Source organism: Talaromyces amestolkiae, assembly GCF_001896365.1.
Source record: "Talaromyces amestolkiae strain CIB chromosome Unknown scaffold11.1, whole genome shotgun sequence".
In the NCBI taxonomy this organism is placed as follows: domain Eukaryota; kingdom Fungi; phylum Ascomycota; class Eurotiomycetes; order Eurotiales; family Trichocomaceae; genus Talaromyces; species Talaromyces amestolkiae.
The window spans coordinates 1-224044 of NW_024468047.1; the positions used below are offsets into that span (position 1 = coordinate 1).

Consider the following 224044-nt stretch of genomic DNA (forward strand, 5'->3'; position numbering starts at 1 on the left):
CCCCCCCCCACGGTACAACGGACGTCAACGAAGTGGCATTTAACTTATTGGTGAGAGCTTGTAGCAATGACTAAACGACCTATGCGAGTGATAATAGTTGGCGCTGGTGAGATACCGTGATATCGTTGAATAGCTGACATTTGCTCACTCATTATGTAATAGGTCTGGCAGGGCTAGCTCTTGCACATGGATTGCAAAAGGTACGCAATTTTCTGCAAGTTGTCATATTTTTCTCTATCTATAGTAGCATGCCAACTCTAGCTAACATATTTCCCTGGGCTTTGCTCACATAGATGAACATAGGCTTCGTCATCGTTGACCGAGAAACCACCCCAAGAGATCGCAACTGGTGTATCACAATGTCATGGGCTTTACCTCTGCTTCAAAAGCTTGTCCCAGCAAGTGTTTTCGAGTCGATCAATTTATGTCAACCAGACCCTACAACAGACCCAGCCGAAGCAGGTAAATACGGTATAGTCATACGTGACGGGTCGACAGGCAAGGTAAAGATACGACATCAATTTCCAAGTATTCGACGGATCAATCATAAGAAAACGAAGAATCACCTATCAAAGGATCTTTCCGTACAATATGGCAAGCGACTTGTGGATATAACCGTTAGACTAGATGACGACGAAGTGACTGCCCATTTCGCCGATGGTACACAGGAAACAGGCACTATCATTGTAGGCGCGGATGGTGGGGTGTCCCAGGTGCGACGCTGGTTACTTGGAGATGAAGCCGCACAAGAGGTATTGCCATGTCAATTCATGAATTTCTCTTTCAGCTTGCCGGCTGAAATGGCCCAATGGCTTGATGAGAGCCTCGGTCCAACTGTCGAGGTCGCTGCGCACCCGCGCAATATCTACATGGGTATCTCGTTGTTGGACAAGCCCGACGCGACGAAGCCTGAGACATGGCTATTCTACATTCTTGCGGCATGGGCACTAGATGACAGCACCGATGGCGAAAGCTCTGGCAGTCAACTTTCCAAGCTTCGGTCGCGCATGTATGACTGGGCTGATCCATTCAAAACCATCGTCGAAAAGCTTCCTGATGATACTTTGATCAGACAGGATCAGCTGAGGATATGGCATACGAAAGCATGGAACAATCACCAGGGACGTGTGACTTTGATTGGTGATGCGGCACATAGGTAATTAACCCCTTTGTAGAGCCCTGTTTGAGTTGAAAGCTTACAATCAGTTCTAGTATGACGTTTCATCGCGGCCAGGGCGGCAACCTGGCAATCAGAGACGCCTATGAACTTTTCAATAAATTAGTCTTAGTCTACAATGGGGAGAGTGACCGGGAAACCGCGATAGACACCTACGATAGGGGAGCATTCCTCCGAGGCGAAGAAGTTGAGATTTCTCGACAGTGTACGATGGCGTTTCTAGACTACAAGAATATGGAAAATAGCCCAGTATATCAACTTGGTATTAACCCGGCGATGGAATTTTGATCGGGTCTGGTATCGGTCTGTATCATATCTATAGGCTATTTTATAAAACACTAAGGCGAGCGGAATCTCAACCCTGAATGAGTGGGCCCATTTCCATACGACCTACAACTGTGAAGGAGCCCTTCCGACAGAATGATTATGCTCTTGCGACTTTTATCTGGCGCGAATTTGCATGTGTTTCTTCGAATTCTCGCGTTGCGAAATTGACAAACACATCTCATTAAAAGTTGGTATGGATAACTAGCTAATACATAACTATGAACACTTGACGCGGAAACCCGAGAAGATAACATTGCTCAGTCCAAATCATAAAAATAGCAAAAGCGTGCCGACACTATGCATGAATGCCTCACTTCTCAGTCTGGCTACTACCACTACCAAGTCCAATATAAGTTCCCGCACTCTTTGCACCACCCGATATCGAATTACCGACGTATTGGGCACCGCCCTTGGCATTGTTGATCATCGAGTCCGTATACCCAGCTGCAGGACCTCCATATGATCCCTTCTCATCCTTGCCGTTCCTCTCCATTCTGTTGATTCCTTCCTTACCGGCCATGTTCCCGATAGGAGCGGCAAGACCGTTCTCGCCGAGCTGGTTGCCCACAAGGTTGTTGACATCGTCTTGGAGCTGGTCGACTTGGCTGACTCCAGTAATTTTGCTTTTGTTCAATGTATCTGCATAATGTGAACAACGGTGGTTTTAGTTGACTTCTCAGAGATAAAAAATACCTTTGGTCGCATAAGAAGCCTTGTTATCACCTTTGCCGAACCACTTCAGGTATTGATCTTCGATCCACGGCATCCACTTTTCGTATTGTTCTTGGTAGGCCTCTTTTACCCATTCAGAGTAGGACTTCTTTTCTCGCTCCTCGGCGGGCAGGTTGTTGTAGAGGTGCTGCTTCTGCTCTTCCGTGTGCTGGCTAGCCGAGCCCGTTGCTTGTTTGATGGCATCCATCTCGCTAGGCTGTACAAAAAAAGCGGTCTACTAGAAGAGAATATAATGTAAAGGGCTATATATGAGAATGAGAACTGGTGAAAAGGAAAACTGTAGAGAAGAAGAGCTTTTATGGCAGATTAGGGTCTCTGGCTACCCTTTTAGGCAATCCCCATAGATCGAACACGCTGACGTCGTGGTGGGGCAGCCATTGACGTAGCCGAAATGTCTGCAGCCAATCGGAGAATTTGTGTAGTCCCACCAGCCGCCCTAGTAGGGTTAGGACTCTGTCAATGTTTGGACCCAATATCTCTATTGAAACCCATCTGGTGTCATCATACAAGGGATATACTCTGTGATAGACAGTCAAATATAGGAAAAGATACGATACATTCAATGTTGCGAAATGTCTCTATACATTCTCGGGACTAACAGCTTCAAAAGGTTCTGTAGTAATCAACCTCTCAACAAGAAGGCAGATGTTTTATATTTAAGAGCCTTATTATCGACTAGCTCATAGAATCAGTCAAAGTTTAGATATATCAGCTTGTAAACTCGGTACTTCTCCATTGGCAGGCTCGCAAAAGTGAACAAATGCATGTGCGTACATGCTAAAAAATGCATCTATTGACTTTTGATCATAGTGGAATAGTGAAATAGAGGTAGTCCCGCCTTATGGGGTGTTAGCTTCCTCCACGTGGAGTGGCGCGCTGTTGTATGGCCAGTCGTCTTCGCACCAGTTGCTTGTCAAGTGCTTGTTTGACAGGCAACACATTAGCTCACAAGTGCTGCTGCAAAACCGAAAGTCAACGTATCTTGAAGCAAGGCCTCATATAGTCGACGATCTGATGCGCTCATGCCGCCAAGCCGTGCAGCTTCTTGAGGAGCGCCGACCAGTGGCTCAAAGTCGCCAGAGCAGACTGAGCCGGGCTTTGGTAGTTGTCCAGTCTGAAAGTACTTGCGAATAGCCTTGGCAGAACAGACCGAAGGACCGGATCCCGTTGTATGCTAAATCAGAAAACTTGGGTCAGTTGTCTGGTTGTTGGATTTACGCTTCTAGTTTGACGTACGCCTTCCGAGCTTTGCTCAAGAACAACTGATCCATTAAACTGACTGGACATTTTCTTTGCACTGTATGATTTTTAGCCACGGATACTAGAAAAGAATTTACACAAACGGTAGAAGTCATTCACCTTTTCAGTGGAGTAACCGGATCTAGTGTGGTGCTGACAAGCATCAGAGGATGGGATGTGTTCCCAGCGAAAGGGCCTGAAATATTATTCAGTAATTAGATTGTGACCCGTAGGTGAATCAGGGATATCTATGACCTTACCTTTCAGTCGCCATTGAGCCCGTGGTTTCCAGCCTACACAGGTCAAGTATACACTGGCCCAATAATCACCAATACTCTTGCTGTCAGATGCAAGACCATTCCAAATACCTTGAAATTCATCAAGGTCATAGCTGTTGGTATATATGGCATCGCTGCAAAGAATGGCCTGACTAGACGAATCCTCGCTAGTCTCAAAACCAGTACATTGCTGTGACCACGACCCAGCACCAATACATTCCTCTGACAGACACGTAACGGCACGAATGCCTTGTTTGAATGCAGCCATCGATGATCCATCACCTCGCTTGAGTTCTGCCAAGAATTTTGCTAGTAACGGGAATGTAAGGAGTGGTTGATAGACTGAAATGCGTTGAATAAGCTTGAAATCTGACCATGTGACAACTTCGGGTCCGTGGTCGTTCGAAGCCGCCACTGGGATAGACTTGGCCCGGAGGCCGGATTCAATAGCTTCATAAGCCAGTCTTATCTCAGAAGATCCTCCTTTCATGTGGAATGGACATTTTTCTGGGCCAGCTGCATCGCAGTACTTGAAAAACCGGTCAAAAATAGCATCGGCATCAGTGATACTAGATTCGCCTCCACCTTCATAGTAATCATCGGTGTCAACCACGCCATCTAGCAGCACTCTTGAAACTCGATCAGGGAACATGGTAGCAAAAGTAGAGCCCAATACAGTACCGTATGATCGACCCCAGTAGAGTAGTTTCTCCTGTCCACGAGCCCAACGTGTACGAACAGCAATTTTCTGCTTGGCGTCATAGCCTGTAATTATGTCCTCTTCTTGCTGTCTCTTAAGACCTTCATTCTCACGCCATTCAGCATGCCTTTCAATAATCTCAAGCATATCACGTGCTACAGGCACGGTGTTCAAATGTTCACCAAAGGCTTCTCCAGTAGCATCATTGTCATCCCTCGCAAGTAGTACCTCTGAGCAACTTTGACTCAAAGCAGCCATTCGCTGCCAATTCCTCATTAAGGAGTCGGTAGAACTGCCTAGTATTCCATCGGCCTCAGCTTGCAATCCAAAATTGGTCTTTGATAGCATACTAGGGAAGCAACTGAATTGAGGCGTAGTATTGTTTACGCCTCGCGGATCAAAGCCAATAATGTCAAAGTAAAGCGAGTCGTATTTTCCGTACGTTTCTGCCAGAAAATCAATGTCCGCGTCCACTATAGTCTGAAGATTGCGACCTGTGATCAGAGCTTGAGCGACACCTGAGCCTCCCGGTCCTCCTAAACAAATTCAGACCCGGTCAGTTTTTTGCTACATCTTATACGTGGGTCTCTTCCAATTTCGGAAAATGAGAAATACATAACATGAGATTTGAATCAAAATTACCCGGATTGATGAGAACTGCACCTCCATAGCGAGGATCAGTGACTGGAACCTTAGCTGGTAAACGAGTCACAGCGACAGCGATTTTACGACCCAATCCATCGGTGCGATGGTAGTCCATCGGTAGCTCAAGTCTTGCGCATTGGAAACCATCAAAACAGTCATGATATATCAGACTGGAAGATGGAACGACCTAAATTGGCCCAAAATTTTTCAAAATTAGTCGCGAGAACATCAACGAAATTCACTGCATACATACCTCACTCCAGCTGAACGGCTTATTCGGTGAAAACTTCTGATCGTTACCCTCCACCTGATGTCCACTGTTCACAGGCTGAGGAGTTATGTACCAGAAATATCCTGTTGCAAGGATCATCAATGAAATCACAACGGAATGAATGCGAGTATTTTGAAACTGCCTTCGGCGGCCATGAATCGCTGCCCCTGACTCAACCATCTGCTCGCCATTGTAACGCTTGACTTTATCCATGTCTTTACTCCTGATAGTCGCCCGTGGGCAGCGGGAGTGGAAGAATTAAATCCGGGCAACTATACCGGTAGTCCTCCATTCAACAAAGTCGGAGGGTGTATCACACTCATCACAATTCCCCTCCTGCAACTAAGCGTTGGCGGAAAATGGCTGTGTATGCCGCTGCTGACACTAAGCGGTCCAACTAGACAAGAGATACACAGAGCATCGCTGATTGGCTTGTAGATGGTGTCCAATGTGGATCTCATGCTAATCAGCCATCTGATAAGTACGCCAAAGGATCAGCTGTTCTCTTTGCTTTTTTAAACCCCTCATTTTCTGTGAGATCTTCGGTATGCATGTTCTAAGTATCACTTTGAAATTTTCGACCAGATAAAAAAACAAAGTGGCTCAAATTGACGCTTTGCTTGATTTCTACAACGGATGGAGCTGTTCGGATAACAGTGGAACATCCGATCGATGCCCGTGGATGCCATACAACAGAACCAGAACTGTACTTTCGAAACAATGTATATTTCAAATGACTCGAGCATAATTATCCTGTACTACATGTACCACTTACAAACCAGGAAAACCAGTTCATTTGTGTCTTATCATTCGTACAATGCCTATGATTGGCAAATGTTTGCGAGGTAAGTATAAGCCCGATTTTAGTTTCAAAACTACGACATACAACTAGACCGGGTTGAAACACTTCGTTTTCAGTTTTTGAGAGAAGAGCAAGAATCAATAACTTAGCCGACTAAAGTATACATTTCGACATATTGATAAGGACTAGAAGTTAGTGGGAATAATTTACTGACTCCCGGATATATCGCGATGAATATCAGGCATCTTCGAGTAAAATAAACTTAAAACGGGGTATGATATATGGTTGAACGCGTGTCGAGATGTAAACTAGTCCGCAGAAACGTTACATTCCAGCCGGATAATGATCTAGGCTCATTCTTATCAACGACTCAAGATAGGGCTATGACTCGCTGATTCTGATGCCCTTGGCATTCTGATTTCATGAATCTAGCGATTGTTTCTACCTAGGTATGTTAGTAGCCGAGTATATATTCGTGAAAGTGCGCCAGGCAGACTGTGAGTTCGGTAGCGTACTCAGGTTGTGCCTTTAGTCCTGCATGCGAGCGCATCTCTGATTTATTGTCAACGTATCTGCTTTCCAAAATAGCGAAGACGGCAAAAACGAGTATTAAACTCGTTGCACAAACATATAGAGATATTTCTTTCCCTTCATTAACCACATTTCGCCTCTACGCCTCCGGTCCACATGGAGCCTTTATCGAAGCTCAAACAACAATTGCGACGCTCCCCGACAGCGAACAATGGCGACACTATTCACGAAGTTGATCCTGACGCGCCGCCTTATCTCGCAGAGCCAAACGAAGATCCAGAAAAACCTGCTCAGAGCTTTGAGGTAGGCGGTATTGCAAAACTAGAGGCAGCTCAGGCTGTTTGGGGTCGGACGGGCAAATATTTTCTTTATTTTGGGTGAGTTCTTCGAGTTATCTATACGTTTTGCGGATCATAATATTGACTTTAGTATCAGCTTAGGTATGATGATGATTATATTGTACGTTTCAAATTCCGCCGTTACCGCGTCCCTTGATTTTATAAAGTCAAAGAAGTCAGTCTAACGATTGTGTTAGTGAGCTTGACAATGTATCAACATCGTCGTATATTACATATGCTTCGTCCTCCTTCAATCAACTATCCAAGGTTGCAACCGTGACAACGGCAACAGGGATCATATTGGCGATTGTGAAACCGCCCGTTGCTAAGATATCTGACGTACTTGGAAGAGCAGAAGCCTACATTTTCACTATTACATGTTATGTGCTAGGCTATATACTCTGCGCTTCTTCTACTACATTCAACACTTATGCAGGGGGTTACGTATTCTACGCCCTTGGCCAAGGAGGAACCTCCTTGTTAGACTCAGTCATGGTCTCTGATCTCTCTAACATGCGTTGGAGAGGCTTTTCCTACAACATCATTTATCTACCATTCTTGATCACTCCATGGGTGGGGGCGCTCATTGTTGATAGTGTCGTTGATGGTATCGGGTGGCGCTGGGGCATTGGAATGTTTGCCATTTTGATGCCATTCACAGCTAGTTTTATCATCATTACCCTTTTGGTGTTCCAGGGACGAGCTCGAAAAGCCGGTATCATATTTACCAAAAAGCTCACTTTTTATGAGTTTTGTTCGCAGATTGATTTAGGAGGCATTTTCCTTCTAGGTGGTGGCTTTGCAATGTTGTTGATACCGATAACGTTCGCTGCTACAACTACCAGCAGGTGGAGGACCCCCTGGATAGACATTCTTATGGCTCTTGGTGTTGTCGCACTGATCGCCTTGTACCCTTATGAGAGGTATATTGCCAAACACCCAGTGGTTCCGGTGAGATACTTTACAAACTTATCCATCGTTGTGAGCGTGGCATTAGGCATCTTAGATAATATGGGCTTCGGCATTACGCACACCTATCTCTATGCTTGGTCGCTTGTTTCTCACAATTACTCTGCTCGAAATGCAATCTACCTGGCCTATATCAATGGCGTCATGCAGTGTCTAACCGGTATGGCAATCGGTCTTGTCATGTACAAGACACGTTCCTTCAAATGGCTTGGAGTTGCAGGCGCGGCGATTCGCTTGATTGGATATGGGGTCATGATTCGTCTCCGGACTAACGCGAGTTCGATGGCTGAGCTATTTATCGTACAAGTTGTCCAGGGATTGGGCAGCGGCATTATTGAGACCATAATTGTAGTTGGCGCGCAGATTGTTGTCCCGCATGCCGAGTTGGCCCAGGTAACTTCGCTTATCAGTCTCAGTGCTTTTCTCGGTGACGGTATTGGCTCTGCAATAGCAGGTGGGATATATACCGACACTCTCCGTGAACGTCTGCGGTTTCGTCTCGATACTACGAATCAAACCGAGATTGATACCATGTTCAACTCCATCACGGGTACCTTGCCTCTATGGGGCACACCGGAAAGAACAGCGGTGAACGAAGCTGTAAGAAACGGCTATATTTTAAATCCTTTTAAGATTGATACATAATGGTATGCTGACTCAAGATTATCATACCAGTACTCGGATGTCATGGGGTGAGAGGACCTTGTATCCTAAAAGTCTTTCGCTATTGTTGATAGTCACACTAACTTCTCTCAACAGATACATGACGATTGCTGCCCTCGCATTATCTGTACCAGTTTTGATCATATCTTTCTTCATGCCAAACAACAAGCTTGGGTATGGTTCACCCCTTCTAGGATACTTCTCATGAGTAATACATTTACTGACTGACGATGGAATCTAAAGGGACGGCCTGAACTTGTACGAATCCAACCAAGTTGAGGAGCATTCGGAGGTTACACAACAGAGAGAAATGCGAACGAAAGAGAGCCGGGGGTAACGTATACAGCTAAGCATGACAGGATTAACATATAGAGCCAATATCAGCTCAGATACCTGCACAGTGACACTATGTACTTACTTACAATTTTGATCAACCAACAAGCTCATCTGAGCACAGCCTTGATTATTAAACTTCACTTTAAAATACAATCTTCAAGTAACGATTGTGAATCGTGAGTTCATCAATGTGCACGCCGGTAATCAAATCTTAAATTACTATATGTCTATGGATGATCTAAGCTGAAGCAATTTTTTAGATAGTCCATCTAAATAAAATCTATTCAATCATATGTACAATGAAGGTTTGAACTTATATACAATGTACCTCCAACTTCCTTCAGTATGTGCAGTCGGGCCCAACCATTGAAGAGTCGGCAACTGCTGAGTCGAGCAAAATTCCGCTTAAGTAACAGCTGGCATCAATCCGGACTCCCCGGTTATATCGCCGCTGGCCTGAGTGATATCGCTATGTAATTGACTAAACGAGGTGCCATTCAAGGCCGTTGGAGCCAGTCATGATGGTTCCGTCGCCGTCAACACCACCGAAATCCTCCCACAAGGTGAGGCACATATCAATGATATCAGCACCAGCGGTGTCAGCAATAGCTGCTTGTACGGTAACGCCGTTGGCTCCGGTGATTTCGATTGTCTTTCCGCAGAGTTCGTTGTTCTGGGAAGCGCCGAACTGGCTCATGACCGCAGATGCCATGGCGACCAAGGGAATGGTTGACGAGCTAGGGATCTCGGAGGTGAAGTAGGTAGACAATCCACAGCTGCCAGCGGTGTAGAAAATCTCATTGCAGCTGGCATCGTCGGCGAAGGAGTAGATTGAACCATCGATGGCCATGTTCGAGTAGAAGGAGGAAGGAATGTCACGCTTCTGGATGGGGTTGGCTGCGACCTGGGAGCCAAGCAAAAAGGCCGAGGCGGCAATAGTAGCAGCTGCGAACTTCATATTGTATGGTATCGGCTTTCTTGTCCTATTAAAAGCTTTTTACGAAGTAGCGCGAGAGAGCGGCTGGAAAAGTAAGCTGATTGATAAAGGATTGGCTGATTGTACACGACAAAGGAAAAAAATGAGAGCACAAATGAAGGAGGAATATGGCCTTTTATGTTTTTGGAGCTCATGTTCGATTGATTTGAGTCTAGACTGAAATTCGAGATCTTTGCGATGACATGGTAAGGGTTGCATCTGGCCCCCAGATATTGCTGACTGCAAGTTTGGGGATAGTGCTGGTACCTAACAGTAGTCACTCCGTTTCATCCGTTTGAGCTACACTTTAGATTTTGTAATCGTGCATGGTACCTGAAAGCACAGTCGTCAATTAGGTATCACTGGTTGCTTCTGTCACAGTGGTACCTGGAGCTAGTGTAGGATAACTCTAATCTAAGCTAGAGTAGATCTGAACTGTGTAATGTTCTTAGCAAATACTCTTCTCGCTGCGAGGATTTCAAAATATACATCATATGACTGTCAAACATGGCCTTAATTATACGCATATAGTATTTAAATTGTTCAAAGTTGCTTCTTAAGCTGGCTGTAGTTTAAATCTATGTGGATTTACGTACTAACATCGACTCCAGCAACATCCATCCGCCCCTGGGTTACATAGGGCTAACCAACGGCATCTGACTGGGTCTAACGAATTCCTATTTTACGTACCATTTTAGCTACTAAACCTTTTCCGATTAGAAATCACGTAAAATCTCTTCAACTTTGATGCTACATGGTCATGTGAAGTTAGCGTGTCTTGGGCCAAAGGAAGTCATATTGTTAGTTTGCTGATTTTATTGCGACCTCATTGACCAGATCATACCATAGTCTTGTAAATCAATGTCTAGTTTTTTTAAGTGACGCCGATATCCCTGGGTTTTATGAGCCTGCCATGTACTGTAACGCATGACAAACAATCCTTACGCTGCTATGTCTACATTGCTCAACATTGAATATAACCCAGACGTACAAAAGCTAGAATAGGCTATTCATAACCTGTAATTGCTTGTTTGGAATCCTGGTTACTAAATATGGTACATTAAGCTTGCAGATGTACACCAACGTCACTCAATTAAATGTACGTAACCTGACTTGGCAATTCTTGAGCTTAAAACGTCGATACAACCATGATCCAACAATACGGCCGCATCGGCGGGGCTTGTATGTCGGTCAATTACTTTTCCATGCAGTTAAAAACAGGTCGATTTTGACGAGTAGAGAGATCAAAGGATTAATTGTAGTACAGTGTTGATTTAGACTCGGGTATCATCTCCGTAAATCCTGACTACTACGTCTATAACAAAGTCAGCGTGGTTCGTCACGCATATAGGGACAAGAGAATTTCAAATCTATGGATCCAGGCAACTGATTGAAGAATACATGTCGATAGATAAATACCGGCCTCAGTATCGAGTGTTGGAATACTAAAAATATAGAAAAGGAAAAAAGAAAAAATCATGATACCGGTCATCGATGTACGTGCCTGGGTGTGTCTCGATACTGACGACAATATTTGCTAGGCATTGCCCACTATAGCATCCATATGTGACTGGTGATGTTCAGTACCAGATCAATCCTTCTAACTTTGATCAACGGTGCCGTGCAACTCCTCGCTCCAACACATTCTCTCAAGCTCTGCCCTATTTTCCGCCACGGCCTGTTCGCTCGCAAGAGATTCTTCCCAGAGTAGTCGATGAACGTCTGTTTCTTAGGCCTTTTCTGCTTCCAGGTATTCGACTCGAAACTAACGCCGTGGTCTATCGCGGGCTCCATCAAGTTGGTGTAGCATCAATTGGGAAATCAATGGACGTCGCCATAACAAGCCTTGGTCGTCACTCACTCTTATACTCGTCATCCGAAATGCTGGCTTTTCGACGAAATTTACTTTACCCTAATCAGACATCGTGCTGCCTTGGTAAAAAACTAGTAAACATACTAGTCAGGGGGATTTCACATGAAAGCCACGTAGTGTCTTACTTGGGATTCGCATACCAGAAAGTGTGAAGCTTTATAATTTCAAGTGTGTGGAAAAATGTTCTCAATAAATAATTCTTGTGATTGATTCCTTCAATTGAGAAAAAGATGGTTGGATGTTTCTTGGAAGTGTAATGTATCTCTGTACGCCCGCCTGTCAGCACACACAAGGCTGTTCATACGCTGTATAGACAAATTTATTGTGCAGTCACTGACCATTGCAAGTTTGATAAATACTGTCTGGTGTGATTCACACATGTATTACCTCGGCAACATGACCAATAGTCGCAGAGTGAATGGAAAGTAACAGCAGTGGACTAAGGATCTTTTATCAACTGATCAATTAGGTGATTATGGAGGCTTTTTTTGATACTTTCGACAGGCTCGCCTTCAGATCGTGATTTGTATCCTCTATGTGGATCGTTTACTTCTCAATCCACTGGTTTACACGGGAAAACACCGCGCATATTCATGGGAGAAAGCCAAGAAGGGCCGAGATCAGAAGAAAATACGGAACATAAATTCAAAGTATAACCCCCAAAACAACTTAGAAGATTGACAATACAGCGTTCAGTTCCGAGCTAGCTAAGACTTACACAGCATCTCCGCATAGCGCAACGTGTTCTTGCTTGCTCCAGTATCAAGGAAACTAGGATTGATGCAGGCCACAACTGTAGTCCGGCACTTGCGGCTCTCCGTCGGGTCAAATAGATGTTTTAGGACTTTGGTTAACGTGCTCTGACGAAAAGGGATATACTCTTTCTTTGAGAGATCTCTCTTCTCCCTGTCAATCCGCGCCACGCCTCGGATGCAATCTTTTAGTACTGATAGACTCAGATTTATTTCGCGTGTTTCCTTTAAGCGCTCTGTCGAGTGTGAAAATATATCGCGCGCTGCTTCTGAGCCAGCGAGGTCAACTAGGTATAGAATCCCACCTTCTGCTGGCTCGTGTGACGGTCTCTCAATTCGAATGCGACATACTGCGTGCGATCGTGAAGATCCGTCATTTTTGACCGTCGGCGCTGATTGTCGCAATTCTTTTGCCGCCTGGGACAGGGCAAGTAGTTCGGCTTCACTTCGTATGCTGAACTCTTGAATACCGACCAATTGGGTCGTGCCGAGGTGGTCCTCCAAGATTGAGAAGGACGCGCGAGAGTTCAAGAGGTCTAAGTGGGCAACACGGTTAGTTTCAGGCTTAGTGGGAATCATTTTTAATGGCAGAGTTACCATATGCTGAGTTTCCGGCAAGTTCAAACATAGCAAGGTAGATATTGCGTTCACCTTCTAATCTCCCGTCGAAAAGGGATCTCGCAACTAGACGCTCTAGACCACTGATAGTGAAAGTCTTCCCTGATCCCGTTTGCCCGTAGGCGAAAAGTGTTCCTACGTTACCATCCCAGGCCCAGGGAATGAGTGGGTGCACCACGTCTTCGTAGATGGTTTCAGTCTTATCATCTGCACTAAAGACTCTACCGGGTTGGAATGAGGAGGACTGGTGAATCGTGGTTAGTCCTTCAAACAGGTGTTGCTTTTGCAATGCTATACAAAGATCGAATTTGCAAAATATTTGAAGAGGGAATCAGTACTGACATTTAAGGGGGGGAAGCCCCTTACAACGCGCCGCAGCTCATGCAGATCAACGACTCCGCTATTGTCAACCCGAGGAAAAACAGCAACAACTTGTCCAGACAATAATTCCTCATCGGATATAGGTCGAATGCGAGTAGCGACAGTGATGCTGGAAGTGGAGGCCTTAGAGTTGGTTTCGGTCTTTTGGCGGGGTGGCTTAAACCTTTCGACAAGCATTTGATGTCGCGCAGCGTTATCAAGAAGGAATCTTTCCATTGCTCCGTCGACGAGGCGCGGTTGTCGGTTTGTAATTTGTCTCTCGGCTAGATGTCTTTCTCTTAGAATTCTAGATGGCTGTGAGAGAAGCTGTGAGCTTGATAATGGTGAATTATGGGCAAAGGGCTGTGTTTTGTAGAACCTAGGGTCGGGATGTGATGCGTCATTCCCCTATTGGAGACATAAGGTTTTCGAAATGGGCTCACTCTCCACACCGTTGTACATGGAGTAACCGAGTGTCACGGATGGAAAAGAGGGGGAAAGAGGGCAAAGGAACTATTGCTGTGTTCTGCTAATTTTCAGATAAAACGTACCACTGATAATGCTAAAGATATTATGTTCAATCCACTGACTATTTGGAAGAGCGGTATAAACCAAAGTGTTTACATTACACATCTAATCAGAACTTGCATTTTCAGGATTCATTTTTCCGAGAATTAATTCGAAAGAGTATTAGGTCAACCTGAATTCGAAAAGTACTGTACATTAGGGAACTTACTGTATAACAAGAAAGGGATGTCGAAGAACTATATGACTCGGTTCCAGGTCGAATTGTGAAGGAAAAGAACGGGCTTGAATCGAGTGTTGTGGTTGTTGGCGGTTTGACGCGGTAACGCTACCATGCCCGTCGCGACCCGCACCGCGCGCGCGACGCGTATATGAATCAATCAATCAGTTGGACACACCTTACAGTATCGGACCGTGTAGAACCAACAGAGTTGGACTTGGGCCAGATATAACAAATCATGTAACTCTTTACCACACAGGTATAGATAATCCACTGTCTATTTTGAATGGTCTCTCCTCCATATTATACCATATAATGTAATTAATCCTTCTCTGTCTCTTAGGATTTTTCTAGAATTTTTTACGAGACAATGATTGACAGCAACGTGACCCTCTTTGCCATATGTCCATGGTTCGAGGCTCATATCTACTGCTTATCATTAGGATTTGGAGTCAAAAATATTCATGAAATGCTACATCTCGCTATATCCCTAGGTCGGTACTCAAAGTTCAATTTAACCTTACTTGCAACCTCTATGTACAGTCCGTTTCTGTAACTCATTTTAGTCAACTATCTACTCTCATCTACACTGAGTGAGTAGCACTTGTTCCTATGGTAGGATGGAAGTCGAAATTTGAACTAAGCCGATATCAACCACACAACCCAAGTTACAGTACTGGCTACTCATAAAGAGCATGTGTAAAATTCGTGTACTGTTACCCATCCCGACACTCTTCACCTAGGTAGGTTGCGGGTGGGAATTCATCTGAAGACTTTGACCAGAGCCCATGCTGGCAACTTCCACGCCTCCATCATCACGATATGACTGGGATAACTGGTTACACGCCTGACCTCGGAATATTCACAAGACTTTTCATGTCGCATTGTTATCCCGAGACGAGTCTAGACCTATTGTTAGTGTATTGGCAGAACAAGCGGACCCATATTAGGGCTGGAAGATCGTAAATCGTGAAATGTAAACATCAGTGTGAACACTAAACTATCCAAATTTTGTTATGAAGGTAGGCGGACTATTAATTTCAAAGCTTATGTATATTCTATCGTGAACATAGACCTGAGTTATATCTATCTGGAATAATATGAAATCATATTTAGTGGAGACTCTCATATGAAGGATTTGTATAATTTCAGCGCATATCATTACTTCTACCCAATTTACAGAAACGGTTACAAATTATGGCCTTGAATTGGTTGTATTTATTAAGTATAATACGCTACGACAGGGTTTATATAAACTTCTGTGCGTGTGCGAAACCGGGTCTTTGATATTGGTGCGGACTAATTTTACTGAGTTGATCACGAGTCAAAACTCCGCAAACTCTTCTGTAAATTACGAAATGCTTTTATAAAGGATTACGGATAACAAATTAAGTTATATGAAAATTGTGTCATTAATATGTAACCAGACGAAACACACGTCTCGTATCGCATCGGGTCATAAGCACCTCCAAGCAATTGCAAAATCATCGAACGACATTAGTGTTATGAAATAGCTCATCTTACTGCGTAATTGCCGTAATTATCACCCTTCAAGATATTGCCCTAGGATCAATAATACCTGCTATCTTATCATCCAGATCTTAGAAGACATCAGCATTGAGCAATGCTGCACCGGCACCAAAGACCATAGCGGCGCCCATTCCAGCAGTGCGCATGGGCATTGCGCCAGCAGTGCTACTCGAGGTACCAGTAACTCCAGCTCCTGCACCAGCACCAGTGCCAGTGACAGTTGCAGAGGCAGTTACCCCACTGGTGAATGGAATGGCACTTGCGGAGGAAGCACCGGAGAATGCCGGGACTTGAGAAGTTGCGGTGGCATTAGGAGTAGCGGAGGTGTTGTTAGGATTGAGGACGCTGCACGACATAAGTCAGAGTGGCTCATCAATATTCGAGAAGAAATCAGAACATACTTATCAATGACGTGTACAACGCCATTGGCAACGAGCAAGTTTGGAGTAACCACCCGAGCGGAGTCGACAAACACAGATCCATTTTCAATTCGGACAGTAATATTCCGGCCATCAACAGCGGTGTATTGAGTGTCATTCTTGAGATCAGTTGAATAAGCTAGTGTGCCGTTAAGGACATGGTACTCGAGGATACCAGATAGCTGATCGGCTGTCAAGTTACCAAGAGCGGAACCGATAGCCTGAAACGCAGAGTTTGCGGGAGCGAAAATAGTGACGTTCTTAAGCTCATCCACAGTTTGAGTCAGCTTCTCTGCTTGTAGAGCGCCTACGAGAGCGCTGAGACCGGCTGCTGCGGCAGAGGATGAGACATTCAATGGGACCGTGAGGACCTTGTCGATGATATGCACTACGCCCCCAGTGAAATTAAGATCCTGCAGTCATGTTAGCTATCATGAATCCTATATAGAGGCTGGGCATGGGGACATACAGCTTGAGTCACCGTCGAGTTGGCAAACAGGCCGGAGTAGAAATAAGTGTCATTATCCTGCTTGATTGCCTCGACGACCTGTCCACTAGTAACATTGGTATATGCCGTATCATTCAGGTAGGTGTGAATAAAAGCGGGTGTATCGGTAATGTTGCTTGCATAGTATTCGCCCTGAAGAATATGGTAGCTGAGAAGGTCCTCGATGGATTTGTTTCCGCTTGGGCTTGACGCCAGAGCTTTGAAGGAAGTGCTGTTGGTAAAGTTTGCCAACGCGTCATTGGATGGTGCGAGAATGGTCACGTTGGTGATATTGGCCAAAGAATTCGCAATTCCCGGGTAACTAGACAGCAAGGCGTTCAAGCTTGATAACTGAGTCGTGTTGGCTAGGAGTTGGGTTAGGTTTTGAGCCACGATGGCACTTGGCATCAACGCCAGAAGGGATAACTTTGTAGCTTTCATGATTGAATGTCCTTAGTGGCAGGKAAAAGACACAGATCCAACAATCAGAAACTCGTTGCTGCAGTCAAACCGGAGGATTACAGGTAAACACAATAAACCTGGTCGAGAAAAGTGGAATTGCCTGTCAATTATACGGGCATGGCCTCCAGTGTCCATTTCCAACCATGCAGAGAGCATTTTTCGCCGAACCAAGTTTTTGACCGTCTCTTTGCCTCTGATGCAATATTTGAGAATCTTTGCGTGAATCCGGTACCTTCGAGTCGCACAATGAGCTTGCCAATGCGAGCGAAGTGGCTGGGCATGTCGCCATATGCCGAAAAGACCGGATTCATGACATTTCCATAAAGTAAGAGCAATAGCGTAAGCCAATTAATGCGATCAATTGTCCCATATGCACGCGTTCTGATGTATTCAAACGCCAATAGCACTCAATCGCCATGGCAAAATGACGCAGTTTTTGTGGCAGCTTTGTATACCAGCCGGCTGGTGATTGGGCGATCCCCGTGGGGAATCTGTAATAGACTCCACTGGCTGGGAAAAACGCCTCAGAGGCTCGGAACCCGGCCTTTGTTGTGAGTTGGGCGAGACGCAGCGATGATTTGCCCAAACTCTGTTAGCAATGATCTCAAGCAGAGCTTCAGGCTCCATGATGTCACGATTTATCGATGGAATCGATCGGAAATGAGTTTATTATTGATCTGTAATTCGGTGTCATTGCACCACAGCTCGCCATATCTGGTTACACGCGCCACTCCTTGCTGCGGACTCGCATGTAATACTTTTCCGAATAGACATTGAGTGATTTATTGGATCGATCAATCGGTTGATCTTGTAGCAAAAAGCAAGAATATGCTCGGTATGTTCCTCTTCTGGATCTAACCAGGGCGCGTTCGCTCAGAGCTACAAGATCAGGCGACTCTCAAGAGTAAACACAATAATTCAGGACGGCTCGACAACCGATACCACGTTCAGTCGTCCTTAATTATACATAGTTTTTTAAATTGACTTGTCCAGCAATGGGTTGCTGTACGATGTCGGTCAAACCTTAACCTTACTAGGATGAGGGTTCCAGTAGGGTTATTTGTACGATGAGTGAAAGGTCGCCTGCGGCTTGAGACTTTGTGAAAAGGTTTCATAAGTACTGGAATAACAGTAAACATATGTCCAATTCTTGGCTAAGCCAGGTCAATTGTAAAGATTATGAGATTTATGTGAGAGGTACGCAATGAGAAGGTACCTAGATGCCTACAAACTTGATTTTTCCTAACGCGCTGCAGCTTTCCCCTTCTGTTTTAGTGCTCACCTAGTTGCCGCTTTTACTCCCTAGGTAGAACTGAGTATAGTTCTCAGTGTGTAGTTAATTAGATCAATCAGCTTTAAAACGTAATCGGTAAGCGAGTTGGCCATGTAAGCGGGTTGGCCACCTTCAATACATATACAAAATGGCATATATTCATACCCTCACTACTCTACATCAAAGACTTGTGTCTACGCTATCTAATGAATCCGTTTTTAATATATTTTTTATCAATCTACTATCAAAGTATATAAGAGTTTAAATAAATATGTTTCAAAGTAATTCATGTTTTATATAATTACACTAGTTTGCAGTCGTATTATGCATAAATATAGAATTACCACTTTATACTATTCTAAATTAAATATTTTTATTGTATTAAGTGATCTAATACCAATATATACATCATAAATCGAGATTCCCACTAGATATTGAGTCATGATGGTACGAACATAGGCCATTTCGTATGTGCATTGAAGGTGGCCATCCCGCTCACATGGCCAACTCGCTTACCGATCACGTTATAAGCTTTAAAGATACAAAGCGTATAGTATTTTAAGAACATGTATTACTGTAGTAGAATAGTGATAGTCGGCTTTCGGCTTACCTGTTGGGCATTATTGTGTGCGTGTGCGCGTGTGTACTCGAGATTGTTAGGCACCGTCCGTGGTTGGTAACTTTCTACAATTTCCTATCTAGGTACCACACAGAATGCCACGCTTATTATTTTGCAAATAAAATCTCATTTGACCAGTGGCTCATGCTAAGATCGTATGTCATATCTTACTGATATCATTCATCACTATTTTCACCACTCTTTTCATCACTCTTTTCATCTCCATCACTCTTTTTCATGACTCAACACCAGTAAATTTCAAAATACACTTCAAGTCCTTGTTCTCTTTGCCTTCCAACATCTAATCCTCTACGCATTATCTGCTCTCGACGACTTGTATAGACAGAAGGAGCCAGACACGCTGTGGTCATCGCGCCGCAATGTAATCCCCAAATCCCCGGTCCAAAAGCAATTCCAACGAGTCTCCACCCGAAAGCCGCGCGTGATCATGCTGATTGTAAGTGACACTATGGATTATCGTAGCATGTACCTCAAAAGTCTTGCCAATTCATTTCCACTAAATAGGTTAACAGAGGGCCGCTGATGGTTCATTCGCGACTATCTCGGACCATGTAAAACAGTGGGGACGCCACATAGCTCTACCATACGTAAAATGTGCTCATGCAAGTCATCAACCGTTACGAGGTCTACATAGTACTCGAGCCCTTTGATCGCCACAGTGTGGTCACAGTACATACTAATAGGTGGAGTTGAAGACTGATCCTGCAGTATGATTATGACATGGCAACCACAAAACAATCTCGTATAGATAATGCGTTATAAATATTAGGGACTATTCATAGCTTGATATATTCAACACCAACTCTTCATTTTGTATATGCTTAAATCTGTTCAATGCGATGCTGCGAGATTTCAGATAACCTACGGCCAACCATGCCAACTCTCGTGTATATCACGGAGATCTGTCTCAGCCGGATTTTTCTTTAGATAAGATGTGATATCAAAGTTGTGATCTCCTTCCCTGATTGTCCGGCCATTCCCAAAGTAGGCAAACCTATTCCCACTGTCCGAAGTATACTCATACTCAAAATCCTCCCATCGGGGATTGCGACGAATAAATGCTAGGTGCGACGCACTGCCGGGCCAAGCGCCGTGTATTCGCGCACCGGGGCGTCCACCGTTTGCCCAGGAGCTGCAGTTCTCAGTCATGACGGTCGTTGGAAAGTACGCGTCAGCGTAGGATATGAAGTCTTCTACAGCCCTTGCAGACGGCATGATGGTCTTTATACCTTCGCTAGACACCTTCCGAAGAATTTTGGCGTAATACGTGATTTGGGACTCGATACTATGCACAAAGGTGCCGGCAATACCATTGGTGTGCACGGTACCAAGGAAGAGCAGGTTGGGGAATCCAGAGCTCGCCATTCCCAGATAGGTCTTGGGGAAGCCGATCTCCCCGTCATGTTTCCAGGCTGTCTTGAGATCCACTCCGCGTGCACGGATCGAAAACGGAGGCGCAAAATCTATATTATGGCCAGTCGCGCAGAATACGGCATCCACTTCACGGTGAGTGCCATCCGCAGTCTCGATTCCCGTGGCGGTGAATCTGGAGATGGGAGTCTGTATGTATTCCACGTTTTCCTCTGTGAGCGCTTCCAGGTATCCAGGGCCTGGCGTCAGTCTCCTGCAATGCGGAGAGAAGTCGGGTATCATATTCTCTGCCAAACCAGGCTTCTTCGCCATTCGCCGGTGCATAATTTCAGTGAATCTCTCTCGGTAGCTGGAATTATCTTTGGTCCCCGCTTTCATGGCGTTGGCACCCCTCCAATACCGGTCTTCAGCATCCTTACGAAAAGCAAGATAGGTGTCCGGGTCGGTAAAGGAATCAATCTGCTCCTTGGAAATGTACTCTGGCCCGGCCTGGCGTTCGCGGCCGCCCCATCCAGCAGCGATCCACGTCTTGTTCCGCGCATAGTGGTCCAGATGTTTCACGACTTTCTGGAGTTCTGGAACCAGTTGAATACCACTGGCGCCATTGCCGATAACTGCGACCGTCTTGCCGGTGGGATCATAGCTTGGGTCCCAATTGGAGCTGTGTCGCAGGTGACCTTTGTAATCCTTGATGCCTGGATACTCAGGTAGCTTCCACTCGTTGAAGCGCCCAATCGCCGTTATCACGAAATCGAAGTTTTCTACAGAAGTGTGCTTCGAGTCTACGTCCTGCAACGTGAGAGCCCAGGTTGACTGTGCATCGTCCCATTGCGCGGTCTCCACATAGGTACCGATGCGTAGGAACCGGGCGACGTCGTACTTCGTGGTCAAGTCCTTCCAGTACTTCAGAATTTCGGCTCCTGCAGCAAATTGCTCGGACCATTGCAGGTTTGGGGAGAAGGTCGTCTGGTAGACATGAGATGGAATATCGCATCGCACCCCTGGATAGATGTTTTCAAGCCAAGTTCCGCCCTATTATCCAGCATCAGCATGTCCTGCCCACGCCACAACAACGAAAACAAAGGAATAAACGGTTGAACGGTGAAACGGAGTGTGTTCAAAAACAACAGGGCCAAACTTCGTTCAACGAGGCCTGCACTTACCACATCTTTATTCTTCTCAAAGATTGTCAACTGCACATTAGGTAACTTCGCAGGCAGTAAAATCCCGGATAAGATGCCTGAAAGCCCAGCACCAATCACTGCCACACGCAGTGGCCGAAAGTCGTCAATGAAACGATCCTCAAGCTTCAGGTCCGATTCTGGATAGGACCCAACAGTATTAAAGCGCGAGGGTTGTCCGAGTTTCGTTTCGTGGCTGCCAGATGCATCTGTGCCATTGACTATGTTGCCATCTATACTGGTAGGAAGCTCCGTTTCCGAATTCTCACCGTTTTGTACGCTTGAAAATACGGTTTCGCCGTTAGTTTTGGCCGAAGCTTTCCACACTGTTGGAGAAGAGTTGCTCCCAAGCTGAGCATCGGAGTCAACAGCCATAGTGTAGTATGACAACGGACACAGGCGTTCCACGAAAACAATATATTAGCTCTAATCGCAAAGAATGCACTGCTGGTTTTGCAATTTTCGCGAGAAGGAAAGGTCGATCATTTTGATCTCGCGCCTTTCTTGGAATACACCAGTTTGCTCGGCTGAAAATTGCGTGATTGCTGTAAATGCGATAGATGTTCTGCATGGTACAGTAAAGGCATCTCATTGAATCATTGAATCATTGCTACTGGTTCCGACGATAAGAAGCATAGGATTAGTTACAGTTCGTAATTTGTAACACGTGGATCAGACCCTAATCAAGTTGGTAATTTCGCGTGAACATTTGGCCCTGTCTGGCCATCGGTAAGCTCCGCGACAACCATACATCCCCACCTTCGCGTGGCTATCGGCTGGCTTCCCGACAACTACCAGTACTAACAAGCCACCGAACAACCATTCAGGCAGCACACCGCCGCCCACCCAGCTAGCCCGCAACCCACCAGCTGTAAAATCCTTATGAAAGTGAACTTACGTGCACTTTCATTAGAATCACGCCTTCTGGTCCTGATAGATGATAGCTGTGAATGCATTGAGAATTAGCAACGACGATGGGAGTATATGGTGCCATCTCGAGCCTCTTTGGAGAGGCTTCTGGATTGCTGGATACCGAACAATTGCACCACAAGTCACAGATTAAACGATTTCTGCCAATTCTGAGCATTCACAATGGCTAACCGCCCGTGGTGGAAAATCCAATGGTTTGCCGGTGTTGAATCACCGAGAGAGAGGAAATTGGTTGTCAAGCTCGATCTTCTGATCGTGCCGTACGTCTTTCTCGCGTATTGGGTTGGGTACATTGACCAATCTAATATCAGTATGACAATCCAACAACGATGATTCATAAGGCGAAATCTAATGAGGGAACAGACAATGCATACGTTTCGGGGATGAAGGAAGACCTGGGATTGTACGGCAATGAGCTCGTCCAATTTCAGACCATGTACACCGTGGGGGCTGTCATAGGCCAACTTCCCTTCATGTACCTTCTCACCCATGTTCCGCTTCAATGGTTGATTCCGGCTGCAGACATCCTTTGGGGCATCTTCACCCTGCTACAGTTTCGCGCGACGAGGCATGCGGAAGTCATGGGATACCGTTTCCTTGTCGGCTTCTTCGAGGCTGCATTCTATCCTTCAGTTCACTACATGTTCGGGTGCTGGTACCGAAATGATGAGATTGCTCGTCGTGCGGGCCTTTTCTATAATGGCACCAATTTAGGTGTGCTTACCGCGGGACTGATCCAGGCTGGGACATCTGCCCGTCTTAATAATGTCCATGGCTTAGCTGGTTGGCGGTGGATGTATATCATATGTGCAGTCATCACTATTCCAATAGGCATACTCGGCGTCTTCATTATCCCCGGCACACCGGCTATGCCAAACCGGCTGGTTCTAAGTCAGGAGGACATTGATCTTTCGACCTCGCGCTTGGAGTCAGCCGGCCACACGACATCCGAGAAGTTTCAGTTGAAAACAGTAAAGAGAGTCATAAGGAATCCAATCTTCTGGGCACTTCTAGTTATCATGACCTTGTTCTGGAACTCAGGTGGAGCTCAAGGTAGCGGAGCTTATCTGTTGTGGCTAAAGAGCTTGAACCGTTATTCCGTCCCCAAGATCAACGAGCTGGGAACACTGCAGGCTGTCTGTGGCATTTTCTTTGTTCTCTCGACCGCCTTTCTCTCTGATTTACTGGTTGGACCTGTCTGGGCACTCACAATCGGGCAAACCTTCAATATAGCGGGCCTGATCATTCTGCTTATTTGGAATGTCCCGGAAGGAGCCAAATGGTTTGCATTCATGACTAACTTTGCGGCAGCATCAACGTCCACCATTGTCTATGGCTGGGTAAATCATATTATGAGACACTCTCCAGCCCAGCGAGCGGTCACTCTCATACTCGGAACTGCTTGGGCGCAGTCATCGACAGCTTGGATTGGACTTCTTACCTATCCTACTGTAGAAGCGCCAAGATTCAAGAAGGGTTTTTCCTTCGGTATCGCTGTGTCAATCACTTTAATTCTACTATCGCACCTACTGGGCTGGTGGCTAAAATCGCACAAGTAATAAGCCTTCCAATGACTTGATATCAAGCTTTTATTGTGTATTCGTGCTAATATGGATTCAGAACACTCGAGGTCGACGAGGAACACGTTACAGATGCGAATGATGACTCCAGCGGCTCAGATAAGGCTTCTCACACAGTTGCGGTTCAGAAAGTTTAATCAAACAGAGACTAGTTGGTACAGTGGAGGTCTGGATGCACAAGATTCTACACGGCAGTTCCACTGCGTGATTCAGAGCTCGAAGTGAATAGCCTAGATCTCTACCTTGACGCGTTTAGTTACAATTTCGGGTTAGTTGTTCAGCTTTCGATTTTTGGCAAACTCCAAGCATGTCTTCGATTCCGCTTACTAGAATGCATAAATATTATTAATCATAATAATGATAATATCATCATTGGCTTTAAATTGACCACACGGCTCCTAGGTGTACTCCATTGTCCATTATAGCCTTTACATTTATGCGATCTACTGCTTTGTGAATGCCTAAAATTAATGGCAGAGAGACACTACATTAAAGGATAAAAATAGCTGGCTTCTATTTAGGAGTAAAGCGGTTGATCACGATAGAAAATAGCTACTCAGCTTCACAGCCCTTAGGCTAACTAGTCGTTACTGACACACCAGCTCTGAACGCGGCATTCAATAACACGGCAAGCGCAGCTTTCCTCGCTGCTGAACATCTACTCGAGTGACAAGATATGTTCAAACTTGCCAAATCTTTAACATCTATATTTCATTTTCTCTGGGGCGGTGGCTCGCCATGCGATAATATGTATGTTCGAACCTACAGCTTCAGGGCTTGGTCGATCAGGGTCATCAGACCTGCTCCGCCACCACGATTTGAATTCCAGTATGGCTGCAAAATCTCTAGCCCAGTAATCACACGAGCCCTCCAATTCGGCGGGATCTGAAGCTCTTGTGCGCCAGCAAGCTTTCTGTCTCGCTGGGCTTTCTCTGCTGCGGCAAATCGCAGGCAAGACCCAGTTAAGCTTCGTAGCTGGAACCAAGTCCCATGATGGAGCTTCCTGCTCAAGCGCAGAATCTTCAAGTACGAGAGCCGTAGGTTCTCAGAAGCTATTGCGGCCACTTTGCTCCGAAGCAGCTCGTCGTATCCCTGAAAATCTTCCAAGGGAAAATCCGTGCATATCCGTAACAAGGGCCGGTAAGTCAGTTCAAGACTCGACAGGTAACGCTGCCTTAATACTACAGTCATCAGATCATTTACTTCAGGCAGATTGAAATCTGTAGAAATCTCAAATTGGAGCCGAGTTGGCAAGGATGAACGCCACTCGAAGATTTGTGCCTCAAATAACTCGGTAGTATGTATCATTTGCGCAACGTCTGCCGGCTGGATGTTGTCAAAGTCATAAACATGACACTTCAGGAGGTCATTAATGATGTGGCGTATGGCAATCTCTGCCAGGTAGTAATACCAGCCGAGCTCGCTATCAATCGAGACTCGGCGAATGCTTGGATCTTCTAAGTTTGGTGGTGATGGAAATGGGCGAAGCACCTCGTAATCCTCCAGCACAGAGGGAGGGAGAACTAATTCAGTGCGCAATTCGCTTAGGCAAAAATTAGAAGCACGAACGACAGGCTCCAGTGACACTAAAGGCGAACGGACATACCAGGTGGATTTCCAAATTGCGAACCCGAGAGCTTCTTTGACGTTGATTGACCCTAAGTGAATACGACCAGGAGATGGATCGCTATTGTCCTCGTCAGCAAGACATTTTCTTCTCTTGGATAGGATGCTCACTTCCGCATGACCGTGCAGAACAACGCGCTTGCCGCATTGCTAAAGTACTTCCAGGCCTGAAGAGGCTGAAAATTGAGCATGTGCCATACCCTGTTGCTGGGTTAGCTCTGAAGAAACTGAGCAGTGGAGTGAATCAATGCCATATGGCCCCCACAATGGCGCCCTTACCCTGCTAGGTATAGACACTGCACCGCCGTAATATCGTTCCGATCAAGGGCAAAGCCTAACCGCTTGGATGCAACATTCCAGTACCCGACAGCCAGGTTTGGATCACTGTCACGTGGAAATTCGTGCACATCGAATCCGCCGGGGCCACTGGGTGATTCCGGTGACGCCAGCAGCTCGGTAATAGCACCGATTGCGCATACCAGTGCCGCGAGGCAAGTCTCAAGCGACCAGTCGAACCCATTTTCAGCCACCTGGAGGATCAAGTTGTGCAATGTAGCAAGATGCAATATGGGGCTTAAAAGGTTTACGCTATGTATATACTTCAATTCCAGGCTAGTCAGGAGCCTAATGTCGGTACTTGGCATTGTGTGGTCGATAGTAGGTGGCGGGTTGGATTCAGGATATATATTGCTTGTTGCTAGAATATGGGGCTGAAAGATGCGCCATTGCGCAATCTTCTCAATGCTTTGGATTCGGCTGAGAGAGACTGCTGGCCGAGGCTCTGGTGTGGTAAAGGAACCTGGAATAATGGAAGGGGGCGCGCTGACTCCGCTGCCTGCGAGTTCCTCGAAATCACCAGCCAACACCTGCGCAGTCGGTGGCTTCAGCACGATCTCCCGAAGCTGATTGAGTGCCTGCAGAACTTCCCGCCCAAAGACATGGCAGCTGGACAGCGATTATTTAGCGGTTTTTCTTTTGAAATTATTGGAGAGTCACTACTGACCAGGAGTTAGACTCTGCCTCATACAGACAAGGCTCACCAATCTTGAGACAGTAGCCGCAGCTTGGCCGCCCGTTGTCACATTTTGTTTTCCGCGAGCGACATTTCTGGCAGGCAACTGTTCCCCGCGTACGGGGGGGTTGGGCTTCGCTTGTAGGAAGCGGCCGTTGCGGCGCCGTCGTGGATACATCTTCAGCAAATTGATTGATATCGTCACGCGACATATGCCCAATCTCCAGATCGACGGATGACCAGGGCATATCGGGCACGGAGGCTGCCGCTTCGATGCGGCGGATTTTGCGAGGCCTCTGGTCTTCTGATGACACATCTTCAGATTCTCTTGGTGAGGTTGACCTATCATCGATCGCAAGCGACATCATCTCGACGTTCCATCCGTTCGAATAGAGATGGCCTGCTTGTCGTCGGAGCTCCGCGACGTTGGGTCCCTTTTATATCGCCTAATGTAAACATGTGTACGGAAGTCGATTTGGCCCACCTTGGCACAGTCTGATTGTGCTGGAATCTCTCTTTTTGCCACGGATAAAACATGCTTATACGCAGGAAAAGTGTATTTTGCATCACAAGATTGTGTGGCATTAACGACTCAACAATGCGCTCGAGGTCTGGATAGTTGGTACGTGTCGGCCACCGTACAAATACTCCACGATTGCCCAATCAGCCCGCGCTACGGTCGATTGCGTCAATTCTCTCCTGGATTCGCTCACGGAGCCGGCAAAGAATCGCGAATAGCGTCAATCGCCCCGGATAGGTCGGATTCTTTCATCCGACCGCCAGTAGCGATAATCCAAATGCAAATCCCATATGCTGGATCTGGCCAATTACGTATAAGTACCAGTTGAGACTTCCTCGAACAGGAGAGCGTGATGCGCTGATGAAGACACCAATTCTGAAATTCATCACCCTAAGCTGTCGGAGTGGGTAAATGGCATTATGGCGACTCAAGATAACTCAGGGCCTGAAAATAGGGCGCTCAAGAAGCAGATTCTGCTGAATGCCTTTGACATGTCAACAGTAGGCCATCTCTCGGTCGGTCATTGGAAAGTGTGTAGAGCCCTCTCCAAGATTCAGACCCAAAAACAGATGTTGATGTGGTGACAGAATCCGACTGATAGATCGGCAACAAAGCGCAAACTGGCATACTGGGTCGAATTAGCTAAACTTCTCGAAAGAGGCGGAATCAGTGGGCTGTTCCTTGCGGATACGAATGGAGGATTCGATATCTATGGCGGAAGCGTGGAAGAGAGCATCAGAAGGGCCGTTCAGTGGCCGGTGACTGATCCTGCTATTGTACGCAACGAATTCTGTTTCCCTGTCCTACTGCTCGAGAGACGGAGGATGCTTACGGATTATTGTAGCCAATTACGGCCATGGCGGCGGTGACAAAGAATCTGACATTCGGCATCACAGTGTCTACGTCTTTTGAGTCCCCTTTCGTTCTAGCGAAGCGATTCTCAACCCTAGATCATATGACGGATGGGCGCATCGGTTGGAATATTGTCACATCGTGGAAAAAATCGGCCTTCAACGCCATTGGCATGGAACCGATTGAGCATAATCAACGGTATGCGCAGGCTGACGAATATATGAGGGTTTTGTACAAGTTCGTCTTATCATTCTCCTTAGTCTCCTCGAATTATGAAGTTTGACTGACATCAGAGCTCGATTAGACTGTGGGAAGGCTCATGGGCCGATGATGCGCTACAACCTGACCCTGCTGCCGACACTTACATTGACCCTTCCAAGGTCCGGCATATCAATCACAATGGAAAGTATTACAAATTGTCCMCCCGCCACATAGTAGATCCTTCCCCTCAGCGAACCCCTTTTCTATTCCAGGCAGGCGCGTCTGCGGAGGGGATCGATTTTGCAGCCACCCACGCAGAAGGCATTTTCGTCTCGTCGCCTTCACCCGAGCTACTGCGAGCACAAATTGAGAAAAACCGGAAGGCTGCCGCCGAAAAGGGGCGCGACCCACGCTCCTTGAAGTTCTACCTCTCCTTTACCCCCATCTTGGGTAAGACGGACGAGGAAGCCCATGAAAAGTTTCGGCAGCTCAAGAAAAATGCGAGTCCCATTGGCGGCTTGGTCCTTTTTAGCGGATGGACTCGCATTGATACGGCTAAACTTCCGCTCGATGAGGATATCAGGAAGTTGGATTCTGACGAAGCCAGGAAGCTATGCAACATTTTCAAGCCTACAGACGAAACCCCCGTCTGGACGGCTCGTCTTATCGGCGAAAAAGCTGCCATGAGTGCCATCTCACCCTCCGCTGTTGGATCCCCAGCAACGGTAGCAGATGTAATGGAGAATTGGATTGAGATTGCGGATCTGGACGGTTTTAATCTTGGATATGTCACGTCTCCCGGTTCATTTGAAGATGTCGTAGAATTGCTAGTGCCAGAGCTTCGACGACGCGGGATCTATCCTGACGTTGTTGAGTCAGGATTGACAGCGCGGGAGCGTGTCTATGGAAAGGGCCAAACTCGTTTAAGGGATGACCATGTCGGGAGCAAGTACAAGTATGAGACATATCAAGAGGAGGATCTGGATGTTGTAGATAGTCAGAGATGACAAGTGGACAAATAGACGCTAGGAGCACCCATGACTTGACTATTTTAAACACTAGCTAACAGCCGAACTTGGCCCCCTGGATTCTCAGTTCTCTGCTACATCTGAATATGGGATCCACTTTCATCAGTAGAATACGTACATGTATAGAGTGGAGACAAAACTAAAGGGACACTTGGCTGGGAGCAGATATATAGCCCTACACCCTCACCTCGGGGTTCCTTCGATCTAGTAAATAGCCAAACCCCTACCTACGAGCTTCCTGCACAAACATTATTCACTTCTACTATTACCTGCTCTTTTCCAACCTGCAAGCAACTACATTCTACCAGCTACCAAACCTAGTATCTAGGTCAAAGCGAGGATGCCCGAATCGAAAATTATTTCAAGTGCAAACCCTAAGGTCTCCCAGGTCACGACAACCTTCACTGGCCAGGTGCTTTCTAATATTATGCATCTCGACAAAAGCTCTGGGATTGCCAATGTTACATTCACGCCATGTGCTCGGACGCATTGGCACACGCATGTGGATGGGCAGATGATTCATGTGCTCTCCGGCAGTGGATGGATTTGTGACAAAGGGGGCAGAGCCAAACGGATTAGGGCTGGCGACACTATTTGGGCATCGCCTGGGACAACTCATTGGCACGGGGCCGATGATGAGACTTGCATGACCCATCTTGTTATGGTGACTGGAGAAACGAGCTGGCATGAGCCTGTTACTGATGAAGAGTACAATGAACGGGAAGAATGAGAAGACATGTAACGTAGAATAATTGGCCTAGCGGTAACAAATAATATACATTAGGCTCCGGGTACGCCAAGGAATTATCAGTGCTGTAAATTCGTAGGCTAGATAGTGCACTACTATGCACTTTTTAAAATCGTGTCTCTCTTCATAGATCATATTCCTTTTTTGGGGGACTCCTCGGAGCAGTATCTTCCAATGATTTTTAGATGAGATTGTGTCTAGCTATATTCTGTTGCAGCTTTGTATAGTGCGCTCAGCTTGGTGTGCTGATATGTAACGCTCTGGGTTTTTGTGGGAGCCCTACCTAAACCCGGAGATAGTCACCTTTCCGCAGGTTCTCACAAAGTCTGTTGTTTCTATAACTTCCAGCTAGGCACCAGTGAGAGCTGGGTTAATTATACAGAAAAGACTTTATCGAGCAGCCTCGATGGCTCTTTTCTTGGTCCTTTCTCCATGCTTCTGTGTCAGTTTACTCGTACACCGGTATGTAATAGAATATCAGATTGAGCACCGTCACAGATACACCAAGAGGCTGTCACAAATTTGGGCTCTGTAGGTCGAACCATCGCTGGTTTTTGTAGAAGTTTATGCTGATTGATCTTATAAATTGTTATTCAATATTTCTAATTAGCGTGATCACTATTCGAGTGCAATGTAAATGTTTGCAGATCCAATATGGGTTCACTAGGAAACTTTCAAGGGTTGCGACCAGAGTCTACAATAGATTGATCGGCAGATCATAGTTAATCCAAGACTGTGCTGGGCAGTGATGTGATCTCGAGAGGCTTTCTAGAAAGGCTCTTCTGCATGATGGTCAGGCACACCGCAGAGCCTTATGTAAGAAATTAGAGTCTAACAGTGATTCTCAGCCCATCTAGCAACATGAATCATTCTACGAGTTCGGGCAAGATTGGGTGTATATCTTCGAGGTAATCAAAAAATCCGCGCACATTGGCAGTGCGAATATCACCAGGTCCTTTGGGTCCACGATTGGTGTCTCCGCTCAAAAAGTTGTGTGGAAAGCCGATATCAAATGGGTAGGCGGACTCAATATCGGCAATATCCTGGCTTGTTAAGCGCAGACTCAGAGCCTCGATGTTTCCCCGTATATGATCTAATTTTCGGCCACCCAAGATTGGAAAGACGTATAGTGACTTGTGCAGCACGTACGCCAGAGCAATCGATGTTATGTCCACTCCCTTGCGATCGGCGATCTTTTCCAGCTGTTGCGAAACCAGAGCCTCGCGGCCATTATTCATCGAGGGCATATTTCGACCACCTTCTTTGATTTGATCCTTGGGTTTGAAAAGACCGCGGCCAAGCGTGCCCCATGGAGCCAAAGCCATGCCTTCAGCCCGACACATAGGGATGATGTCTCTCTCGAAATCCCGATCAGCCGCGGACCACCGGCCCTGATACACTGAGAACTGCCTGAGTCCATGCTGTCTTGCATATTCGTTGCATTTGACCACAATCCAGGCCGGTGTATCCGAAATGCCCAGGTACAAGACCTTGCCTGAAGCAACTAGGTGATTCAGTGACTGCATGATTTCAGGTATATCTGCAGTCATGTCCCAAAAGTGGAGGTAAAGGAGGTCAATGTAGGTCGTCTGGAGTTTCTTGAGGCTCGCTTCAACAGCTAGGTGCAGACTCTTGGTACCATTTCCTCCAAAGTTGGATTGTTGACGGTGTGATTCCGACCTAGACTTAAAATTGCCCGTGTACTTTGTCGCCAGGACAAACTCATCGCGTCGATTGGTCTTGGACAGCCATTCTCCCAGCCATTTCTCAGACTCCTCTCCTTGGTAGCTCGAGGCTCTAGATATTGAATAAAAATCTCAGTTACTGGCATGTAAAAACCCGAGATCTAGAATTCATCCTTACGTGTCTAGGAAATTCCCTCCTTGCTCGTAGAAGAAATCGAGAATCTCAAACGCGGTCTCTTTTGTGCACTCACCCAGTGAGTCGTTCATCACACCCCCAAAATTCATTGTCCCCAGGCATATCGGGCTAACAAAAACTCCGGCAGTCGGAGCCAGCAGTCGGTGACGGCCAAGCAGGCTCTTGGGAGTTCGCGCGGTGGGTGGTGCCATTGCAATACCTTCCATAAATCGGGTTGAACATTTTCTAAAGGTGACGCTCTCTGGAATAAGTTGTCCAAATGCTGACTATGACTAGGGCTTTACGGCAGGKGAGGAGGCATTAGCCAGCTGGTTCGGCTGGGATAGGKGGACCACCCGCATCGCGGAGCAGGCCGACGTGGAAAATTAGCAACAATTGCGTGATGAATGATTAATTATAGGGTTCAGAATCCACATCGCGGAGTTGAGCCGATGTGGATTTCTGGCAGGGATATTGTGGGTATGGTCTTTAAAGTTGGAATCTAATGTCGCGTGCAATTCGCGGGTTTCGTGGAATTCGACCTCAGAAGCAGGTTGCGCAATTGCTTCACTTAATTCTAGGTTGTAGGTTGGCGTCTGTCTCTAGAATCGGCGAGATATCTGTTTAACAACTGCAGTTGCGGTGGGACATACTAGAAGCATCGCACACATAAGAGGTGATCCCGACCAGGAACATAAGACTGTGTCAGCTCTGGAGAGAATCCAATAACAAATTGAATGAGAAATGTCGACTCTTGCAACTACAGAAGAACCAGCGGAGTGTAACGTTGGTCACTCGCTGCTGCGCAACAAGGCAGATACCTCACCACCGACCGACAACACTGCAATCTCGCCTCTTGAATTGTATGTGCAAGACAGGAGTGGATATTTGCAGGGTGAATGGCTCAAGGCTAACACTATGGTTATGACAGATATGGTCTTCCCTACTGGGGCAACGAGAATGGAAAAAAGTATAGATGCAGCGTTCTCCACTTTGTTACAAGTAGAGTCGAGAATTAATACGGATGCAATCACAGGATGGCGCCTCTTGAGCTCTTCGAGCACTATGAGCATGGCAAGGATGCGGATCCCAAATTCAGGTCCCTGCTGAAAGAAGGCGTCAAGATATCCGATATTACCAAATCGATAGGCGCTGAGGTTACAGGAGTTCAGCTCTCTCAGCTGGAGAACAAAGGAAAGGATGAACTCGCTCTCCTCGTGGCACAGAAGAAGGTATGCTACTTTGAGAAGTCTGACTGGGAATACCTAGCTGACAGATTGAAGGTTGTGGTGTTCCACGATCAGGACTTTGCCACTATTCCAATCCAGCAGGCTGTTGATTTTGCGAGCTATTTCGGCAGGCTACATGTCCATCCAGTCAGGTAATCACTCTCAATCTTATAAGGCCGCCTTTGGCCGCTACTTAGTGCCCCAGGGCTCACTTCTCCTGCAGCGGTGCTGTTCCTGGCTTTCCCCAACTCCACATGGTCTACCGGGGGCCCAAAGATGTAGGTCACGATGAATTACTCAAGGCGAGAACGACATCCATTTCGTGGCACAGTGATGTGAGCTATGAATTGCAGCCTCCGGGAACCACCTTCTTATTTGCCATTGAAGTCCCTGAGAGCGGCGGAGACACTTTATTTGTCAACCAGGTCAAAGCTTATGAACGACTCTCCCCCGAATTTCGAGAGCGATTGTCCGGGCTCAAAGTCGTGCATTCCGCGCATGAGCAAGCTCAGCAAGCTCTGCGGAATGGTGGACAGTTGAGGAGGGACCCAATCACTTCTGTGCACCCTCTCGTTCGAACTCATCCGGCAACAGGTGAGAAAGCGCTTTACATCCAACCCCAGTTTGCTCGCTCAATCGTGGGTTACAAGAAGGAAGAAAGCGATGCGCTGCTGAACTTTCTCTACCAGCATATCGCCTTAAGTCAGGATATTCAGTGCCGCATCAAATGGACTACCCGCTCCGTTGTTGTGTGGGACAACAGGGTCACAGCTCACTCAGGGTTGGTGGACTGGGAGGGACCTCGATTCAGATATATTGCTCGCTTGGCATCGCAAGCTGAGAGACCAACTGAATAAATTCTACCCTGACAAAGTAAGAGCATTATACTCCTAAAGCATGCTATAGCATATCAAGCCTATACATGTACTACACCTATGAGTCTTCCGAGAGCGGTGATATTGTAACATTAGTAAACCTACATGGGTGTATCATGCCCCAGCTGTCTCTGAAAATGTTAGAAAAAAGTGAATGTCAATTGAGAAGGAGCATGTGTCCATGAAAGGATATATCGAACAGTGAGTAGCTGATTGTGCTTAGTGAGCGAAAATACGGACTCAAATTCGGTTATGTGATGATGCTGAGCTGCTCAGGGAGTGTGAGCCTGGACTGAAATCTACGTAGTGAGCGGGACCATAAGCGCCCTCACAAAAGCGGCGGCAGCAAGAAAAGAAAATCCCCGCTTGGCAGGAAAAATCATGTACGTAGTAACCTACGTACCTAAGTCTGGCCCTGATCCAGGCTCGTGTTGGTAACACACCAATTTTTCATATGGCACTGCACGTGGTATATGTATACAGACAAATTGACACCCACGTACCTGGTCCTTACAATAAAATCTTTTCCTGCAATGCCCCGTAGTCCCCATTATCTCATTGTACTTATTTTGTCGATAATTAGCCCCCAAAACCAACACGCCCCAGAAACCCACAAAGCTTACCAACATCCATGGTCCTTAAAATAGATCACAACTACTACGATTTATCTTCAAATTCTATTTGTCAAAATATACGCGGCTCTGGTTCACCTGCTTAGCTTCGTCTATTCAATCATTGAAACCACCAGACCTTGAGCCTTTTCATCCTCCGCCGTCTGAATTACTCTTGTGAAAATACAAGCAAAGAGTCAGGCATTTCGTTCGTATTTTTGTTTACCCAAATAATCTGTAGTTTCAAATTTCTTCCGGCATCTTACGCCTTTCAAGATGAGTTTTCATGACGCGGCGATCATGCCCTTCACGGTTCTATTGCATAAATCATGTTATACTCGATGCCCACTTCTTTCCTCAATAGAATTATTTCCAACATCCTATCCCGGCTTTCAGACTCTCAATTGGAGCGACATTAAAACATTTCGACTGTTTTGGCAATGGCAGATCCCGCTTCAGATCCATCGAGTCGACGTAAATCCGAAATATGGGTCATGAATAACTTCATTTCTAGGATCCGTTGTCTATCAGCCAACATTGTGAAGATCAGTTGTTGGTTTTCCACTCCTCTACTCAAATATCATGTAACGTGAGTTTTTTGTGTGCTTTATATTGAATCAAAAGTCAAATTTCTGCAACGGAGATGATCAGGTTTCTGTATAAATAGAGGCCTCCGGTCGAGAGTATTTGGAGATCAGTATCATCAATCAATCTGAAAGAAAATCCTTTCACCAAAGAACACTCTTGCCCTATTTCATTACCAAAGACCCCTTTAATCCCAAAATCAATTCCATCTTCACAATGCGCGTCCTTCAAGTCGTGGCCGTTTTGACCAGTCTCCCAATTCTCGCGACTGCATGGGAAGGTAAGCTCACTGAAGCCCATACACCGATGATGTGATGTGTTAAACTGAAAAATTCAAGTCTATGTTTATGACAACGTCGACAACTGCGAGCCAACCGACGACTCAAACTACAAACACTTTCAAGGCACCGTCGATGGAACAGGCTGTGTCAACATTGGCGCAAGTAGTCCACCATCAGGAGTTACGTGCTCTCTGTATACCAACGGTGGAAAAGCCGACCCTGCCGCTTGTGATGGCACGGACATGAAGGCCGACTCTGCCCTGATCAGTGAAATTACAGACGTTGGCTCAAAGACAACTTGCTATGGATGCGTGTTTTTTGAAGCCGCAGATTGCAATCAGAATACCTGGATCGTAGTTGGCGATGCTCAATGCCCGGATCTCGGTGCTAATCCAGCTATGTCTTTCCGCTGCGTAAGTGCTCATGGTCCTACAGGATTGGTTTCAAATATTCTGACTTTGTTGGTCTTGTAGTCGCAATCGACGTCTGTTGATGGTTGCCAGTGATCCCTGAAGCGGGTTTCGGACAACGCCATTGCGATCAACGTTGACATCTGTTATGATCTCTATTCCAAATACTACATAGAGATTCCAATGTACTATCAGATATTTGAGGTTCTTCTGTAATTAGAAAATTTGATTCAAGGAAGAATTGAGAGGATATGAGGAATTATCAATCAACATGACATGGCATGACATATCAAATGTGGATAGTTTTTAGTTCTATTCCAACAGGAAGAGTGTGTCAATGGTCTCTTATTTACCCTCGCTATGTTCTGAAGTTACCAGGTGTACATCGTATTAATGAAGTAACAAAGTACGCAACTGCATTTTGACCGCGTAGTCAAGTCCGCACACGATCCGCAGAAACGCAGTAAGATCTCGTCATCATATGCAAAAAGATATGCACGAAGGGATTCTGAGACTGCAGACTTTGTTCCACGAATAGAGAAAGGCCGGCTTCGTGCTGGGATTAGCGGATTTCACGCGGAGTAGTCATCTCCTTCGATCGTGAAACCGAAATATCAATATATTGACCTTTTTCGGCTTGTAGAGACGTTTTAGGCTGCAGGTCACTGACCCAATTATGTACCTAATCTAGTCAGGCAGAAGGAAACGGAAATGCAACAGCGGGAGGCGCGTCCCGCATAGCTATATTTCGATCCCGACTGGATACAGAGTCGAAGCTAGTTTTTGGGATGCAGTCTATTTCGCTTACAACAACCCAATCTCGATTCAAGTACAGTCGAAAATGGCGAATAATTAAGCATCATGTCTCAAGAATTATTCTGTGCATTTGCCATGTAGTGTATGTGCGCCCAAAGCATCGGCCCGTTCCGGACAGCGGAGCTAAGCCAACAGCTGACGTATGTAGTATCTATTTGACACCGTTGATTCATTTCTTGCTGTCGAGTTGGCTAGAGGATGATTTTTCTTCGAAGTGGGTAGCTTGCACGCTAAGCGCGTCTTGTGAATCATTTTTTAAGTCTATGTTTACGAACTTCAACACATTAGCCTACTCAAGGTACTGCGTTATTGAAAGGAGGGTATAGGTATAGTGTAACAATGTAACTAGGTTACGTGGGATGTTAATTCCTGAGGCACCACGGTATGTCGCCGTGATCTGGCTCGGATTGGCGGAATGCCTGTTGAAGATAAATGCATGGGTTCCCAACTGGATCGTTCCATTCTGCAAGATTTTCCTACACGTAAACTTTTCCAACATAACGGAGTGCTCTCGTGATCTGAACTGCATTCTATCGCCCTTGTCCAATTTTTTGACACGTCCCATTTTTTTTTTCCTGCCTGCCGCTTATAGAGAGGTGCGGTGTAGGGCGACTAATCATGATTCAAGGATAGCGAAGAATCTACCTAGTGATTTAGCAGTGCATATGCCAGAGGAATTACATTGACATGCCTATTCGAGCGGCCCAGCTGCGGCCGTATGCACGTAGTAAACGTCAATCCTGGCATTTCAAGTTTGATACTGCACCTAGCTGTCGGTATACACTTTTATACGAGGCGTACAAGTACATACTTGAGTCTACCTATTAAGCAAGAAAAGGGTTAACAAGAAACTTCAATGACTTTTTATTCTTTTTTTTTTTTATTTTTTATTTTGGCTGTCTCCATATCGTAAGTTGCAGAAGGTACGCGCGAAGGACCTCGAAGGATTCACCGTCTCATGCCCCGTCGCTCCCCCACTTGATCACTACTTCTCGGCACCATCACATCGCATAATACTCCGTGAATAGCTAGCTACCTATAGAGAATGTCAAATGCGGTGTGCAGTAGTAACCTTGGTCGAGCCGAAGGAGACCAAAATTAACCCGATGAGGTCAACACGCAGGAAGTAACTCCCAACCCAATGAAAATGATTCGCCTAGACTCCATTTCGACGTGGGCCATACCAGAAAATGAAATAGTTACAAGTCAACATAGTTGAGCCCAGTTTTTTTTTTTGGCGCTCAAGTTTCGGGATTTGCGAATGGATGGGTTCTTCTTTTCGAGATGAGTGGATCGTCTCGTCGATTCTAACCTGGTTTGGGTCTTTTTCAAGACGCTGACTGACGATTAGACTGATTCGGTCACTATCGGCGTTTTGCGGTTTTCACCCCTCGAATATCTGTACCTTTCGATTTTCTATTTTCTTGTTTTAGTTTACTTTGCACGGTTTTCGATTTCCGTATCCTTCTCAAAATCCTTTTCTTCTTGTGCCGCATCGGAAATAGTCTCGCATATCTCCAACGCACCATAATTTGTGGACAACTAAGACAGGGTCAAAAACAGGGAAACAAAAGCTTAACGACGACATAAGTCTCCCAGCGCTACGTATCAACCTGCCAGCTTGCGGAGTGCCGCACTTTGTTTTTTTGGTCAAATTTTGGCATTGCTTGCTAGGCTCGGTTATGGTCGGTTTTGATTGATTTTACTGCATTTGTTCGCGACTACATTAGGTACTTGGTGACGCTATCCTATCCCGCGCGCCATTCCTGTTATTTGTCACGAATAGGGATTCAGCCTGCATCTCTCGGGATATACCAAGCGAGGTGCATCGTCGTTTGTCTCATCATTCTCCTCACGGCTATAACTGGGCGATCGAATTAAGCTGTCAATTAGCGTCCGGCTCTAAATGTGTCGGTCTGAATAATTTGTTTTTCGTCGATTACCAACTGCATCACAACAACCACCTCACTTACCTGGGACAGCCTTGAATTTTGACAACAACCGGCAGAGCAGTGCCAATCCCTGGTCGGCACGACTTTCTTTTTTGTCGACTCTCAATCCGCGTACCTATATTCGACGGCCTATCAAACTCAGTGATCTGACATCACGCGGCGTCCGTACATGGATGTATATCAGAGCGGTGGTCTGAGCGTTTCGACAGGGCCTGAGTTGGTCGTATCCATGCTTTTCAGGAATACCAACCACTTGAAAAAAGCTATCTTGTTTTCATAGTTGGTTGCCTTATTCCAGCTTTTAACACAAGCTAATTGATGATAGATCTATCCTCTGACTCAACTCATGACTTAGAAATATGTCGGCCGATAGATCGAAACTGCACCATCTGGTGCCGGCTCCATGGAGTAACACTCCGGACGGTGAACGCAGTCAAACCGCAATGCCGCGACGCGTTCGACCTAAAAACGCATCTCGCGCATGCAACGAATGTCAAAAACGCAAAATCAAGGTTCGCACTACCTTTGGATTCTTTTGTTGTCAGTTTTCTGTTTCATACTTGTACAACGGGAATTCCAATGGACTAATAGTGACTTCTCACCTTCCCGTTTGGGTCTGTCATTTGGAAAAATAGTGTATCGGTTCCAATCCCTGTAAGAACTGCCATGAAAACTCTCTGTACTGCGAGATCAACGACGAGACGGATGGACGGCGGAGATTTGCCCTAAAACGAAAAGTCGAAGACCTCGAGCAGGATCGGCATTTGTTGTTGGGGTTGATTGAGGCGTTGCGAGATGACGGGTATCAGTCCACGCAGCTGCTCGCTTTGATTCGAAGCAATGCGTCCATCGACGATATTCGAGTCGCGGTAGGTAACCGGATGGAGAGACTGTCACATCCCGTGTCGGCGTCGGCACCGGAATCGTCGAGTTGGGGGGCGCCATCATCGTCAGCGTCGTCGATGAGTCCAATGCCATCGAGTACTGTCCAAATGGATATGCATGCATTTTCTTCAATGTCCGACACAAATCCGCGCAATTTTATGAACATCGACCGATTGACGGACATTCCTTTATTTGAGTTATCGGCTAGACCATGGACAGAGGCTACGACAGACAACGGATTCGTGTCTCATTTAGTATCTTTGTGGTTGACGTGGGATCATGTCGTTCGAAATTGGATTGACAAGGATTTGTTTATTGCGGCTATGAAGTCGGGAGATGTCAATTCTCCGTTTTGCTCACCGTTTTTGGTGAATATTATTTTATCGCAGGCTTGCGTTAGTTCATATCTATATACAGACCGAGGAGGATGGAACTGACATTTGATGCAGTGGTATTCGAGCTATCCGGAAGCATTCAGCAAACCGGACAACCTTAACTCGCGAGGACAGCACTTTTACAATGAAGCCAAAAGACATCTAGATGCGCTGGAGGGGAGGATCAATTTGACGACGGTGCAGGGGTTGGGCATCCTCTTTCTAAGGTACCTACTTACATTTTACATGGTTATAAACAGTGCCTAACTACAGATAGCACATGCCTGATGGGCAAAGATCGGATTGGCCACAATTACTTTTCTCAAACGATCACTTCCATACGCAATCTAGTTGCACGAGCGGATGAAATTATTGCGCAGGCAGGGCCACAGGCGGATGCGATGGAGCGATCCATAGGAATTTGCGTCCGGGGAATATTCAGTTTCTTCACGTATGTCCAACCGCAAAATCAAAGAGAATGCAGATATTGACGTGTAAAAGTCTCGCAGATCTCGCTCTACACACGCCAATCTCAATGCGACCGCCGAAAAGAGCATACCTACCTGTCGATCACGATCCCAAAGATACATGGATGACTTACCCGTATCGAAGTCAACCTGTGCCGGCACATCGAAATTGCGTACACAACCAGTCATTCGACCTACATCTCATCATGTACGAAGTCATTGAATTCTTCAACGCTGGAGAACAAGACGAACAGACACGAAAATCACGTTCTTATGCCGAAGTCGAGAGCGTTACAAAATCGTTTTACGAACGGCTGACAAGCTGGTATCATTCTTTGCCGGAGTGTATCGAAGAAGGACAGAGCTGGACTCCGGCAGTTTTGGGAATGCAGTAAGTATCTGTATGCCCTCAGGGCTAGACGTACAGGCTAACCATGGGATCAGTATGTCCTACCATATCTACATAATCACAATCTTCAGCTATCTCAAAGTCCACCCTTCTGCGCCCGCAAGCGCAGCATTATCTGTACAGCAACAATGTATTTCGTCCGCAATAGCTGTGCGCGACCTCATGAATACCTACCGCTCCAATTGGCGACGAATTGAACATCAGCCCGTGGAATACATGCAAATCACTACTGTTTGCCTGTTCGTCTTACTCGAAGATCTCGATGCTCCCGGAAGCAGCCAAGCGTTTGTCGAGCTTTTGGTGATAGCGCGCTCGATGGCTCGCCGATTCCAGCTTGCGAGAGGGATACTGAGACTAGTTCAATTATCGGCACGGGAGCAGAATATTGTCTTACCAGAGGAAGCGCAACAACTCTATAAGGAATTTGAGCTGGAATGGTACCGCACTGGAGGCGCTGAACAATTTAGTAGTTCTTATCCGAACTTTTCGCTTTCAATGCGATCGCTTGCGGCAAGTAATAGCTCGCCACCGGACGGCAGCGATGACGACGGCGACGGTGCGAAGCAAGGAAATGATAAGCGACCAGGCTTGACATGGAGTAGTGCTGAGATGGATTTGTTTTTGAAGAAATGGGATGATGTGTTGAAGCTTGATACTGAGATGTGACGAGACATGTCTTTGTTCCGCTACGTTGAGGTGGATGTCGTTGGCTGGCATTTGTATGGAAACACGTATACACACATATTCCGGGAGACTTGATGTTGTGTAACTCATAACACGTGAGCTTAATAAGGTGTACATGAATCAGACTGCATACTGCGATCTCTACTCAGGATGGAGAGTAGAGACGGGTCATGACAATCTCTTAAGTACCGGATGAGATCAGACCAGATTGATCTCATGATGCTCAAAGCTTCGAAAGACAACGATTCTTTGTCTGATATACCCTGTAATTGCCAAACACAACGTCGCAAGGCGTATATGCAGTATCAATGACCTTGTCAGATCTCGACCGTGCAATTTCATCACGGATGAGACTGCCTGCAGGATTATGAATCAGTAACTAATGACAGCCAATGGTTTTATGGTTCTCTTTGTTCTCGTCGCTAGATATGTATGCATTGATGATCTGTCGACCGCGGTCCTTGCGGTTCTTTGTCTGATGTGCTTGGCTTAGTAAGGGACGCAAAGCATATCCACCACGGAGTAGATATGTCGAATGCAAGTGCAAAATGTCGCGATGCGACCACCCAGGCAGTAAATCTATGCCGGTAAGTTGGTTACCGGTGTCAATTTGTGCGAGGGGTTTGTAAGGGGCACAAGTTTGACAAGCCCAATGGTCCGGAGAGGACATGACACAGCATAATTGATTGATAGAACTGTACCATTCCGCCGGAACAGACACTACCTACCACCAACCTCAAGGCATGATCGGCGATGGTATTAAGTAAGTATGACAAGTTGACAGCGAAGACGCTTGACCGATCGGGCCATGTTGCCGACTTAGTGCTACAGGGATGAAGGACTTATCAAGGGGCTTCCTGACTCAGTGACACCGTTTGAGCGCACAAACACGGAAGACTTATCCGGAGCCCTAGTTGGCAGTCTTGATCTCGCTTGTGAATGTTTGTCATTCGTATAACCGCTACTGCATAGATATGTGACTTGAGTTTTAACGTGGCTTGATAGAGTTGCGAGGATGCGTTTAAGTATAGTTCGCTCGTATACATTATTTTTTGTCCATGTTTGACGTCTGACCGCAATACCGAATCCCGTAATATGAGACGCATTTGAGTACTGTCAATACCCATACTTCCAATCCACGTGGTATATGCAGTGTACGTACGAGGATTCCGTCGTTCGAACTCGTTACACGGATCAAGCGTCAATGAACGATACTTCAGCGGAGGAGTTCGCCCGACGAGCAGGATTTGGCCCCTATGCGTTCGCTGTCCTGTCAAGGTGGGTGACTCTGAAGTTCATACGTCGTGGTGGAGAATGGGATGACTAGAAGGAACGATATTTCTTTTTCTCAAGGACGTACTCGTCCGTAGTGGTTTCAAAATGTCCGTACGGAGTAGAAGATATACTAGTCATAGTATGGGTATAGTAGTATTAGCACGCGAATTATATACTGTACTCCGTATGTGGGCAAGCTCCTTCCTAATCCAGCCGTGTTCCAGAGAACTGCCGGCCGGATGGAGCAGAGGCAGAGACAGTGTGATTGGCCAATTGCTGCGTGGCTGCGGGTCTTGGCGCAAGAAACTTGGAAGGAGCGAGGGCGAACCACGGTACGCATTGTGCTCATACATATTTTGTGCATATTTCCACCGTGCAATGTAGTACACAATTTACACTATGATACAGAGCATTACAAAGGAGTACACATTAGTTCGATGTTTACAAGTACCTGTACATGTATATGTACATGTACACGTCGTCCTGTATCACCGCTTGCTAATAGTACGTACTCGAACAGGGTTAGCCGAAAGAGCTTTGGCGATTCGCTCCTGGTGCGGTCGAATACCGAGCGTCCCGAGTACCGTACCAGTACTGTACTAAGTACTCCGTACTAAATTAGTGAAATGGCGAGGAAATGCACGTTGAGATCATCTGAAAATCATGAATAATTAATATTCCGGCACTGCGCCGATCATCTGCATGCCATACAGGCCTGACTCTACTTTGTAGTACAGTGTATCTTCTCATCATGGAAAATCGAACAACATAAGCACACAAAGAGGGAATAGACAGGGATTCTCAAAGAATGCGTGGCGATAAGGGCTTTGACTCGTCATCCCAGGAGACAATTAGAGTTTGTCGCGGCTTGTAATTTATGATTTGGTATGCTAGCGTATTTCGGTATTGTTCCGGCAGAATCTTCTCTCCTTTCTGCATTTTTCTGCTGGCAAGTTTGTCCGGAGACCGCCGTGGTACATACAACAACTGTGAGTCTACGACTGCTCTGGACTCTGCAAAGTCCACCCACAGCTTATTGCTTGTACTTCGAACACAGGTACGGAACACCGGAAACCAGTACGCACATACAGCGTGGGGTACGCTAACTTCCAAAGAGTTAGCACTCTCAGATGCGCCACATGGTTACTAACTTAGTAGGCCGGCCCGTGATTCTTTTTTGCTTTCTGCCATTCTCGCGATCTCATTCTGCCATCTGACCACAGGCTCCATGTACAGACACGCTGGCATCGCAATCCTGGAACTGACCGGTCACCTATTATTAATTCTTATCGTGATTCTCTGTTCTCGCCATCCCCAGCGTACGCTCTCTGCCCTTACTTGGTCTCCCCGGGAACTCTCTCTCATTGCACACCAGAAATTCTCTGTCCGTACGCCGTGTATACAGACACTTCGTTCGCTATCTGACGGTGGGACTACTAAACTATCTATCTCTATTCGCATCCGGCCAGCCCGTTTTGTCTCATTGTCCGGCCCAAATCCCCACTCTGTGATATTACGCCAGCCCATACTATCTTAGCCTATAGTCCAGTCCATATTGACTGCCTTGCCTCTGCGATCTAGAATTTTCTACTTTAACTTGCATTTCTCCCAAACCCCGACCATCTGGTATCGCTTCCTGCATTCTGCTCCTGTCGACCGTCGACATCAGCGATAATGATATCCAATCTCGACAACTGATTCTTTCACGGCCGCGCGACCGATCCTCTCCTTCGACCCTCACTCAGATTCCTCGTTTGCGCCGTTTCACCAGAACGGCACCAAAAGAACGTAAAAAATMCCTGATACCAAGCCGAGCCAGGAAACACGCATATTCTGTTTGTCCCTCGAAACATCGAACAAAGAAATCGCATTCTCCCCAACAAGACCTTCATTATTGCTATACCCCCGTACGCATCAAACAAGACAATCGGGACGGATACTGAGCAGAACAGCTAGGCGCATAGCAAACAACCAGAAAATCATCAGCGCTAAAGGGATATAAAAAGAATGCCTCTGGATATGGAGACATGACACACTCATTACCCTAAAAGCAGGACATTTCCTTCAATTTTCTTGTCTGCCACAAAGAGCCTTGCCGAATTCGTCCACTGCCGTTCTTTTTTCTGGTGCTGATTACTCACCTGCTTAATCCGTCAACCTGGGGCTGGTCATTGATCTCACCCTCTCATCACGCCAGGCCATTGATATACACGCTATTTCACTTTGCATCCTGCCTCCTGAGTTGCGAGTAGCATCACTAGTGTCGCAACTGTCGGTCAATCTTTGCTACTTTGCGGAGAGTCCATTCGCTCCAGCACTGTCAACGTTGGCCGCTTATTACAGAATGGCGACTACCATGGAGAAAGTATGGGAGATTGCGAAGAATGAGGCCAAGCTCTGCTATGGCTTCATTCGTCGCGATGTGTCCATGGGAATGCTTCCTATTCCCGTCTTCACGACCGCTTCTTTGCTCTATCGCCATGCGCCTACGGAGGAGATTATTATTGCGATTGCCAGTGCGTTACTTACCTCAACTTGCATATTGACTATCTACTAACGGCTTCAAGAAACCCTCGTTCTAGGACTCTTGTACCTCTACTCGTTTGTTGTGGGGAACCAAATATGTGGCGTTCAGGAAGATGAGATCAACAAGCCCGATCGTCCCATTGCGGCCGGCGCAACCAGTCTTAAGGCAGCGCGTATTCGCTGGGCCGTCTTGACAGTTCTCTACTTCTCCTACGGCTGCTATCTTCGGGTCGGAATCTGGTCTGCCATGTGGATTGCCATTTCGTTCGCACACAACTTTTTGTCCTTTGGCGATTTCGGTCCTACCAAGGACTTGTGCATCGGTCTTGGATGCGTTGCTCAGCTGACGGCTGCTTGGCTGATTGGTGGTGCGCCTTACGAAGTGGGATGGAACTGGATCAAGATCATCGCTCTCTACACACTATTTCCGATTCCTTTACAGGATCTTCGAGATGTCCCTGGTGATTTGGCTGTGGGTAGACGCACCACCCCAATCCTCATGGGCGACATGCCTTGTACGTTCTCCTCTATTCTGCTCTCTGCACCATTTTACTAATTTAGACAGGCCGCATCTACATCTCTATCGGAGTCTTCATCTCCCAATTCCTCCTCATAAAATACCGCATTCTGGATCATCGCCTCGACTGGTCCACCGTGGGCCTCTCTGCGGTTCTGGGCATTTTAGCCCTTATAGTCATTTTCCGACTTTTCGCGTTTCGCGACGTTAAGAGCGATCGTTTTTCGTATCGACTCTACACTGTGATTTACCTATTCCAGCCGTTGTCGGCATGCATCACGCTTCGGTAATTTCTTACTGTTCGTGCCTTTCATTTGCTGTTTAATCCAGCCTATTCGTCTTGATGATACCATGATCTCATCCTTTCTCTGTGCATTTTCTTTTCCACCTGGGAGACAATAGTCGCTCCGTCTCACACAATCTCTCAATTTTCTACATCTTCATCCAACATGTCGACCAGACAATGAACTGGCGAAATACACAAAATCTTGTACTATTGTGGGCGGCTCAATTGTCTTAGTGCTCTTGCATCGGTTTTAAACCGGCGGATTGTTATGATATCCATGTACGTAATTTCCTAATAGAGACAAATCTTCAAGATCAACGACTTGTTCGATATATTCCAGCTACGTCACCAACCGTGAAATTAATATACTGATCCCTGCGTTAATCACTGTACCCTGCATATTCGGGGAGAAACCATGTCTCACCCAGCCAATGCTTTTACAGAACGATAATAATATATGAACCCCTCATAGTCTAGAATCAAGGGCATCAAATAGAATTACCAACCAACAAAACAACCAACAAACTAACCAAATCTAGAATCTTCAATCAATTTCTCAATTTACGTACCTAGTGTATTTTTAAACCCAAAAGAAAAAATCTCCGGAGTGATGCACTAGCGCCAAGATTGATCGACGAGGTTTCGGTGCATTAGCTGTGCGACAGACCGTGCATCGATTGATGATCCATGCAAGTCAGAATTTGCACTTCAACGAGTCATGTGGTTTTCCGAGCTAAATCAGAATAGATCAGATAGCTATGGTGTATGTTCTGAGATAGAGTCAAGAATGTGACCGAATACATTTGTCGAAGTTGAATGGAATGTGCGCGGATGTGTGAAGCGACTCCCCCCGGGTGGCGCGGCTGATCATCTACTTTTTTTGGAGGCTCGCTTGGGACTGATTTGGAATTAACGTTGCATATGTACATAGTAGTGTGACAGATATTGTTCCGTGGAAGGAATGTGAAATGTTGAGATTGGGGTTGTTCCGGACTGCCAATTCTGGATTGTTCATGCAAGGTATGGCATGGCATGGCATGCATTTATAGTTGCACCTTGCACGCGCTAGTTTGAGTTACTTTGTAGCATTGTTGGCTCATAGTCTGCGTGGCTATGTAACAATAACTCAATTTTTTTATTATCTGCAACCTTCTCAATGGACCCAAGGTTGATCTATACCTCGTCTCTGTTAGGCATAGTTCGACTGGGAAAAATGTCGAAGTGATACTGGATCATTAAAATAAATACATCACTATGTATACATACCTGCTTATGCTCATAAAATAACCACAAGAACAGCATCCCCACAAACAAGGTATCAAACATGACTTAATCAAGACCCGACACGCCGCTTACATTTCCGACAATACCGCCGTTAGATGCCATGTCTAGTACAATGCCGTATCTGTGAGGTCTTGGTCTGGTTCGAACGCGATACCGACTGGATGACAGCTGGGTCAACTGATGATATTTGTGACATTGAGGGTCCTGGAAATCTATCTCTTGGATTTCGCCGTCGGGACTCGCTTGGGTTGCGCGCGTATGGGCACAAAGGACTTGGCAGTTGCAGAGTCCCAGGCTGGATGTTGAAGGCGGCCAACGGCATGAGGTAGATCGACATGGTCCACGGTACTTCGCTATTTTGCTTTGATGATTCAGACAAAGGACGAGATGTCTGGAGATTTGAGTGAGTTTGTGACCATAAAAAGACCCGAGGGTCGACTATATGCCAATTGCTCCGTTGGTAAGTTTCCCTCGGTCGATATCTTTGCTACCTTTTTCTCAGTTTGTGTTTGATGTTGATCACCTGGACCGTACTGTTTGCTTCCGCAACATGCAACTTGTTTCGGTCTACAAGGAGAACCACTCCTTTAGGTCAGGCTGTTGCCAGGTAGTTTCAGACCTCTGGTGGTATATGACCATGGGCGAACTGGGAGGCTGAAGGCGTATCCATACCAGTGGTGGTAGCATGAGCAGTCGAAATCGAGGTTGCTCCCTTCTGAGTAGGTGTACCGTTGAAGCCCTTGATAATCTTCTGATGATGGTTGTTGAAGTTAATGACAAGGATAAGTGTAGCAGTTTCGTTGTAGAGGGCATCGGGTAGATAAGTATGGTGATAAAGGAATGCGTGGATGTATTTCCTTGTAACATGGAGTGTATATGTAGCTATATGAGACTATGGCACGCTTATTTTTGAGCCAGATGGTCTTTCGAGCGGCTCTTTGTGACATGGGTATCAATTTTCCTTCATTGTCTATCTCATCTGCCGATTTCTGAAGGCAAAGTCTATCATGATGACCTCAAATAACGCGCCTCTGCTTTTTCAAGCAGATTCGTAAGGCAAATACACTATTCATTCAGCGATATCAATATTTTATTAAGTTATTATGTAAGGAGTTGTCACCTGGTGAGGTATCGATTTCCCGTGCTGCTCAGTAAACGAAATAGCTTCACAATATGACCACGATCCAGCTGGTATTCCAACCTGCAAAATATTTTTATCTGCTGATTAATTAGGATCAATTCTATCCAGAATCTTGTGCAGCTATTATTACTGTTGACTTTCGCCTTGTATAGTATTAATGTAAGACACATTACCAATCCTGTCAATGCATGACGCCATACCCCGCATAATATATCTCGACAACTGAGGGATTAATCATCAGATGCTCAGGTGATTCATCATCAAAACGAAAATCAAATACTCACAAAACAATACGAGCTAGCATCAACTCTACAAAAAACCTAGCTGCGAAATACATCCGGTCGTTATAGACATTCAATATGTCAATTCCATTCCCCAAGGCAGGCTACTCCGAAGACGTGTGGCGGAGAGTTCGCGTACTCTTCAACGGACAGTTTATTGTTGACGAGAATGTCCCTAAACTTGTGTAGGCATTCCTGATGATTAGCTATCATATGAAATTTACTTATTGCTGGATATCAGATGGGAGCATCCATATTTCCCTGTCTACTACTTCCAGTTCTCTGCCATCAAACCCGAATATCTCACCAACCAACAAGCCGGGGATGATGCCGATGTCTATGATCTGACAGTCGACGGGAAGACCTCATCGTCCGCCATAAAAGTTATCAAACAGGGCGATTTGAAGGATCACATCAAAATCGAATCTGACAAAGTAGATGCATGGTTCGAAGAGGATGAGCGCATATTCGGCCACCCCAAGGATCCGTACAAACGGATTATCATTTTGCCGTCGTCGAAGAAGGTGCAAATCAAGATTGATGGGGTTGAAGTTGCCCATACTTCTCGACCGAAATTGTTGTATGAGACGGGGTTACCAGTGAGAACTTATATTCCGCATACGGATGTGAGATTGGATCTACTAGAAGATGATAAGGAGAGGACGTCCCATTGTCCCTACAAAGTGAGTACTTCTTTCTTCTTGTCGTCTGCCGTGCTAATCTGAGGCATAGGGCGAAGCAAGTTATTATGTCGTCAAACTACCTTCTGGCGATCGCAAACATGGTCTGGCATGGTGGTACAAGACGCCAAAGTTCGAAAGCGCAGGTATTGAGGGGCATATCGCATTTTATGATGAAAAGGTCGAAGTGCGAGTCGACGGTGTGTTGAAGGAGAGGCCGACGACAAAGTTCTCATAGAAACTCCGCTTCTCTAAGCAAACCGAGTGTTGTTTTGTCGCCATCATTTGCGAATGTAGCTTCTGTGGCGGTCAACGGCGCTCTTGCCTGAATGCCTGATATCGAAATTGGCTCAATCAGGAAATCAATTTCTACTTTTGGCAAATTTCTGGGCTCATTGTCTTCGTCACGTGCTACCTTAAGTGTTCCATGTAAACGAGAATCAATCAAACAGGCGAATCGTGTATGACCGCAAGGTTTAATGCTTCTTAAAATCAATTCAAACTACGCTAGGAGCACCAGTAACAGACTGCCCTTGTCGCTGCCTCAGGCACCAAATGAGCGGTAGGTAGCGGCTTGGTCGGAGTCTTAGGATGGCTAAAAATGCTTAGCCTAAAGCCTTAGCCCTCGACTAAGGATGCTCTGGTGTAACACTCCTTTAATCCCATATTAAAATCCAATGCAGACGACAAAGCAAATATATTGAAGGCGCAAGTCGTGGTGCTACCGTGTTATCCATGTGGTCACTTTCCAACAAGCCACATATTAACTTATTGCGCCGCAACGCAAAGCAAAGCACAGCACAGACTTTTGTTGGCTATGGATCAATGCGCAAACGCAAAGCCGCTGGAGGAGGCAACAAGACGCTCCATTTCATAGGTGAACGGCGCCGCCCATGGGCCATGTGGAGTAGACGCTTAATTAGATCCACGAATTGACACAATTTCTGGCTGGATTGACATTATCTTTGACCACGGTAGGCCCAATCACAGCGCTTTTCGATCATGCTCTGCCGCTTCCTTTGCTTTTCTACTCCGCCGCGTCTCCGCGTGGTCCCCTTAGTTGAAGCTTGAAGCCATCGTACCCATGCATATCTTTAGAGCATTTGACCCGCAATAATGAACGGTCAATGGCTGGAACGGGAAAGATTGGACAAATGACGTGGGTCAGGACGAGAAAAAGGGTGTTGGAAAAAGGGGAGGGGGGAAAAGAGGCGGATTACATCAGGTCGTCATTACTCGTGAACAATTTCCGAAACTCTCTCTTTCTTGTTTGATACTTGATTCTTGGTGTCTGCCCCTCATTTACGTTAGGTTTCGTTTCTTTGAACTTTCAGAACTGGATTTAGTCATTCTTTTACCGCAGTTTAGAGCGTTACAGCCTACTTTCGCACCTGGATTTGCGACGGACGATTACGACAGATCAAACACGACACTAGAGCAGAGCGTATACAATATCGCATTTTGTCGCAGTATTGCTTATCCGGAGCCGGTCTCCTAGACGTCATCTTCTTGGCACATAACATCTCGGAGGAGAATTCCAACGGTCGGACGATATACATAAAGAAGTTGTCATACGTGAGATCATAATGAAACGGGCTGGGTGAGTCCAATCAAGAAGAGGTCGGCCAAGGAGAAAAAACTGACATAGAATGATTGATGCAGTCAATCTTGTACTCATTGAACTGTCGCCTATCTTGCTGTTCGACTGGTGGCATCAGAACCTTGAAAGGTTGAACAACAGATGAACAGCTATACACAACACATCAAACCCGAAAAATGAGCCATATTCGCATCAGACCACTAGCTGGCCTCCTTGTCCTCCTTTGCACCTTATACTTTTTAATCTCGAACACGCTCGGATTTATTCGCATCTTCTCCAGTCCACACTCAGGCATCGCATTGAGCCAGTCAGGCATAAGAACAGCATACTATAACCACACAATAGACAAAACACATGAGCCTGTGATACCACGCAAGATTCATCAAATATATCACGACTGGTCGGGGCAGGGGGGCAATGTGCCGCATACAGCGCAGTGGATGAGATTGAGGGATAGTTGTATTAACCGCAACCCGGGGTGGGAGTATAAGGTGTGTTCCTACTACATGAAGTCAAACGATGCATGTGACTGACAGCTGTGCACAGTTATGGAGCTCGGCGGAGTCAAGAGAGTTTTTGCAAAGAGAATACTCCTGGTTTTTGCCTATTTACGATAGCTATCGGCACCCCGTACAGCGTGTTGATGCATTGAAATACTTTATAATGAGGCATTACGGCGGGATTTATGTCGACATGGACAATGTAAGCGCACAACTAGCCTGTCTCTCTATAATAATTTTATCTAACAGACAGAAAGGGCTGCCTCGAATCCCTCGAACCCCTCCGCTACTACCCGGCCTTCACGACCGACGGCGGCGAAGGTCCCCTATTCATCAACATCCTGGGCGCCGCTCCCCACCACCCCTTCTACGAATACATGACCAACAACATTTGGGCCTACAACCTATTTTACTACCCGCTACCCTATCTCACAGTCAGCTACAACTCTGGCCGATGGTTCTTTACGTCGATGTGGGAGAAATATCATGATAGTGTGAACAGAAGGACTTGGAATCTGGTGCATTCTGCAGGTGAAGGCGCGGATCAAATTCATGCCTCGGGCGCCAATAATAAGGATCAATTATACCGCGTTGTGATGGAAAATCACCGTGGCGCTGAACCGTGGGTGTTTTGGAACGAGGGTGCCGGGTTAACGTGGGAAGATTGGGACTTCTCGATCTTCCAATGGATCGGACAGAATGCGACAAAAGTCATTCGCATTGCCGTGGCTGTGACTGCGACCCTTTCTATCATCACTTCCCTAGTGGTTTGGAGATGTTGCTGTAGGGGTAGGAAAGCAAAAAGCAATGCTACGGTGGGATTCAAGTCGGTTGCGGCGCTGTTGACGCCTGTGTTATCGCCTGTGTTAACGCCCGCGAAGGAGAAGAGGGTAGAGTTCTTCATTAAGAAGGGCCATGATATGGTATGAAGCTTGCATTTGTTTTTCGCTTCACTTGGACGCGTGGTCTTTTTTTTTGTTGTTTTACAAGATATCCCTTGCTGCATATTGTAATTGCTATTGTCGTTAAAGCATTGATTTGTATTGCATACTATTAATATGTCTATAATGTCATATGATAGAACTTCACTTTGAGTGATCACTGGTACTTGTCTTTCTGCGCTTGTAACGCTTGAGCCAATAGATCCGGATACCATCGCTGCGCTACGTCCTGATGACTCGTGATGCGTGCAATCAGCGTGCCTTCACCGATGTTACCATTGAACATTTGATTGAATGTCGCCTCGGCATCAGATCGAACTTTTTCATCCTTGACCAGGTCCTTGATATGCTCCGGGATGCTGATGTTGATCTTCTCCACGCCCAAATCGAGACTTACGCCTTGGAATATCGCAAATGAATATCGCGGACCCAATGAGTTGCCTTGTTCATCTTTGTAATTTTCTGTACGGAGGTTCACGCGATGTGTGGTCGCTGTGCAAACACCCCCGGTGATAGCTTCAAGTGCGCGACCGATGTTGATCACCAAGGTTCCTGGGATAGGTTTCACTGGCAACCATGTCCCGGCTTTGTTTTGCACCTCAAGGCCAGTGTGAGGCGTTCCTTGCAGGAGGAAAGTCAAGAAGCAAGAGTCCTTATGCGGACCAACTCCTTGAGTATCCTCATCTGGGTTGCTGTCCACCGGTTCCGGATATTTGATCAGTTTCAGTTTATTTTGCTGGGGATGGTCAAAGAACTGGTCAAAAGCGGTCGCTGGCAAATCCAGTGCTTCGGCAACAAGTGATTTGAACGATCCTGCAAGTTTATCGATGTGGTCCATGTAGCTTTCTATAGCGGTACGGAAGTGTGGCAAGGCTTGCGAATCGGGCCACTGAACATGTCAGATTGTGTATCGTGAAGAAAGTTCAAACGAACATACCTGGTTTGGTCCACGGAGATTGCGGTAGAGCGGCTCCTCGGGGCCGGGAGCAGGCAGTTCAGTTGCAAACTACATATCCACCTATTAGTCAAGATAGAGGGATGGGGATCGGTGAACGTACGTCAAACTGTTCTCGGTAATCGTTCTTTAAAGCAGTAACCTCCTGTCCCAGGCGCGCATAGCCAAGGAAATGCTTGCTATTTACCATCTCTATCTCTAGTTTCTTCTCCAAGGGCAAGTTAAATAATGCAATTGATTGTTCCGTAAAATTGCTCTGCACTTTATCTGGCACACCGGTATTCTTCAAGTAGAAGAACCCAACGTTGACAATCGCAGCTTTTAGTGCCTTCAAAAATGCAGGTCTAGTTGACGGTGATGCGCTCTCCGCATAGTCTAGCACTGGGACCGACGTAAACACGCCCTCTTTGATTATGTCGTCCTTTACAATGCCATTCGTAGACGAAGTAGCATATTTATTTGTCTGTGAAAAATTACGATGATTCAGCCAACACTTCGCCCATCAAGCTCGCCCATGCTTACCGAGACGTACCAGCTTCTCGAGAAATGTCTTTCTCTTGTCCCACAGAAGACCATGATTCAGCGAGAACTCGTAATTGTGACCGCCACGAGGCAGGATCTCGGAATCGACTTCGGAGGCATTCGTGAATTTAGAAACGAGGTCATCGAAAATGGGGCGACCTTCTTTCTCGTTGTCCCAGGCGACTTCTAGTTCAGCGCACAGGTATTGAACTGGGATCTTGATAGCGGGGTAGACTTTATTGACCAAATAGTCGTAGAACTCGTCGGTAGAGAACTCTCGGAGTTCCGACTTGATACCTGTTTGCAAATGCCTTATTAGCGTGTCTCATCGGGCGATATGAACAGATTGAGATAGCGCACCTGGCTCAAACACCTGTGCCACAAGTTCTGGATCCAACGCCTCGATATTCAGCCATTCAATCTCGCCCATAAACTTCCGAATATTCTCGGGGTTGGTCTCGACCAAGAATCGTGGATTGGATGGCTCTGGGTCTGGGTCTGGAAGTATTATCTTCGCGTTTCGTAGAGGCGCACAGCCTAGTGCGCTCACACCCAACAAAGGAAGCCGGTCTTGAGCTTCAGCAGTAATCGACAATGCGAAGGCGCCGCCGAGAGAATGACCAAAGAGAACGATGCCACTATTGTCGTTTTTGGCGGAGGACTTTTCATTGTACACATGCTCGATGAAGTCGATGAATACAGGAATTGAAGCGCTCATGGGTTTCTCGGAGGTGGGAATCGCATTTCCGGCGTACCCGGGTCGAGAGATGTTGAGGACGTCATAACCGAGGCTGTGGAAGCTTTGGACTACTCTTTGTGACCGTTAGAATTCATCCCCATGGTTTCCTCAAACGGATTCCGAGAAAGAGAAAAGGAGAGCATACGAAACAGCAGAGTTGTCAAAGTAGGCGGCAGTTGCACCGCTGCCGTGAAGCAGGACGACTAATGGAAGAGCGCGCCCTTGGTCGCCCCGCTTAAACAGCCCATACAATTGTAGCCCATTCTTCTCATACCAGATTTTCTCATCAAATGTAGTCGCCATTTTTTTTTTTTGGTTGATCTAGCAAAGACGAGCTTCTATAAAGGATGCGTGTATAAAAAGAAAGAAGATAACAGGAGAGGGGTAGAGTCACAGATGTCCCCGCATACATTGACAGCCGATTCACTTATTCTCAGTCAGACTTTTTAGCGCGGATTCGGCGATCACACCATTTTGCTGGAAATGATGCTGCAACTTCTATGACTTGGATAAAAATGGCTGTGAAAATGGCCGATAGCAAATTCGTACGCGGTAAAATGGCTGAGCTAAGCGAATGATAAATGCAAATTGTTGATCACGAAATGCCCAAGGCACCATATCAACGACGGCCATAACCCTAACCTATCACGGGGTCCAGACGTCACGAGATAGTCGTAGCAGTTAGCCCTACGCAATTCCCTATGCCAGCCAATGAGTCCCATCAATTGACTTTCGGATTATCTGAGCCGGATGTTCCATTTGAGCTGTTCATAAACCCTCTTGCGCGCAACAATCCACGTGTTCACGTGCTTTATTGAGAACCGCCGGATCGGGCAATTGCCCACCCCCGCCGGAGTTTCTCCCCTAACAGCCAGTTACCTATTTGGAGATTGAGGTCGAGCAAAATCATACGATATGTGGCAAGACGAAACATTCAAAGCTCACTAAGCATGTTCATTGTTAGTTAGAATTATGCAGGCCACCGGCAGGAATGATGCATTGGATTAAACTGGACGGCGTGTTGCTCTGACCCGAATGCTTTGTATCGATGCAATGTCTTGAGATAAATCATCTGCGCAACTACTTAAGTCAATTCATGCCGTGTTCTTGACTTAGTCTCCACTTGCGCGGCCGGGGAAAATCTGGGGTAGGCAGCGTGTGCACTGAACAGGAAATGATTATGAAGCTCCTCTTTGTCAAGTGAGTTAAATTCGACTGGTCCTAGCTAGTCTATTGGCCGCGTCGATTAGCTGGGGTATGGAATAGGTATAATCCTCTAAACCTTCATTATTCTCCGGCGGAGTGGTCAAATATCGAGGTCTACATCTCAGTTATTTAAGTACTCCCCGCCCAACAATGCAGCTGTTATATTGCTCGTGCAATTCTACATCAACTTTTGATATACTCTGATCAACCCAACAAATCAGCCGCGCATAAAATATTTGAATCTAAGCCAACTGTCAGTATGGGTGACAAAACAATCGGTCTGACAGACCGAGAGTTGAAGAATTTCTCTCTGGACGTCCCCGAATCTGTTGAACTTATTCTGCACGCACAAGAGAGTGATGCTGCTGATCGTGAATTGACTATCCGTCAAGCACTGGCTAAATATCCTAAAGCTGTCTTTTGGGCCATGTTCCTCTCGACCAGTCTCATTATGGAGGGATACGATGTTGTCATGGTAAGCTCTATCCTCATTCTCTGTTATAGTTAGAAGCGGACAGGTTAATGCGATACTTATGAAATTGCCTGCAGATCACTTCGTTCTACGGTCAATCCCAATTCCAAAAGCGTTTTGGAACCTATAATGCTGATACCAACGCCTACACCATCTCGGCTGAGTGGCAATCAGGCTTGAGTAACTCGTCTACCGTTGGTCAACTGTTCGGACTCCTACTCAACGCCTACGCTCAGGATAAATTCGGTTGTCGGCCAACAATGATGTTTTTCATGGCATGGATGGCGGTGATGATTTTTATTCCGTTCTTCGCACCCTCACTGTCTGTTCTCGCATTCGGAGAAGCTATGTGTGGCGTGTCATGGGGTGTATTCCAGGTAGGATTTACGAATTTGTTTCTCTCTATTGTATATTGCTAGAAACTCGGGCTGATGAACTGCTCTATAGACTCTTTCCACTGCTTACGCCTCCGAAGTCGTCCCGACGGTCCTGAGACCATATGTAACAGCCTATGTCTGCATGTGCTGGGGTGCTGGAATTTTACTGTCGTCTGGTGTTGTTCGTGCCGTGGCGAGCATTGAGGGAGATCTTGGATGGAGACTCCCCTTTGCTATTCAATGGGTTTGGCCAATCCCTCTATTTATTGCAGCATACTTCGCCCCCGAGTCTCCCTGGAATGCAGTTCGCCGAGGGAAGCTCGATCTCGCTCGAAAGAGTCTACTGCGACTCCGTGAGGATTCTCCTCAAAAAGAAAGAGAAGTTGAATCAACTCTTGCATATATCCGACATACTACTCAACTTGAGATGGAAGAAAGTGGAGATGCCAGCTTCTTCGAGTGCTTTCAAGGGGTCAATTGGCGTCGAACTGAAATCGTGAGATTATCCAACCTTTCCCAGACTTGACTTGTACAATTGCTAACATTATTCGCTGCGCAGAATTGTGTCGTCTGGGCAGCACAAATTCTCTGCGGTAATGCTATTCTTGGATACTCTGTTACCTTTCTCGAAGCAGCAGGCTTTTCCGAGATCCAAGCCTTTGACTTAAACATCTCGCTGTCCGCTTGCTACATAATCGGCGGAATCATCTGCTGGTTTTTGTTTCCACATCTTGGAAGAGCAACCATCTACATGGGAGGTCTCACATTTATGTTCTTTTGCCTGGTTGCGATCGGAGGCCTTGGATTCTCGCATAGCAAGCACGCCGACGTGGCTGTGGGTATTCTCTTGGTCATCTCTACGCTTTGCAATATGATCACAGTAGGACCGGTCTGTTATCCGATAGTAGCAGAAACTCCTTCTGGAAGATTGAGGTATAAGACAATTGTTATTGGACGATTCGTGTATAACCTCACACAGATTTTCAACAATTCTGTGACCCCGCGCATGATTCAAGCATCAGGTCAGTGTTATCCACCATCGAATATCAACTGAATCTTTGTCACTGACGTTTGTTTTTCTTGATCAGCATGGAACTGGGGTGCTAAAGCAGGTCTCTTTTACGCCGGAACCAATTTGTTATGTAACATTTGGTGCTGGTTCCGACTACCTGAAACCAAGGATCGTACCTTTGGCGAGATTGATATTCTGTTTGAGAATCATGTTCCAGCCCGAAAGTTCAAACATACCAAAGTTGACCGTAAGTCAATTCCTATTTACCTTCAATTTTATATCCATATATCCCTGGATTTTGTTCCAATCAAAGCTAATGGGCAACTATCGAACAGAATTCACGCATCAAAACTTCGAAAAGAGCCAAATTAATGAAGAAAAGGTTGCTGCCACCCATATGGAAAATGAGATCGTTTAAGAAATCGAGAATGTCTTTTGTTCTGAGAATATCACTTCGGATTTTCCGCAATGTCAGCTTTCGTGGAAATAGCAGGGGAGTATCTTGACAATGGTACATAATCATAGTTATCAATACATTAATCATGTGACAAAGTGGAATAAGGAAGCAATACTGAGCTAGACTTCTAGCAAGGTTCAGGGATAATATCATTAAATCTAATAAAAGCCACAATCAAAACAAATCATGACCTATGTGTACCCGGACGATGCTAATACACAATGAATAATAACTAGATATCAAAGCAAAACAGATGGAAATACAAAAGAACAACGACACAAGGATATACCTACAAGAACAGACTAGCTAGAAGGGCAATTGCCACGCTGGAATATTTTCACGCTCTTTACCGACATTCCTCGAGTATCACCTTCACCCCAAGTAGACTCCCAGGCCGACGATGCATTGTAGAATTGAGACATAGCGTCATCTGATTTGTCGATCCAGGGTTTGCTACCGTATCCATCCCTGTCATATGTTATTAGTACATCGGATGCGATGTTGTAAGGTGAAGCTTGGAGCGCTTACTGGAAATATGAGTTTGTAGATCCCACGGCGACGTTCATGATAAGATAGAATGCTTGATCGAAAGGAGTGTTGTATCGTTTTGTGCCGGACCAAGGGTCGAGCTAAAGATGACCAAAATTTGTAAGCAATGAGTAACTTTTCACAAACGACCGGGCAAAGCAGAACTCACGGGAATAGATCCATTCACACTCATGGAGGCGAAGTCTCCTCTTTCGTACATTGTACCGTACTTTTCGCCGAAGGGGATGTACATTGATTGCTAGGGCGCGAGTCAGTCCCTATCATTACTCAATTTTTTTTGATTGCACAACAAGTAACTTACTGCTAGTCGACTGTCAACCCAGGTGTAAATGTACTGATCGCTCCATTCCATTCCAAAGGTGTGGTAGTCATCCGAGTAATCGCCGCGGGTCATATACTTGACACCACTTGTACGGTAAAACGCATCCAAAACGGCGTTGGGTGCCCAGTGAAGAGTACCTCCGACGACATTGCGTCCACCATCGTATCTATAGTCAGAGCGAGGGTTAATTAGTGCCATCCGAGTGATTGTTTCAAAAATACAGAGATGTGCTTACATTCGCCCGTCATTGCCTTTCGATTCCATGATATCGATCTCTCCGCTAAGCGGCCAAGAACCGTAAACGTCCTCTTCAGGCATCATCCTATGATACGTATACAAGTTAGTAGCCATGCGCAGTCGAGATGTCGGGTCAAAAACAAGGTTCGGCCCGCACAACGGAAGAATTGCCACTAGGACTCTGTAACGCACCAGATCGCCGGCCATAACCAGTCACCTCGTGGCAACTTAGCCCTGACCTCAATTTTACCATATGTGATATTGTGTTTGCCCTTGGTCGTCAATCGCGCGCTTCTGACGGGATTGATAATACTGTTCGTGGTGATGTTACTGACACGGACACAATCGCCTGCGTCATCCGCGGTACACACGCCCTGTTGTGTCAGGTTCAAGGTGTAACCATTGTACAATTGGGCGTTTGTGATGCTAGTGACATTGGTTGTGATCGTGGGCACGATATGTAATCCATTTTCATCTGTATAGGCGTTCGTAGGGTCGTTGGTGGTCCAGTCAAATGAACCGACACCGTAACCTCCTAATTGGATTTCGTAGTTCCAATCATTTTCATTGATTCCATTGAGGAAATCATCTTCGAATATAAGGCAGTACTAAACAGTCAAATGTTAGTGGGGTTGTTCGCGACAAGCATTGTTTTCTTTGTTGCAAATATAAACTATGCGCAACGAGATTGAGTGAAATCGCGAAATTATTTAGGAAAGACATAGAAAAGAGGCGAATATAGACTTACTGGAGGGTTTTCGACACTCGCCCATCCGGAATAGATAATATATGCACCGATTCCCAATCCCACTATCGTGAGTCCGATAAAAAATATTTTGTCCCATAACATACGAGGGTCTCTCTTCACAGTCCATGGCTTGTCATATTCGCCTATCAGACGGGCAGATTGAAATTTACGTTGCCTGAGAGGTTTGGATTCTAAATATTGAAGAAGCGTATGAATATCAAGATAACATATTAGGATCGACAAAATCGGGTGATTTTGTTTTTCCGAGCCAGAAGGGAATATAGGGTGAAGAGTGCCATACCTGTGAAAATCGAGTATTGTTGCCCCGAGGAGATGATGGATCTTTGATCATGAGGAGTAGAAAATGGATTGTCAATTGAGTGTTCATGATTAGAAGTTTCCTCACTTCGAGAGTGGTATTTCTCTGTGGTGACGACCACCGTTGACTTCTCCATTCTTGCGACTGTAAAGAAGCTTACCTGTGCTGACTTTTTTTTGCAGCCCTAAATTATCAGGGAAATCGAGGAGTTACATTATTTTAACCTGGCGCGATCAACGCCGAAGTCTACCTAGCTGTCTATGACAGCTCCAGTAGTGTTATCTTTTTGTCTAGACCAATTCCCCTCGCTCAAGATTGCCAAAATTTTGGGATTAAGAGAAACAATATTAGTGAACTCGCATAGCTCAATTAGTACCTTTGTTTTTTTGTCGCTGTCTTAGAACAGTAATACAGAAACAAACCAACAAAAATAGCAATAGCGCTAACGAATATTGTGCCTGTGCTCAGTAGACCAATCCCGATTGCAGTTCCTAGTGCATTCTCGGCTTACCGCTATCTGAGTTGGCCGAACGTGGCTGATACAGAGTGGGTATGTACTAGCATAGGTACAGATAGGAACAGAGTACGGCGCCATGTGCCTCAAGGGACCAATGAAAGGTAATAGTAAGAGAGATGCCACGTACAAAAATGGCTATTTTGTACAGAAAATGGTGCCATGTCTCGGCCTTTCGTTTCACGGTACCACAATCACGGCGTAATATTCCCTCCCACAGGTCAGACCGATACGAGCTATGTGATTATTCAGAGACTAATAATTGTTTTTTAGGGGTCTGCAGGATCTGAGTTCTGCGTAAGAGCCGCAAAGATAAGGATGAAAGTAAAAAGAGCCGTATTGACAGATCTGAGTTTCGCTAAGATTATACGTGTATGGCATCGCTGCATTAGACATGAACTTATGGAAAATAACGCTAGAGATTTGCCCAATTACACAAACGCTAATACAAGAAGAGAAAAGGCCAGCGCTCGTAGCACAGCACTATACGAGTCAAGTTTATACCCAACGCCCGTGGCGCCAGAACCGGTAGGGCTAGAGCTCGATGAAGAAGAGCTCGGGACGTTACCAGTTGCTGCACCTCCGAGGTACCAACTTCCAATGTCTGTGAGCTGGCCACCCTGGGTTAACATTGCCGCATTTGGTCCCACGTTAGAAACTGATGATCGGAAGGATCCGAAGTATGAGTATCTTTCAATATAATCTAGCCGATCAAAGTATTCAGCTGAAGTTTGGAAGAACGCTTGCGTGTCCTTCAAATCGGCATTTGCAAGCGCATACTCTGTTATCCATATCGTGGTGTTGGGATATCTGCAAAGCCATATATTAGCGTTCGCTATTTGAAAGTTCACGTTAGTGCTTACGTACGTTGCGACGACCTGTCCAAGATAACTCGCGAGACCCTGAAAATCTCCGTACCAGTGCAAGGGGATGAAATCAACCGTGCAATTGGTTTTCAAAGAGGTGCAATTCGAGAAAAACTCGCTCAACCAGGTGAGACCGCTTTGACTTCCAGTCACAGCCGGAGCGCCGATTTTTATACTTTCATTTCGCAGTGGCTCAACGTCTTGTATCCAAATGCTGGCGGCATCAGCGGGCGAAATTGCACTTCCGCCTGTTGATGTGGTTCCATCCGGTTCGTTGAACGTCAGTATATGAGTGATATTTCGGCCCGATGTAATCTGGGATCTGATCTCTGAAGCAAATCCCGAACTGTTTGCAGATCCCCAAAGCATCGGCACAAACTCAAACTCTTCCTGAGAGCGATTTGAGTATGTGGCCGCGGGCGTGTCCGTGTAGTCATAGTACCAAGTCAAATCTGAATTATCTTCCACCCATATTTGGTCGTCAGATGGATGGTCGGAGGTCATGTAGATAAGACCTCGTTTATTTGAGGATTGAAACTTTGTGGTACCTGAAACATCTTGCGAAAAAGCCACTCCTGTGAGCGCCAAAGCAGTCAGGAACGGCTGTGTTGATGTCCTCATCTTTCTTCGTCCCTGTCAAATGTGCGTTGGCGTTTTGAGTACGGGCAACGACCTGCACATTAGGTATTGCAATACTAAATATTTATCTTTCGTTCGAAGGTTCTTCTCAAACGGTACCCTGGTCAATTTTCCGTATCCACAGAGTCCGAACTATATTCACGCCAAAGTCCACACCGGTATCTTGAACGCAGTCGATTTGAGCGTTATTTACTGTTCTCTGCACGCACCGTCAGGAACCAGGATAAGGCTGGAGATGTCGTCGGTTAAAAACCCCCGAGTTGAATTGTTGCATCATCGGTGGCGCCACAGGCTAGCTGTCACATAGACTAGTGCACGCCATGGCAGGGATCTGATAGTGCCTAATCACAATCGTTCCATAGAATCATAGGTGCGCCTAGGTCCTAAGGCCATAGCGCCGGATGTGGGTGTTCCTGAATGCTCTAGATTCAGGTGCACTCGCTGATTGGTTTTGGCTACGGAAGAAGCCGCTGGGTAAAGAGAGTTTGGGAAGTCTGAAGGCAAATCCGGCAGCCTTACCCTAACACAACGTCTCGACTCAAGATAAGGAATCCGGTGGATCCCAACTAAATACACACCGGTGCTCGTTCATTCATACTCCTTCTGGCACGATTCATGCATAAATTACGCCTACCAAGGCGCTTTGTATATTGTACCCCTGCGATAAGAGGCTCAGCCACCTCGTAAGCTCGTAAAAAAAGTGAGCTGTACCAAATCTTTACCTTTAGTGCCGATTGCGCGAACCCATACAGAACACCTACCAGTGCCACGTTATCTATCGAGCTGAGTAGCTTCATTAGTCGCTTTGTCCGCTTTTGCGACAAAGGACAAAAGGCAATTTTTGCCAGAGACAAGCTCGCTTCTCTTTGTACCAGCGTTATTGGTTCCACAACCACTACCTCGGCGCCAACCAGCCATGGCCCATCACGATAACGCTAACAAGAGAGTGGCTTTCTGGGTTTATTCACGCCGTGCCGAGTGTGTTGGCTCGTTTGAACTCGGTTTCGCTAGACATTTTTACGGGAAGACTACTCCGTACAGAGAAGGTAAACGTAGGCGAGATCATAGCTATGGACCAGCTGCAAGTCTATAGGGCGTTCTCAAGAGAAGCCATGCAGCTGCAGTAGCCTTTTCCGAGATTGAGTTCACTTATAGTAGCTCTCTCGGCGTCAGAGCTCCTTCCACAAGTGTTGAAAAAAAAATCTGCTCCCCAATTCCTTCTCAGGAAGCATACCGTTTATCATACTCATACTTAGACTTCTGCCATTGTTCTAGCTATTGCAGTCAGCAAGATGAGTTCTGCGGTGCATCCTAAGGACCTCGAGAGTTCTTCCAGCGATGGCTCAATTCAGATTCCTGCCCCAGCTGCTCGCCCCAGGATATCTCGGTCTCAGACCTCAAAGAGCTTATTTCTAGGCATGAAGGATGTGGACAGCTATACTCGTTCAGTCACTGTAAGCTTTTAGCTACTTTTTCGTACATTTTAAAACTAATTAGGATTCAGATGGCGCAATTCCTTTATCGTCGATTTCAGGAGAAAGGCTGGTTACACCCTGATCCAGCTGCAAGGCTCACTTCTTCACTCGGCATCATCATCCGTGTTGAGCCTGAAACAGAGGAGGAAGTACAATTTGTTTCAAAGCCAGATGACACAGATTCCGACTTGCAATTGATCAGCGCAAATCTTGGCCTAGAAGCTGTGTTCACCATGTCATCAGATATCACAGCTTTGATCTTTAAGCGAATTGGGAAGAATGATTCAGAAGTGACCTTGTCACCACACAACATCACCGTTCCCGTTGTGGATTCATTGAGCGCATTGGCTTTTGATAACTCCAATGTGAGAAGACGAGACTTCTGCTGCTTCTCGAGGCAAGAGAAGGCCGTCCTCATCTGGACGAATTCGCCTGATGAGCTCATGACACACGCAATTGAGGTAGAAACTAAGCTGATGGGCTCTGTATGTCCGACCTAATCTTCAACTACTCACATGTTAGGATCGAGTGCTAATTGATGCCACAGATATGGGGAACTATGATGGTTTCTGGAACTCAAAGTCCTCGACTCAGCCGCCCATTAACAATGAATGGGCCGGGAGGTCTAACTCCATATCAACATCGGACACCAAGCATAATCTCCGATAGCCCTAGCCGAGCCTATACGCATTCGAACGAGAAGGGTCTAGTCGTACTCGATGAAGTTGATCTTACTGCCGAAGACGAAGAATCCGCGGCACCTGTTGCCCGCCCATTTCTCCTTTCCCATTCTGTTATGGTTGGCCTCGCCATGTGCTTGCTGATGGTCATTGAATGCTTCGCCGTACGCTTGATTATTATCGAAATCAAGGCGCTTGGCACTCCAATGCTTCCTCGTCTTGGCTTGTTGGCACCACTACCTATCTTTATGTTTTTCACGCTCTTTTTCACCATTGTCATCATCGGTACTGGTTTCCAGATGTTCGGTCCAATGAACGACGTCAAATATGGTAACTCACGCTTTTACAGCTCACAGCCTCCAAGCCTCAAGCGTCATCCAGATTATCAATTCCCGCATGTTACCATTCAAATGCCTGTTTATAAAGAAGGTCTAAAAGGTGTCATCATTCCTACCATCGAGAGTTTGATGCCGGCTATTCGTCATTACGAGTCCCTCGGCGGCACAGCCAGTATCTTCGTCTGCGAGGACGGCATGCAAGCTGTTAGCCCCGAGGTTGCTGAGATGAGGAAGAGGTTCTACAAAGCTAACAATATTGGTTGGTGTGCTCGACCACCTCATAATAAAGACGGTTTTGTTCGAGCTGGAAAATTCAAGAAAGCCTCAAACATGAACTACGCCCTTAGTTTCAGTCTTCGGGTCGAGGATGAGCTTCTGCGTTTGATGAAGTTAAAGGCTGATGCAGAGGGAAGAACTCAAGAGTCTCTTTCTATTGAGGAGGAAGAGGAGCTTTACCAGCAGGCTTTACAAACTGCTCTTGAGGGCGATGAAGGCAAGACTTGGGCAGAGGGAAACATCCGTATGGGAGAGATCATTCTGCTTATTGACTGTGATACCCGAGTTGTAAGTGTATTACTTCCTTCCAGCCAAGTTAGTGCTAACATCTCAATCAGCCTGTTAATTGTCTTTCTCTTGGAGCCTTGGAAATGGAGGAAAGCCCTGAAGTCGCTATCATTCAGCATGCATCCGGTGTCATGCAGGTTATTCACAGTTTCTTCGAGAATGCTAGTAAGTGTTCATGGTCTTTTACAACGGGAATCAAACTCACACTTCTCCAGTCACTTACTTCACCAACCTCGTTTACTTGCTCATCAGATTCTCAGTCGGTAATGGTGACTGCGCACCATTCGTTGGACACAACGCTTTCCTCCGGTGGAAAGCCATTCAAAGTGTCTCATTCATGGAGAATGGCATTGAGAAGTTTTGGTCTGAAAGTCATGTGTCTGAAGATTTCGATATGTCTCTTCGGCTTCAAACTGCTGGCTTCGTTGTGCGACTTGCAACCTATGGTATGTTTCTATCATTTCCAAGTATTCTGCCACATCGTGTCTAACTTTCTGTAGATAAGGGTGAATTCAAAGAAGGTGTGTCACTCACCGCGTTCGATGAGCTGCTTCGATGGGAAAAGTATGCATATGGTTGTTCAGAGCTGGTACGTCTCATGAATAGGTTGTAGTCTATCTCCGTTTAACACTAATGCGTAAACAGATCTTCCATCCTGTCTACCAATGGATATACCGTGGCCCCTTTACCGAACTTTTCCGTCGTTTCCTCTGGTCGAACATGAAGGTATCAGCAAAATTCACAATTCTCGGATATATCGGAACTTACTATGCCATTGGCGCATCGCTTCCTCTGTCTATTGCCAATTACTTCCTGACAGGTTGGATTGCAGCAGACTTGGATCACAGCTATCTCCCCAGTTGGGACATGCTTTGCGGTACACTTTTTATTTTCGTTGTTGTTAGTCCGATTGCCTTTGCATGGTATAGACATCGAATAGGCGATAAAAAGTTCCTCTGGGCCTTGCTAGAGGCGTTCATGTGGATGCCCTTCTTCGGTAAGTTCTTTAAATGAGGCTGCAACCCAGTACATAACAACCATGACTGACCTATATTTGCAGTTATCTTTTTCGGTGGTGTATCCTGGCATATTTCGTATGCTCTCCTGGCTCACATGTTCTGTCTTCCCATTGAGTGGTCATCAACAGCCAAGGAACTTGAAGCTGGTGGTTTCTTTATTGGTATGGAGAGGGTGTTTAAAGCGTTCAAGATGGTCCTGCTGTTTATGGCTTKCTTGACTGCTTGTGTGATCTATATGGCTCAATTCGCACCTTATGGGTGGAAGATCAGTTCCTGGACATCCATTCTGCCAGTGGCTAACCAAATCGTCGGTCACGTCTTGTTACCTGTGATGACCATTCTGCTTTAGACTTATTTTTTTTTTGATTTCAAAGACTGTTCATTCCTTATCTTTGTTATTTTGCGTGGTAATGATATATAGCTAGACACGAAACATCTAATATAAAGAAGGTTCATTTATTCGGTAGAAAATATTTTTTGATTTGGAATGCGATTGTGCTTGAGTCCTTAATCACTAGTTCTCAATGATGATCAAGTGTCCAGTTTGCCATAAGCAGTCAAGTACATCTTGTTATTCACCACGTAGGCGTGGATTACTGAGTTTGACGTTAAAACATAGGATAAGGTATAGGCCAGCTGATACTCATTCTTCACAGCCCATGTGCAACCCTGAGTGCCGAAATAATATCCTCGTCATAGTCTCTCGCCTTTTGTAGGTAATCAGTCATATGCATAAAGGGATGAGGAACTCCGAGGTATCTGATGTCCATATTAACATTGGCCAGTTCTAAGCATTATCTCTAGGTTCGTTGTTTTGAGATTACCTCTTGAAAGTAACTTTATTACCTGCTGCAACAAGTTTCTTTCCATAGTCTTCCCCTTCATCACGTACTGGATCAACCTCCGCTGTAATGAGGAATGTGTCACAAAGATTGGCGAAATTCGGCGCCTTGATTGGTGATAGCCACCATTCTGGCCAAAGTGACCGTATATAATCTACTTTGTCATCCGGGAAGGCATGTTGCTGAAAATATGATATCCGCGCCCAATTGAGGAGAGGAGCTCGGCTGTATTGTCGGAACGACTCATATGGAGAATCCTCGAGCTTCTTATAGGAACAGCAGTCCGTGACGGGGGGCACCGCTGGTATGATAAGCCTAAGAGGAACGTTGTTATCTCGTGCGAGATGTTGAAGAACACAACTAAAGTAGCCGCCTGCTGATACCCCCCCAAGAGATATGGACGACTTGTCAACGTTCAGCATCACACTTGCATCTCGAACCTGCATACAACTTTAGCCTGGTGCCAAATTTGAAGGACTAGAAAGTCAAAATTAATCATTTACCCAACATAGGGCAGCCCACGCATCTTCGATGTTCTTCCCCATTATTGTTTCTATCCGATATTTAGCGACAGCTGTTCGACATCAAATCATTTCTTTATACCCAGGACTCACCGGGACAATGCCGATAGTTGACGTCTACAATTACCAGACTAAGACGATCGCGTAGGGTCAGGCAGAATTTAGAATCCGTCTGAAGACTGCCGAAAACAAATCCACCACCTAGGTTCGCCGGTTGGAAATAGTATTGTGTAATGAGAGAGAAAGGGAGCAAACCATGGAAATTAATATGGACACTATACGGTCCCGGGCCAAAAGTGGCAGGATCTGGGTAGTAACACCTGATAGGAACAAGAGCTCCATCCTTGGACTCGATTTCATAATCCTGAATACGAGGCTCATCTTTACTGTCATACTCCACGGTCGCATACTTGGAAGGATTGGCTCGAACTTCTTCAATGGGAACTTCATGTGTTGGTTTCAGTTTTGATAGGACCTTCTCATACAACGATACGAATTCAGGATCCATATTTTCAATAATATGGGGGTCAATGGAGCTTGTTGACGACGATGCATTCACATCAGACTCGGGCTGGAGGTGTGCTGATGCCATGACGAAATGTTCGGTCTATTTCTTAGGATATACAAAGATGAAGTGGTGACTCGAAGAAAGATGTCAAGAGAATATCCAAGTGAATTTAAGATCAGATCCAAGTCGAGTCACTGCTCTAACTTACTGAAAGTCAGCATGTGTCTAAACCGAGGGATACAGGTGGAGAAAATGATGGAACACGCCGGATTGGTGCTCTTAGTTATTCTGAGCAGGTTTACTTTAGAATAAGCGGCCTATCCGCTCGTCTTCTCATTTCTTAGACGCAGCCAGAGCTGTAACGTGCGGGGCAAGTCTACAGACCAACCAGGCTTTTTGAATTCGATGAAGCGGGGGTACCTTGATGACAAAACATCGAAAAGCAGAGAAATGTCACTCGAGTTGCGAACGAGAACACTGGGTAAGCGGAGACAAAAGCCGCCGCAAGGAGAGGAAGAAGGAGAGTCAGTTCCGGGTTCTGACTGAGGACATTGCAAGCCTGCCTACCATGGTATGCTGTGCTTTCAACCTATTTGTTTCTATTTCTATGATCACAGGGATTAAACTTAATAGCCGACGACGCAAAGTCAAATGCACTGGTCATAAACCTCTGTACCACAACTGCGCTCGTTTTGACGACGAATATCACTGGACAATCTATTCTGCCGCATGTTAATTCTCTTTTGGACGATTTCCTCTTGGAACACCAAGCTTTGTGTTTCTCCCAAGCCTTTATCTCATCACCTCAATTCTCAGTTGTAGGTTATGCATTCCACAGGCCGACTTTCGAATGCCGACTTGCGAAGGCCGAATTGCGAATGCCGACGATTCCTGAAACAGCCCCTTTCCTACGAGTGGCGATATGTAACTTGGCAGCCCATCTTGAGGATGAATTTAGAACGGTGTTTCAGCAGAGACACCGGCCCAGATGTATCCAACCGGCTAGCACTGATTGGACAGACACTGTCGAAGGACAGCTCGTTTCACACAACGGTCGGAAAATATCCTGGGCAACATCTGGCTAGGATGGAGAGAACTTATTGCATGCAGGCAGCGGCAGTCTAGTATGGCTATATACTAGTTTGGTAATCCGTATGGTGCAGGTTTTGCGACTGGGGAAAGAGTATCATCAGCGTCATCCGGCAGTCGAACGCGAGAGACAGCGATGGGCAATGTAGATCACTTTCACACTGGATCGCTTGGTCTCTTATGTGATGGCGCGTCCTCAGACAATTGGTGTTCACAAACTCAGGACACAGCTGCCATGTCAAAACCATCTTTATGTATTTGGCGAGGCATATGATGGTCCTGTTATTCATCAGCCGCTTCTAGGAGATGTTGTCAATGACGAAATTCTCGCATATACTATTAGGGCAATCAATCTCTGAGGTGCATGTACGGATCTATCTGCGAATCTAGCCATCGGAGATAAGAGTTCCTCTGCGCAGCTGGAGATCGAGCTGAGACAAATGGAGTTCACAATTGAGACCTGGAGGGCACAATTACCTGATCGTTTACACTAGTCCCTTAATAATTACGCTACTCACAAACTTCTTGGAATAGGTAGCTAGTTTATACTCCTCCAACATTCGACAAGGATTTTTAATCTTCGAGGACCCATTCCTATCGGAAAGAGACGCGGATTCAATTACCGCGCAATCATGTTTTGCGTATGCTTGCCACCCTTAACATCAACTTGAACGACTGCTCGGGTACCATCACTCACATGATCTGACTAGCTCTCTTGATCGGTTATATTCTTCCAGATTGATCAGAAACAAGACCGTCTGATAAGATAAGCTCGAATATAGGAAACTGTCGTGGTCCATATGAACGGGGCACTTGGAGTTGTCTTAGGGCTAGGTTTCCTATCAACCCTTTGACCATGTATCAAGCTCAAACAACAACCAAGACTACAAGAGTTTAAGCAACTGCGCACAAAAAAAAGATAGGAAAAAAAGCAATAGTAAAGCTACACTTGTCCCAATCTGGGCCAAACCATAAATGTCAGCAAGTAACCCCACACAAGATAAGACGGGCTGTTGGCGGGGAATCACGCGATGCTTAGCTTACCTATCCAGCAACAAACAAAAAATTTATCAACTACTAACATTTTCCGGAAACCACGCTGTCTGTAAAATAATACTGATAGTATAATCTCACCGTCATGTCAGATGAGAAGCGTCCACTTCAGTTTGAGAGCTTGGCTCTACACGCTGGGTTCGTCCCGCCATCTACCTAATTGAGAGTCGTGTCGTGCTAACGATTTTTCTGCTAGAGAGAATGTCCACGATGTTCAGTCAGGGACTGGTGCATTGACTACTCCACTATATGCATCGACTGTATGTTTGATCAGATAATCATCATTTTGATTAACACACGATTGCTAATGGCTGCCATTCAGTCATTCACTTTCAACAACAGCCAGCATGGAGCTGATATCTTTGCCGGGAAGGCCCAAGACTTCGCTTATAGTCGGCTAGGAAATGTATGTTATTATGCCATTCTGCTATGCAAACTCTCTTTGAGACAGCTTCTGTTCGCCAGAGAAACCGTAACTGATTTGATATAGCCCACATCGGCGGTCTTCGAACAAAGAATAGCAGCTTTAGAAGGAGGCGCTGCGGCTCTTCCTGCTTCGTGAGTATCATTATCTGCAGAAATCATTCACATATTAACAATTTATCTAGATCCGGAGAAGCAGCTCGCTGGATGGCCATTGCTGCTCTAGCAATGGCCGGCGAGAACATCATTGTGGCTGCTACAGTGTCCGAAGAAACCTACACTCTTTTCAAATATCGACTCGCAACACAGGGTATTACGGTCAAATTTGTTGATATTAACGATACAGATTCTGTCAGAGACGCGATTGACGACAAGACACGCGCTGTATACATTGAGAGTATCAGCAGTGTTGGCCTTGAAATTGCAGACATCTCGGCTGTGGCATCACTTTCTCATGAAGCTGGCGTTCCTCTGGTAGTGTATGCTCGGTCGTACCCATGGTGGAAAAGAAAAAGTCACCTAACTATTTCACAGGGACAATACAGCTGGTGCCGCAGGCTACCTTATTCGTCCCATCGACCACGGGGCTGATATCGTAATCAACTCAACATCCGAATGGGTTACAGGAACCGCGACAACAGTCTCCGGAGTCATCGTCGACAGCGGAAAATTTCCTTGGAAAGAGCATTCTTCTAGATTCCCTCATCTCACGCAGCCTTCGCCAGGTTACCACGGTATGAACTTTGTCGAGCAGTTTGGCAACATTGCGTACATACTATACGTGAGGATGGCTATTCTTCGAGATGGTGGGGCATGTCTTAATCCATTCGCAACATCGTTTGCTTTGGCGGGACTTGGAAGTCTGTCACCTAGAGTAGATCGGCATAACAGTAACGCGCTGTCGCTTGCTGCGTGGTTACAGACGAATGAAAAGATAGCGAAAGTAGTTTTTCCGGGACTCACGACACATCGCACTTTTTCGCGTACACCCAAGTACCTTCGTCAAAACTCTGGGTATGGATCAGTGTTGCATTTCGATCTAAAGGAGGGTGGATCGGAGAAGGTAGCAACTCTTGTTGCCAACTTAAAGCTTATCAAGCCGTCGACTGGGTATAGTTCTGTTTCCGGGAGATGAATGATGTGATCGCTGACCTCTATTTTTCTTTACAGACTAGGAAATCCGCAGTAAGTGATTGCTTTGACATATGCTTGGTTTTAGAACTGACTCAATTATTAGAACCTTAATCTACGTGCCCGACGAAAGCTCGGCAGTTAGGGAACAGATCAAAGGTGTCGATGATGCTAGCATTCGTGTCTCGGTTGGTCTGGAGCATATAGTAAGTTCAAAAGACACATTTATTGACAAGGTGACTGATTGGTTTTCCCCTATAGGACGATATCATCCAGGATCTGAAAGAAGCTTTGAAGGTTGTTTGATATAGATTTAGAATGAGTAAAGTAGAGTACAAAGAGGCCAATCGGAAAGTGGCAGGAATTCAATTCTCCCAAGGCTGTATTGCATTATCTTCGTAATTGAACGAAAACAGAGATAGAAAGTCCGGGTCTAGGATGCTTTCCAAGCCTAGAAAGTCGCAGTTGAAATTATCATTCGTGTTATAAGCTGACTCCGTCTGCGTAGTAACGTTTCCCTGCGTGCTATTATCATTGCTTATATTACCATATGCGTCTCGCCACGTCCATAGAAGATCGTGAAGAAGACTCGCTGCTAGCCGAGTTCTGAGCTTCAGACTCGGTTCCTCGTTGAAGCTTCCAATCCGAGCGTAACCACTCCAGAGCTGGGTCAAGATCTTTGACATGCGTCCTTGAAGATCATTATCCTCGAGGGAGGTCTCCCGAATCATTTGAGCTGCAATATGAAACGTGCGTTTCCCCTCATCAACATCAATAAAAGTCGAGTAGTTTGAGAAACTCAATTTAAGTATCAGCATTGCAGCTAATGACAAGACTTGAAATTGAGCTTGAGGTGCGTATCGAACAAAATCAGACTCTACGCCGAGGTCAGATACTCGCCGTATCAGACCGATCGCCAGGCTGTAACCGCGTAAAAGGGCCGTTTTACGATTGGGAGGGCCACTGGGTTCCATAAGATAGAAAATGTAGAGATGAAGACCTGCTCCGTCGAGCAAGATGCTGTTCTCCAGTGTCAATTCAGGGCCGATACTTGCCCACAATTCGCTATATTCACGCTCAAGCAGAGCTAAAAGAGGAAAAGTTTCACCTGGTCGAGCCGAGCCCTCAGCAAATCCAGGCACTCCAGCAATACTCGACGAAGTGCGTGTCTCGAATTGATATATTTTGAGCTGCTGTATCATTGCCTTTGGGACTATCGCATGATTATCTTGCGTGATGAGACGAGCAATAGTCCAGTCCGAAAATGGTGACGGTTGTCCATCTATAAATGAATTACTGCCCAGACAGCTGTTAGCTTGTTGAAACTTCATGTGCTAGATCTTGAAGATATCCACATACCTGTGCAGTGCGATATAGCATGCTGACCATGCTCTTAGACAATCGGAAATTTCGCTTGGGCTTAATTGTTTATGTGTCCGAGAAAAGTCACTGATGACGTCGGGTCTATGTAACCCTAGTTGCAATGAAATAGAATGCGCTAACGTAGCCAGTGTTATAGTGCTATCAGTGGATAGGGAAGAGGTGGGAAATGGCCACATGCATATAAGTACTATGGACTGCACAAGCTCCAACGTGTGTGGAGGATTAGAGATGGTCTCCCATAGTAGTTTCTTAACAGACGAAATCAAGTCGACGAACAGATGCGGCTCATCGAGGTTTCTTCGGGAGGCAACATACGCTATTGTCCAGAAAAGCAATGCTGACTTCTTAAGATATACTTCTGGCGTGGTGGAGGGATTGAGTATCGGGATATGGGGATGATATTTGTCGAAAAAGCTGCATCCATTCAGTAAAGCAAACTGGAATGCATAGCGATCTAGGCTTACATGTAGAATAGCTTGCTGATCTGGTCCGGTTCGAGAAGAATATCATCGAGAGATATAGCAGATGCATACATTTGTACTCCTCTGTTCATAGGTCTTGTATCCGATGTCTGATCAGAAAGCGCTATTGACGCAGCAGAAAGTAACTGATTTTCGGATTGAAATGTTTCTGCTCCAGGGTTGAGTGCACTTAGAGCATTTGTTGCCTGCTCAAATCGTGGCATTCCCTGATCACCCCCTGATGAGGTATTAGCCATGGAAAACCTTAGTTCTCGGATCTCCTTTTCTAGTGCATCGAGTTTCCTATATTGATGATTAGAAATTTTTGATCGGGCCCAATTCAAAGACACTCACTCTGGCTTGTTCATCCGCTTAAAGTCCAGTTCTATTCTGCACTCGCGGTCTAATCGTCGGCATCTTACACAGGGAATCTTGCCGCCTGTAGACAGCTCACATCGCATCTATTGCAATGACTTTGGATCAGATCAGCGACAACAGACATCGTTCTGATGGCTCTACCTTTGCCTGCCGACAGTGCTTACAAGCAATTCGACGGCTCTTATGGCTGGCCGAATCTGACGATTCTGTCTGGTGCCGGGATCGAGGCATCGTGAGTGATTTCCTTCAGCGTCACGAGAGACATAGCTGGCTATAAAATCATTGATCGCCAGATTGAAAGATAGAAAGAAAAGAGAAACTTTTAAGGCTCAGCTCCATCCATCTGTCGTCTCTGCACGTGACTCGGCGGAGAAGACGCGTTGTGATTGGTCAACTGGGCACCTAGATACCTAGGCTTTTCAGCTCGCGACTTCCCAACTTCACCTTGCCTTCCCTCATTATCACAAGACGCGTCAATCACGATGATATCATTTAAGATTCTTGACTGTTGCTTCGATACTAATTCCGATACTATGAGACCTACCGTGTCATTGTCTTGCTACAAGCCGCGAGATCGGTCTTCGAAGAACTTTAGAGTTCAAAGTCACCTTAAGGATGATCAACATGAAACTATTGGCCTTTCAAAAGACTATCAAATACATGCAGTGATGAATCTACGCGTGTTTTCCACCGAAGACTGCCAATTGATATTCCAACTGCCAGGCTGATACACTGTTTGCAATGCTACCATTGAAATTGGGCACGCGCGTTACTGTCGCTACTCGCATTCTTCGCTGATCTGGCTAGGTTTTTCGGCGCTGTCATAGCTTCAAACAGGTTCTTGCCAAATTTCGAGAAAGCTGAAGAGATGCCGCCATGGTCGAATAGCTCTTTTTCCATCTGGCTCAGTTCGAAAGTTATCCGTCTTTGCCCGAGTACGATTTCATTAGTGCTCAGATTGATTGAAACGTCCGTGCCGTCCGTCGCCGAGTCGTAAAAGGCTTCATCAGAAATGGTTATCCCAAGAAGACCGAGGTTAGGCATATTGCGCTGGAAAATGAACGCAAACGATCTCGCAATAACACATTGTACGCCACAACCTATCGAAGTCAATAAAACTCTTAATCAGTAGACTAAACTTGTGATTCGTTGACAGGAATGTATCTTCACTTACCTAGCAAGGCCATGACCGCCTGTTCGCGAGATGATCCACAGCCAAATCCTGTACCGGCGACGACAATATTGAAGCCATCGTGTACCCTCTGTCGAAAATCCGGATGGGTGTATTCTAAGCAATGCTTGCCAATTGCTTCATTGGTTCTACTTTCTACAAGGAAGTCTGCTGGTGCCAGCTGAGATTGGTATTCGTTAGCAATGCGAGTTAAATCTATATCTTGGTAGGATCGTGCATACCGCATCTGTATCAATGTAATCTCCTAACCTCTGGATTTTACCTTTCAAAACATTATCTTCCATTACGGAATTCACTGGCTCTTTCGCCTTGTTAATGCTGATTCCAGGCGAATCGGTAGCGTCCGGCGCCTTAGACTGAGACGAGTCTTTCGAGGTGGGATTGCTGGAACCATTCGGCTCAACATAATTTAAAGGCAGCGTTGACCTTTCAGGATAGTCCGGAGTAGGAGCGGCTTTCATTCCTTTGAGTGAGTTGAAGTGCTCGATATTGACTTTCGATATCAGTTCGTGCGGGTCTCTGACCTTCATCTCAAAGGATGAAGCGGCGACGGTGGCAGCAGAAGCAAGGTATGCAAAGGATCCTGATCATGGGAAATCGCATGAACGTCAGCAAATTCAGCCCCAAACGATCACCATAGCAGATATATTTTGATTTACCTTTTCCCATTCGATTTTCAAAATTTCTGTTTTGTGATGATAGCCAAACTTCTCCCGGTTTAGCCTGATCCGCCGACATACCGACGCAGTAACTGCACCCGGGTACTCCTATCTTGAATCCACAAGCCTCGTAAATTTCCAGCAATCCGAGCTCGCGCAGTCTTCGATGAATTGGCAGTGATCCTGGAACAACCCTCCGGTTTCCTCTAGTCACCGGCTCCAAGCCTGATTTTAGACCTTGCTCCAGTACTAACGCCCCTAAAATCAGGTCTTCCTCGGTTGTAGTGCAGGCACCAATAAAACATCCATCCAGAGCCATGGTTTCGCATTCTGCCACAGGTACGACGTCGTCTGGCTTTGGATGCTTGGCGATAAAAGAATGGACATTTCCAAGGTCAATCTCATAGGTGTCTGCATATTGAGCATCGTCGTCTGGTTTCAGAAAGATACTGCTATCTTTGTGTCGCGGATGGAGGCGCTTCTGCACAAAGTTGAGAGTGACTTCATCGGGAACAAATATGCCTGTGATACCTCCCAGTTCCTACAACATATAAGCCACCAGCTCGATCAATGTCTGTTGAGCTCATCTTTCTCTTAGAGGAAGGAAAAGGCTTACCGTGGTCATGTTGGAAATGGCGAATCGAGCATCAGATGATAGATACTGAAGACCTGGACCGGTGTACTCCACGATTCTTTCTGATGCAACGGTATTCCTTTTCAATTGCTGCAAAATGTACAGGATCACATCTTTACCCCCTATTCCCGGCTTAGGGGACCCAATCAACTTAACGTTAACGGATTCCGGAACTTTGAACCATGTTTCTCCTGTTACCAAGGGCAAGGTGACGTCCGCAGCACCTAGGCCAATTGCAAGGCACCCAAGCGCGCCGCTAGAGCAGGTGTGAGAGTCAGACCCTATTATAAGCATCCCCGGCTGAGCTCTTTCCCGATAAAACTCAGTGTGCATGATGGTGTACTAGCTCCACGCCCTTATTGTCAGCATCGCAACTACGACTTAGTTTTGAAAAGGCCATATCTCACGTTCATTCCTTGATACTCTGTCATTTTGAAAACTCTTTTGGCTCTTTCGCTAGCATCGATGAGGGCTCTGACCTGAGGCACGTCTTTGACTCGAGGGTCTACAACGTGATCTCCAGCAAGCCAGAATCTATCATTGCGAAAGATTCCAGGCTGACCTAAGCGGTTATACGTTGCTGCCATACCCTGAAATTGCCTTGTCAGCAGCGATCTCAGTGAGCCTGAGTCATCAACGAAAGCCTACCGCCCATGAAGCCTCCGAGGCTATAACCCAATCCACATCTACCCGAATGAGATCTCCAACTTTCACATATCCCTTTTGCGCCACATCATGCATCGCAAAGATCTTTTCGCTTAATGTCATACCGCGACGACCTGCTGGCCGAATGCTCAGTGGCTCTGGCTTAGCTTTGGCTCTGTCCGCCGAGTTAAGGGCCTCCAGCCATGCGGTTACCAGAAATGATATCTCTGCCTCTTCGTTCTTATCTAGTGGCCGACTTGTGTCTAGACCCAACCCACCTAGTTCCGCGGGCTGCTTGCAAAGGATGAGGACATCGTTTATGGCGGTTGCCTCGCGAGGGKGACCTTGGGCTTGAAGGGCCTGACTTATAGTCTCAAGCTGCTTCAAAATGTTCCCACTACTTGAAATCTCATCTAAATTGGCATGAATCCTGTCAGCCTCTCAGGGAACTAGGGAGTAACGGCCTTCTGTTCCACTTACTCTCCGCTGCCTTGATAGAGATGCTCCGGGCCTGATGAAGCAGGCGAATGATTTCGTGGAACTCTGGGTTTTCGTCGTTGGTCATCTTTACTCGAAATTTTATTGTAAACCTGAATTGAGATTTTTTTTTCCTGTGTATCAATTGTTCTACCGTTTGAATACCTCTTCATGGTTATCAATTCTTGCTGTCGGTCCGTCAGTGGCATCACATCCCTGGACCGGCCCGTAAGCGGCCCGATAGGTTGTTGAGTAGCCCTACAGCCACGACCTTCAAAAAATGGAAGCAGATATCCTGAAAGAGCGTCAAGCCTTCAGCAGTCGTTTTATATCTTATTCTTCAAACACACTCGGATACATCTACATAAAGCGACATTTCAAAATGGTTACGGCTGCTGGCAAACTACGACAGCTTCTCGCGGACCCAGACAAAATCATTGTATGCCCGGGAGTTTATGATGGATTCACAGCACGAATCGCTATGCAGACCGGATTCGATGCTCTATACATGGTACACAATGCCTAAAGAAATATCGTCAGAGTCAGAATTTTGCTGATGTGAAAAGACCGGTGCAGGAACAGCTGCTTCTGTACTCGGTATGCCAGATCTCGGAATACTCACTCTGAACGAGATGCGCGGCAATGCAGAGATGATTGCCAATCTAGATCGATCTGTGCCACTGATTGCTGATGCCGATACTGGATTTGGAGGTAAGGAAGCGAAGTCAATGGACTGCACAAATCACTATGCTCAAAGCTGAATCTAGGGTCATTGATGATTCATCGAACTGTCACTGAGTACATTCGAAGCGGCGTAGCAGCTCTGCATCTTGAAGATCAACCAACCACGAAGAGATGCGGTCACTTGCGCAACAAAATCATTGTTGACGAAGACGAATTCCTGTCTCGAATCAGTGCCGCGGTCAATGCTCGTGCACAGTCCGGTGGTGATATAGTTCTCATCGCCCGTACTGATGCACTCGAGTCTCTTGGCTATGATAATGCCGTGCAAAGACTGAAACATGCCGTCGCGCTGGGGGCCGATGTCGCTTTTCTTGAGGGCGTTACTTCAAAGGAGCAGGCAAAGCAGGTTTGTGAAGATCTCAGCCCAACGCCTGTTCTTTTCAATGCTGTGTCCGGTGGGGTATCTCCTTATTTATCCGTACAAGAAGCTCGTGATCTTGGGTTTCGAATGGTTATTTTTCCTGGGTTGGCGTTAGGCGCGGTCTACGGGGCTTTGACTGCGGAAGTGAAACACCTTAAAGAGACCGGTACTACTCCAGTCAGAACAGGTGGTCCCCGGGAGCTCTTCAATGTTCTTGGATTGAAGGAGGCTATACAGATAGACGCTGCAGCAGGTGGTAAGCTTTACGAAAGGGGCTTTTAGCTTTCATCTATCATGGCTGGGCTCTATTTTCCAGAGTCTAGCTTTGCTGTAAATTGAACGATTTGAGTATTTTTTAAGACGAGAAACTCAGCTAGCAAGAGGAAATACTTATAACGAAGTCATATACTATGAGTAGCCTATAGAAAGACAAGACTGTTCTATTGTACAAAGATCTTCACGACGTCACCGACAGTACGGCATGCTTGATTTCTGCCCCTAGAAGAAATTCCTCGATCTTTCCAAAATCCTTGAAGCCTTCTGACTCTGCAAATTTAGAGTGATCTTCGACAGAATGCCAGCCACTGAAAAGAACGAATTCATCTTTGACGCTGTTATCTTCGTTTCTCGTTTCCGGATCCAATCTCCACCCCCCAATAGTACTCCACGGCTTCACAAATGTATCGAGATGATGTTGGTTCGCAGAGTATATACTCTGAAAGTCGACTTTGTTGCCAGGTTTGATAAAGCAACGACTGATGGCAATGACTGGTGCTGATAGTGGCACGACTGAGCTTGCATTTTCATTGTTGACAGATCCCGGAGAATGAGAAATCGGCGCAACATCAAGATGCTCTAGCCAAACCACTTCCATGCCATCTTGTAGTTCTGCTAGAAGATCATGGTTCGTCTTTGACGGAATCCATTTCTCCACGTGTGTTTCGACCGAGTCCCAACCACCTAGGAGATACAGATAAGATGGATCTTCGACTTGGGTCAGGAGGTGGACTGGGTATGAGGAGTAAGAAGCCTGTCCTTTGATTGCAGTGAGAATTTTTTCCTTTACTGCTTTATTCTCTGGAGCTTCGATGCCCTTGTTATTCTTAAAATGGAACAAAGCGAGTTCGGTGACTGCCATGATGGATGCTTGATCGGCGACCGACGTCGTGTATTTAATTTGGGCAAGTGATGAAAATTTGACTGACTCAAAGATGAGGAATCAAATTTGAGAAGCTCACTTGAACTCATCAGAGGAGAATTAACAGTTCAGAAAAGGATTTATAGGCGAGTCGGCCATAGATCGAGCAGCTACTTGGCCATTGAATTAACCCAAAGCGGACCCCGAGGACGCTCCACGGACGGTTCGGCTTTACTATTGTGACCATATCTGGGACCTTGTTCCGCGGACTGTTATCCATGGTGAATTGTATAGAATCCGACCTGTACGCTTCTTAAAGGGCAGCTTGAATAATCTAGGAAGTCTTGTGGACCTCGTACTGATGGACAAAACATTAACCCTAATACATACCGATACAGAGTTCCTCCATGCAAGCTGTATGGATAACATGTTACAAAACAGTAACAATACATGCTGTATAGATCAGCCAATTATGAGCCGGCGATAGCCCGGAATCTGCGGAATGACGGAAGCTCCTTTTGCTCCTCGACTTGTTTTCTTTTTTGTCAATAATCTCTTTGGCCGACCATCTCTACGAAATTCCATCAAATTCCCCTCGCATGGGCGATATCCTCAGTATGTCCCGGCTACAACCGCCATAATCAAGTGGACAGCGGCCATTCTTGAGAGAATCCACGATCATGTCGGAGCAAGAGCAAGGAATCATCCAACATAGTGAGCTGCCGCCGCCTCCGTACAGCGAGAGGGAACCAGTCCCAGTACAGTTTCAGATTCGCCGGAAACCGATCGGTATTCCCAAACCCAACAACGAAAACACAGCATCGGATTTAAAAAAGGATGATACACTTGCATTTTCCACGAGTTCGAGCCGGAAGGAACAGCCAGAAGAGTGGTCTCGTACCTCACCGAATACGCACCTCAGGGACTGTCCGGATATCTCACTTCACACCACATCACCGCCGCCTATACAGACAATAATTACAGATGGCGATCTTATCGCCAGTCCCTCATCAGCAGCGAGTGCAATACCTTCCATCCAAGGTACTAGCTTCTCTACAAGTACGAACGTCTCCTCCGTAAGCGCAACGTCGCCAGGACCCGGGCCGGCATCTGGAGGATGGAAAAAGGCTGCCGCGGAACATGCTTCAAAGGCATTTCAGGAAGCAAGACATTTTGTTGGGGGCTTGATTATGCATCCTAGTGTTAGTAATAAACACTACACCATCCTACGGCACTCTCACGGAGTGGTGTTCTATCAAGGAAGCAACACATTTCTTGCCATTTCCATATTCGTCGATGAGCCATTGCCAAAGGACCGCACGATTTGGATGCAGTGTAAGGGATGGTCTGGAAAGTCTGGCATGAAGGCAAAGGCATTCTTTGGCCTGAATGACAGCTGGTTAAATGTTACACCAAGCCTAGCTATCCAGCCGGACTCAGTCAACCCCAGCGATGAACGAGCTTGGCAGAGAGATATCAAACGATTTCGAAAGAAAGTTACTGGCACCCCTCTGGAACGCCACATACTTCGAGAAACGGCGATCATCCGTGTACCCGTGGAAACTGCCGACGGCTATTATCAATTAGTCCTCTGTCGTGGCGATCAGAAGCGCAAAGTTCTCTGCACCAGTCCAGTATTTCGTGTCATCTCAACTTCGTCGGATCCATCAACGTTACGAGGAGCAAGTTTGAGTACGTTACCAGTAGAATTGGGGTTGTGGATTGGCGGAATGTACGCACAAAATACGGCGAGCACTGTTGTTTCTCCAATCACATCTCGGATAAAGTCCGCAACACAGCCGCTCATGCCGTCGGGTACGACCCAAATGGCACTTCAGACTGCGTATAGTGTGAGTGGGTTGGAGGACCGCGTTGATACGGGTATTCAGGATGCTGGTGGTCGTTTTGATGAAGTTGAGATCGCAGCTTTCACTCGGCTCGGCATGACAGATTTTAACATTGAGACCGGTCCAGTCGCTCCCTATCCTGTTGATTTCGTCGCAAAAATTGATGGACAAGTGGCAACACATTCATTTAATTTCGATGGGCTACCAAAGAAGATCAACCTGAATGCTGTCCCCCGGCGAATTTTACCGCGGTTAGATGGCCACTACTTTGCTTGGTGTAAGTTCCTCCGTGGGACCGAGAAAAGCATAAGTAATATTAGCAACGGAAAGACAACAGAGCCAGGACAGTCTTGGTTGCAATGTATCGTATCCGCTTCAAGAATTGTCTTCGAAGAGCGTATCTCGAACGTGCGCTCACGAAAAGCCCTAAGAATCATCGCATCTATAAAGATACTTGAAGATATGGATCTTCCACCAGCTGCTCAAGTCCAAATTCGAATCATGGGCTTCATCCGTCCACCCAAGCCAAAAACTGCCTTGGCCGGCAATAACCCTAGTGATGAAGCCGAATATGAACAGCAAATGGTGCTAGATGTTTGTGACATTGAGCTCACACGCAATACTCTAGACAACCCTTCATGGCAGCCCGACTTTTTGCCCGGTTCTCTAGATTCTTCAAGATCTGTTGATGGCAGCGAACCTGGGAAGCAACAGTCAGGTATTTGGGACAAGGCAAAAGACGGATATGCTAACGTACGTCTGAAAGGGCAGACAATGGCTGGCCAGATTCCATTTCATCGTATCGGTATTAGAACGCCGACAGAGGGGCTTAAAGATAAGAACCTTGAGATTTCTGGGTATTACATACCGCGTTAGACCCTTGGAAAGGGTTGATTTCATGATCGACATGAGATATGATTTACGTTTCCATTTTGTTCAACTATCTTTATACCATCGGATTTGGTTTTTCTAATCGATTCAGGTATTCTATCATTTATAGCTTCTTAACATGACCCCCACAAGGTTAGCACTAAGCACATAGGTAATATATAGTTATTTATCAATATCTACAATCTAATTCTTTTCATAATTCGATTTTCCTAACTTAGAAAACATCACTTCGTTACATGATACAAAACACAGAGAGTTTAGCCAACGTGCCTGCTCGTAGGAAATGAGAAACTGTCTCTCTGCGACAGCACAGCCAACAAAGTCAACACGGCAATCAAAACATCAACCTCGTCCGAATCGATCACCAAGACTCCTCCAGGTATAACCTTGCCATTGTCGCTCTGATATCTTCCAATCTCTATCTTACTCGCCGATCCAACCCCCTTGTACAAACTGAGAACACCGCCTCCACCAGGGAACAATGTCTTGTTAACGTCCCATGCATACGAAACAGAGTCATGCACAAAGCTCTGACTACGTCGCGTAGCATTAGTAGGTCGAACGGTGATCGGGTGCGAGGAGTGAAGTGAATTAGGTGGGAAAACGATGTTCGTCACTCCAAATGCTAGGATTGGCGACGAGGATTCCGCCAGTACTACATCACTATTCTGATTTCCTTGTTGTTCTTGTTGCGCATTCTCCCTATTCTGTAGTTTCTGTTTTCGGATGGAGTCGACGTCGCTCTCGCTGTCCAATGCATCTAGTAACCGCTGTTCGAACACCGGTTTGGTCACAGTCCATTTCGAGTCGTTGTACCAGTGAGTCCTTGACAGTTTGAAAATGACTGAAGGATTCGGGATCTCCTCGGCCGCATTTTGGTCCTGTGAAATCGCCGTGGTAGCGATCTCCTTTGCTTGTGCCATAACATCTTCATTGAAGCCGACGTAGTCATCGGTGAACCAACTAACCGATGAGCGGTCGAAGTGAGATGAGAAATCGAAGATGGGCGTACTCTTCTTCCCGGGTGCCCAGATTCCGGTTTCGGGGATGTAGAGGAGCTGGTTGAAATGGAGGAGGGATGGGTCGTTGCGGGTGTCGAGAGGGAGTTTGAGGATGGAGGTTGTTTTGGTAGTTGTCATTGTTGGTGCCATTTTTTGGTGACTCCGGGCTTTTGAAAGCTGTTTGGATGTTTGAGTAGTCTTAAGAAGTCGATTACGAGCAGGTGGTAAATAGTACCCCCAATGCCTCGCCGATATCGTCTCTCGCTTTATCCTATCAAAGCCGGCTGGAGATAAGCACTTTTCGAGGGACTATAAATACGAATCCTCTTTTTGATGATTGAAATGTCTAAGTATGAATATTCTTCTCTTCAACAACCAGAACAAGTAGAAGAACGATGGAATTAATCGCTCATCACGCGAGACGTCGTCCGGACTGATGCGGGGTACGCTCAGTCAGAAGCTCACACAGCCCCCGATTGACTTTCCTAAGCTCTTGATCTGATTGCACGGTGCTGACAAGAATGCCCAATCCGGTATACTCTGAGCTCTTAGGCCCGGCGCCTCACACTCTTCATGGTCTAGGTACCTAGTTTCAAGCTTTGCAGGCCGAAAAAGGCAGCTGCTAACGGCCTGGGAAGGATCACTTTGGGGGTTGTTCCAGGTTGATTAGAGATCCCGGTATATCCGAGATAAGGGTAGGGGAGTCCAGGTCAGAGCGTGTGTGAGCCGACAAGTGATAGGATCGGCTTGTATTGCTGCATCACGTCTTTTACGATAGATTTCATTGGTGAGAAGTTAGAGTCACCTGGTTAGTTGCTCTAGGAAGAATCGACTACGCAGAGACATCAACGTTGTGTAATCAGACACTTTACAGGTTGACAGTGAACAAGTTGATGTACGTACAATGTAGATTCAATTTAATCATTCCAAGATTGTCATCAAGAGGCAAGTTTCAACTGACATGATTGGTGTGAGTCGAGTACTTCCTTTTCCTGTTCTATATTGACAGGTCGTTTCTTTTTTCCTATTTCGGCGTCGAACCATCTTATTGCCCCCAACCCTAACAAACTCGATTATTTGAAATTATGCCTCTTCCTCCTGAGAATTTTTACTCTCGATATTTGTTGATTCTTTGGAAGGTGCGCATCATTTTTGAGAGGAAAAATCTACTGCATATGTAGAAGTCTTGGGTAGGCGCTGGCATGTGGTTTTCCAGGACTTGAACTTGCATGCATATGATCCTTGCTCAATCGACAATGATTATTACATCCTACGATACAATCACAGACACCTCAGTAACCAACCTACCCTCACCAACCCTACTGAGCCGCCTTCGTCACGTGGTCTTGGTGACAGTTGTTGCACGGCTGTCACACACTAGCGGAACAAGATTATTCCCAAACTCCACGTATAAAAGGTCAATTTCGAGCATGTCCGTTTTCTCCCTTCGAAATACACCGAATCCCCTTGTCACAGAGATTGTGGAATAAATTTATTCGCCGTTTTTTCTCCTTTCTCACCACTGTCGGAGTGCGCCAATTGCATTTATTACAGTTGAATATATTGAAATACTAAAAAGTTGTGGTCGTGAACAGTCTGCTATGAAATTGAGAACGATCTCATCTTCGAGCACAACCCACTAGCGAACTGACTTGAGAAAATGTAGAATCCACATTTCAGTGCCCTTGTCTTAGGCGTTGAAAGTTCTCGCCATTCGATCACCCGCAATTACAATCTCCGCAACGGACAACGCCGAATCCGAAGGACCTGCTGGACCTCATAACCTTACGCTATCATTGCTGTAGCGAAGCATAGTCGTAGACCAATGAGAGCTATGTTGTGGGTTTTATGCTGTCTATCCCATATCCAGCCTAGCTGTAATATGTGGTTGACACCAACCCGAGCCCTCTTCTTCTGAGGAAGAGAGTCATAATATAGAAACCAATATCATATTATTACTTCAACCCTTCAAGGGACGTCGGCCCTGCCTTTCCCCAATTCTTGCTTAGTGATCTGGGGCTGGATTAAACCGACGTTTTGTAACGATAATTTCATGTTTTTGATAATAGTTTCCTCTTTGGTAACTATATATATATTTACTCTGTGTCCAGACGACGCACTTAACTACGTATATATAAACACAAGATATAATCACTTCCCTGCGGCGACTAGACACTATACTTGGCAGCAACGATATCGGCTTKCACCATGTTCTCTGTCTCATTTGACGGATATCCCGAGGTCATCACGCCCTCGTAAAACGTGCCCTGCGCGCGATTGCCATTGTCGCCACCGATACCCAGGATGATCGCCCCCTGCTTTTTCATCGGATTATACCCAGAAGGTCTGATACCACTATAGAATGTCGACAACGACCCTTCAGTGGCATCGCCGCCGCGAATTGCCCATTCATTGGGCTCACCCTTGACTATAGCCGTCACAAACCGCCACGAAATGCTCGGGTCACCGGTGTTTCTGCCCGCGCTCTGACCTGAGAACAGCCCATTTTCCATATCGGCCATGATCCAGGGCCCATTGCCAGCACCGGTACCATACCTGGCCAAGTTGCCAAAGTAGATGGCTTCCATGCTGCCATCCCCGTCGGCTCTGTTGTCGGTTTCAGCGTTGCCATAGTCGAAACAGCACTGATTGTTATAATGGGTCCCATCGAGCACCGCATAAATGCCCTCTGCGGCGTCGCCTGTCGCCGTTTTTGAGGCTGCGTCGTTGCGGTATCCTGTGCCCGGCGGTATCAGCACGCCGTAGACCTTGCGCCCGTTGAGCTTGACTGGCGCAGCGGTCGCGATAGCCAGACTATCGCTGCCGTCAGGGCCAGGCCCCAAGGTTATGAATCCACGTGGCGCCTGTGTCAGGTCATTGCCATTGCCGGACTGGTCGTAGATGATGCTGATAGTGCAGTTGGTATTGGCGCAAAAGGAATCCTGCGCGGCCGAGTTGGCGATTCCGCCAGCTGACACGGGCAAGATGTTGGTCGTCCTGTTGTCGGAGATGCGCTGCACCTGGTAGAGAAAGCCATTATAACGGCTGTATAGCGCGCGAGTGGTGCTGTGGGCAGCCACGCACGGTGTGTTGCCAGAGGCGTAGATGTCACAGGGACCCGCTACAGCAAGGCCAGCAAGGAGAGTGAGAATAGGAACCAACATATTACCTGTTTCAAACTTTGATGTTTTGGCTCCAATATTGAGCAGTAATGCCAATAAGAAACCCCCTTTTTATAGACATCCAGATATAGAACTCACTTCATGTGGACTTAGTTAATCGCTTCAATCGTCCATATATTAACCGACGCCTACGACAACGCTTTTCTCTCAGTTAGATCACCAGAAAATATCCGGATAGCGACAATCTTATACATTCGCAGCGTTGCATTTGACTACATTTCATTAGCCATATACAGGTAATCTTACGATCGTTAGTGGAGTCAAATATTCAAATTATAGGCATGGTCCAGTTGACTGAGGTCCCCACGATCTCAGCATATGCCATTTCCAGCTCACTGTTATTCGATTGGCTATGTTTTAAACGATGCCATATATTGATATCCGACGGATAATTTGAATATAGACATGAATCAACATCCGGAATAATGTTTGTATACTAGAAACACTAGGTAACTAATTCCCTATTTGCCTTGTTCTACCCTGCCTACATAATTCGGGGTATAGCCGAATGTGGTATCATTCATTCTAGAGTGTCACGGCGACGGGTACGGCTATTTGTCGCTATCTTTGAAGTTGCTCAAATATGGTAACACAGTTTTCACTCGGATTCTCAAAACTCAAAATGCACAAATTACATGAATTTGAATAACTCCGCAGGATAATCGCTCAAAAAGAACATCGGAACCCCACAAGATATGAAGGAGTCTGGTGAATACTGGAAGGGTATTCTTATTATTTTAAAGAAGAAATGATAATAATAAATAAAAATCTTTAGACTAGTAGCCATCTCCATGGTTCAGTGAGACCAGTCAGGGGCAGATGGCTTATTGCTTGATTTCTACTCGGATAGACTACTCCGTACTGGACATGCAGGAAATAGCTTCTTGTTCGGGTTTGCTGAGGTTCAGCAAAGAGTGCTGTTGTTAATATCTGTGAGGGATAGCTTGGATGTTCATGAGGTCAGCTCATAATCTTTTATCAAGAAAGTTGATTGTAATCAGTATCTTTTCCCGGTAGTGTATGTATTGAACTCAATCCAAGTAGGAAAATATACGTTACAAAGCGCCAACTTCGCATGTAACAACAGCTGTTCTACATATGTAGATTATGTATAGAGCAACTAAAGCATGATGGTTTACTGCACCCAGTATACCTATCGCCAGCGACGAACTCCCACCCATTGGACCAAAACTTCTCAAGCACAAGCAGCTCCGCATGAACTCGAGGTTTGAAACTGCACGCTCTGCTTAATCTTTTATGGAGGTTCCCAAAGCATTCACTCGTCTGTGGGAGGGAGCGGCAAATTTCTAACTGACTGGGTGTTCGAGGATGGCCGAGTTCAAATTGAGGATGGATTGCAGAATACTCGATCCTTGGCGTCGTCAATTCTATACGGGAAATAATGCAGTGTCGTTTTCCGGTTGAATAGTTGAACATTGACATTCACGGATGAAAGGGACAATCATTCAAACATATAAGCTAACGTGAAGCGACATTATCGCGATTTTACTGTGAGATACGATGCTTGGAAGATGGCTGTACTCAAAAACTTGATGCATGTTCAAAATCAAACTTAAACACAAGGAATTGCTTGTTCTGAACGCGGAAATATTCTAATGATTTCAGTCATTCCCACCATGCCGCCTTTAACGTTAACCACAATCCCGGAAAGTTAGTTTTATATTTCCCTTTGAAGATAACTGCGTTTTCTTCTGATGTCACATCCCTTTCCTCGTTCGTGTCAGTAAGCGTTCCCAATTGGTGCTGCGGCATTCCCGTCTGGTAGCAGTTGAACTCGTATGGGTTTATTACAGCATGTGATCTCGTTTGGTGTCATAGCAATCCTGTTTCAATAATTTCGCCGAAATTCAAGTACGGATAATTCCAATCCTCTACGCCGTTTTTGAATTTGTTCTCGCGGGTACAGTGTTGCTCTGCATTCGTTGTGTCATCTAATTGCTGAGGAATCTCTGTATCTTGCCACAGCGTCCTGGGGTAAAGATGCTTTTCATATGCCCTGCATGAGGACTGACATGAAGTCCTCTGGAAGATGAGTTTTGTTACGGTAATAGGTTAGGGCACATCGTGCCGATTGAGGTGCCGGAAAACTCTGGGAAATCACTGAGCATACGTAAGAGTCCACCTATTGCACCTCTGACAACAACGAATCTGGGGAGTCAAAAAGGATGATGGTTATTTAATGAGGAGTAAAGGATAGGATTTTTTACCAGGCCAACTTTGATCCAAAGTTGGTTTCACAGGGGGACCCTCCGTACAGGCCGCCAATAAAGATGACTACAGTTCAAGTTACGGAGGATTCTGCACCTACGGATAATTTACATAGATCAGATCGGATAATGGAATATTCTCGAGCAGCACTTTTCGGGTGTCTCGATCGCTACAGTAACACGGAAAATTGTAAAACCCCGCGTTTTTTGTTATTCCCCAGAATACTACTGACGCCATGTTTTGCATGCGTTCTGCATGGTTGAGTCGCGGAATTCGAGAAGGGAGCTTTTGACCAAGCATAAATACCGTGGTCCCATTGTGTTTTCTCGCAGTCCCTCAACACCAAGAGTTCTCAATACGTTGGATTATTTTTCTCGTATACACCAACATGCGGATTAGCTCAACTTTTGGGGTGCTTGGGGCCATGGCCTCAGTAGCCCACTCAATGGCCATAAGTAATTCTTTGGATACTCGGTCAGCACGTAAGTACAATTTCCTCTGTTTCTTCCAGTTTCATTAACAAAGTCCAGATGGCTACCCTCCTACACTTTTGATTTCAAATGCAGCTTTGACTTCGAAGTGGTTCGAAGGCAGTAACTATGTCCAAGTTATTGAGATGACGGTTACCAATAACCACACACAAAACTCTCTTACTCTGGCCGATACGCTCACCATCAATGCTACTTCGAGCAGCTTCGATTTAGTCAACACTGGTACACTTACCCGTCTTCATCCCGGTCAGTCTGCGGTCGTTCAGATTGGAGTTAAAAACAAGGCGGGAGTGGCAGCTGGTACTACTTGCAACGGTGTTATCACTGCCACTTGGGGATCCGCATATGGGGCACCGATCTCCAGTACTGCGAACGTTTCTGGAAGTTGTGGATTCGGCAACTATACGGCAGACGCAACGAGTTTGTCGCACCACAGCAGTCCGGATTGGTTCAACGAAGCCAAGTTCGGAATCTTCATTCACTGGGGCATATATTCAGCTCCTGCCTATGGCAGTGTGGCACCTAATGAAGACTATGCCGAATGGTAAGGGACGATCCACAACAAGTCCAGAAGTATACTAAGTAGCACAGGTATTGGAGAAGAATGAGCGACCCGACTTTCCGAACTAAGACATACCAATATCACGAAGAAACCTATGGTCAGAATTTCACATATGATGACTTTATTGCTAACTTTACCGCCTCAAACTTCAACGCCGAAAGTTGGGTTAATCTCATTGCTTCGGCGGGGGCGCAGTACATGGTTCCTGTAACAAGTATGTTGCTTTACATACTACCAAAATCAAAAGTCCTAATACCATATAGAGCACCATGACGACCAAAATCAAAAGTCCTAATACCATATAGAGCACCATGACGGTTTCGCCCTTTTTGACTTCCCAGCTAGCATCAGCCAGCGATCCTCTGTCCATTTAGGTCCGAAGAGAGATTTCATCGGCGAGCTTTTCCAAGCTGCGAAAAAATTTCAACCGCAACTTCGCCGCGGTACTTATTTCTCACTTCCTGAGTGGTTCAAGTATGTTTGTTGTAATGTGCCTCTCCATTATTTATGCTAATCCACCTAGTCCACTATATAAGACTTACTCCTACTCCGGTGGTGGCGGTTTCCCTGGAGGTAGCTCATCTCTTCCAATTCTACTACCCTGTCAAGGTTAAATGCTAATATGTTTCTAGGACCACCTGTCAATCCATACACGGGAGCTGTGGAAACCTACACTGGTTTTGTCAACAACAACGATTTCATTCAGGACATTCAACTTCCTCAACAAAATGTGCTTGCATATAACTACGATACGGAAATCATGTGGTGTGATATTGCTGGCAGCGCTAACAACGCCACCATTTTTGCCTCTAAGTGGATTAACTGGGCGCGTGACCAAGGCCGCCAAGTGACCTTCAATGCTCGCTGCGGTCTCGCAGGTGACTTCGATACGCCAGAGTAAGCTCAGCCTCCACGCATCAAATGAGTCAAATCTAATTCATCTCCAGATATCGCACTAACGGCGGGACTGTTGTCCGCAAGTGGGAAACCAACCGGGGCATGGACGCATTCTCTTTCGGATACAACTACCAGACACCTAACTCGAGCTACCTCGACGGAAATGCCATCGTTCACACCTTGGTCGATACCGTCAGCAAAAATGGCAATTTCCTTCTCGACATCGGACCGAAGAATGACGGTTCGATCCCGGGCATCATGCAACAAGGCCTCCTGGACGCGGGCAAGTGGATCCATGCCCATTCAGAAAGCATCTTCAAGACACGATACTGGTCCGTAACTCCAGGCCTAGACAACTGGCGCTACACCACAACTCAAGATGCCTTTTACATTCACTACCTTTCAACACCTTCCAGTACAATTACGACCCCAGATGTCGTCCCGTACTTGCCTGGTGACACGGTGACTATCTTGGGAGGAAGTATGAGTGGCACTACGGTTCCAGTTACGTGGAATAGCAACGGAACACTTTCGTTGGCGGTGTCGAGCGCTTTGCAAGCTTCGGACAACTATGTTTGGACCTTCAAACTCGCATATACCAGTACCTGGTAGACTGCGGCTGAGTGATTGGAAGCGAGAGGTGTGGTGTGGTTAGGCTGTGATATGGGCAGAGACTCGTGATGGTCGTGTGAACACCGTCGCTGATGGGGGGGGGGGGAATAGKGGKGGGTAGGCTTCGAGCTTCCCTCAGGCGGGTAGGATGCTTTTGTCTCCCGCCTATGGGAAATAAATTCGACACTGCATACAACTATTAATTAAGCCTTTGATGGGAACTATCCCCACAATGGAGTGTGGACGCATGTGTTTGCAGATCTGTCAGCCACTGGATAACGATCTCCAATTCCGAGTCACTTGCGGGTTCGACTGAGGTTTGATTTGGAAGTCAGTATATTGCAGAAGCTTGGTAGTCCAGTACGTAGGGGAAAATGGCAAAAACCTTTAGAAAGCTTGCTTAAACATCTTGGCAGTTCCCGAGATAGCTCTTTCTGATAATAATTCATCCTTGACTGGCAGAACTTAACAACGCAATCAGAAATTTCATTGCTGGGTGTTGTCGGTCCCCATAATGGGGAACAAGGAACAATTGCGGCCAAACTTGAGTTTCCGATTTCATTCTAAGCTCGTGCCTGGGCCTGGACTATCGATCGATACGATTTCTTCTCTTCGTTTGGGCATCTTTAGTCTCCCGTGTCTTCAGTGGCATCTGGTGGCATTTTGAAGTTCATACTCGCAATCTCGCATTCAATAGCTAAATAACGGTTATGGAGAAAGTGATCATCCGTTGACATCTCTGTGGGTAAAAAAACGGAAATTGTATCCCCGCTCACCATCCAGTTCCCCCCAGATGATACCTGCTGGAACGTGTTGCCTTGGTCGTCTTGAAGGATACTTGAAATGGTAGCTGAGTCATCCGCCCGTTTCGAATAACGTAATTCACGGGTAAACTGCTCACACGGGTAAGTTGCTCACCTGGTAATCCATACAAAATGGCCCATTTCCATATATCGATCCTCTATAACGAACACGAATCTTGACCTAATATTGGATACAGCAACTGATACAGGTCCATTAAAACTACATTAGAGATTGAAAGAAATTTGATTTAAGTGATCATCAAGATTCTTCAAATTATCATAAATTACGTCGTAATTTTTGATACGAAGGGGTTCTCTATACTATTATACTTTAAAAATACTATTAATAGGTTATCTTTAGTTACTTTAAAGATATACTCAATTTTTATATATAGTTTACATATAAAAGTGTTGAGATATATGTGTATTAGATTTGTATGAGAATCCATATAAATTTTGGGGTGAGCAACTTACCCGTGTGAGCAGTTTACCCGTGAATTACGTTAGTTATTAACTAGTTAAGTCAGTTAATCGTTTCATCGGGGTGACTTACAAAAATTTAGCCACGTACGTAGTACGCCGCACAAGCCAAGACATTGATGATTCCGATCGGGTGTTTTACCGATTACATTACTTAATTATGATTTGTCATAAAGCCCATAGTTGCAAAGAGAGCATTGGGAGAATTGTAATTTGTCATCAAAGACATTCGCTGTATGCAGCGAAATACAGGCAAAAGCTGTTTTGTTCAACATATGCTTGGTAATACCCTGCATGCGAGTGAGTTGTACAGACATACGTAAGCTTACTTATCAGACAAATACTATCATATATCCCTATAGCGGAATTCTTCCACCTCACAATTATAAATTCAATCCCTAGTAAGCAAGCCGGAGAGTCTATAAGTATCAGTCTACGAAGCTGCCTTCATCACCCAGGATCATTTCACTCAAGACTACTATTTCCTCTCATTACAAGCAAAGTTCCAAATACATTCTACAAACAAAGGAGGCATCATATTTGACAATGGACGCTGTCGTGATATCAGAATTTGGTGGCCCAGAGGTCTTGAAAAGAGAGACGGTGCCGAAGCTGACACCTGTCCATGGTGAAGTCTTGGTCCGTGTGAAGGCATTTGGACTAAACCACGCAGAGATGCATATGCGGAAAGGCGAATGGGATGAATGGAACCCTATTACCGGTCTTGAATGTGTCGGTGTCGTTGAAGCTTGCCCAAGTGGTGACATCCCAATTGGAACCAAGGTTGCAGGCGTAATGGGTGGAATGGGACGCAATCGACCAGGGAGCTACGGCGAGTTTGTCAATATACCGCTTACAAACGTCATCCCAGTGGAGACCACGTTGTCCTGGGAGGAGTTTGCAGCCCTTCCCGAGGTTTATTCGACAGCCTACTCGTGTCTTTTTACTGTATTGGACCTACAGCCCGGCGAATCGCTTCTGATCCGTGGAGCAACCTCAACTCTGGGACAGGCAGCTCTACATTTAGCTGTAGACGCAGGAGCCAAAGTCACTGCAACATCTAGACGTGAGAGCAGATTCAGTATGTTGAAAGAAATGGGAGCAAGCGATGTAAGCATCGAGAAAACAGGAATACAAAGCGTGCTCGGCGAGAACATCAAGTTCGATAAAATTCTCAACCTCATCGGCAATAGTGTCCTAGTTGAGACTTTTTCGCTTGTCCGGACACATGGTCGTATCTTGCAAGCTGGCTGGCTCGGGGGCCTTGCACCTGTACAGGACTTCAACCCCATGGTTGAAATGCAGTCGGGTGTTCATTTTAGTCTTTTCCATAGCAAAGTTCTCGGAACGCCTGAATTCCCTATGTCGGCTGTGCCACTTCAGCAGATTGTGGACAAGATTCAACGCGGGCGATGGAACGCAAAGCCGACGCATGTCTTCAACTACGATGATATACAAGAAGCACACAAGTTATTGGACTCTCACAACGCTGGAGGAAAGATCGTCGTGAAACACTGAGAATGAGGGCACCCTGGGAGGACCTCAGGGAGCGTTTTTATATCATATATGAAATTCCTTCGGTGCGATGCATAGTGTCAAATTAATATCCATGGATGGCGAGTAAGAAGTCACAACAGATGAATGAGAAAAAGTATTTGCTATGTAAATAGATATGTACAAGAAGTAAAGTATTTCCAATTTTGTCGCAAACTGGAACTGATCTACAATCATTGCCTTTTAGGTATGATTCGCAGGGCAGAGTATGCAAAGAACATTTCTACCAAACGCAACTCACCATAAACTTAGGCAGGCTGATTGGGGTTGGCAGCGCAGGCAGCACCAATACAGCAAGTGTAAGTACCAGTCTGGCACGTACCGAAGCTGTTAGCAGCACTGTCGTTGGGGAAAGTGTAAGCAGCACCGGAGCAAGGTGCGAAGAACGTTGTGGCAGAAGTAGCAGAAAGGTCACTGCGGAGAGGGTTGACGCAGGCATTTTCATTATCGTTGTCCTGTTGAGCATATTGTTAGCGAATTATCATGGAATGTAAACGAAGGATTTGTTAACATACGGGGCAGGTGTTGAGTTCGAACAAGTTCTTGTTGCATCCAGTGACAACAGTGTCGCTGAGACCACCGCAGTGGCAGACGATAGCAACAGAAAACCCGTCACTGTACGAATATCAACATTTTCGAATCCTTTATCTTCGTCATCGTACAGGGGAAAGCACTTACACATAGCTGACATCAATATCGGCCACGGCCACAGTTCCTTCATAAGGAACGACGAAGTTGGACTCGATTAAACTATCATCGCCAGTGATTCCCCAAAGGGCATCGTTGATGGCCATATTTCCGATCCAGTTCGTGGGAACAGCAATTGAAGCTGTCTGACCATTGGTCATTGTACCGGCGCCAGTCGCTCCAGAGACAGGGGTAGGGGCACCAGGATTAGTGTCAAGAGAGGTGGTAATGGTATCACCGTGGCTGTTGACGACAACAATGGTCAGGTACTCAGGTGGGCTGGCATAGTCAGCAGCAGCAGCAACGGTGTGCACTGCCATGGCACCATCGACTGCGAGACCGTGCGTCGCCAAAGTGGTGGGTGTAGGAGTAGGGTTTGGCAAGGCAAAGCTGGTAGCGGCCAAAGCCAGCAAAGAGACGGCAGAGAGTGTGTTCATTTTGTTTGACGCAAATTTTGTATATAATAACAAATAATGAGTGTGTAAGATCGTATAGCTTGGATGCTAAGGAATGACTGGCTATGATCTAAGATCTTGAATAAAGGAATGACAAGAGAGTCGAGGCTGTAGCTTTGGAGTAAAGATCGTCACAAAAGTGAGGATTATCGAGAGATCAGCGTCGACATTATATAGATCTTTGAATCCAGGCTCGTGGTTGCTGCTTGGTCGGGTACTATGCATGAGGTCTCGCCTTCACCGAAATAGACCAGGCCAGAATTTTCCAACGTTGGCTGAGCCCTGAGGATTCGTTCAAGCTGTCAGCCATCTAGCGCCCTAATTGTATCCATGACATGGCCGGACGTTCCGCAATGCTACTTGATGGACAGAACGAAGTCCGTTACGGCGCGGTAGTGCGATACTACAAGGTAAGCTACGCTTTTCTTTTTGCGGTACCTGAGATGTTATGTGACTTATGTCTAGTCCACACATAGCTGCAGGAACATGCTACGTCAAGGCTTCAATAATGGACTACTAGCTAATTTCATGTCCACTTGTGGGTCTGACATCGTCTTGTTAGGGCGTCCTATGTTGCAAGTCTGGGTAGAATTAGTACATTAGCCCTAACTGCTGGTCGGCCAACATCTCGATTTTTTGTAAATACAGTCTAATAGGACCATTACAGCTCAAAATTGCTCTGAATGCAACAATGAAGATGTACAAGAATGAACAAATATGTTGGATAATGTGAGCCAAAATTTTCGAATCTGCCTTCTGCTGAATAGTGTGGCGCGGTGTCCTGTCAGCGTTGCAACAACATCGTTCGAAATAGCGCTTAACATTATTCCGCTGTGTGAATTTCCTTGAGGCATACGTAACCCCAATTCCTCTGACTATGCTAGCGCTGGAAAAGAGGAATAAATATGTAGGGCCAGGCTAGAATTGTTGGGGCTAAAACGCTATAATTGGCCATACACATCTATTGGCCAACGAACGTTATAATAAGGTTACATTCTTGTTCAAGCCAGGATTCTTGGGCCATGGACCATTATTATCTGACTATGTATTCTTGTCACTTATTCTGGCCGCTATCTTCATTCATGTTGGTCAAAGGTTGGATGTTCTGTTGTTTGCTCGCGTTGTTCACTATCTATGGATTAGTCGTGGCTCTCAACATAACCATACATGTAGCGGAACGAATCAGATTACAATTATGGGATCCTTGAATACGCACGAGATTTATATTATAGACTTTTACGCAGGGTTTTCGGTTGGTCATTTCCACTTTAGCAAAATGTCGTGAATTCTCTCTGCATGACCTGTATCGAAGTCGGATATCTCCGAACGATCCTGAAGGTCACTCTCTACCTCTCCACCGTTTGCTCGCGATAATTAAGAAACCTGACTATTGAATATAAGGGTCTGCAAAAGTCTGCCAAGCTCACGTGGTGTACAATTTGGTACATCGCTTACATCATCCGAATTCAGCTGTACACGTCCCCGGGTATAGTGGATGTCTAGAAGGGCCATTTTAGTTTGCTCCATGTAAACCTAGATATGTAGCGTGTCTTTCCTGGTTCCTGCATCAATTCGTAGTGCTTTCAAGCCGATGTATCTTTCCAAAGTTCCTTCTCATCTGCCCTTTCTCTTTGTCGTCACATGATATTATCGGGTAAATAAAATAGATGTATTTGCCTGGTAAGTACGTGTTCATGGTATCTTCAGCCTTCGCTTTGATTGTGCCCATGTATCGGCCATGAGTTACGATTGTGCATTTATGATCGCCAAGTAGGGAATTATAATTGATCATGAATCTTTTCCGATGGCTTGCATTATGAGTACACCTAGTAGAAACTCTTGATTAGGGAAAAGTGATTATTTGTAGTTTGATACTATACTTCATCATCAGAGTCCATCTGCTTGTCTTTCGCGGMTCCGGCAGCTACTGAAGACTTGTTTCGACCCATATTCCGGAGATGGGACGTGAACATGCTACTCCCTTTTGAAAAATGAAGCAGCAATGAACGACTTCCGGAGCGCACAATCCGAAATACACTGCGCTGTGAAAAGCTATCTTCCGACAACCTTCGACAGAGCGAAAATATTGCAGGTGCAGAACAAGTCGTAATGGCCACTAGGGCCCCAAGATTTGACAAAAGACTGAGGTAACCTTTATCATACGTCAAATCTGGAGACGACACCATGTGTAGGGCTTTGAGACGAAGGGCCGTTACTATGATAACCCTAGCATTGTTTTCGGATATTAGGATTCTGCAATGATAAAGATGGCGCAGAATACTCACAGGGCCCCAACTGAAAATACAAGCGAGATTGTCAGCTTTTTCGAAACTGGTATGCTTAGCCTCCAGAGCATAGCAACAGGCACTATTGCAATACCAATATCCAGTCCAAGACCAATAGCCTCCAATACTACGAATGATGGTATCTCATCACAAGAAGAAGACGGATCCCATGCGGCTGATATGGGTTGGCATACGAGTAACGGAGTAATGCAGAGCACAATACCAAACACAGCTGATAGTATGATGGCAATAAACAGGGACCAACGTATTGGATCGGTGACGCCAAAGACTTTCCTGATCATGAAAAGGGCAGATAATCGGAGGAGGGTGTTGACCCATCCCCAGAGTATTTCATTTGCGAAAACACTCTATATGGTTGTTTCAACCTTTTGCCACGAATGTACTTTGGAGTGGTATTTGGACATACCTTTGCAACAATCCCGAACTGACTTTGATGAGACACGTCGGCCTCGTGCTCACCTTGGCCTTCATCAACGACTGCCCATGTCGTCTGCACGACTAAGAGGACTGATACAAAATATGCGGTAAATAATAGGTAGTCGTCAATACCGATGTCCCTTCGACGATGTACGCTCAAGACTTGAGCAATGATAGATATTGTTGCAAGTCCAGTGAAAAGCCAAGAGCATACCAGAGTGGAATAAGCGATATCTGAGTAGGCCATGATTTAATTCATTCTGTGGATGAATTATCAGGTAACATATGTGATATCAAATGTAAATACACTTCAAGTATGCAATCGGACCTGGAATTATCGAAGAAGACATCAGTATCCGAAAAAGTCGGGCTGAAGTTGCATCGCCTGGTGTTGGAATCTGCCTTGTATCATTTTGATTAAGAGCCTCGTATAGCCACCCTGTTTCTAAGGCAGTGCTAGCCAATTGCATTGTGTCGTATACCTACAAGGCTGTGAAGCTGCAAACGCTGCCGCTCGTGCATGTTTAGCCGCAACAGGGAACGGGGGGATAACTCCATAGGTTAGGGTTTCGCAATTGGGTGCGCGATCCGGCTATATTTATGCATTGATGGCTGGAAGGTAGCTATTCTTTAGGTTTTGAGACTATGAGTCGATTCTAGTCTCTTCAATCTATGTGTATTGAAACTATTGTGTCGTGCGAGGCATTGATGTTCTTCAAAGTCTCCAGCTCGTAACTATACGACTGAATCTGCGCAGATAATATATAGCTAAGACCTACCTAAGTCACCAGACCCGATATGCACCAACAGACAATTTCATAGAGTCGAAATTGTACTTTAATATATCATGCCTTCCACTTCCAAATCGAGCCTCTAGCGGCTTCAATCCGAACCCAAAGTGTAGCCACACTAGCAGCAACCAACAGCACAGTTACCACAGTTACAGCCCGCTCATACACCCAAGGCGATGTCAGTGACTGCGATTGCGGAATCAATAAACTGATCAGCGGTGTTCCTAGCAAGGCACCAATTCCACGAATGAGTGACAGTGTGCCATTTACACTTGAAAAGTGCTGTCGACCAAAGAGCTCAAGTAATGTGACGGGAAATAGAGATATATATGCACTAGCGAACGCGCCATAAAAAACGACGAAGAAGATGAATAGGACATCGGACCTCGTATTATCGCAGGCATTACTGCTCTCGTTGCTGCACGCAAAAGTCGTAGTCGGCAGCCAGAATACCAATGTGGCAACGGCGCTCATCACCGTCGTGAAAAATAAGGCATTAAGACGGCCAAATTTATCCGCGCAATAGCCGATAACAATCCTGGAAACAAAGTTTGACGCATTGCTGAAGGTAATAAAATTAGCAGCCTGGTCGGCTCCATACCCTAGGGATTGGGCATATGCGACGTAGTAGAATAATGGAATCGAGTAGCCGGCTGATTGTATGAAATTGCCCAGAGCTTGGGCTAGAAATTTATTGGATGTAGCGACTTTCCAACTCAATGAAGGAAACTGAAAAGGTTGTAGCCATTTTGAGCGAGTAGACGATGACACAGCTACTTGAGCGTGAATCTGCTCTTTCAGGTTGGGTTCCCATCGCATTGCACCGCTGGCAAACGCCACGAGAGCGAGTGTGATACACCCGGATATACGCATCGCATCTCGAAACCCAAGCGAATTGATGATTGCGCGCAGGATCGGAGGCCAGATCATACCCCCAACACCCGTTCCGGCAACGATGATCCCCATCGCCAGACCACGACGCTTGTCGAACCAAGTCGGTGCCACGGACGTCGTAGTGACAAAAGTCATCGAAGTGCCCACGCCCATGAGTAAGCCCTGCGTAAGCGCAAACTCCCACAATCGCTCACTAAAACTAGCCAAGATATGCGCTACACCAAAGACAAGACCGCCCGTCGCAACGACGAGTTGTGGCGGGTACAGTCTCGCCCACATGGCCACAAACGGGCCTCCCAATGTCATGAACGAGACACTCAGGATTCCGATCAGTCCAATTTTCGAAGATGAAATGCCCGTGAAGGGGTTGTTGGGTTCTTTGGCCATGGCTTCGTAGAGATCTTGGTAGACGCCGAAGCTGAAAACTAATGATGTCGTTGTGGCGGTTATCAAGAAGCCGGCTAAGACGACTAGGCTTTGATTGCTAGCGACGTCAATATTTTGAGGTGTCCCAGGTTGCTTTGGGGTGCAGGTCTACTCACAGCCGGTGGCCTTTACTTTCGTCGGTTCCATCAGTCGCTGCATCTCGCGGCACCGCTGCCTCAAATTTTATGGGGGCAGCTGCTTGAGGCTCACTCTGCGACATGTTTGCGTCTAATACATTGTGAATGTTTACAATACAAGTCAATTTCTTGAAGGAAAATGCAGCGAGTAGTGCACGGAAAAGCAATGCCGAGAGTCGATTCCGGCGGCTAAAAGCTAATCTCTGCTTAAGTCCCCGGTGGGCAGTCTGGAGAAGTGCCTCTCATATGCCATTTTTAAATCTCAAGTTATTCTCGAGTAACTTCATATTGCTTATGGGTTATAAGTCAGGCAGTCTTGATGTATTCGATGGGGTAGGGTCGCGTTGAAGGGCTCCGATGCATATAGGTGTAACCCTAACACTAGCTGGTGCTTTTCACGGGCAATCCATGCGTCTCTGATCTCGTGCGATTTGCAAAGAAATCCATGTAGAAATCCAACTAGCATGTCTGCTCATTTCCTATTCGTCGAAAATGAACAAAAGTTCAGCATAAGGTAGTATGCGGTACTGGACTACTAACTTTAAACCAAGTTCGTATGTATTTTAAGGTTGAAACCCTATTTAGGAAAACCAGATAAGAACATGATGATATCATACTATATATTTGTTCTTTTTCTCTACTTGATTGTGCTTCATCTACAAAGTAGATACATCGTAGATATCCTTGGAAGGGGCGACGGAAGATCCATCGTCATAATCTGGCTTTGATTCGTCGCCTCTTTTTGCCGGACCCAGATACAGTACGCAGGATTACCATTGGATGGCAGCCGTTGCCTAAGAAGCTGTGGTAACGACTACCAAACATGAGCTTAAATGGATGAAAGAACTGTAAATTGACTCCAGGACCAAGCCCAAGAATTTCGATTGGTGGGAAGTATACGTAATTTGTTATTCAAGGAGTCACGCGATAGTTCTCGTACTCGGCCATAGCATCCACTTAACTTCGTTTCGACTGATATTTCCGTGCTCTCGAAGAGTCATGCCATGATCAAACCATCTCACAGATGGATCAGTCGGAACTAAATACCGGTTTCGAGGGAACCTTTGTCTCCAGGATTTTGCATGTTTCATTTTTCAGGTGGGGATGGAATCCTTCAAATTGTATCGAGAAACCGACCTGGAAAGGGAGCGATTTTTATATGTGCTGCGTTTTCATTTTTCTTCGTCGTTTCACCGGCATTGAGTCACTGTAGCTGTAGTATCAATGCATAAGCATAAATCTATCCTTCTGATTCCCTATGCGAGCTCGTATGAATAGGTTGTAAAGGTATGGTAGCAAGCTGTTCGTTTATGTCGCTCCGTGAAAGAGTCCCCCCTTTGGGCAAGCGGTATCTTGCTCTGACACTAGGAATGGCAAATCTTGCCTTGTTGATGAAACAAGAGCTCACCTAGATGTCCAGCCTTAAGGTTCGTATGTCAAGTGAGCATCATACCATCTCTGTATGACATAGAACGCTGGCTCGTCAACCCTTCCATTTCCCATCTCTAGGCGGAGGTTTGATTGGACGGGGTGATACATCCATGTCACTAACCAGCTCTGTTTTCCTCTTCTGATCCACCACCAGCAATGCAGCAAAAACCTACAGCCTGGAGATACAGTACAAAAACAAGGAAGAACATCAGGCGGGCAGGCATTCCAATACGCATATAACCCAAACGGAATCCCAAGCACGCCGCCAGCACCTTTACCCATCACCAAACCTCGCTTACTCATACTTTGGCTGCCCGAAACCATGACCCATCGCCGTCTGTGCCACAGATTCTCTTGTCGTCGGCATGTGCTCGAACAATATACAATGGCAAGTACAGGGGTTTGGGACCGCGGAAAGTAAACAAAAAACACGAAAGAATGTCAGCTCTGCGTGTCGAGCGTGCAAAGCGCGAAAGCTGAAGGTGTTACCTATCCCCTCCTGATGACATTCAACCTCTGGGGTGACAGCGCTTGCTAACGGTCGCAGTGTAGTGGGGTGCCTCCATGCGAAACGTGCGTGAGGTCGAAAAAGGAATGCATCATCGACGTCGAGCGCGACCAACGACGAAAGCTCAATTTGAAACGAAGAGTCGACAGTCTAGAGAGTGATCGAATCTTTCTCATTCGCTTGATCGAGAGCCTTCGCACCGGCCCACAAAACCACATCACTGATTTACTCAACTTCATTCGCTCATCATCGAGTCTCGATGAGATCAAGTCGTTTCTCAACAGCTATGTCCCGCAAACGGAAACCGAAGCGACGCCGCAGATGAGAGATGTGTTTGTAAAGCTCGAGCGACTTCAACAATCTCGACAAGGCCCACCGACGACGCTGGCAACCCGACGGCTTTCAGACACACCTTTGGTCACCGTACCAGCGAAGCCTTGGACGACCGTAACCGATGACGATCAATTTGTTTCCCATTTGATCTCGCTTTGGCTCACATGGCATTACCCCTGGTTCCACTGCATCGATCCGGCGATTTTCATCAAAGCAATGCAGTCGAGGGATTTACAATCATCTTTATGTTCGCCATTTCTTGTCAATGCGATCCTTGCTGAAGCGTCTGTGAGTTCTTTCATCCGTGAAAGAGGCCCTTCAGGCAACTGCTAATAGATATATATCGACGACAGTTTTTCTTCGACAGCCCCGAAGCCTATGCGATAAGTGGCGATATCAGGACGATAGGAGATCGTTTGTACGCCGAAGCCAAAAAGCTATTGGACGATGAAGAGGGAAGGATGTCTATACCAACGATTCAGGGACTAGGAGTTATGTTCGAATGGTAACTTGATACCATCCTCTGAAGTTTGAGTGTATCCCTAATCGAGAACAGTGCTTCTGGTTTGGGAAAAGACCGAGCAGGATGGGTATACMCCATTCAAGCCGCTGAAGGAATGAAGGCAATTCGCAGAAAACAGGCCCGCCTGGTTCTCGAGACTGGCTTKTCCACGGCGGATCTTGAGTTGCTGATGCAACGCATTGAGCTCAGCCAGTTCAACGTGTTTGTGTAAGCGACCCATGACCCTGTGTGTGTATTTTCACCACTGACCAATTGACGTACTTATAGTTCTAGCGCTTTGGCTCTCCAGATTCGTCCTCAGGTCATGAAGCCACACAGTTCTTGTATGCCGACCAATTGCGAGATTAGTAAAGACGTGTTTGTACCATTTCCTCGTCGCGAGATACCGCTACCAGCCCACTACGATTGTATACTGAATACATTGGCACAAATGGGGGACATAGTTTGGGACATTTCGACATTCATCGGCAGTGAAGAACGAACATTCACGCAGGCTGACTTGGTCGATGCAGTTGAAAAATGGCATGCACGTCTTGCTCAATGCTGGGAAACACGATCCAGATGTATTGACATTGAGAGAAATCCTGTGCCAGGTATCTTGACAGTGTAGTGAGTTTTTTCCTTTAGCTAAACCACGGGTTCAGCTGAGTTAACCGGATGCTTGCGGCGCAGCATGTATTACCATACTATCATCATTACTATGTACGCCTTTCTCAAATCCATACCACCAAATGCCGATGATCGTCTTTTGGAGTGGGCAGAGCGGGCGCGGCAAATTTGTTTGTCTTCTGCTCACAAAGTTGCCCAACTCGTAGAAACTCAGCAGCTACACTGGGGTCCAGATCCCGCTCCCTTTGCAAACGCGCACTCTATCAACACGTCGCTGTATATTTTGATGGAGGATCTGAGGGCTGCCGAGAGTCATCAAGCATTCATGAGTTTATGCCGAGCTCATATTCATTATGCCAAACGGTGGCCGCTACATCGAGGCACGGTCCGGATGGTGCAGTTGACCGCACAGCGTATGAAAGATCCGCTGCCACAAGACGTGGTGACTCATTTCCGGGACTTCGAGGAGCGATATTGGAGGCCAGATAGCGGTCGGCAATTTAGCAGTCGGTATCCTAATTTTGCCATCGCAATTCGGCAGGGGGTGGATTATCTGGCGGATGATCTGGAGCTGGATGCATTTCTAGAGAAATGGGTGAATCTGGACGATGCGACGTGATGCTGTGCTCACGAGTACCTAGCAATTAGCAATTAGCAATTAGCCGCTAGCAGTTTGCATGCAGTGTTCGTGCATCGACGGGGTTGGGACATTGTCGAAATCTCCAATATGACTGAGCAGTGATGAGAGAAAAGAAGTTTTACCGTGTAGTCGACAAGTACGTAACAGTAGTACCACGAAATATGTGTTGGCCAACCAACCCCCTCTCCTATATCTTATAGCTTCCAAAGGCTCACTGCCTGCGCTAAAATAATAAATAAATTAATTTAAGAGGAAAATCCTGAAAATAAACTCTAATTTACTTTGTATTTAAAAAGACTCATATGTGATGTAATATTTCCTTCGATTTGCTTTTGTGTCAACTGAATGAGGGTGGTGTGATGATTAGGATACACATCTTTTTCATCCTATTGTCGTGAGTGGGAGAGTAAGCGACGCCCAAGTCATGTGTCGCTCTTTCCTTGTCTCCCGAGTCTACTCTCTACTCTCTACTCTGTACTTGCACTTTCTTAATATCCTCGTGGTAGCTACCTACATCAACACTCTCGCCACTTCCAACAAGACTGTAGAACCCACTGCTGCTTCCCTGTGCAACTAGCGCCTTATTATCGAGGTACACATTAGACAGACCTCCAACAACACACACTCCAATCTCTCCTTGCTCCACCGATCCATTTTTGCGCAAGCCACAAATCGAAAAGATCTGATCCACACGAACGTTTCGGTTTCTATTCGTTGACACTTGAACGCGGCTTTCTCATACGTACAAGTCTAAGGTGAGTGTTCAATTCCTCCTCTGAACCCTTCTTCATTGATGTTTGTTTACGGGCGGGCCGGCTCGAAATCTTTGCGCCGACAGCAAAACATCACCACCACCGCTCGATACCCAAAGCTGTCACTAACACGACAGACCACACCACAGTCGCAGAGGAAACATCTTCCACGAGCCTCCTCCGTCCAATGACCAAGCGAATCCCCGCAAACACGCAGGATCTCCAGCCGAGCGCAGACTAAGGCCAACTAGTGCGGGGTAACGTAAGCTGTCAGATCTCGATCTGACTTTGTCTCAGGAGTCCGATACAGTTCAGGTCAGGTGTGGTGCGCTTAACTCTGCCTATCGCCTTATTTGGAGTTTCCACAACCCGTCGCTCAGCTAGACGTCACGTCCGCATTTACCTGATTGCAGGCCCGCCGGTGCTCGATCGCAGCCGCAACCCGACCGCAACGTAACTAGACCACCAGCCGCAACGTCAACAAGGGCGGTTACGCAGGGGAAGGGGCGTCGAAGATGTTGCAGGTGCACACGGATCCAATACACACGCAAACCATCTCTGCGGGCAAGCATGCTTACTCGCTGTTAACGAGAGTGTCTATCCGCTGGCCCCCGGAGGACGCCTACGAGAATACCGAGACGACCGTCATCAGTGTCAACAACTTTTTTGTGGATTTACGTGTCGAAAAGCAAACACGAAGGCTAGACTGGGCGATCGCAGGTGTGCGCCTAGTGGATCAAAATGATTCCAGTGTGTTCTCCTTTCTTTGCACTGGAAAAAAAAATAAATAACAACCATGGTACCGACGATTGACTAACGTTGAGTAGGAAGAGTAACATTTCTACACACTATCAACTCGCGGAATACGTTCCAGCACATCGATACCGGCTTATTCGAGAGACTGCCAAATGGCGACGAGATGGAAACGGGTACCATGATCCGACCGGGCGACCCTCAAGGTGCGTTTCCGCGCCAGTACGAAGAGGTCTGGCGACAAAGGAAGCCCGGCAATGTGCCTGGACAGAACATAGCATGGGTTCTTGAAGGGGCTGGGTCTCGCGTATCGCTTACACAGAATTCCGACGGCATAGGGTCGGAAGAGAGCAAGGAGGTCGAGACTTTTCTTGCTCGCTTGGGCAGTGTATACATTGCCATCCGCCAGCCTACTCGCATTGTGCAAACGCCGCAAGCCAATGGAAGCTTTTCGTTTCAGAAGTTCGGCGACGTTGAAGGGGTCAGTGTGCGCCACGAGGAGTATGCAGGAGGCAAAAAGGGCTGGGTCGAGAAATTCGTGACGGGCCCTGAAGGCCGGGACTTGCCGACGATGCAGAAGAACAAGAGCGATTTTATTCCAGCCCAGGAGGGTAAAGGGAACTGGAGGAAACCGTCACAGAAGGTGATGATCCGTGGAGAAGAATACGTTGTGCGGGGGTTTGCAGAAGTCTCTTGATGCTTGATGTATACGCGTGGGTGTTATTTTGGTCGGCTGCGAGTCGGCAAACTATGACTTCTTTTTCCTTTTTTGATCCTTTTGATACCATCTTGCTTTCTTACTGTTCATCGTGTATTTCGAATGTATGTGCTTGAAGCATGTCCATACAGTTTCGGTTGATGCCCCTGCTATTTACCTCGCACGCTGCCAGTGCATGCATTTCATTTCTGTCCCACGATGTATATTGCGCCATGCGATTTGCTTCAGATGTTTCATTCGACCCAACCGCTTACCAAGTTGGTCAGCGGCATGACTTTGGCGTTTGGCTATGCTATGTGTCTCCTGAATGCTCAAAATGATAGAATTCCTTTGTTCGTTTAACATCGCTTACTACTAAACTTCCTACGTAGGTCACAATCTGTAGGCCTGCCATTCCAACGTAGAGCCAACTTGAATAAACAATAAAAAGATAATTGATATAACTATACAGAATAAATAAAATAAATAAAACCTCTATACAGACTACAAAGTAAACAGATGGCGCTAACCGAACGCGGCCCTCGTTGTTTGTTTTCCTCTGTCACGATGAACGCAGCCAAAAGATGCTTCCGTCGACAACCCAATTCGCCCGCCATGCCTGAGAGAGTTCGCATCCAGCCAAGGGGGTTGCCTGCCACGTTACACGGTATCTGCTTGTGCAATGAAAAAACGATCGAATCGCGAATTCGACGGGCGGAATCACGCCATACATCGTCCGCTCGTGTGCGTTCGATCATTTGCTTCTTTTGTGTCTCTCGCTAGACCATCCCCGTTCTAGAAAACTTGGAGTACGATCGCCTACGATATCGACTATTCTATCCTAGTGTCGCTACTGTCGCTACTGGCGCTACTGTCATGGAACGGTGATTCTGGAGCGTGATTTTTGGTCAAGGTTTGAATCCTGCGAGGTTTACTGCAGGCAAAACGGACTTTCTTTTCTTTTTCGTGCTCCTTGCTGTGAGCCTTTAAATAGTGGGAGTCGCTCGGAGTATTTCTGTCCAGAGAGAATCTGGTCAATCATTCTGGTCGGTACAAGCTTGATTGTATATACATCTCCTCCAATTGTGCAGCATCATGGGCCACGAGGCAACCTCCAAAGATACAGGCAGCACTGCCGCGCCTGTGCCCGCACTCAACGATGAAATCGACATTCAACAAGGCGACAAAAGCGCCCTCCCCTCGGGAACATTTGACCCTGTCTACGAGGCCAAAGCTCGCGAACTCAACAAGGCTATTCAAGCCATTGGCATGGGCAAGTATCAATGGCAGCTGTTTGTCGTCATTGGTTTCGGCTGGGCGAGCGACAATCTCTGGCCGATTGTTACATCCTTGATTCTTACGGCCGTTGGGAATGAATTCAAGCCGACTTATGATGCGTACCTTTCTCTGTCACAGAACATCGGGTTACTGATCGGGGCCATCTTCTGGGGTTTCGGGTGCGATTTGTTCGGTAGAAAGTGGGCATTTAATTTGACCATTGGTATCACCGGAGTGTTCGGTCTTATCGCTGCGGGTTCACCCAATTTTGCAGCTATCTGTGTCTTTGCGGCGTTGTGGTCGGTGGGTGTAGGTGGAAATCTGCCAGTTGACTCGGCCATCTTTCTCGAGTTTCTGCCAGCGTCGCATCAGTACTTGCTGACCGTGCTGTCGATCGACTGGTCATTTGCGCAACTCGTGGCGTCGCTGGTAGCATGGCCGTTGTTGGGCGATTATACCTGCCAACAAACCGACAAGGACTGTACGCGCAGTAAGAATATGGGCTGGCGGTATTTCATGATTGCCATGGGTGGCCTGTCAATGGTCATGTTTGTCATTCGCTTTGCGCTTTTTACAATCTACGAATCACCAAAATATCTCATGTCGCGCGGGAAGGATGCAGAGGCGGTAGCTGTTGTGCATGAAGTTGCGCGCCGAAATGGGAGGACGTCTGACTTGACTCTTGAGGATTTGACGCGGTACGATTCACTTGCTGATGGAAGAGAGGATGGCGTCAGAGCGCAACAGACATCTGCCGTGGCAGCGTTGGAGCGCAATCTCGAAAAAGTCAGCTTTACGCATGTGCGGTCGTTGTTCTCGACGGTGCGACTGGGAATTTCTACGTCGATGATTACAGCGATTTGGGCATTTATCGGGCTGGGGTATCCATTATACAATGCGTGAGTCCCGACTTTATCTCTCTTGCGACGGTGATGATACTAATTCCGCAGCTTCCTGCCCTACATCCAAGCCACCCGAGGCGCCGACTTTGGCGACGGATCAACCTACATCACCTACCGCAATGAAGTCATCATCTCCGTCCTGGGTATACCAGGCTGTATCCTAGGCGGATTTCTCGTCGAACTGCCCCGGTTCGGCCGCAAAGGCGCTCTAGCTCTGTCGACAACCCTCACCGGCGTTTTTCTGTATGCATCCACGACGGCAACGACCTCCAACGCCCTGCTAGGCTGGAACTGCGCCTACAACTTCGTGAGTAACATCATGTACGCCGTGTTATACGCCTATACACCGGAAGTCTTCCCGACGAAAGATCGCGGCACGGGAAACGCGATTGCAGCGTCAGCGAATCGTATTTTCGGGGTTATGTCGCCGATTATTGCGATGTTCGCGAATCTGAACAGTGCGGCGCCGGTGTACGTTAGTGGAGCGCTGTTTATTGCGGCGGGATTGTTGGCGTTGGCGTTGCCGTTTGAGTCGAGGGGGAGAGCCAGTTTGTAATTTGCTCTGCCGTGATAACTGCACCTGACGAGTAACATGTTGCTTATTTTTCATTATCATAATCATAATCTGGAGAGAATCTCAAGAGAGCACGTGCACACAGACCCTGAGCTTACCTCGGCATGTTCGTTAGTCGTGCAGATCGCGCCACTAGTGCTAAGTTCTCCCTAATATCGATCTTTTCACAAGGTCATATTTGTGACGATGACGATTGTCGAGATGAGACAAAACTCTATCAGCCTCTGCCTAGGTAGAATCGAGGTTTGCGTAATCATATCGGCATAGATGCTACTTATATCGCAACAAACAACAAACACAACATCCAGGAACGAACGCGCCAACAGACATCAACATGAACGAGTGAAGGAAGCATCAAATCTTCCAAGTCTAGAATTGTCCCCCGCACGTTCCGTAAACCGTAAACATAACATCGCGTAATACGTTTATCCATCTGGCTCCAGCTGATTTTAACTCGGAACTTTATGTCTCATGTGAGTGCGGGGAGAATCACCCTTCCCCCGTTTACATATGTATCAATTCAAGCCAGACACAAATGTGTGATGTTATTCCGGAGTATTCGTCTGCCTAAAAAAAATAGACCAGATTCACTCTACTGTCCAATGAAAATATAGTCTAGCATATGGTGTAGCAAATTGTTGGGACAAAGTCGCCAGAGCCGCGGCGAACTGTTCACTCACATGTCTTGGGATCGTCGGTCCGCCACATCATTAGGGCTAGTGCTAAGAAATCTAGTACGTAGTTCGTAGAATTCGAATTATAGGATGCAAAAATGATATAAGATGGGGATCCCCCCGGGTTTGATCTCCGACTAACATAGTGCTGGTCATAACTATATTAGACGGTAATACCCCGGCCAACTTCTTACTCTCATTTCTTCTTACACATACCCATACACCTGATAGATATTACGACCAAGAAAAAAAAAATGTCGGCGCCAAACCCCAAAGACAGCATGAAATCCACCTGGCGTCGCAACCCCAAAGACTCCTGGACAATATGGCACTGGTTCTACGAAGTGTTGGGCATTCACCCAACCACCCTCGACAAAACCGTGCCCATCCACTCAAAGGAAGAGCCTATTCCGTATCTACCAGAATGGAAGGAACATCGCTGGATACTTTCGCATGCCATTATTCCTTTGGTATTGCATCAGACGTATGTCGCATACACGGGCCAGAATCTGAGTAGTATTGCGGCGTTTTTCTTGTATGCGGTTGCCTTCAAGTCGATTGCGATCAATCAGTTGCATATGATGAGAGGGTTGGGGCATAAGTATGGATTCTTCGATGGCGATAAGCATGCTAGAGACGACGTGCCTGATATTGGCGTGGGCAAGGTTGTGCGTTCGTTGATGTCGACGTCGACGTTTAGGCCGATGTTTACCGTGATGTTGGCGTACAACAGCGCTGCGACGCCGTTGGCAGAACTCAAAGCGAACTGGGCGTGGTGTGTGGTGGAAGTCAGTCTCTATGGTATTATACTTGATTTTTGGTTTTATTGGTATCATCGTCTGATGCATGATGTGGATGCGTTGTGGAAGTATCATCGCACCCACCATCTGACCAAACATCCCAACCCGCTGTTGACGCTCTATGCGGATATGGAGCAGGAGTTCTGGGATATTGCGGGTGTGCCGCTTTTGACGTACGGGTCGATGAAGTTGATGGGCATGCCGATGGGCTTTTATGAGTGGTGGTTGTGCCATCAGTATATCGTCTTTACGGAGTTGGCCGGCCATTCTGGGCTGAGGATCCATGCTACCCCGGCCAGTACGCTGACGTGGTTGTTGAAGTTCTTTGATGCGGAGCTGGTTATTGAGGATCATGATTTGCATCATAGAACGGGCTGGAAGAAGAGTCATAACTATGGCAAGCAGACCAGATTGTGGGATCGGATTTTCGGGACGTGCCGAGAGCGGATTGAGTGTACGGACGAGATGGTGGATTACGCTACGATTGTTGATATGCCGTGGTATTAGATTTGCTGTGATGTTTGCGCTGTCTGTAAATACTTTTGTTCTATCTAAATATAAACACTTTTGTCTCAACCGACTGCTAAATACTCGATCGTAACCACCCGTGAAAACTGTCCGAACCGTCTCCAGTCGGATATGTCGCCAGAGGATGCAGCGTCGATTCAACCGCTGAACCAGTACTCGCACCAAGCACAGGCAAACCTGGCTGCGATGAATGACCAAGCTCGTTATTCGCCGTCGCCGCAACGCTCGGGTATTTCAACGGCGGAAGCGCAATGCCTGACTCAAGATCCTTTGAGACTTCTGACAATTTGCCACCACGACTACCGCGGCTTTCTCGACTTCCTTGACTTGGATGTTCATCTCCATCTCCGCCGGTAAAGCTGCGGGACGAATCAATGCGTCTCATCCAATACTTTCGTATGCGGTCAAGGGCGGTTTTGAAGTCGTCTAGAATGACAATGTCGCTGAGACATTTGAAGATAAATGATAACTGTCTTGTCAATAAATCAAACATAAACATGTAGAAGGGGCTGGGATATACCTTCCAGAAGGGCTCCACACCCGTAGCAAGACCCAGATGTATCACGCCTGTTACGCTCAAAATGTCAAAGACAACAAATATTAGTGACGCACACATTGAAAACAGCATAACGCCGAACCGAGGGCTGATGCGGATGAGCTCTATTAAGCCAAAATCGTATTCTTTCTTGATGATGTATAGAAGTGAACAGGACGTAAACAACCACCACGGATCACTGCAGAATTAGCCTTATCCATTTGTATTCGAGGAGCGTCCATACCGAAATAAAGGCTCCCACGGCCTTAATTTGGGAAACATCTCAGTATTGCCGATGTTGTTGAAATAACAGAAAATAGCGTACAGCTCCACGATCCAATATGGTTGAACAAAAATCACAGTACCGATATAAATCGCCGACACACGGCGCGACAAGAACGGCCGATTCTTCATCCATGCGATGACATTGTGCAGTGACCAGGAGCAAAAGAGTAGCATTGCGGTCACTGATAGGAGCCAACCGTAGACTGGGAAGGTGGTGAAGATCCAGGTTCCATGGCCCATGCCGAGGATTAACTACGAAAATTTCAGCAGGCATGTTACACAACCATTAGTCACAAACTCACCTCCGCTAGAATTAGCTTGTGCAATAGCACGCCCTTTCGCATATTGGCCATCGTCAACGCTGCCATGACTACCAACGCGCCAACCATCATGCCCTGACCCCAGGCCTCAAGAACCAAGCTCTCTGGCTCAGTGGGCCTATTGTCTGGCCCCGTGGTACTCATTTCGTAGATTCATGCTATGCATCAAGATTTCGCACTGTTGCCTAGGTGGTGAATGGGTTGGGATGCATCGTCGACAATTCGACTTCTTGTATGTTCGCGTCGTAGTAAAGAGCGAGGTGGCACTATGAATCCAATGCGTTATAGTAGACTCTTTTACCAGATATTCCCAACCATCCTATACCGATTCATCATACCATCGAGCGAACGAACGATTGTGATAAGTGAAGAAAAAGAAGAAAGGAGAAGCATGACATGAGATATCGCCATCCGGAGCCTTCATGGTACCCACAGAGAGAAATGCGGGGAAACCAACCAAGACATCGGGCTTCTTTCGGCAGGTTCCAAAGCTACGGACAGGCGAGAAGGCCGAGAGTATGAGCGCTGAGCAATGTGAAGCCCTCCCAAACTTTGAGGGAGATTCGGAGAGACCGAACAGACGCTCTGATTGGCCAGTATGAGATGGATGACGCTGTGGATGTCACTAGCCATTCTAGGTATAGTTTGTTTAAAAAGGGACTAGACTACAACAAACGAGAACGTTCACGTGCTGATAAGATAAGACCCGGCTATCCACAAATTTTCTTATCTCGACTTTTCTGGGCTGTCAACAAGAGAACACTTCCAAGACTGCTATACCAAAGAGGGAGTACATAAAACTGATAATATACGTGATCGGCAATGGGCAAAATACAACCCAAAAAGCGCAATGGCTCCTCCGCTGGGTCGCCGTATACAAAAAACCTGCCGAGCGGGTCCCTCAAGAAGAATCCCATCTTCAAATTCAACACTGATATCGGTATATATGTCCTTTTAATACTATCATGCTATGATACTAACTCAAACAGGTCAACACATCCTGAAAAATCCCGGCATTGCAGATGCCATTGTCGACAAGGCGAATATCAAAGAACATGAAGTCGTTGCAGATATGTACCCCACGCCTATAGAGATGCTACTGGGAACTGACCGTGAGTACAGGTCGGTCCTGGAACGGGTGTTTTGACACGGCGTATCCTTGCAAAGGCCAAGTCATGTACTGCGATCGAGTTGGATCCGCGTATGGCTGCTGAACTCACGAAGATGGTTCAGGGAACGCCGATGCAAAAGAAGCTCAAGATTATCCTTGGAGATTTTATCAAGGGTATGTACAACCTTTCTGAAGTATGGTTTGGGAAAATTTGGTTGACATATTTTGTAGTCGACCTCAAGGAAATTGGGCATTTTGATGTGTTTATATCGAATACGCCATATCAAATTTCTTCGCCGCTGGTGTTCAAACTTCTTGCTATGCCGCGTCCGCCACGCGTCTCCGTGTATGTATCCTTCCTTTGAAACAGAAAAAAAAAGCTAATGATGGTAGATTAATGGTGCAACGAGAATTTGCCCAACGATTAATCGCCAGACCCGGCGATGCCATGTATAGTAAGTACCATCTGTTTAACCTCATTACGCGCTAACATGAAATCAGGTCGTCTAAGTGTCAACGCACAATTCCACGCAATCTGCAGCCACATACTGAAAGTCGGCAAAAACAACTTTTCGCCACCCCCTCAAGTCGAATCTAGCGTCGTCAAAATCGAGCCTCGCCCTGACAGGCCCGACATCTCCTGGGAAGAGCTAGACGGCATGCTACGCATCTGCTTTAACCGAAAAAATAAGACTCTACGCTCGAGTTTCTTTGTGAAGCAGGTCCGAGAACTTATTGAGCGGAACTGGGTGACGTGGGCGTCCATGTTTCCGGATCAGGTTAGGAAGGAGGATACAGACTTTTTACAGGGGATTGGAGGCGCAGAACTATCTGTGCCAGACGTGTCGATGGAGATTGATGGGGAGGAAGATGAGAACAATCAGACTCTTCAGTTGGAGGGCGACGATGAGGATATGATGCAGGATATGCAGGACATGATCTTTGGCACTTCATCCGCCAGCGAAAAGACAACCAAAACTGCACCAAAACTCTCTGGAAAGACGATATCGATCAACGGAATCAGCGTGGACAGAGGTCGACTGGTGCAACTGATTCAAATCAAGATTCAGCGCGCGTTAGACAAGTTTGGGTTGTCGGATAAGCGAAGTCAGAAATGTGATGAGACGGCGTTTTTACAGCTATTGCATGCTTTCAATCAAGAGGGAATCCGCTTTTCTTAGTTTTGCTGTTTTGTGGGTGGAGTTTGATACCAAAAGTGCATAAATAATTTGAGCATGATTATTAGAGTTATTATCGATACTAGAGGTGTTTGATACAATGCAGAGACCTAGCAGGATTTTTTGAATCGAAGGGTAAGGCCACTTCCTCTGGATGACCACCACGCTGTGTACTGCTTGGAATATTAAAACAAGCATTGCCATGCTATAGCCAATTTCAGGTATTAGTACTAACAAGTATGTCCATGTAAAATGAGACAACCAATGGGTGGTTTCATCAAGAAATTTGGTTAGGGTTTCAATCCTTCCCTCCTCCTTCCCCCTTCCTTTCACCTCCTCGACCACATTCCCACCAACACCACCATCAACCCCTTGCAGCATCACTCTCTTTCAAACACCCTACGATTGCAAGCGCGATATACAAAAATTTAATGACGTCCATTGGCGCACTACCCACCCAGAACACAGACGGTGACAGAGGAGCTCCTACATACCAGCCCTGCCGACCATCATTCCTCTTTCCAGGGCGAACCCTTACAAACTTACAACAGTCCAAAAGCCGTGGTATTCATCCCATAGATCATCAATGAGGAAAAACAAGGCATCGCGCGACAGGAATGCTACACACCCCAAGGTCGATAAGATGGAGGGTATCCCATTCATTCCTCCCTTCACCCTTCCATCGCTTCTCTGTCCCGATGAATTTTGTCTATTCGACTGTCGCTCTTTACTACTACGACATTAACTGATATACACTCTTTTACTTGATCAAACTACTCAGTTGGACACGGAAATGGCGCCGATTCAATTATTGTTCACGTCGGCTTTTGTCCTGTCGGCTGTCGTCGCGGCGCCGATTAATTCTAACTATGTAGGTGCTGGCATGGCGGGCGCAGTGAGTCAATCATCAAGAGTTGAGATGAGGATATGGACTAATTGAGGATAGTCCACTCCGAGCAAGCACCAAAGCGAGCCAATGCGCATGGCGGAGCCGGCTATGTCCAGCGTGCCGATGATGGGTATCGATACTCAGGCCATGAAGTCGTCCGCTGCTGCAATGGCAATTCAGACCCCTCCAAGTACCAGCAGCGGGAAGCAGAGTGACGGCGTTTTTGGCGTTTTGGAAAAATTGCCCTTGAAGCGAGATGGAGAGGACGTCGCAGCCCGCCAGATGAGTGAGGTCACTGAATTGCTGACCAGCATTAACTCCATTGCTAAGCGGGACGGAGAAGTTGAGGAACGTCAGTTGGGGTTGATCAAGAGTGTGCCTGAGGCTGTTGGTCAGGCTGCGCAGGTGGAGAAGCTTGTTGCGAGTTTACCGATTAAGCGCGATGGAAGTGGAATTTTGGGTGGTCTAGGTGGACTTGGTGGTGTGCTGGGGGGGTCTGTGAAGCGTGATGTCGAGGAAGCAGAGAAGCATGATGAGACTTATACTGAGAAAGCACTCAAGGGATTTCAGGGCTGGCTGCATCATGGTACAAAGGATAAGCAGGAGACGCCGGAGATACCTGAGATCCCTTCGACGGCGGGCCTCAGTGCTGTTGCCAAGAGAACCGATCCTGTGAGCGGTCTTCTCAACGGCATCCTTGCAAAGCGCGATACTGAGGAAGGCTCTGAGACTGAGACTCACAAAGAGACATATACCGAAAAAGCGCTCAAGGGATTTCAGGGATGGATTCACCATGGCACCAAGAACGACAAGCAGGCAACCCCAGAGATCCCATCGGCAGCAGGCCTCGTCCTGTGAGCGGTCTTCTCAACGGCATCCTTGCAAAGCGTGATACTGAGGAAGCTGAGATCGAGACTCACAAAGAGACATATACCGAAAAAGCACTCAAGGGTTTTCAGGGATGGATTCACCATGGCACCAAGAACGACAAGCAGGCAACCCCAGAGATCCCATCGGCAGCAGGCCTCGGCGATATTGCCAAGAGAACCGATCCTGTGGGCAGTCTTCTCACCGGCATTCTTGCAAAGCGCGATACTGAGGAAGCTGAGACTGAGACTCACAAAGAGACATATACAAAGCGCTTAAAGGATTCCAGGGCTGGATCCATCATGGCACCAAGGAAGGAAAAGAGGTGACCCCTGAAGGACCATCAGCAGCAGATTCACTTGGTCTCGGCGATATCGCCAAGCGAGGCAGTCCCAATCCTGTCTCCGAGCTTCTCGGACTTCTCGCAAAGCGTGAGGAGATGGACTCCGATGACTCCACGATCGACAGCCTCGCAAAGCGTGATATCGACGAAGCAATCGCCACTGCGTCCGATGCGCTTGCCGGCATGGCAAAACGCAATGGCCTCGACTCTGTCGATGCACTCATCAAAGGCCTCACAAAGGGCGGGCAGCTCAACAATGGACTCAACATCCGTCAACTTAACATCCTCTCATCAGTGGCAACTGGTGCATTGAGCAATGCCGGTACAGCAGCCGGTAAGCTTGGAAAGGTCGCCACCGGTAAGCTTCGTCGCGGAAACGGCGATGCAGGTTCAATAACTACCGCCGCCACAGCTGGGCTGAATGTTGGCAATCACCACAAGGTCGACAAAGCTGACGACGAGAGCGCCGATGTGGATGAAATCGCCGCAGATGTTGCTGAGGGAGAGCAGACCTTGCATGACGCCACTTCATCTCAGGGTCGTGCTGGTGGACATTTGGATAAGCGTCAGGTACCTCCTATTGCTGGTTCGGATGCGTTAAGTGTCGTCAAGGGGCTAGTTGCGAATCCGAAGGCTGCGTTGACACCGGTCACGAAGGGCATCCTGGTTGGAGGGACTGCGTTGGGTGATATGGCGCCGCACTAACGTCTTCTCCCTCCCTAGAGGCCCTGAACACCATTAGTCATATTGGCGGGATTGCGGAATGGATTCCATGCACTGCAATCTTAGTTCCCTAGAGGTGTTAATAACCTGACAAGGCAAATCCCAATTTCATTTTGTTTCACCATTCTGCACTGCAGTTTTTACTTCAAGAGGATTTATTTGCCAGCTGTGGCTGAACGGACCCCAAGCATCCCCAGGGTTCTGAAGCACTGCAATTTCAGCTCCCAAGAGACTGTCAATTCATTTGCTTCTGTTCTTTTGTTCTTTTTCCTTTTTTTTTTGGTATAAGCATCCATTCACTCTCCACTGCACTGCAGTTTTAGTTCTCACGAGGGTTTATTTGCTAGTGGAAACCGAACGATTTCTGTAATTCAAGTGCACTGCAGTTCTAGCTCCCCAGAGGAGTTGACAGGGCTGATTCAAATATTCAACCAGCTGCGTCTTTGAACCCTGCGCTTTATATCTTTCACTATTTTTCTCCGTTGGTTTCTTCTCAAGGTACTTGTTCCGGATCCTCAATTTGTTACATATTTCGTAAAGTTACTGATTTTGATGTTTCTTTGTTTCAACATGCTGTGCATGATAATTTTATGTCCATTGCGACATACCAGTCATCTTAGACTGTAAGTTAGTGACTCGAGGGTCCAATGTAGTCACTGTAAACACGTAAAACACGAAAAGACAACGAGGGCAAAACGCCGGCTACCAATGAAATTCGTAAACGTAACATTATTGGAAGAATAAAGTGTGAAGCCAGACTGAGGGAGGCAGGATTAAAATCTATACCGGGGTAACAGGAGGGTATCATAGATGGAATATTTTCAAGAAAGAGAAGTCGAAATCAAGCCATTAGTCGTCAAAATCCATGTCGTCAACTTCCACGCGGGAACCCAGTGCTTCGCGGCCTTCGCGGATCAGAGCCTTGAGCTGGTCGTTCATTTTTTGGATGCTAGCGTCCTCTTCGCGCTCTCGTCGCCGAACCTGGGCTGCAAATCGTTGCGCTTCCCTGGATGCGGGACTTCCGGGCAGAGATGCGCGAGTAGGGCTGAGAGGTTGTTTGAGGGGAGTCGATGGACGGCCAGTTGGTGATAGCGGGGTGACGGCTGCAGGTTGAATTGGATTTAAAGAAGGTCGTTTGGTTATAGGTCGGAGAGGATTCACTAGCGATCGTCGTGATTGTGGACGATGAGCTGTGCTTCGTCGTGGGACTTTGCGCGAGAAATGTGTTGGGCTAGGGCTTCGTGCAGATGACAACTTCAGCGATGGTGAGTCTTGGACAAAGACCCAGGGTTCCTTGTCGCGTAAATGTTCTGCCTCTTCATCGGGATATTGTCCAGGAATCGGAGTTAAGGCTCCGTCAGAAGGAAATGGATCTTGTTGAGGACCGGCTCGCGGATTACTCGCTTCGTTTGAACCAGGTGTTGCGACTTGATAGCTATTACCTCCGMCGGCAGAAAATCCACGGAACGCGATCGTCGAGCAAAAGTCCCAAACTTTCCCTACGACGGTGAATACAGCTCGGCCCCAGCCGGGTGTCGCTGGAGATGGCACCGGCAACTGCTGTGTGGCCATTTCCGTAGCCTCACTGTAACTCCGCTTGCGACTGCCCACGTCTCTGTCAGCGACGGTAAGCGCTGGTTGCTGACCTGTGAAGAGAGAATTATAACGATATCGGTTTGGTCGATAGTCTTGTTCCTCTGCTAGTTTTTCTGTCGTGTCTTTCAAATCCAGCTGTCGATGATCTTCGCCTCCATTGGCAAGAATGTAATCTGTGTTGATCAGAGGTAACGGTGATGGGCCTTCGAGTTCGCCCGATGACATAGGATCCCAAGCTAGAGTCCGCACATCTGGTGCTTCGCGGCGCATACGCTTCCGGGTCGTTTCGGTCTCGGGTGTGTGGTAAACCGACGTGGTGGAAGAGGGAGTGTGAGGAGGGCGGAAGAGTTGAGTTCGCATGCGAAAGGGCGTGTCGTAGTCGGGAAATGAGGCCATCGTTTCGGCGCCCTGGCCGGGCGTACAGTCAATGAGTATCTAGAGCACAGCGAGATTTGCGTCACGAGACACGGTGCATGCACTCATTTAACGCGCAGATATGTGCAGATGGAATAGGCGCCAAGATCGAGTTTTATGCAGTAAGAGATAAAGGATGTAGTGTGTGATTTGGAGTATATACAGAGTGATTATCGCCGAGATTGAGATGAAAAGAGTTGGAGTTGCGGCCTCAGGTTGTTTACTTTTTGTAACCTTGGCCCCTTACAGCCAATCAGCGATGAGTATTGTAGCTAATGCGGGGCTATCCCCAACAGAATCACCTGACGCCTTTGACAGCCGCCAATCAGCATACACTGGTCGTGTGTCTTCGTTTTGCTTGACATTGCTCAAAGGTTGCGCAGATCTCATTGCAGACAGTTAAATTGTACTGATTTGCTCTATTAGACTGCTAATCCCTTACAGCTACAGCTTCTGCTGCTTCCAAGTCCGCCCAGCAGATTCCAGCCCGTCTTCACCATCCACCAAAACGCACCATCCCTCACTGCCTGCACCCCCGCGCCCACCGATCACAGCAGGGAAATTGTCTCGCGCATATTCCAGCACTTCGTCGTTATATGTACCCGGCTGAAACCATACCGCCGGTATACCGACTTCGTGGKCCTCCTTCAACAGCTGCAGCGTCACTGGAGGCGGCGTGACGAACGACAACGATGTCTCGGTGGGTGAGGTGAGTGATTTCGGGGTCGATGTGACGGGGTATTCTTGCGAGGGCAATCTGATGCTTGATTCGCGGGGGTGGATGGGAGTTACTGGCAGCGAGTGCTGGTGATACCATGCAAAGACTATTGCAATCAGCAAGATACTAATATGAGCAGCTGCATGAGAATATACTCTTATAACCAAACCTGCTAGGGTCGTTGTTTGCGCCCGCCACGGCGAATTGAGGCGACTGGAAGAAGCGCGTAACTGCAGCCTCGGTCATTTTCTGAGATGAGTACCTTGCGTTGGGAAGTAGTTGGTATGAAGTAGAGAGGAGTCTTGTTTGTTTAATCAAATGCATAGACATACAGAAGTTGTTGAAGGTTTTAGTGCGGGGCGGAGATCATCTGTCGGGATGATGAAATATATATTCAAGAGGGCGCAATGCGATTAGTAATTCTACCTAGGTGCGTCTCCAACACATGATGCCAATGATAAAGCGAATATATACGCAGAATATAGATAGGATGCGTCAGATAGTAGATCAATGATTGTACTATTTTGCATTGATTGTAAATTTGAAAAAGACCCTAACGCTAACCCTAACACTTGATACAGCGGCTTTTTCCACCACATTATATCGATGTCAAACTTCCATATGATTCACAGCTACAGCCTATTTCTGCATTTACTTGAAATGCGCAATTCCAAAGGAAGTTATCTCACCTCTTAATTTCAAATGCAGCTGTTGATCGAGCGCGCGACAACAACTTGCAAGCAGTCCAGATCGGCGCTCTTATCTTATCGGCAGCTGCCACTCCGGATTCTTCAAAAGTGACGACACACCATTCCTCATCCCTTCACATCTCATCCTGCCTCTATCGCAGATCACAAGAGCTCGGTGTATACGCTACACCGAGTTTTTGCGCAAGAAATCGATGCCGCCGTTCATACCGACGAAACGCTCGCTATCTCCCCTAGACCAACACTCGCCACCACCCGCCAAACGGCCTGCAACCAAGAAACAGATCGCCGAGCTCCTAGAGAGCTCCGATTCATCGCTCAGCGATGTATCGAGCGAGGAAGAATGGCTTGACGTGACGCATCCGATGAAATCAAAAGGGAAGAAGGATAAGGCAGATCACGATGATCACGATGACGAGAGCGTGGATTGGGAGGATGCGAAGGACACAACCACACCTAGCGGCTATGCGTCTCATGCCACGCCAGCTCAGGGGGATGCATTTCAGGATTTGGAGTTGACCTTGGATCCCACGGTGAGCGTCCCGGTTACCAGTCTGCTAGATACAAAGAAAGGGCCGTCTCAGATTGAGCGTGCGATTCGACTGAGTACTCACAAGGCACATGTGCAGTGCTTGCTCTTCCACAATGCGATTCGCAATGCGTGGCTGAATGATAAAAAAGTACATGAAATATTACGAGGACAACTACCTGAAGGAATCCAGAAGGAGATCAAAAGATGGCGAGTCGCATCCGCGTTGGATCCTCCTCCACCTTCACCACCACAAAAGAAGGCCGATACGAAGGGCGGGAAAAAGAAAGGATCAAAGAAGAAGGAAAATGCCAAGACCCGTAATTGGGGCGAAGAAGCGAAGCGATTAGAGCCTGATCAGCCAGACATGAGTCACGGTGATCCTATCCTACAGCTATTGCGCATTTTAGCAGCATATTGGAAGAGAAATTTCAGAATCACAGCACCCGGACTTCGGAAACATGGATATCGATCTGCTATGAAGTTGGAAGCTATAGTGTCTTCCTTCAAGAAAGAAGAGCACAATCCAAATGTACATGGCGAGCGCATAGCTGATCGACATGAGTTCCGTGCCGCTGCAGAGAAGCGACAAGGGTCGCGTGACGTCGGTGCTCAACTGTTCACAGCGCTTCTTCGATCATTAGACATCGAGGCTCGGTTAGTCTCGAATATGCAGCCTCTCGGATTCGGATGGACCAAGGCCGAAGTTGATACCTCTGAGCCCGCAAAGCCAGAAACAAGCGCTAAGCAGACCGAGGTTGAGAGCAGCGATGAAGACTCTGAGTCGGATGAGGAAGACGACACCCGAAAGTCTTCCAAAACAATTCAATTCGATCGCGATCTACCATTCCCTGTCTACTGGACTGAAGTGGTTTCGCCCATCACTCATGAAGTCATACCAGTTGATCCTCTGATTCTGAGCAACCCCGTCGCTGCCAATCCTGAAATGGTGGCTGCCTTTGAACCTCGAGGAAGTCGAGCCGACAAAGCGAAACAAGTGATTGCTTATGTGATCGCCCATTCATCAGACGGCACCGCCAAGGATGTGACTACGCGGTATCTACGACGGCAAACATGGCCAGGAAAGACAAAAGGGTATCGGTTGCCAATGGAAAAGATGACCATCAGAATGTCCAGACGAGGTCCTACGTATACAATTGACTACCATTGGTTCCGGGAGACGATGAGAGGATATGTGCGCTCCGACAAACAACGAACGGCTGTAGATGACGTCGAAGATGCAAAGGATCTCGTTGCTAATCAACCCGAAAAGAAAATCGTCAAGAAAGAGACAGATACCTTGCAGAGTTTGAAAGCTTCAACGGAGTTTGTTCTGGAGCGGTTTCTTCGCAGGGAAGAAGCGCTCCGGCCTGGAGCTAAAGTCGTACGAAAATTCATTAGTGGCAAAGGCGACAAGGCTAAAGAAGAGAACGTCTATCGTCGCGCGGATGTTTTGCGATGTCTTTCTGCTGAGAGCTGGCACAAGGAAGGCCGGCGGCCGAAAATAGGAGAGGCGCCGTTGAAGCGCGTTCCCATACGAGCAGTAACTCTCATGCGAAAACGGGAGGTGGAAGAACTCACGCGACAGACCGGGCAAAAACCTCTCCAGGGGCTTTACGCTAACTATCAAACGGAATTCATTATCCCACCTCCTATCGAGAACGGGGTGATCCCAAAAAATGAATATGGAAACATCGACTGCTTCGTTCCTACTATGGTACCCCGCGGAGCCACGCATATCCCCTACAGCGGCACGGTGCGTATCTGCAAAAAGCTGGGTATCGACTACGCCGAAGCCGTGACCGGGTTCGAGTTTGGGAGTAAAATGGCCGTCCCAGTCATCGAAGGGGTGGTCGTCGCAGAGGAGAATGCGGAATTGGTTCGTGATGCGTGGCGGGCAGATCAGGAGGTTCGTCGCGAGAAGGAGAGGCTTGCGCATGAGAAGCGCATCTTGCAAACGTGGAGGAAATTTGTGATGGGTTTGAGGATTATGGAACGTGTGAGGGCGGAGTATGGTGATGACGGGGATGCGGAGCTGGATAATCCGTTTCAGCGACGGGGGCAGACTCAGGGTGCGGAGACTCCCAAGGGGACTGATCATAAAGGACACGAGCATGATTACGAAGACCATCATGAGGAAGCAGATGCCGACCTCGGTGGAGGGTTTCTCTTGCCAGGTCAAGACGATGCAGATGCAGATCTTGGCGGAGGTTTCCTCTTACCCGGTCAAGACGATGATACGAATGATTTTGTCGTCGAGCATGGTGATGACGTTCATCGGCAAGCCGTGAAGGAATCCATGGACGTTGATGAGGATGATGAGCCGGACCTCGATGAGCCCTTAGGTGACGTGGAGATGTCTTCCCCTAGCGAAGAGGAAGAGGAAGAGGAATATAAACCGCCACCCCGAAACTCAAATCAGCGACGGAGGCGAGGCGGTTAATTATTCTCTGTATAAATTAGGACAGTTGTACTGTAAGATAGTATTTGACCTTTGGGGAACCCAGTGTGTAAAGCAACTACGTAAAGAGACATACAGCTGAGTTTTAATACATAATTCGTTAGTCGTATGATACCATCATCTCCTTTTACTTGCAAGCGGCGATCCAACAAGTGCCAAATCAAGCACACTCTCATTATCTTCGACGTAATCATCTGCATCAGCACCAGCACCGTCATCGTCATCATCAAATCCGACATGAACAGCAGGCGACATCAAAGGACTATGCGCAACGCGCGGGCGACTTTTGAAAATACTAGCGTACTCCGCTTCTTCTGTGAAAAGGTCGTCTCGTGGTGTGGAGGCCCCTGAGCGTGAGGGCTCCGATTGTTCTTTTGGCGGCGTGGCGAATTGATTGATGGGGAAACGCTCTGATTCGCGTCGCGCGGCTAGGGATTGGCGAGGAGGGCGTGAAGTTGGTGGTGGTGGGAGGAGAGACATGGACTGTCGGGTTCGTTCTAGTAATGAGCGAGGCTCAAAGCGTGGGAGTGGTTTATCGGAATCTGGTTCCGGGTCGGGAGGTCTCTCGGACTGTTTATGATCAGGAGGATTGGCACCATGTTCTTCTCTGATAAAGGAATCGTATCCGCTACCCTGGTGATACAACGGTTGTGACAAAGCATCTTCGATAGTGGGATTAAAAGCGGGACGTTGCTCGTCTTCATAGTCCGTTACGTGAACGCTGGGAGAAGGAGAGGGCGAAGGTGAGTATCTCTCGGTATCCGGTATAGGTGATAATGTAAAATTTTGCTTTGGATTCGGCTTTTGAGGCGACTCTACCATTGTAGTAGGAATACGTGACGAACCCTGGTCTCGTGTACCCTTGACCTCGGACAAAGTGTCTCTAAGGGAAGATATGATTGCTTGATGCTCATCAAACAGATTCCGTGGTGCCGCTGCGTCTCGTAATTTTGAAGTGCTCGCCACGGTCAATGCCTGGTGGTCTTTGAATGTAATGGTCAGGCTTTTGTCCTGCGACTTAGTCGACACCATTCCACTTGCTTTCCCCTGTTGAATGGATTTTCGAAACTCCTTCAAACGTTGTAAGCGGCGACGTTGGTTCGCGAGACAAGCGTCCAAATCCTGTAGCAAGTCCACGTTCGATGAATGACTGATTTGATGGATGGCCCCTTTTCTGGCGCGGCTCCATGCTTTTTCGAATGGCAACTCGAGAAAAGCATCGTTCTCAACAGTGGAGCCTCCAGTCAACAAAATATCAGCAAAATCCCGACCCCCAAGCCAATTAGCCTTGACATCATGCGTTAGTCTTTCGAAGTGAGAAGATTCTCCAAACTGTCGGGATTTCTGTTTCGAGCGCACCGACAAGGCTCTAATCTTCTCCTCGAGCAAGTTTGAAAACTGATCATGAGTCTCTCGTATCCGGACTTGCTCTCGTCTTGTAGTGCTAAGGGAAGAGTGATGAGCTATTATTAAAGGAATCAATTGCTCCTCCAACTCCGTGTCGGCCAAGCTTTTCGTAAACGCTAATCGTAGTCCAGGCTCACGTTGTTTATCACAAATGACCTTTCGTAGTACGGCCGTCGAAAACACGGCGAGGACTTCCTCAAATTTTGGCCCTCTGCAGTCGTCCAGCATGGTCTTGCGTACTGTGGTCTCTCGTCCCAAATCGCCATTTTTCTTGAGGTCGGACAGGGCCCGAAACAAAGCCGCACGTAGGTTGACCGATTGAAGTGGCTCTAAAGGTGGGAAGAACGGACGAAGTTTCTAGTCCAGTAGTGAGCATGCAGCAAAGTTGCGGAGCGAGCGGAGGTTGACAAACATTCTTCGTCTCGGAGGGATCCCACAATAGGAACAATTGATACAAGACCCATTCCAAACTCTTGACTCGTTGGGTCTGGGCCTTTTGGCCACTTGAAAAGAGCTTCCGAGAAAGGCCTGGCCAGTCTGGCTGTTGGTCAAGTTGAAGTAGGCGGATATTGCGGAGGAAGATGGTGACTGGCGATGGACCGGGCCATGATAGAGTTGGTGGACGGGTTGTCTGCATAGATTGGAGGTCGAATTAAGATATGTAGCTGTCTGTTGGTCTGTAGTAACTGTTGTGTCACAACATTGATCAAAGAGAACTCTTGAGACAAAAGAAAGAGTTGAGGCGGTCAGATGGCGTGAAGATGGATGTCAACAAAGCAGGAGCCACTCTGCTTGGCGTTTGTAGATCCACAGCAAAGAGCTTTATCTGGAGCAACAACCCACACATAGCTCTGAAGAACTGCACAAGATCACATGTATATCCTCTGTATGCCATTGAAGAGTCTCATGCTGTACATGTCACTCTATGGGAGAATATATTGAGGAAGTTCGGTCTTTGAGCATCTGCACGGTGATGTCAACAAAGGAAGGCTGTTTGCAGTGTTTGCATTGCTTTATTAGGCCCCACTGGCTGCCATATTTATCAGTCCTGCCCCTCTGCTTTTCCATCCAGTTCAATTACGCTCATTTACTCCTTTTACTGCATACGATCTACGCTCCCTCATCGCATATCCATAAGGCGCAACTACACAATTATTGTTGGATTGATTCTAATCGCAATGGGTTCTACAGAATCGCAGAAAGGAGAGTGGACTCCGGGGACTGGTATTTTCTCCGATTCCATTAAATCTCTGAGTTTTTGACTAATTGCAACCTTGAACAGTCCTCTCAACACTCCCTCACCCCATAGAGGAAAACAGCTCCTCCCCGATACCATTTTTCCATCTCTTGGAGCGCCTCAAGACCACAAAGCGCGAAGGATGGCGCCGCTTCGGCCTTGACCGCGCAGAGTCTATCTCTGATCACATGTATCGCATGGCAATAATCACCATGCTCGCACCGCCCTCTCTCTCTTCCAAACTCAATATCCCGCACTGCACAAAAATGGCTTTGATTCATGACATGGCCGAATCCCTCGTCGGCGACATCACCCCCGTCGACAAATCCGTGACAAAGGCCGAAAAGGCACGCCGCGAAGCCGCTACCATGGATTATATTGAACAGTCATTATTGAGCGGCGTACCCGGCGGCACCATATCAGGTCCCGAGATCCGTCGCATCTTCCAGGAATATGAGGATAGCGAGACGTTGGAATCAAAGTTCGTGCATGACGTGGATAAGATTGAGCTGTTGTTGCAAATGGTCGAGTATGAACGGGAACATGGCAGAGATCTTTCGGAGTTTGCGCATGTTGCCAATCGAATCACACTGCCAGAGGTGAAGGAGTGGGCCGATGCGATTATGAAGGAGCGCAAGCATGTGTCGCAGAACCAGTCTTGATGCTGACTTTCAATACACTCGTTTCCCATTCTCGAGGATTTGGTATTCTAGTTAAAGGTTGGGGAGTCCGTCGGATGTAAATAGATTTTGTTCATATTTTTTACTCTGTTTTGTGAGCTCAGAGGCATGGCGCTGGAGGCGTTTGTCATTTGCACAGATGTTGCATTGGTTCGGTCTGAAAATAGACATTGGCATAGAGTTTTTATTCATTCCATGAGCATTGTTACCAAGGCAATGTATGTACTAGCATCCACCTGCGCCGACTATACCCAAATTAATCATAGACGAACTCGGTCATCTTCCTTCTCCATCTCCGCCGCCAACATACGCGCCTCCATCTCCATATCTTCCTCACTCCTCGGCGTCCTACTCTCATTATCGACAGCTGGGAAATTCGACCTCCTCTTCCTTCCTTCGGTCAATATCGTCCCCGTTGAACTTTCTTGTAGCACATCAGTATTCTTCTGCATCTGTAGCTCTTTCTGTATCCTGCCCAAATCACCTTCCTCCCCATCCAACATCTCATAAATCGCATCCGTGCCACCCTTATGATCCAGATCCGCCCTTTTCCGCGGGATGATGTGTGTATGAACATGCGGCACGCTCTGGCCCGCATCTACCCCATCTTGGATTGCGATGTTGAGACTTGTCGCACCGTATACGCGCTCTATCATGCGTCCTACTTTGCGGACTGTGAGGAACAGATCGGTGGTCTCGTCGGCTGTGAGGTCGGAGACGCGAGGGACGATGCGGCGAGGGGAGACGAGAACGTGGCCTGGGATTATAGGTTTGAGGTTGACGAGGGCGAAGGTTAGGGGCGTTTGGTAGAAGACCTGTTCCCATAAATACCGTCAATGTGAAAGCTGAGTCAAGGAGTCGTACTTGATAGGATGGCGGTTGTTCACCTGGGAGGTTACTAGGAAGGGACCAAAGTAGATTGGCCCCTTGGCGAGGTTCGCCATTGTGTGCCTCTACCCTTATAGAGTTGTCAAAGGAGGGATTGCTTCTTTGCGTGAGATTTGGAGTCCGAATTAAGTACGCAAAACAGTTGTGATCAGATGAGGTGTGTTGGATGAATGAAGGTCCATGCTTTGGCCGAAAGTCCAGAGTGGAGAACTGCGGCCGATCTGATAAGATAAGCTTCTCGTATCAATCTAGATGAATACCTTCAATCTCAAAGCTGTTCCCTAGAGCTTGATTCACAGAAGGAAGAGCATATCTCATCGAATTTTTGGAGCTCTCTCTCATGACTTCAAGAGAGACATCTGCTTAGGCTGGAGTAGGATCCAATCCTCGGACTACTCTCAAATACATACTTGTTGCCTGGCGTGTCACATACATGGAAGTTTTTTGAAGCAAATTTCCACCCTTACTTACTTCACCGACTCTCTCTAGCCTAACTAAATTGACTTTCCCATCAGAGCTGGGCGAACGCTGTTGTTTATGGCAACAAGTTCCCCCAGAAATTAGACTGATGATCTTCGAGATGCTAACAGAGGATTCTTTTTACCATAAGAACGAGAAATCATGCAATGTCTTTCATGCAAAGAATGTATTCGCTCGATACTTCCTCATTTCCAGGGAACGGCAAGCCTTTCTTTGAAGAGAGACTCTATAGTCGCCTGAAACTTACATAGTCATGTCTGGATAAATTTGACAGGAACGTTTACCGCCAACGGGCTCTGGCGGACTATATTTATTTCCACATTGAACTGGCGTCTGATGGCTGTCCATATTTCCAAGAGTATCCACATTTTACAGACACCCGTTTCAATAGCGATATTGTGGCAGTGGCTATCACGAAGCTGTTTTGACTCTCAGTGAGTGGCCAGGAGGTGATCAAACTTCCATCACTGTTCGCTTGACTTTCGAAATCAGTACCTACTCGCCAATTGATGCACAGTGCTGGTTCAGGCGAGATTTACGTCTCAGACAGAACTCCTTTAAAAAACGTGATGAGTGTTGTGAGCCGCTTGTTTGCGACCCATACCATTCCTGGCCCGATAATTGACAGTGTCCATTTCGTCATCTAATTCTGAGAGGTCGGTGGCTTGGGTTTCCTCTTACAGGGGCTCTTACCAGGTTTTTTACGATTTTGGATCCCAAATTCGAACCACCACTACCGACTGTCTGTGCTGTCAAAGGTTCATCATACGTCGTCAGACGCGGCGTAACATCTCGTCAATATCTTTGCAACCAATATTAAAGAGCCTTCTGAACCTCGTGCGTGTCAATTATGAGCCGTGTCGCGAACATGTACGGTTCGAACCGTACAACCGAGCATCGAAATATCTCCAAGACATAGGCAATTCTCCCTTGATGAAGAATGAACTAGAAATCTTTACTAATCGGGGTCCTCAATTTTGGTAAAAAAGGATATTAAGAAGTTTTTGTCAAATCATTACCTGATACGCCCAACTGCTTGACTATTTTTGAAAAATATAATGAATACTATGACTAGCCTACTACGCGGACCCTCCAATAATGTACGTTTTCGAAATCAATTTTCTTCCCGAGCTCATCAGAACTCCAGACCCGTGGGTCAGTGCTGCCATGGCTTGGAAAAGCCTCCGCCTTGCGAGACCTCTCGCGAGATTCCTTGCCTTTTACGTCGTTGACCGCGAAAGTTCTTCTCGTAAACCGGTCTAGTTTGGAGAAACTTAAAACCTTTGGCTTTGACCTTTCCGATACTGATGAACCTTACCTTCTCCATTGAGATTTACAAGATGTTAGCAGAAGCTGGTGACACTGCTCTTCAGATGCCTCTTCTAGAAAACATAGAAATTTGGTATATAATGAGACACAATGCATGCCTCTTCAGAGATCGAACTGCATCAATCCAGACGACGCCAAGCTGGTAGGGAACCTGGAAACTGGAACTGGATCCGACAGTTGTAAGTATATGGAAGAACGTTACAAAGCGACATTCCGGACATGATGATCTCGATATTGTGACTCACCAAAGCTAAGCCAGAGCTTCCATCGTCTCACATGCGTCGGCTATTCGCGAACTGAAGTTTACTGAGAAGTTAATTCATCCTATATCTGTAGAACAATTTGCACGAGAGTCTCAGCCATTGATATTTTTTGAGTTAGGTGAGCTATAAAGAGGTTCGAAATCAACCTAGCAGTGCACGAGAGAAGCTCTCCTGCCAAGGGGTTGATGTCCCTAGATCACGTCCAATTATAACAATCTTGCAATGATCTGGTACCTCTGTCTCATCGTCTTGTTTTTCTCGCTTCTCCGAGTCTCTTATCTCATACATTTCTCTCACAGCCTGGATGATTTTAAATGATCCATCAGTCAGGGATAGTATACCCTTGAGACGATGAATCTCAAAACTGGAAGTTTGCGTGCTATTGTCTGCAACACCACCGCCAGAATACTTATCAATGCTTTTCCATAAGATCGACCTCAGCCACTCATCTACACGCGGTAAGTGGTCAGGCGAGATTCTGGGATGCGTCAATGCAACGGTAGAAATCCTGGGATCAATATGCGCATGTCCCTTTTCCGAGAAATCCATCTTTGAAAGTTGATCGTAGGCATGTAGATCCAGAACGACGCCTTCGATCTGAGGCGTGCGACTGTGATCCGTGACATGAATCTTTGCCGCACCATTGATAGACGCAATCCTTTGCCGGGTAGCCTCCAACTCCGCCGGCGTTACCAGGTCAGCTTTGTTGAGAACGATGACATCTGCATGCGAAATCTGTAGATGGGCCATGGTCAACGCTGGTCCCGAGCCATAATGCTCGTCATGTTCGGCTCCGGCATGAGTTGCTGTCGTCTCTTCCGGGGCGGGCTCATCTAGTAATCGCAGAATGTTTTTTGCATCTACAAGTGTGACGATACCGTCGAGATAGATTGAGCTTCCTAGACCGTCATCGACCCAAAATAAAGGGGCGATGTTGCCGGGGTCGGCAAGCCCGGTAGTTTCGAGGAGAATGTAGTCGAATGTACCGCGGCGGTCCATCAGCGATTCGATTGCTTGGACGCCGGAGTCTCTGCGATGTATTAGTCTGTTGGACACACGCGTTGGTCGATTTTCAGGGGTGGTACTTGACTGAGCAGCATATACAACCATTACCGACGTCGAGCCATTCCGTGACCTCCTGCCCGTTTTGGTTTACAGTTAATGACTTTTCGATGTCGGTTGCTGTGCACAATGAGCCAATGCTACAACGGTCTGTGGAGCGAAAACTTACAATCTCCGAATTCTGTACACTAGTTAGACATATAATCAAGTATTCGAGGACACAAGCGCACCATTCATGATAACGGCAATCTTTTTGCCATGCTTCTCAGTCAGGATGTAATTTAATAGAGTCGTCTTGCCCGCTCCCAGGTATCCTAGGCAAGTGTCAGCCAACGTCAAGGAGAAAGAACAGGTAGTCGTGGTCCTGCCTACCTGTAACCAGAGTTATTGGTACCCGACTGACGAATTCAACTGATTCTTTTTCTCTTTCTTCTACTTTTCCTTCTTTTTTGCCCATAGACTCTGGGAATGCCGTCACCTCTACCAGCTCTGGAGGGGCATCTTCGTCATCCATTTTGTCATCCAGGAGATATCAGAAAGCAGAAGAAGTAAGCGCAAAAAGTCTACTACTTTCTAGATCCTGATCACGGATTTCTTGATATTCCGAAGAAATTTGGCTGAGGCTGTTATACGCCTCTGGGCATTCTGACGTAAAGCGAGCCGAGGCACCAAGGCATCAATTTCAGGCGCCAAGGCACCCACCAGCATGGACTTTTATTTGTTCAACGAGCCGCCGAGCGACTACAAGCACGTACTAGACGAGCTCGACGACTTAGACTTTGATTACAACCCCAACAGTGACTCTCCAGACAGTCGCTATCCGCTCTTTTTCTCTACAATCTCCCAAATTTTCGCGCCGGCCTCCCATTCCTTGCGCAAATCCCCGGCAATAATCTCCGTGTCCAGGAAAATGGCTGCGACTGCTGCGGCCGCCGTGTCTCCTTCGAGCTCTCCGCGTCTGCCCAGCCCTCCGCCTTTCACAGAAGTGCAAATCGGGCCTCAGTCGCCCACGGTTGGAGATAAGGGAGGTGATGGCCAGCTCTTTGCGCCGCTGATAGAGACGGATGACGGGTCAACAAGAAGGATTAGACCAGGTACTAAAGCTGCCGACATGGCTTCAGGACCGCCGCTCGTGCCGTTGTCGCAGGTGAGTTGAGCTGTCTACAATTACACATGTGGTCTGTAACTAACACTATGGACTTGTGTGATTAGCTCGACTCTCCCTTCCAGCTTCAAGAGCATCTCAAAGCTCTTTTTCATAACTACACTATGCCTAACGGATCGACTACCATCCATCCGATCACACACGAAGTCGCGGTCTCCCTCGCTCATGCTCCCGAAGGCGTCGAACGATCTTTATGGCTCTACGAGTTGTGTCGCTTCTTGACAATGAAAGTAAACAACCTTATCATCGCATTTTTCGCCGAAGACCCTCCTTGTTCGCAACAATCATGCCCCGAAATGCGCGCGTCGGAATGGCAATACCTTTGTGCCGTGCACGATCCACCAAAGTCGTGCTGTGCGATCGACTACTGCTGTCATACCCTCGACTGGGCGACAAATATTTTGACCTCGCCGAAATATTTCCCCAGTCGGCTCACCCTAGGTTCGGAGTCTGGRGGGGGTCCGMAAGCCAGCATGCGGCATTTGACAAACATATTCCGTCGCTTGTACCGTATCTTTGCGCACGCCTGGTTCCAGCATCGAGATGTCTTCCGTCAGGTGGAGAATACAGATGGTTTATATATCTTCTTCAAGACGGTGTGTGACGTTTACGAGCTGATACCACAGGATAACTATACTGTCCCGGAAGAAGCGGAGCGATTAGCTACCTCTGACGATACTCCCGAAGAACCACAGGGCCATTCTATTACGGCAGCAGTCCTACCGCCTGACAGCAACCGCCGAATTTCAGTGCTACGGAATGATACAGCCATCGCGGCGCCAGCCCTGTCTTCGGACACCCCTGTTGATGCACAGGCTTCCTTAAATGTGAGCACGGGTGCTACAACGAGACGACACAAACACAGTCCCTCAACAGGATCGAGCGTATCAACAATAGCAGAAGTGACCGAGGATCACAGTCCAGCTGCCAAGCTAGAACAGTCTTTACCCAAGGTCGAGGAAAATGTAGAGGATACAAAGAGCACGCCTTTGGAAGAGCCAGAGAACGAGCAAACTGAGGCCCCGAAAAGTGAAGAAAGTTCCGAGGACGAACAAAAGGAATCCGAACCGGTTGAAGTGACGTCTGAAAAGGCAAGTGAACGTGAAGAAGGAGCACAACCAACAGAGGCAGCGGAGGCGGAGGCAGAGGGCGAAAGGCAGGAGCCGCAGTTCACGGCCCCAGCAGCTACGGAATCTACTTCTGAAGAACAACAGACTTCCGAACGGGAACCGTCCAATGGAGAGCTCGAGACCGACTTCAAGTTTCCAGCCTCTACAACCGAAGAAAAACCTCCTACCGAATCTTCTAAATCCCCAGCTCCCACCGAATCATCTACCACTGTCTCGGTGACTGAAACAACCGGGGAGAAAGACGACTGATTTCTCCAGTCTATGAACGACTTGACGACTATATTCGATATAACTAATTCTGCATATATGCCCGTGTTTATTCTAATGCCTGTACTGTACTACTAGCATAATTCTTTACCCTTGTTTCTTTCACTTCGTTTCTGCTTCATTCTCTTTGGACCCATTTTTCTTTGTATACTTTTGTACGATATATGAGGTTTGATTCTGGTGGTGATTGTTGATATCACCGTGGGAAATGAAATGGAAACAGACACGGTTGGTGTTCTGATGATAGTTTTTATGCATTTTTTTGATACTCGTTACCCTTCCAGGCATTTCAACATCGCTACTTGTAAAACCACAATGTACCAAGTACTACCTAATTATTAACAACAGAGGTCTGTGCCGAGATCCCATTTATTACGTGCTTACATACAATCACTGATAATCTTTGCCACTTCCAGGCATGTCGACATCATCACTAGTAAAGCTGCAATGCCCCAAGGATCCCTCAACAGGAATCGCCCACCATTGGACAGGTAAAAGTTCCATATCTTCCTCTTTCTCATCCCTGTGGTCCTCCATTTCCACATCTCTCAGCTGATTAGGATCAGCCCTGGGATGACMCGCCGCCGCAATCGCAATGCTACAACTCCCTGCCACAGGCATAGCAGACTCAAGCCTCTGCCGGGGCAGCGCCACGAGGCTAGTGAACATGAAACTTGTAACCAATATAGAGCTCAGGATTGCGACAGGCGTGTATGCGCAGGTTATTACCTCCTCGCTGGGATCACGCTGCATGTTGTTGTCCCATGCATAAATGTCGACCATATAGGTATCAGCGGATACACAGCCCTGGAGGAAAATCAGATAACTCATCATCATACAGAGTGAAAAAGCGAAATTTATCGCTGTTAATTTTGGTATGGTGCTCAAATAAGACTAGCTGCACATTGTATTTGTACTTGTCAGAACTCGGTACTACTTTGCACGTGAACGGGCTAACCCTAAGTATATTACTTCTCGATGCAGGGCACAAATCACTTAGACGAATGAATCGACTGATATATGTGTCTAGGTAGACATTCCCTCCGGAGAACAGCCTTCTCCAGCATAGCTTGTTACAAAAGCAAGACCGCATTTGACACACAGCTCAGTGTATGCCGGATAATCATCTACCAGGCAAAAACACCATCCTTGTGAACTAGGCACGCAACATCCTTATCCCTCTCACCCCTGATAATACTCAACAAAAGCTTCCCTGATTCCTCCGGGTCGCCTGCCTTTCCCCAACCAGTCCTCGCTTCCTCGCCCTCTCCTCGGAGATTGGATACAACAAATCCAGGACTCATAGCAAACACTTTCAAGCCCTGGTCCTCAAAATCTCGCGCTTCGAGAACAGCCAGCATATTTAGCGCTGCTTTGCTGACCTGATACGCACCAGGTCTCTTGCTTCCGATCTGGGCTTGCTCGGCTGTTTTCTGCATTGCGTTCCGCAGCAATGTCCTCGCGCCGCTGCTGACGAATACCGAATATGGATTTGTGGATTTCAATAGTAGAGGGCGGAAAGCCGCTGCTACGACGGCTGGCCCTGTGACGTTCGTCTCCAGTACAAGCCGGAACTCGGTGCGGAGGTCGGGTATGTTGAGTCCACCTATTCCGGCATTGTTGACGAGGACGTCGAGGCGGCCGTAGGTTTGGACTACGTGTTCAACAGCCTTGGCGATGGAGGCGTCATCTGTGACGTCTAGTTGGATGGTGGAGAGCGTTCCCTTGATCTCGTGTGAGTAGGAGGATCTGAGGTCGTCGAGTGCGGCGTCCAATTTGGAGAGCGAGCGGMCTGCCATCACTACATGGTACGATGGGGAGGCGCAGGCGAGCACTTTTGAGGAGGCGAGGCCAATACCGGAGTTTGCTCCTATATTTGTTACTAATTGAGTGACATTTGGTCTGTTGTGCGGAAGAGGTACATACCGGTGATCAGAATGATTGTTGAAACCATATTCTCTCCTTCTTGAGTTGATTCCTGAGTATACTACCAAATAAGTGAATCATGAAGATAGAAGGAGTTAAGGCACTCATTTTGAGTCTGTAACATCTTATATATATGTAGACATATCAAGTCAGGCATCATGCTGATGCTATGGTGATTTCAGGCTTGCATAGTTTCGAAAACCAGTGCAAGCATGTCCAAAACCCTATAGCCATGGAAAATCGCGGACTTAACAATCTTCAGATGCCGCAAAAGCCATTATAGCCTCGAAAAGTGGCCAAAACTCTTGTTGCATACTTCAGACTGATCATTTGCCGTTAACGCCTTCGTTTAGCTGAAATGTTGACACTAATTCCTGTCCCGGGCCGATTCCGGCTATGCTTAGAGAACCATGAATCAGGAGTGGTATTTCATTAAATGTGAGGATATAGCTGGACATATTCATTTTCAGTTGTTTTTTAATTGACATCTGAAGACAGACAGATATCGGAACACACAGAGTCTCCGGACCCCTCACAAAACAAGCCAGATGCTAGCGTAAATGTCCCAACAATAATCAAAATCAATACTTTTTCATATCAACTGTTCATTGACCCAGCCTATTCTCCGTACAATCCTGTTTCAAGGCTGATATCATGCTATATACTAGCTCTGTGGATGTGGCTTTTTCGCTCAATGAGGTAATGGCCCGGACCTTAGGCCTGGTAATTGTTAGTTTAGTTCGCTTCAGGCTGGCAATAACCCAGACATAGGCATATCGATCTCCTTTTCCAATACCTCTTGAACCCTGGACTTGAGAAATAGTAAATCGAATGAGTTGACACCCAAGTTGAAGATAGACGACTCCACACTGATATCCGCAATTGGTATCTTCAGAAGCTCGGCCAATATACTTCCAAACAACTTCGCAATCTTGGTTTCCGGACCTTGCCACTGCCATTCCTGGTAGTGATTTCGAACTTCCAAATCTTCTCGTTCGAAGACGGCGTATTCAACGTTTTCTAGCTCAGAAAGGACTCTACTGCGTCAATTCAAAATGTTAGACTTCGATGATATTGTAGCTCAAGACGATATTATAAATCAACGGGATTTTGATTATTAGAATAGCATATATATCATCGATTGGGTTAGCAAGCATGTCTTTTACTTTTCAAGCAAATGGAGGCGCATGACCCGCCGAGCCTTTATGTGCAGTACAGAAGCCCTATCAACACCTGAAATTACTATCTAGAGACTTTGATTCATTTAGAAGTGGGGAGCTGTCAATAACCTATTCTATCAATAACAAATTATAGCGCTATTCATGTTTAAATGATTACATGTACTACCCAACCAGATATCAACAAAGTGACCATGAGGCGCCTTGCTCGTTATACTCAGATTCTACGGTACTATCTAACTATATGCTCAGACGAGGGCTGGAGGACCGAATAAAGATTTTTATCTCGGCGCTCCATGAATACCCAGGTGTCAGAATAGGAAATGTACAGTGCATCTTGCAGCTCACTGGTACAAACGTTCATGCTTTTCGATATTCAGTGGCCAGATTAAACAATCACGAAGTTTTATGAAAATTATCTTCGCCGGTAAAGGCCACACACTGTCTAGACGCGTTTCTTTGTTCAATCATTCAAAATTTCACTTCTAAGACTCCAAATTCAATACTGCGGTGAAGAGGCCGGTAGAATCCGTACACAGGAGCTCAACTACCTGGGTACTGTTGCTAGTCTTCTTCTTTTATTTTCTTGTTTTGATTATCTTTCTTTATTTCTCTCACCTTCCCTTGCATGTTAACACTCGATCTTCTTTACTCGCATTTCTCGCAATACACCATTGCAACTTACGAAGCTTCAAGAAAGAAGCCTTGCCTTCTAAGAAATGGCGCGCAATCTGCAAGAGTTGCCGATTCGGCAGTTGGCCTGGGAGTAAGCAACTTCATTCCATTCTTTGCTACTCGAGAGTGTCAAAATGCTAAAATAGAACTAGCTCCGCAGACTCAACATGGGAAGAATCCGAAGTTGTGATGCGAAGTTTTCTAGACGAGGATGTGAGCAAGATTGCCTTCCCAATGTGTTATTCCAAGATTCAGGCTAATACTACCAAGATGCTAGATGGGGAACCCGAGATGAAAGGAGATGTACGCATCCTGTAAGTTGTGCCAACGATAACCCTAAACTACTGTTGTTGATTTGTGATAGGTTTTTTCCACGCGTCGAGGATTTCGAGGGAGCCGATGCTGTTTCGAAGAAATTCAGTGAAACGTTGCATATCGATCCTTCCTTTTGGATGATGTGCGAGACAGAGCTTTACTTTCAGGGCAATGCCTTCCCTTTCACGACACAACACCAAGCTTCCGAGGATTGGACATGCAGTATGGACATAAAGCAATACCAAAGTAGGCCTATATCACAGCTAACAAGTAGTTTGTACAGCTCACATGTCTCGTTTTACTATCCAAGATCGAGAAGAGGAAAATATGGGGGATGGATACCACCAGCACAGCCTTGCTTTTTATTCCGTTTGGCTCAGCGAGGCCAATCGAGCTTCTTTCACGCAGTTCCTACTGTGCTTCGGTCTCAGTGATATGATGAAGTACTCGGTAGTCAAAGACTTCAAGGAATCCGATGGTCTCGTCATGAGTGGCGGTGCTTTTGAGGTTTATGGGGTTTGAGCGAAGACGATAACGAGTTTTGCTGAAGAAGCAACTCGGAGGTTAGAGAGAGCTATCTGTGACATGGCGGAGGTATTCCCTGTTTATTCTAAACTATCATTTCTAACCGAATTACTTCATTATCTTTCTGATTCGGAACAATTGCTAACACCAAAACTCAAGGATCAACCAATCGTCAACGAATCCCTCCCAGAAGATCCACAGCATCGTTGTCGCCTGCTCCTCGACAAGTACGAGAAGATGTCTGGGCTCTCGAAGAAGGTCATTCAAGCTCGTGAATTCTTGACCGCGACCGAGGAAACGTTTTACTCGATCAACAAGTATGCTGAAAATTTCAACGAGCGGTGGTCATCTGATGCGCAGATGGGTATGAAACAGCGCATCAAAGTTCTCAAACAATTCGGAAAGGCGACTCATAAGATCGGCAAAAGAGCAGGGTCATGCAAACGCCGCCTCGATCACGAGAGCAAACTGGTAAGTCCTGATTCAGGGACCTGTAACGGCTCTTTGCTGATGTATCTTCTCTTCCTGCTAGATTCATCAGCTCATTTCCGCGGAAAAAGCTGCTGAGTCAAGGCAGAGAGTAGCCCAGTCAGCTCTTTTCGAGGAGAGTATGAGATTGCGACAATACATGTTCGTCTTATTCTGTATTGGAATGATAGCTTTGGTCTTTGTAGTAAGTCAATCCGTGCCCGGTTGAGTGCGATAATTTATTTTGACAATCTGTAGGGAATCGTCTTACAATCACAGTTTAAACAACGAAAATCTTCTTAGTGGAGGTGAACAGAACACCTGCTACTGCAAGGTTTCCCTGCGTTGAGATAGCTGAGGTGCCTGGAGGTCTTTCCTTATTCTTTAAATAGGTTCTATTTGATTGCTTGAGCGTTAATGTAGATTGACAACTTTTTACTATGCTGCCTGTTTGTTAAGAATGAATCCACAAAATATCAATCATAATATCATCCATGTCAACACTGGCTGCTATCTCAACCAGATGAGTTCGTAGCATACAGGTACAATTTTCTCAAGAGTACTGCCCAACACAATTAGTCTCTACCTCGTCTCAACCACCTCGTTATAGCCCACCAACGAGTCACCGAAAGCGACAGTAGGGTAAGAGGTACCGCCACCGCAAAGAATATCCAAAACGTCGTGCGCAAACTCGCAACATCCGAAGTCATACTAAAGAAACTCGAGACGAAGGAAAGTGGCACAAACACAACAGCCAAATAAGTCAAACGGGCAAGACTTTTGTTCTGTTCCGCTGATCTTTTGGCTTCTTCGATGGATATGATTGCCGTGACGACGCGGACGAGATCTTGCACTTGTGCTTGGAGGGTCTCTAGGTCCCTCAATATGACGAGGAAGTCTTCTCGTAGATCCATCAGGGGGTTATCCTTGGGGTCTGTGGGTGAGAGGTTCTTGTCGCTCAAGATACCGTTGAGAATATTGGTTACCCATTTCCGATATCTGGGCACATTACGACGAAATGGATGTAGCCATTTGAGGGAAGCGTCCAATCCATATTTCTCACCGTGTCCGCGGAAGTCCGGCACCTCAAGTTCCCACTCAATCTGAGTCAATCTCGTGGTCACATACTCTTTGACAGTCAACCATTCGACCGCGATAATGCTAAGAATGGCGATGGCAAAGTTGTTCGGTTGCTCCTCCAACTCCTTTAGATGCTGCATAGACATTTTCATTGTCCAATAAACTACAGCCTCAAATAATGAATCTTTTGGTACCGGCGTGTTTGGGACGGACTTTGATGCGAGACTAGGGGGCGAGTCGAAATTGAAGCCTTTGCCCCAAAGAGGATGACCTTCTTTGATTGAAGGATCTACAATCAATATTCCTGTTCACGTATTTTAGTTTGCATGCGGGCCTTAGAGGTAGGTTGGATTGCTTACCCAAGGTATGTTTTTGACGTTTATCGTTACGTCTTAGCCATAAGGACGCCTTGCTGCGCCACATATTCACAGATGCCTGCTCATCATCTAGCAAGCTGGCACTTATACGGTCATCATCCAACCGTCTCAGCACGTTCATTCTGCGAGCTTCTTCTGTAGCCCGTCGTTGTGAGTCCTTACTCCTAAAGTATCGCGGATGGACATAGCGAAAATGATAAAAGTTCCGACCTCGAGTAATATGAGGAAGCTCTTCCAGCTCGACCCACGGATCTCTGGTATTGTACCACAAATAGTCGCTTATATGACCTCTCCAGAAATGGGGATCAATGTCATACGCGGATCCGAAAGCTTCAATGACATCTCTAGATAGATCCTCGATGACGAATAATCTGGAATGATCTGGGCTGTGGCTGAATCTATAATCTTTGAAGAGTCTGCGAAGCTCTTGAATGCTGTTTATCGTGGTCCGTGTAGGTTCGCCATCTACCTCCTTGGGAAAGTCTATCATCACCACTCGCGTGTGCTTTGCACGAGTTTCTCGATCTTCCTCGGTGAGATATTTCCATTTGACTGGTGAAGTTGTCACTTCCATCCAGCTAGCCAAATACGATACAGAAGGCCATGACCTCGAAATATTCTTGACATGTTTGAGATACGGCATGAAATCACTTGACAGAGTAAGCGATCTCTAAGTTGAGAAGAACTGTGGACGAGCACCTACGTGTTTATCCCCCATGGTCGCTTCTGCTCCACAGGTGTATATACATCTCCAATTTGGTATGTCCCTGCTTCATTAGAATGAGGCAACACATTGTTTGAGTTGTGTCCTTGAAAGCGGTTTCGAAATCTATTCTGCTGGGATACTGGGAGGAGGTGCGCTGCATGACTGGCCCATGATGGAGAGGCTCCCACCTCTTTGTGAGGCCTTTCGCCTAGAGCCATCATGTAACCTCAGGCATCGAATATACAGGTGGATTGACAAGTGCAAGGTGAGTACAGGAATAGAAACGGATTGATTTAAGCTTATTTCAGGGGCCAAAATTAAACCTCTATGCCCCACATTGGGTCAATTCTAAGATCTGATTGCTTCAGGCGATTAGCCGGTCCTATGCAGCTAAAACCCGACCGCTGCCTTGTTCCAGTGTTCAAAGTACTCGGTGTGACTCCAAATATTTAGTTAACAGTTTATACAACGAGAAGGACATCAGTTCATTTCGAAGAGACAGTGACATCTGGGTCCAACACCCGGGGTCTAAATGTGCAGAAGTAAATTTGCATTCTTGGCTTCACAAATTTAGCTAGCTAGAGTACTGTCACGGTTCAAAAATTAAACATGGTCTTATGTGGGTTGGTTGCACGCTCTGTTCAAATGCTAAATGTCGCTAAATGTCGTCATGAAGCGCATTTTGACCGAGAAGGAATAACTATACTCTTACGAATTCCGCTCGTCAGATTCCTGTCGGATGAATTACCACAAATGTGTACATCAATCTGGGAAGAATGCACCTAGCTTGATAAAGTCGCCTAAATTTCAAAGTTTTGCCCGCACCGGACCAATCCCGGAATAACGTCAATAAAATCCGACTGCCACCACGGTCAGCTTCGTCCGGATAGAACATTGAACCGGGCCAACGACTTTCCGATCAAAACACTTAATTGACTGGATATTTACAAGCTTCGGAGAGTATTTATTAGCGAAAAGCAAAAATTGAAAGAGTTCATGGAACAAGTTGTCTTTGAGCGAGATGATTGGCTGTCCAGTATACGAACCTTGGAAGACTCTAAAGACCGGGTATAAGGCCGACGAAAAACCGCTAGAAGATGTTATTATAAAGTGACATGACTTCACTCGAATATCGTTTTCTAGAATTCAAAATAAACAAACGAAGAACTAAACTGCTTGGTTTCGTCTTAGAACCTGTTCAACCATTTTCCGCGTGACTGATCATCAACTCCCAACATGGCAACAAGTAACTATATTAATAAAGTGGCTATTGTTGGAGTGAGTCCAAGACCACATCTCTATTCCTTTCGAGATTCTACTTCCTTCAATGACTGACATGATTATCCAAACCCTAGGCCGGTGGAAACTCTGGAAAATTCATGACCGAAGCCCTCCTCAAGACAGGCAAACACACCGTCACAGCTATCACCCGAGCCGACAGCAAGAGCAAACTACCTGAAGGAGTAATCTCAAAAGTGGTCGATTATGAAAAGCGGGAATCAGTCGTGGAGGCACTCAAAGGTCAAGACGCGCTTGTTATCACTTTAGGCGCCTTTGCGCTGAGCAACGAAGTCAAACTCATCGAAGCCGCTGATCAGGCTGGCGTTCCATGGATACTGCCGAATGAGTGGTCTTCGTATCCAGGAGCTCATGAGTTTATCAAGGATATGTTCTATTACCCGATGAAGAGTGAGTATTGAGTAACTCTCAGGTTACTTTGAGCTTTGGATGGAGGATGGGTGCCGATCCTGCGATATAACATGTTAGCATTCTATAACAGCGGCTAATTTACGCTTTATATAGGTGCTTCTCGTGAAGCTCTGGGAAAGCTCAAGACTTCCTCTTACATTGGCGTGTCAACTGGTTTTTGGTATGAGTGGAGTCTGCCTATGCCTCCAGCATTCGGGTTCGATATCACCAATCGTTCTGTTATGTTCTTTGATGAGGGAGAGGTCAAGGCTTCTGTCTCAACATGGCCTCAGGTATGGCTTCCCACTCCGCCCTTTCCTTACGAAAGGTTATTTACATGAGTGATAATATCTAGATTGGCCGCGCAGTAGCAGCTCTTCTTAGCTTACCCGTTCAAGCCGAAGAAGGCAAAGGCGATGGCTTTCTTGAAAATCTCAAGAACAAAGACGTCTACATCAATTCATTTACAATCAGTCAAAAGGACATGTTGGAGTCTCTTCTTCGGGTAACAGACACAAAGCCAGAAGATTGGACCATTACGAAAGAGTCGGCTCAAGGGCGTCTCGCGGAGGGCCTGAAAGAGATGCAAGAAGGTAAACATTCGGGTTTTGCGAAGAAACTGTACACACGTGTCTTTTTTCCCGACGGCTTTGGTGACTTTGAGCGTAACAAAGGTACACTCAACGGCGTGCTTGGCCTGCCGAAGGAAGATCTCGATGAAGCAACCAAGGTTGCTGTAGAGCGTGCGGGACTCCCTCGATGGACAGCTGAATAAGCAAAATGTACTTCTCACCTAATTTGTTCTACTAGTTGAATGTAGAAATGGAATTTCCATCACCAGGACACATACCACGCAACAAATTGTTGTACGAAATTAGTACATGGTTGGAGATAACACTGTTCAATCATGCTAAATCTGCTCCAAATAGATAAGTCTACAGATGTAGCTAGAGGAGACTCCCCTGGCTGCACATGAGTACAGGTGTCTAGCCAGGAAATAGGCGATAGAGACTGCGAGGTATAAGTGATATCAATGGCATTGCTATCATTGCGGTTATCGATTCTATATCTAAAATATGCATCCATGACGCCACACATCGTGCCAAATTTCTATCCTAGAACTTAATATGATCGGAATTGCTTCTCATACATCCGGATGCATGACGCATTTCAAAACGTTTACTAGAGCTGCAATGGATATCTTCTCGAAACCGGCAGAGGAAAAGAAAGACAAATCAAATTTATTTCCAACTCATTTTCGTCTTGAAATATGCTTGCTGTTCAATTGACTTTCCCTAACCCGGTAATCTGCACCGATCGTTGCCCGAACATTTTCAAGGTGAAGCGCTTCGGGCATCAAAATGGGTGAGGCTGACAAGGACGACCTCCTCGGTAAGCCGGACCCACGGACGATGATGTCTGGCCAGCCCTACGATAGATCTGTAAACAAAAAGCCGGTTAGTCTGTGAATGCAGGTATGAGCTCATTATTATGCTGCCTATATCTGCACCTGCGCCTGGATGAGTTTTGCATGAGGGTTTTCAATGATTTGATGCAGGATTGATGAGGCTCTTTAAGATCTCAACGGGTAAACAAATTATACAAGAAATCATTAGCATCGAATGTTTGATGGATGAGATATGGAAATTGATAATAAACATGGATATTTATGTCTTGGGCAAGTGTAGAGGCGGTCCTGTTCGTTGGCATCGAAGCTGACATTGGAAAACAATAACTGCCCAATCAGGAAATCTACGTTACTGAGATATATCGGATGATGAAACAACAGCGATGAAATCTTTAATCATGCAATTGTGTCTGAAGAATGGTACGTAAGTAGTACATGAATGTAACCACATTTGTTTTTGAAAAAGCGCAAGTGCAAACCCCGTCAACCCCCTAAGGTGGACTTGATTTCCCGTTCCGACAAAACTTTTACAACGCATAGCCCACCATCACCGAAGAGTTCAAGTATATTGATCTTTAGCTTGTCTGCTCTACAGTACTATACACAGCATTTTATGCATTTCTTCATGCATCTATTCAAATTCGTCCACAAGGTCGATCACGAGTTTCCAGAAAAACTACTCCTAATTCGACAAGCTTCAAGCCTTCTGAGGAAATTTTCCATTCAGCAGTATCTATCAAGTCGAACAGAAAAGACTAGCATGCTGCGCTTAAGAGCGCTCGCACTAATACACTTACGTATCTGGCTATTGGTAGTTGACATGCATGTCACCCAGCAATTGGAAGCATCACTTTGAAGGACGCTACATATGTATGAATTCGAAGGACTCCACGCGATATTAGCGTATAAACCGCCCTAAAACAAAATTCCAGAAAATAATCAAACGCACAAAAACTGAACTGATGATGACAACGTTTTATCCAATTCTTTACTCAATTGGTATCTTCGGTCTGCGATACTAGGGGGGCCGTTTGATCCTCAAGGAGTTTGGGTCTATTTCCTATGTCCGAGACAAAAGCAAAAGTCCTCGCAGTACACGGAAAACAGCGCGGAGTTTCGAGATGGAGACTTGCTTCAGTTATGTTTCGCATCTTTTATATTCGCCGATAGAAGATTGTCTTGCATCACATGTAGACTTTTTGGTACAACAATGTTACAATTGGATACGATCGTCGGTAAGAATGGTACAAGTGGGTCGATCGGACCTTCCCGCCCTCGGCCCGCGATCGAGCCATTCTTTTGATTCTTTTGATGGACCACAACTTATCCATACGCTGACATACGGGTTCATGCATTGATATCATTGACATGGTCGTCTTCAGGATGAATGTTTTACTTACCGAGGGCATACATATTGCTGTACTAGCTAACAGGCCGGAAAGACACAGCATGCGCCTCAGTATCGTGAACCTTTCAATGGAAACTATCACAATCCGGTTGTCATAAAAAAAGAGGGGAAAGAAAAGAAACACCAAATCGACCGATGTCGGGGCTCTGCCTCTTTATTAGTGCTGTAGAACAGGTTTAGGTGCAGCCGCCGACGCACTGACTAAACAATTGAACGATATAACGTTAAACCTCCTCTTTTTCTGTTCGTTTGCTGTGTGTTCGGCGGGGCTTGACTGGTTCATGGGCTCCATGGCGGCACTCACAGAACCATTGGGCCCCGCCAGTCAATTGGAGCCACGCATAAGACTAACGCAAACAGGTCACATCTATTCGACGGAGGTTGGCTATATTTTCGCTATATAGTAGTACCACTGCCCTCCATCGTTCAGAACTGAACCACCTAACCAGCGCAGTGAAAACTTAGCCCTTCCTTTCGTGATGCAATTCAACAGCCGAGCAACCAATGGCAGGAATAGTACAATTTCTCGGTACAGAAGATGATCCTTTCTCGTTCCCTTTTGAGTGACAAAGTCCTTACCGCCGGGATGTGCGCGCCGCATTCGAAAGGTGCATCTCAGTCATCCTGTTTGTCGGGATGAGACGAGAATATCGGAAGATGAAGGAACGGTTGCGAGGTAATCCGAGCTAGGGGTGACAACCACTAACTAACGTGGTCAACGACACCCATGCTGCTTCCTTCTTTGTTCTTGATATTATTAATCCTTGGGGGTCGCATATCTCGCATGCATGGAAGGAAATCAGGTGTAGCCAATGCATGTAACTATGGCGGTGCTACTCGGGCCATGGCTTTTGTAAGGAAGACTCGAACGTAGAATTTATTTTTGAGGACAATCCCGACTAGCGAAGTAGTAGTTATGTATCTGGAAGTAAAGAGCATGCACGATCGTAGTTGGTCCAATCATTATTCATCGTCTGCGCTGCTGTTCCTAAAAACGGCCACGTCGGATGCGCGGCGGGGATACTCGCTGCGATAGATCAGCGTATTGAATGGTTTTTTTCAACTGTTCAGAATCTAGTTTATTCAGACGCAGGAGCTGTTACGGTTCACCTTTTTTTTTCTCTCTTGCTTTTGTTCCCAGTCCCTTACCATCTTAAAATTCCAAGTTCCATCAAGGGACAAGGATTGGAAAATTTTTCGTTGTAGGCTGCGCTATTGATTGTGCCCTATCTACTATTCGCTCTAGGCTGTGTCCAGGTACACTCAGACCAGCCGATGACACCAGCGCCCCCTGGTCAGGCCGCAACGCAGCAGAGCTTTTAGAAGGAAGAAAAAATAATTCGCACACTGAGGGAGTACCTTTGTGTCTTGGTCATACATACAACAGCCAAAACATCGGCCATTATTCGTGCTCGACGTGATAACAACCTTATACAGTCACCAATCGAACGAACATTTAGTACGACGCTTTTATTTTCCCTCGCTATTAGAGGCTACACAGCCCTACCAAAAGACGATTGCTGCCTAGTCTTTTGGAAATAATATTGTTACTCTAGAAACGCTGTTCCTGACCCGAATTAGCGGTCAGATTATCAACAACATCACCAAGCACGAAAAATTTTTTCGGCTGTGTGATAAAAACAAAATTTACCCTGCATCTGACTCATTGATCGTCTACTGGCAGTCAGCCACTGGTGTTTCCAGGGTATTGCATTCGCCCATGCAATTGTTGCACCACGTCTTCCAGCCGCCGTTCATCTCTGACCTCTAACATTGGTGGTGTTTTTGTCCTACAGTCTAGACTTGTGTGTGTGTGTACTTGTGTCACTGAGGATTTCGGTTCGGATTCCGATTCCACGAAGTTCAAACATTGCTTGAATATAAGTCGCTGTATATCGATCTTGACATAATAGTGTTGCATAGTTGGTCAACAATCACACGGATAACGCCGCAGCCGTCTCAAGTCGCCCACACCCACCTCCATTTCGTCTCTTTTCTTCCGTCTCGTCTCGCCCTCTTTATACAGTTACAGACCGATACGTACCCCTTGCGCCTCAACTCTTACCGACTGAGGGGGCCAAGGGGTGAAGTCCCTTAGGCGCCTTGATTTTCATCAATTTGGATTCTTGGCACATCCAGTTGTTGTTGACTCCGGCGACATCTCACCTTCTTCTTCCTTCCTTGACGCGGGCGTCTGCTGCCCAGCTACACACCCACTCTTATGGCCGCGAACTGTTGAGTTTAGCCGATTGTCCAGGTCCCTTGTGCGTGCTAGCGGACGCGTTTGATATCCTAGACTTTTTCCTGGACAGTCGAGCCCTCCATGGCAATCACTATCCGCGACAACTCGACCGGTAGTTCTCACCGGGGATTCTTCAATACCCTCCGCGATCACGAGCTCGAGGCGCGATCCGAAAACGTAATGCTGCCTTCGGCTGTGCCGAAAGTGAGCATGTGGCACCGATTGGGTTTGGGACGATGGCTTCACAAGGACGAGCACACCTCCGGATCGAGTTCCCCCACCAACACCACCAACGACCATCGTGAAAATCTATCGCGACGTCTGTCTCGAAAAGTCGGTGCTGTCGGTTTACCTCGACCTGCTACATTTCGTCGACAAGTTTCCGAGCGACGAGACCGGTTGGCACCCGTCGAGCCAGAGCATCGCCGGACGCAATCCGCGGACCGTCGTCTACCATTGAGTGTTCCGCGATCGCAGTCACCGACACCGGTGAATATCGCCCGACTTTCGGCGCCTGAGGTGGGATCTTGGAGCGAACAACTTGCAGGTTTGGGCCTTCGAGATGACGATTCAACCCACGAGTATTTACAAGACACGGCGACTTTGGACCATGTGGATTCAGCACCGTATAACCGCTACGACAACGCAAGCATACAACCGGAGACCGTGGACGACGAATTAGAGCAGGAATTAGAGAGGAAATGGATTCTGAATCTGAGCATGCACTTCCGAGACAAGTCCGAACGGGAAAAGTTCTTCGTGACATACGCAGAGAAACCGAATAAATGGCGAAGAGTGACAGTGTCGTGCGATTACCGAGACGCTCCACCGGATTCTTTGGAGCAGGATTTGAAGGAGTTACATTACCAGCGCGACAAAAGCGCTCGTATTTACGAATCGATACGAGAGTCGCTCCCCGAAATACAATTCTACGACACGGTCACCAACCTCAAACTCGAAACAAGTGATGGCCGGTTGCATGTACATGTGACAGAAGATGTCAATGAAACAATTCCTTATCCGCCCGTGTCGAGCGTTCGCCATCTTGGAAATCGTCTTATTCCAGAACAAGATCTCATGTTTGAGTCTCATCTATCTGGGTTTGTTTACAAGGTTCAATTAGACGGCAAAGCTTACATCAAGAAGGAGATCCCTGGCCCAGATACTGTTGATGAGTTTCTCTACGAGATCAACGCGCTTCATGCGTTACATGGTTCACAAAGTGTTATACAGTTCGAAGGGATTATTGTCGATGATCATCTCGAACGCGTCAAGGGTTTACTAATCAGCTATGCAGAACAAGGTGCACTGGTGGATGTACTATATGATTTCCGTGGTCAGTTGTCGTTGGCCCGCAGGGAACGATGGGCCAGACAAATCGTACAGGGCTTGTGTGAAATACACGAGGCTGGCTATGTTCAAGGCGATTTCACATTATCGAATATTGTCATCGACGGAAATGACAATGCCAAAATCATCGACATCAACCGCAGAGGATGCCCCGTCGGATGGGAGCCACCCGAAATTGCCGCCAAAATAGAGAGCAATCAGAGGATATCCATGTACATTGGCGTCAAGTCAGACCTTTTTCAACTGGGAATGACATTATGGGCCCTCGCAATGCAAGAAGACGAGCCAGAGCGTCAACCACGTCCGCTATTCATACCGATCGACATGAAAGTTCCTGATTATTATAGAAGGGTCATTGCTCATTGTCTCAGTGACCGCCCTCGAGATCGACTGTCCGCAAAGGAGTTACTAGCCATGTTTCCGCCTGACATTAAGGACCATCACCATCCCATCAATGCTGTTGTACCACCCCCATGGAGTGCTTACCCCCATCCCACTGGCGGTCCTCCATTTTATGATTCGCTCCATATCGATGCTCCTCAGCCAATTTGCCTTGATGAACACCATGATCAGGCTGCTGAGCGTCCGAGTGTGGTATATGTAACGCCAGCTGAATATGAATCAGAGGTCGAATTTCCTGAAATCGATTTTCCGCCCCGAGGTCGTCGTCCATCGACACACGGCCTTCCACCTAGCGACTATCAACCTTCGACATACATGCCTTCTAGTGTCTCTCGTGATCCAGAAGGACGTCGTTCCATTTCACAGAGCGATTTTGAAGTTCATAGCAGGCCGTCCCCAGCTATGCGGGTTGAACCACGGTTTGAGGAGGTCGAGGTCAATGGCACGCAGTACTTGGTCAATCCGACCATGTTCTCTGCAGAAGATTTTGAGGCTCTCAGAGATAACACACACGAACCACACGACTCGCAGGAGTTGGAAAGTGGCAGAAACTCTGACATAAGCCGTGCTGTCGTTCCCTCGTCGGTTGACGATGGTAAAGATGTGGAGGCTGATCGAGATGCGAACGAATCAAATGATTTTAAGGCTGGCAATCATCAAAATGCCGGGATTCTCGGTGACTTGGCTGGTGTGGGCAGTCACCCGTCAGTCTCGCTGGAACATCGGACTGAAGCCGCGCCGTTCACTACCAGTATGGGCAAGCAGCCTATCGCATTTTCTTCCGCTATTGCTAGACCAGCTACTGTCGCCTCACAAATTGTTCAATCCCAGACGCCAAACGATGTTCCAGAGCTCAAAGAGGAAGCTGGAGTCTCGCAAGGCTCAAGGTGCACTGAAAACAACATCCCGGCAGAGAGCTCATTATTCACTTCAAGTCTGCCTATCAACCCAGCCCTTCCACGAACAACAGCTCCGTCGACAACGTCATCAACAAAAAGAAAAAGCTCACTGTTTAGCTCGATGCTGCCTATCAACCCGGCCCTTCCAGAGACAGCAGCCTCTCGCCCAACGACATCACGACCAATACCATCAAGACGGAACTCGCTCTTTGGTTCTCTTTTGCCGATCAATCCGGCTCTTGCACAGAATGCGCCATCCCGACCAATCTCAAGGAGGAACTCATTGTTTGGTTCAAAACTACCAATTAATCCGGCTCTACCACAAACAACATTAACAACGAAGTTAGGCCGGAGTGAGAGGCCATCTAGTGCTATGAAACGACTGTCCTATCTTCTCGATTCGGTTTTGCCAATCAACCCAGCTTTCTCGGTAAATCGCCGAGATGGAATGGATTCTAGTACATTCTAAGCAATTTCCGGACCACTACGCAACACGATACGATACGTCTCTCAACGAGAGGAATATATATATACCATCCTCAAATCTGCACAGCAAATATCGGAAGCAATACGTCGTCAACAAAAACTATTTCAACAATGACCCTAACAAACCAAAATCGTCATACCCCGGCGTTTCTTCAACATGGGATTTTTGCACCACATCTCGGCGTGATACAAAAAAAAGTAGCAACGCATTGTTTTCAGGAGTTTGATTCAATATCTTGGAAAATGGCCGAACATTTTTCTTTTGTTTTATCTCTTATCTCGTTGGAGTTTCTCAGTTCTGGGACATTCTCGCATCTAGATTATTTACTTTTGACTATCACGATTTCGCAATTTGGCAAAAACGGGCAGGAAGATAAGGGACTTGGGGAATATGGCGCTTGGAAATTTTTGCATCTTTCTTTTGTTTCTAATGACTCGACACGTCTGATATCTATTTTTGGCGCCTTTCTACATATTTCGTCATCTTGCTGTGTTAACACTTTTTTGCTCGCTTATTTCTTTTGTCTCGTTTTTCTAGCCTGTTTGTTGCTCTCTATTTTAATTTTCGCATTATTCAATTCTTCCTCATGGTGTTTTGATATATATAGCATTTTGATTGACTCTTGATTTCACACCTATATTTTCTTCTCTATCCTCCTTTCGACCGCTCCATTCTTACATCTGGAACTTGGTTCACTCCACATGACGACGTTACGAATCTCCCATTTTACATCTCCATTTCACATCTCGCATTCGGTTCAAGGGATTCAACTCTAAATTTCCTATTCCATTCCATTACGGTGTCTGGTGTCCACATCATCTATCCACGGAGCACTTTGGTCTTTTCGGTGGTTCTATTGACATTCTTTGGGGTTCAAATGGGTTGGGTTCCAAGACATGGTCGTTAGTCGGTTTGATCCTTTTTATTTTCTTATATATAGGCTTTTTAACTCTTGAATGACCAATCTTCCTTTCTTCCAACATCACTCCCAACTCAAAGTCTTTGCTTTTCAATATTAATAGTACTTGACATACAGTAATTGGGAAGAGTAGAACGACAATGTATGATCCCAGCCATTATTCCCCACCACCTACACGGAACCCCTAATCTCGATACAGAAAGATATAAATGACTATATATACATAGATTCCACATGTAAAATCAGGTCTAATTGGAATTTCTTTTTGAATAAGAGAGGAGATGATAAAAAAAGAGAATATGTCTCGAGACAGTCGTGATGTTGTATATGACAGTGCGAACCTTGAGATTTAGACGTATCTCGAAGTTTCAGGTTGGTTGTTGGTCTCCTGGATGGAGAAAGTTGGTGGGCAGATGGTTGTATATATGAATCTCATCGACGGTTATCGAGGGATGTGAGGATGTGAACTAGATCAGAAACTCAAAAATAGCATTATGCACGGGGTACAAGAAGGCCAAAATGTAAAACTCCAAGCAATGCAGTCACCACTCGACAATAGCAAAGACATGCTCGTTTCTCTATGCCACCGTAGAACAGAAAAAAAAATCAAAAGTTGTCCAGACCCTCACATGTGCGAGTGTCGAGGACAAAAACGTGGTATGCTTCCGATACGAAGTATCGTATGCGATTGTTGTGTACAGAATTAATCATCGTCGTCGTCGTGCTCTTCCTTCCTCTTTTTGGACTTAGATGGCTTAGTGAGCTGTTTTTTCCAGACATTGTTTGCGGCTTCGCGGTCTAGGTCGGCGAAGACGATGTTGAAGACGTCCGAGTACCAGTTGACTGCGTGACCTTCGATGCCTTCTTTGATGTTCTATGTACATTGTTAGTCTTTAGCCTGGTAATGGGGGTTCAAAATAGCTTACTTCAGGTAGTTCCAGCCAGTCAGACATGTTGTCAGCTGGGAAGAGGATCTTCTTAGCACCAGCACGACGGGCAGCGACCGTCTTTTCGCGGAGGCCTCCAATACGGAGAACCTTTCCGGTGACTGTCAACTCTCCGGTCATTGCAATGGTGGGGTCAAGAGGGTGGTTCAATGCAAGAGAGAGTAAAGAGGTGGACATCGTGATACCAGCCGATGGTCCTACAATCAACATCCGTTAGTATATACACTAGAAGATATAATAAGGTTCAAATCTTACCATCTTTTTGTACAGCACCCTCCGGACAATGCAAGTGTACGCGAGCCTTTTCGAAGAATCGATTCTCCGGGAACTCCTGAGCCATCACTGACTTGGCAAAGGAGTACGCAATTTGAGTCGACTCCTTCATGACATTCATCAGGTTACCGGTAGTCTCAAATCCAGGGCGAGAGTCGTAAGTAAGTGCATTCTCAAGGATAGATTCCACGTAAAGAGCTGCACCTCCCATGCTCGTCCAGGCCAAGCCCATGGTAACACCAGGAGGGAACACATCGTAGAGACGATCGGACGTGAAGACTGGTGGGCCCACGTAATCCTTTAATACTTCTTTGCTGATGCTGACATGTACGCTTTCGGGTACCTTCAAAGCAACTCGAGGGGTCTCGGTTCTGGCCTTCTCTGGCTCGATCAAGACATCTTGTGGATCGACGTTCTCCTTGTCCGATTCTTCCTTGGCCTGCTTTCCTTCGGTTGTGAGAGCCTCTTCTTCCGAAAGAACGTCCTCGCCAAGGTCTTGAACGATCTTAAGGGCCGCCTTGCGGTACACCTTTTCAATTTGCTTTTTCAAGTTTCTAACTCCACTCTCGCGGCAGTAGAATTTGATCAGCTCCTCGATAGCGTCTCGTTGCAAACTAACATCGACATCCTTCAAGCCACTGAGTTCTTTGGCAGCAGGTGCAAGGTATTTGTCGGCAATTGCCATTTTCTCATCAGCGACGTAGCCAGACAACTCGATCAATTCCATGCGATCCAATAGAGGGCGTGGAATAGTGTCGGTCACATTCGCCGTACAGACAAACAGAACTTTTGACAAATCCACCGGCACGTCCATGTAGTGATCAAGGAACGACGAGTTCTGTTCCGGGTCAAGAAGTTCCAAAAGAGCAGAAGAAGGGTCGCCTTGATGACCACGTCCAATCTTGTCGACTTCATCAATAAGGATAAGCGGGTTCTCTGTCTGACACTTTTTCAAGGCTTGGATGATTCTTCCCGGAAGTGCACCAACATACGTCCTTCGGTGCCCTTTAATCTCAGCAACGTCCGTCAATCCTCCCACTGAGAATCTGTAGTATTGCCTGTTGAGAGCCCGGGCGATGGATTTTCCAATACTGGTCTTACCCACACCTGGAGGTCCGACCAAGCACAAGATCTTGCCTTCCACTGAGCCACGGAGTTTGCCGACTGCGATGAACTCTAGAATTCGGTCCTTGACATCTTTCAGGCCGTAGTGATCCTCATCTAAGACAGACATGGCATTCTTAATACCAAAGTTCTCCACGCTCTTCTGGCCCCAGGGAATTTGCGTGAGCCAGTCGAGGTAATTACGAGTCACGTTGAACTCAGATGCAGCAGGTTCTAGGTGCGCAAGTTTATTCAGTTCCTCGTCAAACACCTTCTTTACCGCCTCTGGCATAGCGAGTTTCTCTGCTTTTTCTTTAAACTTCTCCACAAGTTTGTCCTTGCCGTCCGACTCAATACCTAATTCCCTCTTGATCCCTTTCATTTGTTCCATTAACCAATATTCTCGCTGGCGCTTCTGAATCTTGGCCTCAACGTCTTTCGAAATCTTTGACTGCAGCTGAGCATTGATCAACTCCTTCTTCAAAACGACAAGAGCTTTAGGAAGCCTATCTTCTATGTTCATGGCTTCCAGAACTTCTTGCACTTCGGCAGAGTCGCCCGCGGCCACTGCAGCTGCAAAGTCGGCCAATTTTCCAGGCTCATCACCGAGGTTTCCGGGGAAATGATCCGTTGCGAAGGCAGAAATCTGGTCTCGGAAGAGTGGGTTGAATTGAACAATTTCCTTGCAGACATTGACAATCTCGCTGGTCACGGCTCGGATGACGGGGCTCTTCTTATCAAACGGCTCTTCTGTGAGGTTCTCAACATTGGCGAGGGTGACTGCGTGTTTGCGTAGGAATGATGTTGGCTCGTAGTGGTAGACTTCCTTTGGTGGAGCTTCAACCGTCCCTTCTTCGAAGCTTGCAACGACGTCACCTTTCTTTTCTGCGGTATCCTTTAAGATTGGCTGATCGATTGTACCGTTTCGGGCAGGATCATTAGGTGCTAGCAGAGTACTAATCTTGATTCTTCGATGAGGATAGAGAACGGCCGTCAGGCCACCCTCGCCATCTTTTGTGTTCAAAGGGTATGTGGAAGTGATTTGAGCGAAAACACCGACATCATGAACGTCATCTAGGTTCTCGATAATATCTCCATCCGCATCATCGTTTTTGAACAAGAATGCTCCCACATATGGCTGCCCGCGTTTCATCATCTCTTGTATAGCTGCCGCCACATTCGGATCTTTCACGGTAATCGCCTTGTAGAAGCCGGGGAACAACGGTCGCCGCGCAATCGGGATGGCCATGACTTGTGGGTAGACATCAGGAATGAAAGGTTTTTGAAGCGACTTGTCCCCCTTTTTGCTTCTCCTTCCACCATCATCATTMCCATYCCCGCCGCTGGGCTTTGACTCTGACCCTCCACCGCCTCCAGAAACGGGGATTGGCGACGGCGAGCTCGAATCAGCTTTGCTGTCTCGGCTTTTAGTTTGTTGTGATTCGCCCTTTTTCGTCACTTCCGTCTGCTCTTCCTTCTCAGCACTGCTCTTATCCCGCCGTCGGCTCGGGGAATCGGTCGTTTGTGGTGAACTTTGCTTCTCCGTCGCATCGCCAGACTTTCGTCGAGAGTCTACTTGCTTAGTTGTGTCCTTCCCCTCTGAGCCATCATTGCTTTCCGCATTTTCCGGCGCATCGTCTGAAGGTGGCGCTTTTTCCTTGTATGAGATTCGACCTGACGTAAACGCCCGGAGAGCGACGGGCGACGTAGGGAATACCGGTGTGCGTGGAGATGACAATCGAGTGCTCGCGTGATGCCTTGCTGATAAGGAAGCTATCCTAGGAGTCACATAGTGTGGCGCACGATGGAGTGCAGCTCTCCATGAAATGACCTGGCCTCGAAGCATGCTATGAGTGTTGCGAACATCCAAGGGCACGTGCTGGCCCGATGCAGGTATAGACCGTTTCAATAAAGCGAATGAGCAATATTAGAAAAGAGACAAGGGTGCCGCTACAACAAAACAGTCGGAAAGAGGATGAACAAAAGCTCTTTCTCGGCTGTATGGGTCGACTGGTTGATAATCAAGCATCGATTTCTCCGAATGTCGGGGAACCTCTGAGATCATCCCGCGGCCTTTTGTTTTTCCGCTTCCCGAGGTCTTCTCTCCGTGAAACTTTTTTAGAAGCTTCTATCGAAGTCAAGCTAATGATTGCGTATTTGTCTACACGCTTTCTTCGAATTACACTCTTGCGCATCCATTTTGGATATCAGTGGATGAGAAATCGATGAGACATGGCCGCAACACCTGCGGGACTGCCCAAGGCAGTCGCTATCCCCACGAGAATCCTTCTTAGGACGTCACGGCCATCCGCCGGCAACTGTCCCAGTTTCTGTCAACAAGTTAACGGCCGTTCTTTCTACGATCATCGGTCGTCGTCGCCTCCAAGTCGGTCTCACAGTGCTCTTCCTCGGAGCAAAGAGCCTCTCCGCTTTGGAGTTAGGGTAAGTCAATGTAAACAGCTATATAGCCGAATGTTCATTTGCTCATGCGATACGCGATACAGGAATTTCATGCATCTACGTCACAACAAGCGATGAAAGATCCCTACAAAGTCCTCGGAGTCGACAAGAACGCTTCCGCAGCCGATATCAAAAGAGCGTATTATGGAATGGCTAAGAAATTCCACCCCGATACGAACAAGGAACCAGGCGCCAAGGATAAATTCGCGGAAGCACAGTCCGCCTACGAATTACTATCCGACGCGAAGAAGAAGGAAACCTACGACCGTTACGGCTCAGGAGCATTTGATCAGAATGGAGGTTTCGATCCGAATGCTGGCGGAAATCCATTTGCCGGTGCTGGAGGGTTCCATGGTTTTGGCGGAGCTGGCTTTGGCGGCGGTGGTTTTGGAGGTGGATTTTCAGGGGATATTAATTTCGAAGACCTTTTCGGTGCGTTTACTGGAGGTGCGGGACGTGCGGGACGACGACGAGCATCACCGCACGAGTCTATACTAGTGGGAGAGGATATCGAAGTCCAGACAAACATATCCTTTATGGAAGCTGCCAAGGGAACCGGCAAAGACATTTTTATTACGCCGCTTGTCGAATGTAAGACTTGCGCGGGAAGCGGTCTCAAGAAAGGCGCCAAACGATCTCAATGCAAGTCATGCAATGGTTCCGGTACTCGGGTTCATTTCATGCAAGGCGGATTTCAATTGGCTAGCACTTGCGATGTTTGCAATGGGTCTGGAATGGTTACTCCTCGTGGCTCAGACTGTGGTACTTGCGGTGGTCAAGGTGTAGTTAGGGATCGACGGACTGTTCATGTGGATATCCCGGGAGGAGTGGAAGATGGTATGAGAATCCGAGTTGCCGCCGAAGGTGACTCTCCTCCAACAGGTGCGGCGAATGCCGGCACACGAACACAGCGCGGTGATCTTTACGTTTCGATCCGGGTCGCGCCAGACCATCGCTTTAGCCGGTCCGGCTCTGATATTCTCTATACTGCATCACTACCATTGACTACTGCGCTGCTGGGTGGAGAAGTGACGGTGCCGACACTTGACGGTGAAGTCAAGATCAAAGTCGCCACTGGTACGGGTACTGGTGATCGCATCACTCTTCCTGGGAAGGGTATGCGCAAGCTTGGTGGTCGAAGCCGCGGCTTCACCTCGACTGGTGACCTCCGTGTGGAGTTTAAGGTTCAGATGCCAAAGTACCTCAATGAAAATCAACGAACAATCCTTGAGGTATTGGCAGATGAGATGGGCGATAAGACGGCTAAGCGTATCATGAATGTTGGAAAAGACAGGTGTGTTTGAGACGTTGCACGCATTTTATATGCATACTGATTGGTTCACAGTGACAACCCTCCCAGTTCTGGCAACGGTGGATCGACGACAGATTCGCACAAGAACGAGGGCTTCCTCAAATCCGCATGGCACCGTCTCACCAACCAACACAAGTCTCCCGAGTCCAAGACTACTGACACTCCGAAGAACGACTCGCCAAAGAAGAACGACGACCACCACGACGAGCCCAAGAAAGCTTCCGAATCCAGCTAAGCTATTGGCTAGTTACTATCTCTGTACATTTACCTCATTTTTGATTTGCACAAATTAGATCCATAGCGTTGGCGAGTTGGTGTTGTCATTTACGGCGGTTAGTCATTGTTTGCTTTGAGTTGTCGAAAGCCATGTATTATAGTTAGAGCCGACCATAGTATATGTGAAGAAATCACAACCCCTCTCTTGATAATAAGAGTACTCTATATTATAATCTGCAGCACAGTCTTGACTGCCCAGTGCCGGTGCTCAGGCAGCTTTCCTCCACTGCTTCAACCAATAGGACAACTATCGCAATACCTGATCGAGTATCGGCATCTAGCTCCCAAGGCAAATAAAGTCTTTGCTCTAAAACGGCTTAAGCAAGACAGCCCGCACGCCAATCAGTGTGCTCGGGCTGGTCCAGGGGCGTGACAGCGGCTCTCGACGTGCAGCACAAGATCCAACCAGAGCGCCCTATCGCGACTTTTCAAATGTTCAGCCTGCAGGCGCCAACTATGTTTGTCTGCAGAATCTGGCGTGGGTTGTTCGACTACTACCACATCGCTGGGTAGCAAATTGAACTCATTTCTTCTTGAATCACTTCCTGGGTTGTCGACAATCGTTGTTGTTGTCGTTGTTGAAACATTGCTGAGTCAAGCAGAAACTAAGTTAGCGCTGAGGAGCTAAGCAGGTACCCCACACCGTGGCCGTCCCGCCGCCTGAACAACTGACGTATCTCAGCCAACAACATTCTCAATATACACCAGACTCTTATTTCTTATTTCTTCGACGGCCTATTATCCTGGTAGGAGCTTCTGCTCCTATCTACGACTCTCTCAACACTCAACATGAACCAGTCTCCCATGCTCTCCTGTCCGCTCAAGCAGACCAACGAGATCGACTGGGTCCAGCCGCTCAAGGATTATATCCGCACCGCCTACGGTGACGACCCAGACCGATACCAGGAAGAATGTGCCACGCTGAACAGATTGCGCCAGGATATGCGAGGCGCCGGCAAGGATAGCGCATCGGGGAGGGACTTGTTATATCGATACTATGGACAGTTGGAGTTGCTGGATCTGCGGTTTCCTGTGGATGAGAATCATATCAAAATATCCTTTACCTGGTAAGCCAACATGACTATTCGCGGACTATCCATCTAACCTGCAGCTTGACAGGTACGATGCCTTTACGCAGAAACCGACTTCGCAATACTCGCTGGCATTCGAGAAAGCGTCGATCCTGTTCAATATCTCCGCCGTCCTGTCCTGCCACGCCGCGAACCAGAATCGAGCCGACGATACTGGATTAAAGACGGCATTCCACTCGTTTCAAGCTTCGGCTGGCATGTTTACATATATCAATGAGAACTTTCTTCACGCGCCTTCAACGGATCTAAGTCGACCCACAGTTAAGGCTCTGATCAATGTTATGCTAGCGCAGGCACAGGAGATCTTCCTTGAGAAACAGACTGCTGACTCTAAAAAGTCTGGTCAGCTTGCCAAGCTCGCCAGTCAGGCCGCATGGTTATACACGCAGGCCGCCGAGACAGTGCAAGAATACGTCGGAAAGGGATTCTTTGAGAAAGTGTGGTCACTAGTGATACAGGCAAAGGCATCGCACATGGCGTCAGTCGCGAGTTTTCATCAGGCCAATGCTGATGTAGAGAGTGGATCATATGGAATCGCTATTGCAAGGTTACAATTAGCAGCGAAATTGTCCGCGGCAGCAGTAACGTGGGCCAAGTCGTTCCCTTCGTCTGTGCCTGCGAATTCCAACTTGGTTTCGGAAGACGGAGCTAGTTTGATGGAAGAGATTAAAAGACATCAAGCGATTGTCGAGGAGCAGGTTACGACGCTGATCCGAGATAATGATTTCATCTATCATCAAGGGGTGCCTAATGAAGCAGGTCTGTCGGCTATTGCGAAATTGGCCGTGGCCAAGGCTATACCTGTTAGCGAGCTGTATCAAGGACAAGATATTCAGCGAATCATTGGTCCGGATATTTTCCAAAAGCTGGTGCCGATGTCTGTGACCGAGTCTGCCAGTTTATATGATGAGGAGAAGGCCAAATTGATTCGAGCAGAAACAGAAAGGGTCGAGACGGCCAATGGAGAAATGGCAGCCGGTTTGGACTATTTGAAACTACCAGGCAGCTTGAATATTTTGAAGGGGGGTATAGACCAGGAAGTGACGGTGGACGAGGAATTCCGCAGGTGGTGCGAAGAAATGGCAGATCATACTGGATTTCACAAAACGCTGGACGAGTTACAAGACAGCAAAGCCAGTATCGTTGATTTACTGGGTCAATGCACGCGACAGCTAGACATGGAGGAAAGCGTATGCGAGAAGATGCGGTCAAAGTACGGAGCGGACTGGACGCAGCAGCCGAGTTCACGTCTTACGGCAACCCTTCGTGGTGAGATTAGAAGTTTACGAGACACGATTAATGAGGCCGGCGCAAGTGATACCCAATTGAATGCGACTCTGAAACAATACGAAGCAGATTTTGATGAAATGCGGTCAGCGGGGGAAACGGACGAGGCTGATGTGTTGTACCAGCGCGCGATGATCAAAGCAGGCGCAAAACAGAAAATGTCTCGGAATGGACAGGCGAGTCCGTACTCACCTGGGAATGAGGGGTCATTGCTTGATGAAGTGGATGATGAGGCTAGTTTATCGGTTGCGGAGCAAATTGCGAGGGTGGAGGAGTTGCTGAAAAAGTTGAATCTGGTTAAACGTGAGCGAGCGCAGGTTCTAAAGGATTTGAAGGAGAAGGTCCACGAAGACGATATATCGAACGTGCTCATTCTCAATAAAAAGTCTCTAGGAAATGGTCAAGAGCAGCAGTTGTTCCAGGCAGAGTTGGAAAAGTTCAGACCATACCAGAACCGCATCATCAAGTCGAACCATACCCAAGGCTCGTTGATGAAGGAGCTTACAAGAACATATGGGGATCTTTTGCAGGATAAACGAGTTCGATCTGAGCAGTCGAAATACGAAACTATAACACGACAGCGGAACACAGTAATGGCGCGGTACAAGAAAATCTATAATGCTTTCCGAGATCTGGTCTCTGGGGTATCGCAGGCAACCAAGTTCTACAATGAAATGCAAGAAACGGTGGACAACCTACGCAAAAACGTCGATACATTCGTCAACAACCGTCGATCAGAAGGAGCGCAATTACTCAGCCAAATCGAGCAGGATAAGAACAACAGTGCTTCTGGACAGGAAGACCGCGAACGAGAGAAATTGAGGCAGCTAATGGAACGGCTATCGACTGAACCAGCAGCTGCTCCAAGGAACACATCACCAACGAAACAGTCCCGACCCCAACCGCCAGTCAAGGTCGCAAGCAGCAGTACCACATCGCCATCACCACACTATCACCACGCAACGCCCGTGGCACCTCCACCATCCCAATCACCTGCTCCAAATCCATACGGACAATATGCTCCCAACCCAATGGCAGGATACTACGGCGCAACCCCGATATCGGCTTTCCAACAGGGCGCCGCCACACCCCTTTCAGGCGGATATAACCCCATGGCATATCCGTACCAAACCCCCGTCTCACCTCCTCAAAACCAAGCCGGTCTATATTACCATCAACTCCCTCACCCTGGAACATCAACAACGCCCGTTCCTGTGCCCTCATACCCCGGGTACCCAACAAGCGGCACMCCCGCCCCTCCACCTTCACATACACCGCAATTCATTCCACCAGGCTACATACCCCCTCCACCGCCTCCACGACCAGCAGAAACCCAATACCCTCCTTCAACTGGCGGTGCATACCCTTCTGGTCCGGGCGGGTATGCGCAGAATCGACCTCCCTACGGAGCGGTTCAACCACATCAGCATCAACCCAAGGGGAGTCAGGGATTGGGAAGTCAAACATCACCTAATAACGATCCGTGGGCAGGGCTGAATTCATGGAAATAGTCACATCCTTATCCTCTTCCATAACATTTGAAGTTGCATGCATGTTTAGTTGATGCGAGTTTCGTCTTTCTTAGAATAGTTTTTGTGTGTCTCGCGAGATTTTATTCGATAATTCTATTTATTTATTCTTTCTGTCTCATCTGGCTAAGTTTGAAAAGTTTTTCTGGTTTGTATCTGTATGCTAAAACTACCGCTGAGAGGTATTTCTACATGAATATGACCTTGAAAACAGATGATAGTACCCTATCTTAATACAATTCGCGCAATTAAATGCACTGATGTAAGATCTTTTAATGTAACATATTCGATCTTCGTAATGCATAGAACACCCGCGTGCCAAATCGTACGGGGTGATGCGTAAGTACATAGGGCTCACTACATGTGCGTTGTTGTATGTACACAGGTATTTTCATACATGTGTATATCGCAACAGAGAAGACTGTGGACCTATGTAGATAGGTGATCTCAAACCGACTTATCTAGATCTATCCATGTGTCCCTGGCAAGGAGAAGAAATAGATATCCATAGATGCAGTTAGCCATTTATGCTTTTGACCCTTTCGTCCTGAGCACAGCAGCATATCTAGTGAGCAGCCACGGCACCGGCAGCGCTAACACTGCGATGCCGCCCAACAGACTGCAACCAGGGCCAACACCCAGATTATTAAACATAGGTCGAACAGCGAGCGGAAGCCCGCAGGCCACGAGAGAGCGTAGCATTGTGTTTGCCGACACCGCGCTGGCGGCGAAGGGACCGTAGGTGTCGACGAGGAAGTTGAGGCATTGCTGGAAGATGATGTTGAAGCCTGCGCCTATGAATGCTTTTTCTTTATTCAGTACGAACGATATACTGTATGTAGGTTGAATGAATTCACGTTGTAAAGAAGGGGGATTATCTTACCTCCCGCAGCAACAGGCAAAACCCACGAAAACCGCGGCGCAGCAGTCCATCCAAACCAGAACAGACCTACGACAAGACATACACCACCAATAAACAGCGGCGGTAGACGCGCTTCGGGGACTGGATTTCCATTATTCCTTTCCAGGGCTCGCGCATATCTAGGCTGGTTACCCAGATTCACCAGCAAGGCGCTCAAGACACCCACGAGCACACCTAGGAATGGTAATGTGGAAACTACAAGCGGATAACCGCGCTGTTCATGGAAGACGATGGGGAAAGCTTCGAGGGTGAAGTAGACGATTCCGTAGACAAAGGAGGCGTATAGGGCGATGAACATGAGTATGGGCTCGGTGAAGAACATTCTGTTTCCCCACACCTGTATTAGCAATCTATTTGTAATGATTTGACAAGCCAAGAGTGAGCTTACCGAATAGGACGGCTAATGTGCTTCGAAAGGACATTTTTGATATCGATTCGTTCCTTTTCATGTGGATGCCAGTATCTCTCGTCTTGCTTCTCTTTGCGTAGCCTTTTCGCTTTCCGAACGAGAATGACAGGTGCATACGTCTCTGGTAAAGTGAGTAGTGCTAGAGCAAAGATGGTGAAGATGAATATTGCCTCGAGGTATTCCGTCCCTATGTAGTCAACTATCTTAGCGAATGCCCTTTAGGCGGTTATCTAGATGAGACGGGGAGAGTATGCGTACAGCGCCACCTCAAATGCGGATTCACCTCCAGCGCGGAGCCGATGATGGGTCCCATAGTCGGTCCTCCAACAATACAAAGCGAGACAAAAGTCATCGCCGTCCCGCGCGTCCGGGGCGCGAAAATGTCGCCGAGGGCGGCGGGCACGTTACTGATAGGCGCAGAGGCGAATATGCCAGCAATAAATCTAGTGACCAGCAGACTAGTGATATTTCTGCTCGTTGCGCTGCCAATGCTGAAGAGGCCGTACACGAAGACAGCGGGGAGCATGGCCATTTTGCGGCCGTAGGTTTCGCTAATGGGGGCCCAGAACATGGGTCCGAAGGCCCAGCCTGTATCAATATGTTAGTAGGTTGACATGTATATAGTAACAGACAGGACGTACCCAAGACAAAAAGCGAAAGAGTTAATGAAGCAACTTCATCGCTGACATGGAAGTCGTCTCCGATATCAGATTGACCTGGAGAGACAATAGAGGAGCCAAGAGAGCCGGCGAAAGCTAGCATGCTCATTTGAAAGGTGAGAAAGATTTTGTACCAGGTTTTAAAGTTTTTGGGGTTTTCGGTGTCGACTTCCTCAAATTTTACAATCCAGGCCTCTTTTTCTTCTGCTGCTGCACGCTCGTGATCATGGGGTGTAAGCTCATCTTTCTGTGTTGGTTGATTGTGGACGTTGGACGATGGCATTGTCACCATTGTGTCCAGATGCGGTGTATTCTCGGGATTTGGGGTCTCTTTTTCTGCCATAGCAGTAGAATATGGCTTATCTGCTTATTCACATAATATCCTATTGACCATCAAGCTCCTACTTATACCACAAGCTTTTGTTCAGTTAGGGCAAGGAGCAGCTGAATCAGGACTAGTGGCGGCCGCCGGCTCCACAGTGACTTGATCCACATCCTCTCAAGGTCCTCGTCTCCTGTGCTTGTACTATCATACACATATGCTTTCTTTAGACAAAGTCACATAACCCTCCCGGCGGCCGCTACCATTCCTGTCTGAGGACTGGTAGGCAGATATGACATTGATCATCCATGTCCTTGGCCCCCGGCATACCACCCAATTAAGTTGATATCACCAAATTCCAATATAAGTATATATTAAATGGCTCTAACAATGAAATAGGCCACTATGTCCAAAGCCCTCCGCGTCTGCGCCACATGCAAAACGCGCAAAAAGGCCTGCGACAAATGCCTACCCATCTGTGGGTACTGCGCTAAACGGAGTTTGACATGCATCTATTACGAAGAAGAAGAGGGTCATTACTACCCGCAGGCATATCAAACAGATCCACCGACAACAACGACTGCCACAACAGTAGATGATCTAGTGTATGGTCAACTCCGTCATGTCGTGTCTCTCATGCGAGTCTCGATTCGAGAAATGATTGAGGAATTCTTCCGGGGTGTATATACCGTCTTTCCGGTTGTATATGCTGATGATGCTCTCTGGTCCAGTCTTTTAGCGTACGAAGAGGATCAACAAGTTCTTTCAGCTGATGTCGCGCTTTTCGTGTTGGCCATGTACCTATTGACAATGCGCTCATCATCACAAGACAAATATGACGAACAGGCAACTTCCATCGAGACAGTCTACATTGCTACCAAGGGACTACTCGGCCATATACAGGCCCTGGAACCTAGCTCTATTTATCTGGTACAAGCAACTCTTCTCGTTGCCGCGTTTGAATATGCGTGTTGCAGACCACATGTGGCCTACGTATCTATTGGGATGTGTAGTAGAATGGCAATGCTTCTGACCAGGGGTTCACACCCCAATCAGATAAATTTGCGCAAAGCCCTTGGGGAGCATGTTTTCGGAGGACTTGTTTTGTTGGAAAGGTTAGTAGACTATTTTCCCTTCTACCTGCGGGCCGAGTACATCTATGTGTGGTAGTTCATTTGGGTTCAGGCTCGTCGCATGCGAAGTCGACATTCCATTTACACCATCACTGGGCTCCTATCAACGTTCCACAAAAATTGAACATGAAAATCAACACACTACAATCGCTGGTATGATCTCCATTCATCAAGGTAAATATCCATCAGCCTAACACAACGTCCTTGTAAAATTCCAGACAGCGAACAGAGAGAGAAAGCGCTACACCTGCTCGGTCGAGTACTGCTTCTCACCAAATCGCCTGATGATCAAGACCAGACCCGCCTTGAGAACCTCTCTGCACTACAGAAAATCAGCGTCGATCTACAGAATTTCCTCACAGATGCTTTGAACTCTACAACAATAACAACAGGGGCTGATTCTTGCATTGTCATCGCAACTGCAATAAGGTTCTCTACCCATTCCCCATTTCCCAAGAACGACACGGCTAACTCGAAATGTGATGGGGGAAAAAAAGATCTCTATTCTCACTCCATCAGTACATAATCGATACCTTGACAACCACAACTAGCAATAATACCCCGACAATAATATGGCAAATGCAGGAAACATCCCTCAACGCCCTGGATACCGCAACCCGTATCATGATCGATACTTCGCACGACCACGTCGAGTACGGCGTACCGCATGCATCGGAAACATTCCCGCTGTGTGGAGGGTATAATCTTCGCTGCGCAATGGCGCATTTGAAGAGACATGGCACGAAAGATACAAGATATCGGAGTCAGCGGCGGGATATCGATAGTGATCTTGCGAGACTGGAGGAATTGTATGCTGCTTTCTGTCGGAGGTGGAAGCCTTTTGACTATCCTAGGTATTAGGTGACGACGACGCGTTTTGAATTTGCGGCTAGTCGTTGTTGGTACTTGTATATTCTTCATTGCTCAAAACGAGGTCGACAGATAACTCTGGCTTCGCAAAGCAGAGGGCATTTGAATATCTTAATCATGAAACAAAGAACAATTAAGACGCCTCGACCGCAAGATCGAGACATATATATTTATATATATAGCGACATCGAGAATTCAACAATCCTACAGTAGCTTTTTAATTAAGATAAAAAATTGAGAGACGTCATAATTAATCTATTGTCTGTTGAAATAGTCTGCCAATCTCATAGCACGACAGAAGTGTAGAAGAAAGAAAATAGAGAAGAGAGAATGATCAACGTCAGACCATTGTAAGGATTCTGAGTGGAGTAAAAAAGTAGAAAAAGAAACAGGTTTCAGCTTGAGCTTGAGCCCCAGTACAAAGGAGGTAGTAAGAGAAAGACGAACACACAGTTAAAAAAAAGTAACATGTCTATTGAGCAAGAAAATCCCACATCCCATCCCGTCTATCATGTATTTCGACTCCATAAAAGACAAACAAAAGGTAAAAACAACCGCGCCTCGATGTATGCAAAGCGAAGTAAAATAATCAAACAAGTCTATTCCGTTAATGTTTCATTGCTAAGAAGTGTATCGTTGAGAGAGAGAGAGAGCGAGAGAGATTATAGTTCCATCACGGAGCCGTTGACGGACGGAGTATTGGATGAAAATCCGTTCGGCGCCAACATGTCCTGTACCGGAATTTTGGGTACTTGCGGAACGGGAAGCTTGCGCTGTGTGCCGTCGGGTCTGCTCATGATGTCGGTGATGCTGGGTCCACCGTGTTGCTGACCAGGGTTGTAAACATTAGGTCCCTCAGCTTGAGGCTCCATTGGGGCGAGCGCCGGGGTGTGGTGTAATGACAAGTGACGGATGGAGGGTAATTGCAAATCAGCGGCACCATAAGGACGCAGACGAGGCGAGTGTGCTGGAGTTGCGAGAGGAGTATGATCGGGAGTAGGCGACAAGGAGTCGTGAGAGAAAGTAGGCGAAGATGGCGCGGTCGAGTTTGGTGAGTTAGGACGAGAGCGCTTGACTCGGTGATGTCCGTAGTTGTCCTCGTCCTCGTGAGAATGCGACCGGCTCATGCTCTGAGAAATGGCATACGCAGAAAGCGATGGCAAACGACCGGGAGTGCCCGAGTAGCGAGAGCTGAACGGATAGTGACGAGACGATCCTCCGTAGTGGTCGCGCTCGACTTGTGAAGCAGCAGTCGCGAGCAAATTAATATCCATACCAGACGAAGCACGATCGCTGTTGCGTGAATGGGCCCAAACCCGCTCGCAAATGCGAAGCGTAGTTGGTGTATGAGTGTGGAGGAGACACATCAGGAGACCCGACCTGGGAAACTGGAGCCGACCGGGTAATGGGTTTGCTAGGAGGGGGCATCATCGAGGTAGCAGCGTTGAGCATACCCGCATCCTGACCAGCCGCCGCAGCCGCAGCTGCAATATGCTGAGCTTTGTTACTTCTTCTCGAGTTGGGGTTGTTGTGAATGCGCGAGTGACGAGTCAATTCGTCTGAACGACTGAACCGTTTCGTGCAGCCTGGAAATTGACAGGCATGAGGTTTCTCGCCGGTGTGAGTACGGATGTGACGAGTTTGGTGCTCTAGACGATGAAAAGCACGATCGCAAAGAGGACACTTGTAGGGGCGTGGAAGATCCTGTCGCACCTCCTCTGCGGCGGGGCGGGCGCCCTTCATGAGCGGTGGGAGCAGACTGACAGAAGAAGCCATTTCCTTGTCTGAATTGGAGTCTGTGCCGGTAGTGGTAGCAGGTGAAGAGGTGTTATCTGTTGACTCAAGCGAGTCGGACTGTGGGTTCAGCAGATTGGAGAAACCCACTGACGAAGCTGACGGTGACATGTGAAGAGACTGGCGGATGACGGGTTTAAATAGTGAGCTGGGGAAGAAGCCAGGAGTCGAGCGTCTAGCCGAGGTGATCAGGTTGTCGATCCTCCTTGATAAGCGTGCACTAAGTTAATCCTTGTATCGATGCCAGTGTGGTTGTGGTTGGTGAGACCTGGTGAAGTTGTTGGTGTGGTGAGTGGGTGGTGGAGGAGGAAAAAAGTCTGGAGAAGAAAGAAGAAAAGAATCTGGGGGAGTGGCAGTGTAAATAGGCGCACGTAAGGAGATGTAAGGATGAGGAAAGAGGGAGGAGGAGGAGAGGAGGAAGGAATGGAGGGGAAAAATGTTAACTCTCGACGGGTGATCGGGAACGGGGGTTATCCGAGTTTGGCAGCGCCCTCAATCAGGAGATTTTTTCTTAGTGTACGTAGCAAGTACGGAGTACCGTGTGGGGGAACCTGTATGGCGAGTGATTGGGGGGGCAAAAAAGAAAAAGTTTTCTTTTTTTCGTTTCTTTTTTTTAACCTTTAGGCTTTAACCACGACCAAATGCTGGGCGGGCAAACAGGGTGACAATGAGACAATCAGCTCTGTTCCATCAGATTTTTCAGTACTCACCGAAGAGTGGCCGAGCTGGTGGTTAGTGTGGGCAGATGTATTTTTCGTACGAACATTACGAGGCTAAAGGATAAGCGCTGCGAAAAAGAGTGGGTTAGCGGAATGTGGGGTCTGGCTGCTCCCAAAACAGCAACACCAGACGGGTCTAGACTGCTTTGGGACGCGACGCTGTGGCTTTTGTTCCTTGCGGTGCGTGTTCCAAGCGGTTACTACATAGTATTTGCATAGTGGCCCGGGTATCGCGGGTACGGCGCAGATCTGGGCTGCTAAAATGTAGCATGTTTACGAGTTCTTAGCACACATATGACCACCAGAAAAGGGTTTCCTATTGAACTGACAGATCTGTTGGTATAAATTATATTCTCGATTGTTATCACTTTTCTACGAGATTCGTCTGTACTCCGTAAGTAGCTGAGCATCGGATCATCCTCCATCAAATCCACGGGCCGGATTCCGGGGCAAAGATAGGACTAGAACCAAAACAGTAGCTGAGCAGCACTATCTTTAATACACTGATACCTTGATACGCACAGAGTACCGTAAAGTACGTAATAATACCAATTCATGATGACGAGACTTTGGCCTGGAATGATGATAGGATGAGGTGATATCTCGCAGATCTGGGGAACCATACAGCTACGCATATTAATTATTATAGCGCAATCAGACCCTGTCATTTATCTTTCTTTCTCTACGGAGTGCTCATAGAGATGTGCCATGTACTACATAGGACATGGACATCGTACATAATGCAATCGCATACGGAGCACGCACGGAATCCATTTTCCTCATCTTGTAGGCAGATAACGCAAGCGACCATGTGAGCAGCAGGAAGTTAAACCGATCGACGAGGATCCAAAGATTGTTCATCGTTATCTAATAAATTCAGGTCACACATTAGGTAATTGCGACCGGTTGCGAAAACCGGGGTTTCCGTAATTTCTGTCTTGTACTGTAAACAGCGCAAGGTCGAGTATTTTCTCGAATTTTCCCCCTATCAGCGTCGGCGGAACTAAACCGCATTCTTGCTTCCGTCACGAGAATTCTTCGGAATGTCGCTCTTTGCTGTCACCGTCTGGTTAGTCATGAATACAGCTGAAAAGCTGGGGGTGGTACGACATACGTACTCCGTATTATTGATGATGATCACATCATTTCTCTCCATACTCTTCACACTCTTCCTACTAAATCGGTCACTACTATCAAGACTTGTCAACTGACTCTATAGTTGCCGACAAAATAATATCTTATGACCGCCATCTATCTAGCTGCCTGTCTCGACGAAGATAGGTTACTGTCGGACGCCTATCTATCGCGGAGCACACCGTAGCAATCAGCTGCTCCGTACGGCGCATCGAGATAAGAAAACCAACACTAACCCGAATCAGGCACCCGAGTATTTACCATCCCCAGACTATCTCTCCGTCACTCCGGATAATGTATCGGACTGTTTTCCGTCTAAATCCAAGTCACGACACAGTTCATATCAGCAGTGGCCACTAAAATCCTAAGGGAAGAGGATAGCTATCAAATGATACTGTCGTGTGACATTGGGCTAGTCAACTACATTAGTACAAACTGTCGAGATTAATTAGATGGCGTTCGTACCTGACCCCAGGATACGGTTACATGTACCTAAACACCGAGTTTGCTGCATATCTAGTGTCTTACAGTCTTTACGACGGAAGACTAGTACTTTGCAATTGGCGTTAGGTAAATACATTATTCAGCTGTCCACTGCGACGTACTCCGGATTTTTTCAAATCTTATTTTCTTTTCTCTTGCTGCTGCACATGGGTTACGGATGTATATCGGCACAGAGTCGCAGACACAGGGAAGAGGCATGGGACGTCTGGGCACGCTGATTGGGTACGGGGTTACTCCAGACTAATCTCCATATCTCTATCATTATGGAGTAAATATGTGGATCCTTATCTCAAACGTTTGATTGAATCTACGGAGCCTTTCCGTAGAGGACACCTCGCCTAAACATTAACCCGCCGCCCGGAAAGCACTGAAGGCAGACGTATCATTCAGCCCGACGACTCTCCAAGGATAGATTCTCGCTCATTCCACGGGGCCAGTGCAAAGAAGCGAATTTCCCCGTGGCGAGTAAGCGGAGTCTTTAAGGAGTACGTCCAGTTGAAGCAGCGATCGCTTACGGCTTACCCCAAGTTTTGAGTCGGTGGTACGGGTAAAGCCTCGTCTCGAGACGTGATCCATTAACCATACACTCACTACCCTGGTATGCATCGGATCGCCCTCGCCAAACTATGCCTGTTTCATGTACTCGGTTCTATTTCTTCGGACTTGAGTAAGGTGATACGTGCGTATCTACATATCCGATGACAGAGGTGAAACGGGAAATTCTGTTATCCCAAGCCTAGGTAACTTCGGCCGGATTCGGCGGCTATTGTACCGTCCGCCACGGTAAATTAATTGACTCGAGCCTGGGGAATCAGGCTGCCCAATTTCTTCTGTATCATCACAAAAGCAATAATCGAGTATGGAGTAGATAAAGAGGAAAAAAAGTATTATGCATAACAGAAACGTAGCTATTGATGTCTGCATTCAACAGTCGTTTTTATCCTTAGCTCTTCTACTGCAGCACTTCAGTGGCTTCACGCTCGGCAGAAAAATCGACGATCTCTGCAACCGTCAGGACTCAGCCCGTCATTAGCCGGGTATTCTGCCTATCTTTGCCTTGCGCAAGAGATGAATATAGCCGATTCATACGCCTATCCATAATAGTGCGACGCATTTTCGGCGGAAATTTTGCAATCCATGGAATTAGCAGGCAATAGTACCCCATGCATGACTGACTAGCTTACCCCATATTTGAATCTTAACAGATTTTTAGGATATCTCGCTTTGTGCTGTACGTACGGACTAGGTTGCACCATATTTACGACTCATCTTAAGAGTATCTCCGCATTCGCAGATCTGCAGATGGTCGAATTTTGAGTGAATAATCCAAGAAATCGTAAGAAGTAGCAAATTTTTCTCGGTAATTACATATTATATGTCATCCTTACTTATGTTAAGTTTTACCTGACCATTATCTAATAGCTAGGTGTGTATTCTGGATAAAGAAATACAGCACTCGGTCAAATCTATAATACTACCCCAATATCACACCTGACATGACATGGGATGTGAATGACACCATCTACGATTGTAAGATCACTGACACCAAGGTTTCACCACCAGAACGCCCCGGGGAACCCCTCCCGCGAATCCGGGGTTATTCAGTATTTACCCTGCCTCCTCTACATGCATGTACGTAACCAGCTGAAGGGTTACAGGGTACGTAGGTATATTTAGAGGTATTATGCATATGCGCATGTAGGGAATGTGCATGTGTCTGGAACTTTTGCTTATCAGGCCCCCATTTATATAAGGCAGGGAATTGGCAAGCGCGAGTTGCGCGACGAAATTATTTTCTATACTGCGTACGTCTCCAAAAGATGATATTGAAGATAACGACTCCGCATAGTTATGACATACATGACCTGTCACAACCATAAACAAAGAAAATTGTCATCAGTCCCATGGAGAAAATTGGGGAATTTACTCCGCATTACTCCGTATTTTCTTCTCCTTTCATCGAGGTCGATCCCGACACAAAGATCTGTGAAGAAAGCGGTAGAAAGCAAAGAAAATGCGGAGATTGAGTCGGACCCCATGCAGTATCCAATACATACTACGTTATGTACGCGCACACAGCCCCAGACAAAATATCCGTGAACCATCAGCGACTTATCAAACAGCTGATACGTACATATCGCCCCGATCGTAATGCGTATATACCTACCATTTTGGGTGATCAGGAAAGGGATAGCCCATCTGAAACAAGGCGTTTGACATTTTTGGAACCCCAATCAAATTACGTAGCATCGCCGCGACTACCAAGTTTGGAGAAGGGGGGTCAGCCACAACATACCACAAAGGGATATTGCAGGCCTGGAAGCTATCGCTGGCCAGACGATTCTCGAAGGGAGGGTTCTCATCGCTCGAAAAGATTTGGTCTAGACCCGATATTTAACCGCGAAGGAGAGATATGACATGATAGACTGTGCCTTGGTGGTGAGCAGGATGGATGAGTCGAAAAGGAAAACACATGTCGTCATTATCATCATTTCACATGTGAATCTTTGATTGTTTTGCTGGACAGCAGAAGCTTATGGGCACGCACTTGGTTGTGGGGTTGGTATGTATGGTACGGGGTACAATACACCAAGGGACGCTGATGGTGTCATCGGGTAATTTCGGATTGTGTCAGTGTTATCATATGAGTGAGATACGTACTAGGTAATGAATGGTTCCTATCATCTGAACACGTGTTTCTTCTACATAACGACTGACTGACTGACTGACTGGCTGGCATATCAGCTGAATATCAGCAAGTGCCAGTCGACAATCTAATGACCCCGGAATCAAATAATATCTCATCATCAGCAAATGAATAGGCCTTAGGACAATCACATATTTTAAAACGCAGCGGCACAAATCATCGGCAAAACAATCGGCATCCAAACTATCGCCCGACAGAAAAAAAATCGGCCATCCCGACCCGACTCGGCAGGCCGGGTGGAGTCCACCTCGAATTTTTTTCCTTTTCTCCATATCAAAAACTCTTCATTTATCCACTCCCCATTCTAAAGCGCGGTGACTAGCCTCGATATTGATACCGGTCTCTAGCCTTTAGCCTTTAGCCTTTGACCTTAGGGCCCTTTTAGGTCTTTTAAGGGTTTTGCACTTTTGCAGTCACATCGCTCGCCTCGCCTCATTTCCACGAACGGCGTTTTTGCCGAATCGAATGCCGTGCGTATTTTTCCGGTTTGCGGCGGTTTCGTTGGAAGCCTTTTCCATGTGGCCTGACACTGACGGTAGTCACGGGTACGTACCTGACGATACATGCATACGGCTGTTTGAGGGTTTTCGGTAGTGGATCGTGGATGAGGGAGGGKATCTCATTGGTGGTTTGATCTGCTCCGGATTTTCGCATATTATCGGTCTGGATGGTCTTCTTTTGGGGTGAGGAGATTATCCATACGACAGGAGTGCGGTGCTCCGTGGTATAGTAGAACTACACGTGTGCTTGTATCACATGCCGGGGCAGTATGCAACGATGCAGATGTTGCCTGATTGACTCTGACATCGCAGGTCCTTGATTTGTTTACTTACATGCAGTGTACGGAGAAACTTGCTTGAAGCCAAGCTCTTACTGTCGGGACTTACGGCCGACAATTTTCCACCACGGTAGTGCGGAAGGAACTTCACATGCAGGACCTGCAGTAGTGTCTTGCGGCGTATAGTGCACTATCTTGTCGAGGATAGATAGCGTTACTTCTGCTCGACACTTGGGAGGAGTGTGTCTAACCTAAATGATAGAAGGCTGGCAAATGGCCTAGTACGCATAAAAATCCACCCGCGGACATAATGCCATACTATGAAGCTGGAACGATCAGTTTTTCACCATTTGCATGCCCACAACATCCAGGTAGAGCTGTAGATGATAGCAGGATCGTCAACGGGTTAGGGTTATAACATATATCATGTGACATCATATCACCATTCTGTCCCTACCCACCGCCTCCTAACCAGCCAATAGTATACCTAGCCTCGATTAGGTATCATCTGAAATCAGAATGCGCCATCTACATTTTCTAGCTTGCCAGTAAATCAATTCATCGCCATTCCTATGGTGTATCTCCAATTCTCGCAGTATCTATAAAACACCATATCCGGAACTACACGCCGAAGATAATTCCATTTTTCGCCCGGAGAAGAATTGGCCAAGAACAAAGAAATGGCACCCCCGCGTCAACGTCCGCCTCCAAGCTCCTTCCCAGGAGGAGGCGACGATTCCCGCTCCGAGGCATCGAGTACAGCGACCGGAGGGCCGACATCGCGCGGAATCCCCGGACCAAAACCGCGCAAGACTGCAGCTGCCGGTGCTATTTTAGGTGTTGCGGCGACGACGACGACGGGGACGCTGGCGAGCGCGAAAGATCTCAAAGTTGCTGCTGCGACGGGCGCGGCGGCGGCTGCTAATGCTGCAGCAGCAGCAGCAATGTCGGGTATGGCGCAGGGAAATGGGGTTGATTTTTACGGAATCGACGGGTTCAGGGATGATTTACCTGGTGTATGTTCATATCGTTACCCTGGTGTTGTCGCGAATAGAGCTAGAGCTGATGTTCCTTTTGTTTTGGGTGGATAGATACCATGGCACCAAATGCCCCTCTCAATCCTACACGATTATAGACACGCCTACAAACTCTCTACACCAAGCGCATACGCCCGACCCATCTCGAAGATATACTTCTCCTCTGGCATTGGTCTTCGCTCCCCGACGGCTATAGCAGCCAGAAAAGCCGCTTCGGCTGTCGCTACATCCTCGTCCTCGTCATCTTCATCATCTGCATCAACATCGTCCGGACCAGCGCACCGATCAAGAAATGCCGTTCTCAAGCCATCGACGGAGACGAACAAAGTGAGCAAGATAAATAGCCAAGACCGCGTCGGAAAGGAGCAGTTGGCGCTTGCGGTGAGGAAGCATTTTAATGCGGCGGGGCTGGTGGAGCAGGATGCTATTGCGAGGTTTTTGTATAAGGTGCGCGAGGAAGGAAAGGGGAGGGAGTTTCGGTTGCGGTTTCAGCCTTAACAAGCCCCAGGGTATGCGATGATTTGCTTTTGTGTCTTGAGTTTAATTGTTGATGGTTCGATACCCTGTTTATTATCATTACCTGGCGTTGGGTTGGGGGCATGTATCTCAGAATCTAGTTATTATCTAGTTCATTATCTTTATCTTTCCCATCTACTGGCAAGCTTTCGTCGTCTTGGTTCCCATCCCATTGGAAGTCATCATCTGGCACTTCTAGAAACTCGTCTTCGTCGTCATCCTCGCTATCCGCGATTTCGTCGACTTTCCGTTTGCGTACGGTTATCGTCGATGTGGACGCTAATTGAGAAGGGGGTGGTGGACTTCTTCGTTGCTCCTGCACGTTATCAATGCCAATAGTAGGGCGTATCTCGTGTAGTCCGCCCTGTTTGCACCTGTCAGCTCACACCATATCTTTATATCAGAGAAAATAAAGGACGTACAGTCTCAATAACAAACGGAAAGACATTCCCCTCAACCCTGATGCCGACCACTTTACCACCCTTTTTAGTCACCTCCGCAAACCTCACTTTCACACTCTTTCCTCTGTCATCGGTATCGAGATGAGAAGGCGGGTGATCACGATAGAGCACAATGCGATTCTGTACGCACGTCTCCCACGACCCTCCTGCCAGGGCCGGGTACAGCGTCGGCCGCGGCTGACCTTTTATCTTCGTATGTGTCTGATTCAGCAATATAACAGCAATATTGTGGCTCACAGCAAGTTTGCTGATTCGGTTGATCATGTCGCTGGTCACGTTCCATTTGCGGTTGAGTAGCCATTGGAGTTGGTGTGCCTGTGCCTGCGCTGGTCCTGGTCCAGATCCTTGATCTTGATGAAGTGCTGATGGTTTGAGGCCTAAACGGGATTTGAGTTCTGTCGCATTTGGGAAGTAGGATTGGTATGGGGCAGAGATTGTGTCGATGATGATCAGACTTGTCCCTTTTGGAGGGAAGGTGGGTGGTGGGTGGGTGAAGAGGGATAGGAGATGGGGGAGGGAGTGCGCGCGAATGTGGATGAAGCGGTTTGTGCAGTCATTAAGCTTCGACTCGAGCTCTTCTGTATTAATTTCGGCGGTTATAGCTGTGGTGATTGATTTGAGATTGTCAGTCATTAAGTCCCTGACTCTGGGTTTGGGGATCGGTGAGCCGGTGTCTATCTTGCTATCAGAAACTTTTCATGGAAGAAAGAGATGGATGAATCAGACCAATCCATACAACCTTCTCATCATCCCCGGCTGTCAGAACCTTGACTGCTATGTTCAACCTGTCGATGACAAATCAGCTTCCATCTACACTATAGCGTGGAAACAAAGAGGACACATACGAAAAAGCAGTCTTGCCTACACCAGGCGGTCCATAGATCTCAGTAACACTTCCCCTCGGAATTCCGGCCGATACCCCTGGAGTAGGAGATATTGCATCATCTAATCCATCTAAGCCGGTAGGCAGGGAGTGCGCAACAGACGCAGGCGCAGATGCAGATGCAGATGCGGATGGAAGCTGCGTCAACGAAGCGCGGAGAGCCTGTGAGGCTGAAATTGATGATACTCGAGCTGTCTCCTAATCAGTATGAGATTCAAGTAGGTAGAAAAGGGTGGCGTACGTGTTGTGGTGGACTCGGCTAGGAACTCATAGTCGGTCATTGTAGATGCATGTTTTGTGATGCATTCAATATCTAGTGCGGTATATAATACATTCTTTCATCAATTTGAACTTCTCTCTCCAGTATATCTGAGGTAGTCTGATGTGATTTGTTGGGATTTGATGAGTGCAGTGGTTCGTTGTTTCGACGCGGAAAATAGATCTGATAGATCGCCCACGCGCCGCTAGCCCGTTTTGACGACGTCCTAATAAACACCCTTCCTGACTGAGCAGCCATTATGGAGATGTATAAGTACATTTCTGAAATGACATAATAAGAAGTAATTAGATTTTATACATGATTGATCAGACAAAAGGAAAATCTGTGTGAATGTGGGAAAACGTCGTGAGACAATCAAAGCCCTAACCCTTATCTTATCGGACGCGTCGGAGCTAACCAAAACGGGCATTATTGATTTGATCTATAGCAGCCTGCATTTCGTTACCGAGGGTAGAACAGTCATTTGTATAGTCTTGGAAAAACATGGTACCAGTATAAGGATAAATGATCATGCAATAAACTGAACAACGGAGAAACCCCAATTTCAACTAGTGATGTCTTGTTCAGCTCAGGAGCTCGCCTATATGCTAGCCGAATTACAGTCTGGACTGCGCGGTGAACAGTCTCGGAAGCAGAGCCGAAGGAGTAAACTAATTGCATGTCGTATAATTGGTTGTTGAGAGTATACCGCATTTGGATATAGGTGTCGGCTACTTTGTTGCCTTGTTGACTGATCATGTTGCCTACTGCCTGACTTGGAAGGATGTCACTTGTAGAAAGAGCTTCCCTTTTTGTTTCTCACGTACCCATTAGCTCTCTATGAAAGATAAAATCAATCAAGTCTACATAGTATTCTGTATATATTGAGAAGCGAAATGTCTTCAACAAGGATCACCCATTTCAATATGGGCTTGATCAAGCATGGAAGTAAGTCGAACATTGACTATCGATGGCTGGCGGACTGATCATGGTTGAAACAAACAGATACAGGGTTAATACGCGGAATTTCAGCTTCGTGCCATAGCATATTGCCTGCGCTACGTATCCGTCCATTGCAATCCATCCGCTCACGGACGTTGACGACCTCTCCTCGACGATATGGAAGGTATGACTCAACCCTACTAGCAAGAGAACATTAGAGTCCAAATGACTGACATTGCATAAAGCTCCAATCTCACACCCCTAGAAAAACAACGTCTCCGACGCCCCGTCTCACCACATATCACAATCTATAAATGGCAGTACCAATCCCTAACCTCGATTCTGCAACGTTTCTCCGGCATGTTCCTCGCCGGTGGCGTCTACATATTCGCAATTGGGTATTTAGTCTCGCCCATAATCTCGCCTTCACTAGCACAAGTATTTGAGCTCGAGACTATCATAGGTGCTGTGCGTGAATTGCCGGGTTGGCTTAAGAGTGGTGGGAAATTTGCGTTGGCGTTGCCGTTTACGTACCACTTTTTCAATGGGGTGAAGCATTTGACGTGGGATTCGGGGTTTGGGTTGGCAAATAAGAAGTTGTTTGGGAGGTTTGCATGGATTGTGGCTGGGTGTAGTATTGTGAGTTCTTTGGGGTTGGCTGTTTTATAATCTGGTATGACCGTGGTAGTGCCCTTCAACATCTACACTTGATTCTTCATAGTAGGAATCGACTGCATCGAAGTACTGCGCCAATATCCGACTCTTTCTCGGAGTTTCATAGTTGTCACTTGAGTATCAGATCGCCTCCAGAGCAGGATGCTTAGACATTGAACAATATAATACATCGCGCAGCTACTTACATGCACCTCTCCATGTAGAAAGTAGATATCTTGATAACGTGCAGGTTTGTACCTGATTGCCTGGCATAGAACGCTCATTCTGTGATTCTCTATGTACATCTCGAGTTGAAAGACATGGAACATTCATGCTTGTCGCCTCGTGTTTCAAAAATTCCGCTTTCTAAAGATTCGCTCCCCTCTCCTCCTTCAATTTCGCAGGCAAGAGTCGTCTCAAAATCTTCCCAGTAGGCGTCTTCGGCAAAGACTGCAAGTGAAACACGCCACCTCTCAGCTTTTTATAACCCGCCAGCTGATCATCTACCCAGACTCTGATAGCGTCGAGGACTTTTTGCTTCTCACTAGCCGCAAGCCCTGCCTTGTCAGGAGGGAGGCTCACGTAGGCTAAAGGAACTTCAGTGGCTTGAGAATCGTCGTAGACGGCACAGACTGCTGCGTCGGTTACGTCTGGATGTCGCAGGAGTATATCTTCGAGCTCGGATGGGGCGACTTGGAAACTATGTAGTCATATCGACCGGATTAGTAGGAGGTTAGACCACTTGGATGTGAGTTTTCTCAACGTACCCCTTATATTTAATCATCTAGACGACTGTTAGTGAAATTAAAACGTCTAGTGAGGAAGAGATAAATACCTCTTTGAGCCGATCAGTAACCCAGAAATTCTGATTCTCGTCCACTCTCAAGATATCCCCGGTTCTGAGCCATCCGTCCGAGAACGTCTGTTCTGTCGCTGCTTTGTCGGCAACATAGTACCTGTAAGTTTGATTAACGAACCTGATTTGGGCTTTTTGTAAGATGCGGGGAGATTTCTCACATCATTACCGTCGGTCCGCGAACCCAAAGTTCACCCTCTTCCCCGGAAGGGACATCCGACCCTGTCTTGGGGTCTACTAATTTCGCTTCTCTGTAGGTTTGCGGATATCAGCAATGAGTCTCCAAGATTGTCGACTGCGCAATACAGTAGTCTGTAATCCGAATTGCTGCGTGCAACGTACATTCCAGGAAGGACCTTGCCAACACATCCAAAAGCATGCTCCTCTTCTTCTATCTGATGTAGAATGCCACCTGTCGCCTCGGAGAGTCCATAGCCTATGTTGAAATCAGCGTATTCAATCTTGTTGATGTAAGGCTACGTACCTTGGCAGATACTCGTGTGTGGAAGCCGCTTTTTGAGTAAAAGTTGCACGGATTTCTATCATCATTTAGCATGATTCGGTAGATCTAGTCGTCTACAGAGACGTACTTTCAAGGGGGCAGCGGAGATGACAATTCTTTTCAACGAAGCCAAGTCATATTTCTGAGCAACAGGTGATGCGGCCAAGGCGAGGGCCACAGGGGGGACAATATGTAGGTCTGTGACCTTGAGCTCGCTCGACTTTTTGCAAAATGTTTCGAGGTCAAATGCGGGAAGACCGCAATAGAGTGCCCCAACCCACATACCGGCTACCACCGATACAGTCAGGCCATATATATGGCAATCTGACGGTCCCAAGACAGTCAGTATGACAAGGTACAAATGGATGAGTATATTGGGTGATGAGCTTACAGGGAGCAAAGAATACTTCGCGAACGGTAGAATTGACTCGGGCGGGCATCGCGATCCGCAATATTATAGCATTCATGATGATGTTGTAATGTGAAAGCTGCACGCCCTTCATTTTTCCAGTTGTTCCGGACGAAAAGCATATAGTGCTAGGCACATCTTGTGAACTTTTGCCTTGGAGATCGAAAGGTGGGAGAGTCTCTCCGGCTTTTGTGCCGATAATGTCATTTGGGAACTACTGCATGTAAGTAAAATAATGCCAGTTTACAGTCTCGAATGAGAGTGTAGATATATTTGTTAAGAAATAACATCATCACTTACCTGCGGTAGATTCTCTACCTTACTGAGAACAGTCGCAATCTTTATCTCTTTCGTCGAATTCGAAGCCAATGCAGCTTGTACATCTTCGAGCTTCGGCACGATGGTGGCAATGTGAGTCGGCTTGACGATTTGAAGCAAGTGCGAGATATCCTTTTGCGTTGCTGATACATTAACCGGTCTGGATATTGGATTAATACCTGGACGAGACACCTTCAACCCCAGTTCAGGCCTGGGAGTATTATACTCACGCAAAAACGGCACCCGCCCACCACGTCGCATGAGCTAGAATCACAAAATCATTCTGCATTGACCATCAGCATCCTCCCATAACATCTCGAGCTATCATATTGTGCACTCACTGAGTTGCTAACCAAGGCCATCAAGACGTTGCCTGGCTGGAGTCCCCAATTACGCAAACCCCAGGCCGCACGAGCAGCATCACCGCGAAGCGAGCCATATGTGATAGGCTGTGTCGAGATTGTGTCCACGTGAATAACCTTATCTGTCGGAACTTCGTCCGGGTTATATTGCGTCATGAACTGTGCAATTGAGAGGTTGGTCGTGCTATCTGTCGGAAAGACAGGCGATTGATAGGATGGCATCTTTACTAAGGGTTTCTCCTTCGAATAGAAATTTTCCGGAACAATATGATGCAGTTTCCCGCTTGATCGGCGGTTAGGAACAAGGGGAGCGATCTGGTGAAGGTTCGCGGAACAGTAATCACTTCATGTGAAATACAACAAACAATTTGGGTGATTCTTTTTTCCAGTGACAGCGAAGTTTAATTCGCAAGAACCGGGATTCTAATCCTGAGCAGGGATTCCACCTCATGCTAAGTTCGAAAAGCCCCTGGTCTGCACTAAGCCCTCAGGGTGCATATTAGTACGGACTCTACGGAGCACTCCATACCTACTACCCGCTAACAAGTTTTAACTGTACATCTTGCATTGAGATCTTGACCGATTCTGAATATGCATACCTACAGATCTGGGATGCGCATTGGCTATTCTGATACCGCGTGCCGCACCCGTAGATTTTCATGCTTGCCGTCTTTACCCAATTGTAGCTCTTGCGTTTAGAGCAACGGCACGGAGTACGGAGTATGCACCTTAATGTTGGATTTGCGGCGCAGGAGCATCCTTCAAACTGACAGGGGGGTCTGTATGGAACAGATCCTGGCGCTTTGCTTCATCCGGCGACCGTCTAATCCACCAATACGAGGTGTGTGACGCACTGTCCCCCGGAATTGGGAATCATTTCCGTTTCTGCTTACTACTTAGCCACTGATCGATTCCGTAGTTACTACGGAGTAGAGTCCTTTCAATTCAATTAATTATCTAAGCGAAGAGTAAATTGGGCACAAATCATACAATAACAACGCCGATCACGTTACGTCTATTGTTTGGCCCGAGCTGGGGTAGTGATTCTAGTGAAACTAGCTTTGCTCTCGGGGTCTGACATGCATACTACATGTTGGGAGCAAAATTTCATCGTTTCTTATTAGGAGGATGGTCTACCTATATGTGACCTATCGATTCGCATTTGACATGTTCGATGCCTTCAGACTGAAAATGCGACCATGCGCTTCCCGACAGTCTTGACGTATGCGACGGTATTTTTGTCTGCTTTGACAAGTGCTGCAGCGCAGTCTTTGCCATCATGTTCAGTACGATAGATCCGTCCCTGTTGCTTCAATTTTTGGCTGACAGAGTATTATAGACAAAATGTCTAGAAGAGATACTCCCTCAATCACCATGCTCACCAACCAACCAGACTTGTATATGTACCAATGCTGTCTTCAAAGAGGAATTGACTGGTTGCGTGGCGGCGAATTGTACCGCAAAGGAGATTCTTAGTATGTTGTGAGCAAATAAACTGTGGTTTTAGTCATACTGACGAGTATAGCTACTCTTAACGTTACGAATACGGAATGCGGAGTCCCGGTGCGAGACATGACGAGACCGAGTATTATTGTCCCGAGCGTGGGATACATCGTTTTGTTGTTTCTTGCGGCGAGGATTTACACCCGCCTGGTGATCGTGCCGGGTTCCAAGTTGGGATGGGATGATTGGACAATTCTTGCACTGGGGGCTGTAATGGTGGCAGTGAATGCAGGCTCGATATTGCGTCAGTACACCTATCGCGTGTTCCCCAGATGACTGCAGGTACGGTTCCGTATATTTAACAAGTCGATAGTTGGGCAAGCCGGTCTGGGAAAAGACATTTGGACCCTGGAGTTTGACAAAATCACGCAAATCCTCAAGGTATGGCACGCACCACATAAACATGACAGAGTTGGCCCGACTAATCGCAGCAGATTTACTACATCCAGGAGCTGCTCTATGTCACCGCCATCACTCTTACCAAAATCTGCTTTCTCCTCTTCTACCTGCGCATCTTCCCCAACTCGGGGGTTCGCTGGATTGTTCAGACGACTGCTGGCGTGGTGATTTGCTACGGCATTGCCTTCTTTTTTGCTTTTACTTTCCAGTGCTCGCCGATTGACTTCAATTGGGTAGGCTGGGATGGAGAGCATCAAGGGTCTTGTGTGGACAAGAACGCACTGGTCCTGGCGTCGGCGGCAATCAATATTGTTTTCGATCTGTGGGTTATTGCTCTGCCGATACCGACACTGCTGCACTTGCAGACCTCGACGTTGTTGAAGTTTCAGATTGTTTTCATGTTCTCAATAGGGTTTTTGTAAGATCCTCTTGTCCAGACGCACCTGGGAAAACACTCGAAGACACGTGCTAATATTCAATCCGTGGATGTAACAGAGTCACCGGCGTTAGCATATACCGCATGGTAATGCTTAAGGAGTTTTCCACGAGTTCTAACCCAACATGTGCGTCTACACCTTCCCAAACCCACTTCAATTCTACAAACATCTAACATTGTACCAGGGGATAACGCGCCCGGCGGCTATTGGTCCATTGTCGAGGTAGATGTAGGCGTTTTCATCCTGTGCCTGCCATCTGTACGAGCATTACTCCGGCGCTTCTTCCCTAGCGTTTTCGGTTCAACGAACGAAGATACGGGCAGTAGCAGTCAAACACCGAAACCTAGGAAGCCTGGGAGGACAGCACCATCCGGCGACCCGTTGCACAATACCAGCTTTGTCCAATTAATTGACGTTAATCACGACGGAGAGAGTGCAAATCACTATGGAACAGGAAGAACAAAAAGTTTTGGGGAGGAGTCCTGATCTTTGCGCAGCGATTCTTAAGTCTATCACGTTGATATAACGACTGGACGGTTTCCTGGACCTTAGGCGGGGTTTTCAAAAGCGGTATATATAGAACGAGTTAAATTCGAAAATGGTATCACTCATCAGCCTTTGATGCACGCTGAGCACGTCGTGAGCAGGCTCACGCGCTCAGTGGTACATCAGTGAGTATGTAGAGTGTATCCTCTTTCATTTCTAAATAAGCTACATCCATAAAGACATGTCTAACATTGCACTTATTCAAGACCAACCTATGAAATTGAGGAAGCCTTGGGGCTATGGGCAAGGCCTCGTCTCCAACGATAATGTCTACAAATTCCTTACCTCTACCCCTTTGCAGGCGCATATATGTACATTCAGTCGCGCAGCTCGAGGGCATCATCCTTTGGTCCGAAACCAAAGAAACTGAGAACAGCTCCGTATAGCCATGCCAGATATAGTGCGCGCGAAATGACAAAAACAGTCAGCCATCCTTTATACCCATCCAGGTTCGGCGCAACCTACATATCATCAGTTATGGGGTCTTTCAATTTCTCGCAACTTGACTGCAAAGAATCTACCAATTCTCCGGAACCGCCGCTGGCTTTCACCCACCCAAAGGCGCACGGCGACATCTTTATCTCGTACTCTTTTACCTCCTTTGTATAGTCTTGTTCGGTGATTGTATTTTTCATGGATTTCTTTGCAAGATTTAGAATGGCTGGGAGCATGTCCACTGTATCGCGCATGGCTTGATTACCGCCCATGCTACTACATGATTTATGTTAATCATCACCTGGGGAGTATTTCAAGTTTATCAGCTTCTTCGGTTGTAATACCCTTATTAAAGTAGTAGAAATTGATAATGGGGGTATCGCGCGGATCCATTAAACAAAGAGTTATTGTGCCCATGTTATTGCGTACGTGGGACTTCAAAACGATCCATGCCCAGTGCCGCGCATCAGCCAGTGAATCATCGGCATAACCGGGGAAGTCGGTGGGCGCTTCACCAATGATTGTATTCTCGATACGATCTTGAAGATTGGTTCCAACTCCCGGTAGATCAACCACAATGGGAATCGAGTTCGGCTTTGGGGCCGACACCACTTAGTTTGAGAAGTTGAGGGCTATTGAACGCACCGGCCGACAGAATGACTTCGCGGGTCGCATTAACTGCTCCAGGTACACCAGGACCCACAGAGCTAGAGCGCAGATCGAGTTGAGGAGAGGAGAATGGGCTGAGAAGTTCAGAGTAAAGCCCAGCAAGGAGGAGGGGGGAGAGATAGAAGTAAGTGTGTAGGAGGAGAGAGAAACAGAACAGCCAGAGGTGAGGTCCAAGTGAGAGAGAGCATGAGAGAGTCAACAAGGAAGGAAAGAGGCCACCCCGCGCTTTCTCCGAGCCGGGACTTGGCGCCGTTTGAACCACCCGACCAATCACAGCAGGCCTTGTGCCTGCTCGGAGTTAAGCGGTCTCAGCTTCCTCTTACTCTTTGTCATTTTACAGCATCTTCATCTTACCTCTCGACAGGCTATAGAACATCGGCATAACTGATATACAATCAATGGCTCTTGAACAGACCATGCCGAGGCAGGACAACCTTACCAGCCGACACCGAGCTATCCTCTCCTGCTTATCCTGCCACAAACAAAAGAGACGGGTATGCTTATATCTACTTGAACGTTTAGAACGCTGCTCAACTGTCGCCGACGCAGTGCAATCGTCAGCTACCATGCGACCAGTGTCAAAAGAGAGCAACTACTTGCCAATATCAGAGTCACCAGACACCTCCAGTTAGAGATGTCGCCGCGTCTGAACTTTCAGAACAGAGCATTGTCAGAAAGTCTAATGAAACGGTAGGAATTATGAAACATATCAAGATCATCCAGCCATCAATCCACCAAGCTGACAATTTGCGATAGGGGCTGCATCCCGTATCTATTGGTACAACTCAAATAAACCAAAGAGACTTTCTCCTAATGAAGCATTGTATGTATGCGCCATACTGCACCCAGCCCCTGGGCTCCAGTATCCTTCCTGATTGCATAATACATGCTAAGTACATTCAAAAGTCGTCGATCAATTGAGACCACGACTTGACATATTCCTCGATGTCCATGACAATGTAGGATTAGACTGGCTACTCGCCGCCACAAGTCACCCGGCATCCTTCTACGCCATACTCTATTGTGGAGCAACGATTTATGCTAAAGAGGTCGAAAAGCGTTATAAAAAGAAATGTCTCCTCCACGCTTGTCTACATTACAAGCTTACAGCGTTGGATACAATCAACAAGCATCTTGGGGAGAAAAATGATGCCGCAATCACAGATGAAATAATGCTTGCGGTGCTGATACTAATGAATTTTGATAGTGTAAGTTCAATATCGGGCCCTTTCTGTAGCTACTTAACCCGACTAATATATAATTTTGCTTAGGTTATGGAGTCCTTTGATGAGTATAAAGTGCATTTAGAGGGACTCGGGAAAATGGTTGATTTGCGAGGTGGTTTGGAAAACCTGGGCTACAACGGATTGCTTAAGAATTGGTATCATTGGTGCCATTCTGTCTTAATGAATTCGAAAAATGGAGCTGTTCTACATGAGCTACAAGACTTTCGTGGAAGACTTTTAACCATAGTTGGGCTCACATAAAGCAAGGTACAGGTTTCCTGATTACACATATATGTCGGAATGGATTTCTCTTACAATCGAAGTAAATCTATGTAGATGACATGAATACCGGTCTTGTAAAGTCATCAGATATCATATTCTTCAAMCCCCGCCGCAATGCTATCTTCAAGCTTCGTCCAACCCTTCCCATAGAACTTCTGCAACAGTTCCTCTGCTCTTTCTCTCGGGAGAATCTTGCTGATATCCCGGCCTTCGTTCTCCGGGGGCCTGACAAGCTGCTCACAACCTGCTGGGCGTATCTTGCGTATGATTGCGAGAATATCGGTCCAAGTATACGTATCAGCGAATGCAAAGAGACGCTCGGACTTCACTTCCGGGTCTAAGAGGGCGACGACATGCAACTTGGCACAATCCTCGACATCAACAAACCATTCTGCAAGAATCGATGAAATCGTTAGTCGTGGTAGGCATCTTATAATGGGGATAAAGTAGAGAAGAAGAATAAGGCAAACTTACGTGTGGGAAGCAAGCCCATGACAAATGAGTTGCCTTTTGTCAAAGCTCTGGTGTGGCCCATAGAAGAGCCATGAATTTGCGGGTGCAAAATTCGACCAAACTGTTCAGATCGCAATCTATTTTAGCAGGACAATCCCCCAAATCTGTAAAAGTACAGGCAAGGAAGAAATACATTGACGTTAGGAACGACGGCGTTGAAGACAAACTTTAGCTCCTTCTCTTCAACAAATTTCCATGCCGTGCGCTCTATTGCAACTTTAGATGCGCAGTAAACGAGTGCACCTTTGAGTTCTTGAGGTGCGTTTCTGTCCCATGCAGCTTTGACTGCAAAGTCATTCCACGTATCTAATCGAAGTCAGTGCGCGAAAAGGGAAAAAAAATTGCAGACAGAAGACCAGATTCAATGTACCTTTAGTAACTTCAACCTCCACGTTAGCCTGGGCGATAAGCACAGCAGCTGATGACGACGTCAAGACGAATCGTTTGACGGACTCTTCCTGTGCCGCCGCACTCAGAATGTTCTCCATTGCAGCAACCATTTGTGGAATGACGGCGCTCGGGTCGGGGCTGAAAGACATATCCGACGCCTATAAAACGACTCGGTTTAGAATAGTGACCGTCATGTTTAAGAGAACATATCAACTCACCACATGAACGACTCCATCAACGCCTTTGATACTTTCATTGAAAGCATTGGCAACGTCAATTTGAGGAACAACTACGCTCTCATACTTGCCCGCGCCATACTTGTTGGTGAAGAATTGGTCCAACCAGGGCTTGGGCTCGCGGACGGTTCCCCGAACACGATATCCAAGATCAAGGAGATTGTTGACGACGTGTGAGCCAATGTAGCCATTGGCCCCGGTTACGAGAACCAAGGAACCCAAAGGCAGAGCAAGGTTTGAAGGTGGCATGTTGCAGTAATTGCAGGTACGATTGGACGACGGTTTCTTTGAGTGATTGCGTTGTGAGCTTATGATTGGGAATGTCGAGAAGAGAAACATTTGAGGGGATCACACGCCCTTCTTATACCTGTAAACCCCCATTTCATACAGCACCCACATGAAAAGAAAAGAAATCAAGCTGCCTGTTGGGGCTTGTTCCAGGCCGTTCCGGAACTTCGCCTCTATTCTCAGGCGAGAAAGTTGAACCAATACATTACCTCAAAACTCTTTTCAAGCAGTATTTTCTTAATACCGTTAAAGACGTAGTATAATAGATGCAGGTTAGTAGTTCGCGAAAGATGGGTTAGCTATCTTAAGACATTGGCAGAAGGTCAGCTGAACAACAGCTCCACTTAACGCCGCAATAGACATGAGGATTTTACCTGCGTAGCAGATTTATGATTATAGATCCATAGACACAGGGCGTTCGACTCCATCTGATGATTTTGTACTTCCTGATTGGGGCACCTGTAGCTGAGCCCCAATCTCTCGCTGGCGGCTCATGGCTCCACTTATCGCCGCAACATCTGGATATACTTAGGGCAGGTTAGTCTTTGCGTATGCTCGTTTTTAGACGACCATCGATTCGTTTTCTTGATCTATTATTTCTAGTGATCCAATCTATCACCCTATCATACAATTTGGCAGGGTTATACGATCAGAATATTCCCAAATGCCCTCATACAGCGGGTCGCAGATACACCAAGCGTGACCGTTGGACGCAATCCTGGACTATGGAGGGCCTCTACACAGAACAGGAACTAACCCGTAATTCGATGAAGATCTTTTGGCCATGGCGCAGACGCGGCTATTACAGACAAGCCTGTCTATAGATTACGTTGAGCTGAAGGCCTTCAAATCCAGCTACTTATAACTAGTCAATCAGAATAGCTCCATCTCCTCATCCGCCTCCTTGATCTATAACCATACATTACAATACAATTGCCAGAGTCAGATCAGCCATCAAGTTTCCTAGTGGGACCAACCAATCCAAGGCCATACGACACGACCCCGTTATGGTTGGATCTCAGTCATCATCTGCTATAATCGGATGGTCTCCTAATAGTAGAATATAGTCTATCATTTGGATTAAAGAATATCTTTTACTTGAATTTTTTTTGTCACGGACCTGGACCCACCTTATTTATAACAGTTCGAAATACTAGGTACCTAAATACTGCAAACATTGGATTACCCAGGTACGAATGAATGCCTATCCACTTATACTAGAATGTTCCATACAGAAGCTTTCGCTTCCTTCAATAGAAACCACCTGGATCGATATAATCGGACTGCTTCGAATGTTGTGAAATTCGGATGAAGCACTGGAGTTTTATTATTCTAGTGAAGGTGGATGGACAAATAGAAGTACGGTGAATAACGTTTGGATATGTACAGGACGTTAAGTAATCTATACAATACACAAGACAATCTAGCTAGAAACAGATCATGAAAGTTTCGTCAACTTGCTCTCCCCATTCTCACTCGAGACATTAGTGGCATCCTCAGATGCCGCTGCCGTCTTGTTGTGTTCTTCGGAGGTAGTAGTAGCATCACCATCCAATAAGCGGGTATCTTCCTCCTCCTCATCATCATCTTCCTCGGGCAACAACAGATTCAGAATCAGTGCCAACAATCCCGTGACCACGAAGCCAGTCGTCATGACCAACTCGATCGCGTCGATGAGACCGATTAATCCTTTATTGTCGCCGGAGTAGGTGAATACATATGAGAACCAAGTCGGGACAAGGGTTGCGCCCATACCCACCGCAAACGAGGCAGTAAGAATGAACCTGTTGCGGCGCGTGAATGGCGTGGTGGCAATGATACGAATACCAGAGATGGCCACAGACGAGAAGAGGAATGTAGTCATACCACCCAACACCGGCGAGGGGATAGCCACAAGCGCAGCAGCGAATTTGGAGAATATGCCCATGATAATCAAGAAGAAACAGCACCAATACCCAGCTTTGCGGTTTGCGCAGCGAGTCAAAGCGATAACGCCGTTGTTTTGGGCGAATGTGGACATGGGCGTGATTGTGCAGAGGCCTGCTAACAATCCGTTCAGACCATCGGCAAGGACACCACCGCGGATTCGGGAGTCGAAGAGTTCGCCTTCGACGTCGAGGCGGGAGACATCGCAGGTGGCTGTAACGTCGCCAATGGCTTCCATCATGAGGACTATGTAGAGTGCCAAAAAGGGGAGGATTAGAGGGGAGTAGATCTTCAAGGGGAAGGTCTTGACCCAGATGAATGATGCGACGGGCGCTTCGTTGATAGATGAGGGATCGAAGTAGCCGCATGCAGCTGCGACAATACAGCCAACTAGCAGACCCACCGCGACGGAGCAGGTTCGCATGATGGGTGATCCGAAGCGTTCACAGAGGATGATTGTAACAAAAACCAGAAAGCCGAGGCCGATGAATTCGGCGCTTCCCCACGGCAGCGCATGTGGTGCCGTCGCAGAGGGACAGAGAGCGGCAGAACCGCCAGCTGCAGCATTCGACATACAGGAACCAGCACCGCCGGCCCAATCTTCTAAACCGCTCTGAATCAGACTGACACCGATCAAGAGCACGGTGGGACCAGTCACCAAAGGCGGGAAAATGCGTTTGAGGATATCGATTGAGACGAATGAAAGACCAATTTCGAGTAAGGCGCAGAGACAGGATGTGCCCAAGATAGCGCCATAACCGTGAGGACAAGCGAGCTTTGCGCCAGTTTCAGGGTCGATGGGGCAGTATCCAGATTTATACATCTGTGTCAACGCATTGTCGGCAATGGTCAATGTCGAGAACGATGTACCAGCGACAGAAATCAGACCGGTACCGATGTAATATGGTGTTTTGGGGATGCTAAATCGAGTGATTTGAATAGCCGACAGAATACCCGAGACGATCAGTGATGTAGAGACGAGGTATTGCGAAGTGGAAGTATCAAAATTGGCGGCTGAGCCGATGATGATGGGTGGTGTAATGACACCAGCCAGCATAGCGAGAGCATGTTGAAGACCGAGTAGGAGCGCGAGGAAGACAGGGATTTTCTCGTGAAGGCCGAAAAAGGGAGTTCGGGAGCGGGATTTCTTCATAAATGGTAGGCGTGGTTTGAAGAGCATGGCATAGTCGTATTCACCAATGAGGCCTTCCCTGTACTACAATTAATATTTTTCCTCCACAGAAATTGAGATAGACGTACTTTGTGGTGAACGACCGGACGAATCGTCCGAATCGATCTGAGATTGTTCGTTTAGGGCCTGTATCAGGCCCTATCTGATCTGGGCCGTCCATGATGCTGATGGATATACAAAGAAAGATGAGATTAGGTTGGAAAAAGTACACTGGGGTGGAGTATTTAAATATTCAAAGCTGACAATAAAACGGCGATATTATACCTCGATCAACGAGGATTGTTAATTAGTAGATAGGCCGGTGATAATGAACCACAAAGTACGTCGTGAACAGGAATAAAGGATCGTTATATACGTCAGACATACAGAGGACGAACGCGCCGAGTTCCGTTGTCTAGACGATGTTTATCGGAAGATATATTGACTGACAATATTGATGAAAGAAATTCTTATTACTCGATGTGAAGGTGTAAATACGCAGCAAGTTAGAGTGGTACAAATCAAGCTAAGAGATAGGCAGATCCACCAAGCTGATAAAGCGGGCTCCATAGCGTCCATTCGGGCTGCTCTGGGAGAATAATGGGGAATTCCACGCGGTCTAACCAGGTTAACTACGTTAGTGAGTGCGCTAGGTTGTATTAGTGCTAGTGGACTATGATAAGACTCTGGCTGCTGAGAGGTTCAGAGATGCTTCAGACGCTAGTCAAGCTCGGCTTGGGGTCGGCTAGGGACTTTTAGGGATTCAGTGGGCTGGAGCTCGTGGCCAAGTCCGATAACGCTCTGAACTGTAAGCGTAGGTTGAATACTTGTGTAAATCACATGCAACTGTTGATATTGAAAAAGAACAGTAAGGGCTAGGGCACGGCTGGCCTAAGGCATGCTGTTGGTATCACCGCCACCAACAATGTGTACATAGTAAAATGACATTATTCATCGTTGGAAGATATTGACAGAGATTCAATCCCCATACGGAGTACATTGTTTGATAACGACAATTAACATTGATACGCACTGATCGCGGGGGACCAATTAGCAGCTGTTCGTAGCTTAGCCTTTCCTACAGAGGAGATAGACAGAGATTGGCGCGTCGGACCACGCCGATACCCTGATCGCCTGTACGACTCATGCCTCAGATCTCTACAATAGTAAAGGCTACGAATTTGTCGCTTCACGACGTCAAAATTTTACATTTGCATAATCGCCACCCGACTAGTCAAGTGGTCGATCAGATATTTCGACGTGATCGGAAAATATGAAAAAGACGAGAAAAACTCAACCGGGACGGACCGATCCTGATGCTGTTAACTGTGTAGCTCTCGGAGACGTGATATCCTTGATTCTCTAAAGTGGCGATTATATTCTCCTTCGACTCGGACTGACAAGCAGAGAATTATCCGTGGAAGATGCAGAGGATGGCGTGAACACTTTTTGTAGCCGGTCGACGGTGATCTCGTGACCATTCCGACCGAGGCGATGCCTCAGAAATAAGGTTTCCATCAACTTTGAACAACCAGCCAACCACCACAAGCACACCCACGTCGTCAAGATGGCAACCAATCTACTGTCGCATGACGATTTTCTAATGCTGGTCTCAAAAAAACAGCGCTGTCTCCAACACTGCCACAAGTAACCCCCAAGAAGGGTTTGTCGATCATAACCACAAGCTTTAAAACAAGCTGTGGCTGAGCGATCCCTGCGCAACCCATCGACGAATCGACGGCCACCTGTGACATCTTTTAAAGTTCTGCCTGGCAGAACTACAGGCAATATATTTCTCCTATTATCCTGAGTATCGAAGTGTAGACATCGACGTTCAAGGCAGCGACACGGTAGCCAAGATGTCAACCGATCAGGTGAAGCCTGCCATAGCGCACATCTCGAAGTTACTTGTTACGTCGTATATTATCGACTGGATTCTCATCATGTAAGACCCCTCTTGCGCTCACCTGGATTGATTGTCTTTTCTGACAATTCTTAAGAGGCTTTGCTGGAATCGGCGCCGGGCTCTCGAAAGTGACACCCGCCCAACGACCCTTTTCCCTCACCGATCCAGCCATTTCCCTGCCGTACAAGCTAAAGGACACCGTTTCGTCCGGTCTTCTCATCGTAATCGGTCTCGTGATTCCAGCCGGCATAATCCTGGTTTTCAGCTGGTTGTTGGTCCCCAGCAATCCGCGCGCATTACGCAGGGCACCTTTTGCCCTTGTTTGGAGACGCAAAGTCTGGGAATGGAACGCGGGATGGATGGGCCTTGGGCTTGCTCTGGCGGCTACATACACGGCCACACAGGGACTGAAGGACTTGATCGGAAAGCCGCGTCCTGATTTGATTGGTAGATGCGATCCGGATCTTTCAAAGATATCGACGTATGCGGTCGGTGGATTGGGTGAACTCCTACAGGGAGCGCCGACTTTCGTGACCTACCAGATTTGTAGGAATCAGGGGAGCGATCTCAAAAATGATGGCTTTGCGGCTTGGCCTAGTGGGCATTCTTCTTGTACGTTGAACCACTAATTCCGTGAGAAATACTGTTGTGCTAATGAGTCTAGTTTCGTTCGCGGGTATGTTCTACTTGACCCTATGGCTTTGCGCCAAATTCTCGGTAGCGTTCCCATATATCGGTCCCTTGGCCTTTGGCGCGCGGGCACCTGCAGCAGCAACTCAAGTCCAAAAGACTGAGACTGAGCACGCAACCACCACCACCAACAACCCCTTGGCGATATCGCCCCGCGACCAAGGTGCCGCACCACCAGTCTACTTGCAAATTCTGGCTTTCGTCCCTGTCTGCGTCGCCTTTTTCGTCGCATGCTCGCGCTACCATGATCATCGCCACGCAGGTTTCGACATCATCTCCGGTTCCGTGCTCGGCATCTTCTTTGCCTACGTCGGATTCCACATGTATCACTTACCGCTGCGACGAAGTGATGGATGGGCCTGGGCGGCGAGGAGTCGTCGACATGCGTTTTTCAGGGCGACCGGGTACGCGGATTTGACTGTTACGGAGGGATGGGCTGGTAGTGAGCCAATGCCTGCGACTATCCAGGAGGAAGTTAGGGAGGAAGAGCAGGTTTGATCATCTACTACCTCGTGCTCTATGACCCCTATACTCATTCGTATATGTATGGTCTTTGAGATGTTGTTATTACTTAATACTGTACATTAAATCATTCTGAAAATATACTAACATACCAAATCTAATACCAATATTCAATTTGCGAGTGATGGTCAAGTCGCCCCCAACCGAATACTATGCAAATTATTGATCTTCCTAATAACCTTCTGCTCATTTGACAAATCCACAAACGCCCATTTCCCGCCTCGTTTGAGTTTTATGCCTATGAATAACGCAATGAACACCAAAACCTACACACCTGTTAGTCACAACTTACGTAATGAAGAAGGGGGTACGTACGATGAGATAACTACTCAAAAACGGCATAACGTGGAACCCGTTCCAGAGCGCGGCACTATTTGCAATGATGAGAACAAACATGCAACCTGCGAGTGCCGCATACGCCAGAAAGGGCTGTCCGCTGCCGCGGTAGGGGTAGTCGTTGGGATGTTTCGTGCTCCAGCGTCGGACGAGGGAGATGCCTTCGCGTTCGAGGGTTTCGCGGTGGGCTGATATACTATCGTCCCATTCATGTGTCAGATTGATATTGTGGAGTAGGGAGAGGAAGGATATTCAAGAGGGAGGAGTACCAGTGATAATAGCGTATGAAAGCGAGACAGTTGCAGGCCCATACGATCAGGATGCCGGTTGAGCCCATTTCGGCTAGGATTTCGACGAACTTCATGATCCACCTCTATTAGCTACTCACACATAGCCCTATATACGAAAGAAGATAATTGGGTAGTACCATTCCAATAGGATTATCCGTCGCCGTTCCAGCCCTCAACTGCAAAAACGGAACCCACCAAAACGCAAACGCCGAAAATATCATCGCTCTCCGGGGCACACTGTGATTATCGGTTTTACCGAAATAGGCCATCGCTCGCAAGTACCAGGGTTGACGGGGACCGTCATCTAGTCGACTGGTCAATCCGAACAGGGCGCGCGAGGCAACGTAGAGGTTTGTGCTTGCGCAGCTGAGACATGTGAATACAAGAAAAACATTGAAGATGTCGCCCAGATGCGGGATCTGGGACCGTGAGGCAATTGCGACGAAGACGGAGGATGTCTTTGCGCCTATCCCTGTTTCTGCTGATGAGTTGGCCGGGGTGGATGGGGAGGAGCATTGGATAATCGTCACCCAACTGAGGCGCGGAAGTTGGCAGTCGTCCCATGATATTTCGAGTGTTGCGAGTACACTTGTCAGTGTATATGCCAAAGTGGCCATGACGGAGATCCAGATGGCGGAGAATTTGACGGTGTTGCCGATTAAGGTGTCGTTTGACCGCTGGGACGAGGAGGAGAGATCCGTTTTGACGCGTCGGGGCCATTTGACTTCGAGCGCGGAGGCGGCGACGATTTCAACGCCGACGTAAGCGAATGTTGCGATTGAGATGGACATTCTATTTCGGTAAGCATACATTAAGAAGAGATGAGGGTAGGGTGAATACATGAAAGCTGTGGCCCAGTTTGGGGCGGCGTTGTGATCATAGACGAGCACGAGGGACCAATCTAATAAACCCGACTTAGGATGCATCTCATATATGTAAAGAAGAACGTACTTTCGGTGTTTACTGGCTGGTTTGCAGTTTGGTCCGGTTGAGCTGAACGGTTAGCTTCGTTCGACGTACACAGGCAGGTATACTCACCCATAAACTTCAATATAATCAGAAACACGAAAATGACCACCAGGAAGAATATCTTGAGTATTCCCGTGTATAGTTCTACATGACGGTATATCTAGCATTCAGTCAGCAATCCAGTCCTATCGCTCAGAAATAGATAAAACTTTACACCAATACTGAACGCATTCACCAAGATCAAACAGACTGGAATCGCAAAATAAATCACCAATCCCTGAAAACTCTTACTGTCATCCACAACTGGCCAAAACACCAGCTCCGCAGCTGATGTCGCCACCAGCGCTGAAAATGATACAGCGTAGGTGAACCAATAAGTCACGCCGACAGCGATGCCCAGCTCCATGTCGACGAATTCGCCGACGTACATGGACAAAGCGCCCGGAATGGGCCAGATGCAGAGCATTTCGGTGATGCATTGCATTACGGCCCAGGCGAGGACGCCTACTAGTAGAAAAGAGAGTAAGACGGCAAGCGGGCCACCGAGTTCGAGGATTTGTCCACCTCGCCAATAGAGGCCTGTGCCGAGAGTGCCATTGATTGTTAACATCTATATCTGCCATTAGCATGTATAAAAAAATTGATAAAGAAAGGGGCATACGAAGAGATGAATCCCCCGCAGGCGACGTTTTGTTATGCGGTCTCTACTCGGTCTGACAGGGACGATGATGGGGGGTTGCTGGATCCATTCGATTGTGCCTGTTCCGGCATCTTCGTCGCCTAGCTGATCTGATTGAGACTGCCCGGACTGGGAGTGTGGTTGATACAGAAGTGGAGGTGATTGAGATTGGAAGAGTCGTTTTGTCTCTTGTCTTTTGATCGCTGTTGACGTGTTTTCATCATGCTCATTTTCATTATTGTGTTCGTGTTCAGAGGGTGGCGGATTAGGCCGAGTCAACTGAAACCAACCATGAGTCCAGTCTAGTTCTGAGAACCAGGTTGGATAGTCCTCTGATTGTGACATGCTTGTCGCGATCCATTTGTCGTTGTCAGTCGTATTTCATCGAAATTTTAGCATCACTGGGATAACGATAAATATGTACAGTATGAGGCTGAACCACGAGGCGGCGTGACATGATAAGTGCGTGCGGAGGAACTCCATAAAAACCGTATTCAGATCGAACCCAGCTCGCACCAAACAGAATCGAATCTTAGCGGGAGTGGGCACGGACTGGCTCSGATAACTATTCTGCTCTCGTCCTAGTATTAGACGCTGGATATAAATGATTGGATGCGGTGTGAGGCAAGTAGTCTGAGTTAATAGCTTGGGGTTCCCCATATGGGATGATGCACCGAGTCGGAATCGTCAAATCATCAATCCCTTGTAAATCGCTTGAACGTGCACATCGATTATCGCGTGCTTGGAAATATAGGTTTCTCACTTGGACAGACACAAGATATTAATACATGTAATTCATCTTGACTATATACTTGCTTGCAGTCATAAGAACCCTAACCCTACAAGTGCCCCACACGGGCCGAGCCTTATCTTATTGGTGAGATCCATGGAACTCAGCAACACGCCCTTGTTCTTTGAGTCTTAATAGCGTCATGTCATAGAATCGATCATCATTAATTTCACAGAAGACATCATGCATCAGAGACTATGGCACTGAATTGGACAGCTAAAACTCTGTCGTGAGTAGGATACGAGTGGTTTCAATATATCACAGCGCCGCCCAGGCAGATTTGGAATGTTGCCTTGTCTTTACTGTCCAGCTACTACTTACTATTTCTTATGACCAAATAGGCCAGATCAATACAGACTTCTTAATGTCATATATACGAATGATTTGCTCATCGAAAGATACGACATGTCGAAAAGAATTGGCGGGGGTCAACAGGGACAGATATACGGCTATCTCTTGCACAACGGCCAAAGGGGATGCAACGATCGAGACGAATCAATACCGAAGTCGCAATGACTACACTGTTGGATGTCCACTCGATGGATCTGCGCGTTGCTAAAAGAGCTGACAGCCGCGACGGCCATGCTGGACCATATACACCCTGATCTCCTGAAGCCACTACATGATCCAAATACATGTACCCTGGGATCTATCGGCGATTATAAAATCGTAGTAACATATTTACCAAAAGGTGGAATCGGCACAAATATAGCTGCAATTCTTCTGACGCAGATGATGCAAAGTTTCCTGTCAATCAAAGTCGGTCTCATGATTGGCATCGGTGGTGGAATTACATCCAAGGTTAGGCTGCGAGATGTTGTGATTGGTACTCCAGTAGATGGTATCCGGGGTAGCTCGATGGAATTTTGGGCAGAAAGAAAAAGGTGAAGTGCTCTGACAAATTGGTGGGCTGGATAGTCCTTCAAGCGCGCTGTTGACGGCGTTGTTGATGATGGGGTCTCGGAGTAGGCTGAAAGGATACGAAATACCTCAATATCTTGAGGATATGGGGAGAAAGTGGCCGAGTCTGGTGCCAAAGTACACTCGACCACCAACATCCAAAGACCCCCGCGTCATATCCAGCATTTTCTTTGCATGTCAAGCCGTGGGTATTATGCTCTAGAAATAGGTAACTGCGCTTTTCCGGAATATCATAGGCTTTTGGATGTTCTCTTCCAAAGCTAGCGGACCGACGCAAGGGAAGAATGGCCATAAAAGGCATACTGTGGAGATAATCTTTCATTACGGCATAATCGCATTCAGCAACCAAGCCATCAAAGATGCCGAGTTTTGTGACAGGATGAATGAGAGTCTTGGTGGAAATGTTTTACAACCCAGTGATGCTGATGGAGAGCACCCAAGACTAGATATTTTGAATTGGGGATATTTCTTTCAAATGGATTTTTCCATTTCACATTGAGAAAAAGCAAACGATCATCAATTGGAAGATCAAAGAGGTGTTATGGATCAAAAAATGAGTAAAGCGCTATCACTTCTGAGCAGGATGATAGCAGACGTCAATCTGACACTGTCTTGATCCTCAAATTCGAGGCTTAATCTTGACTCTACGGACATTAGAAACCCGTTCATGAGCCATCGTTGTTTTGTGGTTATTTCTTGCACAGAGCCAATCAGTTGAACCCATTCTGGTCGAATCGTATAATCGATACACGACCGTTCCCATGTCCCATAATCAAAACACCATCTCGATAAGTCGCACATGTCGCATGATACTCAGGGGGTAGAAGGAGTATCTTTTCCGAACCGCGAAACACCCAAGGATTTCTCACGTAGATTCCAGGATCACGTTTTGAGTTTCCCGGAGTGATCAGACTGGGATATATCATTTCGATGCTTAATCGTCCCATCTTGGTGTCGAGATATTCGCCGTCCTCCGAAAAGGTTATTGGGTGTAAATAACATAAATCATGCGCCTCGCTCTCGTAAGAAACCAAAAGCTCCCCCGTGGCTGGATTCCAAAGTTGGATTATACGATGTTGGGATGTGGTTGCTAAGATCCTGCCATCGGGTGAAAATCTCGCAGCGTTTAGACCCCTGGGATGTTCCAACGTCCTAACCAGCTCTTCTGTATCAATGTCCCAAAGGGTCACTTTCCGGTCACCGCCTGTAAACGCTATCATCTTCCCATCCGAGGAAAATGTCATATCGATAACTCTACCTCCGTTGCCATCTAGAGCCTTGCAAAAATTTCCAGTTTTTGCGTTCCATAGATGTATTATGCCGTCTGCATATGTGACTGCTAGAATCATCCCATCTATACTGAAAGCTAAGCATTCTGTATGCCCTAAATAACCATTAATCCTCTGTACCAATTCTCCGGTATCTGCATCCCAAAGACAAATGGATGGATCTGGAGGGTCTGGGTTGAAATCCCTGCTGACACCTCCGAGTTGCAGGCTGTGGTTGACGCCGAAAGATGCAGATGCCAGAACTCTATTGTCTGATGAAAAAACCAATTTGCTAATTGCGCCTTCATGCCCCGTAAGAGTTCTAAGCAATTTACCTGTTTCGAAATCTAGTATCTCAATACTGCCCCTTGAGCCCGAGGCTGCTATGAGATTGCTACCAGTCGAAACAACCAATCTCAAGTACAATTGTTCACTCATATCGATAGTGCTGAGCAGGTTAGCGGTACTCACATCCCAAAGTATGACCGAACTGTATCCATCAAACGACACGGCTCGTCTAGAACTTGTATCGAGTGCGATTTCAAAGGCTGGCGTCGTGTGAGCATTAGATGAATGCTGGTTCTCCGTGAGGTCAAAATCCCACAATTGTATTCCTATCTCTGATGTCGATACTATAAAGTTACTGTCCGGGGAAAATAACACGTTGAGAAAGTCATTACGGTCGGCTACGATTTTCGCTAGCCTTCCTGACTTTGTCTCCCATAACTTTATCCCAGAGCTGCAGTAAAAACTTTTCCGGTACCGACCACTCGTGGATGTCAATAATTCCCCGTTCGGTGAGAATACTGGTGCAGTAAAGCCGCCGTTAATCTTCCAGACCATAGCCCCAGTGTCCACGTTCCAGAGACGAAGGCTTGTGTCTTTACCTGTTGATGCCAGAAGCGAACTGTCGGGTGAAAATGCGAGGAATCGAGTTTCTTTAGTCGTACATTCAATCTTTACCAGAAGGGCTCCAGTGTCCGCATTCCAAAGATTGATGGTCTTGTCCATGGCCGCAGAGGCCAGTATTTGCCCATTTGGGGAAAATGCCACATTGCTCACCCCATTATGATGCTCTCCCAGGGATCGTCTCAAGTCAGCAGTGGTAGTGTCCCAAAAACGAATTGTGCCATCCTCAGATGCTGATACCAAAACAGCACCGTCGGGAGAAAATTCTAATGCCACAATTTCACCTGAGTGCGCTCTGTCTGGTTTGATATACTTTCCACCAATCATATCTATGATAGTGATAAATCTGTAACGTGATTCTACAACTGCTGCCATATTGCGACTTTTTGAAAACACTGCAATTGACGCGGATTGGCAATCCGTGCTGAGTTCGAGTACTAAGAGGCCTGTTGTGACATCCCATGTTTTGATCGTCCCCCTACGAGTTACCGAGATCAGTGTCCTACCATTGGGCGAGAATGCCACACTCATACTTTGATCCCAAGACTCCAGATGTTTCACCAGCGTCCCGGTCAAAGTATCCCAAATACAGCCAGTGGACGCTGCCAGCTTTCCATCAGGCGATAAGGCCATATCATCAAACGTAGGAGGCCCTAGGGTTTGAAGCAAATTATCCCAGTGAGGGTCTGTTGTCGGTATTTGATCTAGCCATTTTGGGATATAATCCTGGAATAGCTTGCCAACCACACTCCCTTCTGGGCTAAATACGAGGGCTGAATGATATATCTGCAAAGGACTTGATTCCATTACTGATCTGAACTTGAGCACAAATCGTCGAGCATCCTGGACCAAGAACTTTAGTTCAATCCTACCTTCCGCCTTCAGAGTGAGAGTCAGCTATAGTCAATATAAATTGGGAGCATGATACGTATACGCACTGGGGGGGTAGCGAGATATTCGGATAGTACGAGAATATCCCGGACTCCTTCGTCCATCCTACCGAGTAGAGAGAGAGCTTCGAGCCAGTGAAGGAGATGGGTTCGGAGGAATTGGTGTACTTTTCCGTTGTCAATAGGTTGCACGCCGCTGTGTCGAAGGTGGTGTAACCAATGGCGACATGCATACTGCAGGTGGGTAGGAATGTGTTGACTGATTCGCGACTGCTCAATGTCGGACAATTCCATGGCTGGGCTTAGCAGGTAACAAAGATCATACCGAAGCATGGTTGACATGACTTTCATAGAGTTTTGAAAGATAGTTTCATGCGCTGTAGTCTCTGATATACAAAATTTGTCATCGAGACATCTCTGATTGTCAATGAGAAAGTCCCGAAAGGACAGATGAAGCAGCTGAACCGTTTCGCTGCTCTTATCAGGTACTGCCAGCACCGAATGCAGGCCTTTCAGCGTCTCCTCTACGCTCGACAGCGGTGTACCGACCAATGCCGAGAGAGATTGTGGCGACAAAGGCTCATACAAGACAACTATAGATCCCACAATTTGTTTGAACAAGCTCGATATTTCGGCCTTTTCCTCTTCAATAGCATCTCCAAGCACAGAGAACTGCAATATGCTGGTATATATTGCGTCTAAACTTTTCTGTGGTGAATCACCGGTCACTTTATTGTCAAAGATCATTTTCAAACGCAGGTCTAAGCGAGACCTCGTTAAGCTGGACCCATCGAGAAATCGGCAGGCTGTAGCAGCATAAATGAAAAGGCCGTCTGCCTTTGTTGCGAGCTTATGGAGGTTGGTTTGTCCTGGCCAATCTTCGGCGATTTGATTCTTCTGCTGTATAGTTGCCAGCTCATGCTTCAAAAATCGTGTAATGTCGTTTTGAACATTTTCTGCCCAGCCAGAGACGGTCACTTTATTCAATACAGTCCCATGAATGAGATCAGGCGACAACCCCCGAAAACAAGACCTGATATGCGCCTCTGGCCTACTGGTGAGGAAAAACCGAATCTTTATAGTTTGAAGGTCTTTGACGCGGCTCATCAATTGAAGGATTAGACTCAAATCACTGTCAGGTTTGCATTCATCCAGTGCATCGATCACAATTACCAGAGTGCTTGAGCATAAGATTCGAGTTTCGAGTTCGAGGAGAGGTTTAAATATTAAATATTTCCACTGGTTTTCTGGTAACTCATCTCCGATCCTAGGATTATTATATATGGCATCGCAGACAAGAGCCTTCAGATCAGGCATCACCTCGGCCAAGGACCACGCCAGAGTTGTGAAAAATCGCTTGGCATTATTCCTTCGAGGTTCATATTGGTTGAAGAAGAAGCTTGCACCAAGGCATAGATTGTTAGGCAAAGGCTCTCCGGTGACGAGTCGCGTCCTGTTGTGAGATGAAGCCGCAAATGTGCGCGAAATCGTAGATTTACCAGTACCGGCCATTCCTCGTAGCCAGAATATACGACACCCATCTGGATCTTCCATCCACTCTTGGATTTCAGTGAGGATATCCACCTGCGTCTCTGCTAGACATCGGCGTTTCCCCCGGTCTTCGAAAGAATTGAAAACCGCACCCTCGGCGTACGGTAACTTCTCAAGTAATTGCAATTGCTTGGATGCCTTAAAATGCTTAGCAAGTTTGTAGAATAATTTCCTTAAGGATGGAACGGTAAACAGGCCCAGAGCGGGAGAAAAGGGAGCAGATAGAGGGTACGTACTTTAGCCTCATCTCTAGCCTCAGTTATTAGGTCCAATGATGTACCCATCTGCCTCTGCAGGTTCTCGAGCTTGTTGTCAATCGTTTTCAAGGCATGACCGCCGAGAAACTCTAAATCGTCTTTTATGTTTTGATCAATCTCGGTGATGGATTGAAGCATATCTTTCCAATTATCAACTGCAACCGAGTCCTTCAGGAATCGAAACGATGACGAATGTGAATATTGTTTTGCCAGTCGCATTTGATACTTTAGAACTTCTTTATACAGGTTGATGGTTTTAGCCTTCAAAGATGCATGGATCTCTTCCAGTGGATTCATTGGTCTAAACTGTCAATTTCTCTTGTACTTTATGACGAAAGGGCCCCTACCTCGAGTTCGGATTTGTCGACGTATAAACCTCGACATGAGTGGATTCTAGGAGCCTATAACGGATAAGTAGACCTAAAATCTGCTCGAAGCCGTCGATGGCATCTTCCTCTTGAATAATAGCTCTCAACACAGGCTGCAAATATTCAACTTAACACTAGTGCCCTCTAATTTTATGCGATCAAGAAACATGGTAGATAGACTCACGTTGAGTAGCATCAAAATCCCACCCCACGCCAGCGCTGCATGTGGTTCTGAGCTCACAGCAGATGATATAGCATCTTTGAAAGAGAGAATAGCGTGTATTATCCGACGGGCCTGGTCTTTCACCACAATGTCTCGTCCACCGACCGTCACTCGCAACCGTGTCTCTTGTATATCGGCTAGTCTTTGCTCTATAATGTGCTGTAGTTGTGTTTCATGACCGTTGTCGAATACATCCCTGGTATGTTGGCCTCCGGGCTGTCCCTTGCCCTGGGTAAGTAAATTCTCTTCATACGCGACAATCAGCTTCTCGTCTTCTTCACGTAGTTGTTTATATGCTTCGTTCCAAAGATCTCCCAGTTGGAAGCTCTGTGGATCAGTGTTGTGAATCAACGGTGGTTCAGGTTTTGCAGTTTTGATCTGGAGATCAGCCGCTTTCAGGTCCCCATATGAATGGTCATTCTCATTCGTTGTTTCCTTTCCTTCAGAACTCGCGAGAAAACGCTTGAAACGAGCACGGAGCGGCATGACTTTTTTTGAGGCATGAATATCACAGTGAATCCTCTTGTTACCTATTTTCAGGTCGGTTACAAGATTGAATAAGCAAGAAGGACTACTAGTTTGATATCACAAGGCTGGCGCGTGGAAGAGGGGTATCCGTTTTGTCATGCATAGCCTCCCAGGTCTTAGCCAATAAATTGCGATTGAACACATCTTGCCCAACCTGACTATAGGTCATACGTAGCAGGAAGAACACATATATCCATCATCTTCCAAGGTTCGATAGAACTTTTTAATTGAGGTGCAGATGGTCATAATAAAATATGGGCATAATTTTAACCTTGAGAGAGATACGCCGCCAGTCACATACCATTATTTACGGCATTTAGTCAATGACTGGCCTATGGCTGGCTGTACACAATCTTTCGCAGCAAGCTGTGACCTCGCTCCGCTCGGCCTTACAGCTTCCCTTCGAATATGGCATCGTAGTTATGTCCCATACGTACACCCTGGTCAGCAGAAAGGACAAACAAATGACAACGCGCCACGTCCTGTGGAAATAAGGCTGGGAGACTCATCAACAGGTTTATCTAATTGACTACCCCGCGCCTCTGATATTGCCGTAAGTTTTGCAACAACTACCACCAAACACCAAAAATTTCCCCTTGTGAGAAAATCTTCAACGAAAGGGGGAAATGGACCATTTGCCTGCTGTCAGTCGACGTTCTGAAGCCATTCCCTACCTGGGCAAGGAAGGCTACGAGTACAGCCACGAAGGCTTTTATTTATTCCCCGATAAACACGGACAAAGTATTCGTGCGCTGTTACGCGGCGACGCTCCTCGCCTCCTTTCACAACGAGCGCGAGAGTCTTTTTTTCAGGCTTGGCTTTATTTTGGTTTACTCGATGAATTTGCCAAGATAGACGGAGGAGTCTGTGTTGAGAACTTTTATGATAATGATGAGTTATCAGGAGCGATTTTCCACACAACATCACTTCTCGAGTATCTACAAGACTGGTTGCACGGTACCAAATACTTGCAAGAGTCGGTAGCAAGGCCGCGACAAATGAGAGCCGCCATTGTTTTGAAAGATGCGAGAATGATCATATGTGAGCGCATTGCCAACGCTGCTCCTGGATCTGGATGGTGGATTAATCCATTGTTGGCAACATCGTTTATGATCCTAGGAGAAACGTTATCGTGGGCATTGCAGCAGCTCGAGATTTCTGTTGGTGGTGCCCCTATAATTGGCTGGACGGGCCATTTCGATAATGGCGGCTGGGGTCCAAGTTCGTTCGTGTTAGCACGCCTCCGCGAACAAGGATGGTGCCCCTATTCTATATCCATGCTACGGGGAATGCTGAAAGACAATGTCTCTGGTCTATATTATGCAACCACGTATCCCACCTCTCCTGACCAGAGGCTGGGCTTAGACCATAGCCACTGCACTGACAAGTTTTGCTCAGCAAGGATCCCATCAGCAGGCGCGTATCGGATGAGGCATGTTACGACAGACTGTACATGTTCTTTTATTGAGCCAGACGTTACCGATGTTGTGCGTGTCCTTGACTCTGACCAAATTCCGGTTTTGTGCTACATGGGCTCTTTTGAGTCTGGAACTGCAAGGCTTCAAGTTCAGCCGTTCAAGCAGGGGATGAAGTACATCGTTGTCAGCCACGTTTGGGCTGACGGACTTGGAAATCCGGACGGAAATGGAATGGTGACCTGCCAGATCCAACGACTCACTCAACTAGCAGGCGAGCTCTTACAGATGGCGCATAGTACCGTTTTTTTCTGGATTGATACTTTGCTTATACCAGTCGGTCCACATCTCAAAGAGGCGCGCAAGAGGGCAATACGAAAAATGCACGAAGTTTACAGCAGAGCATATAAAACGATTGTGCTAGACGGCGATTTGATGGAGCACCGTGTGGGCCAAGACTACGTTGAAACAGCCATGCGAATCACCATCAGCGGGTGGATGCAGCGTCTATGGACCTTGCAGGAAGGAGTAATGAGTAGATCCATATATTTCTTATTTCAAAACGGACTTCAAGACATCGAGGACCTAGATATCAATTATCCTACCGCTGCGGCCAGATCGAGCGTGGCGGGKGCTGCACGAGCATTTTACAGCAATCTACTCCGCCCACATAATCTTGTTGATCATGTCGACACAAAACGCATCGGTGCAATGTGGAAAGCAATGCAGTGGCGCCAAACGTCGAAACCCAGCGACGAAACAATGGCAATTGCCAGGATTTTGGATGTCGACCCCATGGAGCTCGTCGATCGCAACGACGAAGAGAAAATGACAGTTTTACTGCGATGTTTGCCCGAGATTCCCCCGGCGTTTATTTTCCTTCCAGGAAAGAGACTAAACATCAAGGGCTTCCGGTGGGCCCCAGCGACGTGGATGGGTGGTTGGAAAATTGACTTTCCAGACCCTCTTGGTCTTTCAAGCAAGCCGATGATATTCCCGCGAGGATATGATATCGTACACGCACCGAGTGTCTTGACCGAAGGTGGATTTATGGTTCGATATCCAGGCTATCGCCTTCAGACAACCAGCTTAATAGGCGCTACTGAATCTTTCAGAGATGATCCTATTTCCACATCCAGGTTATGCAGCTTTCGCAGCTTCGTATTTCCGTCAAGTGATTCTCTGCATGAATGGTATCAAGTTACCCCTGTATCCAGCAATGAAGCTGAAGATTACTTCCACAAACTCAACAATCGTCTGATGGACGAATGTCTTGATCTGCTTGAAGATTTCCCCCATTTCTCAAATGGTAGAACCAAGCTTGAAAAGGCGCGGGACCTGGGGGATCATTCCCTGGACACGGTAGGGCTAGCGATCATACTTTGTAGGCCAAATCCAGGTGTAACTCCGGAAATTGCGCTCCTGGTTGAAACAGATAAGCTTCCAGACCCCCTTGGCAAGCTGGGGCCAAAGGAGGTCGCTTCGCAAAACACTGCGATAAAGTGTAGTTCAGTAATGCGGGTGTGGATCAGATTGTTAACACATCAAGACCATGCACAACTTGATCAGTTAAAAGAAGCGTTCAGAGTAACTCCCCGTGAAGTTCCATTTTTGGGCGAGGAAATAAAAGAAGACCAGCTCTGGGTTATCGATTAGGATGGAGCTTTGGATTATGGTTGATGATTATATGATAATATCTATACTTATACAATCGCTCGTATGCAAATCAGATGTCACCATCAATCATTAATCATTATAGCAGTATCAGACTCTGATATTAATAGTAGGAGAGTGATCATACAGTCTTAGGCCGACGACACAGCGGCTCATACGTCCCATTTTGCTTATGCCTTAGGTCAAGTATACGCGACTTACGGCTAGACCTCTACAAATCTCATGAAACCATGCCCATGGGACTGGCCCAACCTCGGGGATACGTGTTTTGTAGCCCAAAGCCTTTCCTGTGCTGCAAACCAATGTGATATCATGTTTTAGCGCCGGTCTCCCTGGCTCAACAACACCCTCCACTTAGCCCCGCACCACATTCATGTATAAAAAAAAAAGTACTTTGCAGCCTAGTCCCATCACCTAAAGTTGTTATATCATCTCCTTCCAAAATTGGTGTGGTTGGTATGAAGTGCCGAGATGGATCCATTCTCCCGTATCCCAGTTGAAGCCAGACAAGTTATCCTGGAACAACAACTCAATCTACGAGATTTGCAGGCTGCCATTTTGGCATCCAGACCCCTGTATCTCGCCTATGGCAATTCTCGCAAGCTCATCCGCCAGAGAGTCTTCCGGGTCCAGATCCTCTGCGGTTATCTCCCAGCTAATAACGACGCCGCTATCTTTACCCGAGCTCTCCGTCAAATTGAGATACTGGAGAAAAAGAACTCAAACGATGGTATCATCCTACGGGAATCGTTATGGCCACTCTTAATTACTATGAACCCGGAAAGAAAGTTCTTGGAAATCTTGGTTACATGGTCTCTCAATTATGCAAAAGCTTATCGGGCCTCTTCTCGCGAGAAAGAGGCCAGGCACATCGAGGTACAGGTTGTGCAACTGTTCTATCTCCACCGGGCCCCTATTGAATCCGGCACTATCTTTGGCTCACATGAAGGACACCTAATAGTTAACTGGATCCGCACTACAATGACTACCGCTGTCCAGCATCAGCACTATGCGTATGGAGCGGTTCTCTATAGCCAAATATGCGACAGCTGGGATCTTATGTGCCATCAAACATTGCCTGATTTGCTTACGGTGCCTCTATCGCTTTGTTCAAATGATGGGAATTCGTTTGTAGCGAAGAACTTTCTCGGAACTGTCATATCTAGGAGCTGGTCATTGTTCTGGCACAGTAGAAGCACCAGCCGCCATGCAGGTGACATGCTTTGCTATCATTGCCTGGGTGGAGCGAAAGGCCTATTGGCCGCTACTAGATTAGCTCATGTTAGTGCCGAGGAGACTCTCTCCTCCATCGAGAAGATATGGAACGAAATGTCTCCGCGAAGTCCGGCAGCAAGCTTCTGGGCCAACTTGGTTGTGGAAAGCCACCAGTCACTGGGAGCTGGTAGGTTGGAGGGAGTTTTGAAGATCTGGAATAGACTCCGTGAGATTATCCCCAGTGATCCAACCGAGTTCGAAATAATAGACCTTGACTGGGCACGAAAAGTAATTTTGGAATTACGAAACCTGGAGAGAGGCAGGACTCAAGACCGGAGCTTGGAGTTCCAGGCGTCGGTGCTGGCTCTTCTGAGCCGGGGAAGTCCAGTGTATTACGCTTTTGCAAGAAATTTGGCTGATACCTATGTTCTAAATGGGGATACGAAGTCCGCCCTAACGCTCCGACAGCAGATATGGCAAGACCTGCAACCGACATCACGTATTTACACTTCATGGGCGCGAGAATTGGCCGGTCTCTATCGCAGATTTGGCCGTGAGGAGGAAGCGATACAATTGACGAGAGGCATGGAAGAAAGAAGGGTAGGAAACGTCAATATAACTGTTTGAAATGGCGTTTCCAATTGTCTACCACTGAGCTTTCGCGAAAATCGAGAAACATGTTGCAGAGTCAACATTACTGACAATGACTGAGCGAATTTTGCCGTCCACTACAGGATCAACGCGCAAAATGATACCTTCTAGTTGTTCCCAAGCACAGGCACATTGGCTGGCTACGCTACTACTGGATGTCTAGCTTAAATCCACCAGCACATCCACTCTGGAAAAGGCCAGTTGGGTCATACTTATGGCTCSCCTCTCGCATGAGCTTCAAGTTTTCTTCGCCGCATCCTTCATACGGCCGCTGCCACTCCATGCAGTAATTAATGAAGCGGTACTGATGACCCGTCTTCCTCGCTTCTGCGGCCGCCTCTATCCTTTCTAAGCTGTGGCGGATAGTCGATCGAACCAAATCGTCGTCTTCGGCTTTGATCCATGATGCAGAGTAATTGATGATGATCAACGGCTCAGTACAATTTTCAAGGCCGAGGATATTTGGGTCTCCCTTGTTCATCCATTCTGGCAAGATTGCCTGGAAGACAAACGGAAGTACAAGGCCTTTTACACTGCGTAGTTCAGTTGCAGTCTCAGAGAAAATAGCGTACGCATTCTTCATAGTTTCGAGATCATTACGGATGGTCGTCGTGCCCTGTACGTGACGGGTTCCAGCCGATGCAAAACCACCAAATCTTTCGACAACGCTGGTGTTGGTCTCTACTCGGTCTTTACGAATGCCTCGTAGTGATTTGAAGCCCGTCGCGTCCCAGTGAGCCGGCCACTTCTTGTCCTCTGGGACCTTGGTATGCAGAATCGAAAGTGAGGTGATCTGAAAGCCAAGTTTTTGAATATAGACAAAACTGAGGATTGGACCAGCAGCGTCTTCATCAAATGCACCAGGCTTACCAGAACTCGTGTGAGTAAGGTAGTCATGATAGGCTTTGAGCGACTTTGCATACTGGAAGGCGGCCAGTGTCACTATTCCTGAAGTCCATAAAGGCGCACAAGGGAAGCTGCGGAGTGTGAAACGAGTCACTATGCCGAAGTTGTTTCCGCCTCCTTTCAACACCCTCCATAAATCAGAATTTTCTGAGGCAGAAGCTGTAACAACTTTGCCGTCGGCGAGCAGAACCTCATAGCTCACGCAGTTGGAGCAGACAAAGCCGTGTTTGGGCGAATAGAACGATATGCCTCCTTCATTCCGTATCATTAGTATTTGTTGACTTATTTCAAAATCTGCCCGTAAAACTGAGATCGAACTCGAAGAATGTTACCTTGCAAGGTCAAGCCACCTACACCAACGGGTGCATTTCTTCCTCCCATCACAATTAGTCCTTTCTCGTCTAGAGTTTTATAAACGTCTATCCACTTCGAACCGGTTCCAAGAGTTACAGTAGATCCATCAGGAGCGGGCGTAATTTCAGTAAACAAACTGAGGTCAACTACAGCGCCATTTTGCACGGTCGACGCCCCAAGACCCGGATTGACGCCTCCACTTCTAACCGAAAAGAAACTCTCGACCTGTGACCCAGCCAGCTTGCGTCTATCATGCTCCTTCTTCAAAATTGCAATAATCTTGCTGAGCTCATGCGTGTCGCGCGGGCGCAGGACGCACGCCGGGATGATCTCGCGGTTCTGCTGGGTCCAGCTATAATCTACAGCCTTTTGGAAAGTATCGATATCGCTATGGAGAATGATGCAGTCGGGAACTGCCGCAAGTAGTTCCTGGATGTATTGAGGGAGCAGCTCAGGTGGTGTGTTTGCCAGCGAATGCGGCTTTGGTGGTGCAGCAGGCTGCTGCTCCTTCACGGTCTTCTTTCGACGTAGTATGAGGATGGTAATAAGTAAGACCGAACCGGCTACCACGTAAGTGGAAATTTGCTGCGAAGCCATTATAATATTGGTGGTGTTAGATGCGCAAGCAAAGATTCTGGACCACGCATCCGCCTTATGACTAAGTCCGAGCGCAGCGTATCAACTCACGTCACAAGACTATTGATAGCAGAAGGTGTGTATAAACTGGTGCGACTAGATCAGATTCTTGAAGTCTCCGTTGGCGGAGTTTTGCTTCTTGATTCTCATTTTTGTGAGATGAACACAGGGAGAGATGATGGATGCAAAAGCGAGTTGGTATAGAAGGCAACCACTTTGTACCATTATTGTAGGTGCAGGGATTAACGGCCAATCATTTTGGAGATGCAGCACAGCACCTTCGGGAACGGAAATAGGCTCAATAGTCTTGACAGTTGAATAAACCGATATAATAGCGACACAGCCAGCCTAATAGGGTTCTTAAATGCGATTATCCTTGCGCAGCGTGCTGTGTACTGACCGGTCGATGGTGAGTTTAGGGTGAACCATTTAAAGCAAGAGTCAGTTGTCGTGGTGGATCGCGCAGTCATCTTGCTGCAACATCCCATAGAGTATGGGTGGTTTGAAGGTTCCCGGCCAAATATTACAACGACCCATTGCTATGCCTGATATCCGATACGATAAAAAAAACATGAAGAAAGATAAACGGGAGCAACAGTTTGGACATAAACGAGACTAAGGCTCCAAGGCAGCTCTCAGGCACCAACTGACTGCATGATGACCCTAACCCTAATTGATGCCCCGCACGGCCCGAACCGGTCAAGCATCGAAGAGATCCATGGTACCGGTACAATATTATCTTTCTTGTGATGACATATTTAATCGATATGCCTAGTTGACTCATCGCTGTCTACTATCTAGTATCACCGGTCTGAACTTCTTTTGAGATCGCAGGGCGGTTGATTGTTCAGCTATATACCGGCAGACGCCGCGCAGCCAATCAGACTTGCCGTGTAACTACATAGTAGCATCACACGACTACCACCCAAGGCATATCTTTTCCATTTTTTGACGTGTCCTTATTGATAATCATCGATATCTGAAGAGGCTCTGCGATCGATAAAGGAATATTATTTAACATCCAGTAGAAGGACGAAGTTCTACATGTCCTGTTCATTTCCGCAAGTATTGTTACTCGACTAGCCTCATCTCCTCTATTGTCCAGTGTCCACCCAAATGCTTAGCACCGAGTGATAAGGCTTAAATCTCCGATTATCCATACCATACACACCCAACCCTCAGAACACATTCATTCGAAAGGATCAGAAGAGGTTTTGAAAATGCTCTTTCGAAGCTCCACCAACACAACCACTACTACTAAATCCTCCGAACAAGCCACCAACAAAGCAGTTGCCCAAAACACGACGAAGAGCTATTTGACCAGACCAGTTCTCCAAGCGCTACTCGAAAAACTGTTTCCAGACCAGACGGATTTTAATATCGAAGTACGTAAAGCATCAACCCTATCCCCTAAAACGCGCCTTCCAAGGTTGAAAGTGGATGCTGACCGTGGTCATTGTGGCGGGGGTAGATGAGAGATGATCAGTGGCATTTCACGGCCCCGCGGGTGGTTGAGGATGTATGTCCCCCTCTACGTATAAACCTTACTGCTTGTATAATTGGGCTAATGATCGCGTGTGATAGTATGAGCTCGAGTAAGTAGCATTCATTTATCAGGCGGACTAGGTGGATGATCATTTGTTAATCATTTAATCGTTTACGTACAGTTCCGTTCGCCAGCAATGATTTATTCGGTGATCATGGAGTACGACTTGTGGAGGCTGAGCAGGCTACACCTGCGGCAAATGGTCTGATCTGAGACCAACATAGCCCTGGAGGGAATCGCCTTAGGCACAGGAGATTAGCCTTGGCTGATTTTGGGAGGCTGGTCTGGCCCGTTCTTATTTTTTTTTTTTTTTTTCTAACTCTCATCAAATGGCGTTTAGGTGCATCGCGAATTTTCTGATTTTATTGTTGTAAATAAATAAATTGACTCCCATTTCATCTCGATTATTGCATCGCATCTTATCTATCGATCTACTGATCGGTGGCTGACACCTCTTATTATATTTAACATGAGTCAACGTAATAATTGCTTCACGGACAAAGCGCTCGTTGAGTCGGTTGAGGTTTTAGACGTTGTCGCTTCACCACCATCGCAACAAGCGCCAGCAGAACAACAGCAAAAGACAAAATCCTCAAATTTCAAAGACAATTCAAGTCTAACTACTCATCTCACTTCTCCCAATAACAATTATACATCGCGCTATATGTTTGTCGCACTCCCCTCTATCGCAAAGCCTAACTAACGAGAAGAAAGATCAATATGTCAACGCAACTCCTTCCAACCCCTCCAACTCACACCGGAAATGCTGCAAAGCATCATCGATGCTCACAGTATTGCAAATGGAGATATGTTATGGGACTTGAGCTCCGTATTCTACACGCGCAATCTAAAAACCGAGATGGTCTTTTGCATTCCGTTTACGCAGATTGAGGATGGAGATTTCATTGGTACGTATATACATGAGCAATTTCCAAAAAGAAAAAGGTGAAGCTAAGAAAGATAGAAATGGCATATACTATTCGATACCCGGAATACAAACCGTCCGATGAAGAATGGACAATACGTCAGAGCGGGATATATCACCGTTTGAATCCCAAGACGAAGCAGAGTTTGTACATTGTGTTTAATCCAACGCCAAACTCGAAACTCCATCAGGCATTGCTATCCACGCTCCAATTTGCTGACAGCAAGAGATCATCGTTCTGGCTGCATCAGACCCTCTTCGCGACGTATGTACCAGCATGGAGACATTACATCGCATCACTCGAACGACGATTTTTGCCAATCGCAAACACGGCTTCTGCGACGTATATCAATGAAGAGTTGCGAATTGGGCATGAACACCTAAGTTCGTTGATTAGTATCCAGAAAGACTTTTTGCAAATTCCGACGATATTGGATGCGGCGATGGATGTGCTTACTGCATTGAGTCCGCTCATTTACCCAGTATCAGAGACTCAAGAGACTCAAAAGTTGAAGAATATTCAGCGGCAATGCGAGACATATTCCCGCACAGCGACGCATTTACAACAGCGAGTGCAGATAACGGCGCAGTTGCTGGCGGATACACTCCTGTTTCGAGACCAGGTGCTCGCCAATGAACAGAATGGGAATATGTTGCAACTAAACAGATCAGCTGTCTTTCTGACGACGCTGACTTTGCTGTATTTGCCTGCTTCTTTCCTCACTGTAAGTCCTCCCGTGATCAATACCATCACGAATCGACTAACGTGACAAGTCCTTCTTCGGAATGAACTTCTTCGCCATGGACCAAACAGACAAAACAATCATCGGAACGCCCATGATCTGGATCTTCGTTGTGAGCACCATCCTGCTGACGGTAGTCACGTTCATAATGTACAACTGGCTTTCCAGCCACGAGGCATTCTTCCGCACAATGGCGCCTAAGAAGTGGATGCCGGCTGATCTGAATATACGAAAATTGACGCGGAGGTTTACGGCGACCAAAATGACTGATAGAGCGACTGGTGTTTGATTTTCTTTCTCTCACTCTTTTCTTAAATTAAGTTTAAGCCGCCGTTGAAGAATCCGGTAGCGAAATACGATATATCCAGCGTCGACTTGCGTTTGTAAGCGCCGCTATTAGAATATAGTCACCTCCTTGTTTGGAGGAGCTTGATGAAAGAACCATCGTAGTTTCATCATCTTGCGATAGATCTGGTAGAGACACCAGTTCTGTAACGCTAACCTTGTCTACATCATACTGCGGGACGGTCATTTCTAGTAGAAAGACCCGATTGGTACCTGCCGGTGTACCCAGAGCGAAAATCTTTCTGTCGTTACAGTCCATGACCAACTTCAAGACGCGGTAATTTTGAATCGTTGTTTCAAGGGCAATACTTCCACGATCTGCAACGTTCTTGATAAAGAGCTGTTTTCCCCGCGCTATGAATGCGCAGGTCGATTGTTGTTGGCGGAAGGTTGTGAAGGCTGTAAACAGACCTAATGTGTTAACGGGGTCGAGTCCTTGCGCTCTGAAAAACACAGTCTGTGAAAGTCTTGGCCTGGTTTTGAGTGATAGATGAATGATGGGAATTTCGTTCTCACGACTGCGTGCCGTAATCTGCGGCTGGACGATCAAATATACCTCGTCATGCGTTGGGAATGATATATAAGTGATATCACTTGCTGGCCAGTCGAGTTTCAATGTTGTTGAATCATGGGGCAGGCCTCGTCTTGATAGACTGCCTTCACTTTCGGAGGATCCCTGTGTTGACGGAGTCAATCTGACTCGTGTTAGCAACGAACCGTAAGCTTGGAAGAATACGTACTGTCTCGGTGCTTCTTGAATCAGCTCTTCGATAGGAACGAGAAATGCAGAGCCGCACTCTTGTCCCTCTTCTTTGCTCTGCATGACACATGCCAGCATCTTGCTGTCAGGAGAAATAGCAAGTCGACTGATTTCCGGTAGTGGTAAAGTACTTCGGTATCGGCGCTCAAACACCAGATCATATATATAACACTACTCAAAAGGTTCCTTAGTACAAGACTTCCACCTACCTAGGTACCTATGGGGGCGTGAAAATGCTCACCTGAAAAACAGCACCTGTCGTAGAAGCTATCAGAAACCTATCCGTCAAAGCAACAGACTTCCAAATACAATCAGTCAAGCTTAAAGCATATTCAGCAGCTGGCAGTGCAATTGGTGTTTCTGCAAAGTTCATTTTCGGCGGAACGGAAAGCTCGTTGTATACATAGATCTTGGTATCATTCCAGTACGCTACTAGATTCCCCTTGGGCGATATTTCGCAGCCTTTTAGACCTATGGCTGCCGACAACTTCCAGGATTCAACCTGCCAATTTGAGAAAGGGGAGTTTCTGCTGCGAGTTCTACATAATTAGCTTTTGCTACTTGATCCCAAGTGGTCTGACATACCGTCTATGGCGAATTCTGTCCATCAAATTGTGGTGTCCTTGTGGATGGTTCTCAACAGGTGGCATACTCTTGAAATAAGTGTACGTTTGAGACAGTTTCTCCTTGACTTTTTTCACCCCGTCTCTTCCCCCTTGATCCAGCACAAGGACTCTTTGCTCCAAATAACTCAACATAGACTGGACTGCATGCATTTCCTCGGCTTGTCTTTGAGATGCTTGTTTGACGAGCCGTGCATGCGTCTTCTTCACCTCTGGATGGTCGTGGTTCGGCTGGAAGCTTCGACCACGGACAAAAAACCGATCGTATCCATCCGAGTCTGCATGTTTGAGTCTTCTCATCTGATAATTCTCAACACCCTCCCCACCCTCTTCTAAATATACAAAGACGACGCTCAGTACACAGCCCAGAGCCCAGACATCACTGGCTGTTGTCATTGTCCGCGTCGATGTCAACGATTCAGGAGGGAGATAGGTGCCCTCCCCATGCCGATTTCGAGTCCCCGAGGGAGACCGTTCTGATTCTGGTTTTATTCGGTGCTTGAAAGCGCTGTTGAAATCCATTTCTTCCCGTTCAACAGTCTGGCCACGCTTTCGATATTTGACTCGAGCCATACCGAAATCACTCAATTTCCACACAAATCGTGTTCCACCATCATAGGCGGTATCACGGAAAATCAAGATGTTAGAAGGTTTCAGATCCATATGATAGCACACCATATCCTGTTGATCCGGCCCCGTCATCTCATTGTGAAGAAAATCCAATCCCTCAGCAAGTCCCTTCGCCGCTAATACTATCGGTGCCTTTTCGTCCACAGTGCTGCGTCGGGTAGGATGATATTTCGTCATGTAATCGCTAAGATCGCAAATCGCACACGGCATGAAAAGACTATATCCATCGGTGCCGATACGAAGACTTCCGAAATTACCCAAAATATTCTCGCATTTCCGGGTTGATCCCTTGAGAATTTTCTCCATCATATTGCGCTCCTTTTCACCGTCGAACTGCGCGGTAGTAATGTAATCCTTACGAGCAACGTCCATAGTCATAGCGTTCAAGGTTCCATGTCGCGTATCTTTGAAATGGCCCTTGGCTATTTTCACTTTGAACACCTTGCCAAAGGAGCCGCTGCCCAGTTCCTCCTCTTCTAGGTATGGTAGACGCTGCGAAGCAAGACTCTCGACGATGACCTCTTGTCTGTTCCGAATGACCACTGTGCTGAAACATGCCTGCGAGCTGCAGAATTGGTCAACAATGACGTCGTCCTTGAACAGGTGCAAGAGATCACCGCGGGAGGCTGGCAGTACATGAATATCGTTTCCGGTGACCCTGCCTTTCAAGGGCCATTCATTCCTAGCTACAAGCTTTTTGGTAAATCTTCTCGCAGCTTCAATTCCGCATGAGGCAAACAGTAAAACTGCAAGAAAATCATGAAGTTCTCGATCCTCTACCCTTTTGACAAGCTCATCCTCGGTAAGTCCAAATTGTTCTGCAGCTGTGTGATGTGCGACAAGTAGACTTTGAAACAGTCGCGTCAACAGATCGCTATGGAGCACTCGCTCAGCTGTCCCATTTGTAGCAAATCTTAAACTTGGGTCGTCTTTTCTCTCGAGTTTGTTTAACAGTTGAGAGTATACTTGCTTGCAAAGGGCGTCGAATGTCTCGGAAGCCATGCCTGGCAAGCATGCGAATGGATGTTTGTAAGTATACTTTGTCGTCGCATTACTCTCTATCTTACATCAAGAGCACATTTAACTATACTTGGGCACGGTGACGAGTTTATAGATCATCGTATCAGTGCATGGCATGAAATGAGGCTGAGAACGAAGTCCGAGCTGGGCACATGAAAGCGAGGGACAATGTGGCGCAGCTCCAGCCACAGCAAGTGAGGCTGCCATTTCGGAGATGCTTTTAGCGCTCTACGCTATGGCCGCTAGCTTTTATAGTGGCTTGCAGTAATTGACGTGACAATCTGAGAGAAATGTTGTGCTACGTGTCCGACAGGCTGAGAAAATAGGGCTGTGCCAATATGATGTCCGCCAAGATAGGAGATGGAGACCTTCGAAATCTTAGATCTGACATGAGAGTCTTCGATTGTAGTTTGGTTGATATTGTGCCCATACCTGTCATCGCGGGAATCTCCTAATATATATTTCGGTGGAAGCGGTTGTGATAAACCGACTATACCTTAAGTGCTACGTGCACTGTAGACAGTGGTCACTATGTACGAAGCTAGAATTACGAAGCTAAAATTGGGAAATTGAAATGTTGAAACTGCCTAAGCACACAAGATCTGTTTATTGACAATCCATCACTTGAATAAAAACAAGAGCCAAGAGACAATTCGTAATTCTTGCATACCTAGCCATCCGCAACATTGCTCTCCAGATGCTGTATCCTAGAACAAAGCCAATTTTTAAACCCACAAGCCCCAATCTGCGACCAGTCGGTGGTAAGCCAGAGCTGGAAACAATCAAGGCCTATATGCTAGCACCTTTGAAAGTCAGGACCAAAAGGTACCAGTTGGACCAACGAATGAAGTAAGTGGCTACGGCTAACTTTCCCGTGTCGGAGTCCAAAGCAAGAGGGGACTCTAGACCCTGCAGGCTACAGTGTACTAAGATCGATCGGCCAGCCCTGGCATATCGATGAGCCCCATGGATGCAGGACCGTGCCTGTTTGCTACGTGGTTTCCGGCTTCCCAACGACTTAATGAAACCGGGGAGGCAAATGAGACAACGATCAGTATACGAGGCATTTGTCAAGTTGACATCTGGCTGCAGGGGACCAGGGTCACTGACCTGCAGTTCCTGCAACAGCCGAGAAAACTCATGCGCGGATTGGTCGACAGTTGTCACTGGATCTTGGGATCGTGGCTGGCCAGGTGGTGTGTTTTAGAATGTTATAAATCTTCTGGGAGATTGACATCATCGAGTGATGGGCTTCCATCGTTACAAGCCTTTCCCATCCTTTCGATTATTCCTATCGATTTAAGTAGACCCGTGTGTGAGTCAACTTTCAAGTCTTTTCCATCCTTCCCACCCTTTCACTCGTTTCCATCAATTCATTCGTTACCCATTATCTTCAGGGGTTACTATCTTCCTCTATCACCCCTCTTTACCATCCTTCACGTCCAATCATCTCTTCTCGTCTCTCATCATCTTCCAGTATTGCTAGAATTCTCGGCATAAACTTCATAACCTTCAGACACATATCTTCCTACAGCCCATAACAAAATGGCATCCTCGACTTCCCCTAAGTATATTTTCTTCTTTCACTTCATCTACTGTGAGCATCGTCATTCACGAGAGGCTAACCTCCATATCATTCAGAAATTCAGCTTCGACCTTCCTACCCAACCTCGGCAGCCAGCGAGAGGCATTTCTCAACCAAGTGGAAACGCAGATCGCCCAATACGTCAAAAAAGAGGGCAAAAACTGTCTAGCTGTCATAGAAAGGAATCCCCAATCCGAGGACAAGACTTACACACCAAGTATGATCAGCAAATTTCCCCCAGCGTTCTTTCGTTTCTTGCTAGACAAGAAATACCATGGTCATGAAGTCGAGTCCGCCCTTGTAGCGCCCATCGTTGCGATCATATCCGACACCTACCGCGAACTTCTCAACTCGAATGCCGCGGACCTGGCGGAGTTTTTGAACGGACAACTGGCTCAGAATATTGCAAAGCTCTCGCTCCAGGAGATCCGAGAACACTGCGCAAAGCAAGCTGCACGGACTGCAAAGGCGGCGAGCACGATTCTGAAAGGAAAAGGTCACTTGGTATCAGCGTCGGTGGTGAAGAAAATGAGCCTGAAGCCTATCGTCGCGCATGGGATTGAAACTTTTCTCGCAAAGATGATCGGAGAGACAGTCATCAAGAAGACTATCGAGGCTGCTGGCCTGGAAACGTTCGCGGCCTTGGTCAACAAAGTGGTCACGGAAGCATGGATGTTTTATCTCCTGTACCAAGCCATGATGCTTCCAGAACGTTTAGGAAAAGCCCTGGGTGCTGAGATTCGTTCGATGCTCGAGGGAAGCATGCGCAAGTTGAACCAATCATTCCTCCAGGCTATGAATCAAGAGTTGGTGAAGCTTAGTATTATGGACGTGATTTCTGAATATACGACGTCAATGATAAGTGAGGTTGTCGAAGGAGATCGCGCTGATGTTTGCAAGAAACTAATCGAGAAACTTACCCTCGGCGCGCACCCCCTTGATGGTCTATTCGGAGCTCTGTGGGACCAGTTGAAAAGCTCCGAAGGCTTAGAAAAAGGTCTTTTGATGCGTCTGATAAAGAAGAAGAAGAAAGACTTGCAGAAACCAGCGGCAGGTGAAGTGTTGAAACGCCTGCAAGAGCTACTCTCGAAAACTGCCACTATGTCAGTGACGGAAATCATCGCATCTTTGATTTCGATCCGTTTGTGCACTGTCTACAACGTCAAATGAATTGGGTTGCTGAGACCGAGAGGACGAGACAGCTGGAAAACATGTTGTCATTCGCGTATCTTTAATGTTTCTTCTGAGTATGGAGATGGCAATGTTCTCATATCCACGATTTCATAATCTTCTTGCTTCTTGATTTGTTCTAGATCAACGCCTTAATGTGTTGAAGGTGCAGATCGAATGCCTGTATGTCTCAAAATTGCCTAATTAGGAAGGAGCAAGACTACAAGACGTAAAAATCTGAAACGTCGACGACGACAGGGCGTGTGTGATATCTTGTAAAAGTATAACGAAAGCAAGCTATAGGAGGTTAGCGCGTATATAGCCACATAGAAGTACCGACGTATTGAAGGGGAAATAACCGTAATAGCATGGTATTATTATACAACGTCATATTATGCGATAGTGTTGCGACACCGTCACTTGACGGTTAGTCAAATATTTAATGAGACAAGGCACACCATATCTGACACCAACAGTGAACACAGAAGGGTTTGAGTCGGTTGGCATATTAACTGCCTAATTAGGAAGGTGCGCATCCAACTGAGCTCTGTAAGCCTCCATAAGACCGCGGCAAAATACGTAATATGGCCAATTCTCAATCGCTGGGGCAATTACCAGGTAAGAGCTCGACACCACGTTCATACGGCAGATAGATAAATATTAAAGCTATAGTGACTACACTGATGAAGGTGTAATGAAAGGAGTAGCACGCCAGTGGACTGAGGAGGTTCATAAATAGTTGAATCACTACGAGCCTCTTTTTTGACTTTGATTGATACAATACGTCACATTTCGAGTGTTTTACTTCTCTTTGACAAGATTCATTAAACTGCTTCCGATCGTTGATTTTGCTTAAGGCGACATTCATACTGCATCCTAAACTGATCTCCTGCAATTACTCCCCCATGACAAAGTAAGACGAAGTAAATGATCGACACTGTTGCCTTTGCCAACACAGGTCTTTCTGTTATTCTTCTTTTTCATTTCCTCTGTCACGTTACAGTCGTATTTTGTAAACTGTGTTTTCGAATGATAGAAACTAGGCTACCTTCACGAACATGAGAAATGTGGCACTTTGACTATGCCTTTATAGAGTTTTGAGTGGAATGTGTAAATGATGCGTTGCGAAGTGTATCAGCCTGGATTCTCCATATAGGCCGTGCTATTTCGAGATATTGAGGCCCAAATTCATCCAGCAATCTTCGAACAAAAGTATCATGGGAGTTATAAAGACTCGACTGTCGTAGAGGAACATCCTCAAATTCCTTGAAAGTTAGGTGTACCCAGAGACTTTTCCAATACAGGATAGACTCTTTTGCATCACAGTGGTCCAAGTTGATATTCTTCGCAACCAGATAGAATGATGATTTAATAGCATGGGCCTTCGGATGTTTATAAAGTTGAATATCGGAGAACGCGTTGAAAGCATGGATTAGGCATACTGTATCCCAGGACTCAAGTCGGTGCAGAAGCAGGACGAGTGAACCCCCAGGGTTAAGACGATTCATTGCAAACACCAACTGAGAAACTGTCAAACGATATGACTCGCAGTCACTGCGGTACTCCTCCCTCGGATGATCCTTACCCACTGCTCCCCCACAGATCACAATATCGTACAGATTGCCAAGAAACGGCCGGGATGTATCAAATTTGTTGGAATCGGGATGTCCTGTCGGGACCTCTTTCTCCCTAGCCATCTCCGTTATATACATTGTAATGTCGGCATATATGATATCCCGGCAATCTTCTTTGGCCATGACCTCGTAGCCACCAACTTCAGGTGGAAGCGTGACAGCGTCAATGAGTGACCTCGGAAGATTTCTTGCAGCCGTTGAAGTAAACCCACCAGGTGCCATACAGAGGTCAAGGACTTTAGCAGAAGAAGACCACAATCTGAATATGTTGGTTCCTGATGCCAATCCGTTTCCTACTTGCTTTGTCATGTTGTATAAGCCTTTCCGCTTTTTGGCATTTGGATTCCTCGAGGCTTCTCTTCGATTTTGGAAAAATGTATCTCCGTCTTTATTTGCCTTGCCCTAGGTGTACGAGTCAATTGTTAAGCTTTGTCCCAATTAAATAATGACCCACTTTTTCCTCGAGATCGCATAATTCTCGATATGTTGGGTCCTGTTTTATATAGTCTATCCAGCGCTGTGGAGAATTATTCGCGGTGTCTTCAGGCATGTTCCCTTCACTATCTTGATTCACGATTCGAGTATTTGATAACACACTCTCGATATATTCGCAAGATTGCCAAACAAAAGGAGGAATTAGAAGCGAGTAATGGCCTAAAAGTGATGGATTAGAACAGCGGGTGCGGGATGGGTGGGGCGGGGTTCCTAGATGTGGGCCCAGGGTCTTCAGGTTCATTTATCAGCGCTATAAGCGGGTCACTCTGATCAGAAGTATCAAAGCCCATTTATGGTAAATCAATTCTGACAATGTATCAAATCAAATTATTTATAGCAATCTTCACCTTTTCACACTTTTTGATGCAGGCTGGCAAGGCATTACTGCCTGAGGCTAGTCAAAAACAATTAGTCCAGTGTTGTGCCTACTGGGGTTGGGGTAGAATGAATCAAAAGAGAGAGTGACGAGGTGAGGGAACCCTGGAACTTCGTAACATTATGCTTTGCTCATGGCATACTTTACAATTAACACATAACTAAAATGGAATAAGGTTTTTC

General features: G+C 46.8%; 73 protein-coding genes across 73 annotated transcripts; 36 read left to right on the top strand and 37 right to left on the bottom strand.

Moving 5' to 3' along the window:
• Nucleotides 1-359: 359 nt before the first annotated feature.
• On the top strand, nucleotides 360-1465 carry BHQ10_005974 (uncharacterized protein; the record flags this gene model as incomplete). The annotated part of the gene is made up of 2 exons (XM_040878508.1): nucleotides 360-1156; nucleotides 1213-1465. The coding sequence occupies 2 exons, from the start codon at nucleotides 360-362 to the stop codon at nucleotides 1463-1465; spliced, it is 1050 nt and encodes a 349-aa protein (XP_040734478.1).
• Nucleotides 1466-1814: 349 nt separating this feature from the next.
• BHQ10_005975 (uncharacterized protein) lies at nucleotides 1815-5213 on the bottom strand (the record flags this gene model as incomplete). Its single annotated transcript, XM_040878509.1, has 7 exons — nucleotides 1815-2143; nucleotides 2198-2432; nucleotides 3186-3410; nucleotides 3473-3533; nucleotides 3596-3671; nucleotides 3736-4989; nucleotides 5096-5213. The coding sequence occupies 7 exons, from the start codon at nucleotides 5211-5213 to the stop codon at nucleotides 1815-1817; spliced, it is 2298 nt and encodes a 765-aa protein (XP_040734479.1).
• Nucleotides 5214-6858: 1645 nt separating this feature from the next.
• BHQ10_005976 (uncharacterized protein) lies at nucleotides 6859-9009 on the top strand (the record flags this gene model as incomplete). The annotated part of the gene is made up of 6 exons (XM_040878510.1): nucleotides 6859-7079; nucleotides 7138-7161; nucleotides 7238-8609; nucleotides 8685-8701; nucleotides 8769-8846; nucleotides 8916-9009. The coding sequence occupies 6 exons, from the start codon at nucleotides 6859-6861 to the stop codon at nucleotides 9007-9009; spliced, it is 1806 nt and encodes a 601-aa protein (XP_040734480.1).
• Nucleotides 9010-9489: 480 nt separating this feature from the next.
• BHQ10_005977 (uncharacterized protein) lies at nucleotides 9490-9966 on the bottom strand (the record flags this gene model as incomplete). The annotated part of the gene is made up of 1 exon (XM_040878511.1): nucleotides 9490-9966. The coding sequence occupies one exon, from the start codon at nucleotides 9964-9966 to the stop codon at nucleotides 9490-9492; it is 477 nt and encodes a 158-aa protein (XP_040734481.1).
• Nucleotides 9967-12564: 2598 nt separating this feature from the next.
• BHQ10_005978 (uncharacterized protein) lies at nucleotides 12565-13824 on the bottom strand (the record flags this gene model as incomplete). Its single annotated transcript, XM_040878512.1, has 3 exons — nucleotides 12565-13145; nucleotides 13207-13471; nucleotides 13594-13824. The coding sequence occupies 3 exons, from the start codon at nucleotides 13822-13824 to the stop codon at nucleotides 12565-12567; spliced, it is 1077 nt and encodes a 358-aa protein (XP_040734482.1).
• A 2109-nt stretch (nucleotides 13825-15933) lies between these two features.
• BHQ10_005979 (uncharacterized protein) lies at nucleotides 15934-17209 on the bottom strand (the record flags this gene model as incomplete). Its single annotated transcript, XM_040878513.1, has 3 exons — nucleotides 15934-16207; nucleotides 16264-16694; nucleotides 16751-17209. 3 exons carry the CDS (start codon nucleotides 17207-17209, stop codon nucleotides 15934-15936), a joined length of 1164 nt encoding a protein of 387 aa, XP_040734483.1.
• Nucleotides 17210-20004: 2795 nt separating this feature from the next.
• BHQ10_005980 (uncharacterized protein) lies at nucleotides 20005-22070 on the bottom strand (the record flags this gene model as incomplete). The annotated part of the gene is made up of 2 exons (XM_040878515.1): nucleotides 20005-21546; nucleotides 21678-22070. 2 exons carry the CDS (start codon nucleotides 22068-22070, stop codon nucleotides 20005-20007), a joined length of 1935 nt encoding a protein of 644 aa, XP_040734484.1.
• Nucleotides 22071-22787: 717 nt separating this feature from the next.
• BHQ10_005981 (uncharacterized protein) lies at nucleotides 22788-24342 on the top strand (the record flags this gene model as incomplete). The annotated part of the gene is made up of 3 exons (XM_040878516.1): nucleotides 22788-22935; nucleotides 22989-24180; nucleotides 24246-24342. The coding sequence occupies 3 exons, from the start codon at nucleotides 22788-22790 to the stop codon at nucleotides 24340-24342; spliced, it is 1437 nt and encodes a 478-aa protein (XP_040734485.1).
• A 625-nt stretch (nucleotides 24343-24967) lies between these two features.
• On the bottom strand, nucleotides 24968-27211 carry BHQ10_005982 (uncharacterized protein; the record flags this gene model as incomplete). The annotated part of the gene is made up of 5 exons (XM_040878517.1): nucleotides 24968-25748; nucleotides 25812-25892; nucleotides 25943-26032; nucleotides 26111-26776; nucleotides 26835-27211. The coding sequence occupies 5 exons, from the start codon at nucleotides 27209-27211 to the stop codon at nucleotides 24968-24970; spliced, it is 1995 nt and encodes a 664-aa protein (XP_040734486.1).
• Nucleotides 27212-27782: 571 nt separating this feature from the next.
• Nucleotides 27783-29423, top strand: BHQ10_005983 (uncharacterized protein; the record flags this gene model as incomplete). The annotated part of the gene is made up of 4 exons (XM_040878518.1): nucleotides 27783-27893; nucleotides 27951-28139; nucleotides 28208-28413; nucleotides 28520-29423. The coding sequence occupies 4 exons, from the start codon at nucleotides 27783-27785 to the stop codon at nucleotides 29421-29423; spliced, it is 1410 nt and encodes a 469-aa protein (XP_040734487.1).
• Nucleotides 29424-31058: 1635 nt separating this feature from the next.
• Nucleotides 31059-32264, bottom strand: BHQ10_005984 (uncharacterized protein; the record flags this gene model as incomplete). The annotated part of the gene is made up of 2 exons (XM_040878519.1): nucleotides 31059-31989; nucleotides 32056-32264. 2 exons carry the CDS (start codon nucleotides 32262-32264, stop codon nucleotides 31059-31061), a joined length of 1140 nt encoding a protein of 379 aa, XP_040734488.1.
• A 532-nt stretch (nucleotides 32265-32796) lies between these two features.
• On the top strand, nucleotides 32797-34138 carry BHQ10_005985 (uncharacterized protein; the record flags this gene model as incomplete). Its single annotated transcript, XM_040878520.1, has 5 exons — nucleotides 32797-32915; nucleotides 32984-33022; nucleotides 33089-33284; nucleotides 33336-33433; nucleotides 33487-34138. The coding sequence occupies 5 exons, from the start codon at nucleotides 32797-32799 to the stop codon at nucleotides 34136-34138; spliced, it is 1104 nt and encodes a 367-aa protein (XP_040734489.1).
• A 1430-nt stretch (nucleotides 34139-35568) lies between these two features.
• BHQ10_005986 (uncharacterized protein) lies at nucleotides 35569-41612 on the top strand (the record flags this gene model as incomplete). The annotated part of the gene is made up of 7 exons (XM_040878521.1): nucleotides 35569-35632; nucleotides 35691-36046; nucleotides 39447-40091; nucleotides 40146-40297; nucleotides 40348-40521; nucleotides 40572-40928; nucleotides 40982-41612. 7 exons carry the CDS (start codon nucleotides 35569-35571, stop codon nucleotides 41610-41612), a joined length of 2379 nt encoding a protein of 792 aa, XP_040734490.1.
• Nucleotides 41613-45249: 3637 nt separating this feature from the next.
• Nucleotides 45250-46238, top strand: BHQ10_005987 (uncharacterized protein; the record flags this gene model as incomplete). Its single annotated transcript, XM_040878522.1, has 3 exons — nucleotides 45250-45421; nucleotides 45473-45946; nucleotides 45997-46238. The coding sequence occupies 3 exons, from the start codon at nucleotides 45250-45252 to the stop codon at nucleotides 46236-46238; spliced, it is 888 nt and encodes a 295-aa protein (XP_040734491.1).
• Nucleotides 46239-49018: 2780 nt separating this feature from the next.
• On the top strand, nucleotides 49019-52649 carry BHQ10_005988 (uncharacterized protein; the record flags this gene model as incomplete). The annotated part of the gene is made up of 6 exons (XM_040878523.1): nucleotides 49019-49125; nucleotides 49182-49623; nucleotides 49673-49820; nucleotides 51566-51711; nucleotides 51767-51922; nucleotides 51978-52649. 6 exons carry the CDS (start codon nucleotides 49019-49021, stop codon nucleotides 52647-52649), a joined length of 1671 nt encoding a protein of 556 aa, XP_040734492.1.
• Nucleotides 52650-52818: 169 nt separating this feature from the next.
• BHQ10_005989 (uncharacterized protein) lies at nucleotides 52819-55180 on the bottom strand (the record flags this gene model as incomplete). The annotated part of the gene is made up of 6 exons (XM_040878524.1): nucleotides 52819-53550; nucleotides 53599-53667; nucleotides 53720-54079; nucleotides 54149-54435; nucleotides 54499-54950; nucleotides 55023-55180. 6 exons carry the CDS (start codon nucleotides 55178-55180, stop codon nucleotides 52819-52821), a joined length of 2058 nt encoding a protein of 685 aa, XP_040734493.1.
• Nucleotides 55181-56342: 1162 nt separating this feature from the next.
• Nucleotides 56343-58362, top strand: BHQ10_005990 (uncharacterized protein; the record flags this gene model as incomplete). The annotated part of the gene is made up of 6 exons (XM_040878526.1): nucleotides 56343-56558; nucleotides 56633-56932; nucleotides 57003-57428; nucleotides 57492-57954; nucleotides 58021-58191; nucleotides 58280-58362. The coding sequence occupies 6 exons, from the start codon at nucleotides 56343-56345 to the stop codon at nucleotides 58360-58362; spliced, it is 1659 nt and encodes a 552-aa protein (XP_040734494.1).
• A 341-nt stretch (nucleotides 58363-58703) lies between these two features.
• On the bottom strand, nucleotides 58704-60712 carry BHQ10_005991 (uncharacterized protein; the record flags this gene model as incomplete). The annotated part of the gene is made up of 8 exons (XM_040878527.1): nucleotides 58704-58869; nucleotides 58930-59030; nucleotides 59099-59188; nucleotides 59252-59438; nucleotides 59508-59594; nucleotides 59702-60117; nucleotides 60258-60400; nucleotides 60559-60712. 8 exons carry the CDS (start codon nucleotides 60710-60712, stop codon nucleotides 58704-58706), a joined length of 1344 nt encoding a protein of 447 aa, XP_040734495.1.
• An 809-nt stretch (nucleotides 60713-61521) lies between these two features.
• On the bottom strand, nucleotides 61522-62577 carry BHQ10_005992 (uncharacterized protein; the record flags this gene model as incomplete). Its single annotated transcript, XM_040878528.1, has 2 exons — nucleotides 61522-61900; nucleotides 61958-62577. The coding sequence occupies 2 exons, from the start codon at nucleotides 62575-62577 to the stop codon at nucleotides 61522-61524; spliced, it is 999 nt and encodes a 332-aa protein (XP_040734496.1).
• A 1310-nt stretch (nucleotides 62578-63887) lies between these two features.
• Nucleotides 63888-67020, top strand: BHQ10_005993 (uncharacterized protein; the record flags this gene model as incomplete). The annotated part of the gene is made up of 8 exons (XM_040878529.1): nucleotides 63888-64049; nucleotides 64100-64555; nucleotides 64618-65652; nucleotides 65703-65817; nucleotides 65868-66098; nucleotides 66153-66241; nucleotides 66298-66649; nucleotides 66713-67020. 8 exons carry the CDS (start codon nucleotides 63888-63890, stop codon nucleotides 67018-67020), a joined length of 2748 nt encoding a protein of 915 aa, XP_040734497.1.
• Nucleotides 67021-67491: 471 nt separating this feature from the next.
• BHQ10_005994 (uncharacterized protein) lies at nucleotides 67492-68626 on the bottom strand (the record flags this gene model as incomplete). Its single annotated transcript, XM_040878530.1, has 3 exons — nucleotides 67492-67953; nucleotides 68017-68066; nucleotides 68128-68626. The coding sequence occupies 3 exons, from the start codon at nucleotides 68624-68626 to the stop codon at nucleotides 67492-67494; spliced, it is 1011 nt and encodes a 336-aa protein (XP_040734498.1).
• Nucleotides 68627-70769: 2143 nt separating this feature from the next.
• On the top strand, nucleotides 70770-72544 carry BHQ10_005995 (uncharacterized protein; the record flags this gene model as incomplete). The annotated part of the gene is made up of 9 exons (XM_040878531.1): nucleotides 70770-70822; nucleotides 70881-70944; nucleotides 71007-71090; nucleotides 71175-71242; nucleotides 71293-71586; nucleotides 71642-72217; nucleotides 72278-72292; nucleotides 72345-72444; nucleotides 72500-72544. 9 exons carry the CDS (start codon nucleotides 70770-70772, stop codon nucleotides 72542-72544), a joined length of 1299 nt encoding a protein of 432 aa, XP_040734499.1.
• A 59-nt stretch (nucleotides 72545-72603) lies between these two features.
• On the bottom strand, nucleotides 72604-73440 carry BHQ10_005996 (uncharacterized protein; the record flags this gene model as incomplete). The annotated part of the gene is made up of 1 exon (XM_040878532.1): nucleotides 72604-73440. The coding sequence occupies one exon, from the start codon at nucleotides 73438-73440 to the stop codon at nucleotides 72604-72606; it is 837 nt and encodes a 278-aa protein (XP_040734500.1).
• Nucleotides 73441-75204: 1764 nt separating this feature from the next.
• On the bottom strand, nucleotides 75205-78155 carry BHQ10_005997 (uncharacterized protein; the record flags this gene model as incomplete). Its single annotated transcript, XM_040878533.1, has 8 exons — nucleotides 75205-75560; nucleotides 75635-75812; nucleotides 75874-76235; nucleotides 76393-76852; nucleotides 76928-77287; nucleotides 77353-77535; nucleotides 77594-78003; nucleotides 78071-78155. 8 exons carry the CDS (start codon nucleotides 78153-78155, stop codon nucleotides 75205-75207), a joined length of 2394 nt encoding a protein of 797 aa, XP_040734501.1.
• A 294-nt stretch (nucleotides 78156-78449) lies between these two features.
• BHQ10_005998 (uncharacterized protein) lies at nucleotides 78450-79454 on the top strand (the record flags this gene model as incomplete). The annotated part of the gene is made up of 3 exons (XM_040878534.1): nucleotides 78450-78578; nucleotides 78634-78778; nucleotides 78835-79454. The coding sequence occupies 3 exons, from the start codon at nucleotides 78450-78452 to the stop codon at nucleotides 79452-79454; spliced, it is 894 nt and encodes a 297-aa protein (XP_040734502.1).
• A 175-nt stretch (nucleotides 79455-79629) lies between these two features.
• BHQ10_005999 (uncharacterized protein) lies at nucleotides 79630-80310 on the bottom strand (the record flags this gene model as incomplete). Its single annotated transcript, XM_040878535.1, has 1 exon — nucleotides 79630-80310. One exon carries the CDS (start codon nucleotides 80308-80310, stop codon nucleotides 79630-79632), a length of 681 nt encoding a protein of 226 aa, XP_040734503.1.
• A 680-nt stretch (nucleotides 80311-80990) lies between these two features.
• Nucleotides 80991-83033, top strand: BHQ10_006000 (uncharacterized protein; the record flags this gene model as incomplete). Its single annotated transcript, XM_040878539.1, has 1 exon — nucleotides 80991-83033. The coding sequence occupies one exon, from the start codon at nucleotides 80991-80993 to the stop codon at nucleotides 83031-83033; it is 2043 nt and encodes a 680-aa protein (XP_040734504.1).
• A 272-nt stretch (nucleotides 83034-83305) lies between these two features.
• BHQ10_006001 (uncharacterized protein) lies at nucleotides 83306-84199 on the bottom strand (the record flags this gene model as incomplete). Its single annotated transcript, XM_040878540.1, has 1 exon — nucleotides 83306-84199. One exon carries the CDS (start codon nucleotides 84197-84199, stop codon nucleotides 83306-83308), a length of 894 nt encoding a protein of 297 aa, XP_040734505.1.
• A 2018-nt stretch (nucleotides 84200-86217) lies between these two features.
• On the bottom strand, nucleotides 86218-87213 carry BHQ10_006002 (uncharacterized protein; the record flags this gene model as incomplete). The annotated part of the gene is made up of 1 exon (XM_040878541.1): nucleotides 86218-87213. The coding sequence occupies one exon, from the start codon at nucleotides 87211-87213 to the stop codon at nucleotides 86218-86220; it is 996 nt and encodes a 331-aa protein (XP_040734506.1).
• Nucleotides 87214-89848: 2635 nt separating this feature from the next.
• On the top strand, nucleotides 89849-92022 carry BHQ10_006003 (uncharacterized protein; the record flags this gene model as incomplete). The annotated part of the gene is made up of 7 exons (XM_040878542.1): nucleotides 89849-89942; nucleotides 89991-90495; nucleotides 90543-90727; nucleotides 90819-90987; nucleotides 91037-91086; nucleotides 91146-91410; nucleotides 91461-92022. The coding sequence occupies 7 exons, from the start codon at nucleotides 89849-89851 to the stop codon at nucleotides 92020-92022; spliced, it is 1830 nt and encodes a 609-aa protein (XP_040734507.1).
• Nucleotides 92023-93851: 1829 nt separating this feature from the next.
• BHQ10_006004 (uncharacterized protein) lies at nucleotides 93852-94823 on the top strand (the record flags this gene model as incomplete). Its single annotated transcript, XM_040878543.1, has 1 exon — nucleotides 93852-94823. One exon carries the CDS (start codon nucleotides 93852-93854, stop codon nucleotides 94821-94823), a length of 972 nt encoding a protein of 323 aa, XP_040734508.1.
• Nucleotides 94824-95107: 284 nt separating this feature from the next.
• BHQ10_006005 (uncharacterized protein) lies at nucleotides 95108-95983 on the bottom strand (the record flags this gene model as incomplete). Its single annotated transcript, XM_040878544.1, has 3 exons — nucleotides 95108-95314; nucleotides 95375-95474; nucleotides 95538-95983. 3 exons carry the CDS (start codon nucleotides 95981-95983, stop codon nucleotides 95108-95110), a joined length of 753 nt encoding a protein of 250 aa, XP_040734509.1.
• Nucleotides 95984-99569: 3586 nt separating this feature from the next.
• BHQ10_006006 (uncharacterized protein) lies at nucleotides 99570-101055 on the bottom strand (the record flags this gene model as incomplete). Its single annotated transcript, XM_040878545.1, has 2 exons — nucleotides 99570-100893; nucleotides 100952-101055. 2 exons carry the CDS (start codon nucleotides 101053-101055, stop codon nucleotides 99570-99572), a joined length of 1428 nt encoding a protein of 475 aa, XP_040734510.1.
• Nucleotides 101056-102768: 1713 nt separating this feature from the next.
• BHQ10_006007 (uncharacterized protein) lies at nucleotides 102769-104995 on the top strand (the record flags this gene model as incomplete). Its single annotated transcript, XM_040878546.1, has 7 exons — nucleotides 102769-102885; nucleotides 102951-103532; nucleotides 103598-103749; nucleotides 103801-103974; nucleotides 104035-104376; nucleotides 104440-104546; nucleotides 104610-104995. The coding sequence occupies 7 exons, from the start codon at nucleotides 102769-102771 to the stop codon at nucleotides 104993-104995; spliced, it is 1860 nt and encodes a 619-aa protein (XP_040734511.1).
• Nucleotides 104996-106283: 1288 nt separating this feature from the next.
• Nucleotides 106284-107218, top strand: BHQ10_006008 (uncharacterized protein; the record flags this gene model as incomplete). The annotated part of the gene is made up of 2 exons (XM_040878547.1): nucleotides 106284-106518; nucleotides 106596-107218. The coding sequence occupies 2 exons, from the start codon at nucleotides 106284-106286 to the stop codon at nucleotides 107216-107218; spliced, it is 858 nt and encodes a 285-aa protein (XP_040734512.1).
• A 1095-nt stretch (nucleotides 107219-108313) lies between these two features.
• On the top strand, nucleotides 108314-109954 carry BHQ10_006009 (uncharacterized protein; the record flags this gene model as incomplete). Its single annotated transcript, XM_040878548.1, has 2 exons — nucleotides 108314-109395; nucleotides 109447-109954. 2 exons carry the CDS (start codon nucleotides 108314-108316, stop codon nucleotides 109952-109954), a joined length of 1590 nt encoding a protein of 529 aa, XP_040734513.1.
• Nucleotides 109955-110900: 946 nt separating this feature from the next.
• On the top strand, nucleotides 110901-111953 carry BHQ10_006010 (uncharacterized protein; the record flags this gene model as incomplete). The annotated part of the gene is made up of 1 exon (XM_040878550.1): nucleotides 110901-111953. One exon carries the CDS (start codon nucleotides 110901-110903, stop codon nucleotides 111951-111953), a length of 1053 nt encoding a protein of 350 aa, XP_040734514.1.
• Nucleotides 111954-112029: 76 nt separating this feature from the next.
• BHQ10_006011 (uncharacterized protein) lies at nucleotides 112030-113258 on the bottom strand (the record flags this gene model as incomplete). Its single annotated transcript, XM_040878551.1, has 4 exons — nucleotides 112030-112443; nucleotides 112495-112708; nucleotides 112754-113046; nucleotides 113097-113258. 4 exons carry the CDS (start codon nucleotides 113256-113258, stop codon nucleotides 112030-112032), a joined length of 1083 nt encoding a protein of 360 aa, XP_040734515.1.
• A 678-nt stretch (nucleotides 113259-113936) lies between these two features.
• BHQ10_006012 (uncharacterized protein) lies at nucleotides 113937-115406 on the top strand (the record flags this gene model as incomplete). Its single annotated transcript, XM_040878552.1, has 6 exons — nucleotides 113937-114054; nucleotides 114104-114174; nucleotides 114237-114399; nucleotides 114457-114571; nucleotides 114661-114680; nucleotides 114727-115406. The coding sequence occupies 6 exons, from the start codon at nucleotides 113937-113939 to the stop codon at nucleotides 115404-115406; spliced, it is 1167 nt and encodes a 388-aa protein (XP_040734516.1).
• A 790-nt stretch (nucleotides 115407-116196) lies between these two features.
• BHQ10_006013 (uncharacterized protein) lies at nucleotides 116197-118207 on the top strand (the record flags this gene model as incomplete). Its single annotated transcript, XM_040878553.1, has 4 exons — nucleotides 116197-116298; nucleotides 116350-117141; nucleotides 117201-117347; nucleotides 117449-118207. 4 exons carry the CDS (start codon nucleotides 116197-116199, stop codon nucleotides 118205-118207), a joined length of 1800 nt encoding a protein of 599 aa, XP_040734517.1.
• Nucleotides 118208-119074: 867 nt separating this feature from the next.
• On the bottom strand, nucleotides 119075-120217 carry BHQ10_006014 (uncharacterized protein; the record flags this gene model as incomplete). Its single annotated transcript, XM_040878554.1, has 1 exon — nucleotides 119075-120217. The coding sequence occupies one exon, from the start codon at nucleotides 120215-120217 to the stop codon at nucleotides 119075-119077; it is 1143 nt and encodes a 380-aa protein (XP_040734518.1).
• A 462-nt stretch (nucleotides 120218-120679) lies between these two features.
• On the bottom strand, nucleotides 120680-121199 carry BHQ10_006015 (uncharacterized protein; the record flags this gene model as incomplete). The annotated part of the gene is made up of 2 exons (XM_040878555.1): nucleotides 120680-121059; nucleotides 121118-121199. The coding sequence occupies 2 exons, from the start codon at nucleotides 121197-121199 to the stop codon at nucleotides 120680-120682; spliced, it is 462 nt and encodes a 153-aa protein (XP_040734519.1).
• A 655-nt stretch (nucleotides 121200-121854) lies between these two features.
• BHQ10_006016 (uncharacterized protein) lies at nucleotides 121855-124632 on the top strand (the record flags this gene model as incomplete). Its single annotated transcript, XM_040878556.1, has 1 exon — nucleotides 121855-124632. One exon carries the CDS (start codon nucleotides 121855-121857, stop codon nucleotides 124630-124632), a length of 2778 nt encoding a protein of 925 aa, XP_040734520.1.
• Nucleotides 124633-124767: 135 nt separating this feature from the next.
• On the bottom strand, nucleotides 124768-126694 carry BHQ10_006017 (uncharacterized protein; the record flags this gene model as incomplete). Its single annotated transcript, XM_040878557.1, has 2 exons — nucleotides 124768-126414; nucleotides 126470-126694. The coding sequence occupies 2 exons, from the start codon at nucleotides 126692-126694 to the stop codon at nucleotides 124768-124770; spliced, it is 1872 nt and encodes a 623-aa protein (XP_040734521.1).
• Nucleotides 126695-127235: 541 nt separating this feature from the next.
• On the top strand, nucleotides 127236-127956 carry BHQ10_006018 (uncharacterized protein; the record flags this gene model as incomplete). Its single annotated transcript, XM_040878558.1, has 2 exons — nucleotides 127236-127281; nucleotides 127340-127956. 2 exons carry the CDS (start codon nucleotides 127236-127238, stop codon nucleotides 127954-127956), a joined length of 663 nt encoding a protein of 220 aa, XP_040734522.1.
• A 278-nt stretch (nucleotides 127957-128234) lies between these two features.
• On the bottom strand, nucleotides 128235-132510 carry BHQ10_006019 (uncharacterized protein; the record flags this gene model as incomplete). Its single annotated transcript, XM_040878559.1, has 6 exons — nucleotides 128235-128789; nucleotides 131169-131964; nucleotides 132020-132116; nucleotides 132166-132177; nucleotides 132227-132310; nucleotides 132369-132510. 6 exons carry the CDS (start codon nucleotides 132508-132510, stop codon nucleotides 128235-128237), a joined length of 1686 nt encoding a protein of 561 aa, XP_040734523.1.
• A 192-nt stretch (nucleotides 132511-132702) lies between these two features.
• BHQ10_006020 (uncharacterized protein) lies at nucleotides 132703-134540 on the top strand (the record flags this gene model as incomplete). The annotated part of the gene is made up of 2 exons (XM_040878561.1): nucleotides 132703-133143; nucleotides 133209-134540. The coding sequence occupies 2 exons, from the start codon at nucleotides 132703-132705 to the stop codon at nucleotides 134538-134540; spliced, it is 1773 nt and encodes a 590-aa protein (XP_040734524.1).
• A 1145-nt stretch (nucleotides 134541-135685) lies between these two features.
• Nucleotides 135686-136512, bottom strand: BHQ10_006021 (uncharacterized protein; the record flags this gene model as incomplete). The annotated part of the gene is made up of 2 exons (XM_040878562.1): nucleotides 135686-136428; nucleotides 136485-136512. The coding sequence occupies 2 exons, from the start codon at nucleotides 136510-136512 to the stop codon at nucleotides 135686-135688; spliced, it is 771 nt and encodes a 256-aa protein (XP_040734525.1).
• Nucleotides 136513-138381: 1869 nt separating this feature from the next.
• Nucleotides 138382-139948, top strand: BHQ10_006022 (uncharacterized protein; the record flags this gene model as incomplete). The annotated part of the gene is made up of 7 exons (XM_040878563.1): nucleotides 138382-138428; nucleotides 138490-138651; nucleotides 138702-138874; nucleotides 138936-139159; nucleotides 139337-139648; nucleotides 139710-139850; nucleotides 139904-139948. The coding sequence occupies 7 exons, from the start codon at nucleotides 138382-138384 to the stop codon at nucleotides 139946-139948; spliced, it is 1104 nt and encodes a 367-aa protein (XP_040734526.1).
• A 272-nt stretch (nucleotides 139949-140220) lies between these two features.
• BHQ10_006023 (uncharacterized protein) lies at nucleotides 140221-141223 on the bottom strand (the record flags this gene model as incomplete). Its single annotated transcript, XM_040878564.1, has 2 exons — nucleotides 140221-141029; nucleotides 141085-141223. The coding sequence occupies 2 exons, from the start codon at nucleotides 141221-141223 to the stop codon at nucleotides 140221-140223; spliced, it is 948 nt and encodes a 315-aa protein (XP_040734527.1).
• A 1821-nt stretch (nucleotides 141224-143044) lies between these two features.
• Nucleotides 143045-144272, top strand: BHQ10_006024 (uncharacterized protein; the record flags this gene model as incomplete). Its single annotated transcript, XM_040878565.1, has 4 exons — nucleotides 143045-143086; nucleotides 143164-143497; nucleotides 143612-143790; nucleotides 143853-144272. The coding sequence occupies 4 exons, from the start codon at nucleotides 143045-143047 to the stop codon at nucleotides 144270-144272; spliced, it is 975 nt and encodes a 324-aa protein (XP_040734528.1).
• A 4364-nt stretch (nucleotides 144273-148636) lies between these two features.
• On the top strand, nucleotides 148637-151515 carry BHQ10_006025 (uncharacterized protein; the record flags this gene model as incomplete). Its single annotated transcript, XM_040878566.1, has 2 exons — nucleotides 148637-151194; nucleotides 151356-151515. 2 exons carry the CDS (start codon nucleotides 148637-148639, stop codon nucleotides 151513-151515), a joined length of 2718 nt encoding a protein of 905 aa, XP_040734529.1.
• Nucleotides 151516-153315: 1800 nt separating this feature from the next.
• On the bottom strand, nucleotides 153316-156782 carry BHQ10_006026 (uncharacterized protein; the record flags this gene model as incomplete). The annotated part of the gene is made up of 3 exons (XM_040878567.1): nucleotides 153316-153486; nucleotides 153539-153756; nucleotides 153815-156782. 3 exons carry the CDS (start codon nucleotides 156780-156782, stop codon nucleotides 153316-153318), a joined length of 3357 nt encoding a protein of 1118 aa, XP_040734530.1.
• Nucleotides 156783-157168: 386 nt separating this feature from the next.
• On the top strand, nucleotides 157169-158943 carry BHQ10_006027 (uncharacterized protein; the record flags this gene model as incomplete). Its single annotated transcript, XM_040878568.1, has 3 exons — nucleotides 157169-157378; nucleotides 157441-158690; nucleotides 158742-158943. The coding sequence occupies 3 exons, from the start codon at nucleotides 157169-157171 to the stop codon at nucleotides 158941-158943; spliced, it is 1662 nt and encodes a 553-aa protein (XP_040734531.1).
• An 830-nt stretch (nucleotides 158944-159773) lies between these two features.
• On the top strand, nucleotides 159774-162873 carry BHQ10_006028 (uncharacterized protein; the record flags this gene model as incomplete). Its single annotated transcript, XM_040878569.1, has 2 exons — nucleotides 159774-160051; nucleotides 160104-162873. The coding sequence occupies 2 exons, from the start codon at nucleotides 159774-159776 to the stop codon at nucleotides 162871-162873; spliced, it is 3048 nt and encodes a 1015-aa protein (XP_040734532.1).
• Nucleotides 162874-163416: 543 nt separating this feature from the next.
• Nucleotides 163417-165224, bottom strand: BHQ10_006029 (uncharacterized protein; the record flags this gene model as incomplete). Its single annotated transcript, XM_040878570.1, has 5 exons — nucleotides 163417-163694; nucleotides 163775-164136; nucleotides 164202-164409; nucleotides 164481-164810; nucleotides 164864-165224. The coding sequence occupies 5 exons, from the start codon at nucleotides 165222-165224 to the stop codon at nucleotides 163417-163419; spliced, it is 1539 nt and encodes a 512-aa protein (XP_040734533.1).
• Nucleotides 165225-167868: 2644 nt separating this feature from the next.
• Nucleotides 167869-169111, bottom strand: BHQ10_006030 (uncharacterized protein; the record flags this gene model as incomplete). The annotated part of the gene is made up of 2 exons (XM_040878572.1): nucleotides 167869-168443; nucleotides 168523-169111. 2 exons carry the CDS (start codon nucleotides 169109-169111, stop codon nucleotides 167869-167871), a joined length of 1164 nt encoding a protein of 387 aa, XP_040734534.1.
• Nucleotides 169112-175522: 6411 nt separating this feature from the next.
• BHQ10_006031 (uncharacterized protein) lies at nucleotides 175523-176377 on the top strand (the record flags this gene model as incomplete). The annotated part of the gene is made up of 2 exons (XM_040878573.1): nucleotides 175523-175858; nucleotides 175934-176377. 2 exons carry the CDS (start codon nucleotides 175523-175525, stop codon nucleotides 176375-176377), a joined length of 780 nt encoding a protein of 259 aa, XP_040734535.1.
• A 115-nt stretch (nucleotides 176378-176492) lies between these two features.
• On the bottom strand, nucleotides 176493-178020 carry BHQ10_006032 (uncharacterized protein; the record flags this gene model as incomplete). The annotated part of the gene is made up of 5 exons (XM_040878574.1): nucleotides 176493-176759; nucleotides 176818-177534; nucleotides 177593-177641; nucleotides 177702-177930; nucleotides 177981-178020. 5 exons carry the CDS (start codon nucleotides 178018-178020, stop codon nucleotides 176493-176495), a joined length of 1302 nt encoding a protein of 433 aa, XP_040734536.1.
• Nucleotides 178021-179960: 1940 nt separating this feature from the next.
• Nucleotides 179961-182263, bottom strand: BHQ10_006033 (uncharacterized protein; the record flags this gene model as incomplete). Its single annotated transcript, XM_040878575.1, has 11 exons — nucleotides 179961-180294; nucleotides 180362-180378; nucleotides 180430-180550; nucleotides 180612-180701; nucleotides 180793-180886; nucleotides 180935-180989; nucleotides 181041-181276; nucleotides 181344-181575; nucleotides 181662-181839; nucleotides 181910-181962; nucleotides 182021-182263. The coding sequence occupies 11 exons, from the start codon at nucleotides 182261-182263 to the stop codon at nucleotides 179961-179963; spliced, it is 1653 nt and encodes a 550-aa protein (XP_040734537.1).
• Nucleotides 182264-183320: 1057 nt separating this feature from the next.
• BHQ10_006034 (uncharacterized protein) lies at nucleotides 183321-184866 on the top strand (the record flags this gene model as incomplete). Its single annotated transcript, XM_040878576.1, has 7 exons — nucleotides 183321-183371; nucleotides 183435-183516; nucleotides 183567-183788; nucleotides 183858-183925; nucleotides 183979-184361; nucleotides 184439-184506; nucleotides 184565-184866. The coding sequence occupies 7 exons, from the start codon at nucleotides 183321-183323 to the stop codon at nucleotides 184864-184866; spliced, it is 1176 nt and encodes a 391-aa protein (XP_040734538.1).
• A 377-nt stretch (nucleotides 184867-185243) lies between these two features.
• BHQ10_006035 (uncharacterized protein) lies at nucleotides 185244-185633 on the bottom strand (the record flags this gene model as incomplete). Its single annotated transcript, XM_040878577.1, has 2 exons — nucleotides 185244-185387; nucleotides 185448-185633. The coding sequence occupies 2 exons, from the start codon at nucleotides 185631-185633 to the stop codon at nucleotides 185244-185246; spliced, it is 330 nt and encodes a 109-aa protein (XP_040734539.1).
• A 1988-nt stretch (nucleotides 185634-187621) lies between these two features.
• On the bottom strand, nucleotides 187622-188926 carry BHQ10_006036 (uncharacterized protein; the record flags this gene model as incomplete). Its single annotated transcript, XM_040878578.1, has 5 exons — nucleotides 187622-187929; nucleotides 188013-188112; nucleotides 188185-188357; nucleotides 188422-188599; nucleotides 188660-188926. 5 exons carry the CDS (start codon nucleotides 188924-188926, stop codon nucleotides 187622-187624), a joined length of 1026 nt encoding a protein of 341 aa, XP_040734540.1.
• Nucleotides 188927-190403: 1477 nt separating this feature from the next.
• On the bottom strand, nucleotides 190404-192243 carry BHQ10_006037 (uncharacterized protein; the record flags this gene model as incomplete). Its single annotated transcript, XM_040878579.1, has 2 exons — nucleotides 190404-192102; nucleotides 192152-192243. The coding sequence occupies 2 exons, from the start codon at nucleotides 192241-192243 to the stop codon at nucleotides 190404-190406; spliced, it is 1791 nt and encodes a 596-aa protein (XP_040734541.1).
• A 1678-nt stretch (nucleotides 192244-193921) lies between these two features.
• On the top strand, nucleotides 193922-195156 carry BHQ10_006038 (uncharacterized protein; the record flags this gene model as incomplete). Its single annotated transcript, XM_040878580.1, has 3 exons — nucleotides 193922-194007; nucleotides 194063-194580; nucleotides 194633-195156. The coding sequence occupies 3 exons, from the start codon at nucleotides 193922-193924 to the stop codon at nucleotides 195154-195156; spliced, it is 1128 nt and encodes a 375-aa protein (XP_040734542.1).
• A 152-nt stretch (nucleotides 195157-195308) lies between these two features.
• BHQ10_006039 (uncharacterized protein) lies at nucleotides 195309-205117 on the bottom strand (the record flags this gene model as incomplete). Its single annotated transcript, XM_040878581.1, has 12 exons — nucleotides 195309-195446; nucleotides 195496-195712; nucleotides 196002-196707; nucleotides 196758-196799; nucleotides 196845-196935; nucleotides 196990-197385; nucleotides 200905-201320; nucleotides 201384-202221; nucleotides 202281-203921; nucleotides 204020-204341; nucleotides 204388-204521; nucleotides 204593-205117. 12 exons carry the CDS (start codon nucleotides 205115-205117, stop codon nucleotides 195309-195311), a joined length of 5466 nt encoding a protein of 1821 aa, XP_040734543.1.
• Nucleotides 205118-205785: 668 nt separating this feature from the next.
• On the top strand, nucleotides 205786-208230 carry BHQ10_006040 (uncharacterized protein; the record flags this gene model as incomplete). The annotated part of the gene is made up of 1 exon (XM_040878583.1): nucleotides 205786-208230. One exon carries the CDS (start codon nucleotides 205786-205788, stop codon nucleotides 208228-208230), a length of 2445 nt encoding a protein of 814 aa, XP_040734544.1.
• Nucleotides 208231-208719: 489 nt separating this feature from the next.
• BHQ10_006041 (uncharacterized protein) lies at nucleotides 208720-210090 on the top strand (the record flags this gene model as incomplete). The annotated part of the gene is made up of 1 exon (XM_040878584.1): nucleotides 208720-210090. One exon carries the CDS (start codon nucleotides 208720-208722, stop codon nucleotides 210088-210090), a length of 1371 nt encoding a protein of 456 aa, XP_040734545.1.
• Nucleotides 210091-210262: 172 nt separating this feature from the next.
• BHQ10_006042 (uncharacterized protein) lies at nucleotides 210263-211971 on the bottom strand (the record flags this gene model as incomplete). Its single annotated transcript, XM_040878585.1, has 2 exons — nucleotides 210263-211272; nucleotides 211353-211971. 2 exons carry the CDS (start codon nucleotides 211969-211971, stop codon nucleotides 210263-210265), a joined length of 1629 nt encoding a protein of 542 aa, XP_040734546.1.
• Nucleotides 211972-214319: 2348 nt separating this feature from the next.
• BHQ10_006043 (uncharacterized protein) lies at nucleotides 214320-215513 on the top strand (the record flags this gene model as incomplete). Its single annotated transcript, XM_040878586.1, has 3 exons — nucleotides 214320-214464; nucleotides 214521-215206; nucleotides 215256-215513. The coding sequence occupies 3 exons, from the start codon at nucleotides 214320-214322 to the stop codon at nucleotides 215511-215513; spliced, it is 1089 nt and encodes a 362-aa protein (XP_040734547.1).
• Nucleotides 215514-215546: 33 nt separating this feature from the next.
• On the bottom strand, nucleotides 215547-218584 carry BHQ10_006044 (uncharacterized protein; the record flags this gene model as incomplete). The annotated part of the gene is made up of 4 exons (XM_040878587.1): nucleotides 215547-216264; nucleotides 216310-216500; nucleotides 216571-216868; nucleotides 216915-218584. 4 exons carry the CDS (start codon nucleotides 218582-218584, stop codon nucleotides 215547-215549), a joined length of 2877 nt encoding a protein of 958 aa, XP_040734548.1.
• A 1563-nt stretch (nucleotides 218585-220147) lies between these two features.
• Nucleotides 220148-221357, top strand: BHQ10_006045 (uncharacterized protein; the record flags this gene model as incomplete). The annotated part of the gene is made up of 2 exons (XM_040878588.1): nucleotides 220148-220170; nucleotides 220244-221357. 2 exons carry the CDS (start codon nucleotides 220148-220150, stop codon nucleotides 221355-221357), a joined length of 1137 nt encoding a protein of 378 aa, XP_040734549.1.
• A 1079-nt stretch (nucleotides 221358-222436) lies between these two features.
• Nucleotides 222437-223300, bottom strand: BHQ10_006046 (uncharacterized protein; the record flags this gene model as incomplete). Its single annotated transcript, XM_040878589.1, has 1 exon — nucleotides 222437-223300. One exon carries the CDS (start codon nucleotides 223298-223300, stop codon nucleotides 222437-222439), a length of 864 nt encoding a protein of 287 aa, XP_040734550.1.
• Nucleotides 223301-224044: the final 744 nt, after the last annotated feature.